We start from the raw sequence: 288,358 nt of genomic DNA on the forward strand, positions 1-288,358 counted from the left end.
CCAGGGCAGTGTAGATGTAGCTGGCACGGGGATGTAGCAGTGCCGAAAGCATAGGGAACAGACAAGACACAGCGGTTGTAGTTTCTGTAACTTTACTGAGTATATGCAGTCCAGAGTCCTGATTACAGATGGTATTGGAGCAGGTTAGGCTGGAAGCAGATCAGAATTCTCTTTCAGCAGAAGAGCTGTGCAGTCTCCTTCCTAGCGCTTGTAGTGTGAAGCACTCCAGTACTTAGTTACCCTGAAATGCCTCTCTTCAGATGTTCCTAGAACTATACTTGTATGACAGACAGCTGTAGCCTCTCTCGGGGACTCCTCTCCTGAGTCCTGGCTCTCTATTCAATTGCTGTTGTGTCCCAAGTCTTTGGTGAGAGCAGAGCATTTACAGCCTCCTACTCCTCTGGTATCTGTGGCAGGACCGTTAGTATCCATACCACCGTGGAGACCAGGCTCCAGTCTTTGCGCTCTAGCGGTGAGGGAGCTCTCCTCCCGGAGCTCAACCTCCACCCCGCTCCACACGTCTGCACACGTGGACCTCCTCACACTATCTGACTACTCCTTCCTCCTGACCCTCAGAGAGCACTCTGCTCCTCAATCTTGGTTCAGAGCTTCCCCTGCTGGCCCGGAGTGGAACTGTGTTGCATGCATTAGGTAAACTGCTGGAGAGACCCATCACTGCTTCCAAGCCTGGCATTACCCTCCCCTGGAGGAAGGCAAAGCCAGTGTGGCGACCATACCCCTGGAGGCGCCACAGAGATTGCCTGTGAGTCACTGTAATGCCAACCAAGAAAAGGTCAGACTGAACACCTCCACTTGGACGCAACCCTCATTTGGATAAATATATAGACTCCTTCAGACATTTGATAAAATCCACCATCATAGACACTAACAGGATACATCCAACACCAGTGCCCAGGAGAGAAGAACCATACAGTCTCTGAAAACCAACAAAGAAATCATCATTAAACCTGCTGACAAGGGAGGTGCACTAGTCATGATGAATATGTCAGACTACATGAAGGAAGCAAACAGACAACTAATGAACACACGCTGCTACTAAAAATTGGAGTCGGACTCTACACAGGACTACTACAAGGAACTAAACAAGTTAGTATCTTGTCTGCCTGACGAATCCATAAGAGCCGATGACCTGATACCAGAGAGTCCAAGAATAGGGACATTTTACATACTTCCCAAAATCCACAAATCTGGAAATCCAGGTAGACTAATTATTTCATGTGTGGGCACCCTTACTGAGCAGGTATCTGGATGGGTAGAGAGGGTTCTTAAACCACTGGTAAATGATACACCCAGCTACATTCAGGACCCAACTGACCTATTGAATAAACTAGCAGCAATAGGTCCTCTACCAGAGGGAACCATCCTGGCCCAATGGATGTGGAATCTTTGTACTCTAATATCCCACACCAGGATGGATTAAATGCCTGGAAAACTCAGGGACTGATGCTGATTCTGTGGTGAAACTTATAAAATTCATCCTCACCCACAATTACTTTGAATTTGACAACAAGATACAGAAGATTGGCACAGCTATGGGAAGTAAAATGGCTCCAAAATATGCAAATCTTTTCATGGCCAAGCATGAAAGCGACTTTTTGTCCTCATGTCCCATCAGACCTCTGGCCTACTACCGCTACATTGATGATATTTTAATCAACTGGACGGAGTCTGAGCCACAGCTAAAGATGTTCCATGAACAGTTTAATCAATTTCATCCCACCATCTACTTAACACTCAACTACTCCAGCACTGAGATGAACGATGAACTTTTTGGACACCATCATTAAGCTAACAAACAATGAAATAGAGACATCCCTGTATCAGAAGCCAATCTACCGTCCAACATACCTTAAATGGGACAGTTTTCATCCAAAACACATAAAGAACTCTATTATTTACAGCCAAGCCATCAGATACAATCGTATATGTTCCAACCCCATGGATAGAGGTGAACACCTTGGTCGCCTCAAAAAGACCTTTTTGAATCAGGGCTACCATCCAAGAACAATTCAAAACCAAATTACAAGAGCCACCAAAATGTCAATGAATCACCTGCTACATTACAAAGCTAAAGAAGAAAATAACCGGGTGCCTCTAGTAATCACCTACATTTTAAATCTGGAAGTGCTGCACGGAAATTACAACCTTTACTACTACAAAAAGAGGCCCAATTACAATCCATTTTTCCAGACCCCCCACTACTGTGTTTTAGGCAGCCCTCAAATCTAAGAAGCATCATTGTCAGACGCTCCTTGTCCTCCCCAACAGCTGCAGGAACCATTCCTTGCAACCAGAAAAAATGTAAAACCTGTCCATTTATAATGACCACGGACAAGATAAAGATTCCCAATTCACATCAGGACTACAAGATCCCAGGTACTTTCAGCTGCATCACATCTAATGTGGTGTACTTAATTATTTGTACTAAATGTCCAAATAGGGGTCTGTATGTGGGGGAGACCGGGCAAAAGCTTAGAACAAGGATGAATTCTCATCGCCACACATTAAAAGAAAAAGAATGGATCTACCTGTGGCAAAACACTTTTTTATGCCTGATCACAGCACCATGGACATTAAATTACTTGTATTGAAAGGTAACTTCAAGTCTCAGAGAGACAGAAAAGTTTGGGAGTACAAGCTCATAGTGACTTTTGACACTTTCAGAGCAGGAATGAATGTGTCGAATGGATTTCTGTCCTTTTACATCAATTAAGGAATTTGCTCCTAACCTTGAAGAGGCATCACAACACAATAGGAGACCCTAATCAGAGGATAATAAAACTTCCACTCCTTATCTATGAACTGGTCCAATATTTATTGCCTAACTGTCTATCACTCCCCTGTAATGATAGTTCTGCTTCACGTCACTTGTCTTATCTATTGCATTTTTTCTGTGCTGTCTTGTGCATAAATATGTGATTCTTCAGATTTTGTATTAAGGCCCTTTTACATTTAGCGATGCACCAGCGATCCGACGAGCGATCCGACCCGGTCAGGATCGCTGGTGCATCGCTAAATGATCGCTAGTGAGCTTTCACACAGAAAGATCTCACAGCGACGCAGTGCACGATACTCACCTTTCACACACAGCGATCCTGGTGTCCTCCCGCCCGCCTCCACACGTCACTCGTCATCACAGCAGGAAGCCCCAGCAGGAAGCTGACGACGAGAAATGGAGCCGGACATTCTCGCGCGATCAGCGATGGACAGCGGGGGAGCCGGTCGTTGGTAAGTATCACACATAGCGATATCGCTAGCAATATCGCTATAACGTCACAAAACCGGTGACGTTTTAGCGATATTGCTAGCGATATCGCTTAGTGTAAAACCCCCTTTAGTCTAGCCTGAAGAAGAGACCCGAGTAGTCTCGAAAGCTTGCAATTTGTTAACATCTTTTCAGTTAGCCATTAAAAGGTATCAACCACTGAGGACTCTCAATTCTGAGTATTTTTCTATCTACTGGCTAACACGGTACAAAGATATACATCTTTCCTATATCAAAAGCTTTTAAAAATTCTGTAGGCATCCATTTCTTAGGCATATAGTGTTATGTGGTCTATAAACATTTCGGTGATCTGTAAAACTGTTAAAAAGTTTTTAAAAATGTTGTAGGTTTCCACTTCTCAGACATACAGTGTTACGAGGTCTGTAAAATTTTTGTTCTCTGTAAAACTGCTGAAATGCTTTTAAAAATTTTGTAGGCCTCCATTTCCCAGACATACAGTATTATGTGGTCTGTGAATAATTCTGTGATCTCGAAAAGTGAACAAAAGCTTTTAAAAAAATTCTAGGCTTCCATTTCTCAGACATACAATGTTACGTGGTATGTAAGTATTTCTGTGATCTGTAAAACTACTAAAAAGCTTTTAAAAAAATTGTAGGCCTCATTTTCTCAGACATACAGTGTTACACGGTCTGTGAGCATTTCTGTGCTTTTAAAAAGTGAACAAAAGCTTTTACAAATTTTGTAGGCCTCCATTTCTAAGGCTAGTTTCAAACTTGCGCCTTTTTGCACAGCGTATCGAGCGCACATGAAACGCATGTCAAAAGCGCATGCAAACGCTTGTAAATGCTGCGTTTTTTTGTAGCGTTTTTGTGCGCATTACGACAAAAAATCGCAGCGTTTTTATGCGTTTAACAGTGTTTTTCATGCGTTTGCATTTTTTATGCGCAATGGTGTCACTTCACAGGAGGAAAAATCCTTGAAAAATTCTTGCAACACACTCCACCAATGGGACAGCAGTGGGCGTGTCTTATGGAAATTCTTTATATAGACCCTGTTTACAGCTGAATTCTTCACATTTGCTTGCATTTGCCTTGATAAACATGGATCTGCGCTGGAAGAGTTTTTACTTTGACTTGGATCTGGACATGAGGATGGCTCAGGCTTATGAAGTTGCTTGCCATGAACAGAGGGAGAGAGAGAGAGGCAGCGAAGACGGCAGCGGCGGCGTTTGTGGATACATCTCATTATTGAACTCCGGGAGAGCCGTGGAGCGTACCACACCCTCTACAGTGAGCTACAGGCAAACCCTGAGAAATTTACGGATTACACCTGGATGTCCCAAGAAACCTTTAACTATTTGCTTGGTCGGGTCCAAGAAGTCATCCGGAGACAGGACACGCAGCTCCGGCGTGCGATTACTCCTGAGGAACGGCTCCTGGTCACATTACAGTATGTAGTTTTGCAAAACCAATGCCTGCCTAATTTTCTTTGTTGTGACATGTACTCTTCCAAATCTTGCAGAATTAGAGTTCTGCCATGTAGTTAACAAAAGGCTGCGGTAATTTTTTTATGGCATGTATTGAACAAAAGGCTGCAGATATTTTTTTTTATTATTGAATTTTAGGTGTGTACAAAAATCCCTATACACAAATATTTTTTTTTTTTTTTCTTTGTGTCACAGATTCATGGCTACAGGAGAGACCCTCTCTTCACTGCACTTCCAGTACCGTATTGGAATCTCCACGTTGTCTGGAATTGTAGCGGACACCTGCTGGGCTTTGTGGAACGTTCTTTGTCCAGAATTCATGCCCCTGCCTACCACAGAAAAGTGGTTGGAAATCGCCGAAAAATTCTGGACTGTCTGCAATTTCCCTAACTGTTTGGGAGCGGTGGATGGGAAACATCCGGATTATCAAGCCGAAAAGAACAGGCTCTGAGTACTACAACTATAAAAAGTACTTTTCTACTGTACTGATGGCCATTGCGGATGCAGACTGTATGTTTATTGCTGTGGACATTGGGGCATTTGGCCGTGGGAATGACTCCCAGGCTTTTAAGAACTCGGACATGGGCAGGAGGTTGTATGGCAACCACTTCAATTTTCCCATGCCACGTCCTCTTCCCATCATCGAAGGTCCGCCACAGCCCTTTGTAATGGTTGGTGATGAAGCATTCCAGATGTGCCAAAACCTGCTCAAGCCCTACTCCAGCCGGGACTTGGACCACAACAAAAGAATTTTTAATTACAGGCTGACCAGGGCCAGAAGAACAGTAGAGTGTGCATTTGGTATACTTGTATCTAGATGGCGCATTCTTGGCACAGCCATTAATCTGAAACTGGAAACAGTGGATGAGGTGGTGAAGGTGTGTGTAGTTCTACATAATTTTGTAATTGCTAGAGAGCACCCGAACTTAGATCTTGATGATGTTGCTCCTAACCCATTTCCTGAATTTACTCAGCACCCTCTGAGGTCATCCGTTGAAGTTGGCCAAATGAGGGACCAATTTGCGGCCTACTTGAACTCAGATGTAGGACGGGTGAAATGCCAAGAGCAAATGGTGTAAAAAAATTGTCTTGTTGGTATGTTAATAAAAAACACTGTTTGATACCTGTACTGAGTGCATTCTGTGTTTTTACACTCCCAATACTATTAGCAAGTAGCCAGGTGTATCAGTGAATTTATGATGCTGTGTTTTGTACATCATGAATTCACTAATACTCCTGAGTAGGTAACTATACATACACACACAAGTTGTATTACCTTTATAATCTCTACAGTGTGTTCAATTAACAGCGACCGTGGAGATAATACAACTAATATTTGTGTCACATGGGGCGATTTTACAAATAGTGATTTTTGGATTCAATAGCATACTTCGAAACATGTAATTATAAATATTATTTGTAGGATCAGCACTGTGCCTTGGATTTTGAAAGCACACTAGTAAAATACCCAGGCCTGGTGTCATGCTGAAGTGACGAATACTTCACAAATTTATCACAAATGGGCAGGAGAATACACATTAAACTGCAGCATCATTACACTGTTCTTCAAATATATGGAGAGTTAAGCAACGCTGCAGGTTCAAGCTCATGTGTATTCACCTGCCCAGGTGTGATAGTGATGATGATACAAGGTCAGGGTATTTGTGAAGTATACATAACATTTATTTTCACCATCATTAATCAGTTTCTTCAACACACACTGAATAGAGTATGTGGTTAATTACAAGGTATATCTACAGCTCCTTGCCTTATCTTTAATAGTTAAATGATGATGGTACAAAATAGGCAAGGTAACAATAGATATGCCTTGCACTCAACACCATCCTCTATGCTAGGGTTTCCAAACTCTAGTCGTAAATGTCCACCAACAGATCATGTTTTAAGGATTTAATTTTTTTTTTCCTCAGGTGATGCAGTTATCACCAGAGTAATGGAATTAGTTAAAACATGATTTGTTTGTTTGCCTTCAACACTGGAGTTGGGGAACCCTGCTCAATTCATGACTTGTCTTTTCCACAGCAGTCTCTACATCCTTGTAATATTGCACAGACTGGATCCAGCAGGGTTCCCCTACTCCAGTCCTCAAGGGCCACCAACAGATCATGTTGTAAGGAAATCCATATCTCCGTTGATAACTGCTTCACAAGAGCAAAAAGAAAAAAGGAATTCCATACAACATGATCAGTTGGTGGCCCTTGAGGACTGGAGTTGGGGAACCCTGCTGGATCCAGTCTGTGCAATACTCCAAGAATGTAGAGACTGCTGTGGAAAAGACAAATCATATAGATTGTTTGTTTTGACAACACATATCTCCAAGACTGACACAAGAATCACCAAGACTGACACAAGAAACATGTCTCAGTAATGGAGATATCTGGTGACAAAAACGCTAAGTGTACGGCGCAGTGTGTGTACGGCGCAGTGTGTGTAGTCGGCGATTGACACAGTAACCAATCCAAATATTTTGAAAGCAGAATTGCACATTTATTTTTACAAAAGAAAAAAAAAAACATTTTATTAGGAATGACATTTGGGGGAAGATTGGGATACTTTGGGGGTGTGGAGAGATGAGGAACGGCTGGAGGTTGAGGAAGGGGTTCTAGGAGAATGGGTGACGAAAGTACTGGGGGAAGGGAGCTCTAGAATGGACATGGAGGAAGGTTGAGACTCATTAGGAGGAGAGGGTGGATGGACGAACAAAGTTTTTTTTTTCTTTTCTTTGGCGCAGGAGTATTCTGCCTGGACCGACTTCCACCGTGTGACCGCCTTACTTTGCTCGACCGCTTGGAGATGGTGGACCGTGGCGCTGACCTGTAAAATATCGAATGCGGGTCACCACTCTGCTGCTCTGTGGTGGTGGTGCTCCTAGAAGTGGCAGTGGTGGTGCTCCTAAAAGGGGACAAAGTTGTGTCAGTGCTCATAGAAGTGGCGGCGGTGGATGCCATACGAGGAGATGAAATCGTGTCGGTGCTCAAAGAAGTGGCGGTGGTGGTGATCCTTGGAGATGTAGTCGTGTCAGTGCTCCTAGAAGGAGGCTGCGTGTCGGTGATCTGAGCAGAAGTTCTGGCGGGACTCCGAGGAGGCGAATTTGTGGTGGTGCTCTTTGGATGAGGAGTGCTGGTGGTGCTCCTTTGATGTGGAGTGCTGGTGGTGCTCCTTTGATGAGGAGTGCTGGCGTTGCTCCTTTGATGAGGAGTGCTGGCGGTGCTCCTTTGATGAGGAGTGCTGGCTGTGCTCTTTTGCTGAGGAGTGCTGGCGGTGCTCCTTTGAGGTTGACTGGTGGTGTCGGTGGCCCAAGCAGGTTCTGTGGTGGTTTTGCTCCAAGCAGGTGGTGCTGTGGCAGTGGTGGTGCTCTTACAGGAGCAGCGCTTGCCATAGTGGTGGTAGCGGAGGAGTGTCCAGCAGCACTCAGACTTGGGGTGGTGTAGTGGTGTCCGGCTTCGCTGGAAATGCAGGTGGCCGTGCAGTGGTATGCAGCAGAAGTCAGTAGGGAGGTGTAGCGAGTCAGCGGTGGCACTGTTGGAAATGACACCACTGACTGCTGCACATACCGATTCTGCTGCATAGCCTGCAAGTAAGCAGTGATGCAGGCCTGTAGCACACTCATCTGTTGCTCAGGACTAAGGTGTTCCGCCATGCCCTGTTCAATTTTACTGAAAAAATGGTGCGCTGGTCTGTTGAGGTCGGCCTCCAGACGGTCAAGGCGTTGGTCGACAGAGTGGAAGCGGTGTTCCATGTGGTTAAAACCATGTTCCATCAGGGAAAAACCGCTTTCCATTCTGGTGGACAGCGCCTTGAGGCTGGCCTGAAAGGCCTCGCTCATGTACATGAACTCGGGCATGACAGGCCTGTCCGAGGCCCTCTGCCACTGGCAGGTAGTGCCCGCATAACCAGTGACAGAGACCTTGGACAGGGGAACACCTGATGGACCAGCTTCCTGGTCACCAGCTGTCTGTGTTGCTGACCTGCAAGATGCTTCCTGGCTGTCGGATGGCTGGGACGGGTCCGAGGTCGATTGATGAAGAACCGCTCCCGGGACAGGTTGCAGGGTGCTGCTCCAAGTGCTGTGGAAAGAAAGGGAAAACATTAGTATCATGCATTAACAAGAAGCATCAGCTGTGGAATAGAAAAGCACATAGTAATTAAAAAAAAATAAATAAATACTTACGCTCTACTGGCAAGGACCGGTCTCAGGAAAGCCAACTCGCAATGATAGCGGTACTTTCTTCTGCGCCTTGTCGCTGAACCACTGCGAACTTGTCCCTCAGCACGAACATCAGTGTTGAAGCGGTCCTTCATCGAGCGCCAACGTGTGCAGATTTTGTTCACTGTTGGGAAAAAAAAAAGAAAAAACGTTAGACAATGCACTGAAGGCAAGATAATTATCAGCACACACACCTGATAAAACTTTGCAAACAGTCAATGCTGCAGCACAAAAAATTCTATACACAATGCAGTCACTGTTGATCCTGAGGACACTGTTATGTTTCCTGCTAGAATATATGCAGCAGCCAAAACAACAGTATCATCAGGAGCAAGAGTGAAAACAGGATCAAGACAGCAGTTGAATACACAAAGCAATCACTGTTTTCCAGAAGGCATTGGTGTGTTTGATGCAAGAATATATCTTGCCACAAACACACCAGCACCATTAGGACCATAAATCAATGCAGCTTCAAGACAGCAGTTCAATACACAAAGCAATCACTGTTTTCCAGAAGGCATTGGTGTGTTTGATGCAAGAATATATCTTGCCACAACACACCAGCACCATCTGGACCAAAAATCATTGCAGCTTCAAGACAGCAGTTCAATACACAAACCAATCACTGTTTTCCAGAAGGCATTGGTGTGTTTGATGCAAGAATATATCTTGCCACAAACACACCAGCACCATCAGGACCATAAATCAATGCAGCTTCAAGACAGCAGTTCAATACACAAAGCAACCACTGTTTTCCAGAAGGCATTGGTGTGTTTGATGCAAGAATATATCTTGCCACAAACACACCAGCACCATCTGGACCAAAAATCAATGCAGCTTCAAGACAGCAGTTCAATACACAAAGCAATCACTGTTTTCCAGAAGGCATTGGTGTGTTTGATGCAAGAATATATCTTGCCACAAACACACCAGCACCATCTGGACCAAAAATCAATGCAGTATCACAGAGTATCTTTATACTTACTGAATGCCCTTTTTGAAGATGGAGAGGCGCTGTCCCAGCCATCCATCATCGCTGCGGCCACCTCATTCCAGAGCTGCCGGGTCACCACTGTGTCTTTGTACTGTTGGTCACGGCTGTCCCACAACGGGATACGCTCCTCAACAAGGCGGATCAGGCGCTCGTTGTCGATGTACACTTCATCGTCATCCCGTTGTGGAACCTAGAAAAAAAAAAAATTTGAATCTTTGTAATTTTGGAGAATGAAAAAGAGATAAATAAACAGAGAAGAAGATGAAAATAAAGACAGAAAAAAAGGAAAGACTATATACTAACATTGCGTCTCCTCGCCACGACTTGGATACGCTGCTCCCGCTCAGACTGCTCCCGCTCAGACTGCTCCCGCACTTCACCTTCACTGGCTGTGTCCGATGTCTGTACAAGAGAAAAAAAAAATAATTCCACATTTCTAGAGGCAGCTAAACTTACCCAAAGGCAACAACATCCTCACCTCGCGATCAGCTTGGGCCAGTTCTTGCCGAGATGGCGAATAGACCGATCCAGAAGAATACATGCTGAAATTTAAACAAAAAATACATTAGTACATTTTAAAATCGTACAGGACACACAGACATTATGTTGTAGAATACTCACATTTTGACTTCTGAAGCTTGAATCCACAGTTGGAAGGCTGTCTTGTCTCTTCAAGGCTGTCTGTAGAGTATTGGTCTGGCCCTGAAGACACCTTTTATCTAGACTCCTCTCAAACAATGTGGCTTGTTTAGGGGGATGTTTAGACAAGTGTCTAGACATTGTTTACTGAAATCGCGTGCGCGCACAAAGCGCTGATGAGCACGTGCAATCGCAAGACCCTGCGACCACCATGTTAAAGATAGGGGAACATTGCGCATGCGCCTGATAGCGCACGATGCGCTGCGCGATAAAACGCTAATGTGAAACCAGCCTTAACTATAAAAAATGCTTTGATTTCTGCAGGTGACCAATTTTTTCTTTCATTTAAAAAAAACTTGGTTTCAAGAGACTTAGCAACTGCAAAATATGTAAGACTTGCATTAAGGGACAGAGAAGTGGAACTGCTGATGATGGTGCATGCAAATGCCGAGGACATTGGGCAGGTGCGACTACGTCTGTTGCTGGAGCACAAGAAACACGCTCATCCATGATACATAGGTTCCTGTCCCACTTTGCAGGGAGGCATAGTACACCACTTCTGAAGCCAGAGCTGTGCAAACACATGGTCGGTTGGATAGTAGATAATGTTTTCAGCAGCCTTGGCAGCACCACCCAGTCTTCCACATTGTCCAGTCTCACCAGTGTAAATTCTGGATCACTTAATCCTCACTCTGATCCTCCTTCCTTCCACCATGTTGAGTCCCAGGAGACAAGTAATCCCACACTAAGACACTCCGAGGAGCTGTTTACAACAAAATTTCTTCTTTGAGGCCTCTCAACCTGCACAATCCAAGAGGACAGAATAACATGCAGTCTAGTGATGCACAAAACTTAGAGCAACCACAGCCACAAGAACATGACAGTGAGGAATGGCAAATTTGAGATAAGGTGAAGGAAGATGACGATGAGACACAGTTGGGACTAAGTCTTGTTGTTAAGACAAGAAGTCAGGAGAACCAGGGTGCAGTGGTGGAAGATGAAATGGTGCAGGACAAAGTCACCAACCCAAACTGGGAAGTTGGCATGCAGAGCAAGACCAGCAGCACTGAGGAGGAGAGATCGGCAGCACTGAAACAAACAGGAATAGGCAGTGGGGTGACCAGATGGAGAAGGCAGGCAACTGTTCTGCAGAGCACCGACAGTCCTGAATTTCTCTGTCAAAGAGTTAGGTGTTCCCCAGTCTTTCTGATACAAACAAATTGGTTATTTGCAACCTGTGCAATGAAAAGATCAGCAGGGGCCTGACCCACTAAGAACCTAACCACCATCAGCATGATCAGGCACCAGTCATCTAAGCACCTGACTTGGTGGGCAAAATGCCTGGGTACACGATTGGTGCCATCGGGTGACACCACTGCCTTTTCCCCTGTGCTAGATGTTTCCCAATCCCCTGTCAAAAATACTTGCGCAGATGCCTCCTGCCCTGCACCTATCCTTGCACATTCTGACTTACCGTATATACTCGAGTATAAGCCGAGATTTTCAGCCCATTTTTTAAGGCTGAATGTGCCCCCCTCTCGGCTTATACTCGAGTCATATACAGGAGTTGGCAGGGGAGGGGGAGCGCGGATGTCAGAGATCATACTCACCCCCTCCTGGAGCGGTCTCTGCAGCCCCCCTGCTTCTTCCATGGTCTCGGCGCACCAGCTATTCCTGTGTTCAGCGGTCATGTGGTACCACTCATTAAAGTCATGAATATGTGCATATTCATGACTTTAATGAGCGGTACCACGTGACCGCTGAAACCTGGAAGCGCTGCAATGCCGAGACCATGGGAGAAGCAGGGGCTGCAGAGACCATGCGTCAGAAGGGGGTGAGTATGATGGGGGAGCCATATTCACCTGTCCCCGTTCCACCACCGTGTGCTGCTCTGTCCTCCGCGTTCTCTGACTATGACGTTCAGGTCAGAGGGAGCAATGACATAGTCAGTGCGCGCCCTCTGCTGAACGTCACTGCAGAGACCCGGGAGACACAGCAGCGCGTGACGATGGAACAGGGACAGGCGAATATCGCCAGTGCCGGGGGCCTGAGTCAGCGGTGACACCGGCACCTGGCCCACATAGTGCGCCGGTGTCCCCGCCTGCTCAGGACACCGGCACCTGAACCCCAGCAACGAGAGGTGAGTATGTCATTTTTTTTAATTGCAGCGGCAGCAGCAATATATGGGCTGTATTTATCTATGGAGCATCTTCTTGGGCCACCATTAACCCTTGTGCAGCATTTTATAGGGGGGTATTTATCTATGGAGCATCTTTTTGGGCCACCATTAACCCTTGTGCAGCACCACCCCAGGCTTATACTCGAGTCAATACGTATTACCAGTATTTTGTGGCAAAAATGGGGGGTCTCAGCTTATACTCGGGTCGGCTTATACTCGAGTATATACGGTACCATCATCAGAGACATCCAAATCCTTGTCCCAACATTCAGCTGTCTCTACCCCAGTCCTTGGAATGAAAAACAAAGTTGCCAGCCTCCCACAGGCCCAAATGCTAAATTGACTCATTTACAGGCTGCTTGCCATGGAAATGTTGATATTTAGACTGGTAGATATGAAGGATTTCTGCGGACTCAGGGCGGCAGCCATGCCTCGGTACTCAGTCCACAGCCGCCCATTTTTATCCCAGTGTTGCATTCCCGCCTTGTACCATCATGTCTCCAGGAGCATCATCTGTACCCTTACCAACGCCCTTGGCATTGTCCACTGAATGACTGACACGTGGACAAGCGCTTGTGGAAAGGGATGTTACATTTCCCTAACAGCACACTGGGTGAACATTCTGGAGGTTGAGGCCGAGTCACACCCTGGCACTGCACATGTCCTCCTGAAGCCAAGGATTGCTGGCCCTACTTCTATCAGAGTTTCTTCCACCACTTACAGCTGCAGCACCCCCTACTGTGCCTCCTCATTCTCCATCACCAATGTTTTATCTCAGAGCACGGAAGCTGGAAGCTCTGCAGCACTGCTTCAGTGAAGCGGCAAAAGGGTCTGCTGAAATTAATTTGTCTAGGAGACAAACCGCACACTGCTGCAGAGTTACTTAAAGGAATAACAGACCAGACAGATCTGTGGTTTTTGCAGCTGACCCTCAAACCAGGCATGGTCTTGTGTAATAATGGCAAGCTTACACACGTACCATGCTTGGCATGTGCTCAACTTGGGAGTTCAGTAGTTTCTGAAAACATACTCAGATTTGCCAGAACTTCTGGTCAAGGTACACTGCTTCTGCGCCCATTTCCGTAAGTTGGCTACAGCTGCCGCCATTCTGGCAATGCTGCAGCAGTGCATGCAAGTACCAGCTCACCGACTAGTGTGCAACGTTTCCATGCACTGGAACTCCACTCTGCAAATGCTGGCAAAGCTTTGTGAGCAGAAAAGCTCAGTGGTTGAGTGCCATCTCCAACACACCCATTGGTATTCTGGTCAGCCTCCGCACACAACAATTGAAGAGTGGGTATGGATGTCTGACATTTGTTTGGTTCTCTAAGGACTACACAAAGATGGAGAGCGGTGATGATGCCATAGTCAGCACAACTATCTGCAACTATCCTCATTTGTGTCTACTTAAACAGCTGCAGCTCACATTTAAACATGAAGCTTTGTATGCGGACTAAGTAGGGATGGAGGAAGACATAACATGGAGGAAGAGATTGTAGCCAGCCCAGCCTCAAAATTTTAGGCTGTGTGCACTTGTTGCAGATTGGGTGTGTTTTTGTCACGTGTTTTTGCCGTGGATTTGTGACAAAACCTAAAGCAAAACTTGATGACAGCAAAGTGAATGAGGAACTTAAAGTGTCATGCAGTATTATGTATTTTTTACTTGCAAATTTAGTGCAGAAAATAATCTGCAGCATGTTAATTCTCTGTGCGTTTTTGCCCTGTATATTTCACCATTCACTTAACGCAAATCAAAACAACACAGGGCAAAAATTCATCAAAATGCGGCAAACATGTACGTTTTGCAGCTGTGTTTTTCCTGCCAAGAGGTGCAGAAATTTTACTTAGTGTGTGTACATTAGACATTAACCTTATCAGTATTATATTGCTCTCCCATAGACTATTCCATGGTCTGAAGTACATGTCCTTGTTATATAACCCTCAAAAGTGCATAGCCTTTATGAGTCTTGTACCAATACATGACAATTTGAACAGAATGTGTATGAGACACTCCTTTGTGTCTAATATAGGGTGTTTCTGATTCCCTAATCAATTTTGGTTTACTTAAATTATAGTTTTTATATCCTTTTTACATTTTGCCTTATATACCAGTCATTATACAAGAAAAAATGTTTGACATTTTTTTTCCTGTAAAATGCAATTTCTCGTCGGTTTGGAATGTTTTATTGTCACTACTTAAAGTTGAGTAAAAGTGTTGCACCACTGTTCTCAGCAGCGATCTGGGAGTCAGAGATGCTCCCAGGGTTCTTCTCCATACTGTTCTTTTTCCATTCAGCACTATTTCCCATCCATTTAAACATTTTCACTGCCCCCCTGATCTCTTTGTAGGGTCTTCCGGAAAAAGCTTGGATTTCCCATTGATTCCCATTATACTTGTTACTGAAAACGAGGGTTTAGGTAGTTCCTAAAAGAATACGGTGGCTTTAAAAAAATGACCACCCTGTAGGGTATGTCGTTTATCTTTCTCACAAAATGTTTTGCGACCCTTCCCACGGCCCCTGTTCTTCCCCATTGATGTTTGAATCTGCTCTATCTGAAATCAGTAGGCTTTACTATCTTTAAAGTCGTGTAAGTCCCAAATGTACTACTTATGCTTTCTTCACCTTTGGATGGAACTGAAAACGTTCTAGTCAACTTTGCAGTTTGGTTTCCCTTGTCCCGAAGTTAGGTTCCAACATAATTTTTTTGTGATCTCAATCTTTTCTTTTAATTTCTCACTCAGGATGGAGAAGGTCTTCTTCTCTTCATCCAAGAGTAGTGACATGAACTTTAAGGAACTATTAGTCGCCTCCTTTCCCAGCAATTGCCAAAACTGGGATTTGTAAATCTACCACCTGGATTAAGATGATTCTCAGGCCTCAGGCCTATAGAAGCCTATAGAAAAAAACACCAAAACCACACAGTACAACAGTGTGTTTAGACGCACCGGGGGGGCAGATGTTTTCATGACTGTATTTATGCAATTGGCATTTTCTGACTGTATTTTACGCAATTGATTAAAATTTACTGTAATAAATTCATTATGTATTAACGTGAGTTATCAGTTTCAATGGTGTTCATTTGTTTTTGAAGATATAGTCTTGATGCTTCAGAAATGGAAAGTGATCTAGAAAGGGATCTGGAAGCAACCACCAATGTCACAACTAAGGAGATTATGCCATTATCTCGATCATGGGCGACAAAAGCTAACCTGCGAATAGAAGCTGACATTGGGAAACTGGATATTACGAGTGGTAATATAGAAAATAAGGTACATATATTATATTTTAAAATCTGATAATTTAAGAAATCATAATGTACTAAAAAAAGTTTAATGAAATGTTTTGTGGTAACTGGAACCTAAAGATAGGTATCGGATTAGTTCTGCACCCCAGTAGATTTTCAAATCTATATAGTGTTTATAAGGGTATTTTCATGTCTTACAATTATGTCATATCCACAATATATGCCGTCAATGTATGATAACTACAGGTCCCACCTAGGGGATGCTCACATATCTCGAGAACTGAGCATCACTGCTGTGAAAGAAGAGCTGGTTGGATCTTCCATTCAAATGAATGGGAGAGTCACCAATGTACAGCCACCTCTCCACTAGCAGTGGAGAACAATAGTGCCCAGTTCTCACAACATATGTGGGTCTCATTGGTGACCCTGCATTTATCATAAATTACATAGTTAAATATCTATAGGATATGCAATTAAAGTAAGTGTTCTGTTCTCTATAAAATAGTGATAGTCTGGGTTTAAAGGGAATCTGTCACTAGATTTTTTTCACCAAGTTTGAGAGCATGACAATCTAGAGATAGAGATCCTGATTCCAGCAATATATCACTTACTGGGCTGCTTGCTATAGTTTTCATAAAATCACAGTTTTATGAGCAGGAGATTATCACTAGAGGACAAGTAAAAACGCTGCTATGTAGTCCTCCATATTCATGAACTCGGTATAACCCAGTCCACACCACCAATGATCGGAAGTCTTCTGCCTGTGCACAGTGTACAGAGAAAGCTGTTCATCAGCGATGTGGGCGAAGTTATACAGAACTCAGCATTCAGAGAACTGATAGATCTGCAGCATACAAAGCAGTGAATTTGTCAAAATTACAGCAAGCAGCCCAGTAAGTGATACATTGTTTGAATCAGGGTCATTTTGCTACTCTCAGATTGTTCAGCAAAAATTCGGTGACACATTCTCTTTAAGGACTTCCCTAATGTGGTCCTCTGACTTGAGATAACCCTGATGAGAGTCTCTACTTTCAGGCTTTGCACTATATATAATAAATAAATTCCTCATCACTTATGTCCAATTTCTAACTTTGGAAGGATGAAGACAGCTCTAGTAAGAGATTGCGTTCAAAATCTATGCCATCCACACTTGACAAGATTTCAACCCCAAGAATCTCACGCAGCCTGGAATCATCATGCCCTGTCATTGAAGGTGAGGGAGGCAGAAGAACTATGGAATCTGCTTGCATTTAGTGAGCTTCGCAGCATAAAATCTCACTATTAACTTAGACTTTCTAAGCCTGCATGCTGTTACTAAAGAGGTATCACTTATTGGTGGAAATGACAGTCACAATATTAACCCCTTAAAGGGAACCTGACGGCCGACATGCAGCAGAAATCAGAGCCTGGCTATACGATTGCAGAAAGGCATATTTTACTCTGAAACACGCTGGCATTTCAGAGAAAATATGGTTAGAAGATCCGGCCAGGGAAGATAGCCGGAGATGAGACTAGTCCTGTGCCGCCCCGCGGCCAGCTTCTCCCGGCGCAGCTCCAGGTGATTGACAGGTCTCTGGATAAGCACAAACATGGGAGAGATCTGTCAAATGCCTGCAGTAGCACTAACAGGCCATCACGTCTCTGGCTATACCTGGCTGCAAATCATGGAGACAATCTCTGTCCATAGTTTGGGCAGCAGAAAGTTCATTTTAACACTGCATGATGTATATAAAAACATCACAGAAAAAAAGCAGCCATATTTACCAAAACACTAATGCACTACAGGATGCAGCAGGCCCATGTAATAAAAGGTGGAGGTAGCACAGGTGCAAAATACTGATAACACAATCGCTCATATACCTACCGATGGGGGGGGGTTGTCTAGTGTTATAAATGCACTTTGATAAGGCAGTCACACATGATGGATATCTCCATTACTAGTGCTTCATGAAGGATATGAATGCTATGCCAAGCAGGCGGTTACTGTCTGTATACCCATAGCTGCAGGACCCCAACATTCACAGCCTTGCTCCTGGTAATCTGGGAGAACATTGATTCCAGAATTTTAGCCACTTACATACCAATTTCACAGCAGTAACAGTGGCATCTATATGGTCAGAGTTGGACTGGTCCACCAGAGAACCGGAGAATCCTCCGGTGGGCCCTGGCTTCTCCTTCAGGAGAGTTCATAGTGCAAACCTTGCAGTTGCTATGGGGCTCATCAGTGTGGGAGGAAGGTGGGCCCCCAGAATCAAATCCTCCGGTGGGCCCAGTGTTCTTAAGTCTGACACTGTATATGTTATACAGAGGGAGGGAGCTACCTTTCTCAGCCTAATGGACCACTCATGACCTGATCGCTGGGAGTGATAATGCATTGTCATGGCAGCATGGGGCTTAACGGTGGCCCTCATCGGGCTGTGGACATCTTACTCAGAAGCTGGGCCTCATAGAGCATTTTTCTGACAGGCCAAAGTAGTACAGTGTATATCAAGCCCATCTACGTTTAAGCCCTTAGCGGGACTGCAATGTCAATAACACTGGTCAACAGCATTTTTGGTGCCAAAGATATTTCATCGAATTTAGGGTATTTTTGGGGTGCTGATTCTGAATATGTCATCAGTTTTGCCAGATTGGCTCAAGTTTTTGAGATTTTTGGTATCTTATTTATAGCACTTGTTGGTAAATGCGACGCATCATCTCATTAATTTCTTTGGATTAGTACTTGAACTGAGCAGTTCTCAATATAGTTTTGTGTTAATTAGTGTTCTAAAAGTTTGTTCATAGCTTGATTTTTGCACTAACTTTATGTTGTTGTCTGTTTTCCAGTGAAAAGCATGAACTCATCAAGAAGAAGTTGTCTTAACGATCCAGACTCATTCTGTTACATTTGTGGTGAATACACACTGCCAAAACATAGAAGAAACATAACAGACTTCGTAAAAAAAGTGTATTTTGCCTATTTTGGGGTTATGCTTGGGGACCAAGACAAGTTTTGGGCACCACACATAGTGTGCAAAGCATGTATCGAATTATTACGAAAATGGAGCAAAGGACAAAGAAAAAGCTTCAAATTTGGTGTTCCAATGGTGTGGAGAGAGCCAAAAAATCATCATGATGACTGTTATTTATGGTAAACACAGGTACAGGCACATCTTCACAATGAGGGACAGGCCTTCTTGCAGATTCCATGTTACTCCCATTTTCGTTTCTTATGCTTATTGAATCCTTGCACTTGCACTGCACAGAAATAACAGTCATCATGATGATTTTTTGGCTCTCTCCACACCATTGGAACACCAAATTTGAAGCTTTTTCTTTGTCCTTTGCTCCATTTTCGTAATAATTCGATACATGCTTTGCACACTATGTGTGGTGCCCAAAACTTGTCTTGGTCCCCAAGCATAACCCCAAAATAGGCAAAATACACTTTTTTTACGAAGTGTGTTATGTTTCTTCTATGTTTTGGCAGTGTATATTCACCACAAATGTAACAGAATGAGTCTGGATCGTTAAGACAACTTCTTCATGATGAGTTCATGCTTTTCACTGGAAAACAGACAACAACATAAAGTTAGTGCAAAAATCAAGCTATGAACAAACTTTTAGAACACTAATTAACACAAAACTATATTGAGAACTGCTCAGTTCAAGTACTAATCCAAAGAAATTAATGAGATGATGCGTCGCATTTACCAACAAGTGCTATAAATAAGATACCAAAAATCTCAAAAACTTGAGCCAATCTGGCAAAACTGATGACATATTCAGAATCAGCACCCCAAAAATACCCCAAATTCATTAAAATATTTTGGACACCAGAAAAAAAATTTTTTTTCGTTGACCTGTGTAATCAGTGAGAAAATATTACAAATATTAAAATAGAAAAGAAAAAATGCTAAACATGTTACAAACTATTATTTTCCTTTCGCCACTTCTTTCTGGCTTTCTATAAAGCAAAATTTTGTAATAAAATGATGGTGCATTTTGAATTCCACTAACACACATGCCATTTCTATTTCTCTTATTTTTCAAAATTCTCTACTGAGGTGCAAGAAGTGTCTAAAACAGTATTTTTTTGGCACAAAGAGGAGGAACTGTTGACATGTTTGAGTTAGTAAAGCCCCCTATATTGTCTGTAGCTTAGGGATTTTCTGCATAATACAGAAATTGATACGATGGACTTTTTTTTTTAATGCCATTTACGTAATGTCTGATTCACCTCCTAAAAATGACCTAGGTCTTGTAAAGATGTCAAATTCTATGCAATGTCAGGTCTTATTTGTTATGAGGGTGATCACCCTCTGACATTTGCTGATACTAAGCAGTGCCATCTGGCTCTTACAAACATGGGTGAAACAAAACTAAATCCAGAGCTCACCAAACTGAGCAATTGTATAATGTACAAGACAGCGGCGATAATAAATCACATGTTCAGTGCCAGCTTTATACATACATGGCATTTCTAATTATCATGCAATGTGAAAATGTAAATTAGGAGACAGATCTACTAGAACACGCTGAATACTAGAACACCCCATCACAAAATGTAAACCCTGGAACTGTATGCAGCCAGTGAAATATCTGGCAGAAAGCTGCCAATTGGTGGTGGCATAGTTAGATTACATGGCAGCAGGTTTACTAGTCCTTTAATGGTAATTTTCTGCCGATAAGACAGTGATTTTATGAAATTTACAGCTAGCAGCCCAGTAAGTGAAACATCACTGTAATCAGGGTCTCTCTCTCACGCTTGTCAGGTGTAAAATGCCTAGTGACCGATTGCCTTTATGTTCAAGTTAAGTTTGGTGTCTCAATAACAATACTGATCTGGATAATCATATTGCCAGATAATTTTTTACATCAGAATGCTGTAAAAAGAAAACCCATAAACAATTGTGGAATTGCATTTTTCACACAATTTCACGGCATTTGGATTTGTTTCCCTGTTTCCAGTACATTATACGGTAAAATGATGGGTGCAATATCCAACTGCAATTCATCCCACAAATAACAAGCCCCCATTTGGCCATGTTGACAGAAAAATATATAAAAAAAGTTATGGTTCTCGGAAGAAGAGGAGGAAAAAAACAAAAGTGCAAAAACTGAAAAGGAAGGGATCAATCAGTTCTATTATAAAAAGTAAATGAAACTAACACTTTTCTCAAATATATGTCGTTAACAAATGAGATGATTTTCTTAAATATACCTACAAGAGTATAACAAAGTACTCTTATCAACTAGAAAAAATCTGTGATTTTTTTTCTGTATTGTCATCCATATTCAGTCCATATGGCATGCGATTTTATACATCAGCAGTATACAGAGTCTTAGGCCGGGGTCACACCTGTGAGTGCAATGCGAGAAACTTGCGCAAGTCTTTCACATCAGGACCTGGCACTGCCACCCGCACTCAGGACCGGAGCATTCAGCTGCATAGAGATACATGCAGCCCCACATTCTGGTCCCGAGTGCCAGCGGCAGTGCCGGGTATTGAGGCGAGAGACTTGTGCGAGTTTCTTGAATTGCACTCGCAAGTCTGACCCCGGCCTTATGCTTAGATCTGGCAGGATGATGACATTTATAAAAATATGCAAATGATTATAGTCATGAATGTGCTGCACATCAAAACCACAAAAGAAATGGACTGTCCTAAACACATTCCACTGTGCTATCATTTCACTGTTCAACATATAAAAATCTAACTGAGTATTTCTTATCTAGTAATCCAGCCACCGCCAATGGAAGTCATTGAGAAGGACCATGTGGAACCAACTCATGTGTATGTGTTAAACTTCCTTTTCTCATTTTGTGTAGTGTCATAGTAATAGAATTTTTAAGGTGAAACATCGGGGAAACTTGGGTTATGTAGCATACCGGGCCAATAACTCTTTCACATTAGTCTCGTCTCTAAAAGACAAGTTTTCAATGATCACACTGTCTACTTTTGAGCCTTGACATCATATGAACTAAGAAACCCCTGGAAGTTGCCAAAATCCTGCTCCTTCTCTGACGTCACTCTGAGCGGTGACGTACAACTTTTGGCCAGAGATGTGAATGATGCCATAACGGGGCTTTGTTTTGGCAACTTCTATAACATAGTCATTTGATTATTTCATGAGGGGTGGAAGGGGTTCTCCACTATTTAGACATCTCCTTTCTTAAGTGCTCTAGTCCCGTGTAGACTAAAAAAAATCTGATACCTCTAGCACCGGTGTCATTTAAGTGATGTGGGCATGGAGTCCGTTACGTTAGCGCTCGTGTGACTTTGCTGTGTCACATGACAGCTGAAGTCCATCAGCAGGTGATGAATGGTTGTAGCATTCATGTGGCATAATAATGTCCTGCAAGTTGTAACAGTACCGAATCCAGTATGGGAAGTGAGTATATATACAGTGTGTGGTGCAGTAACCACTGAGTCCGCTAGGGGGCGCTGTGTGGATGTCCCAGGAGAAAGGATGAATGGCAGAATACGGAATGGCCGTTATGTATCCCAAAGTGGGTGGCTTTGGGATGGAGACTTATGTGTTGTTCAGCAATGATATTGCTGAGGTGTTGCTTCAATGTATAAGGGAGAAGTCTCCAGGTAACTAGAGAGATGGGCAGACCTGGTTACCTACAAACCCACCCAGGGGTGTGTTTAAGAGTGCTATAATAAAGTATATGTGTGGCTGTGTGTAATAGGACCTTTAGTGAGGTCATAGCCATGTGATCACCCGTGGGTGTGGTTATGGACCATATAAGGTACCTGAGGTCCGGTCACATGAGAGAGAGCGCATGGATCTGATTGGGCCATGTGGAAGGTCCCGGCAGGCCTATGTGGAGGAAGGTGTGCTACCTTCCTGAAGACCACGTGCTAAGGCTGCTGACACTGTGAGGCCTGTGGATTTTGGCTGTATGTGAGGACGGATAAGCCTCCTGCGTTTGCTGAGGCTCCAGGACTGAGCCTGAAATCATGAACACTTATACTTTCTTTCGCCTGAGCTAAAGGCTATTCCTTATGTTATGTGCTGGTTTATGGGTTATGGAGCAATAAACCCTATGAACTTTTAAAGGAAAGTGCCTCCTGGTTGTCTCTCGTCGCACCTAAGCGGGTAGAATCCCTACAAGTGGCATGTAAAAGTTGGGGCACCCCTGGTCAAAATTACTGTTATTATGAACAGTTAAGCAAGTTGAAGATGAAATGCTATATATATTAAACAGCATTTAAAGAGATTCTGTTGGAAGACTTTTGTTTTTTTTCAACTTAGAGCAGCATAATGTAGAGCAGTGTTCCCTAACTCCAATCATCAAGAGCCACCAACAGGTCATGTTTTCAGGATTTCCTCAGCATTGCACAGATAATTGCATCACCTACACATGCAAAAATTCCATCTCCTGGGCAATGCTAAGGAAATGTTGAAAACATGATTTGTTGGTGGCTCTGAAGGACTGGAGTTGGGGGAACAATGATGTAGAGGCACAAGAGCCTGATTCTAGGGATGTGTCACTTACTGGGCTGTGTGCTGTAGTTTTCAATACAATTGGTGTTTTATCAGCAGGAGATCATCACTGCCTGACTAGGTTTATGTCATAACCATGAGAATGTGCCACAAATGTATAACAGATATTGGTTCCGTCAATAGGATCTGCATCTACCTCAAGAACCGGTCTCTAACACACGCCACAGTCTACTGAGATAGGGTCAGAATTCCTATTCATTTGTATGGGGGATTCTGACCACCTCTACAGCGACAGCAGCATTCAATGGGGCCCCATTCGCAAAACAGACAATGGTGCCATTAATGGAACTATGCTTTTATAGCATAATCTGTGAATAAGCCATAACTATATGAGATGGGAATACTCCGAGTGGCAACATTTGAGCTTTTTACAAGCAACTTTAATGTGTTTTTAAAGGGAATTTGTCACCAGATTTATAATTTCCAATCTGGTGGAAGCATAAAATAGGAAGGCAGCAGTAAGAGATTCCCTATGTCCAAAATGTAACTTTTATTCAAAGTAAGGCTGGTTTCACACTTGCGTTTTTTTTCGCGGTATTTTAGCGCTAAAAAACGCATGCGATTTTTTTTCCTATACTTTGCATGGGATGCGCTTATGTGCGCATACACACGCGTTTGTATGCGTTTTTGCGCGCATGCGTTTTTTTGCGGTATGCGCTCGGGCGCACAAGATGCATCCTGTTGCATTTTTTGGGCGTCCGACTTGCCTCAAAAAAACGCATGCGCGCGCAATGCGTTTTTTTACAGCAAGACACCCATTATAAGTCTATGGGTGCGCATATGTGCGCATTGGCATGCTTATGTATGCGTTTTTTTGCACATGCGTTTTTTTTGTTAACCATGGAATTTAGGGGTTTGGGTTAGAGTTAGGGTTAGTTAAGGGGGTTTAGGGTTAGGGTTAGGGTTAGGGTCAGGGTTAGGGTTAGGGTTAGGGTCAGGGTTAGGGTTAGTTAGAGTTTAGGGTTTGGGTTAGGGTTAAGTATGGTTTGGTTAAGGGTTAGGGTCAGGGTTAGGGTCAGGGTTAGGGTCAGGGTTAGGGTTAGGGTTAGGGTCAGGGTTAGGGTCAGGGTCAGGGTCAGGGTCAGGGTTAGGGTTAGGGTCAGGGTTAGGGTTAGGGTTAGGGTCAGGGTTAGGGTCAGGGTCAGGGTTAGGGTCAGGGTCAGGGTTAGGGTTAGTTAGAGTTTAGGGTTTGGGTTAGGGTTAAGTATGGTTTGGTTAAGGGTTAGGGTCAGGGTTAGGGTTAGGGTTAGGGTTAGGGTTAGGGTCAGGGTTAGGGTTAGGGTCAGGGTTAGGGTTAGTTAGGGTTTAGGGTTTGGGTTAGGGTTAAGTATGGTTTGGTTAAGGGTTAGGGTCAGGGTTAAGGTTAGGGTCAGGGTCAGGGTTAGAGTTAGGGTTAGGGTCAGGGTTAGGGTTAGGGTTAGTAAAGTCATGGTTTGGGTTAGTGTGAGGGGCCACCTAATGTTTGGAAAAAACGCAAACGCGGTAAAAACGCACTAAAAACGCATACAAACGCATAAAAACGCTGCGTTTTTTTCATGCATGCTCATAAAAATGCTTGAAAAAAACGCAGCAGTTGTATGCTTTTGTATGCGTTTTTTTCAATGCGTTTTTTTGCGGGAAAAACGCGCTGCAAAAAAAAGCAAGTGTGAAATTAGCCTAAGTTAAAAAATTCTGGACATTGAAAATAGCGACCCAAAGTAAATTAAACACAATATTAACGTGCCAGTGCTTAAACCAGTGCTCAATAGTAAATGGTTGGGTCTCACCAATTCCTTCGGTTTTCCTTAGCAGGTTGAAGACACGCAGGAGCAGACAAGATGATTATATATAGGGGCAGGAAGGTTTCCTATAATCCCCATATCGTGCCCCTGTATTGCTCCTTCTGTCACAAGGACAGTCCCCAAGTGTGGGCTGCTAGGAAGTCCCCACCATTGTATAATGTTTTCTTCTAAAGCGTTTCCCCTCCCCCAATATAGTTGTACCGCACATTCTATATATGGGTTGTGACACAACTAGTCAGACCTGAATCTGGGTAACCTTTGACATTTTCCCACATTTTCTTCTAGCTCCCCTGATGAAGCCCCCTGTATTGGGGAGGAAACAATTTGGGAGAAAACATTATACCATGGTGGGTACTTCCTAGCAGCCTACACTTGGGGACTGTCCTTCTGAGGGCAGGAGCAATACAGGGGCACGACAGGTGATTATAGGAAACCCCCCCCATATACCATATAATCATCTCGTCTGCTCCTGCGTGTCTTCATCCTGCTAAGGAAAACCGAATGAATTATGAGATCAAACCATTTAGTACTGAGCACTGGTTTAAGCACTGGCGCTTTATTATTGTGTTTAATTTTCACTGTCACTATTTTCAATGTTCGGAGTTTTTTTTAACTTACTTTGAATAAAAGTTACATTTTAGATATAGGGACTTTCTCACTGCTGCCCTCCTACTATCCCTTGAGAGTATATTCATTAGTGAGTTTTAACATCTACACTATTGCTGATTTATTCAGCATAAAATAGACAATGACAATGACTCCAGCGATGTGTCACTTACTGGCCTGCTAGCTGTAGTTGTATTTAAATTGCCGTTTTATCTGCTTATCTACTGCAGTTCTGCTAGTTCTCTCAATGATGAGCTCTGTCTAATCCCAACCGCAAAAATAAGTGAAGCTGCCAATCAGTGGTGGGGGCAGGCATAGCCGGAGCTCATGAATACTGAGAACTACACTTAAGTTTTTCATTGAGAAGACTAACTGAGCTGCAGGAGATAAAAAAGTGTTTTATCAAATTAGACCAGTAAGTGACCCAGCAGTAGGATTTTCGTTTCTATTATACTGTATTACCGTATACAATTCCCAGATGGGTTCCATATATTATATATATATATATATATATATACACTCACTGGCCACTTTATTAGGTACACCATGCTAGTAAGGGGTTGGACCCCCTTTTGCCTTCAGAACTGCCTCAATTCTTCGTGGCAGAGATTCAACAAGGTGCTGGAAGCATTCCTCAGAGATTTTGGACCATATTGACATGATGGCATCACACAGTTGGCGCAGATTTGTCGGCTGCACATCCCTGATGCGAATCTCCCGTTCCACCACATCCCAAAGATGCTCTATTGGATTGAGATCTGGTGACTGAGGAGGCCATTTGAGTACAGTAAACTCATTGTCATGTTCAAGAAACCAATCTGAGATGATTCGAGCTTTATGACATGGCGCATTATCCTGCTGAAAGTAGCCATCAGATGTTGGGTACATTGTGGTCATAAAGGGATGGACATGGTCAGCAACAATACTCAGGTAGGCTGTGGCGTTGCAACGATGCTCAATTGGTACCAAGGGGCCCAAAGAGTGCCCAGAAAAAATTCCCCACACCATGACACCACCACCACCAGCCTGAACCGTTGATACAAGGCAGGATGGATCCATGCTTTCATGTTGTTTACGCCAAATTCTGACCCTACCATCCGAATGTCGCAGCAGAAATCGAGACTCATCAGACCAGGCAACGTTTTTCCAATCTTCTACTGTCCAATTTCGATGAGCTTGTGCAAATTGTAGCCTCAGTTTCCTGTTCTTAGCTGAGAGGAGTGGTACCCAGTGTGGTCTTCTGCTGCTGTAGCCCATCTGCCTCAAAGTTCGACGCACTGTGCGTTCAGAGATGCTCTTCTGCCTACCTTGGTTGTAACGGGTGGCAATTTGAGTCACTGTTGCCTTTCTATCAGCTCGAACCAGTCTGCCCATTCTCCTCTGACCTCTGGCATCAACATGGCATTTCCGGCCACAGAACTGCCGCTCACTGGATTTTTTTTCTTTTTCGGACCATTCTCTGTAAACCCTAGAGATGGTTGTGCGTGAAAATCCCAGTAGATCAGCAGTTTCTGAAATTCTCAGACCAGCCCTTCTGGCACCAACAATCATGCCACGTTCAAAGGCACTCAAATCACCTTTCTTCCCCATACTGATGCTCGGTTTGAACTGCAGGAGATTGTCTTGACCATGTCTACATGCCTAAATGCACTGAGTTGCCGCCATGTGATTGGCTGATTAGAAATTAAGTCTTAACACACAGTTGGACAGGTGTACCTAATAAAGTGGCCAGTGAGTGTATATATATATAAAATTAACTATTTATACACATATACACTTGTTCTAAGTCTAAGTGTATATATAAAGGCCTAATACAATATTTTCTTCTTTAGATAAAATGTAATGAAAATCTGAATCATTGCATCCATTTAACCATTAACCGCTTCCCGACCGCCAACTGTAGATAAACGTTGGCGCTTGCTGGGCTTTGTGCTGCGCCGACGTTTATCTACTGTCGGCGGTTTTGTGCCCCCCGGGACCCCCACATACCTTATAACGTGGGGATCCCGGTGCACAATGCATGCTGGGACCCCCAACGTCATCGAGACCTGATTGGTTCAGGTCCTGATGACGTCAGCGTCACAGCAGCCAATGAGAGAGCTCGCTGGGAAAGCTGCTTGTATCCCAGCAATCCCACTCATTGTAACGCCACTTCTCCTCTGATCTCACACTGACAGATGATCAGAGGAGAAGCAGCGTTACTGTGTGACAAGATCGCTGCCTGGCACAGCTGATCTTGTCACACAGTAACGCTGCTTCTCCTCTGATCATCTGTAAGTGTGAGATCAGAGGAGAAGTGGCGTTACTATGTGCCAGGCAGCGATCTTGTCACATAGTAACGCTGCTTCTCCTCTGATCATCTGTCAGTGTGAGATCAGAGGAGAAGTGGCGCTACTATGTGCCAGGCAGCGATATTGTCACATAGTAATGCTGCTTCTCCTTTGATGATCTGTCAGTGTGAGATCAAAGGAGAAGTGGCGTTACTATGTGCCAGGCAGCTATCTTGTCACATAGTAAAACTGCTTCTGCTCTGATCTCCTGTCAGTGTGAGATCAGAGGAGAAGTGGCATTACTATGAGTCAGATTACAGGGCAGCGATCTTGTCACAAAAAAAAGTAAAGAAAAAAAAGAAGCAGGTACGCAGGTTAGTGTTAGGGTTAGGGTTAGGGTTAGGGCTAGGGCTAGGGTTAGGGCTCGGGTTAGGGCTAGGGCTGGGATTAGGGTTATGGGTGTGTTGGTGTTAGGTTTGTGGTTAGGGTTATGGTTAGGGTTGGGATTAGGGTTAGGGATGTGTTGGGGCTAGGGTTGGAATTAGAATTGGGGGTTTCCACTGTTTAGGACATCAGGGGCTCTGCAAACGCAACCTTTATGCCCGCAGACCATTCCATCAAAGTCTGCATTCCAGAACGTCACTACTTCCTTTCCGAGCCCCACCGTGTGCCCAAACAATAGTTTTCTCCCACATATGGGGTACCAGCGTACTCAGGACAAATTGGACAACAACTCTTAGGGTCCAATTTCTCCTGATACCCTTGTGAAAATAAAAAATTGGGGGCTAAAAGATCATTTTTGTGGGTAAAAAATGATTTTTTTATTTTCATGGCTCTACATTATAAACTTTAGTGAAACACTTGGGGGTTCAAAGTGCTCATCACACATCTAGATAAGTTCCTTAATGGGTCTAGTTTCCAAAATGGGGTCACTTGTGGGGGGTTTCTACTGTTTAGGAACATCAGGGGCTCTGTAAACGCAACATGACGCTCGCAGACCATTCCATCAAAGTCTGCATTCCAGAACGTCACTACTTCCCTTCCGAGCCCCACCGTGTGCCCAAACAGTAGTTTTCTCCCACATATGGGGTATCAGCGTACTCAGGACAAATTGGACAACAACTTTTGGGGTCCAATTTCTCCTGTTACCCTTGTGAAAATAAAAAATTGGGGGCTAAAATATCATTTTTGTGGAAAAAAAATGATTTTTTATGTTCATGGCTCTACGTTATAAACTTTTGTGAAGCACTTGGGGGTTCAAAGTGCTCACGACACATCTAGATATGTTCCTTAAGGGGTCTAGTTTCCAAAATGGGGTCACTTGTGGGGGGTTTCCACTGTTTAGGTACATCAGGGGCTCTCCAAATGCGACATGACGTCCGATCTCAATTCCAGCCAATTCTGCATTGAAAAAGTCAAACGGCACTCCTTCCTTTCTGAGCTCTGCTGTGCGCCCAAACAGTAGTTTAGCCCCACATTCGGGGTATCGGCGTATTCGGCAGAAATTGCACAAAAAATGTTGTAGTTCATTTTCTCTTTTTACACTTGTGAAAGTAAAAAAAAAATGGTTCTGAAGTAAAATGTTTGTGAAAAAAAAGGCAAATGTTTATTTTTTCCTTCCACATTCAATTCATTCCTGTGAAGCACCTGAAGGGTTAATAAACTTCTTGAATGTGGTTTTGAGTACATTGAGAGGTGAAGTTTTTAGAATGGTGTCACTTTTGGGTATTTTCTGTCATATTAACCCCCCAAACTCACTTCAAATGTGAGGTGGTCCCTAAAAAAATGGTGTTGTAAATTTTGTTGTAAAAATGAGAAATCGCTGGTCAACTTTTAACCCTTATAACTTCCTAACAAAAAAGAATTATGTTTCCAAAATTGTGCAGATGTAAAAGTAGACATGTGGGAAATGTTATTTATTAACTATTTTGTGTGATATGACTCTGATTTAAGGGCATAAAAATTAAAAGTTTGAAAATTGCAAAATTTTCTAAATTTTTGCCAAATTTCGATTTTTTTAACAAATAAGCGCAAGTCATATCTAAGAAATTTTACCACTATCATGAAGTACAATATGTCAAGAGAAAATAATTTCAGAATCAGCAGAGTTCGTTAAAGCGTTCTAGAGTTATGACCTCATAAAGTGACACTGGTCAGAATTGAAAAAATTGGCCCGGTCGCGAAGGCAAAAACAGGCTCTTTTGCGAAGGGGTTAAATAATATCTTCCCCTTAAAGAAGACCTGCATGAGACCAAGTGGGGAATTTTTGTTCTTATTTTATTTCCAGTGTTCCTCTTGAGTATTACATTTTTCTTTAAATCCACCATATGGTTCCAGAGATATAAGTTTTTTAATTGGAGCTAAATGTTATGATCTTACCAGCAGGTCGGTGTTCACAGGGTAGTAATACAGAGCAAGATACAGACATGCCACTACCGGATCCCGTGAGCCTTTCTTCCTAGGGAAAAGCTATAAAATTAGCAGGAAATGAAAGATCCATACCTCTGGAACCGTATGGCACATTGAAAAAAAAAATATTCAATACTCAAAAGAGCCTTGGGAATAAAATAAAAGCAAAAACTTTTGACAGGTCTTCTTTCAAGGAAATCTCTCAGCTCAATCAACCCCTCTGAGAACATGTGTGTACAGGTTGAAAGAACACTAGTACCATAAATCCATTACTTTATTAACTAAAAAAGTTGCTCTGTTGCAGAGAAATTGACTTTAGAAAGGATATGCAAATGAGGCTGGTAGTGCTAGGAACAAGATGGAGCACTTCAGCTGGCTCAGCTCCCATCTCCATTCTCAGCCGAACTCCGCCTTGCATTTTGTGATTGTCATGCTGTCAGCCTCCTAATGGGGGCAGAGTCAGGCTGAGAATGAAGCTGAAGCAGTAGAAGTGCTATGTCGGACTTCCAGCCTCATTGGCATATCAGTTCTAACGTTGATTTATTTGCAAGACAACAGAGATTTTGGTTAAAAAAGGATTTGTGTTTCTATAATCTGTACACACATGTAATCAATTTAGAGGGGTAGTGGTGGAAAGACTGTGCGGCATATTCCCTGCAAAGAGAATGTGTCATCAGAAAGTGACCCTGTTGTGAGTTCATTTTCCCCTTCACCATTGAGGTCTGATGAACTCCCTCTTCTGGTGAAGGAAGGTAGTGAGGCTGATTACAAAGCACCTGAGTAGAATGATGATGACTGGGTGACTGGGATTGCTGACTGGATATAAGGCAGCCCACGCCCTTCTGCCTTGCGGGTGATTACTCTGAGGGATTCTTGGAGACCAGTCTGATTCCTGCTCCTCAAAAGCTAAGTTTTCTGCTCTACTTTTTGCATTTGTGTTTTGGTTTTGTTTTGCCTTGTTTTTCTGGATTTCTGCCTTTCCCTTCTGGGTGAGCTGATTTCCTTTTTGCTCTGTCTTCAGATAATACCTGAGTACTGATATAGTCTTTTTGAAGCCTAGCGTCTTCAGGGCTTTTTTCCCTATCAGTCTGTTGGCTCTTGTTTTTGAGAGGGTTTTGGCGGATTGCAGACAGCAGCTTTTCTATTCTGTCCTATTTAGTTAGCTTGGGCCCCATAATTTGCTCAGCCTATCTTTCTATCTGTGTGAGTGTTTTTTCATCTTGCTTCACCGTCATTATATGTTGGGGGCTGCCTATTGCTTTGGGGCAGTTTAGATTTCCGTTTCTGTCTTTAGGCTATGTAGTTCCGCGGCTGTGATCAAGGGGTCTAGGGCACCGTAGGAACCCCCCACGGCTACTGCTAGTTGTTGTTGTTAGGTTCAGGGGTCTGCAATCCGATAGCTGCCAACTTCTCTGGTTTTCTGGACTTAGCTAGTATTTCTGTTTTTGCCTCCTACGGTGACTCATTCATAACACGACCCATTGTTTAAATTAGGTTTTGTGCTAAATGTATTTTTTAAATTTGGCAATATTTTTTTGTTTCCCATATTACAATCTTTATCAAAAATACAAATTAAAAGTCTTGCAATTTTCACTCTGCTGTTCTTTCAGGAAATGTACATGTACACTAGCAGCCCCGCCTCTGCTCATAATGAGCCTGCTGAACAATCTTCTTGAAAGGATAATAGTTCTTCTAAATCCACTCCAGTGGCCAATGTGAAAATTACACGATTATTATTACTTTTTTTAAAATCTAGATTGTGATTTCAAAACTAAAAAAAATTGCCAACCATGTCGAACTTAGTACATATAAAAAAAACCCAACCTGATTTAAATAAAAGATAATTTTCTTAATAAACATTCCCCGTAAACTAAGGCTTTAGTCGCACTACAATATTGGTCAGTATTTTCTATCAATATTTGTAATGGAAATTCAGGAGTGTCCTACAGACTTATTAACTTACCATCTTGAGAATAACTGTGAAATATATAGATAGAATGATTGAAATTTGTTATGTTGTTTATGCTTTTATATTGATTACGTTTTATCAAAAGATTGCATAAATTGCACAGATTGTAAGTAACTGTAAAGAAGATATGCCAGCTGTTGACTTGTCATAGTTATTAAATACTATAATTTGCCATGACAGTTCTTAATTAGTAACTATACTTTTTTATTTACTTATCCCACAAGCTTTGCAAAGTTATGAATTTTTGTAAAAAGCTTCATAAACTTATTTTGCATCACTCGTTAAACTAATCTGCAGTGCTATTTCAATGTACAGTTCATGCTCCTTTAGAAGCTCCTTTCAACTGCTTCTTTAGCAAAAATCTGTTCAAACTGTGTACAAGGTTTTCCCTGGCTGAGCCTCTCTGCTCCCAACCCCCGTACTCAGACATGCAGGAGAATTGCAATACATTGGCTGGTTGAACAAAGTGTAAGGATGTGTGCTGAGCAGCAGTTGAAAGGAGCTTCTGAAGGAGCAGGAACAAGTCACTGAAACAATATTGCAGAAGACTCTTAGTGAAAGAAGCAAAATAAGGTAATGAAGTATATTACACACATTGATAGCTTTGCAAAACCTGAAAAATAATTTAAAAAAAGTTTAGTTATTCTTCATAGGATATGTACACTTTTGGGGTGTTATTTTATTTACTTAAATGTATGTATATATTTTAAACTCGGATTTAATTAAAATTTTGCACTGTCAGGTTTATCAGGCACAATTTTCCCTTCACCTTACTGAACGAGGCATAAGATTAATGGTCCGTGTTCAACCAATTTTTAAAAGAGTCTTTGTAATATAACTCATTATTGAAAACTGCTTTCTCCACTTATGAACCATGTCTTTCCCATTTTGAACTCACCATTCTGGAAAAACTGCTCAAAGCTGCTTTGGTCAAAGCAAGATGGACAGCCAGTGAGTTGTCAGGATACACATCGGATTATACTGTATGGTGAGGGGAGGAGGATGAGAAGTGACGGGCACTCAGTACAGTGAGAAGTAGGGAGATTGTGTGGCAGCTTCCAGCAACTATTTTACCTTATTAAAATGCTGCACTTTGCAACATGATGCCTTCCATACCTACTGTCTGTGTGTTACACACACAAAAAAAGAGCAAGGATCTCTATGTCTTTGTATAGTTTGAATGGGAGACATCATAGCAGCTAATGTCCACCCACTAGCTCAGAGTCAACTGAAAATTAAAGATAAAGTCTACAAATGGAAAAGTTGGTTAAAAAATGCAGGATACAACTCATATAATGGATAGAAATAGTGTTGTTCCTCATGTACACCTACATAACAGCATATTCTGAAAAGTTAAATGAAATGACAGGTAGACTTTAACAAATAATCCTTCAGTTTGCTGGCTCAGACAAGTGTAACTCCTTTATCTGTCATTTTCTGAACTTTGCTGCGCTATTTACACACTGAAGTTAAGGTAAACTTTGATGTGGTCATAAATCAGTTGATAGAAGCTCATCAAAAGACATATCCCTTATCAAAATTAGATTACTAACTTATTTTTAGTTAACTAAGTTGGCAAGGTGTAGGAAAACAAACAGCCTTAAAAGTCAATTAGTGCTCCATTTTTAACGATGCCAAACTACAAAATTGATTTTTAGCCCAAAATACATGCATTTAAATAAAAAAAATAAAGAAATTGCCACTGAAAGTGTCCATATCATTTAAGCATATTCTTAGAAATGTGTAACTGGATGGAACAATTTCCAATTTCAATTGGGTGTATTCTGACAGCGACACTGTCAGCACTGATTAAACCCCCACCAATCATTAGAAAGCTGGACCCAAGTCCTCTTTCTACCTCACTATGACCTGAGATTGAATGTAGTGGTGCAGTCATGCATATACACTACCACTCTGTTCAACATCTATGGGGTTGACAGAACAAGCCATGGCAGTCTCCCCCAGTTGCGTTTAGATGGAGCCGCAGAGTGCATGCTCATCCATGCAGCTCTAGTTAATCTCCCGCTGCAGTGAGGTGGAAAGGATGCTTGGGATCTGTTTTTCAAGTAAACAGTGGGACCCCCAGCAAGTATAAACTATCCTGTGGATCAGTAATCAAGGAAATTTTGATGTGAACTCCTATTAAGTCAAACTTGTCAGAACTGTCAGATTGCATTCTTCAAGCTATTTTTGAAGTTCTAAAGAGAAAATGCCAGGAAACCTTGCTGCGTTTTAATAAAAACCATCATTGACCTAAAAATACTAGGAAAAAATTGCACTAAATCTAAAGCTCTTTATGTACAGTTTGCAATAATTTACTATAACCTCTAAACTAACATCTGCCTGCAGTGTTTTTAAGACAACAAAAAAACAACCAAAAAAGCAGTTATATGGCATATGTGCACAATAAATTATAGCCATCAAATTAAATTGGTAAATTATAGGAAACATTTTCTTCTTTGCAGACTATTTGTGCAACAAGTACTCCAAGAACTGAAACAGTATCATGGGTATGTGTGCGTAGTTTTAAGTTCTCATATGTTAATTCTCTTCAGCCACTATCCTGATGCTGGCTGCACAATACAGGTGCCTCTTACAGCAGACTGTACTCTGTGAGTGACGACAAGACCTCTTGCATCATGACAAGAATTTCTAGTCCTAGAATATTTCACAAATGTGGATTGTACAAAAAGTTCATATTCTGAACCACTTCTGACTCACATACAGAGACAACCCATGAGACGATGGGGTAGATTTATCAAGCTAAATGTACCAAAAAAACCCGTCTTTCATAACTTGCAGTATAATTATATGTTTTATGAGGCAATTTGAATATTTAATTTCCCAGAGCAGCATACATGGCCTATAAGTCTCCTCACAATGACATGCCAGGCATGGCTTGTCACTCTCCATAAGGAGAAATTTTACCCCTTAGATTCCAGTTTTTTGTGTTTTAGACATGCTCTTTATGGCTAGGGGTGTGATTTTGTTGAAAATGGTGGGTGGATTAGCATTAGCGGGAAAGAGACATGGCCTCATATGAGACATTGTGCACCAAAAATCATGTCAAAATTCTATCTCACATTTCTTGCACACCTAATTGAATACAAACACATGGGCCATGCACGCAGTGAACAAGTCTGTAGTACAGTGTTCACACCACCAGAAGACTGAAACATAGAAAAGCACAGTAAAACAAACGTATAAAAATACTCTGCTGTAAAAAAGTAACAGTAAATTGCAAGTGCTAGTAAAAAGATAAAAAAACAGGGTATTTGATTGATACGGTTTTGGCAAAAAATGTATACTAAGCCGCTCTACTAAACATCAAGGTAACCCCATCAGAGCAGTCCCTAACCAATGTATTTAAAAGCCTGATCATGTGTATAGTACCTATATGAGCAGGATTCAGACAGGTAATGTCCGATGTGTTACTTTTTTTACAGCAGAGTATTTTTATACGTTTCTTGTTTTTACAAGATTAGGGAGGTTTCCACCCCTCCCTTGTGGGCCATGCACATAAAAGTCATCTTCTACAGCGTGTCCACATTGGACATTAGCTGCGTGGATGCTTTGTCCCACAGACTAAGTAAGAATATGGAGTTTTCTTACAATATTCTAAGGTGGGTTGTTGAACAAAACATCTACTCAACTTTAAGAGAATCTGTCAGTAGGATCAACCCTCCTAAGCCATCTATATGGGCATGTAGGTCATAGGAAGCTGAATAAAATGATACCTTGATATCAGCGATCTGATGTCTAATTACAGAGAAATCCGTGTTTTTCTTGTATGTAAATGAACTGTTCTTTGGGCCACAAACTAATCTGCATGAGAATCTGCCTCCAGAGATTATTTTTAAATAATTGGGAAACTACCAATGTGAGACATGTAACTAGAACAGGACAACTAAACTTTGTCTCCTTATGAGCACATTTTTGCAATTCTTGAGCTCTACTGTATTGTAACAATATTGGAGCCCTGTCTGCCTGTGAGATGGAAGCTGAAGCTGAGAGTAACCTGCAGATGTGTCAAGTATAATCACACACGGCTCTGCAGTGAAATCGGGAGAGCAGAGAGTGGCCATCACATATCACACTGGTAATGTCCTCTTTAGTGTAAAATAATCTCTGGAGGCAGATTCTCATGCAGATCCGTGTTCGGCCCATAGATCTTAACAGCTCATTAACATATAAGAAAAATGTGGATTTCTCTGGAATAAGACATTGGATCGCAGATATCAAGGTATCATTTTATTCAGTTTCCTATGGCCTGCATGCCCACGTAGGTGGCCTAGGAGCAGGGGTGAACCTAGCCTATCTGCTGCCTGAGGCGAACAGCAAAATTACGCCCCCCCCCGCACACAAAGTAAATTTTCAAATCTATCCTGTAAAACTGAGTACAATAGTGGACATTTTGATTTAGATAAATAGAAAAAAAAGGTGTCCAAACACAAGGATGTCAGTGCCATCACACGCACATACAAGAACAACACGTAAGTATCCAGAACAAGGGTCAATAATGGCAATGGTAGGCCTGGCACAGGGCCGGACTGGGACAAAAATGCAGCCCTGCCACACAAACCCCACCAGCCCACAAACTATAGCACTCCTCACCCCGATCAGTGAATTTTTCCTATACTTTGTCGTCCCCTCATCACTCTCTTTAAGGAGTTATTTGAAGAGCCACATGTGAATGGCACCACAGAGTGTATGATTGACCACAGCTCCATTTACATGCTGCTCTTCAAAGCTACGTTTCCCAGGATCATGGGGGTCCCAGCGGTCTGATCCACAACAAACAGAAAGTCATCCCCTATCCCCACATAATGCTCCACACAGTATTATGGGCCCCATATATTACTGCATACAGTATATTGGGCCCCAAATATTATTTCATACAGCATAATGGGCCCCATATATTACTTCATACAGTATAATGGGCCCCATATATTACTTCATACAGCATAATGGGCCCCATATATTACTTCATACAGTATAATGGGCCCCATATATTACTTCATACAGTAAAATGGGCACCATATATTACTTCATACAGCATAATGGGCCCCATATATTACTTCATACAGTATAATGGGCCCAATATATTACTTCATACAGTATAATGGGCCCCATATATGACTTCATACAGTATAATGGGCCCCATATATTACTTCATCCAGCATAATGGGCCCCATATATTACTTCATACAGTATAATGGGCCCCATATATTACTTCATACAGCATAATGGGCCCCATATATTACTTCATACAGTATAATGGGCCCAATATATTACTTCATACAGTATAATGGGCCCCATATATGACTTCATACAGTATAATGGGCCCCATATATTACTTCATCCAGCATAATGGTCCCCATATATTCATACAGCATAATAGGCACCATATATTACTTAATACAATATAATGGGCCCCATATATGACATCATACAGTATAATGGGCCCCATATATTACTTCATACAGCACAATAGGCACCATATATTACTTAATACAGTATAATGGGCCCCATATATGACTTCATACAGTATAATGGGCACCATATTTTACTTCATACAGCATAATGGGCCCCATATATTAATACAGTATAATGGGCACCATATATTACTTCATACAGCATAATGGGCACCATATATTACTTCATACAGTGTAATGGGCCCTATATAATTCTTCTACCCAAACCCCGCTGTTCTGGTCTCCTCAGTGCATTCTGATCCTCCGCAGTGCTTGGCACAGGGACATCATTAACTTTACCTATATAATTGTCCTCTTGGACTGATAGTAATAGTGATTTGTACCCTGTTGTCTGGCGCAGGCCCACTTTATGGGGGTGCTCAGGGCATATGATTATACACCAGTAAAAAGTATGAGAGGCTCAATGTGACCAGTGCCACCTAGTTTCCTACCCCTCTTATTCGACTGGTACTGTGGGCACACTGACTGGTACTGAGGAAAAGAAAGAAAGAACAGAGAGAAAAAGAAAACAGAGAGAGAGAGAGAGAGAGAAAGAAAGAACAGAGAGAAAGAAAGAAGAGAGAGAAAGAAAGAGTGGAAAGAAAGAAATAACAGAGAAAGAAAGAAAGAAAGAAAGAAGGAAAGAAACAGAGAGAGAAATAAAGATTCCATAAAGATACTATAGCAGCCTGGCTCCCACCGTAGTGCCCACCTGAGCCTCCCGATGCAGGACATATCATGATCCGCTCACATGGCCGGCATCCTGAGTCCACGGCGATCCCGCTGTCCGCGCTGTTGGGGGAGGATACGGTGATGGATCTGAAGCATTCCCTGAAGTGCCTCCATGGTTCCGTCACAATCTCCTCCCGAAATTACCTCATTTCCAGTCAGCTTTTAGCACGTCACGTGCAAATTTTAAAGTGCTCCTTGGGGCTCCGCCGTGTACTCCTGTATCCGCTGGAAAAGTAAGCTCCCAGCCGGGGCAGTGGGGCAGAATCTCTCTCAAAATTGGGACTGTCTCGCTGGGAGGTATGAATGCTCCCCACCATACACCTTGTACATGTATGGCTCTGCATACATCATACACACACGGCTCCATTCTGTACACCTCGCACACACACGGCTCCACTCAGTACACACATGGCTCCACTCTGTAAACCTCGTACACATGCGGCTCTGCTCCGTACACCTTGTACACACGTGGCCACGCTCTGTAAACCTTGTACACAAATGGCTCCACTCCGTAAACCTTGTACACATGCGTCTTTGCTCCATACACCGCGTACACACGTGGTTCCGCTCCATTCACCTCACACACACGTGACTCTGCTCCATACACCTCTTACACGTGCGGCTCTGTTCCGCACACGTGCGGCTCCGCTCTGTACACCTCGCACATGCGCTGCTCTGTTCTGTACACCTCGCACACACGCTGCTCCACTCTGTACACCTCGCACATGCGCTGCTCCGCTCCGTACACATGGCTCCACTCCTTGTACACACACGGCTCTGCTCCGTACACCTCGTACACATGCGGCTCTGCTCCTTACACCTCGCACACACATGGCTCCACTCCGTACACCTCGCACACACACACACAGCTTTGCACACCCCACACACTCGCGGCTCTGCTCCTTATACCTTGTACACAGACGGCTCCGCTCCATTTACACACACAGCTCCACTCTGTACACATCTCTGCTCCGTACACCTCGTACACACACACAGCTCCACTCCGTACACATCTCTACAATGTACACGTGCAGCTCTGCTCTGTACACCTTGTACACACACGAATCCGCTCCGTACACCTTGTACACACACGGCTCCGCTTCGTACACCTCGCACACACGCAGCTCCACTCCGTACACCTCGTACACACGTGGCTCCGCTCCGTACACCTCACACACTCGCGGCTCCGCTCCGTACACCTTGTACACACACACACGGCTCCACTCCGTGTACACACACAGCTCCACTCCGTACACATCTCTGCTCCGTACACCTCGTACACACACACAGCTCCACTCCGTACACATCTCTGCTCCGTACACCCCATACACTTGCAGCTCTGCTCCGTACACCTCATACACTCGTGGCTCTGCTACATACACCCTGTAAACCACCCTGACCCCATAAATAAACTTCCCTCATCCAGGACAATGACAGCCAGCACAGACAGCAGAGTCCTGAATAAAACAAGGGCTGATGCTCACAGGACCTGTGATGAGGTCATAGGAGGGGAGGAGTCAGGGTCACATGATATCCGGATGGAAGACGCTACAGATGAGGAGAGGAGCGACTACAGGACCTGTGATGAGGTCACAGGAGGGGAGGAGTCAGGGGTCACATGATCGGGGCGCCCTGACTCCTTCCCTCCTGTGATCTCATCATTTACAGCCTCCTGCACAACCGCAGCACCAGCGTGCAGAGGCTAAATTGTAGGTGCTGCGGGTAGAGGAGCGCATAATGCCGCTCCCTGCCGCTTCAGCACCTGGCTCAACTTGCCTCATTATAGCTGCGGCCCTGCCTAGGAGGTTTATCCTACTGACAGATTCCCTTTAAAATTTTAAAAGATGTTAAAGTGAATCAAGTGACTTAAATCTTGAAAATGAAGAAAAGTGAACTGCACTTCTCCACAGGTATGTACGCTTCTCCATGGGTATAAATGCAGACACCTCACATCTGCTTTATATCATCATTTCTTATAGCAACATCCCTTTTGGATAGAGATACTGTATCCTTGCACAGAGTTCACTATTCTCCATGTTTGAAGACTAAAGTCACCTTACCCACTTTAAAGGATATGTTCACCTTTAAAGCAATTTTTCTATATTTAAATATATATTTTTGAAAAATAAAATAGAATTCTGGATTTACTATTTGGCTCATACAGTTGTTTGTTTCCCTACTATTTGCTGGCTGAAGAATTAATAATAATAATAATAATAATAATAATAATAATAATAATAATAATAATAAGTGAGATAGTTCTGATAGAAGTTTGTAACTTTTATCTGCCGTTTATGAGCTCATTAACAGATTCCCAGATGGCTCATTCTTCCATAATGGTCAGTGCAACACAGAAGCTGCATATGGTAAACGGTGCAAGTCTTGTAATGAAACTCAATTGCAATTTTTTTTTTCCTCAAAATCTATGCATTTGCCTGAAATTTAATACACTAATTAAAAAAAAAAATTATATATCACTTTAAAAAAAAAAAGAAATTCAGATCCTTGTTAGCCACAAGTGACTAAATGGATGGACCTTTTGTACAACCCACATATGGATGGTTTTCAAAGAATAAACATTCTGGCAATAGTTTAAGCCACAAAAATTGTGAGGATTATGTTGCACTGGGCATTGAACCCACTGACAGTAATACTGTATGTAAGACGGTCACCAATGCTAGGTAGTGCTTTGCTATGAAGACTGATTGATAAAATGTGACTTTTATACTTCATTTAGAACCAAAAATAAGCAAGAAGGGAGCAGTGAGCCCAAGCAGAATTTGACCTGGTTCGAGTTTCTTTCAAACGAGTGGGTAATTTATTTGGGGTAACCTAATAACTGCATAATAAGCTTTTACTAACCTGTGCTACTAGATGCCGAAATATTGGAGTTACACAGGCTAATATATTAGGGAGTGGTACCAATTACAATTCCCTAATATACTCTCACCAAAAGAATGGCTCCTGCTTCTAGCTATATGATAGAGGAAAGTACAGGTTCGATCATTTAGGGCTTTTTTTTTGTAAAACTGTCTATAGACTGCTGGTGGCCAGCATAGAGATTGCCATACTGATGTTTTGTTCTAGCTTTGCATTGTGCTTGCAGTGAGAGTATATTAGGAAATTGCAAGTAATGCAATGGCCTGATATATTGGCCTGTGTAACCTTAAAGGGGAGTTCCACTCTTCCTTCTCACCCATATGGTTTCTTATGTTCTTTACTACATATCTTTGATTGAGAAAAATGGATGAGACCTGGAAAAGATGGAACATAATACAACTTAACCCATAATAAAAGTTGATGCTTACAACTTATTGATAAGGCACCCTAAATGCACCTCACTTACATATTTCTTGTTTACTTTTCCCCCACATAAAGGACAGAGGATGCAGTAAAACCTGAGAAATTGCAAAGAGGGACTACAGTGAAAAGAAGGCTTAGCTCCCTGAAGAATAGGGTTACTGGATCCTGGCAAAAGGATAAGGTACCAAAGTGTATAGGGTAGGGTGGATAGGGGAATGCAGTATATTGGAATTATTTTATGGACAACACTCGTTACACCATCATTGCCCACAAATAATATGCTGTATTCCATACATCAGTCTATAGACCATAGATGCTCATATAAAAACATAGTAAATGGTTTGTAAGAATTCTCTCAAACCCTATATTCATACCTACTCTACTGCCCTCAATGCATAGGGCAATTATAAGCATATATTTGTCTATATTTTGGATAAGTGGTCAATTTAAAAATCTGTACTGGTCATGTGACAAGACACACATGTGCACAGCTCAGTACATGAAACATCTCTGACAACTGTAGTGTAACAGCCTATGTACCAGTGTGTGTCGCATGACCTGGACAGAATTTCATTCTATGGGACAAATGCTCCTATTAACTAACTGCAAGCAGAGATTGTGACATCTGAAGAATTGATACATGAAGTAAATTGTAAAAGTAAATGATGTAACTATTGAACATACAATAAATAACATTTATAAAATATAATTCCCCTTTAAGGGGGTTCTCCAAAAAAGTAATAAATTGGCCCTCATCATGTAAGTCAAACAGCATCCCGTCCTAGTCATGAGGCGTAATGGGCTGCAGGCTGAAAAAACACTGCTCCCCAGACCTGTGTCTCAACTGACAGAGGTGATGTATCCAGGGCCGGCCCGAGAGATTACGGCACCCTAGGCGAAACTATTTTATTGCGCCCCTACTATTCTTGGCAGTAGATGAAAACTTGGGATATAAATTTAGGAGCAAAATAAACCACAACAACAATGATTAATTAACTCTCTCCTAACTCTTTAATCTTCTGAGAAGTTGTATAGGACAAATATATACAAAGTAATCAATAATACAAAACAAAAATGACAATAGGTAATTAAAATTTTTGTTTCCTTGCCTTTTTTTTTTTTAAAAGGATGACACTAAGTCACCGAGATTAATTTGTTTAGCAACTTCAGATTCTATCGAAATTGTTGCCAACCCAACCTCTCTTGCATCATATTTGCCCTTAAATATGTACACTTTTCTTTCCATCCCTAAAACTTTTTGCCTTTTGAAAAGATTTTTTATAATTTTTTTCTATTTTTTCTCTGGTGCCCCCTTTGGGTCGGCGCCCTAGGCGGCCGTCTAGTTCGCCTATACGTTCGGGCCGGCCCTGGATGTATCGTAAGCGCACATACATCTGCGAGCCAATGGGAAGGGCTGTAACATCAGAAGGAATATATCTTTTCATCGGCAGACTGAGCACAAATGATTTTTTCTCCAGTCTCAAACTTCAGTCCGCTAAGAAAAAGATTTATTTCTTCTGAGCTCTTGGGAGATATTTTTCTTCAGACTACAGTCTGTACTGTCACATGACTGGGATGGGCTTCTGCTTGAAATATGTGATGGAGTCATATAATTACATTCTTGGAGAAAAGCACATGGTTGGTCACATTGACCATTCAAATCAACCACCTTCTTTGATTTTTTTGTGGTGTAGTTGGGATAGGAGTTGAATTGTCGCTATTTTATCAAACTGTTACTGTATGCAAATTACTGTATAAACTGCAGAATATGTCATTTGGCTTCAAAGAAGATCTGTCTGCTACCTTGACTTGTCTGAGTAATAAATAATATAGCAATTCGGGAGCATCTTTTCTGTACCATTCCTACTAAAAAAAAATTTGATAAAGTAAATGGGTTGTCCCCTTTTAACAAACCTTTGCCTGTAGACTGTTCTTTAATTATCCTCCTCAGCAGTGTCGGACTGGCCCACCGGAGAACCGAAGGATTCTCCGGTGGGCCCTGGCACCTGCTGGCATACAGGGCCAGCAGGTGCCTAGGGCCCCCGCTGCTCCAGGGGCCCCCAGCCAGTGGTGTGTCGCTAAAAGCCCCACATGGGCGTGGAAAGCAGTGAATAACATTTCATGGTCTCCACTCCCCCAGGGGCCCCGCCCCCCAGCCTGGGCAGCCGCAATGGGGCAGTGAGGGCCGGCGCAGCCCTCAACTGTAATGGGAGAGAGCGTCAGATGACGCTCTCTCTCCCATCAGTCCCCTCTGCTGACTCACAGCCGGTGTGCGATGACGTCACTACATCTCGCACCCGCTGTGTGTCTGGCAGAGGGGACAGCTCTTGACACTGAAGCCAGCTGCCGGAATCAGCGTGGGAGTGAGGAGGAGAAGTGAGTCCTCAGCTTCAGCATCTCCATCACTTGCCTTGTCTCAGTTGATCAGCTGCAGCGGTGTCTCACATCACTCGTGCTGCAGATAATCTCAGAGCTCAGTGGCTTGTGCTGCTGAGACCGGGATAGCAGCAGAGATAAAGCACTGGACTCATACGACTCTAACATATGGGGACTGAACCAGTTACAAAAGTGTCTACTCTCTTCGACATTGTCCAATTGGTGCCACCAATGATAGACTATACAAGAACACCCCCCTTTGACAAGAGAAATGGTAACATCAAGGTTGAAAAATATTTTCATAAATTTTTATGAGGTGTAACAGAGAAACTACAAAGTACAGTTATGAGAAAAGATGCTCCAGAATGATTATTCTATGGGGAATACAAGTATTTAATGAAAATGATATGTCAGGAGAGAGAGGTGATCTTTAAAAATTAAAAAAAAATCACTTACTAAAATTCTTTTAAACTAAGGTGAAATTAGTATAAGTGTTATCTTTTTACAGATTTATTAAATAGTGCAAAATGAAATGTCTCTGCAAAACCGTCAGTAAAATATAATCATCCTCTTTTCTTCTAGGGTAAGATGAAAGAGCAGCTGAAAGAGAGAGGCAGAGATCCAACGGACAAATGGATAAATACCAATGGGCATGAGCTGGTGCCAGGCTGCTTCTCAAGTCACGCCAAATGCACTTTATGCACCAGGTCACTTGTAAATGGGCGTGGACTGCAGTGCATGCGTGAGTAGGCACTGCTTGTTTGCTAGAAGGGTGGGCACTGCCACATTACTGTCTCCTTTTCTAGAGTAGAGCAAAAAGATTTGCGCTGTCCTGGTCTGGCATTGATTATCCATGGTAGTGGGACCATGACATCCTCACTTCTGCAACCTTGACCTGGCATCCTGGGAGCTTCTGCTATTTACTAGACCATGCAACACCATGACGTCAGGTGAGACTTGGTCACTGGGTTGCACGTCATATCATAACATTGTGGGACCTAGTAAAACATCAAAGCCTTAGTCTGGCTGCCAGACTAAAGCTGAACAAATCTTTTGGCTCAAGTCTAGTTGATGTATTTATAGTGTTGTGTGGATTATATGGTGTTGCATTCTATAATAGTAAAATTTCAAATGTCTGGAGATAGTTTCTTTTAGCCCTTTTGAGATGGACATGTACCCTGACACAAAAATGTTGCCTTTCACCATTTGAGAAACCTTAATGTAAAACATACGTATTTTTCCTACCTGGTTTCTGAATGTTGGATCACTATATATTGAGGTTTATTGTCTTTTTTTGTTATCAGGATACAAATATATACTAATCTCATAAAAGCAGCTGGAAAATATTGATCAAAAAACTGCAATGTCATCATACCCCATTATGACATGGTAAAATCAATTATGACCTTCTCTATTAGTCAGGGCAAAGAATGAAGTAGGGCTAGAAATACCTTGTACAACCACAAAATGCTTAATAAACATTGGCCAGAATAGGCAAAGTGCAATATAACATTTTCTCTGCAGAAATCACCTTCTGAAAGTTTATCACCAAGATTTCACTAGCAAGGCCAAAAGATCACTACTTGATCTGATAGGACAATGCCATATTCATATGTCAACCCACGAGGGGTTAACCCATCATATAATACCTGAGCACTGTGCAGTGGCAAAACTGAGTGTTGTCTTTCAGGTGTGTTAGAGATGAGATAGTCTGCAACACAGTGCGTACTGTTGTGTTTTATGGTAATGTGTCACAGGTGTGTCAGAGGCTGCAGTCGCACATGATCTGGCTGCAGAAGGTCTCTGCGGTTTGCTTTGCAGACGCCTTCCTAGTTCTTCTGACTCTTGGACCCAGTGGCAATCTCACCCCGGCTCTAATTGACATACCAGGGTGTTTATAGACTTCCTGGCTGCTTCTGGGACTCGCCAGTGATATTTCCATTTCCCCTTGTTGAGGCTTGAAGCTATAGCAGTCAGCTATCTTCCTCTTTGGTGCTATTGGAGGACGTCTGTGTTTACTCTCTGAGTCAACTCAAGATAAGTGTTCCCCTTGTTTGTCTATCCCATCTGTCTTTAGTTGTAATGGGGCTTGACTAGTGCTCATCCTGTCCTTCCCTAAGCAGGGCTTATTGCCAGGGTCAGACAGGGATTAGACTCCTGCTCGGTGATAGGTGCAGAACCTATATAGCGACTTTTAAGGCAGACAAGGTGACTTTAGATTTGCTTAGGGGTCTCCACTCCCCTCTTCCCTAGTGTTGGGCTCCTTACCCCTCACCCCTTCGTGTTGCACTTAGTCTTTCCCACACTGTGCGTGACAGAGTGCTATATGCCAGTGCAGTGTGTATTAATGGAGCTGTGCATTGTGTTATGAAAGCAGAGTTCTACCCCCCTTATGTAATCTTTAATAACAGTGCTAATTATTATAATCCTTGTTCTTGGCGTGATTTCTGTTAGTCAACCACTCCTTTCAGAAGGTAATTTTTTGATCGTGAATTTCCTCCATTAGCACATTATCTGTTGGACTGTGGTTTGCTGGAGTCCAAATTCTTTAGAAACAGTTTTGTAACCTTTTCTAACCTGATGAACATCAACAACTCTTTTTGTGAGGTCTTTAGAAATCTCCTTTGTTCATGCCAAGATACACTTCTAAAAGCACGTGTTATGAAGACCAGTCTTTGATAGATCCCAGTTCTTTAAATGAAGCAGGTCTCCAACTCACATCTGATTGATTAAAAACACCTGATTCTAATTTCCTATTGATTGAAAACACCTGACTCTAATTTCATTTTAACAATGTCTTCTAATTCTAAAGGGTTCACAAACAGTGGCCACTCAGATATTGGATCATTGACATAGTCTAATATTTTTGACTCGAGTTCATTTGATTCTTTTTCTGCCTTTAGGACATGTGATGTAGTTTTAGATCAAATTTATGTAACAATCTGAAGAATTTTGATGGGTTCACAAACTTTCAAACTGTTACCACGGCTGGTCAGGAGACAAATCTCCAGGAGTGGACCCTCTGGACCGTGGAACCGAGGGGCCGCGGGCGAGCTGCCAGGTGGAGCCGACCCGTATACAGGGATCGTTAGGAGCAGGCCCAGGGGTTCAGGTACCACGATAGCCGGTACCGAGAGGGGCGGCTCAGGACGGACTGGAGTAGGAGTGTGGGACTGAAGCGTAGACAACAGAGCGGGATCACTGGAGACTAGACCGGAGTAGGACTGCAGGACTGGAGCATAGACAACAGGACGGAGCAGGAACATGGGAGGCAGGACTGGAGTAGGACTGGAGTGTGGATAGCAGGATGCAGCAGGAACACCGGAGGCAGGACTGGAGTAGGACTGAAGGACTGGAGTGAGGATAGCAGGGTGGAGCAGGAACACCGGAGGCAGGACTGGAGTGTAGATAGCTGGACCCACGGAGCACCGGACTGCGGGGCTACTGCAGGAACCACGGAAGGCAGGAGTGTGAGACTGCAGAGAGCACACGAGGAAGCAGGGCCCAGTGTGCTAGCAAACACAATGATCAGGCGCCTCCCTCAGGGGGGGGAGCGGCCTGATATGGCCCTGTCAGGTCTGCCATTGGTCCGTAGGTGCTTCCGGGTCAGAGCATTGCCGGAGCACAAGTAACAGGAGGGAGGCGCGGCCTACGATGCATGCGCATTGCATGCAGAGACCCCGTCGGCCGCGAGCCTGTCAGAAGGGACCGCCGTGACTGTCGGGCGGCCGGGGGCTGCAGCGTGGGAGTGGAGGCCGGGTGAGTATGCAGAGTAAAGCTGTACCTATTAAATTAACAGGGCAGAGCTGTTACCCAGCATCAGCATCTGTTACATACGTTCACGTTAGATACTTTTTGCTATTGAGAACAGCTCCAGACTGATGATTTTTTCTAAACATAAGTTATTGTCAAAAGTGTGTAAAACAATTTCTAATGTTTCCCCCAAATAATCTTACTTTCTAGCAAAAGTCATGCCTAAACTTCAATAACTGATATTTTGAAAAATCATCAGCCGAGGGCTGCCCAATTTTTTTTTTTATTAAAGAGGTTGTCCACTATTTTATCACTGATGACTTAAAGGTCACCAATATCTTATTGGTTAGAGTTAAACACCAACAACCCCGCCGATCAGCTGTACTCCGTGTGGGCGGACGGAAAAGCTCAATTGCGAAGCTGATCCATATTCTGATAGTGGCTCCTATTGATTTGAATTGGAGGCGGATGTGCAGTACCCAGCCGCGGCCATTACCAGTAGACAAATCAGCTTCGCAATTATGCTTTTCCGGCCACCGACAAGAACAGCTGATTGGCTAAGGATAAGTCATCAATGACAAAGTAGTGGACAACCTCTTTATATAATAAAGGAAGCTTACAGACTCGTGAGTGGTACTTTATAATAATAATAATTTTTATTTATATAGCGCCAACATATTCCACAGCACTTTACAATTAAGCGGGGACATATACAGACAATAAATTCAATACAAGTTAAGACAATTTAAACAATGACATTAGGAGTGAGGAGTGTACTTTGCAAAGAGGATTTGTCACCAGCTCAAAAGTGGCCAGTTTTTGCTTTTATTTTATTCCTGCTGCTCCCAAGTAGTATTATTATTATTTATTTATATAGCACCATTGATTCCATGGTGCTGTACATGAGAATTGGTTGCATACAGTACAAATTACAGATATCACTTACAGTAAACAAACTAACAATGACAGACTGATACAGAGGGGAGAGAGGACCCTGCCCTTTCGGGCTTACATGCTACAGGATGGTGGGGAAGGAGACAGTAGGTTGGTGGGTTGCAGTAGTTCCGGTGTTGGTTGAGGTGATATCACCGGTAGTGGTGAGAGAGAAGGAGGTAGCGGGGTCATTGCAGGCTGTAGGCTTTCTTGAAGAGGTGGGTTTTCAGGTTCCATCTGAAGGATCCAAATGTGGTTGATAGTCGGACTTGTTGGGGCAAAGAATTCCAGAGAATAGGGGCTATACGGGAGAAGTCTTGGAGGCGGTTGGGTGAGGAGCAAATAAGTGTGGAGGAGAGAAGGAGGTCTTTGGAGGACCGGAGATTACGTGAGGGAAGGTATCGGGAGATTAGTTCAGAGACATATGGGAGAGACAGGTTATAGATGGCCTTGTAGGTCAGTATTAGTAATTTGAACTGGATACGCTGAGGGAATGGGAGCCAGTGAAGAGATTTGCGGAGGAGTAGCGAGGAGAGAGATGAATTAGCCGGGCGGCAGAGTTAAGGATGGACTGGAGAGGTGCGAGGGTGTTAGCAGGGAGACCACAGAAAAGGATGTTGCAGAAGTCGAGGCGGGAGATGATGAGGGCATGCACAAGCATTTTAGTAGATTGAGGATTGAGGAAAGGACGGATTCTGGAAATATTTTTGAGCTGGAGGCGACAGGAGGTAGAAAGAGCTTGGATGTGCGTTTTGAAGGACAGGGCAGAGTCAAAGGTTACTCCGAGGCAGCGGACTTCTGGTACTGGGGAAAGTGTGATGTCATTAATTGTTATAGCTAGGTCGGGTAAGGAAGATCTGTGAGATGGAGGAAAGATGATGAGTTCAGATTTGTCTACATTGAGTTTGAGGAAGGGAGAGGAGAAGAAGGAGGATATGGCTGATAGACACTCTGGGATTCTGGACAGCAGAGAGGTGATGTCTGGGCCAGAGAGGTAGATCTGAGTGTCATCAGCATAAAGGTGGTAGTGGAATCCGTGGGACTTTATGAGTTGCCCCAGACCAAGTGTATAGATTGAGAAGAGTAGGGGTCCTAAAACAGAGCCTTGGGGGACTCCAACAGAGAGAGGGTGGGAAGAGGAGGTGGTGAATGTGCGGTTGGAAAGGTATGAGGAGATCCAGGATAGGGCAAGTCCTTTGATGCCGAAGGAGGAGAGGATCTGTAGTAGGAGGCAGTGGTCAACTGTGTCAAATGCAGAGGACAGGTCTAGAAGCAGGAGTATAGAGTATTGTCCATTTGATTTGGCTGTAAGTAGGTCGTTAGTAATATTGGTCAGGGCTGTCTCAGTGGAGTGATGGGAGCGGAAACCAGATTGTAGATTGTCAAAGAGCAAGTTAGATGATAAGTGGGAGGAATAATAATAATAATAATAAATTTTATTTCTATAGCGCTGACATATTCCGCAGCACTTTACATTTCAGAAGGGACTTGTACAGACAATATACATTACAGCATAACAATAATCACATAGATCATAACAGATACCAAGAGGAATGAGGGCCCTGCTCGCAAGCTTACAATCTATGAGGACAAAGGGGAGACACGAAAGGTGGGTGGTAACAGTTGCCCTGATTGTATGGACCAGCCACAATGTTAAGTGTGTAACAGTACGGATGCAGAGGGCTAATGGATGCATAAAGCGTGTGGGAACATGATGCGGGGAACCTGATTATGGTAAAAAACTTTTGGCTGTGCCACACAGGGATATATTAGGTTAATATGTTGAGGCAATAGGCCAGTCTGAATAAATGCGTTTTCAGGGCTTAAAATTGTGGGGATTGGGGACTAATCGTATTGACTTGGGAAGTCCATTCCAAAGAATTGGCGCAGCACGTGTATAGTCTTGAAGACGGGAGTGGGAGGTTCTGATTATTGAGGATGCTAACCTCAGGTCATCAGCAGAACGGAGGGCGTGGGTAGGATGGTATACTGAAACAAGGGAGGAGATGTAGGGTGGTGCTGAGCCATGGAGGGCTTTGTGGGTGAGGGTAATAAGTTTGTACTGGATTCTGGAGTGGATGGGTAGACAGTGTAATGACTGGCACAAGGTAGAGGCATCGGTGTAACGATTGGCGAGGAATATGATCCTGGCAGCTGCATTCAAGACAGATTGGAGGGAGGAGAGTTTGGTAAGAGGGAGACCGATTAGAAGGGAGTTACAATAGTCGAGACGAGAATGAATAAGAGAAACAGTAAGAGTTTTTGCAGAGTCAAAAGTAAGAAAAGGTCGAATTCTAGAAATATTTTTGAGGTGCAGATAACAAGAGCGAGCCAGTGATCGGATGTGGGGGACAAAGGAAAGCTCAGAGTCAAGTATGACCCCAAGACAGCGGGCATGTTGCTGGGGAGTAATAGTAGAACCACACACGGAAATGGCAATGTCGGGTATAGGTACATTAGTAGCGGGAGGAAACACAAGTTCAGTCTTTGTCAGGTTCAGTTTCAGATATAGTGAGGACATGATGTTAGACACAGCGTTTAGACAATTGCCGATGTTTTCTAGAAAGGCTGGCGTGATGTCAGGAGAAGAAGCGTATAATTGGATGTCGTCAGCATAGAGATGGTACTGGAAACAAAATCTACTGATTGTTTGACCAATAGGGGCAGTATACAAAGAGAAGAGGAGGGGGCCTAGGACTGATCCTTGAGGAACCCCAACAGTAAGGGGAAGATGAGAGGAGGAGCAAAAGATACAGTAAAGGAGCGGTCAGAGAGATAGGAGGAGAACCAGGAGAGAACGGTGTCCTTGAGGCCAATGGAACGAAGCATAGTGAGGAGGAGTTGATGATCCACAGTGTCGAATGCTGCAGAGAGATCCAAGAGAATTAGCATGGAGTAATGACCATTTCATTTTGCTGTTAGTAGATCATTAGAGACTTTAGTGAGGGCAGTTTCAGTGGAGTGTAAAGAACGGAAACCGGATTGGAGAGGGTCGAGAAGAGAGTTTTCTGAGAGATAGCAGATAAGACGGGAGTGGACCAGGCGTTCCAGGAGTTTAGAGATGAAGGGAAGATTAGAAACAGGTCTATAGTTAGCGGCACAGTTTTGGTTGAGGGATGTTTTTTTAAGTAGTGGATGTATGATGGCATGCTTAAATGAGGAGGGAAAGATACCAGAAGAGAGAGAGAGGTTAAATATTTTAGTTAGGTGAGGGGTGACAGCAGGGGAAAGGGTCTGGTGTAGATGTGACGGAAATGGGTCACTGGTGCAAGTGGTTGGGCGAGAAGATGCAAGGAGCCTGCTTACTTCTTCTTCTGTGACTGGTTCAAAGTCAGAGAGTGAGCTAGATGCAGTGGGGGAGGGAGGACAGTGCATGGTATGAGGTGATTGGGAGATAATTTCCTGTAGAATCTGGTCAATTTTTTCTTTAAAGTAATTGGCCAGATCGTCAGCTCGAAGCTCCGTGGTAGGGGCCTGTACTCTTCGGTTGAGTGGAGAATGAAAAGTGTCAAAGAGACGTTTAGGGTTATTGGACAGTGAGGTGATGAGGGTGTTGAAATAGGTTTGTTTTGAGAGGTGAAGGGCAGTGTTGTATGTTCGAAGCATAAACTTATAATGGATGAAATCTTCGGGTAGGTTGGATTTTCTCCACAGACGAAAGTTCAGCGTGGACGTGCTGTTCCAGGAGTTTGGAAGCGAATGGAAGCAATGATATTGCATTGTAAGTATTCCATTTCTTTTAAATCTGCCATATTTAGTGCTAATTTTTATAGTCCTTACCAGGAGGGTGTGACTAGCGGGATTCTCCAAAGGTGTGTCCTTAACCTGTTCTGCATCATTACAGCAGAACCTGGCCAGTTTTGGCCTGGTGGCAGGTCATCTTTAGGTTTATTGACCACAGAATTCAAAGAGGGTAATGCTTTATAGTTTTTCTTATGACTGTATTTATTGCGCTATATGTGAACCTAGTAGAATAGATAATACATATCATATAATATATTACAACTTGTTTGGCATTATGCTTTCACAGAACTACAGAATTTAAAGACTTTTATGTGGATATTTTGTTCTTTCACCTAGTACATTACTTCCAATTTTAGAGTTCGGTTAAACTTCATTCTATAAATATCACATAATAGAAGATGATAAACAGGAAAAACAATGATCTGTCATTCACTATATGTCCCATATCAATCAGCCATAGTGCCACAGCTCTGCCCGGATCTGCTGCATTTAAGTCTGTTTCTGTCGCCATCGAATTCACTCTGAGGCACTGGTGATAGAAGAGACATTATTAGCAGTATCTCGGGACAGCGCGTATGCTGACTAGCCAGGGGTTAGTCTCGCTGAGACTTGTGGTTCCGCTCAGCTAGGCTAATAGATGTGTGTGCTGTCCAGCAGGTGTAATCATCTTTTTGCAGCGGCCAACAGCGTAGTAAGGCTGGAGACAAACTATCATATCACTTCGGATGCGATATGCTAATGACCCTCAGCTCCAGCTCTGGTGCGAGTGGGAGCCGAGTGTAACACTGCTGTGCGCCGATCCTCTCACATGAGAGAATCGCAACACAGCTGCGGAAGAGACGGAGAAATTAATTTTGTCATCGGTGGGAATCGCACTGCACTTGGGTGATATCTTGAGTCTCCTGGAGACCCCTATGGTTGTCAGTACCGAATTGATATGAGCGCCGCCCAGTGGTTGGCGCTCATAGCAAGTAATTCTGCTAGATAGAGGCGATTTGCTCATCGCCTCTATGTAGCAGAGCCAATCAAGTTGTGCCAACTTCTAGTCTCCTATGGAGGCTATTGAAGCATGCCAAAAGTACGGTAATGTGTTAAAAAATATAAAAAAAATAAAAGTTTAAATCACCCCCCTTTCGACCCATTCAAAATAAAACAATAAAAAAAATCACACACACACATATTAGGTATTGCCGAATTCAGAATCGCTCGATCTATCAATAAAAAAAGGATTAATCTGATCGCTGAACGGCGTAGTGAGAAAAAAGTTCAAAAAGCCAGAATTACGTTTTTTTGGTCGCTGCAACATTGCAATAAAATGCAATGGAATTTTTTTTCACCATTAAGATAAAGGACAACCTAGACATGTTTGGTGTCTATGAACTCATTATGACCTGGAGAATCATATTGGTAGGTCAATTTTAGCATTTAGTGAACCTAGAAAAACAAACAAACAAAAAACAAGTGTGGGGTTGCACTCTCTTTGCAATTTCACCGCACTTGGAATTTTTTTTCCCGTTTTCTTGGACACGACATGGTAAAACCAATGGAGTCATGCAAAACTACAACTCATCCTGCAAAAAACAATCCCTCACATGGCTATATTGACAGTAAAATAAGAAGTTATGGCTTTGGGAAAAAGGGGAGCAAAAAAATGAAAATGCGGTCATGAAGGGGGTTAATATTTTGTTGCACAACCTTTTGAGGCAATCACTGAAATCAAATGATTCCTGTAACTGTAAATGAGACTTCTGCACATCTACACAGATATTTTGGCCCATTCCTCAAGAGCTAACTGCTCCAGTTGTCTCGTGCTTAAAGGTTTCCTTTTCCAGACGTCATGTTTCAGCTCTTGCCAAAGATGCTCAATAGGATTTAGGTCAGGGCTCATAGAAGGCCACTTCAGAATAGCCCAATGTTTTCCTCTTAGCCATTTTGAGTCATTATCCTGTTGCAAGACCCATGACCTGCGACTGAGCCCAAGCTTTCTGACACTAGGCAGCACATTTCTCTCTAGAATCCCTTGATAGTCTTGAGATTTCACTGTACCCTGCACAGATTCTAGACACCCTGTGCCAGATGCAGCAAAGCAGCCCCAGTACATAACAGAGCCTCCTCCATGTTTCACAGTAGGGACAGTGTTCTTTTCTTGATATGCTTCATTTTTCCATCTGTGAACATAGAGCTGATGTGCCTTGCCAAAAAGTTCCATTTTTGTGTCATCTGTCCATAGGACATTCTCCCAGAAGCTTTGTGGCTTGCCAACATGCAGTTTGGCAAATTCCAGTCTGGCATTTTTATGATTTTTTTTCCAACAATGGTATCCTCCTTGGTCGTCTCCCATGAAGTCCGCTTTGGCTCATACAAGGACAGATGGTGCGATCTGACACTGATGTTCCTTGAGCTTGAAGTTCACCTTTAATCTGTTTAGACGTTTTTCTGGGCACTTTTGTTACCATTCGTATTATCGGTCTCTTTGATTTGTCATCAATTTTCCTCCTTCCTGCAGCCACGTCCAGGGAGGTTGGCTACAGTCCCATGGAGCTTAAATTTCTGAATAATATGTGCAACTGTAGTCACAGGAACAACAAGCTGCTTAGCGATTGTCTTATAACTTTTAACTTTAACATGTTTGTCTATAATTTTCTTTCTAATCTCCTGAGACAACTCTTTCCTTCGCTTCCTCTGTTCCATGTTGAGTGTGATACACACCATGTCACCAAACAGCACAGTGAGTATCTGTAGCCCTCTATACAGACCCACTCACTGATTCCAAGATTGTAGATACCTGTGATGTTAATTAGTGGACACACCTTGATTTAACATGACCCTTTTGTCACATTATTTTCAGGGGTACCATCATTTCTGTCCAGGCCTATTTCATGAGTTTTATTTTTCAAACATTCTGTGGAAGCATGGTTGAAAAGCAATGTCTGACTTTCATTTGTTCATTTCCATAGATTTTTTATGTATTATTACTTTTGTCAGATTCAAGTTATTCCTGTCACCATTGTGGGTTTTTCTGTCATTAAATGAGGGGTACCAACAATTTTGACCATGTATGTATTTAGCAGCTCCTCTACCCCATATGTAGTCTATACAGCAGCTCCTCTGCCCCATATGTAGTCTATATAGCAGCTCCCCTGCCCCATATATAGTCTATATAGCAGCTCCTCTGCCTCATATGAAGTCTATTTAGCAGCTCCTTTGCCCCATATGACGTCTATATAGCAGCTCCTCTGCCCCATACGAAGTCTATATAGCAGCTCCTATCCCCATATGAAGCCTACATAGCAGCTCCTCTCCCCCTATGAAGTCTATATAGCAGCTCCTCTGCTTCATATGAAGTCTATTTAGCAGCTCCTCTGCCCCATACAAAGTCTATATAGCAGCTCCTATCCCCCATATGAAGCCTACACAGCAGCTCCTCTCCCCCTATGAAGTCTATATAGCAGCTCCTCTGCCCCATATGAAGTCTATATAGCAGCTCCTCCTCTGCCCCATATGAAGTCTATATAACAGCTCCTTTGCTCCATATGAAGTCTATATAGCAGCTCCTCCTCTGCCCCATATGAAGTCTATATAGCAGCTCCTCTGCCCCATATGAAGTCCTTTTAGCAGATCCTCTGCCCCATATGAAGTCTACATAGCAGCTCCTCTGCCCCATATAAAGTCTATTTAACAGCTCCTCTGCCCCATATAAAGTCTATATAGCAACTCATCTGCCCCATATAGTCTATTTAGCAGCTCCTCTACCCTACATAGTCTATTTAGCAGTTCCTCTGCCCCATTTGAAGCCCATATAGCTGCTCCTCTGCCCCATATGAAGTCTATATAGCAGCTCCTCGGCCCCACATGAAATCTAGATAATAGTTCCTCTGCCCCAAATAAATTCTATTTAGCAGCTCCTCTACCCTGCATGAAGTCTATACAGAAACTTCTCAGGCCCATATGAAGTTAATTTAGCAGCTCCTCTACCCTACATGAAGTCTATATAGCAGCTCCTCTGCCCCATTTGAAGTCCATATATCAGCTCCTCTGCCCCATATGAAGTCTATATAGCAGCTCCTCGGCCCCACATGAAATCTAGATAATAGTTCCTCTTCCCCAAATAAATTCTTTTTAGCAGCTCCTCTACCCTACATGAAGTCTATATAGCAACTTCTCTGCCCCATATGAAGTCTATATATCAGCTCCTCTGCCTCATATGGAGTCTATATAGCAGCTCTTTTCCCACATTGGAAGTCTATATAGCAGCTCCTTTCCCCCATATGAAGTGTATATTGCAGCTCCTCTGCCTCATTTGAAGTGTATATAAGCAGCTCCTCTGCCCCATATGGAGTCTATATAGCAGCTCCTCTGCCCCATATGGAGTCTACATAGCAGCTCCTCTGCCCCATATGGAGTCTATATAGCAGCTCCTCTGCCCCATATGGAGTCTATATAGCAGCTCCTCTGCCCCATATGAAGTCTATATAACAGATCCTTTGCACCATATGAAGTCTATATAGCAGCTCCTCCTCTGCCCCATATGAAGTCTATAGAGCAGCTCCTCTGCCCATATGAAGTCCTTTTAGCAGATCCTCTGCCCCATATGAAGTCTACATAACAGCTCCTCTGCCCCAAAAAGTCTATTTAGCAGCTCCTCTGCCCCATATGAAGTCTATATAGCAACTCCTCTGCCCCATATAGTCTATTTAGCAGCTCCTCTACCCTACATAGTCTATTTAGCAGCTCCTATGCCCCATATGAAGTCTATGAAGCAACTCATCTGCCCCATATAGTCTATTTAGCAGCTCCTCTACCCTACATAGTCTATTTAGCAGCTCCTCTGCCCCATATAGTCTATTTAGCAGCTCCTCTACCCTACATAGTCTATTTAGCAGCTCCTCTGCCCCATATGAAGTCTATGTAGCAACTCATCTGCCCCATATAGTCTATTTAGCAGCTCCTCTACCCTACATAGTCTATTTAGCAGCTCCTCTGCCCCATATGAAGTCTATGTAGCAACTCATCTGCCCCATATGAAGTCTATTTAGCAGCTCCTCGGCCCCACATGAAATCTAGATAATAGTTCCTCTGCCCCAAATAAATTCTATTTAGCAGCTCCTCTACCCTACATGAAGTCTATATAGCAACTTCTCTGCCCCATATGAAGTCTATATAGCAGCTCATCTGCCTCATATGGAGTCTATATAGCAGCTCTTTTCCCACATTGGAAGTCTATATAGCAGCTCCTTTACCCCATATGAAGTGTATATTGCAGCTCCTCTGCCTCATTTGAAGTGTATATAAGCAGCCCTCTGCCCTATATGAAGTCTACATAGCAGCTCCTCTGCCCCATATGGAGTCTATATAGCAGCTCCTCTGCCCCATATGGAGTCTATATAGCAGCTCCTCTGCCCCATATGAAGTCTATATAACAGCTCCTTTGCTCCATATGAAGTCTATATAGCAGCTCCTCCTCTGCCCCATATGAAGTCTATATAGCAGCTCCTCTGCCCCATATGAAGTCCTTTTAGCAGATCCTCTGCCCCATATGAAGTCTACATAGCAGCTCCTCTGCCCCATATAAAGTCTATTTAGCAGCTCCTCTACCCTACATAGTTATTTAGCAGCTCCTCTGCCCCACATGAAATCTATACAGCAACTTCTCAGGCCCATATGAAGTTAATTTAGCAGCTCCTCCACCCTACATGAAGTCTATATAGCAGCTCCTCTGCCCCATTTGAAGTCCATATAGCAGCTCCTCTGCCCCATATGAAGTCTATATAGCAGCTCCTCGGCCCCACATGAAATCTAGATAATAGTTCCTCTGCCCCAAATAAATTCTATTTAGTAGCTCCTCTACCCTACATGAAGTCTATATAGCAACTTCTCTGCCCCATATGAAGTCTGTATAGCAGCTCCTCTGCCTCATATGGAGTCTATATAGCAGCTCTTTTCCCACAATGGCAGTCTATATAGCAGCTCCTTTACCCCATATGAAGTGTATATTGCAGCTCCTCTGCCTCATTTGAAGTGTATATAAGCAGCTCCTCTGCCCCATATGGAGTCTATATAGCAGCTCCTCTGCCCCATATGAAGTCTACATAGCAGCTCCTCTGCCCCATATGAAGTCTATATAGCAGCTCCTCTGCCCCATATGGAGTCTATATAGCAGCTCATCTTCCCCATATGAAGTGTATATTGCAGCTCCTCTGCCCCATATGAAGTCTACAAAGCAGCTCCTTTGCCCCATATGGAGTCTATATAGAAGCTCCTCTGCCTCGTATGAAGTCTATATAGCAGCTCCTCTACCCCATATGAAGTCTATATAGCAGCTCCTCTGCCCCATATGAAGTCTATATAGCAGCTCCTCTGCCCCATATGAAGTCTATATAGCAGCTCCTCTGCCCCATATGAAGTCTATATAGCAGCTCCTCTGCCCCAAATGAAGTGTATATTGCCGCTCCTCTGCCTCGTATGAAGTCTATATAGCAGCTCCTCTGCCCCGTATGAAGTTTATATAGCAGCTCCTCTGCCCCGTATGAAGTCTATATAGCAGCTCCTCTGCCCCATTTGAAGTCCATATAGCAGCTCCTCTGCCCCATATGAAGTCTATATAGCAGCTCCTTGGCCCCACATGAAATCTAGATAATAGTTCCTCTTCCCCAAATAAATTCTTTTTAGCAGCTCCTCTACCCTACATGAAGTCTATATAGCAACTTCTCTGCCTCATATGGAGTCTATATAGCAGCTCTTTTCCCACATTGGAAGTCTATATAGCAGCTCCTTTCCCCCATATGAAGTGTATATTGCAGCTCCTCTGCCTCATTTGAAGTGTATATAAGCAGCTCCTCTGCCCCATATGGAGTCTATATAGCAGCTCCTCCTCTGCCCCATATGAAGTCTATAGAGCAGCTCCTCTGCCCATATGAAGTCCTTTTAGCAGATCCTCTGCCCCATATGAAGTCTACATAACAGCTCCTCTGCCCGAAAAAGTCTATTTAGCAGCTCCTCTGCCCCATATGAAGTCTATATAGCAACTCCTCTGCCCCATATAGTCTATTTAGCAGCTCCTCTACCCTACATAGTCTATTTAGCAGCTCCTCTGCCCCATATGAAGTCTATATAGCAACTCATCTGCCCCATATAGTCTATTTAGCAGCTCCTCTACCCTACATAGTCTATTTAGCAGCTCCTCTACCCTACATAGTCTATTTAGCAGTTCCTCTGCCCCATTTGAAGTCCATATAGCAGCTCCTCTGCCCCATATGAAGTCTATTTAGCAGCTCCTCGGCCACACATGAAATCTAGATAATAGTTCCTCTGCCCCAAATAAATTCTATTTAGCAGCTCCTCTACCCTACATGAAGTCTATATAGCAACTTCTCTGCCCCATATGAAGTCTATATAGCAGCTCCTCTGCCTCATATGGAGTCTATATAGCAGCTCTTTTCCCACATTGGAAGTCTATATAGCAGCTCCTTTCCCCCATATGAAGTGTATATTGCAGCTCCTCTGCCTCATTTGAAGTGTATATAAGCAGCCCTCTGCCCTATATGAAGTCTATATAGCAGCTCCTCTGCCCCATATGGAGTCTATATAGCAGCTCCTCTGCCCCATATGGAGTCTATATAGCAGCTCCCCTGCCCCATATGAAGTCTATATAACAGCTCCTTTGCTCCATATGAAGTCTATATAGCAGCTCCTCCTCTGCCCCATATGAAGTCTATATAGCAGCTCCTCTGCCCCATATGAAGTCCTTTTAGCAGATCCTCTGCCCCATATGAAGTCTACATAGCAGCTCCTCTGCCCCATATAAAGTCTATTTAGCAGCTCCTCTACCCTACATAGTCTATTTAGCAGCTCCTCTGCCCCACATGAAATCTATACAGCAACTTCTCAGGCCCATATGAAGTTAATTTAGCAGCTCCTCCACCCTACATGAAGTCTATATAGCAGCTCCTCTGCCCCATTTGAAGTCCATATAGCAGCTCCTCTGCCCCATATGAAGTCTATATAGCAGCTCCTCGGCCCCACATGAAATCTAGATAATAGTTCCTCTGCCCCAAATAAATTCTATTTAGTAGCTCCTCTACCCTACATGAAGTCTATATAGCAACTTCTCTGCCCCATATGAAGTCTGTATAGCAGCTCTTTTCCCACAATGGCAGTCTATATAGCAGCTCCTTTACCCCATATGAAGTGTATATTGCAGCTCCTCTGCCTCATTTGAAGTGTATATAAGCAGCTCCTCTGCCCCATATGGAGTCTATATAGCAGCTCCTCTGCCCCATATGAAGTCTACATAGCAGCTCCTCTGCCCCATATGAAGTCTATATAGCAGCTCCTCTGCCCCATATGGAGTCTATATAGCAGCTCATCTGCCCCATATTAAGTGTATATTGCAGCTCCTCTGCCCCATATGAAGTCTACAAAGCAGCTCTTTTGCCCCATATGGAGTCTATATAGAAGCTCCTCTGCCTCGTATGAAGTCTATATAGCAGCTCCTCTACCCCATATGAAGTCTATATAGCAGCTCCTCTGCCCCATATGAAGTCTATATAGCAGCTCCTCTGCCCCATATGAAGTCTATATAGCAGCTCCTCTGCCCCATATGAAGTCTATATAGCAGCTCCTCTGCCCCATATGAAGTCTATATAGCAGCTCCTCTGCCCCATATGAAGTCTATATAGCAGCTTTTCTGCCCCATATGAAGTCTATATAGCAGCTCCTCTGCCCCAAATGAAGTGTATATTGCCGCTCCTCTGCCTCGTATGAAGTCTATATAGCAGCTCCTCTGCCCCGTATGAAGTTTATATAGCAGCTCCTCTGCCCCGTATGAAGTCTATATAGCAGCTCCTCTGCCCCGTATGAGTTTATATAGCAGCTCCTCTGCCCCGTATGAAGTCTATATAGCAGCTCCTCTGCCCCGTATGAAGTCTATATAGCAGCTCCTCTGCCCCATATGAAGTCTAAATAGCAGCTCCTCTGCCCCATATGAAGCCTAAATTGCAGCTCCTCTGCCCCATATGAAGTCTATATAGCAGCTCCTCTGCCCCATATGAAGTCTATATAGCAGCTCCTCTGCCCCATATGGAGTCTATATAGAAGCTCCTCTGCCCCATATGGAGTCTATATAGAAGCTCCTCTGCCCCATATGGAGTCTATATAGCAGCTCCTCTGCCCCATATGAAGTGTATATTGCAGCTCCTCTGCCCCATATGGAGTCTAATGGAGTCTATATAGCAGCTCCTTTGCCCCATATGGAGTCTATATAGCAGCTCCTCTGCCTCGTATGAAGTCTATATAGCAGCTCCTCTCCCCATATGAAGTCTATATAGCAGTTCTTCTGCCCCATATGAAATCTATATAGCAGCTCCTCTGCCCCATTTGAAGTCTATATAGAAGCTCCTCGGCCCCATATGAAGTCTATATAGCAGCTCCTCTCCCCATCCCCATATGAAGTCTATATAGCAGCTCCTCTCCCCATATGAAGTCTATATAGCAGCTCCTCTGCCCCATATGAAGTGTATAGAGAAGCTCCTCTGCCCCATATGAAGTCTACATAGTTGCTCCTCTGCCCCATATGAAGTCTATATAGCAGCTCTTCTGCCCCATATGAAGTCTATATAGCAGCTCCTCTGGCCCATATGAAGTGTATATAGCAGCTCCTCTGCCCCATATGAAGTGTATATAGCAGCTCCTCTGCCTCGTATGAAGTCTATATAGCAGCTCCTCTCCCCATATGAAGTCTATATAGCAGTTCTTCTGCCCCATATGAAATCTATATAGCAGCTCCTCTGCCCCATTTGAAGTCTATATAGAAGCTCCTCGGCCCCATATGAAGTCTATATAGCAGCTCCTCTCCCCATCCCCATATGAAGTCTATATAGCAGCTCCTCTCCCCATATGAAGTCTATATAGCAGCTCCTCTGCCCCATATGAAGTGTATAGAGAAGCTCCTCTGCCCCATATGAAGTCTACATAGTTGCTCCTCTGCCCCATATGAAGTCTATATAGCAGCTCTTCTGCCCCATATGAAGTCTATATAGCAGCTCCTCTGGCCCATATGAAGTGTATATAGCAGCTCCTCTGCCCCATATGAAGTGTATATAGCAGCTCCTCTCCCCATCCCCATATGAAGTCTATATAGCAGCTCCTCTCCCCATATTAAGTCTATATAGCAGCTCCTCTCCCCATCCCCATATGAAGTCTATATAGCAGCTCCTCTCCCCATATGAAGTGTATATAGCAGCTCCTCTGCCCCATATGAAGTGCATATAGCAGCTCCTCTGCCCCATATGAAGTGCATATAGCAGCTCCTCTGCCCCATATGAAGTCTATATAGCAGCTCCTCTGGCCCATATGAAGTCTATATAGCAGCTCCTCTGGCCCATATGAAGTGTATATAACAGCTCCTCTGCCCCATATGAAGTCTATATAGCAGCTCCTCTGCCCCATATGGAGTCTATATATAGCAGCTCCTCTCCCCATATGGAGTCTATATAGCAGCTCCTCTGCCCCATATGGAGTCTATATAGCAGTTCTTCTGCTCGGAGTGAATGAAGTCTACAGTTGTGGCTAAAAGCTTTGAGAACTACACACATTTTACTGTTCACTAAGTTATTGCTGCATTGGTGTTTCTAGACCTTTTCGGCAGAAGTCTCTATGGTTACTCAAGTCCAATTACAAGCCTTTTGTACACTTTTATAGACAAATACATCAAGTTTATGTAAAGACTCAGTATTTAGTGCGGACCCTTATTTTTCCGGATTTCTGACCTTCGCCCTGACATGCTGGATGTCATCTTCTGGGCCAGACCCCGACCGATGACCCTTTATTGTCTAATCAGTGTGGAGCTGATCACAGTTTCTGTGCCTCTTTGTCCTATCGCTGCCTGAGGATTGTCCACAGGTTGTCGGTGGGCCTGATGTCTGGGGCGTTTTCTGGCCATGGACTGATAATTTCAATGTCTTGATCACCGAGCCACTCAGTTGCCACTTTTGCCTTGTGACATGACGATCCATCATGCCGGAGAATCCAGTGTTCACCACCATAGTGCTTCTGGATGGCCACCAGCTGGATTTGGCCCAGAATCTGATATCCAGCAGGAGTCCTGAACCGTAAGGGACATCACAGTAGATATTGAGTCTTTCCATAAACTTGATTTATTTGGCAATAAAAGTGTTAGGCTGCGTTCACACGTTCAGGTTTTTTCGCATTTTCGCGGCGGTTTTTACCCAGCGATTTTGTCGCAAAAATGCAAAAAAACAGCATCCCATGCATTCCTATGGGATTCCACAATGCTGTGGTAATGCTGCAGATTTTACTGCGGCGGAATCGCATCCCGGAAAAATCCGCAGCATGCTCATTAATTTGCAAAATTACGGTGATTCCGCCCACATAGGAATGCATTGTTCTGCTTACTTTCCCCATGTGGCTGTGCCTACCATGCAAAAAGTAAGAACATTTGCGGATGGCACTCAAGGTCCGGAGGAGAGGAGACTGTCCCCCGGGCTCTGGGTACCATATCCCTGTAAAAAATAGAATTAAAATAAAAAATTGGGGTATATTCACCTTCCGACGTCCCGCGCGGCGTCCCCAGGCTTCAGCAATACACGCGGCAGGTCCCGTTCCCAGTGATGCATTGCGATGACCTTTGCTGACGTCGCGTCTCGCGATACTGTAGCGGTCTCGCGAAACCGCCACGTCATCGCAATGCATCACTGGGAACGGGACCTGCCTGAGCATCGCAGAGGCCTGGGAACGTTGCACGGGACGTTGGAAGGTGAATATAACCCGATTTTTTAAATTATTTTTTACATTACACTGTTACAAATTATTATGCAAATGATATTTTTCTCTGATTTTCCTAAATAGTCGGTACAAATGACAGTCAGTCTAATAAAAGTCATCACCCGTTAGAGTATACATCGAATTTTATTGAAGAAACCTCCCAATAATAACAGTATAATCTCCAAAATGAATAAAAACTCAGAATGCACTGTTCCAAATTATTAGGCACCATAGAATTTCTAAACACTTGATATGTTTTACAGAACTGAAAATGCTCATTTGTGGAATGTGCAGCATTAGGAGGTCACATTCACTGAACAAAAAAGCTATTTAACTCCAAAACATCCTAACAGGCCAAGTTACATGTTTACATAGGAACCCTTCTTTGATATCACCTTCACAAGTCTTGCATCCATTGAGCTTGTGAGTTTTGGAGAGTTTCTGCTTGTATTTCTTTGCATGAAGTCAGAATAGCCTCCCAGAGCTGCTGTTTTGATGTGAACTGCCTCCCACCCTCATAGATCTTTTGCTTGATGATACTCCAAAGGTTCTCTATAGGGTTGAGGTCAGGGGAAGATGGTGGCCACACCATGAGTTTATCTCCTTTTATGCCCATAGCAGCCAATGACTCAGAGGTATTCTTGCAGCATGAGATGGTGCAGTGTCATGCATGAAGAGGATTTGGCTCCTGAAGGCACATTTCTGCTTTTTATACCATGGAAGACAGCTGTCAGTCAGAAACTCTATATACTTTGCAGAGGTCATTTTCACACCTTCAGGAACCTTTAAGAGCCCTACCAGCTGTTTCCCCATGATTCCGGCCCAAAACATGACTCCTCCTCCTCCTTGCTGACATCGCAGCCTTGTTGGGACATAGTGGCCATCCACCAACCATCCACTATTTCATCCATCTGGACCATCCAGGGTTGCTCCACACTCATCAGTAAACAAGACTGTTTGAAAATTAGTCTTCATGTATGTCTGGGCCCACTGCAACCTTTTCTGCTTGTGAACACTGTTTAGGGGTGGCCGAATAGTAGGTTTATGCACCACAGCATGCCTTTGAAGGATCCTACACCTTGAGGTTCGAGGGACTCCAGAGGCACCAGCAGCTTTAAATATCTGTTTGCTGGTTTGTAATAGCTTTTTAGCAGCTGCTCTCTTAATCCGATGAACTTGCCTGGCAGAAACCTTCCTCATTCTGCCTTTATCAGCACGAACACATCTGTGCTCAGAATCAACCACAAATCGCTTAACAGTACGATGATCACGTTTAAATTTTTGGGAAATATCTAATGTTTTCATCTCATGACCAAGGCATTGCACTATTTGATGCTTTTCAGCAGCAGAGAGATCCTTTTTCTTTCCTAAATTCCTTGAAACCTCTGCCCTGCTTAATAATGTGGAACATCATTCTTAAGTAGTTTTCCTTTAATTGAGCTCATCTTGTAAACTAATTATCACAGGCGTTTGAGATTGATTTCAGTGATCCAAAGAACCCTGATACACAATAACATCTATGAGTTTATTTGAAAAACAAAAAATAACATCTTTATGACACTTAAATCTAATTTGCATAATAATTTGGAACACAGTGTATATCTTTTTACTACTAATACTGCATAGGCAGCCTCAATAGTAAAAAGTTGGTCACACTCGTCAAACACTATGTTTGACGAGTGTGACCAACCTGTCAATCAGTTCTCCAAGCGATGCTACAGATCGCTTGGAAAACGCTAACTTTCTGTAAGCTAATTACGCTTGCAAATCGCTAGTTTTTCAGCGGGAATTTAAAATGTGATTTTCCCACGGAATGGAATTCCAGAATTCTCGCGGTAACTTCCACGGGAATTCCGCTACGTGTGAACTTAGCCCAAAACTTATGAAATGATTATAATTGCACTTCAGTAACCATAGAAACAGCGATTAGATCTAAAACAAACAGTGAAAACCGAAATGTGTGTCATTCTGACAGGTTGTGCAGAGAGCAGCCATTGTCCTGAAGAGTGGTGCTCTGCCGCCATCTAGTGGTGGGAACAATAGGTGACATGTTGGCTCTGCTGTATGTACCGGTCACTCAGGTGGTGGCATTATTTACCGCAGCGCGTATCTCGTCCGCACACAGCACGGAGGCGCCAGCGGACCCATAGCGTCACACGGAGTGGCCTCTGTACCGTGCCACGTCCGTGCCCCGCACCGGTGTGGATACATGTACAATAGAGGCGCAGGTAGCACAGCACTCGCCGTCCGCCTCCCTCTCCAGGACCGGAAATGCCCCTCCTCCATACTTCCGCTTCCCGGTGACCCCGTCAGGTGGAGTCCGGTGTGCTCGGGAGCGCGGAGCAGGTATTGTCCCGGTGTGGCTGATGGGTGCGAGGCTTTGTCTCTGGGGATGAGCCCCTGTGTGCGGCGGGCACCCTGCGGGGTGCTGGAGGGGGATATGATACGGCCTGCGGGTACGGGGTGTACCACCCGTGATGCCAGTGTGTGACCGGCTGTCAGTGACAGGTGCGGTGTTATAACCATGGCAACGGGTGTCAGCAGCTGGCGGGTCAGCCTTATAGGAGGGTGACAGCTCTGCCCGACCTTTGGCTTGGCTACAAGATGCCCGTGTATGAGGCCCCTGCTGAGATCTGGAATTGGGGGCACAGCAGGGGGCTGCCTCATTCATTAGCTGTGCGACGTGTATGGCTATGTGCACACGGTGCGGTTTCTGCTGCGTTTCCGCAGCGGTTTTGCCCCTGCGGAAACGCAGCAGTTCCACTGACCAAGTACAATACAATGTAACCCTATGGGGTTTCAAAAACGCTGTGCTGACGGTGCAGTTTTTTCCGCGCGGTTTTGCTGCGGTTTACAAACCGCAGCATGTCAATTGTTTGTGCAGTTTCCGACCTCTACCATAGTAGAGGTGTGAAACCGCAGCGCAAAACCGCAGGCCAAAACGCAGGAAAACCGCAGGTCACTTTACCTGCGTTTCCGCGCGGGAAAAACCGCAGCGGAATCCGCAACGTGTGCACATAGCCTTAGAGGACCCGTACTGGTTAGATGTGTATTGTCATACCTACACCTGGCCGCCTACGCAGAGCGCTGTGTGTACACCTGGCCGCCTACGCAGAGCGCTGTGTGTACACTTGGCCGCCTACGCAGAGCGCTGTGTGTACACCTGGCCGCCTACGCAGAGCGCTGTGTGTACACCTGGCCGCCTACGCAGAGCGCTGTGTTCTGTCGTTATGATCCACTTAATGTTGGCCCCATAAGAGTTTCCTTTTCCTCTTGTGGTATGCGCTGCCTGTTTTTGCGCTGATATCTGTGAAGTGGTGCACTTGGTTCATGAATTGCATGTTTAGCTCACTATATTGTCTCCCAAATATCTGGCGCTCGTAAATTCACCCCAGTGTGGGCTCAGAGGCGCAAATTAAAAAAATAATGTACAAATAGAAAATAGATTAAAAAAAAAAACCCATAAAATAAACAAAAGGTGCAACTGGAATATGTACCCATTAGTCTTTTACAATAGTGATTTACCTCTGGAAAAGGTAGCGTCATCTTGGCCTCGGGGATTCCCTGTTGACATTGCTCGCTTCATTACCTGGAAGTGGTTGTTATGGGGAATAATGACATGCCTGACATATTTGTGAAGGATTCGCAGTCTGTCATCCCTTATGTAATGATGACACCAGCAGAGCTTAGTCATCACATCACATGTCTTGGTATTTTCCCTGTCAATGTGAAGATCAAAGGCTCCAGATGTAGCCACCTTGCCTAGTTGTTATATTTCTCCAGAGCCTTGTGATTAGAGATGGACAGACGGCTGGATGTTCAGGTCTGGCGGGTTTGGCCAAACATTTACTAAAAGTTCAGGTACCAGAACAATATCCAGACCCCATTCACTTGAATGGGGGGCCCAAACATCCAGCCTTTGCCACGCTGTTATTTGCAAACACAGCTTCTGATCGACGGTAAAATCATCACTGACGGACAGACAGCTGCGGTTCCCATACTGTCAAAAGACAGGGGGTATAAAGCTTACCTCCGGTCACTGGCGTCAGCTGATGGGACTACTGCTCCCATCAGCCGACGCCTGCTGCCACTAATAACGTTGAGAGCAGCAGCTGCTGATGGGAGTATTCCTCAGCTGGCAGTTGCTATGTGAATAATTTTTTAAAAAATGGCGTGGGTTCCTCTGTATTTTTGATAAACAGCCAGGCAACGCTCGCAGCTGGAGCTGCATCCCTCAACTGTCAGCTTCAGCAAGGTTGGTTATCAAGAATAGAGAGGTCCTCAAGCCGTATTTTTTAAAATTATTTAAATAAATAATTTTAAAAAACGACATGGGGTCCCCCCCATTTTTGACAACCAGCTAAGCTAAAGCAGACAGCTGGGGGCTGGTAAGGGGCCATAAATATTGGGGCTCCCCCCAGCCTAAAGATAGCAGCCTGTAGCCACCCAGAAAAGGTGCATCTATTAGATGTGCCAATTTTGTTGCTTTTCCCGGCTCTTCCCACTTGCCCTGTAACACTGGCAAGTGGTGTTCATATTTGTGGGGTTAATGTCACCTTTGTATTTTCCGGTAACATGAAGGCCATGGCTTAGTAATGGAGAGGTGTCTGTAAAATACCTCTCCATTACTAATCCTATATCTGATAAATAACCACACAGCCAGAATAAAGTCTTATATTTGAAATAAAGCAGAACACTTTTACTTTTTTATTTAAAAATAAAAAACAGTTATACTCACCTAACGCCTAATTCCACCGAAGCCCTTGTTGTCCTGTAATAAAACAAAAATAAAAACCGCAATATCCCTCACCTGTCTGTCGTTCTGTCCCCTGCCGTAATCCATGTCTGGGGGATAAACATTTTTTAACCTGGACGATTCCAAGACGAGACCACCCAGGCTGAGAACCACTGGGAAGTGAGCTTCTGTGAGTGCTGCCTCCCTGACTAGCGGTGACATCATCAAGGTTACTGCCGATCACTGAGGCTGCATTCCCAGCTGGGCTGAACTGCGGTGACCTCAGTGAGATTCCCACTAGCACAGGGAGAAAGTCTCATGGTGCAGAGGCGAGTTTACCCCAGTTCAAATTCACTACGGTGAAATTCTCCTGGTGAATTGCTGTGAACTCACCTCTGCACCGTGAAACTCCCTGTGCTAGCGGGAATCTCACTGAGGTCACCGCAGTTCTGGCTGGCTGGGAATGCAGCCTCAGTGATTGGCAGTAGCCTTGATGATTTCACCTCTAGTCATTGAGGCTGTGCTCTCAGCAGCTCATTTCCTAGTGGTTCTCAGCCTGGACAGTCGCAGAAGACAGCGCGACAAACATCTGGTGTTCGGGGCCCTGAACTCAAACAGTAACATGGACTTCCTGCTGAAGTCCATGTTCGGTACGGACACCGAACTTTACTGTTTTGGGTTTGTCCATCTCTACTTGTGATCAATACGTGATCCTCAACCTGTAATGTTGGATTCAATATTTGCAACAGAAGCACGATACAACTGCCACTCTTATCTGTTGATCAACGTTAATTGATGACATGGCTAACGGGTTTCCTGGTTCTTAATGTTTGGGGTCTTTCTACCTGTGTTTATAAAATAAGTAGAAAAAGTCAGAGCAGTGAGATAGATATATATATATATACACACACACACACACACACACACACACACACACACACACACACACACACACGTTCCAAATTATTATGCAAATTGGTTTTAAGTGTTATAGCGGTTTTTTTTTGTTTGTTTTTTAATGAAACCCATTGATGGTATTGTGTCCCAGGGTTCTTTGGATCACTGAAATCAATCTCAGATACCTGTGATAATTAGTTTGCCATGTGAGCCCAATAAAAGGAAAGCTGGATGTTCCACACTATTGAGCAGGCCAGAGTTTTCAAGTAACATGGGAAAGAGAAAAAGGATGTCTCTGCTGCTGAAAAGCATCAAATAGTGCAATGCCTTGATCAAGGGATGAAAACATTAGATATTTCCCGAAAACTTAAGCATGTTCATCGTACTGTTAATGTTAAGAGATTTGTGGCTGATTCTGAGCACAGACGTGTTTGTGCTGATAAAGGCAGAATGAGGAAGGTTTCTGCCAGGCAAGTTCATCGGATTAAGAGAGCAGCTGCAAAAAAGCCATTACAAACCAGCAAACAGATATTTGAAACTGCTGGTGCCTCTGGAGTCCTTCGAACTTCAAGGTGTAGGATCCTTCAAAGGCATGCTGTGGTGCATAAACCCACTATTCAGCCACCCCTAAACAGTGCTCACAAGCAGAAAAGGTTGCAGTGGGCCCAGACATACATGAAGACTAATTTTCAAACAGTCTTGTTTACTGATGAGTGTCGAGCAACCCTGGATGGTTCAGATGGATGGAGTAGTGGATGGTTGGTGGATGGCCACCATATCCCAACAAGGCTGCGACGTCAGCAAGGAGGTGGAGTAGTCGTGTTTTGGGCCGAAATCATGGGGAAACAGCTGGTAGGGCCCTTTAACCCCTTCCCGACCTGTGACACAGCGTATGCGTCATGAAAGTCGGTGCCAATCCTACCTATGACGCATACCCTGTGTCATGAATTCAAAGCCCCCCTGCGGGTCGGGTGACCGGGGTCAATGAAAGGTCACCTGACCCGCAGATACAGGGGGCTTTGTAATTCACCACAGGGGGCGTCGCTTCGCCCCCACGTGGCTACGATCGCTCTGATTGGCTGTTAAAAGTGAAACAGCCAATCAGAGCGATAGTAATATTTCATCAATGAAAATTGATGAAATATTACAATCCAGCCATGGCCGATGCTGCTGTAGCATCGGACATGGCTGGAGACACCGATTCGACCCCCCCCCCATCGGCGATGGCCCCCCCCGCCACTGAATGACAGCGGCGATCTGCCGCCGCTGTCATCATCTGCCCCCCATCCCATTCCCTCCGCTCCCCGCCAGCTTCTGATAACCCCCTCACCCACTCTCACCGCCACCCCGGCACCTTCTAAGTCCCCCTGTCGCTCCCGGTGTCCGGCGGGTTCGGTTCATGGGCACCGCTATCTTGGAAAATGGCTGCAGATTCCATTATTTCATTTTGATCACTCTCACAGTGATCAAAATGAAATAAAAAGTAAATGAACCCCCCAATTATCACCCCCATAGGTAGGCATAACTAATAAAATAAAGAAAATATTTTTATTTTTATTTTTCCATCAGGGTTAGGGTTAGGGTTGGAAAGAGGGTTAGGGTTGAAATTAGGGTTAGGGTTGAAATTAGGGTTAGGGTTGAAATTAGGGTTAGGGTAGGAATTAGGGTTAGGGTAGGAATTAGGGTTAGGGTAGGAATTAGGGTTAGGGTAGGAATTAGGGTTAGGGTAGGAATTAGGGTTAGGGTAGGAATTAGGGTTAGGGTTGGAATTAGGGTTAGGCTTGTGGTTAGTGTTATGGTTAGTGTTGGGGTTAGGGGTGTGTTGGGGTTAGGTTTATGGTTAGGGTTGGGATTAGGGTTAGGGATGTGTTGGGGTTAGGGTTGTGGTTAGGGGTGTGTTGGGGTTAGGGTTGGAGTTAGAATTGAGGGGTTTCCACTGTTTAGGCACATCAGGGGGTTTCCAAACGCGATATGGTGCAACCTTTGATTCCAGCCAATTTTGCGTTAAAAAAGTCAAACGGTGCTCCCCCCCTTCCAAGCCCCGACGTGTGCCCAAACAGTGGTTTACCCCCACATATGGGGTATCAGCGTACTCAGGAAAAATTGCACAACAACTTTTGGGGTCTAATTTCTCCTGTTACCCTTGGGAAAATAAAAAATTGGGGGCTAAAAAATTATTTTTGTGGAAAAAAGTTTTTTTCATTTTCACGTCTCTGCATTATAAACTTCAGTGAAGCACTTGGGGGTTGAAAGTGCTCACCATACATCAGGGGCTCTGCAAACGTAATGACGACCGCAGACTATTCCATCAAAGTCTGCATTTCAAAACGTCACTACTTCCATTCCGAGCCCTGACGTATGCCCAAACAATGGTTCCCCCGCACATATGGGGTATCAGCGTACTCAGGACAAACTGGACAACAACTTTTGGGGTCCAATTTATCCTGTTACCCTTGTGAAAATAAAAAATTGCGGGCTAAAAATCATTTTTTTTGAGGGAAAAAAATGATTTTTTATTTTCACGGCTCCGCGTTATAAACTTCTGTGAAGCACTTGGGGGTTCAAGGTGCTCACCACACATCTAGATAAGTTCCTTGGGGGGTCTAGTTTCCAAAATGGGGTCACTTGTGGGGGGTTTCTACTATTTAGGCAGACGGGGCTCAGCAAATGTAACATGACGCCCGCAGGCCATTCCATCAAAGTCAGCATTTCAAAATGTCACTACTTCCCTGCTGAGACCCTACGTGTGCCCAAACAGTGGTTCCCCCCCACATATGGGGTACCAGCGTACTCAGGACAAACTGGACAACAACTTTTGGGGTCCAATTTCTCCTGTTACCCTTGTGAAAATAAAAAATTGCGAGCTAAAATTCATTTTTTGAGGAAAAAAAAAATTTTTTATTTTCATGGCTCTGCGTTACAATCTTCTGTGAAGCACTTCGGGGTTCAAGGTGCTCACCACACATCTAGGCAAGTTCCTTATGGGGTCTAGTTTCCAAAATGGGGTCACTTGTGGGGGGGGGTTTCCACAGTTTAGGTACATCAAGGGCTCTGCAAATGTAACATGATGCCCGCTGACCATTCCATCAAAGTCTGCATACCAAAACGTCACTACTTCCCTTCCGAGCCCTGACGTGTGCCCATACAGTGGTCATCCCCCACATATGGGGTATCAGCGTACTCAGGGCAAACTGGAAAACAACTTTTGGGGTCCAATTTATCCTGGTACCCTTGTGAAAATAAAAAATTGCCGACTAAAAAATTTTTTTTTAGGAAAAAAAAAAGATTTTTTATTTTCACTGCTCTGCATTATAAACTTCTGTGAATCACCTGGGGGTTCAAAGTGCTCACTATGCATCTACATAAGTTCCTTAGGGGGTCTAGTTTCCAAAATGGGGTCACTTGTGGGGGAGCTCCAAAGTTTAGGCACACAGGGGATCTCCAAACACGACATGGTGTCCGCTAACGATTGGAGCTAATTTTCACTTCAAAAAGTCAAATGGCGCTCATTCCCTTCTGCGCCCTGCCGTGCACCCAAACAGTGGTTCCCCCCACATATGGGGTACCAGCGTACTCAGGACAAACTGGAAAACAACTTTTGGGGTCCAATTTATCCTGGTACCCCTGTGAAAATAAAAAATTGCCGCCTAAAAAATTTTTTTTTTTAGGAAAAAAAAAAGATTTTTTATTTTCACTGCTCTGCATTATAAACTTCTGTGAGGCACTTAGGGGTTCAAAGTGCTCACTACACATCTAGATAAGTTCCTTAAGGGGTCTAGTTTCCAAAATGGTGTCACTTGTGGGGGAGCTCCAATGTTTAGGCATACAGGGGCTCTCCAAACGCGACATGGTGTCCGATAACGATTGGAGCTAATTTTCCATTCAAAAAGTCAAATGGCGCTCCTTCCCTTCCGGGCCCTGCCGTGCACCCATACAGTAGTTTATGACCACATATGAGGTATTGGTGTGCTCAGGAGAAATTGCCCAACAAATTTTAGGATCCATTTTATCCTGTTGCCCATGTGAAAATGAAAAAACTGAGGCTAAAAGATAATTTTTGTGAAAAAAAAGTACTTTTTTTTTTTTTTTTTTTACGAATCAATTTGAGAAGCACTTGGGGGTTCAAAGTGTTCACTATGCATCTAGATAAGTTCCTTGGGGGGGTCTAGTTTCCAAAATGGGGTCACTTGTGGGGGAGCTCCAGTGTTTAGGCACACAGTGACTCTCCAAACGCGACATGGCAAGCGCTAAATATTCCAGCATATTTTCCATTCAAAAAGTCAAATGGCGCTCCTTCCCTTCTGAGCCCTGCTGTGCGCCCAAACAGTGGTTTATGACCACATATGAGGTATCGGTGTACTCAGGGGAAATTGCCCAACAAATTTTAGGATCCATTTTATCCTGTTGCCCATGTGAAAATGAAAAAATTGATGCTGAAAGGAAATTTGTGTTGGAAAAATTAAAATGTCCATTTTTTCCTTCCACATTGCTTTAGCTGCTGTGAAACACCTGAAGGGTTAATAATCTTCTTGAATGCGGTTTTGAGTAGCTTGAGGGGTTCAGTTTTTAGAATGGTGTCACTTTTGGGTATTTTCTGCCATATAGACCCCTCAAAGTGACTTCAAATGTGAGGTGGTCCCTAAAAAAAAATGGTTTTGTAAATTTTGTTGTAAAAATGAGAAATCGCTGGTTAACTTTTAACCCTTATAACGTCCTAACAAAAAAAATTTTGCTTCCAAAATTGTGCTGATGTAAAGTAGACATGTGGGAAATGTTATTTAGTAACTATTTTGTGTCACATAACTCTCTAGTTTAACAGAATAAAAATTTGAAAATTGCGAAATTTTCAAAATTTTCGCCAAATTTCTGATTTTTTCACAAATAAACGCAAAAAGTATCGACCTAAATTTACCACTAACATGAAGCCCAATATGTCACGAAAAAACAATCTCAGAATCGCTAGGATGCGTTGAAGCGTTCCAGAGTTATTACCTCATAAAGGGACACTGGTCAGAATTGCAAAAAATGGCCAGGTCATTAAGGTCAAAATAGGCTGGGTCATGAAGGGGTTAAGGTTCCTGAAGGTGTGAAAATGACCTCTGCAAAGTATATAGAGTTTCTGACTGACAACTTTCTTCCATGGTATAAAAAGCAGAAATGTGCCTTCAGGAGCCAAATCATCTTCATGCAAGACAATGCACCATCTCATGCTGCAAGAAATACCTCTGAGTCATTGGCTGCTATGGGCATAAAAGGAGATAAACTCATGGTGTGGCCACCATCTTCCCCTGACCTCAACCCTGTAGAGAACCTTTGGAGTATCATCAAGCAAAAGATCTATGAGGGTGGGAGGCAGTTCACATCAAAACAGCAGCTCTGGGAGGCTATTCTGACTTCATGCAAAGAAATACAAGCAGAAACTCTCCAAAACTCACAAGCTCAATGGATGCAAGACTTGTGAAGGTGACATCAAAGAAAGGTTCCTATGTTAACATGTAACTTGGCCTGTTAGGATGTTTTGGAGTTAAATAGCTTTTTTGTTCAGTGACTGTGACCTCCTAAAGCTGCAAATTCCACAAATGAGCATTTTCAGTTCTGTAAAACATATCAAATGTTTAGAAATTCTACGGTGCCTAATAATTTGGAACAGTGCATTCTGAGTTTTTATTCATTTTGGAGATTATACTGTTATCATTGGGAGGTTTCTTCAATAAAATTCGATGCATACTCTAACAGGTGAGGACGATTATTAGACTGACTGACATTTGCACCGACCATTTAGGAAAATCAGAGAAAAATATCATTTGCATAATAATTTGAAACATGGTGTATACACTCACTGGCCACTTTATTAGGTACACCATGCTAGTAAGGGGTTGGAGCCCCTTTTGCCTTCAGAACTGCCTCAATTCTTCGTGGCAGAGATTCAACAAGGTGCTGGAAGCATTCCTCAGAGATTTTGGACCATATTGACATGATGGCATCACACAGTTGGCGCAGATTTGTCGGCTGCACATCCCTGATGCGAATCTCCCGTTCCACCACATCCCAAAGATGCTCTATTGGATTGAGATCTGGTGACTGAGGAGGCCATTTGAGTACAGTAAACTCATTGTCATGTTCAAGAAACCAATCTGAGATGATTCGAGCTTTATGACATGGCGCATTATCCTGCTGAAAGTAGCCATCAGATGTTGGGTACATTGTGGTCATAAAGGGATGGACATGGTCAGCAACAATACTCAGGTAGGCTGTGGCGTTGCAACGATGCTCAATTGGTACCAAGGGGCCCAAAGAGTGCCCAGAAAAAATTCCCCACACCATGACACCACCACCACCAGCCTGAACCGTTGATACAAGGCAGGATGGATCCATGCTTTCATGTTGTTTACGCCAAATTCTGACCCTACCATCCGAATGTCGCAGCAGAAATCGAGACTCATCAGACCAGGCAACGTTTTTCCAATCTTCTACTGTCCAATTTCGATGAGCTTGTGCAAATTGTAGCCTCAGTTTCCTGTTCTTAGCTGAGAGGAGTGGTACCCAGTGTGGTCTTCTGCTGCTGTAGCCCATCTGCCTCAAAGTTCAACGCACTGTGCGTTCAGAGATGCTCTTCTGCCTACCTTGGTTGTAACGGGTGGCAATTTGAGTCACTGTTGCCTTTCTATCAGCTCGAACCAGTCTGCCCATTCTCCTCTGACCTCTGGCATCAACATGGCATTTCCGGCCACAGAACTGCCGCTCACTGGATTTTTTTTCTTTTTCGGACCATTCTCTGTAAACCCTAGAGATGGTTGTGCGTGAAAATCCCAGTAGATCAGCAGTTTCTGAAATTCTCAGACCAGCCCTTCTGGCACCAACAATCATGCCACGTTCAAAGGCACTCAAATCACCTTTCTTCCCCATACTGATGCTCGGTTTGAACTGCAGGAGATTGTCTTGACCATGTCTACATGCCTAAATGCACTGAGTTGCCGCCATGTGATTGGCTGATTAGAAATTAAGTCTTAACACACAGTTGGACAGGTGTACCTAATAAAGTGGCCAGTGAGTGTATATGGATATTTGTGTGTGTGTGTGTGATATATATATCAGTTGTGTGATATAGTGTCTGCCCCTTCCTTATTTCCAATTTTTGCATGTTTGTCACACTTAAATGTTTCAGATCACCAGACAGATTTAAACATTAGGCAAAGATAACACAAGTAATCACAAAATGCAATTTTTATGTTCTTATTGCTCAGCAGTCGTTTTCGTCTTGGAACTCTGCCATGCAGGCCATTTTTGTCCAGTCTCTTTCTTATGGTGGAGTCATGAACACTGACCTTAACTGAGGCAAGTAAGAACTGCAGTTCTTTGGATGTTGTTGTGAGGTCTTTCATGAGTCATTGCTGCTCTCTTGGGTATTTTTGGTCGGACGGCCACACCTTGGAAGGTTCACCACTGTTATATGTTTTCGCCATTTGTGGATAGTGACTCACTATGGTTCGCTGGAGTACCAAAGCTTGAGAAATGGCTTTATAACCTTTTCCAGACTCATTTGTTCCAGAATTTCTTTGGATCACATCATGATGTCTAGCTTTTGGGGATCTTTTGGTCTACTTTACTTTGTCAGGCAGGTCCTATTTAAGTGAGATCTTGATTGAGAGCAGGTGTGGCAGTAATCATGCCTGGGTGTGGCTAGAAAAATATATTTAGAATTGAGTCAGTGTTTGATGCCTTTTAATGGCTGATTGAAAAGATGGTAGCAAATTGGAAGATTTCGAGATTTCCAAAGATGTGATAAACCACAGTTAATGTTTTAAAGGGAGGGCAATCACTTTCACACAGGGCCCTGTAGGTTTGGATTTCTTTTTCCCTTAACACAAATGTATTATTATTATCTTTGTCTAATATTTCAATTTGTTTGGTGATCTGAAACATTTAAGGCTGCTTTTACACTTACTGTGTTTTTGCGGGCCGATTTTGCGGCCTCAATAGATTCCTATGGGCCCACAAAATCGGCCCGCAAAAATTCCACAGTGCGCCGTGTACATTACGGCCGTGAGGGCCATATTTGCGGTCGTGATGAAAGATCGAGCTTGCTCGATCTTTTATATGGCGTACGGACACTGCCCCTATTGAAAATCAGTGGGGCCGCAAAAACAAACGGAAGTTTGTTATTGCGGCGCACTGTCACTTCCAGTTTTGCGGAACAACATTTTTTTTTTTCCAATCCTATTTCCATAGGATTGGAAAAATTAAAAAAGGCGATCTGCAAGCTTTTTTGCCGCCTGTAAAAATTGTGGCGATATGGCCCGCAAAAACAGGTTGCAAAAAGCGGCAAGTGTAAAAGTAGCCTACGTGTGACAAACATGCAAAAGAATAGGAAATCGGGAAGGGGGCAAACACTTTTCACACAACTATATGTACAGTGCCTTGCGAAAGTATTTGGCCCCCTGGAACTTTTCAACCTTTTCCCACATATCCTGCTTCAAACATAAAGATACCAAATGTAAATTTTTGGTGAATCCACAAGTGGGACACAATTGTGAAGTTTAATGAAATTTATTGGTTATTTTAAAATTTTGTGGAAATTCAAAAACTGAAAAGTGGGGCATGCAATCTTATTCAACCCCTTTAACTTAATACTTTGTTGCGCCACCTTTTGCTGCGATTACAGCTGCAAGTCACTTGGGGAATGTCTCTATCAGTTTTGTACATTGAGAGACTGAAATTCTTGCCCATTCTTCCTTGGCAAACAGCTCGAGCTCAGTGAGGTTTGATGGAGATCGTTTGTGAACAGCAGTTTTCAGCTCTTTCCAGATTCTTGATTGGATTCAGGTCTGGACTTTGACTTGGCCATTCTAACACCTGGATACGTTTATTTGTGAACCATTCCATTGTAGATTTTGCTTTATGTTTGGGATCATTGTCTTGTTGGAAGACAAATCTCCGTCCCAGTCTCGGGTCTTTTGCAGACTCCAACTGGTTTTCTTCAAGGATGGTCCTGTATTTGGCTCCATCCATCTTTCCATCAATTTTAACCATCTTCCCTGTCCCTGCTGAAGAAAAGCAGGCCCAAACCATGATGCTGCCACCACCATGTGTGACGTGGGGATGGTGTGTTCAGGGTGATGAGCTATGTTGCCTTTACGCCAAACATATCGTTTGGCATTGTTGCCAAAAAGTTTGATTTTGGTTTCATCTGACCAGAGCACCTTCTTCCACATGTTTGGTGTGTCTCCCAGGTGGCTTGTTGCAAACTTTAAACGACACTTTTTATGGATATCTTTGAGAAATGGCTTTCTTCTTGCCACTCATCCATAAAGGCCTGATTTGTGCAGTGTACGACTGATTATTGTCCTATGGACAGACTGTCCCACCTCAGCTATAGATCTCTGCAGTTCATCCAGAGTGATCATGGGCGTCTTGGCTGCATCTCTGATCAGTCTTCTCCTTGTTTGAGATGAAAGTTTAGAGGGACGGCCGGGTCTTGGTAGATTTGCAGTGGTATGATGCTTCTTCCATTTCAATATGATCACTTGCACAGTGCTCCTTGGGATGTTTAAAGTTTTGGAAATCATTTTGTATCCAAATCCGGCTTTAACCCCTTAATGACCGCCAATACGTCTTTTAACTGACGTGAGATATAAGAGAATAGCATCCCCACACAGGTGACAATCCAGTAGCTGTCGGCTGTACACTATAGCTGACAACTTTCTGCATCAGCCACGATCAGTGTTTTTTACCGTCCAAATCTTTTTAACCCCTTAGATGCTGCTGTCAATAGTGACAACATCATATAAATGGTTAACAGTGTGTGGGGGCTTCCTCTTTTTTTTTTTTTTTTTTTTTTAATCAGATACATTTTTATTAAATGATAACAATTATAACATATATGACATCAAGCAGTTGTTCACATATATAATATATCTTTATGAACAAACCCCCACCCCCCCTCCGAGACCCCTTCAGTGTCTTCCTCGTTTCTATTCCGGTACTCTTTCCCACATCCATATATAATTGTTTATTATGAACATCATCTATATCATAATACATCCTCCCCACAAATCTAACTCCATTCTACTCATGGCTTCCATATCTTATGAAATACATCGAGTTTATTTCTCTTAGTATAAATACTTTTTTCCAATGAAATTATATGCTCCACCTGCGTAAGAAAGTCTCGTCAGAAAGTCTCGTCTAGTCGGAGGCTCTTCTCTGATCCAGAACCGAGCGATCAACTTCCTTGCTATGAACAACAGTCTAGCAATCGCCAGTTTGACCATGGATACCGCTACTAATTCTTCCACATAACCTAATATACAGACCAAAGGGTCTCTGGGGATTACACACCTATATATCAATTCAATCCGACTCAATACAACTGTCCAGTACGTAGAAAATCTAGGGCAATGCCACAGCATGTGCAGCATGTCTGCCCGTTCCTGCGAACATCGTGGACACTCGGAATCGGACCTCAAACCCATCTTGAACAGTCTATCGGGAGTTCTGTAAGCTCTATGAATTACGTATAGCTGAGACATCCTCCCAGGTTCGCTCATAGAGATCTTAGGCACATATTCTAAAATAGATTCCCATCTATCGTCATTTATCTCTCCCAATTCAGCTTCCCATTTCACTCTAGACTTGATGGGATGTTTGACTAGAAAAGTGAATAATAAATCTCTATACACTTCTGAGATTGCCCCCTTGTCACGCTGTTCTCCAAAATGGAGGCCAGCGTGATATCAAACTGGATCTCAATAAGTTTTCTCCGACATTGCGACCGATACGCATGCTGAATTCTTTTATAATCAAACAAATTTGAATGCGGTAACTGGAATTCTGTTTGCAGCTCCCCAAATGACTTAAGTCTCCCCTGACCCATTAGCTGTCCCATCCTTCTGATTCCTGCCTCTCTCCAGGGCCCAAATCCTTCCATTTGCTCGAATTCTTGCAAATTTATATTATCCCATACAGGAGAGTATTTGGTAAAGCCCGTGACACCCCTTATCTGTTTAACTTTTTCCCAAACCTTATGAATTAGGAGAACAGTAGGAAACCGAGAGCCTAATTTTAAAAACTGCCCCCCTTCCAAACTCTCTCCCAGAGGCCATTTTCCAAACAAATATCTCAAACTACTAGGCGATTGTCCCTGTCCCGTCTCCACCCCCCATCCTCCAATATGCTGGCATTGTGCTGATAAAAAATAGACCCAGGGGTTGGGAAGCGCCAAACCTCCTTCCTCCTTTGGCCTCTGCAAAGTTTCTTGTTTAAACCGTGGGCTTTTCTCCCCCCATATTAGTTCGCCAAACAGCGATTTAATTTTGTGGAACCTACTCTGCGAGATCCAAATTGGAGAATTATGCAGTACATATAACAGCTGTGGCATCACAATCATTTTTAAAAGGTTCACCCTTCCAATTACCGAAATATGTAATTTATTCCATGCAGATATTTTGGAACGAATTTTTTGTAGCAAAGGGCTTAGATTAAGTTCTTCAAACCTAGTCAACGGAAGGGCGATTTGTATCCCCAAATATTTAAATCCCGAAACCACCTTCAATTTTGCTGACCTTTCCACCTCCCCCATATCCCTATCTACCTCATCAATGGGCATTATACACGATTTGTCCCAATTGATTTTGAGTCCGGAAAATTCCCCGAATTCCTCAATTAATGCCACCGCGTTATCCAAATTCTCCCCTGAGTCCTCCAAAAATTATAAAATATCGTCGGCATACAAAGACACCCTCTCCTCCTTCACTCCATAAACAAATCCTTTTATCTCTTGTGCATCCCATATTTTAGTAGCCAGAGGCTCCATGGTGAGGGCAAACAGCAACGGAGACAACGGGCATCCCTGCCTCGTACCCCTATGTAATGAGAAACTATCAGATAATTCATTATTCACTCTAATTTTTGCCGTTGGAGAGGAGTACAGCAACCCCACCCACGATATAAACTTGGGCCCGAACCCAAGGCCCATCAAAACCGACCACAAGTACTTCCATTCTACACAATCAAATGCCTTATGGGCATCCAAAGACACTACTACTCTCTTTCCAGCATTTTCGGCTGGAATTTGCATATTTAAATATAGCCTCCTTAAACTGATTGCTGTAGATTTATTGGGCATAAATCCCGATTGATCTGGGTGGATTACTTTATCAATCACGTGGGTCAGTCTGTTGGCCAAGGCCTTCGCCAGAATCTTTACATCTGCCGTAAGGAGTGAAATTGGTCTGTAGGACTCCGGATTCAATGGGTCCTTATCAGCTTTAGGATTGACCACCACAATGGCCTCTCTCATAGATGTGGGTAACATTCCCCTCTCCAACGACTCATTAAATACCTTCTCCAATTTAGTTATTACTTCATTAAAAATTTTATACACCTCTGCCGGAATGCCATCCGCCCCCGGGGCCTTATTTCCCGCCATGTCCGCCAGTGCCATCCTCAACTCCTCTGCTGCAAGCGGCCTATCCATCCATTCTCTGTCTTCCTCCCCTAATCTAGGAAGCTTAATCGCCCTCAGATACCTGTCCATCTCCTGTTGACCTTTATGTATCTTTGAGGAGTATAGCTCACTATAAAATTGTTTAAATACATCCAAAATTTGATCCCCCTGTGTAACCACATTACCTTCCTTAGTTTTAATTGCATATACATGTGAGGATTCCCGTTGTGCCGAAGCTATCACTGAGAGCAGGTGCCCCACTTTTTCACCCTCCGCATAGAATGCCTCGTTCTGAAATGCCCGCCGTCTCTCTGCCTTACGGATGTGAAGTTTATTAACTTCCGACTGGGCCACTCTCATGCGGGTCTGCGTAGCTTTAGTACACTGCGCACCCAATGCTTCCTCAGCCGCCCTTAATTCCTCCATCACTGCTTTGTCTAGATTTTGAGACCTAGTCTTATATCGAGACACTTCTCTGAATAAAATCCCTCTCAAAAACGCCTTCATAGTATCTCAGACTACATGACCCTCTGCACTACCTTCGTTTATCCTAAAGAATTCTCCCAGTTCCTCTCCTATCTTTCCCATATCCAGCAACCGTAACCAAAAGGGATGAATTTTCCATCCCATACCTGTCAACCTCCCCCGTTCTCCCAATTGTAGAGATATCACCAGTGGACAATGATCCGATAGGACTCTGGGCAGATATTCCACTTCCTATACCAAGTTATCCATCCCCTCATTTCCCAAAGCCACATCAATGCGAGACAGGGATCCATACGTCGCCGAGTAGCACGAGTAAATGTAGTTCTCCATATTCCGAACTCTCCACAAGTCTATCCAACCAATTTCACTCATGTAGTTTCCAAAAGGTGTCACATTCCCTCCCTCTCTGCTCCCTGCATGTTTACTCTTATCCCAATGATCATTTGCAATATTATTCACATCACCTATTACAAGCAACGGGACCCCAGTCCATTTCCCGGATAAGTCCAGAATTTCCTGTATCTTTTTTCCAGAAAATGGTGGAGGGATATACAAAGACACAATACATAATAATCTATTCAATATCCTACATACAATAAACATAAGTACAACAAAAATTCAAGGCACCTGTGCAATCTCAGTAGAATATATATACAGTAGAATATAATCAATGATTATCAAAATAAGATGCACAATTGGACCAAATAAGAAAAAGGACACATCGGAACAAAGGTCATATAACAGAGCAAAAAATCCGAACAGCAAACGTCCAATATTACAAATAAAATTAATATTTTATTCACAAAATTAACAATATACAAAATGAATGGTGGACAAATACCAAATAAAAGGGCCAAAAAACTAGGAATCCAATAAACACCACAATGAAAAAATGTGTGATAATTCATGAGTGCCAAAATAATGCATAATAAAATTGTACCAGTGTTACAGGATAAATACTACAAAGAAGAAATATATAGTTGAAAATACAATGTAATACATATTAACCAGGTATATAAAATAATACACGGTAATATATTCATAAAGTGCAAAGTGCATAGTCATGTGAAAAAAGAAATTACAAAAATATCTATATATGTGTGCCAGCATGTAGGATAAAGCCACAATAGCTGTTTTAAAGACGCCTAACAAATAAGTATAATACCATAAATTAAACAGATATATAAAATAAAAAATAAAAAAATATATAAAATAAAATAAAATATAAAATATATCTTTTTAATTTATGGTATTATACTTATTTGTTAGGCGCCTTTAAAACGGCTATAGTGGCTTTATCCTACATGCTGGCACACATATATAGATATTTTTGTAATTTCTTTTTTCACATGACTATGCACTTTATGAATACAGTGCCTACAAGTAGTATTCAACCCCCTGCAGATTTAGCAGGTTTACACATTCGGAATTAACTTGGCATTGTGACATTTGGACTGTAGATCAGTCTGGAAGTGTGAAATGCACTGCAGCAAAAAAGAATGTTATTTCTTTGTTTAATTTTTTTTTTAAATTGTGAAAAGTGTATTCAGAGGGTCATTTATTATTCAACCCCTCAAACCACCAGAATTCTGTTTGGTTCCCCTAAAGTATTAAGAAGTATTTCAGGCACAAAGAACAATGAGCTTTACATGTTTGGATTAATTATCTCTTTTTCCAGCCTTTTATGACTATTTAAGACCCTCCCCAAACTTGTGAACAGCACTCATACATGGTCAACATGGGAAAGACAAAGGAGCATTCCAAGGCCATCAGAGACAAGATCGTGTAGGGTCACAAGGCTGGCAAGGGGTACAAAACCCTTTCCAAGGAGTTGGGCCTACCTGTCTCCACTGTTGGGAGCATCATCCGGAAGTGGAAGGCTTATGGAACTACTGTTAGCCTTCCACGGCCTGGACAGCCTTTGAAAGTTTCCTCCCGTGCCGAGGCCAGGCTTGTCCGAAGAGTCAAGGCTAACCCAAGGACAACAAGGAAGGAGCTCAGGGAAGATCTCATGGCAGTGGGGACATTGGTTTCAGTCAATACCATAAGTAACGTACTCCACCGCAATGGTCTCCGTTCCAGACTAGCCCGTAAGGTACCTTTACTTTCAAAGCGTCATGTCAAGGCTCGTCTACAGTTTGCTCATGATCACTTGGAGGACTCTGAGACAGACTGGTTCAAGGTTCTCTGGTCTGATGAGACCAAGATCGAGATCTTTGGTGCAAACCACACACGTGACGTTTGGAGACTGGATGGCACTGCATACGACCCCAAGAATACCATCCCTACAGTCAAGCATGGTGGTGGCAGCATCATGCTGTGGGGCTGTTTCTCAGCCAAGGGGCCTGGCCATCTGGTCCGCATCCATGGGAAGATGGATAGCACGGCCTACCTGGAGATTTTGGCCAAGAACCTCCGCTCCTCCATCAAGGATCTTAAGATGGGTCATCATTTCATCTTCCAACAAGACAACGACCCAAAGCACACAGCCAAGAAAACCAAGGCCTGGTTCAAGAAGCAAAAAATCAAGGTGTTGGAGTGGCCTAGTCAGTCTCCTGACCTTAACCCAATTGAAAACTTGTGGAAGGAGCTCAAGATTAAAGTCCACATGAGACACCCAAAGAACCTAGATAACTTGGAGAAGATCTGCATGGAGGAGTGGGCCAAGATAACTCCAGAGACCTGTGCCGGCCTGATGAGGTCTTATAAAAGACGATTATTAGCTGTAATTGCAAACAAGGGTTATTCCACAAAATATTAAACCTAGGGGTTGAATAATAATTGACCCACACTTGTATGTTTAAAATTTATTAAAATTTAACAGAGCAACATAACTTTTTGGTTTGTAAGATTTATGCATCTGTTAATAAATCCTGCTCTTGTGTGAAGTTTGAAGGCTCTAACTTATTTGCATCTTATCAAACCTGCTAAATCTGCAGGGGGTTGAATACTACTTGTAGGCACTGTATATTACCGTGTATTATTTTATATACCTGGTTAATATGTATTACATTGTATTTTCAACTATATATTTCTTCTTTGTAGTATTTATCCTGTAACACTGGTACAATTTTATTATGCATTATTTTGGCACTCATGAATTATCATACATTTTTTCATTGTGGTGTTTATTGGATTCCTAGTTTTTTGGTCCTTTTATTTGGTATTTGTCCACCATTCATTTTGTATATTGTTAATTTTGTGAATAAAATATTAATTTTATTTGTAATATTGGACGTTTGTTGTTCGGATTTTTTTCTGTTATAATACAATAAACATGTATTGCCCATCCTTGTCTATTATAGCCTCCACTTCTTCATATGGAGTAGAAGTGTGGATCAACACCGACACTCCCCTAGCATAGGCTGAGTACGTTGAGTGATAAGCCTTCCTCACCCACCTTTTTTGTAACATAGCTACTTTGTCTTTTACCAGATGTGTTTCTTGGAGGCAAATCACTGAGGGCCTCAGCTTCAGCAGATATTGTAAAATTGCGGCCCGTTTTGAGACGTTAGCGAGACCCCTAACGTTCCAGCTTAGAATTTTAATTCTACCCCCCATGATATGTTGCAATACCAAACTTTTGACACGTTATACCTGAAATCTCGGCCATCTTGGCCAAGATGACTCTTGGGGCTGATCCTGGGGGCAGGGGTCTAGTGGGCACACGATGTGCTCTTTCGACGGAAAACATTTTAGTGAGACCATCCCCTCCTACAGTATTTTTCAGCCATGATTCAATGTACTCAGTGGGGTTATTTCCTTCCGCTTTTTCTGGTACCCCCACAATCCTCAGGTTGTTCCTACGGGAGCGGTTCTCCAGATCATCGGTTTTAAATTCCAGTTCAGCTATACGCTGCACATACTTTTTTTCCCTTTTCAACAGTTCATTAACCTGGTCTTCAGCGCTTCCCACCCGTTCTTCCACCACCTCCATTCTCTGTTCAACTTTGCGTACTGCAGCATTAATCGCAGCCATCTCTCCCTTTAAATCATCCACACGACTGTTCAAAGCCGCAAGGGCAGACTTGTTGTAAATTAACACGGAAAATATATCTTTGAGCGTCGGCTCTGCTATATCTAATGTGTCCGGCTGTTCAAGCTGGCCAGCGCGTGCAGCCACAACAGGGGATCTCTGTTCCTCCCCACCACTCTGTGGCTGGCCCCCTCCTTCCTGCTGTTTCCCAGGGATCTGCGTTGTCAGGTCTCTCACCTTCAGCCGCTGACCTCTCATTAGCAGCCTCCTCTGACCTCGCAAAGCGTTCCAGCCGAGCGATCACCTCCATCCGTCTTTGATATGCCGCGCTCGCCCTTGCCGCCTCCTCTGCAGCCTCGGCGCCATCTTGGGCCTGAGCGCTTCCCAATGCTGCCAGCTCCTTCTGTCTCCTGCGCGTCATCCTCGTGCAGGACTCCTCTCCACCAGACCGTCCTCCACTCACTGCTACTCCCTGGATCTCTGCACACTCCTTGGAGCGATTTCAGCGTTCGGCGGCGCCTCAGGTATTCTTAGTAAGGGAGATTGTGGCAGGAGAGCTCCACTGCACGTCCTCTCACATCGTGCGCTAGGCCACACCCCAAGGGGGGGCTTCCTCTTTATCCTCATTGGCACCCTGAGATCTTGATTGTGTGGTCCTGATTTTTGCCATGGCAATTCATGCCCAAATAGTGGCCTTAGTCTGACGGCTGTTGTAACCTGTTCAGAAGTTAGTGGCATTTAGGTGGTAAAACACATTTTCATTTCTGTCATGCCACTTTGCATTAATTCCTGAAAATCACCTGAAGGGTTAATAAACTACCTAACTGCAGTTTTCAATATGTCAGGGGGTGCTGTTTTTAAAATGGTGTCACTTTTGGGGGGTTTCCAATATATAGGACTCCCAAAGGCACGTCAAGCCTGGATAGGTCACTAAAAAATAAAATTTTGTAAATTTCCTTGATAAAATGAAAAATTACTGCTCCATTTTTAAACCTCCTAAAATGCTAACAAAAGAACATTTTACAGATGGCTCTGATGTAAAGCAGGCATGTGGGAAATGTTATTTATGAATTTTTTTTGTGTGGTATGACTATCTGCATTAAATGGATAATCTTTCAAAGTTTGAAAATTGCTAATTTTTTAACATTTTTCTCAAATTTCTGATATTTTTTATAAATAAAAGCAAAACATATTGACCTCATTGACTGCTGGTGTTGGCTATTGGTGACTTTGCAATATAGTTTTTTGGTGTAATCCTAGATTCATTCAGAGCATGCAGAGGATTGAATATCCGTTTCTCATTGCTATCTCATCTTATAGTAGATGACTCTCCATCATAAAAACATAAGTAACAGTTACTTGTCATATTCTTTGTTTCCAGTGACACCCGTTGTTATAGATTGTGCTCGCCTACTTTTTATCTCTATATCTTGATGAATTTTTGTAAAAACATTCTTTTAGTTATATTTTCAATTGCGGTAGGTCTTATCTTACCTGGAATGACGAGCAAAAGCATTCTTGCATATCTTACACCAATACATTGCTGATTTCCTAGGGAGAGAATTTCCTTTGATTCATGTTGTACTATGACACTATGCAAATCTTCTGCAATAGCTACAACACATACACATGCAATTTGTGATTTGTTGCAGATTTTTTTCCAATCAGTTTATATCCTGTGTGTACACACCCTTAGGCCGGGGTCACACTTGCGAGTGTGATGCGAGAAACTCGCGCATAAGTACCTGGCGCTGCCACCGACACTCGGACCGGAGTGTGCGGCGGCATGTATTTCTATGCAGCTGAGGATTATCTTCTGTCACATGCATCGGAGTAGCATTTGCAGTCTGGTATCCCTGCTATGTCAGCTGCTGGCAACAAACAGCTCTGCTCTAGCTACTTATTACAAGCTCCAGTGCAGTGAAGTTGGTCTGGAAACAGCTAATTACTATGTAAAACCACACAAGCGGCTATACTAATGTAGATGCTTAGTGATCACTCAAAGGGGTGGGGCTAGTCCGTAGCCTGCAGAAGAGGCAAGTGCTGCTGGGAAATGTAGTTTTAGCAGGGTAAGAATAGACTTTACCATTCAGCTTTGTGAAGCTGGATGTACAGAGGTACAATTACAGGTAGAGAGACACAAAGGATCAAGAAAGATACTGTTAGGCTGGTTTCACATTTGCGGACGGAGGAGCTTCGGAGGGCTGCAGACTTCCTCTGTGAAGCTCCGCCCTCTGCCGCACCTCCTTCGGTCAGCTCCACCTATGACCGCATACTTCTGCATGCGGCCTGCGTACCCTATCTTTAGCATTGGGTACGCAGGCCGGGCCGCTGTATGCAGATTCCTCCGCATGCGCCGTTTTGACGGTGCGGCGACCTGCGCCGAACGCAACATGTTGGAATTTGTTTTGTTTGCTGCATCATCAAAATGACGCATGTGGAGGCATCCGCATACTGCGGCCCGGCCTGCGTACCCAATGCTAAAGATAGGTACATAGGCCGCATGCAGAAGTATGTGGCCATAGGCGGAGCTGACCGGAGGAGGCGCAGCAGGGGGCGGAGCTTCACGGAGGAAGTCCGCAGCTCCTCTGTCCGCAAATGTGAAACTAGCGTTAGTTTGCATATTAACGAAATATGTATTTACTGTGCTTTATGAAAAGTAATGTGATTCTTGGAACTACCCTGCAAGCTAGCTATACGCATAAGTTCCCATTCAAACAGGATTTCCTGACCATTTTATAAACCCATAGAACTTAATGGAAGCAATCACACATCTGTTTAACAGCTCCATGTGTCTGTATTGTTAGGGCGGTTTCACACATGCAGACAATTCTGGTACCGGAAAAACCGGTATCGGACCTATCCGTGACACGTGGTACCTCCATGTGGCAACCGTGTGCCGCATCAGGGCCACACGGATGGCGCCGGGAAGAAGCTCTACAGTAAGCGCTATTCCCGGCGGCTGGTGTTGACCGTGGCTGTAATTCTCCTGCTCTGCCGGCAGGAGAGAAGAATGAATGAAAACCCGACATAACCAACCAGACAAAACTTACAGCTGGGCGTGGAATCCCTCAGCTGTCAGCTTCAGCCAGGTTGGTTGTGAAGAATAAAGGGGTCCCCATGCTGTTGTTTTAATTATTTAAATAATTTAAAAAAACGGCGTGGGGCCCCCCGATTTTTGACAACCAACCTGACTAAAGCGAACAGCTGAGGGCTGATATTCTCAGACTGGAAAGGGGCCATTGATCTTGGCCCCCCCAGCCTAAAAACAGCAGCCCTCAGCTACCCAGGAAAGGCGCATCTATTAGATGCACCTAACCTGGAGCTTTGCCCGATTCTTCCTACTTGCCCTGTAGCAGTGGCAAGTGAGGTAATAAGGGGTTAATGGCACCTTTCGATTATAAGGTGACATTAAGCCCGGATTAGTAATGGAGAGGTGTCAATAAGACCGATCCATTACTAATCCTACAGTAAATAAAGGGTTAAATAAACACAATCACACAATAAGAATAAATTATTTTAATGAAAGAATACAGCGCACACATTTTTATAATCTTCATTACACTGGTAATTCCTTAGCGAAGCCCTTGTTCTTCTGAAAAAAAAGTTGAAAATAATAAAATATACATTACCTGTCCGGCGCTCAGTCACGTCCCATGGAGTAAATCCATCTCTGGGGTTAATATATTTACATTCGGAGCGCTGCTAATACATCCGCTCCCGACTGTAAATGACTGGGGAATGAATGGAGCAGAGCCAGACTCAGTGATGAGTGGTGATGTCACTGCTAGTTACTGAGCATGCGCTGGCTGCTCCCTTCATTCCCCAGTCCGTTACAGTCAGGAGCGGATGTATTAGCAGCGCTCCGGATGTACCGTATTTTTCGGACTATAAGACGCACCCCAGTTTTCAGAAGGAAAATAGGGAAAAAAATAATAATGTGTCAAATGGGGGTACGTCTTACAGTCCGAATTCAGCTTACCTGGGAAGGGATCCGGCACAGGTGGAGGAGTAGTCACAGGGGTCATTCAGTGGTCCAGGCTCGTGCGGTGGCGGCTCTGTGCTGGGGCAGGTTGGTTGTGCTGGGGCAGCTGCGCTGGGGTTGGGGCAGGTGGGCTGTGCTGGGGCAGCTGTGCTGGGGCAGGGGCAGCTGTTCTGGGGCAGGGGCAGCAGTGCAAACCCATGCAATCCTGTGGGATACCGCAATGCTGTGCTAATGCTGCGGATTTTTCCGCTGCGGAATCGCATCGCGGAAAAATACGCAGCATGCTCATTATTTTGCGTAATTGGGCGATCCCGCACACATAGGAATGCATTGTTCTGCTTACTTTCCGCATGTGGCTGTGCCCACCATGCAAAAAGTAAGCAGAACATTTGCGGATGGTACCCACGGTTCGGAGGAGAGGAGACTGTCCTCCGGGCTCTGGGTACCATATCCCTGTAAAAAATAGAATTAAAATAAAAAATGGTGTTATATTCACCTTCCGACATTCCGCGCAGCTTTCCGATGCTCCCGCCAACTCCCGTTCCCAGTAATGCCTTGTGGCAAGGACCTGTGATGACATAGTGGTCTTGCGAGACCGCGACGTTATCAAAGGTCTCGCAAGGCATTACTGTGAACAGGAACATCGCGATGATCGGGGGGGATGCTGCGTGGGACGTCGGGAGGTGAGAATAACACTATGTATGTGTGTGTGTGTGTGTATATATATATATATATATATTATAATATAATTTTTTTTTAAAACTTTTTAACATTAGATCTTTTTACTACTGATGCCGCATAGGCAGCCTCAATAGTAAAAAGTTGGTCACGCTCGTCAAACACTATGTTTGACGAGTGTGACCAACCTGTCAATCATTTTTCCAAGCGATTCTACAGATCGCTTGAAAAACACTAGCATTCTGCAAGCTAATTACGCTTGCAAATCGCTATGGAAAAATCGCGGGAATTTAAAATGCGGTTTTCTCGCGGAATGGAATTCTGGAATTCCCGCGGTAAGGCTGGTTTCAGACTAGCGCATTTCACATGCAGCGCACTGCGCCGTTAAGCCACGCCCCGTCCGGTCATTTCCTTCTACTATCGCACACGGCTGCATGCGATCTGCGCACCCTATCGTTAGCATAGGGTGCGCAGACCGTGCGCTAGTAAGATTTTTGCGTGCGCTGCGCACTTTTGAAGGTGCGCCGAGCGCACCAAAATGCAACATGGTGCGTTCGGCGCACCTTCAAAAGTGTGCAGCGCATGCAAAAATCCTACTAGCGCACGGTCTGCGCACCCTATGCTAAAGATAGGGTGCGCAGATCGCATGCAGCCGTGTGCGATAGTAGGAGGAAATGACCGGACGGGGCGGGGCTTAACGGCACAGTGCGCTGCATGTAAAATGCGCTAGTCTGAAACCAGCCTAACTTCCGCGGGAGTTCCGCAACGTGTGCACGTAGCCTAAGTGATTTTACCAAATCTCACCCACACACTGGGAAAAAAAACTGCAGTGGAAATCGAATGTTTATTTCCAATGAATATAATCTAAAATCCACAGGTAAGAAATGCAGATTTTGATGTGGAATTTGCAGCGGTAAAGTCTGCAGTGGAATATTAGTGTGAACGTGTCCATAAGGTAATTACGGAATGTGCAATGTCATTTCTAACGATCTTAAGACAAGTACACGCCTTAGAGATGATTGAAGGTGCATCAACAAAAACTGATCCTTGTACTGTAAACGGTCAGCGAAGATAATCTGTGACAGTACAACCTTACATTGTGCGTGCGCCCTTAATTGTAGTGATCCTATCTCTCTCAAGTCCCCACCAACGGTCACACTAAGATAAGATTGTTCATTTCACTGGGAGGAAGAGAAACACCTGGCAGCGCCAATCTTTAGAACAAAGAACAGGACCAATAAATACTTGCGAAACACATGCGATGTCCTGTCTTACACTGTGATATATTTTCCCATGGGATAACTTGGTATGAAACTGTATGAATGGAGAGGAAAACCACAATATGGTAGAGCAGCGGTGGGCAGTTTAGTTTTCCCAAGGGGCCACATGAGAGACTTGACAGTTTTGGAGGGCCGAACCGATAGGCTGAAATTAATTCTGCTCAATCTTAATATTAACTTAATTGATACAACTATTACAAAATATAATTTAAGTATGCCGATACCCCACACACATTCCCCTGTATGCAGTCTGAGCCCCCCCACGTAGCCTCCCTGTATGCAGTCTGAGCCCCCCCACGTAGCCTCCCTGTATGCAGTCTGAGCCCCTCCACGTAGCCTCCCTGTAATGCAGTCTGAGCCCCCACGTAGCCTCCCTGTAATACGGTCTGAGCCCCCCCACGTAGCCTCCCTGTAATACGGTCTGAGCCCCCCCACGTAGCCTCCCTGTAATACGGTCTGAGCCCCCCCACGTAGCCTCCCTGTAATACGGTCTGAGCCCCCCCACGTAGCCTCCCTGTAATACGGTCTGAGCCCCCCCATGTAGCCTCCCTGTAATACGGTCTGAGCCCCCCCCACGTAGCCTCCCTGTAATACGGTCTGAGCCCCCCCACGTAGCCTCCCTGTAATACGGTCTGAGCCCCCCCCACGTAGCCTCCCTGTAATACGGTCTGAGCCCCCCCCACGTAGCCTCCCTGTAATACGGTCTGAGCCCCCCCCACGTAGCCTCCCTGTAATACGGTCTGAGCCCCCCCACGTAGCCTCCCTGTAATACGGTCTGAGCCCCCCCACGTAGCCTCCCTGTAATATGGTCTGAGCCCCCCCACGTAGCCTCCCTGTAATACGGTCTGAGCCCCCCCACGTAGCCTCCCTGTAATACGGTCTGAGCCCCCCCACGTAGCCTCCCTGTAATACGGTCTGAGCCCCCCCACGTAGCCTCCCTGTAATACGGTCTGAGCCCCCCCACGTAGCCTCCCTGTAATACGGTCTGAGCCCCCCCACGTAGCCTCCCTGTAATACGGTCTGAGCCCCCCCACGTAGCCTCCCTGTAATACGGTCTGAGCCCCCCCACGTAGCCTCCCTGTAATACGGTATGAGCCCCCTCGTAACCTCCCTGTAATACGGTCTGAGTCCTCACATAGCCTCCATTTATACATACAAATATCCAACACACATGATAAATAAAACAAACACATACTCATCTTGCTCCTGTTCCCCTGGCGCTCTGCTCATGTCTCCTGTGCACTGAATGCTAGCAGCAGCGCGATGAAGTGATGTTAGTGTGTCTGTTGTCTCACAATGATTGGTGGAAGTTGGAGCTTGCGGCCCCTCCACTAATGTATTCACCCCTGTCTGCATCTGCAGGCTGCAGTTTGCCCCATGTCTGTGGTAGAGGAATCAAGTGCTTCAATGGCAGTTCTATTACAGCGCTGTACAAAAGTCTTAGTATGCTTGGGTATTCCCATGTTAAGAGGATCTGCAGGGTCTCCTGAGAATCCTGACATGTCTGTTTTGTTAAATACTTGTATTCTCCATAATAATCCTCAGAAAAGTTGTGATTTTTGCTGATAAAAAAAAAAAGTCCATATTGCCGATAAGTTGTAGTTGTATGTGACTTGCAGTGCAGGTTACAGTGTGACACCGTAGGAAATCATTAGATGCAATGTGACGCTGCAATTTCATGTAGTGCTAGCCTTCAGACGTCATAATAATAATCTTTATTTTTATATAGCGCTAACATATTCTGCAGCGCTTTACAGTTTGCACACATTGTGAGCCCCATCGGGGACAGTGATGATAATCTAAATTCCCCATAAAAATTGGGTATGTCTGTGTGATTTTTTTTTTTTTTTTTTCAGACAAAGGTTAAATTAAAAAAAAATAAACCCTGATGTGAATAGTGCCATTATACTCTAAGGCTATGTGCACATGCTGCGGTTTCGCTGCGGTTTTGGCCCTGCAGAACCGCAGCAGTTCCGCAGACATGGTACTTTACCATGTTAGCCTATGGGTTTTCAAAACCGCAGTGCTCACGCTGCGTTTTTTTCCGCGCGGTTTTGCTACGGTTTTTTTTCCGCAGCATGTCAATTATTTCTGCGGATTCCGCTGCGGTTTCACACCTTTAACATAGTAGAGGTGTGAAACCGCAGGCCAAACCGCAGCAAAACCGCAGGTCACTTTACCTGCGGTTTTACCTGCGGTTCCGTGGGAAAAAACTCGCAGGTGAATCTGCAGCGTGTGCACATAGCCTTAGGCTATGTGCACACGCTGCGGTTTTGACTGCAGCTGTTCTGCAGACAGTGTACAGTAGCATGTTATCCTATGGGATATACAATTTTCTGTGCACATGCTGCGGATTTTTAACTGCGGAAAAGCTGCGGTTTTGAATCCGCAGAAAGAAATGACATGTCACTTTTCTGCGGATTCCGCTGCGGTTTACCATCTCCTCCATTGTAGAGGTGATAAACCGCAGGGAAAACCGCAGCGTGTGCACATAGCCTTATGGGTACATGTACTAGCTGTGAAATTTAGTTGAACGCGTTTAACCCCTTAATGTCCAATGACGGACACAGTCCGTCATCAGACATTTCCCCTGCTTTGATGAGAGCTCCGGCGCTGAGCCCGCATCAAAGCCGGGACATGTCAGCTGTTATGAACAGCTGACATGTGCCCGCAATAGGCGCGAGCGGAATCGCCGTCCGCCCGCGCCTATTAACTAGTTAAATGCCGCTGTCAAAGCTGACAGCGTGCATTTAAATAGCATTTCCGGCCGCCGGAAATGACGTCACCGCCGACCCCCGTCACGTGATCGGGGGTCGGCGTCATGTTGCCTGGACAACCAGAGGTCTCTATGAGACCTCTATGGTTGTTCCATGCATATGGCTTTCAGCGCCACCCGGTGGTCGGCGCTGAAAGCACAGCAGTAAATCTGCCACATATGGGCGATCTGCTCATCGCCCATATGTAGCAGAGCCGATCGGGTTGTGCAGGCTTCTAGCCTCCTATGGAGGCTATTGAAGAATGCCAAAAGTAAAAAAAAAAAAAAAAAAATGTTTAAAAATAAAAAAAAATTAAAAAAAACCTAAAAGTTCAAATCACCCCCCTTTCACCCCAATCAAAATAAAACAGTAAAAAAAAAATCCCACATACACATATTAGGTATCGCCGCGTTCAGAATCGCCCGATCTATCAATAAAAAAAAAGCATTAACCCGATCGCTAAACGGCGTAGCGAGAAAAAAATTAAAAACGCCAGAATTACGTTTTTTTGGTCACCAAGACATTGCATTAAAATGCAATAACGGGCGATCAAAAGAACATATCTGCACAAAAGTGGTATCATTAAAAACGTCAGTCCGGCACGGAAAAAATAAGCCCTCACCCGACCCCAGATCATGAAAAAACGGGTCTCGGAAAATTGCGCAAATTTTTTTTTTTTTTTTTTTTTTTTTTTAGCAAACTTTGGAATTTTTTTTCACCACTTAGATAAAAGAGGACATAGACATGTTTGGTGTCTATGAATTCGTAATGACCTGGAGAATCGTAATGGCAGGTGAGACTTAGCATCTAGTGAACCTAACAAAAAAGCCAAGCAAAAAACAAGTGTGGGATTGCACTTTTTTTTGCAATTTCACCGCACTTGGAATTTTTTTCCCGTTTTCGAGTACACGATATGGTAAAACCAATTATGTCTAGAGTTGAGCGATACCGTCCGATACTTCAAAGTATCGTATCGGATGGTATCGGCCGATCTTTAAAAAAAGTATCGGTATCGCCGATTCCGATACCGGAAGTCCCATTCAAGTCTATGGGACTTCCGGTATCGGAATAAGAAAAACCCTTTCCTGCCCTTGTACAGCCTCTCTGGGGTCTGTACGGGCCTTTCGGGGGGCTGTGCCGGCCTGCCAGGGGGTCTGTGCAGGCTCCGGTGGTCTGTGCCGGCCTGCCGGTGGTCTGTGCCGGCCTGCCGGTGGTCTGTGCCGGCCTGCCGGGGGGCTGTGCAGGCTCCGGGGGGCTGTGCCGGCCTGCCGGGGGGCTGTGCCGGCCTGCCGGTGGTCTGTGCAGGCTCCGGGGGTCTGTGCAGGCATCGTCCGATGGGACTACAAGTCCCATCGGGCGATGCCTGCTACCATGACAGTGATTGACACATTAGCCAATGATGGGACAGTAGTAGTCCCATCATCCGGCTAATGTGTTAAATGTAAAAAAAAAAAAAAAAAAAAAAAAAAAAAATGACATGCTACATACATACAACATGCATACTACATACATGCTACATTCATACTACATACTACATACATGCTACATTCATACTACATAAATACTACATGCAACATACATACTACATATATACTACATGCATGCTACATACATACTGCATGCTACATACATACCACATATATACTACATATATACTACATGCATGCTACATGCATGCTACATGCTACATACATAACACATATATACTACATACATACTACATACATACTACATGCTACATACATACCATATACATACTACATGCATGCTACATACATACTACATGCATGCTACATACATACTACATGCTACATACATACTACATATATGCTACATGCATGCTACATACATACTACATGCTACATACATACCATATACATACTACATGCATGCTACATACATACTACATGCTACATACTACATATATACTACATGCATGCTACATACATACTACATGCTACATACATACTACATATATACTACATGCATGCTACATGCTACATACATACTACATACATACTACATGCTACATACATACCACATATATACTACATACATACAATACATTCATACAATACATACATAGACATACAGTACATATAACATAGAGTAACATACTTACCAATACTTGTCACATTGTTCCCCGAAGCCATTGTCTTTTCCGGGATAAATATTAACATAACAAACCACAAAAATACTCACCCACGATCCGAAGCAGTCCACGAGTGTGTCCCACGACGATCTTGGGTAGAGAACTGCAGCATCAGATGATGCTGCCGTTCTCTACGGGCTGCAGGAATCCAATGACGGAAGGTAGGTATCCTTCCGCACTGTATTCCTCCGCCACTTAAAAAAAAAAAAAAGTCCCTAGTCTCACTTTATGCCATTGCTGCAGCAATGGCATAAAGTGAGACTAGGGACTTTTTTTTTTTTTAAGTGGCGGAGGAATACAGTGCGGAAGGATACCTACCTTCCGTCATTGGATTCCTGCAGCCCGTAGAGAACGGCAGCATCATCTGATGCTGCAGTTCTCTACCCAAGATCGTCGTGGGACACACTCGTGGACTGCTTCGGATCGTGGGTGAGTATTTTTGTGGTTTGTTATGTTAATATTTATCCCGGAAAAGACAATGGCTTCGGGGAACAATGTGACAAGTATTGGTAAGTATGTTACTCTATGTTATATGTACTGTATGTCTATGTATGTATTGTATGAATGTATTGTATGTATGTAGTATATATGTGGTATGTATGTAGCATGTAGTATGTATGTAGTATGTATGTAGCATGCATGTAGCATGTAGTATGTATGTAGCATGCATGTAGTATATATGTAGTATGTATGTAGCATGCATGTAGTATATATGTAGCATGTATGTAGTATGTATGTGGTATGTATGTAGCATGTAGTATGTATGTAGCATGCATGTAGTATATATGTAGTATGTATGTAGCATGTAGTATGTATGTAGTATGTATGTAGTATGTATGTGGTATGTATGTAGCATGTAGTATGTATGTAGCATGCATGTAGTATATATGTAGTATGTATGTGGTATGTATGTAGCATGTAGTATGTATGTAGTATGTATGTAGCATGTAGTATGTATGTAGTATGTATGTGGTATGTATGTAGCATGTATGTATGTAGCATGCATGTAGTATGTATGTAGTATGTATGTGGTATGTATGTAGCATGTAGTATGTATGTAGCATGCATGTAGTATGTATGTAGCATGCAGTATGTATGTAGCATGTATGTAGTATGTATGTAGCATGTAGTATGTATGTAGCATGCATGTAGCATGTATGTAGTATGTATGTAGCATGTAGTATGTATGTAGCATGCATGTAGTATGTATGTAGTATTTTTTTTTTTTTTTTTTTAACATTTAACACATTAGCCGGATGATGGGACTACTACTGTCCCATCATTGGCTAATGTGTCAATCACTGTCATGGTAGCAGGCATCGCCCGATGGGACTTGTAGTCCCATCGGACGATGCTTGCACAGACCCCCGGACATCAGCACAGCCCCCCGGCAGGCCGGTACAGACCCCCACAGGGTGCACAGACCACCGGCAGGCCGGCACAGCCCCCCGGCAGGCCGGTACAGACCCCGGGCAGTCCACACAGCCCCCCGGCAGGCCGGCACAGCCCCCCGGCAGGCCGGCACAGCCCCCCGGCAGGCCGGCACAGCCCCCCGGCAGGCCGGCAGAGACCCCCGGAAGGCCCGAAATGACGGCGCATCATGATGCGCACACACCGCGCATCATGATGACGTCAGGCCGTCAATCAACTGAACTTCCGATTCCGATGCCGAATTCCGATATTGAAAAAATATCGGAAGTCGGTATCGGAATTCCGATACAGCAAGTATCGGCCGATACCCGATACTTGCGGTATCGGAATGCTCAACACTAATTATGTCATTTAAAAGTACAACTCGTCCCGCAAAAAATAAGCCCTCACATGGCCATAAAAACGTTATGGCTCTGGAAAGAAGGGGAGGGAAAAATGAAAATGTAAAACCAAAAATACCCCTGGTCATTAAGGGGTTAATATCGGTAAATCTGAACCCCATTCCTATGTACTGTAGGTTCTTTGTGAACATGGTCCCTATGTGCAGCTCATCCATTGTGGATGAGATCTAAATCTCACTGACACTTTGTGGAGAAAATGTACAGAGAAAATAACCCGTGCTGTGGATTTTAACCCCTTAGTGACCAGGCTGATTTATTTTTTTAAATCTGTCATGTCACTTTATGTAGTAATAACTTTGAAATGCTTTGACATATCCCATTGATTTTGAGATTGTATCACCTGTACAATACAAGGGAAATCCTGAAAACATGACCTGTTGGTGGGCCTTGAGGACTGGAGTTGGGGAACCCTGGTATAGCACACGGACCGATGTTCTTCAATGGGGCAGTGCTGACGACTGTTTTGTTTTTTTTCACTGATAGAATCACAGTGGGTGATAGAAAACATTGGACTGCACTTGGGTGACATTGATCAGAGTCTGATGTGAGCGGCGAAATAGACCTGATTCTCTCATGAGAATTTACGGTCGTGTGACCCTGGTCTATATGTTTCTCCCTGGTCCCTTTAGTACTCTGTGTGATTATGCGGTGTACAATGGAATTAGACATAGGGTGATAATGAGAAGTTCTAAAGTCCAAGAATCAGAAAAGGTGCAAGGACATTTATTATTAACATTAGTCCCCCATATGTGTGTCTGCCTTTTATGTTCTAAGGGCTCATACGCGAAAAACTCGGACGAGTCTCGCACGTCAGTACCCGTCTCTGCCGTCAGCACTCGGATCGGGAGCGTTCAGCTGCGTAGAAATACATGCAAATGAATGCTCCAATCCGAGTGCCTGGTATTGACGTGTGAGACTCGTCCGAGTTTCTCGCATGTGAGTATGAGCCCTAAGAAGGCCTTCAAATTGCAGAAACTACATGATTCCTACCACAAATAACTCATCAGATCTGCTGAGCTACGTACCTGCACACTGTTTCTTATTCTTTGGCATATGTACATCTAAGGCCATGTGCACACGATGCAGATATCCAGCGGATCCGCAGCGGATTTTACTGCGCAGAAACATTGCATATCCGCATTGTGATGTACAGTAGCATGTTAGTCAATAGAAAAAAAAAAACGCTGTGCAGACGCTGCGGATTTTTCCGCGCGGTTTTCTTGTGGTTCAAAATATGCAGCATGTCACTACTTTTGTGCGGTTTTCCACCTGCTCCATTCTCCAAATCCGCAGGGAAAAACTGCACAAAAACCGCAAGAAAAAAGGAAGAAATCCGTGGGAAAAATGCAGGTCATTTGACCTGCGGATTTCTTCAATTCTGCGTGGAAAAATCCGCAGGGCAAAAAGTACGTGTGCACTTAGCCTTACTATTCCCTGGAGGGAGCGGTTGCTTGGTATATTGATGCACAATAAAAACTTGTATGCGGCGCTGTTCACACTATGGCAATGCTCAGCATCCAGGTTAACTAGTAGTGACACCTTTCTATTAGATCAGGCGGGCTGCCCAGTGCTATCAAAATGCATGCCATGTGAACAGACATCTTAATTATATGGGTCCACTGCATCCTGATAGGCCTGGACGGGTAAACCCCTCTGCTTTTTTGCTGTGTTCTTATCGGAGGATTTTTAAGTCCTCTTTTTGTGCTGATTTAGTTTTAGGACCCGTAAACGTGGGGACCTTTGGCGCAGGTTACGGGCTCACGTATTTTGGCCAAAATATCAGCGAATACCTCACGTTTTTTGCATTTTTTTATTCAGGGTGCAGTTGGGCCCATTTGGTCTTGTAAACTGCGGTGTCTGTTCACATGGCATGCATTTTGATAGCGCTGGGCAGCCCGTCTGATCTAATAGGAGGGTGTCACTACTAGGCTGTTAACCTGGATGCTGTGCATGGCCACAGTGTGAACAGCGCCGCATACAAGTTTTTGCATTAATATACCAGGCAACCGCCCCCTCCATGTATTGGTAGGCTGTGAGCGGTTGTTTCATCGGTATTCTTGCACCTGTGTTGCCATCTTAATTATTTGGGTCCACTGCATCCTTCATTTGTCTGGAGGCCTGGACTGGTATACCTCTCTGCTTTTTTGCTGTGTTCTTGCCAAATAATTTCCAAAACTTTAAACATCCCAAGGAGCACTGTGCAAGCGATCATATTGAAATGGAAGGAGTATCATACCACTGCAAATCTACCAAGACCCGGCTGTCCCTCTAATCTTTCATCTCAAACAAGGAGAAGACTGATCAGAGATGTAGCCAAGAGGCCCATGATCACTCTGGATGAACTGCAGAGATCTACAGCTGAGGTGGACAGTCTGTCCATAGGACACCAATCAGTCGTACACTGCACAAATCTTGCCTTTATGGAAGCGTGGCAAGAAGAAAGCCATTTCTAAAAGATATAAAAAAGGGTCATTTAAAGTTTGCAACAAGCCACCTGGGAGACACACCAAATATGTGGAAGAAGGTGCTCTGGTCAGATGAAACCAAAATCAAACTTTTTGGCAACAATGCCAAACCATATGTTTGGCGTAAAGGCAACACAGCTCATCACCCTGAACACACTATCCACGCTGTCAAACATGGTGGGGCTTAGTTAGCCATAGCAACATATCACAACTCGGCCTTCATTTTTCAAAAGTCAAGCGTAAAATGTGCTTATATAGTATGCACCGAAGATGGTGACATCGAAGAAAGTAAAAGCTTCTTGCATGTTGGAATTGTTAAGAACTGGTTCTGTTGTGGCAGTAAAGTAAAAATTTGAAATAAACTTGGTAAATGTGAACCGCTTGAAAAGATTTTTATTTTTTTTTTTTTGTTACAGGGGAAATCTGTAATCAGACGGTTCAAATTAAATCCCACCGCTTCGGAGCCAATCATTTATATACACCTTCCCAGCTGCTTATTTTCCATCTATCCCCGCCACCTCATTATTTGACAGTTCTGGCTTCTTAGGGCCAGAGAAGGGAGAAGATAGATGGTAAACGAGCAGGTGGGAAGGTGTATGTAAATGAATGCCCCTGCCGTGATGCACCGAGCTCCTCTACTTGATTTCAATAGTCTTTCTGTGCCGACAGTCCCTGGCTGTGCTTGGGCTAATAACGCTGCAGCAGCCCCCTACTACCGAAAACCCCGCAATTGTGTGAATAGTCATGTGCTTACCAGGACCTAAAGAAGCAGCTGATCTGCCACAATTTCTATTCCATTCACTGCGCTCACTTTGCTGTATACACTACTGTTCAAAAGTTTGGGCTCACCCACCCAAACTTTTTTGTGTTTTCCATGAAAACTCATACATATATTAATCAAATGAGTTGCCAATTTAATGTAAAATCTAGTCCAGACATTGACAAGGTTCAAAAAAGATTTTTATTTGAAATAATAATTTTCTCCTTCAAACGTTGCTTTCGTCAAAGATTTCTCCCTTTTACCGTGTTCAAATGACCCACTTTACCAGCACCAAAGCAACCCCAGACAATCACATTACCTCCACCATGCTTGATGGATGGCGTCATGCACTCTTCCAGCATCTTTTCAGTTCTGTGTCTCACTAATGTTCTTCTGTGTGATCCAGACACCTCAAACTTGGATTTGTCTGTCCATAACACTTTTTTCCAATCTTCCTCTCTCCAATGTCTGTGTTATTTTGCCCATATTAATCTTTTCCTTTTATTAGCCAGTCTCAGATATGGCTTTTTCTTTGCCACTCTGCCCTGAAGGCCAGCTTCCTGGAGTCGCCTCTTCACTGTAGACATTGACACTGGCTTTTGTGTGTACTATTTAATGAAGCTGCCAGTTGAGGACCTGTGAGGCGTCAATTTCTCAAACTACAGACTCTAATGTACTTGTCTTGATGCTCAGTTGTGCAGCGGGGCCTCCCATTTCTCTTTCTACTCTGGTTAGAGCCTGTTTGTGCTCTCCTCTGAAGGGAGTAGTACACACTGTTCTAGGAAATCTTCAGTTTCCTGGCAATTTCTCGCATGGAATAGCTTTCATTTCAAAGAACAAGAATAGAGTATGGAGTTTCACATGAAAGTTCTTTTTTTCTGTCCATTTTGAGAGTTTAATGGAACCGACAAATGTAATGCTCCAGATTCTCAACTAGCTCAAAGGAAGGTCAGGTTTATAGCTTCTCTAATCAGCCAGTTTTCAGCTGTGTTAACATACTTGCACAAGGGTTTTCAAAGGTATTCTAACCATCCATTAGCCTTATAACACAGTTAGCAAACACAAAGTACCATAAGAACACTGGAGTATGGTTGTTGGAAATGAGCCTCTATACACCTATGAAGATATTACATTACAATCCAGACGTTTGCAGCTAGAATAGTCATTTACCACATTAACAATGTATAGAATGTATTTCTGAATATTTAATGTTGGCTTCATTGGAAAAAAACCTGTGCTTTTCTTTCAAAAATAAGGAAATTTCTAAGTGACCATAAACTTTTGAACGGTAGTGTAATTGTGAGATAAAGAAGCTGTGAAAACTGCTTCCGTTTTCTTCACATGGTCCAAAACCATACTGCTTTCTTTTGGTGTAACTAGGGAAACCTGGCAGCTGACAGATGCCAGGTGACTAGACCAACCAACCGATGCTTGAAGCAGGGCTGTGGAGTCGGTATGCCAAACCTCCGACTCCTCAATTTCCATGACACCGACTCCAACTCCACCAAAATGGGCTCCGACTCCACGACTCCGACTCCACAGCCCTGGCTTGAAGGCTTGTTCTTACACAATTACTCTTGAGTGACTAGTCATTCCCTAAAATGTATAAAGGAGTGACCAGACAAGGGGTGAAGCTGCTGGCCTTTTGGACAAGTCACTTGAGCCACATGGTTTAGTTTTTAAATGTATGTTCACACATTGTTTTTGTATAATTTTCTTTCTGCACCAAAAATCAAACTATGGCAGGAAAAAAAGCTGCTTACAATGCACACATTTTTGTAGTGTTTTAATGTGCGTTTTTACTTGCACTGTTCAGCCATTCTTTTGAATGCAAGAAAAGTATTGCGAGAAAAGCTGAACGAATTGACAAAAATGCAGCAGGGCTCAAAATGAGTCGATTAAAAAAACGTGTCCACACCATTTGAGAAATCTCATTGATGCGAGTACTGTAAAACACTGCATATCTTACGCGCCTAATACCCTCATGCGAATGTAACCTCTCTCTAAAATGCTGTGGCGGTCTCTCCTAATCACATATCTGGCTGAAATGACCGAGCCTGACTGGTATGATCCGTGATTTGGGCAGCATTAGGATCAGCAGGAAACCCCTGTGTTCTTAGGGTTGCCAGAATTTCTACAAGACTGTTTGTTTGTTTTAGGAACATAGAGAAAATCCTGTGTTGACGTTCATATTTTTTGCTTGTAGATTTTTCTTCGTTTGCCCTAAACCATGCAGTAGGATTTAGACTGTAAGATAGTTTAACCAATGGAGATGCAATGAAAATAGCATGAGCATGTAGGCCAAGAGTGATCCATCCTACTGTGTTTATATTTCGGCATATTATCTCTGTGAGGTATTGGTGTGGGATGAGCTCTGTGTTGTTTTGCAGGCCTATGACTTTCCACTGGCTTTGCAGAACAACCTAATTAGTGGATGCTTGGCATTCCTGTGCCCTACCCAGTTTTGGTTTCTGTTTCTTCTTTCCAGAGATTTAAATGTAGTCAAATAAGGTACATTCATATTTGGAAGAGCAGCTGTATTTTGGTTGCGTGTTTCGGATGTCCTGTAATTGTAAGCGTGGCTTTCGCAGGGCGTACTCCATTTTTCTGCTTTTATAAAACAAAGCATGCTGTATTTCTGCAGCCGTTCAGATTTAGGCTAAGTGCACATGTTGCAGAAAATTTCTGCTCAAAAACCTGAATCCCTTCCCAGAAACCGCACCTATTTTTCCGCGGCGGTTTTGATGCGTTTTTTCCACAGCGGTTTCAAACCGCATGGAAGAAGCCAAAACCGCAGAAAAATCCGCAAAATTAATGAGCATGCTGCGGTTTTTACCGCGATGCGGGTTTTTCGCGGTAAAAAACGCATCAATGTGCACAAAAAGTGCAAAATGCATAGAAATGACTGGGAAGCTTATTTTTAGCAGTTTTATAGTGAAAACCGCGGTAAAAACCGCTAAAAAAACGCTGTGTGTGAACACAGCCTTAAACGGAGCCTGTCATATCTAGAAACCCTGTTTACCGGCATACATAGTGGTAACCTGTAGATAAATAGGGTTTGAATCCATAGAAGTTGGCTTACTGGAGCAGTGGCTACAGGGAAAAATTAAGATTTATTCTCCCTGCAGCTGCTTGTTACCAGTCATCAGTGCATCGCAGGAAGCGGCTATAGTCACCCTAGTACACAGTCAGTGCACTATTATCACATCCCAGCATATTGATAGTTAACCTATTCTGGAAACACTCGCTGCAGAATGGGTGGTCAATTATTGTACAGAAGAGTGACTACATTACAATGAGCAGTAACCGTAATTGCTCCCTGCATTGTACCTTTAACTCAAACAAGAGGGAAGGAGAATAAATCTCCAATAAGGCAGCAAAACAGGATTTAAATGCAGATTACCAATAAATCTACATGTAAAAAACATTTCTAGATATAAAAGGTTTCTTTTAAAGAGAATCTGCTACCTCTCATGACATGTCTGTTTTAGTAAATACTTGTAAACCTTAAAGTGCTCTGGAATTGTTGTTTTTTTATCTCATAATTCTGCTTTTTACCATTCCTCTTATTTTTTCTTACAAATGTATGAATTTTTTATTTATTATGCATTGCTAATATAGCGCCATCAAATTCCACAGCGCTTTATAGAAATTATCACTAGCATTCCTCTTGGCAAAGGTAAATGACGTAAGGCAAAGCAAAAAATCAATTTAAAACTCCAGAATTGTCGTTTTTCGGTTGCCGCACCCCTCCAAAAAATGCAACAAAAAATGCAGAACATCATATGTGCCTCAAAATGATACAAAAAATACCAACAACTCACAAGGCAAAGCAAAAGCTCTCACCGCTCTTTCAAAGGATAAAAGGTTAAGAACGTAGATCAAATAAAGTTGTTACATTTTATTGGCAAGTGCAAGGTTCTCTTTAAGAGGGAAGGTATCCTCAGAAAATGGCCTATAGTTAATATCAGGGTTCTTTGTTAAAAGTATTAAGATTTTTTGGCATTTTTTATATATTGTTAAACGCAAAATTTGTAATCTTGCAATTTACTCAGTGGTCACCGGAGCTTTTTTAAGGGCCTGTCACACTAAGCGATATCGCTAGCAATATCGCTGTAATATCACTGGTTTTTGTGACGTTATAGCGATATTGCTAGCGATATCGCTATGTCTGATACTTACCTCCGACCGCTCCCCCGCTGGTTATCGCTGATCGCTCGAAAACGTCCTGGACCGCTTCTCGTCGTCAGCTTCCTGCTGGGGCTTCCTGCTGTGGAGACGAGCGTCACGTGGACGCGGACGGGAAGACGTCAGGATCGCCGCGTCTGACAGGTAAGTAGCGACCCCCGTCCCCAGCGATGTCACTGGTGAGATCTGCCTGTGTGGCAGCTCACTAGCGACCACTTAGCGATGCACCAGCGATCCTGACCGCGTCATATCGCTGGTACATCGCTAAGTGTGACAGTACATTTAGTCTCCTTCATCTTGCACTTTCAAAGAGTTTTCAGCAAGACTCCTTATCAGAAATGGCAGGATTACATGTGACCAGTGACACCACCATACCCAGCAGATAACCCAGGATCAATTGATCTCAATAGGTGATGACACAGCTGACCCTGTGCCTTCACACTGACAGGCTCTTTATGCACTTCAATACAAGAGATGTGGTCTGGATCCAACTTGTGGGTTTGTACATGTGTAATTTCATGACACGCCAGTGCCAGTGTGAAAATTGGAGGACTTTTTTTTTTTTATTATACAGGTTTTGATATGGGAATTAGTGATGAGCGAACATGCTGGATAAGGTGTTATCGAAGTATGCTTGTGTGCCAACAGTGTCTTTGACATGCTCAAATAATATGTTTGAGTCATAAAGACCACATGTCTCGCAGATGTTAGACAGCTGCAACATATGCAGGGATTGCCTGACAAACAGGCAGTCCCTGTATGTGTTGCGGCTACTTGACAGCCGCGAGATATGCAGCCGCAGGGACTCGGACATATTTTTTTCAGCACGCCATAGACGCTGTTGGCACACAAGCATACTCCGATAACACCTTATCGCTCATCAGTTATGGGAATAAATATATTGCATGCAATTTTCAAAAAAATACATGTAACGCATGTTCAACAATAGGTCATAGTCTGATCGCTTCCCTTTAAAGTACAGATTTTGGTATGGAATTCACCAGTGTCAATACAGTGGATGAAATGGGCAACATTGTCACTGTGAATCTTTACCAATATTGAGCTATGAATTTAACCCTTTAACGGCCGCTGATACACCTTTTAACGGCGATCATTAAGGGTACTTAAAAAGCGGTGCTGAGGAATAAGGGAATAGTGCCGTTGAGCCGCGGTGATTTCCGCGGGTGTCAGCTGTTCGTGACCGATTGGGGTCGATTAACTCCTTAAAAACTGCAGTCAATCGCGACAGCTGTATTTGAGTTGTTACAAGGGGGTTACAAGACCCTCTTAGTTACTATCGGAGGGAGAATCGTTGGCCCCGATGGTTACTATGGTACCTGAGGTCATGTGATGACCCCAGGGTGCGGTAGCCTGTGAGAACCAACAATAAACTAGGACTCGGACTGAGGCTGTGTGAACACGTTGCGGATTCTGCTGCGTTTCCGCTGCGGTTTTGGCCCTGCTGAAACGCAGCAGTTCCGCAGATATGGTACAGTACCATGTAACCCTATGGCTTTTCAAACTGCTGTGCTCACGCTGCGTTTTTTTCCGCAGCATGTCAATTGTTTGGGCGGTTTCCGCAGCGGTTTCACACCATTAACATAGTAGAGGTGTGAAACCACAGGGCTAAACCGCAGGTCACTTTACCTGCGGTTTTACCTGCGGATCCGCGCGGAAAAACCCGCAGGTGAATCTGCAACGTTTGCACATAGCCTGAGTCAGTGAGTGTCAGACACTGACTGCTTTCATGCACTGCTGTACATGAGTACAGCAGTGTGTGAGACCATTGATCATATAAAAATTATTCATGTCCCACAGTGAAAAAGTGAAGTAAAATAAAACGTGTAGCTCTCAGAATATAGTGACAAAAAACACTTTTTATAAAAGAGCGCAGGCATGAGGAAGCCTGCAGCTGTGCCTGTGACAGATCACTGATCTGTCACATGACAGTTATGTCCCCCCTGGGACATTGTAATAAAGTTTAAAAAAAAAAAAAAAAAAAAGTGTAAAAATAATTAAAGAGAATCGCTAAATAAAAAAAAAAAAAAAAAAAAAAAAAAAAAAATATTCCCCAATAAATTCATTTTTTGGAAATAAAAAAAACCAAAACAATAAAAGTACACATATTTGGTATCGCTGCGTCCGTAACGACCCGCCCTATAAAACTGTCCCATTAGTTAACCCCTTAAGCGAACCCCTTAAAAAATAAAAAACAAAGCAAAAAATAATGATTTATTATCATACCGCCGAACAAAAAGTGCAATAACGCGCGATCAAAAAGACGCGTATAAATATCCATGGTACCGCTGAAAACATCATCTTGTCCCGCAAAAAACGAGCCACCACACAGCATCATCAGCGAAAAAATAAAAAAGTTATAGCTCGCAGAATAAAGCGATGCAAAAATAATTATTTTTTATATAAAATTGTTCTCATTGCATAAAAGCGCCAAAACATAAAAAAACGACATAAATGAGGTATCGCTGTAACTGTACTGACCCGAAGAAGAAAACCGCTTTATCAATTTTATCGCACGCGGAACGGCGTAAACGCACCACCCAAAAGAAATTCATGAAACGCTGGTTTTTGTAAATTCTGCGTCCCAAAAAACGAAATAAAAAGCTATCAAATAATGTCACATGCCCGAACATGGTACCAATAAAAACGTCAACTCGTCCCGCAAAAAGTAAGACCTCACATGACTCGGTGGGTCAAAATATGGAAAAATTATAGCTCTCAATATGTGGTGATGCAAAAACTATTTTTACAATAAAAAGCGTCTTTTAGCGTGTGACAGCTGCCAAATATAAATACCGCCATAAATACTAAATCAAGACCGCCCGTTATCACCCCCTTAGTTAGGGAAAAATAATAAAATTTAAAAAATGTATTTATTTCCATTTTCCCATTAGGGTTAGGGGTGTGTTGGGGTTAGGGTTGGAGTTAGAATTGGGGGTTTCCACTGTTTGGGCACATCAGGTGCTCTCCAAACGCAACATGGTGTCTGATCTCAATTCCAGCCAATTCTGCGTTGAAAAAGTCAAATGGTGCTCCTTCCCTTCCAAGCTCTGCCATGCACCCAAACAATGTTTTACCCCCTCATATGGGGTATCGGCCTACTCAGGACAATTTGCAAAACAACTTTTGGGGTCCTATTTCTCCTGTTGCCCTTAGGAAAATAAAAAATTGGGGGCAAAAATATCATTTTTGTGGGAAAAAAATATGATTTTTTTTTTTATTTTCACGCCTGGGCGTTATAAACTTCTGTGAAGCACTTGGGGGTTCAAAGTTCTCACCACACATCTTGATAAGTTCCTTGGGGGGGTCTAGTTTCCAAAATGGTGTCATTTGTGGGGGGTTTCCACTGTTTTGGTACATCAGGGGTTTTCCAAACGTGACATGGTGTCCGATCTCAATTCCAGTCAAAAAAGTCAAATGGCGCTGCTTCCCTTCCGAGCTCTGCCATGCACCCAAATAGTCATTTGCATCCACATATGGGGTATCAGCGTACTCAGGACAAATTGCACAATAACTTTTAGGGTCCTGTTACCCTTGGGAAAATAAAAATTGGGGGTGAAAAGATCATTTTGTGGAAAAATTATGATTTTATTAATTGTACCGCTGTATGTTATAAACTTCTGTGAAGCCCTTGTGGGTTCAAAGTTCTCACCACATATCTAGATAAGTTCCTTGGGGGGGGTCTAGTTTCCAAAATGGGGTCACTTGTGGGGGGTTTCCACTGTTTAGGTACATCAGGGACTCTCCAAACGTGACATGGCGTCCGATCTGAATTCCAGCCAATTTTGCATTGTAAAAGTCTAACGGCGCTCCTTCCCTTCTGAGCTCTGCCATGCGCCGAAACAGTGGTTCCCCCCCACATATCAGGTATCAGCGTACTCAGGACAAATTGCACAATAAATTTTGCAGTCCAATTTCTCCTGTTACCCTTGGTAAAATAAAAAAAATTGAACCTGAAGTATTTTTTGGGTGAAAAAAAGTTAAATGTTCATTTTTTTTTTTAAATATTCAAAAAATTCCTGTGAAGCACCTGAAGGGTTAATAAACTTCTTGAATGTGGTTTTGAGCACCTTAAGGGGTGCAGTTTTTAGAATGGTGTCACTTTTGGGTATTTTCTATCATATAGACCCCTCAAAGTGGCTTCAAATGTGATGTGGTCCTAAAAATAAAATGGTGTTGCAAAAATGAGAAATCGCTGGTCAATTTTTAACCATTATAACTTCCTAACAACAAAAAAAATTTGGTTCCAAGATGTAAGTAAACATATGTGAAATGTTACTTATTAAGTTTTTTGTGTGCCATATCCCTGTGATTTAAGGGCATAGAAATTCAAAGTTGGAAAATTGCGAAATTTTCGCCAAATTTCCGTTTTTTTCACAAATAAACGCAAGTTATATGAATGAAATTTTACCACTACCATGAAGTACAATATGTCACGAGAAAACAATGTCAGAATCACCGGGATCCACGTTCCAGAGTTATGGCCTCATAAAAGGACAGTGGTCAGAATTGTAAAAATTGGCCCGGGAGTTAACGTGCAAACCACCCTTGGTAGTGAAGGGGTTAAGGTCAAAGTTGGCTCTGTTACTATGGAGTTAAAAGCCACAACATGCTCTCAAGTTTGCACCACGTGTGACTGGGGTTTGGTAAAACCCCTCTTTCTTTTATTGTAGGGTAATTTGCCAATAGTATCCTCTTATAAACCGTACAGAGTTTTGTTTACTATCATTCTGAACTATAAAGGTGTGTGCACACGTTGCGGATTTGTCTGTGGCGTTTTCTGCAGCGAATCCACATCTCTTGGCAGAAACCGCAGGGTAAAACACATGCATTTTTCCTGCGGATTCCTAGCATTTGTACAGCGGATTTGATGCAGATTCTAGTGCGTTTTGGCAGTGCGGATTGGGGAGGGAAGGAGGGGGAGAGAGAGAGAGATTTGTATGTCCTGGAACATACACTGCAGCTGCGGTTCCGCAAAAAAGTAACATGCTGTGGAAAATAAACCGCAGCAAATCTGCACGGAATTTTCCACAGCATGTGCACGGCGGATTTGGTTTTCCATAGGTTTACATGGTACTGTACACCGCATGGAAACTGCTACGGATCCGCAGGACCAAATCCGCTGCGGATCCGCAGCAAAAACCGCATCGTGTGCGCACACACCCTAAAACTTAGAGCCATAAAGTAAAAGGTGTTTTTTCATGAAAACAACCTCTGTCTATGAGACTGTAGAGCCACAGTGAATGAGAGTCATCCGTGATTTGTCCTTGTGTTACAAGAATGGACATTTATCTATATGGCCATTATAAAATATACCATATTTTTCCCTTCAATGCCTGTCTGGTTGGCCGTGACTTCCAGATATATTCTAGGAGCAGGACCCAGTTATCTAATTGCTCTGTAGGCTGATTTTTAAATGATTTTGCCTTTGATGAGCAAACCCTTTAATGGGGTTAAAATATTTTAGAAAAGTGCAGCACTCACCAAGTCGAAAAATATTCTTAAGTCCTAGATCTTGACAGACAAAGTTCCGCTTGACAGTGGAGGAAGGAGGCTGAATTTGGTCTGACTTGGGCTAATTTGCCAGCTAAGTGGGCAATAAAATGTATTTTTATGTTAAAATGTATGTAGGTATGTGTGTATTGGGCACGCCCACTGCACATAGCCCCACCCAATCACTAAGCAGCTTTCATTTCACCAGAGTTGTTTAAAAGAAGCTGAGTTGTGATTGGTTGCTATGAGCAACAGTTTTCCCACTCCAAAACACCTCAGCAGACACTGACCGGGTGGGAGAAATCTAGCATCCCCGGGAACATAATCTCCCAGCCATTGTCTGCCCCCCCATTAAGGAGCAGAGAGCACAGTACAGAAATAAATCACCCCCTCCCGTGCCCATACACCCATCACACATCCTCCATCCCATAGTCCATTGCCCATATACCCATCACACATCCTCCATCCCATAGTCCAGTGCCCATGTACCCATCACACATCCTCTATCCAGAGTCCCATAGGCATATCTTCCCTCTTAAAGGGATCTCCGGTATGGAAGTTAGGGCAAATCCCTCAGCGTTCTGATTCTGTCCCCAGACTTCTATTAAAGGGATCATTGGTATGGAAGTCAGGGAAAATCCACTCTGCCTTCTGGTTCTGACCCCAAGCCTCTCTAAAAGGGATCCCCGGAATGGAAGATAGGACCGTTCCACTCAGTTTTCTGGTTCTGACCCTAGGCCCCTCTTAAAGGGATACCCGGTATGGAAGTAAGGGCAAATCCCTCAGCGCTCTTGTTCTGACCCCAGGCTTCTATTAAAGGGATCATTGGTATGGAAGTCAGGGCAAATCCATCAGCGCTCTGGTTCTGACCCCAGGCTGACGGGATGATGTGGTATATTAGGGGTAGTAGTCTGGTGGTTATGACTGATGGGATGATGTGAGATATTAGGTGTGTAAGGCCGGCGGCTCTGGCGGATGGGATGATGTGAGATATTAGGTGTGTAAGGCCGGCGGCTCTGGCGGATGGGATGATGTGGGATATATATATATATTTGTTATAACTAACCATATAACTAGTGTCTAAAATAAAAATGAAAGAAAGAAAAACCTAAAAAGGTAAGTGCCAGGCCAAACTTCTTTTTCTACTCCTGCCTGCGATGAAAAACTCTTAAGTCCAATATACAGAAATTTTTCAAAATAATAGTCACAGAAAGGAGAACACAGTTTAAAACATATTTTAGTGGAACTTTACGAATGGTGAACATGTATAAACATAAGTAAAATGTATCACGGATAAGAGGTAAATGATCTGAATACCCCAAGTCAGCTGTTTGTAAGGGCCTTCATTACTTATTAGGGACAGCTGTGTGCTTTAGTAGTAACTGCGCCCAATATCACACTTCAATACAGCTTTCCATAATTCAAGGAAACGGACTGGGAGGTAAAATCAGACAAAGCAGCTATTTTGGAACAGTGTTTGGGAAACAACGAGTGGTGCAAGAGTTTGATGCCAACCGTAAAACCAACAACAGTGTCATTGCTGGCCCTTGTCCTGTTCCATAATTATGGAGAACATGGACATCAGAATTGGATCATAACTAGCCAAAAGAGTGTGAGGTGTTGACTTGACCGATTAAGCATCTGTTGTTGTGTTGGGAAAAACAACTTTTTCAACTTTTACTGTATTGCTTATAAATCCCTCGGTGAAGTATTTTTGTTAATTGACAACATTATTGGCACTTTTTTGTATTTTGTTAATTTTGTACTTTGGAAAAATGCTACAAATCAAAAAAAATCCTTAATTTGTTAGAAATGTCTGTTACTTTGTACATCTGCATTAGAGGGCCATCAAAATATCTGCAAGACAATGGTTTCCAACAAAACACAGGACATCTTGGACATCACCCAATGGACCCCAATATAAGACAATGGACTAAAATTCCCATTCAGAATTCAGATACGCTAATACACCTGGAGAATCCAGATGGAAAATTCCCTCTGCCTACACCTTGTGTTTCAAGGAAACTAGTTGTGTAGTGAGCTAGTTTTCTTTCGTCTGCCTGTCTTGGGAAATCTCTCATGACTAATTATGTGAGCTCTGGAAATGTTCCCAGCTAATTATAAGTCTGTAATATTTAGGCCTTTATAATACTGATCTTTTTTTGTATGTGCACATGGTGTTTCTTTGAGATGGTCGAAAAAACCGAGGTTTCGAGTGGAAACCATCTTACAAACGCTCCTCCTTTGTGGAGTTTTTTTAAATGATTTTCATTTCCTGAAGCAATCGGAAGAGTTTTTGGAGCATTTTTTTTTTTTCTTTTTTGAGCCATTGGATAGTAACTGATTTGCAGCATTTACAATCAGGTGAAAAGTGACATGGACTTTCTTCTATCTCAACAGGTGTTTTCCAAAACCTATAGCAGAAAAATAAAAGACGGAACATATGACTTCAAAGTGGTTTTAGACTAGAAATGGATAGTAAGAGTCTTTCAAGCGTTTTTTTTTTTTAGGTGTTTCTTGAAATGGATCTGCTCACAAATAACCCTCAGAAACTCCTTGTGCACATACTGTACCTTTAGGTTGGGTGTACATGGATCAGATTTGCTATAGAAATGTAGCAGATGCACTAAAAACTACAGCAACGTCACTGTTTTTGCAGCAGTTGGTTAAAGAGTTAATTGACTCAAAACGTAAAGGATCAATCTATTCATCTTTCTTGGTCCCCGCCGATTGCTGCTGATACGTAACTGCTACAGCCGGTGATGTGCTGCAGCAACCATGTGTCAGCACTCTACGTTGTCGCTGCTGGCCAGTAGACTGAGACCGGCTGGGCTGACAAGAGCAGCCACACACGGGAAAGAGGAGGTTGGAAAGATGTTTTTTAATTATACACAAAGTTTAAAGCTTAATTGTTTTCAAGCAAGTCAATCAATGAGACTGATGATCCCAGTGATTGGCTGCATCAGTTGTGTGCGCGCTGCTGTCGTGACGCCACCTCTTCCGCCTGTGAACAAAGGCTTCAGGCAGTGCCGCAGTGTCGGACTTGCAGTATATTGTATATTATTTTTACAATGCGAGAGAAATGAGACAAAAAAGCCCAGCAGCTGAGAGAGCAGAACAGTGAAATGTGCTCTGCGGAGGGGACTATTGTAGGCCGCTGCTGGGCCTGCCCAGTGACATGACTCGCTGCGTTGCATCTGAGCACTTGAATCCTCATGTTTCTCCCCTTCACTAGTCTCGTTAATTTTGTCTTCTGCTCTCGTCCCTCCTCTGTTATGACTGGCAGGCACTAGCACAGGTTGGTCTTGGCTTTATTAGTCAGAAATTTACCAAATTTCCATGGGCACCTCAGTACATCAGTGATTTTATGATGCATTGTATCTTGCTAATTGCGAGTCATTAGGAGAGATTTCATTTAAGTGCTTATTAAAATTGTATCCACCTTTCTTAAAATATTGCTAGCTAATATAGGGAGTGTGTTGGAACCAAATTGCAGCACCTTGTAGGGGACAGCCCCAAATAAAAATCCATTGCTGCATTTACCCAAAATTCATCCTTTTTCAGATATGTTAATGAGGTGTTAGGTGCACCCTGGGTGTGGCCAAGTCGTTCAGTGCACCTTCCCACCTACTTCTTCTCCATGTACGAGGGGCTGCTGATAAGTCTTTCACGTTGTGATCTTTTTTTGTTTCTATGGTAACAAATGTTGCATCACATGAAAGCCTTATGTGTCTAAGTCCTCTTTCACACTTCAGTTTTTTGTTTCAGTTAAAATCCGCCAAAAAGCGGATCTGTTCCTAACTGATGTGAACGGATGCCACAGGATCCGTTTTTTGACGGATCCGCAGAATGAAGAATTTTAAAGGAACCGCTGGCCGAGAGAGAGAGAGAGAATTTTTGCGTCCGCCAGAAAGGATTTCAGGGTTAATTTTCTCCCTGACTTCCTTTCTCCGGGCATGCGCACTGGAAAATGCGGCTCCAACAACAAAAAAAACGTTGCAACATCCGTCCAGGCATGCCGGCGGACGCAAAAAATTTGGTAGATCCGCAAAAAAACAGATCCAACGTATGGCCATCCGTCAAGATCCGCCAGTAATACAGCTCAATGGGGGAAAAAACGGATCCGCCAAAAAAAATGGCGGATCCGGTTTTTAAAAAACCTGGCGGATTTTGAGTGGTGGTCAAAAACGGAAGTGTGAAAGAGGCCTAATATATGTTTTCAAAATTCTGTGGTGTCCGCTTATGGCAACAGTGTTCTACGCACGCGGGAAAGCAAAATGGCGGAGTCTAATGCGATATCCACAGCAAAAGAGAGCAGAGGAGCGATAAAATTCTTGTTTCTGCAAGGAAAGTCCGCAAAGGATATTCATGGTGATACGTTGCAGACATTGGGGGATCAATGCCCTTCATATACTACAGTTAAGACCTGGGTTGCCAAATTTAAAACGGGCCACTTCAGCACCAACGATGAGGAGCGTCCCGGACGACCGAGAGTGGTGGTTGTTCCGGAGATCGTAGATGCTGTGCACAACCTCATACCGGAGAATCGGCGAATTTCAGCTAAAGCAATAGCAGACATCATGGGGATTTCCAGTGAACGTGTTTGTGTAATCATCCATGAACATTTGGACATGAAGAAGCTATCTGCAAAGTGGGTCCCCCAAGAGAAACTGCTGCACTCCAGATGGGAAAAGGCAACCATCAAGTACCCCGCAGGGATTGTGAATACGTGCAGCAGAAAACGCTCAGTGTCCCATGACGCAAGGATGCTAATTATGGAGAGCAGAGAAGCAGGAGTACTACAATTCCCTGCATGTTTTGTGAGTGTGGGTTTGTTCACACCAGTCAGTCAAATTGTTTATTGGAAGTGGTGACTTGAAAGGTAAAATAAAATGGAAATCAGACAGGTAATGCTTTAAAGTGGCTCTGTCACCAGGGTTTTGCTCCCTAATCTTGGAGCGGGGTCCTTGATTCCAGTGATGTATCAATTACTAGGCTCCTTAGTGTAGCTTTTATTAAACCACTTTGATCTGCAGATTATCACTGTAGGACTACTTGGCCTTCTGCCAGGTAGTCAAACCACACTCCCACCATTGATTGACAGCTTTCTGCCTATGCACAGTGTACGTAGAAAGCTGCCAATCAGTGATGTGGGTGGAGAATTGGTAGAACTGCTATATTGAAAAATATAGCAAGCAGTAAAGTGATACATCATTGGAATCAGCTTTTCTGCCCCTACCTCATGCTCCTCCAGGTGGGATAACAAAAACCTAGTGAGATTATTTTTCAAGCAAAAAAAAATTCTTATTTGCTTTCAAAAGCCCCTGTCGCTGGTGCAGCAGCTGCACTTTTACAGGGCTGCAGCATTTATTATCTTCAAAACCGCTGCTGCCGGTCATTGGTCTCAGTGGTGTCATCAAAGTAGAATGTGTATTTTTTTCCCTTTTTGCTTAATGACTTCTTTAACCAAATCTTTTGCTTACTAAAAATAATCGTTGTAGGTTGCTGAGTGCTTTCTACTTGTTCAATTTTTGGGGGGCTTGTTTAACCTATTTTTTCTTTCTACAGGGTTAATCTCTTATTTACTATCTGTGTTTTAAAGGGTTAACTATATTGTATTTAAATCTTGAGGTGTAACTATATTCACAAAGGGTTAATTAAGGGTGGGAGTTCATAATTAAGGGTTTATAAGGGGCAGCTGGTTGGGGCTCAACTTCTTTTGGAAGTGCATTGAGCAGCAGGGTAGTGTGCTGGTAAAAGGGAAAAAAAATTTTTTTTAAATCTGCCTGAGCGAGTGTGAACGAGCTGAGTGTGACCTGAGCGTAAGTGCGAACTGTGGTGTGTGACATGTGATTCAGTGACTTTGGATTCAGGGAGTTTCCAAGGGAGGTATTACTGAATTGCTGTTATATTTTATTAATACTTTTTTATTTATTTTTGCTTATTTTTTTGTCTGGTGCAATCCCCATTAGGATGTGCTCCACTATTGCCAATGCCATCCAGTGCACGTCTTGCCGCATGTATGAAATCCTTGAACAGCCGGTCGAGGGTGCATACTGCTGTGTGAGATGTGAGCACATTGTGCATTTGGAAGCCCAGATACTGGATCTAAATGTGCAGCTGGCAGAACTGAGATCCATAGACAACATGGAAAGAAGTCTTCTGCTCACTGAGCAGACGCTCAATGGGATAGATGAGGGGGGGATGCTAGGTTGGAGCTGCAGGACAATGAAACAGCTAGCTGGGTGACAGTTAAAAGACTGGGTAGAGGGAAGAGTGCCAGGGAGGCTAGTCCTGATATGGCACACCCCAATAAGTTTGCTAAGTTGGCAGATGAGGGGAGTGTCAGCGCAGGGGTAGCACTGATGCAGCAAGGCATGTCCTCTGAAAGCCGGAGGAGTGTCTGCTCCAGTAAGGGGGGAAATAGGAGAGCAGGGCAGGCCAGACAGGTGCTGGTAGTGTAGGACTCAATTATTAGGGGAACAGATAGGGCAATATGTCACAAAGACAGGGATCGTCGAACGGTGTGCTGTCTACCTGGCGCTTGAGTTCGACACATCGCTGATCGGGTTGACAGATTACTGTGAGGGGCTGGTGAGGATTCAGCGGTCATGGTGAACATTGGCACAAATGACAAAGTTAGAGGTAGGTGGAAGGTCCTTAAAGATGATTTCAGGAAATTAGGCTGTAAGCTTAAAGCAAGGACCTCCAAGGTGGTATTTTCGGAAATACTTCCTGTACCACGTGCCATGCCAGAGAGGCAATGGGAGATTAGGGAGGTTAATAAGTGGCTCAGGAATTGGTGTAGGAAGGAGGGGTTTGGGTTCCTGGAGAACTGGGCCTACTTCTCAGTTGGCTACAGGTTCTACGCTAGGGACAGGCTGCACCTCAATGGGGAAGGTGCAGCTGTGCTGGGGGAGAAAATGGCTAGAAGGTTGGAGGAGTGTTTAAACTAGGGACGGGGGGGTATTCCTTTTATAGGAGGGGAAGACAGTGCAGATAGAGACCTGGGCACAAATAATGAAATTGGGGGTGGGGGTGGGGTTAGAACAGTTAATAATTTAAGAAAGAATAGCGGTACAGAGAGATACATAAAGTGCATGTATACTAATGCTAGAAGCCTCGCCAACAAAATGGAGGAATTAGAATTAATTTTGTTGGAACATAATTATGACATGGTGGGGATATCTGAGACATGGCTGGACAAGAGCCATGACTGGGCGGTTAATTTACAGGGCTATAGTCTGTTCAGAAATGACGGAACAAATAAGCGAGGGGGAGGCGTGTGTTTATATGTAAAATCATCCTTAAAACCCATCCTTCGTGATAATATATATGAATCTAATGAAAATGTAGAGTCCCTGTGGGTAGAGATAAGGGGAGGCGGATAATAAATTACTGATAGGGGTTTGTTATAAGTCTCCAAAAATAATGGAAGCAACAGAGAATATCCTCATAAAGCAAATAGATGAAGCTGCGACTCAAGGAGAAGTCATTATTCTTAGGGACTTCAACTACCCTGAAATACATTGGGGAACCGAAACCTGCAGTTCCAGCAAAGGTAATAGGTTTTTGACAACTATGAGACACAATTACCTTTCACAACTGGTTCAGGACCCAACAAGAGGGGGGGGGCACTGCTAGACCTAATATTAACCAACAGGCCAGACCGCATATCAAATGTCAGGGTTGGGGGTCACTTGGGTAATAGTGATCACAAAATAATAAGTTTTCATGTATCCTTTAATAAGATGTGTAGTAGAGGGGTTACAAGGACACTAAACTTCAGGAAGGCAAATTTCCAACGGATGAGATATGATCTTGGTGCAATTAACTGGGACGATATCCTGAGACATAAAAATACACAAAGAAAATGGAAGATGTTTATTAGCATCCTGAATAGGACCTGTGCACAATATATACCATATGGGAATAAACATGCTAGAAATAGGAGGAAACCACTATGGCTAAATAGAGCTGTAAGGGGCGCAATAAGAGATAAAAAAGCATTTAGAGAATTAAAGCAAGTAGGTAGTGATGAGGCATTAACTAAATACAGAAGATTAAATAAATTCTGTAAAAAGCAAATCAAGACAGCAAAGACTGAGACAGAGAGACTCATTGCCAGAGAAAGTAAAAATAATCCCAAAATATTCTTTAACTACATAAATAGTAAGAAACTAAAAAATGATAGTGTTGGCCCCCTTAAAAATCGTCTGGGTGAAATGGTGGATGAGGAAAAAGCCAATATGCTAAATGACTTTTTTCAACAGTATTTACACAAGAAAATCCCATGACGGATAACATGATCAGGGATAAAAATTCTCCATTAAATGTCACCTGCTTAACCCAGCAGGAAGTACGGCGGCGTCTAAAAAATCACTAAAATTGACAAATCCCCGGGCCCGGATGGGATACACCCCCGAGTACTGCAGGAATTAAGCACAGTCATAGATAGACCATTATTTTTTATCTTTAAAGATTCCATAATAACAGGGTCTGTACCACAGGACTGGCGTATAGCAAATGTGGTGCCAATATTCAAAAGGGGGACAAAAACTGAACTTGGAAATTATAGGCCAGTAAGTTTAACCTCAACTGTGGGTAAAATCCTGGAGGGTTTTCTAAGAGATACTATACTGGAGTATCTGGAGAAGAATAACCTTATGACCCAATATCAACATGGGTTTACAAGGGACCGTTCCTGTCAGACTAATCTGATAAGCTTCTATGAAGAGGTAAGTTCCGGACTGGACCCAAGGGAATGCAGTGGACGTGGTGTACATGGACTGTTCAAAAGCTTTTGATACGGTGCCACACAAAAAGTTGATACATAAAATGAGAACAATGGGGATAGGGGAAAATATGTGTAGGTGGGTTAAGAGCTGGCTCAGGGATAGGAAACAAAGGGTGGTTATTAATGGAGCACACTTGGACTCGGTCACGGTTAGCAGTGGGGTACCACGGGTCAGTTTTGGGCCCGCTTCTTTTTAACATATTTATTAATGACCTTGTAGGGGGGCATAGAAAGTAGAATTTCAATATTTGCAGATGATACTAAACTCTGCAGGGTAATCAATACAGAGGAGGACAATTTTATGTTACAGGAGGATTTATGTAAACTAGAAGCTTGGGCTGATAAACGGCAAATGAGCTTTAATGGGGATAAATGTAAGGTCATGCACTTGGGTAGAACGAACAATTATGTGCTTAATTGTAAAACACTGGGCAAAACTGTCACAGAAAAAGACCTGGGTGTATGGGTGGACGACAAACTCACATTTAGTGGCCAGTGTCAAGCAGCTGCTGCAAAGGCAAATAAAATAATGGGATGCATTAAAAGAGGCATAGGTGCTCATGAGGAGAACATAATTTTACCTCTATATAAGTCACTAGTGCGACCGCACTTAGAATACTGTGTACAGTTCTGGTCTCCGGTGTATAAGAAAGACATAGCTGAACCGGAGCGGGTGCAGAGAAGAGCGACCAAGGTTATTAGGGAACTAGGGGGTCTGCAATACCAAGACAGGTTATTACACTTGGGGTTATTTAGTTTGGAGAATCGAAGGCTTAGGGGGTGATCTTATTACAATGTATGAATATATGCAGGGACAGTACAAAGACCTTTCTAATGATCTTTTTACTCTTAGACCTGTGACGGGGACAAGGGGGCATCCTCTACGTCTGGAGGAAAGAAGGTTTAAGCATACTCACAGACGCGGATTCTTTACTGTAAGAGCAGTGAGACTATGGAACTCTCTGCCATATGATGTTGTAATGAGTGATTCCCTAATAAAATTTAAGAAGGGACTGGATGCCTTTCTTGAAAAGTATAATATTACAGGGTATATACACTAGTTTCCTTAATATTGCTTTGATCCAGGGAGCTAGTCTGATTGCCGTATGTGGATTCAGGAAGGAATTTTTTTCCCCAATGTGAAGCTTACTGTTTGCCACATGGGGTTTTTTTTGCCTTCCTCTGGATCAACATGTTAGGGCAAGTTAGGATAGGATATGGGTCAGGGTGGATTTGATTTAAATCTAACTGATTTAAATCACGATTTAAATCACTAGTCAGTAAGGCTTAATTTAAATCAGTGATTTAAATCAAAGTTTCTACCTAAACTAGTTCTTGCTACTTTAACATGCAAGTAGATGAAGATTTTTTGAATCACTTTTTATATTACTTTTTTCTCCCCAGTTTAATGGGTTAATCATTCATATTTGGACACCACTGTTCTGTTTGTACTTAGGAAGGAGAAAAATAATCCTGACCTTAATAACAATTTAAGTAGATTTATTCAACTGAAACAATAACAACATTACAGCATAAGTTATTTGCTTAAACAAACATCCATGTTTGTTAACTAATTTGGCTAAACAAAATATATATATATTTTAAGAAACTTAGACTGTCAGCCCAGCCGACACATGAAAAACTTAAATACTACTGTCCCTGCTGTCCTCTGTAGCTCACTTGTCGTCATCTTCATCATCATCATCTTCCTCTTTGTTCCTATTCATAATCTGGTAAAGAAAAACAAGCTTTCCTGCTTTATTGGGTCCCAACCGATTTCTCAATTTAGAATGAATGAGTCCAAAGGAAGAGAATATTCTTTCAACGCCTGCAGAAGAAGCTACTGCTGTTAAAAGTGAAATCATTACTTGAACAGTCTCTAAATCCAAGCGCTTAAGTGACTTCCACCAGTTTACTGGTGTGACCTTCCTTAAAATATCTTCAGCAAACATATATTTCTTGAATGGTTCCCCCTTAGCTCTGAAGTTTATTATAGTTGGCATTAAAGATGGATGATTGCTGGATACCCATGTCATAGCTAACTCCTCTTCCTCAGCACTTAGGTTTTGCCCCTGATATTGGATATTGACAATATTTGCCAAAAAATGAGCTGGAGTCAGTGATTGTCCCATTCGTTTGCTTACTGCTTGTAATTTAATTCTGTCCATGTGTAGTTCTGTTTTTAAGTGTTCACTCAGTTCCTTCCAAATTTCAACAGCATCCGCAATAAAACAGCTATTTTTCTGTATTTTGTTTAAAGCTTGAGAGATGGGTTTAAGGAAGCTCAGCATATGTTCAACATTTCTCTTAAGCCCAATGTTGAGGATTTTGGCCGTGACAGTGCCATCTATTTTATCTCGATTTTCTTCACAAAGTGTCATCAGAATAGGCCAGTTTTTGATATACTGCTCAAAACAGTCCACCACAGAGTTCCATCTAACATCTTGTGGGAGCGTTAGCTTGGTTTCACCCATCCTTTTCAGAGCTGCTGCAGCAAAATGATTACGGAAGTATTTAGCAATTTCAACAACATTAGCCTTTATTTCTGGAACACTTAAGTTTTTGGCTAAGAGGTGCAGCAAATGAGCACTGCAACCATATGTTATTAGCAGCTTTGTATTCCCTCCCTGCTCTTCTAAATCTCTTCTCATCTTGGATACGTTTGCAGCATTGTCAGTGACCAAACTGCGTACTAGACATTTGAATTTTTGTTCACATGTCGTTATAGCTTTTACTGCCACTTCTTGTAAGTATTCTGCTGTGTGTGCATTTCCTGACGTATCAGTTGTTTGTGCAAGGAAGACTTTACCTTCTTCTGTTGTTATACAAGCACATACAATAGGATCATTGTGGACATTACTCCACCCATCAATACTTAGGTTAACAATTTTACCCTCCAGAGCTGTTGCACATTGCTCCATTTCTCTGTCATACACTTGATCCAGCAGTTTCCCTGCAACATCAGCTCTGCTGGGTGGACTGTATCCTGGTCTCAGTGACTGAACCATATTAATGAAATGTGGGTTCTCAGTCAGAAGGAAAGAAGAGTTCGTTGCATAAATAAACTGGGCAATTTTTTCATCAATCAACTCTTTTTCTAATCTGCTAGTTCTTATCACAAACCTATCTATGGTGGTTCCAGGAGGTAAAGGTTTTTTCTTCCTTTTGGGTGATGGTGACATGTGGCTGTGGGTGTCTGATGATGATGCTGCTGCTGCTGCTAATGAAGCACTATCCTGGATGGATAACTCTGAAACTGTAGAACAGGATGATGGTGATCTTGGAGGTGGATAGTTTCCAGAATCCATGAATTCCCCTAAACAAAAAAAGTCAATGCTGTTATTTTATTGTTTATACAATTTCTGCTTATTGTACACAACACATCACTGCCCCTGCCCCAAAAGGAATATTTGTTTTTCTTCATAACTGTACCAAATGACAGTAACATGCAGTAATAATAAGAAATATAATTTTTCTCACACATGACAGTTCAGTCTTTAGAAATAGGATTCAATAAAAATGTTTACCAACCTGAAGATCCTGCCTGTTCAGAAGTGTTTCTTTGGTCATCTTCATCACCGCACTTCTCATGATGTTGCCTCATTCGCGCCACCAGGCCTTGCATCTCTTTGTTGCATCGTTTGCATTTTGCACGCATGCCTGCCTTACCTATAGGCGAAGGAGCTTCATTAAAATATTCCCAAACTGAGTCTCTTTTACGGCCTGCTGCCATTATAAGGAAAGAATGTAATAAACCTCAGATCGTACACACAAACAGATCCAGACTTGTCTGTCTGTGGCTATGCTGCAGTATTGTGCTCAAAGTTTCACTTTCATTTTCTTGTCTGCTTGCCCTTCCTCCTCCTCAGAATTGGATTCACATTCTTCTTGTGTTGTGCAGATCTATTCCACTCCAAACAATCAGAAACATATTGTCTAACTTCTTGGACTTGGCACTGAAGGGGTTGATTCTGTATTCATAGGTTTGTAGAACAATAGGATTAAGGTCTTTTTCTCAACTCTGTTCATGTTGTAACATTTTTGCCGTGAAGAAGAGGCTGGGACCTCTGCGGAGTCAAATTCAGTTTTGAGAACTGCGTAAGTAAAGCGAGCGTCTGTGATAATATAGGAGAGAAACTGCCCACTAATCCTACAGAAACCTCTGGAAGAGCATGGCATTGTGAATGTTACACATATACAGCCTTTATTCTACTGAGTTAAACAACTCCGCTTTATCTCATGATGGAAGAACCTTTGGATGGTAAAATATTTTCCTCAAAAAGCAGTTTATTGAAAAAAATCCGATTTAAATAAAAAAAATCCGATTTTTTTATTTTTTTTTTTTTATTATTTTTTTTTTTAAAAAAGCATTGATTTTTATCCACCCTGATATGGGTTGAACTAGATGGACTTAAAGTCTTCCTTCAACCTTAATAACTATGTTACTATGTTTTTTTTTTATCCATTAGTTTATTAATCTTTTATATTGTTTTATTTTTGGTAAATGGATGGCACCAAGGGCTTAGGTGTAACATTGGAGCTACATTAGAATTCCCCTGAGGGATGTGGGAATATTCACGGCTGGCCTGCTCTTATGTGCCCCCTTTCTCTGATCTGTGTGCATGTTATAGATCAACATGGTGAGCGCTGTGGCTTACTTTTAGAAATACTTCCCTGACCTCCCAGGACTGGACCCAATCCCTCCCTTGGCTCCACACTACAGCTCCTACAATGAGCCTTAATATGCCTAGGTGCACCACATTTTTAATGTGTTGCCAAGGATTTCCCAGACCTACAAATCCATCACAGCAAATTTGGAGATCCATGTGTGGCAGGCATCTGTCATGCATATTCTTGTCATGAACAGGGGCTTACAGTCATCTAAAACCTTGAGGCCACTTTTATGAGCATTTAAATGGAAGAAAAGCTGACCTTCATTGCAACTGTTCCCTTATCAAGCTTACACAACCCCATTCTGGGTAAGCATACAGTTATATAAGGTGCGGGAAATGCTTAATTTTGTAAACTTTCTTGGATCGGCAGGAGGAAATTGCTGTTTCAAATGTGAACTTTGTTTACCGCTAATTAGGTCTTCTATAAGTGGAGGAGGAAAATGCAGGTCAGCCAGCAGGGTCCCATATTGCTCAGATCAATATGTCTCCACCGTGTGACTTTGTGATCGATGCCTAGAGCAGCAGGGACTTCAGGCAAGCATTAGCAAGCTGCGCCCGGTTAGCGGGCACGGATAGCTGCAGCTTTGTCAGCAACCCTTTCACAACCACAGGGTTTTACCATGAAAGGTCCCTCAGGTAAATCTCATGCCTCTTAAGGCGGAGAACCACCCCAGATATCTGATCCATAAAAAAATGGATTGCGATTAGTGATGAGCGAAAGTGCTCTGATTAGATGTTATCCAAGCACGCGCGTATGCTAACAGTGGGTCTTCGGCGTGCTTGAAAAATATGTTTGAGTCCCTGCGGCTTTTAGACTCCCGCAACACATGCAGGGACTCCCTAACAAACAGGCAATCCCTGCATGTGTTGCACCTGTCGAACAGCCGCGATACATGGAGCTGCAGGGACTCAAACATGCTCAGATAACTTATCCCAACACGTTCACTCATCACTAATCGTGATGGATAATTGGATAAATACCAATGTTATAGCCTATCAAAATATACAAAAGAATGTAAGAAAAAAGAGCGGACGGCACCGCTGTTACCATGATGGGACCAATGGTGTGCGGCAGGCAGAAAACCAAACAGCTTGGACTCCCGGGTGCTTGACCTTGTAGTACTCAAATCTTGGAATCCATGAAGAGAAAGTGGTCGCACTCAACGGAAGGTGAAGAATCTGTTTATTGACATATCTGGTTACACGTCACAGTCGGGGGAGTGGTAGCACGAGTGCATAAAGGCTGACAACGGCCGTTTCGCGCTATTGCAGCGCTTCTACGGGTCCCATAGAAGCGCTGCAATAGCGCGAAACGGCCGTTGTCAGCCTTTATGCACTCGTGCTACCACTCCCCCAACTGTGACATGTAACCAGATATGTCAATAAACAGATTCTTCACCTTCCGTTGAGTGCGACCACTTTCTCTTCATGGAATGCAAAAGAATGTACCCAATTTTTCTACAGTTGGGCAGCCATGCCAGAGAGGACTTGTCAGTATACTTTCAAATAGCATCTGCAGAGCGCCATTGCTTGTAGCACTCCTGTTACTGTTATTACTCCTCCTGACAATATATGAATAAACTGTCCGGTGAGGACTACTATTCCAATGTTAGGAGTTTCTGATATCAGACCGTACAAAAACCATTTAAGGCCATGTGCACATGTGGAGTATTGAGTATTTTACTTCAGTATTTGTAAGCCAAAACCAGGAGAGGAACAGTCAGAGGAAAAGTATAATAGAAACACGTCACCATTTCTGTATTTATCACCCACTCCTGGTCTTGGCCTACACATACTGAGGTAAAATACCGACCAAATACTGAATGTGTGCACATGGTCTAATAGAAACACGTCACCACTTCTGTATTATCACCCAGTCCTGGTCTTGGCTTACAAATACTGAGGTAAAATACTGACTAAATACTGAATGTGTGCACATGGTCTAATAGAAACACGTCACCACTTCTGTATTTATCACCTACTCCTGGTTTTGGCCTACAAATACTGAGGTAAAATACCGACCAAATACTGAATGTGTGCACATGGTCTAATAGAAACACGTCACCACTTCTGTATTATCACCCACTCCTGGTCTTGGCTTACAAATACTGAGGTAAAACTGAGGTAAAAAAAAACTACCAAATACCCCACGTGCGCATGTGGCTTAATGGTGGTAATGGTGACACAACTATTTAGCTAATATATCACGTTTCCTTTTTTTTATCTTGTGGTATTTGTTTCTGTTTTATTTTCTAAAAACGTCTTCTAAATTGCGTACATGATTCATTAATTTTGAGCAAAGTCAAAGATGGTCTTTATTTTTTGTGACTTTGTTGTGTTAAAAGGTCACCCGTTATGCCAAAAATGGCTCAAAAGTTGCACCAATATATCTGATGTACAAAACTATTGGGCTGGAGTATGTTTGCATCAGTTTTAGTGACTTTTTGAAAAGTGGTAAATCAGGTAAAAGCATCTATAGACTTCAAACCCTGCTCACAATGGCAAATATGAAAAAGAAAAAACAGGTGAACACACATAAAATGGGCTTGGACAGGGGGTGGGTCAAATGGAAAGGTGAATATGGCACAAAATGCTAAAAATTAGACACTCAAAAACAGGTAAACGTGGTAATTAATTGGGACGGCAGTGGTTACACACTGTACAATAAGGGAAATCTGTCAGTAGGATGTACCCAGCGAAGCCGTCTATATGGATATGCAGGTCGTAGGACGCTGAATAAAATGATACCTTGATATCTGCAATCTGATGTGTTATTCCAGAGAAATCTTATAGGTAAATGAGCTGTTAATATCTATGGCAGGACACTGATCTACATGAGAATATGTCTTAAGAGGTGTGGATAATGACTGAGCATTAGATATAAAGTCATTCCGAAAGCGTTGGCAGCCTTGAAATTGTTCCAAAAAATGAAGTATTTATTAGTGCAATGACACGTTTTGTTATACACATGTTTATTTTCTTTGTGTGTATTGGAACAACACAAAAAAAAACTTTAAAAAAAATGGGCAAATTGAAGGTCATTTCACACACAACCTCAAAAACAGGCCGGGCAAAATTGTTGGCACACACACCCTTTGGAATAAATAACTACAATCAATGGCTTCCTATAACCATCAACAAGCTTCCACCTTTTAACTGGAATTTTGGACTACTCTTCTTATGCAAACTGCTCCAGGTCTCATATTTGAAGGGTGCCATCGTAGCAATTTTATGATCTCTCCACAGGAGTTCAAAGGGATTTAGATCCAGACTTATTCCTGGTCCCTTCTGAACTCTCCAGCGCTTTGTTTCCATACATTTCTGGATGCTTCTTGAACTATGTTTGGGGTCCTCCTCAGTCTCCTGCCTTAGTGCTTTATTTCATTCAATTGTCAATGGATAGTTTGCACTGACACTGATGCACCTTGAGCCTGCAAGACAGTTTGAATTTCTTTGGAACTGATTCGAGGCTGCTTTGCAACCTTTCATCAGTTTTTTTCTGCCATCAACATCCAGGGAGAATTAGCTACAGTGCCATGGGTTGTAAACTTCTTGGCTATGTTGCGCACCACAGACAAAGGAACATCAAGATCTCTGGAGATGGAATTGTAACCTTAAGATTGTTGATATTGTTCAACAATTTTGAATCTCAAGTCCCCAGACAGTTCTCTTCTCCTCTTTCTGTTCTCCATGCTTAGTGTGGCGCACACACACATACACAATGCAAACATTGGTGTCAACTTCTCCACTTTTATCTGGTTTAGGTGTGATTTTCATATTGCCCACATCTGTTACTTGCCACAGGTGTGTTTGAACAAGCATCACAAGTTGAAGCAAAATGGTTAAACCACATTTTTGGAAAAGTGAACAATTTTGTCCTCCCATTTTTGAAGTTTTGTGTGAAGTTTTGGACAATTTTTTTATTTTTTTTTTTTCAGTTTATTTTTTTGCTCCAATATTGATAAAAGAAATAAATGTGTATAACAAAACATGTATAACTGCAATAATTTTCTGGGAGAAATGCTTCATTTTCTGAATCAATCTCAAAGGTGCCAACACTTTTACCCATGACCTGTATGCTTCTGTGTTTTTCTGACTTGCCTGATGTTGCATCACACAGTGTTTTAAAGTAAACCGACTTCAGATCTGATCTTATCTACATCTTGGCGTCCTTTGCATTGAATTGCCGTTCAATAAAAGCACTGTTTCCATCCATTGCTTGTCATTTCCATGAACAATGACTCATTATATTTTACCCTTCTGAATGCTTGGTGGGCGGTTGTGTACTTTTTATATTCGGATTCCTTTTAATCTTGGACTTTTATCGCTTGTGCAATCCGGAGCATGCTTGTCACATTAGCATCTCGTACACTCGCACGCTCCCACTAACACCCATTCTGACTTTCTCCTATCAGATGCTGATTGGCCACTAACTTCTTTTCTGTTTTATATGTACTTTTTGCCTATCACATTTGCCAAATGTTCAATTTTAATTCCCAGTTTGTGAACTTTTTTTTCACAGATTGCACTGTAAATGTCCATAAAAACTGCAAGACACTACTACCTGAATGCACCAGCAGCAAATCAAAGGTACAGTTTATCTTCAGAGCTGTATCACCGATTCTATGAGCAGCGGCAGAGAGTTACACGGGCAGGATGTTTAGGGCATGTTTGCTGCAGACATCTATTACATGATTCTTCTCCCATGAAATATGATTTTGCCCGAGTCTTGATTGATGGGAATGAACATCAGTGAAAAATTTGTGTTGCATGTAGATTAATACGTCTAGCTTTGACGCTCGCTGAACGGATGTGAGAATATGGGCGACTGCTTTGAGCAGTGTGCCAGGTAATTGCCCCTCTGCTCAGATTTTGCAGGGTACTAGATTGTTACAGGTAAAATTCTGCTTTTGTGCAAGTCCGGATTTTGTTTATGTCCTATCTTAGGCGCTGAAAAACAGAATTCAGGATGTGACCAATGGCGTTCAATAGACCTTATTGACTTCTTATCTGGTCCTTTGCCATCGGGTGCCCTAACAGTGTTTGTAATTTTCCCTGAAAAACAGCGCTACTTGTGTGCTAAGTTCAATTTCTTTATCAAACGTAATTACATCTTCATGGAACCTCCATACAGATGTAAATGGAGCCTTACCTGAAAAATATTGGTGCAGTCTCGTCAAGATCATGAATCCATGTACACTACCTGGACATCACTACTCTGGGTGATATAGTTTAAAGGGAACCTCAACATCTTCTATTAACCTACAGATGTGGGGTTAATCTGCAGGTTAATAGCTTTCCAAAGCAGTGTGAACGCCGCACTCAAAGCTTGGCTATCAGGAGGAAATGAACTTTTTTCCTCCCGGCAGCCTCCAGCTTTAAGCTGTCAGTCAAAGCCCTGGCATTGCATTACTGCTCTAGAAAATAGGAAAAAACGCAGATACTTAGCACATAATTTGACCAATTCATGTGTACTCAGCAGCCAAAGACAAGGTGATCTTCTTTGCTGGGAACCTATCCTGATTTGATTCCTTTCCTGGGCTGGGCCTATATTTATATGGGTAGGTAGGAACCTGCTGTGATTAAAACTGACACGGGTTGATGGGTAGATAGCTATGCTTGACTAATTTTTTGTGCATTTTCTGGACTGGGTTATGTATATTGCCACACAACATCTTATGTAGTATGCAATAAACGTAGTTCCTATACCCCGCTTTCTTTATTGTCATTTGTAATGAATACCATGTTCTTTAAGGAGTTACCTTTAAAGATGACCTGTTCACCAGGTCAATAGTGGCCAATTTCTGCTCTTATTTCATTCCCGCTGCTCCTCAGATTATTTGCTTTGTAAATCTGCCTGGTTCCAGAGAGGTGGGCAGTTTTTATATAGTGCTACTTTTTATGGTCTTTACCAAGGGGGCATGGCTAATAGGATTCTCTGGGGGGCATTTCTTTGAGCTGCTGGGCATTATTACCCTGCGCGCCTAAAAATGATCATTAAAGACCACAACAAATAGCACCAAATGAATAGCAATCCAGTTGTAGAATTTAAACAAAAATAAATTCAGTAGAGGAGCAGGAATAAAAGCGCAAGAACTGTTCACTTTTGACCTGGTGACTGGTCCTCTTTGTCTTCACTGACCTGTAAGTGCATATATCTAATATATACTTACATTGTAATGTCTTCACATCCTGTTCCGTCCAGATGTGTCCGGATCCCAGAATTCCAAGCGGCGGAAGTTCACCGATCGCCATATTGGGACACCCAAGTGATGGATGTCTCAATATGGAAACTGCTGGTGGTACCAGCCTCTTGCGTGGTACCACCAGCAGAACACCGACGCACACACTCTGTATATGACGTACGCAACACACACACACACTGTATACGCTGTATGCAGCCTCTTGCACGGTACAACCAGCGGAACACCGTCGTGAACACGCCGCCGCCAGGATCAACCGAATGATTCACTGACCGCCGCCATCTTAGTACAGGAGGAGCGCATGCACAGTTTAAATGTGACCGCCGCTTTCTGTTTGCACAAAGATGGCGGCGGTCTGATTTACTGCACCTGTGCGAATTTGGCGCAGTGAATCAATCGGCTGATCCCGGCACAGATGCGCGACGTGTGGCACAGGAAGCCAGTCACATTAAAGGGGTTTTCCAGTGAGCGAAAGTTAATTTTAAAAATTGTCTGACTGTATACGGAGCATACCACATCTCCTGGGCAGGGGAGGAAGCAAAAGACAATACTGACATTACAGCAGGGATCACAGAGGATTCATTTTTTGAGGTAAAATATTTCACTGACTGTTTTTAAACAATATTTTACCTCACAAAATGTATCCTCTGCGATCTCCTGCTGTAATGTCAGTATTGTCTTTTGCTTCCTCCCCTGCCCAGGAGCTGTGGGGAGACGGCTCAAGCGAGAGAAAACATGAGGGAAGAAGACAGCACAGTGGCAGAGAGAGGGAGCAGACGGGGGCGAGCACATGAGATACACAGGTCAAAGAAGAGATGACATGAGAGGAGAAGACGCAGAAGGGGGAGATAAAAAGCGCACGGGTGAGAGAGACGGAGGACAGGGGGGAGACGGCTCAAACGGGACAGCACATGAAGGGAGAACACGGCACAGGAAGGAGAGAGCAGACAAGGGGGCTAGCACATGGGGTAGACAGGTCAAAGAAGAAAGCACAGACGGAGAAGTCAGCACATGGGGAAAGAGAGAGTGGATAGGTGGGTGAGCACATGGGGGGAGAGATTCTCAACGCTGCAAAGCCTGCCCCCATCGTGACATTACCGCCCTCCCGATGCAATCGGCCTCCATCTAGTGGTTACCATAAAAATCTTCCCAGGTAATTGGGAGTCCTCATAAAGAGAGGATCTAATGATTTTTAAAAACTTTAACACTTTCTACTGCTGAGAAAACAAAAATAACGTGGTAAAGCCATGTCCAGTATTACAGAAGAAACATTTCTGCGAAAATATTTATAACCTTTTTTGTTTTCTCAATGAATTCTTTTTTAGTCTTAAGTGTGCGTTCTCAGTATTTGTGTGAGTTTTCTCTGGTAGTTCTGTTTTTTCCCACACTTTTAAGACATGCTGATAGAGAATTTAGATTGTGAGCCCCAATGGGGACAGTGCTGTGGAATATCATGACGCTATATAGGTGAGTAAAATAAATAGTCTCAACCTATATAGATAGGTAAGCTAACCGGGAGCCTGCTGGATATTGCTTTCCTACACTGTACAGCATTATGATTACACATTAATCAGTGAACATTGCTAGTGCTATACTTTACCTTTTTTAGAAGTTGTTTTAAGAAAAATCTCCATTACAACTTTTATTTCCTCTGCAGAAGGACAGTTCCCACAAGCCTGTAACATCTACCCAAGTGTCATCTGTGTCATATCAGCAAGGTACCGACATGCTTCTCTTTACTACTTGGGCTTTGTGCACACATTGAGTAAATGGATGCAGAAATTTCTGCAGCATTTCTGCATCTCTTGGCAGAAAAAAACTCAGCTGCAAAAACAGGCGTTTTCCCTGTGTTTTTGACTGATTTGAATGAAGTGAAACTTTGTAATTTATCGTATTAGAGAAATCTGTTTCTATCACATCCTTGATTGATCTCTTCAATTCATGAGTAAAATCTGTATTCAGTGAAGACAGACTTTCTCATTACCAGAATCGGAAATGACAGTTGGTGTTTTTAAAATTCCATGGAGGGGGAGGAGTTAGAAGCAGAGGCACACATTTTGCTGCATGAAAATGGACAGTTACAGTTCTCCATAGAACTTTATAAGCACCAACTGTCATCTCCTATCTTAATAATTGGAAAGTCTGTCTTGACTGAAAGCACCACTCCATAATTTTTTATTTTTTTCAGCTCTGGAGTGTTGCTTTAAATGTTACCCGCCCCCTTTGCTGTTTTTCAGCACTGTTCTGGTCCTGGGGCACCATCTTGTGATAACAGCTTCCGACTGACCAGAAGTCAGACGATGCGTCACAAGCTCTCAATGCAAATCTTACCAGTCTCTGATAGACTTGTTTTGAAAAGTGACCTCCGCACAACTCTATGAAACCCTGGAGCTGCAGACAGGTCACTTTTCGCCTTGAGACCGATGAAGGAGACAGGTGAGTAACAGACAGGGGGCAGGGGACTTACATTTAGGGCTCATACTCACCTGCGAGAGACTCGCACGATTCTCGTGCGAGTCTCTTGCATGAAAACCTGATACTGCCGCCGGCACTGGGACCGGAGCGTACGGTGGCATAGAAATGCACGTAGCCGCACGCTCCTTTCCGAGTGCCGGCGGCAGCGCCAGATTTTCATGCGTGAGACTCAGCAAGTGAGTATGAGCCGTTAAAGCATCACTCTAGTGGTGCAATAAGAAAAAAAAGGGTGGAGTGGTGCATTGATTTTACCTGTGGATTGAGAATGAATGATTAGTCCAGAATGAGAGAGAATTAGATTTTTCTGATAAGATAGTGTTTGCCCCTTCCTGATTGCCTATTCTTTTTACATGTTTGTCACACCTAAATGTTTCAGATCACCAAACAGATTTTGTATTTACTTGTGTTATCTTTGTCTAATATTTAAATCTGGTGATCTGAAACATTTAGGTGTGACACACATGGAAAAGAATAGGAAATCCGGAAGAGGCAAACACTTTTTCACACCACTGTATATTATAAAGTTTCTTATTTTCATATGTACCAGTGATTTATGAAGGAAACGGTTACTCTACCAATATTTAGTAGTTCTAAGCGAAGTTCTGGATGCGTTTTGTATGGATATCAGCATACACTCTGCTTTATTGCTTCCCAGCAGGCTCTCATGTTGGTGGTACATACAGAAGTCTGCTTTACACGTGTGCAGGTTACAAATCAGATTATCGGTTTGTACTTGCCGCAGAGAAGAGCTGAAGTCATTTGTCTCATAGATACAATTGGCTGTTGAACAGTGGGTGAAATTGTCTTTGATTGCCAGCCATGCGAGCTTAGTCAATAACGGTTAGCTAAGCTGCAGGAGGGGTTTCTAGAACCATCGTGAGAACGTTACAAAGCTAGAAAACCTGAGATTCATGGATCATTTAGCGGTGAAGTGCCTGAGAAGCAAAATGGGCAACGCCAGCCTGAAAAGAGACAAGGGACATGGCTGCAAGTCTTTTCCCTCTAGAATTTCACTGTACAGCACATATCCACGGAAATGTTGCAGAAACTTTGTTTTGGAGAATGAGCTTTTGACATTTCGCATTTTCTCTGCCCTGCGCCAAAAGGCAGAGCGTGGCAGGCAGCCCGATGGCAGGTACTCCTATTCCAACTCCGTCTTTGCCTCTGTTGCAGCTTCTTTCAAGGATCACCCTCGCATTGCGATCTTGGGGCTCGATGGGACTCATGCACAGGCTCGTGGGCTCGGAATGACTGTCACTAATAGAGGAAATTCAAGAGTGGAAATACATGCGACATCAGCTAGTCGAACAAGGTAAGATTGGTGTCCATGGCCATTTACAGCAGCCTCTCTTCTGATGAGATGATGGGTTCCTTCATTGTGGCAGAAACCTGGATCAGAGAAGGAAATGTGATGTGGCCCACCTCCATAATAATCTGCTCCCATGATGGACACTCCTGTATGTGGATGATCTGCACTAAACTTACTGTATTTTTTTTTTTTTTCTTGTTTGACAGTTCAGCAGCTGTAGAAATGGATGAACTTGACTCAAATTTTATAAAGTCTAGGATCTTCACAGATGACAATGTTTCACTGGCTCCATCTACCACCGAGCCTGTATTCGTAGAAGGTAAGTGTTGGGGAAAAGTGCTGCACTTATTTTGGATTTTTTAATGGGGGAATATTAAAAGGCCTTTGTTTTCCTTATTCACAAATGTTCCATTTACCCAGCGTCTAAAGGCCCCGTTACACGCATCAATGTCCCAGCGATCCCACCAACGATCCGACGTGGATGGGATCGCTGGGACATAGTTAGCTGATCGCTGGTGAGCTGTCATATAGACAGACCCACCAGCGATCAGGACCAGCGAGCAAGCTGGTATCCAAGGTAAACAGCGGGTATGTAAGAGCCGCGCGGCTCTTAGATACCCTATGTTTACATTGGAAACCAGCTCCCAGCGTCGCTGATCGTTGGTCTCTCGCTGTCATGCGCAGCGATGCGTGCTGGCCAGCGGGAGACCAACAATCACAAAATTGCCCAGGATGTTGAGCGCCACCAGCGATACCCGGCGGGGGGGGGGGGGGGGGTCGCTGATGCATGTCACACAGCGATATCACTGTGGCGTCACAAAATCAACGAGCTTGCGGACTATCTCGCTGTGTGTGACGGGGCCTTAATTCCCGGTAAGTGATAAGCTCTGCTGTCATGGAGCATGCGCAGGATTTGTCCCTGCCCCCCCCCCCCCCCCTCGTCGATCACAATTTGCTATGTCATCTTCAGTAGATGATTACATACTATTCTACACCTAATAAAAAAAAATTGTATTCTGCTCTGTTACTAAAGGTTTTGCAAGTGTCAGATTGTCTCTATCTCTGGATCAGGTTATCCATCTTTTAAACATTGAATTTACAACCTTTTCTTTTTTTCTTTTTAATACAAGTAACTTGACAGGCTGTTATTTACTCCTTGTTGCAGATGCTTTTTATTCTTCCGTGAGAACTGAATTGGAAGGTGATGCTGTTGAATTTGAGTTTGAGTCTTGGAGTAGTGCCGTAGAGCCGCCTTATGCCAAAAAGCAGAAGAAAGAGGTCATCAAGCGACAGGATGTGATATATGGTCAGTAAAAAACTGCTGTTAAGCCCTTAAGAACTACATGTCAATGTTAACCCCTTTCTGACATCGGACGTATAATTACGCCGATGTCGGACTCCCTCCCTTTGATGTGGACTCCAGCAGTGGGCCACATTGCTCCGGGGACATGTCAGCTGTTTTGAACAGCTGACATGTGCCCACAATAGCCGTGGGTGGAATCTCGATCCACCCGCGACTATTAACTAGTTAGATGCCACTGTCAAACGCTGACAACGGCATTTAAGTGGCGCTTCCGGCACGCGCACCGGAAGTACGAACACCGGTGACCCCTGTTATGTGATCGCGGGTCACCGGTGTGTCAGCATGACAATCAGAGGTCTCCTGGAGACCTGTATGGTTGTCAGTGCCGTATTGCTGGGAGCGCCACCCAGTGGTCGGTGCTCATAGCAAGTCAGTAATTCAGCTACATAGTGGTGAACTGCTCATCACCTCTATGTAGCTGAGCCAATCGAGTTGTGGCAGCTTCTAGCCTCCTATGGAGATTATTGAAGCATGGCAAAAGTAAAAAAAAAAAAAAATATATAAAAGTTCAAATCACCCCCCTTACGCCCCATTCAAAATAAAATAATAAAAATAAAATCAAACATACAAACATTTGGTATCTACGAGTTCAGAATCGCCCGATCTATCAATAAAAAAAAAGGATTAACCTGATCGCTAAACGGCGTAGCAAGAAGAAAATTCAAAACGCCAGAATTATGTTTTTTGGTTGCCGCGACAATGCATTAAAATGCAATAACAGGCGATCAAAAGATCGTATCGCACAAAAGTGGTATCATTAAAAACGTCAGCTCGGCGCATAAAAAATAAGCCCACACCCAACCCAAGAACACGAAACATGGAGACATTAAGGGTATCGGAAAATGGCACAATGTTTTTTTTTGTTTTTTTTGTAAAGTTTGGAATTTTTTTTTTCACCACTTAGATAAAAATAAACCAAGTACAAGACATGGTAAAACCAATGGTGTTGTTGAAAAGTACATCTCGGTCCCGCAAAAAATAAGCCCTCACATGGCCATATTGACGGAAAAATAAAAGTTATAGCTCTGGGAAGGAGGGGAGCAAAAAACAAAAATGCAAAACCGAAAAAAGCTCTGGGGGTTAAATGGTTAAATGGAACCTGTCACCAGCAAAAATCTCTATCAACCTGCCAATATGGGGTTAATCTGCAGCTTAATAGCGTTAATAAATTGTCTGGCGAATGCACGTAGCCGAATGCTGTGAGGAGAAAATAAACTTTCTCGTTCGCCTTATTGGGGGACACAGAGACCATGGGTGTATGCTGCTGCCACTAGGAGGCTGACACGATGCACAAAAAAAGGTTAGCTCCTCCTCCGCAGTGTACACCCCACCGACCGGCAGGGAATTCCTCAGTTTAGCTTAGTGTCAGTAGGAGGTGGACATGGGTCTTTAATTAGACCCATATCTACCTCGATGTGTGTCGTTCCTTTTCAGGTTTCCCCGGAGGGATACAGTGTGAACAGTCACATCTGTACTCCCACGAGGAGTCTGTGAGTACGGCGTGTACTGCCACCCCGTATCCTCACAGTTCTCCGTAGCAGGACCAGCAGCCTTCCGGGCGGTCGCCAACATGAAGATGTGTCAGCGATCCAGAGGGTCCTCGTCGCCAGTCTCCCACCCACTCGCCTACCAGAGCCTGTCGGTTGGTTGAGACGCAGACTCCTCATGTACAGGTACTTTCCTTGGGACGGGTAAGTATGGGGACCCTTTGGCCTGCAGCTTTCCTCCCCGAGGGCACTTTTGCAGCGTCTTCCCTGGAGCAGGGATGCGGTGGCACTGCAAACTCCTGTGCCATCCTGCTCCTACAGCGACAATCTCCGCGGTACACCAGCCCCTTCACCGCCCTCTTCTGTCCCGACTCTCCGATCGAGTATTTCAGGGTCCTCGCGCGGCGGCGCTCACTTTGCGGCACCTCCGCGCCGACCCCGGGCTGACAGGCGGCCGCCGTTACTAATTTAGGCCCCGACTTCTGTCGGGCCTACCCTATCGTCGCGGCTACGCCCCCCGCCCCTTTCTTCTAAGCGGGCTTCTCTCTCGCCCGTTCCAGACACTCCCACTGCCCTTATCAGCCTGTTCCTGGCCAGGGGCGGCGCCGGATTCAGCAGGCGCTTAGCTCCGCCCTCCTTCCCCTGGGAGCGTTTTTTTTTTTTTTCCCGGTTTCATCTCAGGCGGTCGCCATCTTTGCAGCTGCACAGCCGGACGCCCGTCAGCCGGATATCGCTCCCTGGGCCTGCCAGCCGGTTATCGCGCTGTCCTGCATCTGCAGAGAGGTGGATACCTTCGTCTCTGGGGTCACCGGACCGTGAGTAGCTCTGCATCTGCAGGCTGACACCCTTCTCTGCACCCTGTCCCCCAACCTTCCGGCACTACCTCAGGTTTCACTATGTCTAACTCCAAATCTGACCGTAACCGCCCTGCGGCTCCCCCCTGCACTCTAGTCACGTTCTTTGCATGCTCTTCTTGCAATCGCAAACTTCCCTCAGGTCAGTCCACTTCCCTCTGCCTGGATTGTAGCAATCCTATTCAACCTGACGCCGCCCAGGAGCCTTCTAGGGCCCCAGGCGAGAGTGAACCCCCCATGCCCGGCTGGGCCTCGTCTCTATCACAGTCAGTGGCAGACCTCACCAGGGTGTCTCAGTCCCTAGTAGCTGCTCTGGATAAGTTGCCCCTGGACACTTCTGCAGGGTCCAGCAGGCCTCAACAGGTTCCATCTGAGTCGGCCAGCGTTAGTCGCAGAAGACCCAGGCAGGATCTCCAGCCAGAATCCTCTCCTCTCCCCATGTCACCACATAGTCCTTCTCGGCAGCCTCCCTCCCGGGCCTCCTCTCCCGAGTCAGGTGAAGCGCTCTCAGACGGATCATCTGAGGGGATCTTAGAGCTGGATTCGGACCAGGATGCGAACATGAGGGTTACTGTACAGAACCTCATTGCAGCAATCCATCAGACCTTCGACATTGCTGACCCCCCTGCGAAATCCTCAGATCAGGAGGTTTCGTTCAGACGGGAGGAAACACCCTCCAGGGTATTCCCTTTACATTCCGAGTTTGGAAAGATTTTTACCAGGGAAAGAGGAGATCCGACCAGACGCTTTCAAAGAGGAAAGCGTCTCGGCGTTCTGTACCCGTTTGCTAAAGAGCTCACGGACAACTGGTCTGCCTCCCCCTTGGTCGAGCCGCCCGTGTCCAGGCTTTCTACTAACACGGTCCTCCCACTTTCAGGCGTGGCGTCTCTAAAGGATTCTAATGATAGGATTATAGAATCCCTAGCGAAGTCTGCCTTTGAAGCGGCTTCAACAGCGGTATGCCCAATTTTTGCTTCATCTTGGGCAGCAAACGCCATAGCTACCTGGGCAGAGGATCTTCGTCAGGGCATCCTAGAGAAAGCACAACCAGATCGATTGGCCGATCTCGCCAATCAGATTTCCCATGCAGGGGATTATCTGCTTTCCGCTTCTTTGGATGCCGCATCCTGCGCAGTCCAGGCGTCAAGTAACGTTGTGGCAATCCGACGTACAATTTGGCTCAAGGCCTGGCAGGCGGACCTGTCTTCTAAAAAGTCTCTTACCAATCTGCCTTTTCAGGGAGGGCGCCTCTTTGGATCCCAACTGGACCAGAGTATTAAGGACGCCACCGGTGGCACGAGTTCTCTCCTGCCTCAGTCCAAGCCTCGCAGACCTCCAATAAGGCGTCAGTTTCGACCCTTTCGGGCTTTCCGCCGTTTCAATACGGCGGAGAACCCATCCAACCAACAGAGACCGCAGGCGCGCCAAGACAGAAAGAAAGTTTCCTTCAGGCCCACTGCTTCCTGGCGATTCCACTCTGCCCAGGGCAGACCATCCAGATCCAGATCTGGACGGTCTACATCGGCCTGACTATCGTCGGACTCCTGAGGGTCCCTTCCATTTGGGAGGTCGACTTCTCTTCTTCAGGGACGTTTGGCTGGCCTCAGTAGAGGACGCTTGGGTCAGGGAGGTTGTATCGTCAGGATACAAGATAGAGTTCGTCTCTCTTCCACGGGATCGTTTCTTCGAATCCCGTCCTCCAAAAGATCCAGCTTTGGTCCCGGGGTTCTTTACGGCCATCGACTCTCTCCTCAGTTCCGGGGTGATTGTGCCCGAATCTGAGCGGTTTACAGGGTTTTATTCAAACCTATTTGTCGTGCCGAAAAAAGACGGGGCGGTCCGACCCATCTTGGATCTCAAGCTGCTCAACAAGAGAGTCCGTCTTCACCACTTCCAGGTGGAGTCGGTTTGTTCGGTAATTGCTTCCATGGAGGAGCAGGAATTCATGTGTTCAATAGACATCCAAGATGCCTATCTACATGTTCCCATATTCTCCGGACATCAGAAGTTCCTGCGCTTTGCGGTTCGCCAGGAACATTACCAGTTCGTCGCGCTGCCCTTCGGTCTCGCCACTGCTCCCAGAGTCTTCACGAAGATCATGGCTGCGTTGATGGCCTTGTTGAGGATCAGAGGTCTCGTTCTTTTTCCGTACCTCGACGATATTCTGATCAAAGCTCCCTCTTTCCAACAGGCACGCCGAAGTTTGACGATCGTCCTAGACACTCTTTCCAATTTCGGGTGGATCGTCAACAGGAAAAAGTCCTGTCTGGTTCCTACTCAACATCTTGTGTTCCTGGGCCTCCTGTTCGACACTCGTCGGTCAAGGGTCTTTCTCCCACAAGAGAAGATTCTCTCCCTGCGGCAGGATGTACAATCGCTGCAGACCACACGATTTCCGTCCCTCCGAACAACCATGAGGGTCCTGGGAAAGATGGTGGCGGCGATAGAGGCAGTTCCCTTTGCCCAATTTCACGCCAGAACTCTCCAACACGCCATTTTGTCGAGGTGGAACAGGTCGACTCTGTCCCTGGATCGCCCTGTTCGTATTTCATGCCGGATCAAGCGGTCACTCAACTGGTGGTTGACGTCACCTCTCATCCTCTTGGGGCGGTCTTTTCTTCCCGTTCACTGGCAGATTGTAACAACGGATGCCAGCCTTCTCGGCTGGGGTGCAGTGTTCCGCCATCACACTGTTCAGGGTCGTTGGTCGACTCAGGAATCTGCTCTGCCGATCAACGTTCTAGAGATACGAGCGATCCATCTGGCTCTCGTCCACTGGGAGAGGCTCCTCAGGGGCCTGCCGGTCCGGATTCAGACAGACAGTGCCACAGCGGTGGCATATGTCAACCGCCAAGGAGGGACACGGAGTGTCTCAGCCCTGGCAGAAGTGTCCAAGATCCTTCAGTGGGCAGAGATTTCGGTACCAACAATCTGCGGTACACATTCCCGGCGTAGACAACTGGGCCGCCGATTTTCTCAGCCGCGAGGGTCTCGCGGCAGGAGAGTGGTCCCTACATCCGGAGGTATTTCTTCAGCTTTGCCGTCGTTGGGGAACCCCGGACGTCGATCTGCTAGCTTCTCGCCTCAACAGGAAAGTCCCACAGTTTGTATCCAGGGCTCGAGATCCTCTCGCAGTGGGCGCCGACGCTCTGGCCATTCCTTGGTCGCAGTTCGAGCTCCCCTACCTGTTTCCTCCCCTGCCTCTTTCCTCCCCTGCCTCTTCTTCCCAAGCTGTTGAAGAAGATCAAAACAGAAGGAATTCCAGTCATTCTCATCGCCCCGAATTGGCCCAGAAGGTCTTGGTTCGCGGACATTGTCACCCTTCTCGCGGACGCCCCCTGGAAGCTTCCAGACAGGGCAGATCTGCTGTCTCAAGGCCCGATTTGCCACCCCAATTCTCGGCCGCTCAATTTGATGGCGTGGCTGTTGAGACCGAGGTTTTGAAACTAGCAGGATTCTCCGGTCGGGTAATTCATACCATGATTCGAGCCAGGAAGCCATCATCTTCCAAAATTTACTACCGTACTTGGAAGGCCTATTTCACTTGGTGTGAGGCCAATCACATCGCGCCCATGTGCTTTTCGCCTCCTTCCGTTCTGGCATTTCTTCAGGCAGGGCTGGATGCGGGGCTTGCTCTCAGTTCCTTGAAGGGTCAAGTTTCGGCGCTGTCCATTTTGTTTCAGAAGACGTTGGCCTCCCGCCCTCAGGTCAAAACCTTTCTTCAGGGCGTGGCTCACACGGCTCCTCCGTATCAAGCGCCCGTGGATCCATGGGATCTTAATCTGGTTCTTGAGGTTCTGCAAGGTTCTCCTTTTGAACCTCTCAGGGATATTTCCCTTTCTCTCCTTTCTTGGAAGGTAGCTTTTCTGGTGGCCATCACTTCCATCCGGGGCGTGTCAGAATTGGCAGCTTTCTTGCCGCTCTCCTTTCTTGGTACTTCACCAGGACAAGGTGGTTTTGCGGCCTCCGCCCTCTTTTCTTCCGAAGGTGGTGTCCTCCTTTCACCTCAATGAGGATATTGTTCTGCCGTCCTTCTGTCCGAGTCCAACTCACCCTCGGGAGCGGTCCCTGAACAAGCTGGATCTGGTCAGGGCGATGAGAGTCTGTCTAGGACGTCTTCCTTGCGAAAGACAGACTCTCTTTTCATCATTCCAGATGGGGTGCGGAAAGGTCACCCGGCTTTCAAAGCTACTATTGCTCGCTGGATCAGATCGGCAATTTTGGAGGCCTACCGGGTTAAGCATCGAGTGGCCCCTCCGGGGATCAGAGCGCACTCTACCCGGGCAGTGGGTGCTTCCTGGGCGGTACGCCACAGAGCTTCCGCGCTGCAGCTTTGCAAGGCTGCAACCTGGTCTTCGGTTCACACGTTTGTGAAATTCTACAAGGTCCACACCTACGCTTCGGCGGACGCCAGCCTAGGTAGAAGGATCCTGCAGGCAGCGGTGGTGAGTCCACTGGCCTGATGGAAGTTTGTTTCCCACCCCAGGGACTGCTTTGGGACGTCCCATGGTCTCTGTGTCCCCCAATAAGGCGAACGAGAAAACAGGATTTTTGGGTTGCTTACCGTGAAATCTGTTTCTCGGAGCCTTCATTGGGGGGACACAGCACCCTCCCATGTTCTACAACTCCTGTACTTACTTTGGTTGATTGGTTACAGTTGAGTTGTTTGTTCTGTTTTCAATCTATTCTGTTACTTCTCCTACTGCTTTCTCACTAACTGAGGAATTCCCTGCCGGTCGGTGGGGTGTACACTGCGGAGGAGGAGCTAACCTTTTTTTGTGCATAGTGTCAGCCTCCTAGTGGCAGCAGCATACACCCATGGTCTCTGTGTCCCCCAATGAAGGCTCCGAGAAACAGATTTTACGGTAAGCAACCCAAAAATCCTGTTTTATTTCCCCCCAGGATCATTCAGTTTCAGACATGAAGCGGTGCCGGCGCAGGTTCAGTCACCGCTCTGAGTATACAGAGCAGCGGCTGTAACCGCACTCACAGCACTGACTGACAGACCGAATGCAGAGCAAGTGTCAGTCAGGGCTGGGGGTGCGCTTATAGGGACCGCTCTGTATATTCGAGCAGTGACTGAAATCGGAACACTACAGAGCAGAATAATGTTCATTCTCTCCCAGCAACATTCGGCTACATGCAGACTGATGGCTTTCTCACTGCCGGCATCTGCACTGATCGGCAGTTTGTGAAATTTTTGTGCCTCAATTGGAAACTTTAATCCCTGTAACGAAATGATGCGGTGAATCAGACACCAACCGCCGGTCTATTCATTCTCTATGGGGCTGCCAGATAACGCAAAGTGCAGCACCACATTTAACGAATGGAGCCGCTGTAGAGCATGTGCGCTGTAGCTCCATTCTAACGGGGATTAAAGTGCATGGTGGTCAGATCTCACCGACTAACCAGTTATTTGGTATCCTGTGAATGGCTAATATCTTGTTTTCATCTGTCAACCCCTTTAAAGGGAATCAGTCATGTTGAAATTGGTATCTGATCTGCTGGCAGGATGTTATAGACACGAGGAGCTGATCAGATTGATGAAACATTTTTGTGATAAAAGTTACATTAAAAATTTTTAATGAAAGGTTTTATTCACTTAAATCCCTGGTATGTGTCCAGTGGGCGGTCCTATATAGTGATTGGCGGTATTCACTCTATGTGCATGCAGAGATATCTGTCAATGACTGTTTAGGACCGCCCACTGGACTCTTGCAGACAATACCAGGTACTTTAGTGGTTAAAATACAAGTTATGCAGGTTGGAAAAGATTCAGTATATCGTTCAGCTCCGCTTCCCCTTCTCTGCTAAGCTGTTTACAGATTGACCTGCATGTACAGTGTGACAGGTTCCCTTTAAGTCTTGCTCAGCTGAATTTGGAACTTCAGTAGCAGTGAATGGAGAGAGCCATGGCCACCTCTCCTGTCACTACGGCCGTGACTCTCTTTTCCTGGAGATAGATGCAGGTCCCAGAGGTGGGCCTCGCACCTATTAGATATTCTGATATGCTATAAACGTGATGAGACAAAATGGTTTCCAGCTCTCCTTTTCTTGTTTTCAGAACTTATGCAGACGGAAATGCACCATGTGCGAACACTGAAAATCATGCTGAAGGTGTACTGTCGAGCGTTGCGAGAAGAACTCCATGGCGGTAAAGAGGTGCACCAGCTCTTCCCGTGCGTTGATGAACTTTTGGAGCTACATTCGCAATTTCTAGCCCGCTTTAAGGAGAGACGTAAGGAGTCTTTAGAAGAAGGCAGTGATCGGAATTACATCATACAGAAGGTTGGGGATATTCTCGTGCACCAGGTGAGGCTGTCTCTTCTTACCTCACTTCTTTCCGAGCTCTGTGGCACACCTCTCAGAGCTCACACTTTCTGCGGTGGTGGTGAAGATGCGCTTTGTGCAGTCCTTGAGAAGTAAATAATTATTTATATGGCACCAACATATACTGCATTTCAATTAAGCGGGGACGTGTACAAACAATAATGACATTAAAAAGTAACACACCATAACATAAATGTGTATTATTTTTTTTTTTATATACATATTCTGTTGTTCACCTGAAAAATTGCCAAATTACGCTCTTATTTTATATTTATTTTTGTTTCTAACAAACACGGTTTTTTTTCCTCCTTCCATTAAAAAATGCCTGTTGTAATACGTCTTATCAGTAAAAAGCAGACCAAGAAGACAAATAATGTAAATGGAAGGTATCTCCAGAAGGTCATTCTTTAGCCCTTTCTCATTTCAGCCTGATCTATTGTGTGCCTACCCGCTGTCTTTCTGTTCCAATTCCCATGTCTCTGGCTTATCTTGGTTATTGATTTACTATGTTGTATATTTTGGAATAATGATATTTTATATGTGCTGATGATAAAAAAGAACTAAAAATCCCGGAAGAACCTGGTTCAGATCAGGCATTGTCTGCTAAATGGACCTGACAGTTTGGCGGCCACACAGGTCACATGGAAAGTCTGCACGGGAGCATGATTTGTATTTGAATGATATGTTTCTCCTAATATTTTGACCCTGTGCTCTCAGTTCTCAGGTGACACTGGTGAGCGGATGAAGGATAAGTATGGCGTCTTCTGCAGTCAACACAACAAAGCAGTCAGTCAGTACAAGTTTCTTATGCGGGAGAATAAGAAATTTCAGAACCTGATGAAAGTAAGTAAAGGGTGCATGAAGCGAGCATTTCATTTTTTATTATAATTATATCATTTTAGGTAACTTTTCCGAATACACACTGCCACAGGAATCACACGATTTCTGGCTATTATATGGCTTGCATATTGCATTTTTCACTAGTCCCCCCCCCCCCTTCCCTGTAAACTCTCTCTAATTTTCAGTTTTCTCTGAGCTAGTGGACAGACACTGGCTGGAAATATGTAACCAATAGAGTTGAGCGACTTTGGTCGGATCGGGTTTCAAGAAACAAAATTTGTTTCAGATGAAACTGGTCCGACTAGGGCAAAAAAAGTAGGAGTTTCGTCCGAAACCCAACCCCAATGCAAATCAATGGGAAATAAAAGTCGGCATTGAGCGGATGACATTCATCCACTCAATGCCGACTTTTAATCCCCATTGACTTGCATTGAGGTCGGGTTTTGGACGAAACTCCGACTTTTTTTTGCCCTAGTCTGACCAGTTTCATCTGAAACAAATTTTGTTTCTTGAAACCCGATCCGACCAAAGTCGCTCAACTCTAGTCTCCAATACACAGTATACAGAGAGATTCCTGCTGTTATTTCCCTATGTAGCCGAAGAAGCCACAGCAGCATGGAATATAGCTGTACTAAGCTGTATAGATGTGAATCCAGCTCTTGGAAAAGTAAAGCATTTGATTGAAAGCTGTGTGCTTTCCTGCTTTTGTAGCATTCTGCTCTTTACCCTCACTATACAGAACAAATAGGAAGTGTAACTTGTCACCTATCTTTGTTGGCAGTCTGGCTTGCTTTGACCAGATGGATATGAGCCGTTTTTCAGAGTGGATGACAAGCTTAGGGGCCAGGGGGAGGGGAAGAAACTACACATAAATGGGGAAGGAATCGGATTTGTCACATATCAGATACTTGTAATACATCATATAATATGCAGAGTTTGGTGAAAGAACAATAACCATTAGGTATTAAAGCTGTTGTTTTTCTCTTAACACGTCTAACATCTAATGCTTGATTGAGCTTGTCAGGTGCACTAACATGACAAAAGCAGAGAAATATACAGCAAGAATTAATATGTCGCTGTGCTCTTAAGTAACTCACAGCAATACACTTGAAGTGCCACCACAGGGAAATGTAGCAGTATACAATTAAAGGGAATGTGTCACCAGGTTTTTGCCACCTAATCTGAGAGCAGCATAATGTATGGACAGAGACCCTGATTCCAGCAATGTGTTAATAAATGTAGTTTTGATAAAATCACTGCTTTATCAGCATGAGATTCACTAGGGTCTAGTAGGGTTTCGAGCATATTCATGAGCTCTGTATAACCCCGCCTCCACCACTGATTGGCAGCTTTCTGTGAGCACTGTGGATAGGCAAAAAGCTGCCAATCAGTGGTGTGGGCGGGTTTATACAGAGCTCAGCAGTCAGAGAACTGCTAGATCTGCAGCAGATAAATCAGTGATTTTATAAAAAAACAAAACAAAAAAAAAACATGGAAACCAATAAGGGATATATATCTCTGGAGTCAGGGTCTCTGTCCCTACATTAGGCTGCTCTTACATTGGGTAGCAAAAATTTGTTGACCAATTCCATAATTTCTGTGTGCAAAGCAAAAAGTGCAGTGACTTACAGATCTGCACATAATTGGGAAACTGTCACTTGATTCATGCTACCCAAACCACGGACACTATGAACCAGAGCCTGGCTATAGGTCTAGCGAGAGAATGGTCAGTCGCCTGAAGCGGCGGTGGGATCTCCTAACTTGCCTATCTGAATCATGATTTAAGTGAAAGGTTTCCTTTACCCTGAAGCGCCCACTTGTGGCGTTATGTTGATATTGCTAAGCTAAAGGCTTTTATTAATTGGTACTGATGCCAGTTGGGACTTATTGGCACAAATGCTGGTATTTAATGTGGTATCCCCACAATATAGTAGACTGATGCATCGATTGTAACAAAATGAAGTTGTTGGTTGTTTATAAATGAAGACAGTTCAGATCCTAAAATTGCCATATTGTTTGTTTATGCCTATTTGCCAAACAGAAAATCGGTAACTCTACTATCGTGAGAAGACTGGGGGTGCTGGAGTGTATCCTGCTGGTCACCCAGAGGATTACCAAGTATCCAGTCCTGGTGGAGAGGATTATCCAGAACACTGAAGGTACGGGCCGCTCTTTATGCTTCGTACTGGCTTGGCCATTAAGGTCTTTTCTTCGCAGTTTCTTACATGAGGATCCTCAGTTTTCTTTTACCACGGAGTCAATAGCAGATTCTAGAAAGTCTTTGATGTGGGCCGCTCTTCGTGGGCTTCATCCACGTAATAATAATGAATCTATGGAGAAAGGGAAAAAAGTCTGCAAATGTGTTATTTTATTTTGCTCACTTACGTAGCTCTTTAGATTCATTCTAATCACTGTCCCCATTAGTCTCATAATCTAGATCATTATTATATAGATTATTCCATGGCGGTTTACACGTGAGAGGGGTATACGTAATAACAAGGACAATAATCTTGAAAATGACGGTAAGTGATTTTAATGGTTATGTTTTGTCTGGCTATAATAAATATTTAATGGGAAGCTCCTTCGGCATACACTTGGTGGGCATGCCCGGTTTCCCCTCATTCCAGTAAATAAGTGGTAGCGTACGCTTACGGGTGTTTGATCTGTACATTTGCTGCATATGGCCGCAGATTTTCCCAGCATATCCACTGTACATAGTGTAGAAACACTCATCTGATCTTTTCTAATGATTTATTATTTTTACGCATCCTTGGTTACAGAAGATTTTATTCCCAGACTCTTGTTTAGTCCGGTGTTTGAAGTGCATTATCTCCTCCATTTTATCATCCTTTTCGGAATTCTAACAAATCTAGAAAATATCTGTTGCTCACTCTATCTATATCTCCATTTTTAAGAGCCTCCAGAAGGTTTTTCATCCATGTGTGATTCTTCTGTAAGGTTGGGTAGTTCTTCATTTGTGCCAACTTTATAAACATCCGCGTGTTATCCACGTGTTGTTTAATCATGTAATTCTTAGGAAAGGACCCCAGATCCATATTGAAACTCTCTTGCTTGCAGTAAATGGGACTTATAATCGGAATCTGTCGCCAGGTTTTTGCATGTAATCTGAGAGCAGCATAATGTACAGACAGAGATCCTGATTCCAGCAATATGTCACTAACTGAGCTGCTTGCTATACTGATTTTTTAAAATCACTGTTTTATCAGCAAGACATTCACTAGTAAACCTGCTGCCATGTAGTCCGACATATTCATGATCTCTATATAACCCCATCCACACCACTGATAGGCAGCATTTGTCTTCTGTGCATTGGCAGAAAGCTGCTAATATGTGTTGGGCGGGTGGGGTTATACAGAGCGCATTAACCCCTTTCTGACATCAGACGTACTATCCCGTCCATGGGACCCGGGCCCCTATGCCCATGGACGGGATAGTACATGTAGCGCGATCAGCGGCACTCACGTGGTGAGCGCCGCTGATCGTGGCCGGGTGTCAGCTGATTATCACAGCTGACACCCGGCACTATGTGTCAGGGGCGGTCACGGACTGCCCCCGACACGTTAACCCCTTGCACGCCGCGATCAAACACGATCGCGGTGTACCGGGGGTTAAAGGGAAGCATTGGCAGGGAAGGGGGCTCCCTCTGTGCTTCCCTGAGCCCCCCACAGCAGTGCAATGTGCAGCACTCCTGCGGGGGGTCCATCCCTGCAGGTCCCCGAATCCAAGATGGCGTCTGGGACCTTCGGGGACCTGCAGGGAGCTTGCCTCCTCATGCCTGCAAAGCGCAGGCAAGGAGGAAGCCTTGTGCAGTGCCTGTGACAGATCGCTGATCTGTCACAGTGATCTGTGATGTGACAGATCAGCGATCTGTCACATGACAGTTATGTCTGCCCTGGGACAATGTAATAAAGTAAAAAAAAAAAAAGAAAAGTGTAAAAATAATTTTAAAAAAATCGCTAAATAAAAAAAAAAAAATTCCCTAATTCATTTTTTGGAAATAAAAAAAACCCCAATAAAAGTACACATATTTGGTATCGCCTCATCCGTAACGACCCGCCCTATAAAACTGTCCCATTAGTTAACCCCTTTAGCGAACCCCTTAAAAAATGAAAATAAAAAACGAAGCAAAAAATGATTTATCATACCGCCGAACAAAAAGTGCAATAGCGCGCAATCAAAAAGACGCATATAAATATCCATGGTACCGCTGAAAACGTCATCTCGTCCCGCAAAAAACGAGCTGCCATACAGCATCATCAGCAAAAAAATAAAAAAGTTATAGCTCGCAGAATAAGGCGATGCAAAAATAATTATTTTTTATATAAAATTGTTTTCATTGCATAAAGCGCCAAGACATAAAAAAAGACCTAAATGAGGTATCGCTGTAACCGTACTGACCCGAAGAATAAAACCGTATTATCAATTTCACCGCATGCGGAACGGTGTAAACGCCCCCCCCAAAAGAAATTCATGAAACGCTGGTTTTTGTTCATTCTGCGTCCCAAAAATCGGAATAAAAAGCGATCAAAAGATGTCACGTGCCCGAACATGATACCAATAAAAGCGTCAACTCGTCCCGCAAAAAATAAGACCTCACATGACTCGGTGGATCGAAATATGGAAAAATTATAGCTCTCAATATGTGGTGATGCAAAAACTATTTTTACAATAAAAAGCGTCTTTTAGCGTGACAGCTGCCAAACATAAAAACCGCCATAAATAGTAAATCAAACCCCCCGTTATCACCCCCTTAGTTAGGGAAAAATAATAAAATTAAAAGAAAATGTATTTACTTCCATTTTCCCGTTAGGGTTAGGGCTAGAGTTAGGGCTGAGATTGGGGTTAGGGTTGGAGTTGGAATTGGGGGGTTTCCACTGTTTGGGCACATCAGGTGCTCTCCAAATGCAACATGGCGTCTGATCTCAATTCCAGCCAATTCTGCGTTGAAAATGTCAAATGATGCTCCTTCCCTTCCAAGCTCTGCCATGCGCCCAAACAGTGTTTTACCCCCACATATAGGGAATCGGTCTACTCAGGACAAATTGCAAAACAACTTTTGGGGTCCAATTTCTCCTGTTACCCTTAGGAAAATAAAAAATTGGGGGCAAAAATATCATTTTTGTGGAAAAAAGATTTTTTTATTTTCACGCCCGGGCGTTATAAACTTCTGTGAAGCACTTGGGGGTTCAAAGTGCTCACCACACATCTAGATAAGTTCCTTTGGGGGTCTAGTTTCCAAAATGGTGTCATTTGTGGGGGGTTTCCTCTGTTTAGGTACATTAGGGGCTCTCCAAAGGCAACATGACACCGGCAGAGCATTCCATCAAAGTCTGCATTCCAAAACGTCACTACTTCCCTTCCGAGCCCTGACGTGTGCCCATACAGTAGTTTTCTCCCACATATGGGGTATCAGCGTACTCACGACAAATTGGACAACAACTTTTGGGGTCCAATTTCACCTTGGGAAAATAAAAAAAAAAATGGGGACTAAAAGATCATGTTTGTTGAAAAAATACGATTTTTTTTATTTTCACGCCTGGGCGTTATAAACTTCTGTGAAGCACTGGGGGGTTCAAAGTGCTCACCACACATCTAGATAAGTTCCTTTGGGGGTCTAGTTTCCAAAATGGTGTCATTTGTGGGGGGTTTCCACTGTTTTGGTACATCAGGGGTTTTCCAATCGCGACATGGTGTCCGATCTCAATTCCAGCCAAAAAAGTCAAATGGCGCTGCTTCCCTTCTGAGCTCTGCCATGCGCCCAAATAGTCGTTTACACCCACATATGGGGTATCAGCGTACTCAGGACAAATTGCACAATAACTTTTAGGGTCCTGTTACCTTTGGGGAAATAGAATTGGGGGGTGAAAAAAACTTTTTTGGGAAAAAATATGATTTTTTAATTGTACCGCTGTACGTTATAAACTTCTGTGAAGCCCTTGTGGGTTCAAAGTTCTCACCACATAACTAGATAAGTTCCTTGTGGGGTCTAGTTTCCAAAATGGGGTCATTTGTGGGGGGTTTCCACTGTTGGGTACATCAGGGGCTCTCCAAACGTGACATGGCGTCCGATCTGAATTCCAGCCAATTTTGCATTGAAAAAGTAAAACGGCGCTCCTTCCCTTCTGAGCTCTGCCATGTGCCGAAACAGTGGTTCCCCCCCACATATCAGGTATCAGCGTACTCAGGACAAATTGCATAATAAATTTTGCTGTCCAATTTCTCCTGTTATCCTTGGTAAAATAAAAAAAAATTGAACCTGAAGTATTTTTTTAGTGAAAAAAAGTTAAATGTTCATTTTTTTTTTAAATATTCAAAAAATTCCTGTGACACACCTGAAGGGTTAATAAACTTCTTGAATGTGGTTTTGAGCACCTTAAGGGGTGCAGTTTTTAGAATGGTGTCACTTTTGGGTATTTTCTATCATATAGACCCCTCAAAGTGACTTCAAATGTGATGTGGTCCGTAAAAATAAAATGGTGTTGTAAAAATGAGAAATTGCTGGTCAACTTTTAACCCTTATAACTTCCTAACAAAAAAAATTTTGGTTCCAAAATTGTGCTGATGTAAAGTAAACATGTGGGAAATGTTACGTATTAAGTTTTTTGTGTGCCGTATCTCGTATGATTTAAGGGCATAAAAATTCAAAGTTGGAAAATTGTGAAATTTTCGCCAAATTTCTGTGTTTTTCACAAATAAACGCAAGTTATTTGAATCAAACGTTTCAGAGTTATTACCTCATAAAGGGACAGTGGTCAGAATTGTAAAAATTGGCCCGGTCATGAACGTGCAAACCACCCTTGGGGGTGAAGGGGTTAATATCTTATTTCTGCGATAACAATGCAATCGGCAGTCTGAAATCAGACATGCATGGCCGGCATCTTCCCCAACCATCAGTTGGCCAGCACCCCAAACACATTAGCCGTTTGGCTGAGCCCATCAATATCGGTGGGTGCTGCTGACATTTGTCTGTGTATGGGGGCCCTAGAATTTGACTCTACCTATTGCCCACCCTAAATATTTGACACCTTCTTATTGTTTTCAGCATATTCTATGCTCATCAAGTTATATATTGGTCAAAGGGAATCTTTCAGCAGGTTTTTCCTCTGTAATCTGAGAGCAGCCTGATGTAGAGGTGGAGAACCTGATTCCAGTGATGTATCACTTATTAGAATGCTTGTTTTTTAGAATAGGCAGCATGATGGTGGTGTTCAGCACTGTTGCTTTGCAGCCCTGGGGTCCTGGGTTCAGCTCCCACCAAAGACAACATCTGCAAGGAGTTTGTATGTTCTCCCTGTGTTTGCGTGGGTTTCCTCTGGGTTCTCCGGTTTCCTCCCACATTCCAAATACATACTGATAAAAGATTTCAATTGTGAGCCTCAATGGGGCCGGCAATGATAATGTGTGTAAAGTGCTGTGGAGTATGATAGCGCTATATAAGCAAAAGCATAGTAAATCATAACACTAAGTAGTAGAATCCCTTTTGTCTCTGCTGTAGATGTAGCAGTGGTCCGAATTCTGAGCTGTGTATAACATCACTGATTGTCAGCTTACTATGTATGTGCACAGTACATTGTCGGCAAGCTGCCAATCCGTTCTGGGGGCAGGGTTACACAGATTAGCCTGACTGGCCTGGCCATGAGACTTGGTTGTCAGGCAGTGATAATGTCCTGCTGATAAAACACTGATTATATTGAAATTACAGCACATAGCCTAATAAGTGACATATTGCTGTAATCAAGGACTTTGTCCCCACAATATGCTGTTTTCAGATTAGGCTAGGTTCACATTTGCATTTGATTCCGCTGCGTATCATCCGTATTGCCAAACGCATGTTTACGCAGCGTTTTTTATCCTCATCATCTTGCGCATGTTGGATAAAAACCGCTGCATGTGCATGGGTTTGTATGCGTTTTTGCATGCCTTTGCGTTGTTTATGCACATGCGTTCGATATCACATCAGACAAAAATGGGCGTGTCTCATGGGATTTCTATTTACATTTTGAAGAACGCATACGTTTCCATAGACACTAATGCGTTTTTTTTACTCATCCGCATAAGCATGCCTGCGCATATTTGACGGATTTTTGCCGCACAACGAAAAACAACACATGTGTACGCTGACTCATGCGAACTGATGCAAACACATGCCATTGCGTACACCATGTTAAAGATAGGGAAACATGACGCATACGGATTGCTGCGGATGAAACGCTGCGCAAACAGATAATAATGTGAAACCAGCCTTACATAGCAAAAATTCCTTTTTGTAAATGCTGTATAAGTACACCATGTTCCAAATTATTAAGCAAATTGGTTTTTAGTGTCATAGCAGTTTTTTTTTTCAATGAAACCCATTGATGGTATTGTGTCCCAGGGTTCTTTGGATCACTGAAATCAATCTCAGATACCTGTGATAATTAGTTTGCCATGTGAGCCCAATAAAAGGATAGCTGGATGTTCCATACTATTGAGCAGGCCAGAGTTTTCAAGTAACATGGGACAGAAAAAGGATCTCTCTGCTGCTGAAAAGCATCAAATAGTGCAATGCCTTGGTGTATTGCCAAGTTTTTAACACAGAGGTTCGGATACGGCTTTAAAGAAGGCTACTGCTTGCGATATAACGCAATTTTATTTCAAGGTACAAAATTAAAGGAATAGTGTGATTGGATAGTATGATTGCGTACACTTTTGTATATTTTAAGATACAAAGGTTAAGTACAGATAAAGATTGAATACATATAATGATTAAGTATATATAAATTAACTATATACAGTATACTCGCATCAATCACCAAGAGGCTTTTAAACATCATCCGTCTGGAATATCAGAGAAGCAACACCAAGACAGAGAACCCCTGGAAGATTCACAACACTGCATGGGCGTCCCCAATTATGCAGGTATCACAACACTATACATGTGTACAGGTATCCAAGTTGTGCTTCTGTCTAAAGGGGCCTTTACACATAGCGATATCGCTAAAGCATCACCGATTTTCTGACGCAGCAGTGATATCGCTAACGATATCGCTATGTGTGATACTTACCTCCGACCGGCTCCCCCGCTGTCTGTCGCTGATCGCGCAGCTCCATTTCTCGTCGGGCGCTTCCTGCCGGGCTTCCTGCTGGCGCCGACGAGCGACGCGTGGACGCGGGCGGGAGGACGTCAGGATCGCTGCGTCTGAAAGGTAAGTAACAACCGCTGCTGCGTCGCTACATCGCTGTGAGATCTGCCTGTGTGGCAGCTCACTAGCGACCATTTAGCGATGCACCAGCGATCCTGACCGGGTCGTATCGTTGTCGGGATCGCTGGTGCATCGCTAAATGTAAAGGGGCATTAAGTCATGTTTCTCTGGCCTTATATACTAAATTACACTTATGTGTAACTAGCTTCACCCAGCCCTTCAAGTGGCCAGCTATCAAGACTGGAATAAACTGAGATATGGCATCATCAGACAATGGGTCGTAAACCCTTACAATATAAAAGCCACATGGATTTAGATAAACCCACCACAGACAGAGGTTACGTAAACCTTAATGTTTTACAATGACAAACATAGATAAACATAGAACTGTTTGTGAAACAACAGTTTTCAAGATTGTCACTGTGGGCAGAAATGCAACTATGTAATATACAGAGTGCATTCTATATATTTCAATATGGACTCAAAATAGCAATTTTTATATTCGCACTACACTTGGTCAAGGAATGAAAACAATAGATATTTCTCGAAATCTTAAGCGTGATCATCGTACTGTTAAGAGATTTGTGGCTGATTCTGAGCACAGATGTGTTCGTGCTGATAAAGGCAGAATAAGGAAGGTTTCTGCCAGGCAGGTTCATCGGATTTAGAGAGCAGCTGCTAAAAAGCCATTACAAACCAGCAAACAGATATTTGAAGCTGCTGGTGCCTCTGGAGTCCCTCGAACCTCAAGGTGTAGGATGCTTCAAAGGCTTGCTGTGATGCATAAACCTACTATTCAACCACCCCTAAACAGTGCTCACAAGCAGAAAAGGTTGCAGTGGGCCCAGACATACATGAATTTTCAAACAGTCTTGTTTACTCATGATTGTCGAGCAAACCTGGATGGTCCAAAATGGATGGAGTAGTGGATGGTTGGTGGATGGCCACCATGTCCCAACAAGGCAGCGACGTCAGCAAGGAGGTGGAAGAGTCACGTTTTGGGCCGGAATCATGGGGAAACAGCTGGTAGGGCCCTTTAAGGTTCCGGAAGGTGTGAAAATGACCTCTGGAAAGTACAGTATATACTCGTGTATAAGCCGACCCCCCTAATTTTGTCACAAAACTGGGAAAACTTATTGACTCGCGTATAAGCCGAGGGTGCACAGTGAGTGGCCCCAGATAATGCTGCACAGTGAGTGGCCCCAGATAATGCTGCACAGTGAGTGGCCCCAGATAATGCTGCACAGTGAGTGGCCCCAGATAATGCTGCACAGTGAGTGGCCCCAGATAATGCTGCACAGTGAGTGGCCCCAGATAATGCTGCACAGTGAGTGGCCCCAGACAATGCTGCACAGTGAGTGGCCCCAGATAATGCTGCACAGTGAGTGGCCCCAGATAATGCTGCACAGTGTGTGGCCCCAGATAATGCTGCACAGTGTGTGGCCCCAAATAATGCTGCACAGTGTGTGGCCCCAGATAATGCTGCACAGTGAGTGGCCCCAGATAATGCTGTACAGTGAGTGGCCCCAGTTATCTGCACAGTGTGTGGCCCCAGTTATGCTGCACAGTGAGTGGCCCCAGTTATGCTGCACAGTGAGTGGCCCCAGCTATGCTGCACAGTGAGTGGCCCCAGCTATGCTGCACAGTGAGTGGCCCCAGCTATGCTGCACAGTGAGTGGCCCCAGCTATGCTGCACAGTGAGTGGCCCCAGCTATGCTGCACAGTGAGTGGCCCCAGCTATGCTGCACAGTGAGTGGCCCCAGCTATGCTGCACAGTGAGTGGCCCCAGCTATGCTGCACAGTGAGTGGCCCCAGCTATGCTGCACAGTGAGTGGCCCCAGCTATGCTGCACAGTGAGTGGCCCCAGCTATGCTGCACAGTGAGTGGCCCCAGCTATGCTGCACAGTGAGTGGCCCCAGCTATGCTGCACAGTGAGTGGCCCCAGTTATGCTGCACAGTGAGTGGCCCCAGTTATGCTGCACAGTGAGTGGCCCCAGTTATGCTGCACAGTGAGTGGCCCCAGTTATGCTGCACAGTGAGTGGCCCCAGTTATGCTGCACAGTGAGTGGCCCCAGTTATGCTGCACAGTGAGTGGCCCCAGTTATGCTGCACAGTGAGTGGCCCCAGTTATGCTGCACAGTGAGTGGCCCCAGTTATGCTGCACAGTGAGTGGCCCCAGTTATGCTGCACAGTGAGTGGCCCCAGTTATGCTGCACAGTGAGTGGCCCCAGTTATGCTGCACAGTGAGTGGCCCCAGTTATGCTGCACAGTGAGTGGCCCCAGTTATGCTGCACAGTGAGTGGCCCCAGTTATGCTGCACAGTGAGTGGCCCCAGTTATGCTGCACAGTGAGTGGCCCCAGTTATGCTGCACAGTGAGTGGCCCCAGTTATGCTGCACAGTGAGTGGCCCCAGTTATGCTGCACAGTGAGTGGCCCCAGTTATGCTGCACAGTGAGTGGCCCCAGTTATGCTGCACAGTGAGTGGCCCCAGTTATGCTGCACAGTGAGTGGCCCCAGTTATGCTGCACAGTGAGTGGCCCCAGTTATGCTGCACAGTGAGTGGCCCCAGTTATGCTGCACAGTGAGTGGCCCCAGTTATGCTGCACAGTGAGTGGCCACAGTTATGCTGCACAGTGTGTGGCCCCAGATAATGCTGCACAGTGAGTGGCCCCAGTTATGCTGCACAGTGAGTGGCCCCAGTTATGCTGCACAGTGAGTGGCCCCAGTTATCTGCACAGTGAGTGGCCCCAGCTTTGCTGCACAGTGAGTGGCCCCAGTTATGCTGCACAGTGTGTGGCCCCAGTTATGCTGCACAGTGTGTGGCCCCAGCTTTGCTGCACAGTGAGTGGCCCCAGCTTTGCTGCACAGTGTGTGGCCCCAGCTTTGCTGCACAGTGTGTGGCCCCAGCTTTCCTGCACAGTGTGTGGCCCCAGTTATGCTGCACAGTGTGTGGCCCCAGTTATGCTGCACAGTGTGTGGCCCCAGTTATGCTGCACAGTGTGTGGCCTCAGCTTTGCTGCACAGTGTGTGGCCTCAGCTTTGCTGCACAGTGTGTGGCCTCAGCTTTGCTGCACAGTGTGTGGCCTCAGCTTTGCTGCACAGTGTGTGGCCTCAGCTTTGCTGCACAGTGTGTGGCCCCAGCTTTGCTGCACAGTGAGTGGCCCCAGTTATGCTGCACAGTGTGTGGCCTCAGCTTTGATGCACAGTGAGTGGCCCCAGCTTTGCTGCACAGTGTGTGGCCCCAGTTATGCTGCACAGTGTGTGGCCCCAGTTATGCTGCACAGTGTGTGGCCCCAGTTATGCTGCACAGTGTGTGGCCCCAGTTATGCTGCACAGTGTGTGGCCCCAGTTATGCTGCACAGTGTGTGGCCCCAGTTATGCTGCACAGTGTGTGGCCTCAGCTTTGATGCACAGTGAGTGGCCCCAGCTTTGCTGCACAGTGTGTGGCCCCATCATATTGCTGCCACCTGCCTCCATTACCAAAAAAAAAAAAACTGTATACTCTCCTCCATCGCTGCCCCCTGCTCATCAGCGTTGCCGGCTCTGCAGTGACTATGCAGGCAGAGGGCGCGATCGCACCCTCTGACCTGAATGTCACTGCAGAGGACGCAAGACAGCAGAGCGCAGGGACAGGTGACTATGCCTCCCCCCTGTTCATACTCACCCGGTCCTGGCGCTCATCTCTGCAGCGCAGCCCCTGCTTGTTCCATGTTGTCGGCGCTGCTCTTCCTTCCTGCTTCAGCGGTCACGTGGTACCGCTAATTAAATATGCTCATATTTAATGAGCGGTTACACTTGAGAGCTGAAGCAGAAAGGAAGAGCAGCACCGACAACATGGAACAAACAGGAGGGCTGCAGAGGGTGAATATGATCTCTGACACCCCCGCTCCCCCCCCGATATATGACTCGTGTATAAGCCGAGAGGAGGACTTTTAGCCCAAAAAAATGGGCTGAAAATCTCGGCTTATACGCGAGTATATAGGGTTTCTGACTGACAACTTTCTTCCATGGTATAAAAAGCAGAAACGTGCTTTCAGGAGCCAAATCCTCTTCATGCATGACACTGCACCATCTCATGCTGCAAGAATACCTCTGAGTCATTGGCTGCTATGGGCATAAAAGGAGATAAACTCATGGTGTGGCCACCATCTTCCCCTGACCTCAACCCTGTAGAGAACCTTTGGAGTATCATCAAGCAAAAGATCTATGAGGGTGGGAGGCAGTTCACATCAAGATAGCAGCTCTGGGAGGCTATTCTGACTTCATGCAAAGAAATACAAGCAGAAACTCTCCAAAACTCACAAGCTCAATGGATGCAAGACTTGTGAAGGTGACATCAAAGAAAGGTTCCTATGTTAACATATAACTTGGCCTGTTAGGATGTTTTGGAGTTAAATAGCTTTTTTGTTCAGTGACTGTGACCTCCTAAAGCTGCAAATTCCACAAATGAGCATTTTCAGTTCTGTAAAACATATCAAATGTTTAGAAATTCTACGGTGCCTAATAATTTAGAACAGTGCATTCTGAGTTTTTATTAATTTTGGAGATTATACTGTTATCATTGGGAGGTTTCTTCAATAAAATTCGATGTATACTCTAACGGGTGATGACTTTTATTAGACCGACTGACATTTGCACCGACCAGTTAGGAAAATCAGAGAAAAATATCAGTTGCATAATAATTTGGAACATGGTCTAATAATATTAGCAAATCTCTCTAATTAGAAATGTAGTCTAGTTCTTCAAATTCACTACGTTGCTTTCCCCATGGAAGACATTGCAGTAGCTTAGGTAGCCATGGTTTTCGACCGCTAATAACTATTAATATGAGTGGTTGTAACCATGGATACATAAGCTACTGCAAAGTCTGCGCAAGGGGAAAGCGAAATAGCTAATCAGAAAGAACTGTACTTCATTTCTAATTGGAGGTATTTGCTAATATGATTATTACACCCACCCAGAAGAACTATTGATCTAGAATAATGACATGGCAGCTTCCCCTTTATCAGAAAATTGAATAACTGTACACGTTTTAATTCTCAGAGGGAACTGAAGATTTTGTGGCTTTATCTCGGGCTCTCACACTAATAAAGGAAGTCATCACAGAAGTAGATTCTCGTGTTCACCAAAGCGAGAAGGGCCAGCGTCTGGACGATATCATTAGCAAAATGGAGCCGAAGTCTAACGGTAAACTAAAGAATGGCCTGACCTTTAGGAAGCGTGACATGGAGCACAGACAGCTTATTCACGATGGCATGCTCTACTGGAAGACTGCCTCCGGACGACTGAAAGGTAATGGACCATTGTCAGGACAGTCCAATGATGGCCTGTTCACACACTTTCACTTTATCAACCCAACTCTTTCTTTATTTGTAGATATCTTGGCAGTTTTATTGACAGATGTTTTACTTTTACTTCAAGAAAAGGATCAAAAATACATATTTTCTTCTGTGGTAAGTATGGCTTAAATATAGAAGGGATACACCGCATTCTCGGCCTGTGAAAAAAAACGACAGCACCAGGACCAACGTTATTCAATGGGGCCCAACAGAAGCCGTTTTTTTTTTTTTTCCCCACTGATCGAATCTGCGTTTGGAAAAGAATGTAGTAGTTTCTTCTGTAAATCGGATGAGACTCGGCCGTTCAAGTCTATGGGTGCGGGGAAAAAAGAATTACATGATAAATGGAACCACCATATAGCATCAGTTTTTGTTTTTTTACTAATTCATTCGGATTCTTTAACATAGGATACTGTAAATGACTAATTGCCGCTACTGTAAAAAAACAAAAACGGATTGTGGCAAAATAGCTAAAAAGCACAATTCCACAATTATAATTCATTTTATTTACAAATTTCACCATAGGGTCAAAATTACCTGGAAACATGGTTCTCCAGGTCAGTATGATTACACAGATACCAATCGTGTATAGGTTTTAGGCTTTTTTTTTTTTTTATTTAACTGGAGAAAAAAAATATTGCTTGTTGCCATTTTCCGAGAGCCATAACATTTTAAAGGTAATCTGTCTCCCCTGGGACGTATATGACCTATTAATATGGACATACAGGTGATAGAAATGTTATACTAGTCCTACCTGTACGTCTCATATTAATGGTCTTGTAGTGGAGAAATCGTATTTTATTTCTTTATGCTAATGATTTCTTCTAGGCTCCGGGGAGTACAGTGCCTGTAAGAAATCCCTGTTTTTCCTCCTCATTGTCATACCACTGCCCTCCTTCATTTTACCCTCATTACACTTTTTACTGATTGGCTTGATTAATTTTATATTTTGATAGGTTGAACTTTTAGGCTGCGTTCACACGTCACGGTTTTTTCGCATTTTTGCGGTGGTTTTTAACACGCGTTTTTGCCGCGAAAACGCAAAAAAACCCAGCATCCCATGCATTCCTATGGGATTCCGCTAATGCTGTGGATTTTCCCGCGGTGGAATCGCATCGCAGAAAAAAACGCAGCATGCTCATTAATTTTGCAGAATTGTGGGCATTCCACCCACATAGGAATGCATTGTTCTGCTTACATTCCGCATGTGGCTGTGCCTACCATGCGAAAAGTAAGCAGAACATTTGCAGATGGTATCCAAGGGGTGGAGGAGAGGAGACTGTCCTCCGGGCTGTAGGTACCATATCCCTGTTAAAAATAGAATTAAAATAAAAAATCGGGTTATATTCACCTTCCAGCATCCCGTGCAGCCTTCCCGGGCCTCAGCGATGCTCCCGTTCCCAGTATTGCCTTGCGAGACCTTTGATGACGTCGCGGTCTCACGATACTGTAGCGGTCCCTATTCCTCACGAGATCGCTACAGTATCTTGAGACTGCGACGTCCTCAAAGGTCTCGCGTGGCATTACTGGGAACGGGAGCATCGCGGAGGCCTGGGGACGCTGCGCGGGACGTCGGAAGGTGAATATAACCTGATTTTTTAAAAATTATTTTTAATATTAGATCTTTATACTACTGATTCCGCATAGGCAGCCTCAATAGTAAAAAGTTGGTCACACTCGTCAAACACTACGTATGTTTGACGAGTGTGACCAACCTGTCAATCCGTTCTCCAAGCGATGCTACAGATCGCTTGGAAAACGCTAGCATTCTGCAAGCTAATTACGCTTGCAAATCGCTAGTTTTTCCGCGGGAAAATCGCGGGAATTTAAAATGCGATTTTCCGGAGGAATGGAATTCCGGAATACCGCGGAAGTTACGGCAGGAATTCCGCAACGTGTACACTTAGCCTTAGGAACGTGGAAATACCCCATGTGTAGTTATTTGTCTTTTCATTAATTTTTAATGGGGGGAGGGTGATTCAAACGTTTATTATAAATTATATGCTTATACTGCTGTATACCATACAAGTAATAAGACAATTGTAGGTTCAGGTCCCTTAAGGGCACCACAAAATACATTAAAAAAGTATATAATTTATATATTTATTACTATATATTTTTTTACCGTATTATTATTGTAATGATTGCTGCATTGAATTGCATTGCTGCTCCTCCTTATTTAATGTAGTGGTCTACAACATGAATGCCTGTCCATGTGCTCTGTTAGCAGACATCCCCTTTAAAATGATTATTCTTGGAAAGAAAATTGACAACCAATTGCCAACACTGAAAATGTGTATTAGGTTTTCAATAGTAAACCTCTAGGCATGTCTTTTTGAACTCATGTTCAGAAGCCTTGTTTTATCTCAATTTGAACATAAGCGGGCTAACTATTATTTGGCCCTTCTCTAAAAACATTTGGGATTACTCATATGTTCCATGAAGAACTTTTACTGACTTATAATTGTTCTAATAATCATTATTCAGACTTGGGATCTGTCTCTTCTCGAAGCCTTCCCATTCTTACAAAGTAATGGATGCTCGTCTTTATTACCGAGTTACGGGAAGACTTCTGAATCTAATGTCTCCAAGGCCTGCTGTACTCAGTAAAACTGTAGGGCTTCTATTTCGCTATCGCTTCATTGGGGGACACAGGAACCATGGGTGTATGCTGCTGCCACTAGGAGACTGACACTATGCAAATAAGAAAGTTAGCTCCTCCTCCGCAGTATACACCCCACCGACTGGCGCTCAGTTACTCAGTTTAGCTTAGTATCAGTAGGAGGTGGAAACGGGTCTTTCATTAGACCCTTATCTACCTCAGTGTGCGTCGCTTCTTTACAGGTTCCGGAGGGATACAGAGTGAATAGTCACATCTTTACTCCCACAAAGAGACGATGAGTACAGCTTGTACTGCCACCCCGTATCCTCATATCTCTACCGGCCAGGAACACGTATGCGTGTTCGCCTTCTGTCTCTCACCCACTCGCCTACCAGTGCCTGTCGGTGGATGGAGACACGGTCTGCAACTGGAAATGGGGTAAATCAGGACTGCAGGAGGGTAAGTATCAGCAGGCTGAACCCCTCTCTCCTTCCCATGATAGTAATCCACCTGGGCGGTGGGGAACGGGCAAGCTTCCTTAAGCGGCATTACCTGTATTTAGCGTTCTCAGCGCCAGCGCCGCAAAACTGCCGTTCTCTTTAGACCTCCGCGCCGCCCCGCGCTCTTCGGCAGCCGCCGTTTCTAATCCAGGCCTCTGCTTCAGTTCGGGCCTAGTTCTGAGGGGATGCCACGCCCCCATTTTCAGGCGGGCTTTTTCTTCTGAGGAACAGTCCCGCCCGTCTGGCGCCGCCCACCGCTTCTCTGAGGGTTAGAGGCGTTGCAGGGGCCCGCCCACTCCTCCCAGTATAGGAGGGAGTGGAGTTTTCTTATGCTCCTAACAGAGCGGTTAGCTCCGCCCTCCTCTCTGGTGAGCTGATTCCGGCCCACAGCATTCAGGAGCGCGTTTTTTACCTCACAGTTTTTCCTCAACCCGTGAGCTGCTCGTCTCCGCTTCAGTGTGCTGTGTTCACAGGTTCCGTGAGTAGCTCTGCGCTGCAGACTGACACCCTCCTCAGCTCTCCGTCCCCTAACCGTCTGGCACTGTTAGTGGGTTAGCTCATAATGTCTAATTCTAAACCAATTCGCTCTGCTTCTTCCTCTGTGATAGTAGGTCATTTTGCATGTTCTTCTTGCAAGCGCAAGTTTCCATCAGGTCAGTCCTCTCCCCTCTGTCAGGACTGCAGCAAGCCCACTGAACCCACCGCCCAGGAGCCCCCGGTTGTCCCGAGTGAAGTTGAGGCCCCTATCCCAGGGTGGGCTTCCTCTCTGTCTCAATCTGTGGCAGATCTCACCAAGGTGTCCCAGACCTTGGTGTCTGTACTGGATAAGTTGCCACTACAGACTTCTGCAGGACCCAGCAGGTCACAGGATGCTCCGGTCGAGCCTGTTAATATTAGCCACAAAAGAGCCAGACTGGAGCACCGGTCGGGTTCCTCTTCCCGTTCCGCATCGCCCCATAGTCCGTCCAAACAGCCTCCCTTATCAAGATCTTCCTCCCCTGAGCCAGGCGAGACTTTCTCGGATGGACCCTCTGAGGATGTTTTGGAGCTGGACTCGGACCAAATCGCTGATATGAGGGATATAGTTCAGAGCCTCATTGCAGCGATTAACCATTCCTTCAATATCAAAGATTCTCCGGCAGAACCTGCGGACCAGTAGGTTTCTTTCAGACGGTCGAAACCACCTTCCAAGGTCTTCGCTCATCATTCGGAGTTCCAGAAAATTCTTTCCAGAGAGAGAGAAAATCTGACCAGGCGTTTTCAAAGAGGAAAACGCCTTGGGGTGTTATATCCTTTCTCGCCGGAACTCATTGCAGGCTGGTCAGCTTCACCGACCGTGGACCCTCCGGTTTCAAGACTATCTAACAGCACGGTCCTTCCGTTTTCTGGGGGAGCATCTTTAGCAGACACTAATGACAGAGTCATAGAATCCTTTGCTAAGTCAGCCTTCGAAGAGGCATCTTCTATTCTAAGCCCGGCCTTCGCTTCTACTTGGGCTTCTAAGGCCATAGCGAAATGGGCTAAGGACCTCCGCCAAGGCATTTTGGTTAGAGACCAGCCAGAGCAGCTGGCGGATTTCGCCGACCAAATTTTGCATGAAGGCGAATATTTCGTCTCGGCCTCCCTGGATGCCGCATCCTGCGCACTTCAGGCATCAAGCAACTTTGTGGCTATTAGGCGCACAGTTTGGCTTAAGGCTTGGCAAGCGGACTTATCATCAAAGTCCCTCACCAGTTTACCGTTTCAAGGATCGCGTCTTTTCGGCGATAGGCTGGACCAGATCATTAAGGATGTCACTGGGGGCACAAGCTCCCTTCTTCCCCAGTCAAAATCTCGTCGACCTCCTCCGAAACGTCAGTTTCGGCCCTTTCGTCGCTTCACGACAGCAGATACGTCTTCCCACCAGCAGAGGCCTCAACCGCGCCAAGATAAGAAAAGAGTCTCCTTTAGGCCCACTCCTTCCTGGCGATCTCATTCTTCCCAGGGTAGATCTACCAGACCTAGACCTGGAAGATCTTCCTCCGCATGACTGGAATCAGAACACCGGAGCATACTCCCAGGTGGGTGACCGTCTTCTTGGCTTCAGGGACGTATGGCTTGCCTCGGTGGAAGACGCTTGGGTCAGGGAAGTTGTATCTTCTGGATACAAAATAGAATTTGTTTCTCGTCCCTGGGATCGATTCTTCGAATCCCGACCCCCGAAAGACACCGCCTTGGTAGCGTTTTTCTTTACAGCCATTGACTCTCTTCTCAAGTCGGGAGTGATTGTTCCAGTACCAGAAAAAGAGCGATTCACGGGTGTCTATTCGAACCTGTTTGTAGTGCCGATAAAAGGAGGCACGGTTTGGCCCATTCTGGACTTAAAACTACTGAACAAAAGGGTCCGTCTGCGACATTTCAGGATGGAGTCCCTTCGTTCAGTAATCGCTTCCATGGAGGCACAAGAATTCCTGTGCTCCATAGACATTCCAGACGCCTAGCTACATGTCCCAATCTTCCGGGGGTCATCAAAAATTCCTGCGTTTCGCGATACATCAGGATCACTTTCAGTTTGTCGCCCTGCCGTTCGGGCTCGCCACCGCCCCCAGGGTTTTTACAAAAATCATGGCAGCGTTGATGGCCATTTTGAGGATCAGAGGTCTCGTGCTCTTCCCGTACTTCGACGACATCCTCATCAAAGCTCCATCCTTGCCCCAGGCTCTCGAAAGTCTGACCATTGTATGCGACACTCTTGCTCGATTCGGACACAGAAAAGTCCTGCCTAGTTCCAACACAGCGCCTTGTGTTTCTAGGCATCCTTTTCGACACTCGTCAGGCAAAGGTCTTCCTTCCCGACAACAAGAGAGTAACTCTTCGGCGGGATGTTCGTTTGCTTCAGGGCCCCCGACTCATTTCCCTCCGATCAGCCATGAGAGTTCTAGGGAGGATGGTTGCAGCGTCGGAGGCGATTCCCTTCGCCCAATTACACTCAAGACCGCTTCACCGGCCATTCTGTCGCAGTGGAACAAGTCTGTCTCCTCACTGGTTCTTCCAATTCGACTCTTATTTCAGGTCAAGCTGTCCCTCAATTGGTGGCTAACATCTCTTATCGCCCAGGGCCGATCGTTCCTTCCGGTAGATTGGCAAGTGGTGACGACAGACGCCAGTCTTCTGGGCTGGGGCGCAGTGTTTCGCCATCTCACAGTACAGGACCGTTGGTCAAGGCAGGAAGCGACTCTTCCGATCAACGTCCTAGAGATACGGGCTATTTTCCTGTCCCTGATTCATTAGGACAAGCTGCTCAAAGGTCTGCCAATCCGGATTCAGACGGACAATGCCACAGCGGTGGCATATATCAATCACCAGGGAGGGACTCGGAGTTTCTCAGCGTTGGCCGAGGTATCCAAGATACTTAATTGGGCAGAAATGTCAGTCCCAGCGATATCCACCGTACACATTCCGGGTGTGGAAAACGAGGCCGCCTATTTTCTCAGCCGCAAAGGCCTCGCGGCAGGGGAATGGTCCCTTCATCAGGAATTCTTCCAACAGATTTGCCTTCGTTGGGGTACTCCGGACGTGGATCTGATGGCGTCCCGTCTGAACAATAAAGTTCCACGGTTCGTATCCAGGGCCCGCGATCCCCTCGCGGTGGGCGCCGATGCTCTGACCATTCCTTGGTCACAGTTCGCGTTCCCCTGTCTGTTCCCTCCTCTTCCTCTTCTTCCCAAGCTGTTGAAGAAGATCAAGGCAGAAGGGGTACCGGTCATCCTCATCGCACCGGGTTGGTCCAGAAGGTCTTGGTTCGCGGACATCGTCAACCTTCTCGCGGACGCTCCTTGGACACTTCCAGACAGACCAGATCTGCTGTCTCAGGGTTCGATTTACCACCCCAATTCTCGGTTGCTCAATTTGACGGCGTGGCCATTGAGACCGCGGTACTGAAAGAGTCAGGGTTTTCAGATCGGGTAATTCTCACAATGATTCGGGCTAGGAAGCCTTCGTCTTAAAAAAAAATACTCTAGAACGTGGAAGGCATATTTTCGTTGGTGTGAGTCCAATCGCGTTCCGCCAATGTCTTTCTCGCTCCCTTCTATTCTAGCATTCCTCCAGGTAGGCCTGGACGGGCGTCTGGCCCTTAGTTCTCTAAAGGGGCAAGTTTTGGCGCTTTTAATTCTTTTCCAGAAGACGCTATCCTCTTGGCCGCAGGTAAAAACCTTTTTACAAGGGGCGGCCCATGCAGTTCATCCGTATCGGGCTCCAGTGGATCCCTGGGATCTCAATTTAGTCCTAGAGGCTCTACAAGGTGTTCCCCCTTTGAGCCTCTCAAGGAGGTTTCTCTATCTCTTCTCTCTTGGAAAGTGGCCTTTCTAGTGGCCATTACTTCCATCCGACATGTCTCGGAGTTGGCAGCTCTTTCTTGTCAACCTCCTTTTTTTAGTGATTCACCAAGATAAAGTTGTTCTACGGCCTCCGCCGTCCTTTCTTCCCAAGGTGGTATCTGCTTTCCACTTGAATGAAGACATCGTTCTACCTTCCTTCTGCCCGGCTCCAGTTCATCCCCGGGAACGCTCCTTGAACAGACTGGACCTGGTCAGGGCGACGAAGGTCTACTTGGCTAGAACCGATGCGTTCAGGAAGACAGATTCTCTTTTCGTCATCCCAGATGGGGCTCGAAAAGGCCTGTCGGCCTCAAAGGCGACTATTGCTCGCTGGATCAGATCGGCTATCTTAGAGGCTTACCGGATAAAGAACAGAGTCCCCCCTTCTGGGATTAAGGCTCACTCCACTCGGACAGTGGGCGCATCCTGGGTGGTGCACCACAGGGCTTCTGTGATGCAGCTTTGTAAAGCTGCAACCTGGTCCTCTGTTCACACCTTTGTAAAATTTTACAAGGTCCACACCTACGCTTCGGCGGATGCCAGCCTAGGAAGAAGGATCTTGCAGGCGGCGGTGGTGAGTCCGCTGACCTGATGGAAGTTTGTTTCCCACCCCAGGGACTGCTTTGTGACGTCCCATGGTTCCTGTGTCCCCCAATGAAGCGATAGAGAAAACAGGATTTTTAGTTGCTTACAGTAAAATCTGTTTCTCTGAGCCTTCATTGGGGGACACAGCACCCTCCCATGCTTTCAACTTCTGTACTTTGTTCTATGTAATATAGTTCTAGTTGAATTGTTGGTTTACTTTATATTCTATTGCTTCTCCTACTGCTTTCTCACTAACTGAGTAATTGAGCGCCAGTCGGGGTGTATACTGCAGAGGAGGAGCTAACTTTCTTATTTGCATAGTGTCAGCCTCCTAGTGGCAGCAGCATACATCCATGGTTCCTGTGTCCCCCAATGAAGGCTCCGAGAAACAGATTTTACGGTAAGCAACTAAAAATCCTGTTTTCTGGTAATCACATTAACATTTCCTTGCAGGATTCTAAACCACCTGTAATTTCTCTGCAAAAGTTGATTGTGCGAGAGGTGGCAAATGAAGAGAAAGCCATGTTCCTCATAAGTGCTTCATTAAATGGGCCTGAGATGTATGAAATTCACACTACCTCCAAAGAAGAGAGAAACTCCTGGATGACGTTAATTCGAGGGGCTGTGGAGAGGTACTGTGTTATAAGAAATGTTTTCTTTTGGGAGTTTGCAAGATGTTGGTCAAATACAATTAGTTAAAAGGGTTGTCCTGGGACCAAAGTACATTTTAATCAATAGATCTTTGAAAAATTAAAGTTCTACTATGGGATGTATTAAAAAATGTTCCTATTAATTTAATTTTTTTTTTTTAAATCAATAGTACATGTAAATAGTAATAATATCATTAGTAAAAATCAAATAAACATGTGACAATAAGAAACTTTATGATATGTCCTTATTAAGGAAATCTGCGACTTTCTCCTGTATTTTTCATTCATTCACAAGATACATCACTGTTAAAATGTGTCTTCAGTGAAAACAGGATTTCCCATTACTGAGCTAGGAAATGGCAGTTGGTGGTTGTAAAGGGAAGTGTCCCAATAAATATATCCCTTCTGTTCCCCCATATTATGTCCTATGTCACATATTCCCCCCGCCAGCACATGTCTCCACATCCCCTGATAAGATATACACAGGACAAGACCTGTCCGTGAATATCAGTTGTCTGTGACTATATGCTGACATGGTTAATTCCCTCCTCTTGCTTTCGTCGTCACATCCACTTCTGTCCCCTTCTTCTCAAGTCCCACGTGTCCTCAGCCTGAAGCCTTTCTGTGTGCAACAGCCGTGGCCCCTCTGTCATCACTGCTCTCTCTCCTGCTCCTCTACTGTTCTGCCTCTGCTCCACACCAGCTCTCCGCGTCCTCAGCTCTGCTTTCGGCTCACTTCTGCTCTACTACGGCACTATACTCCCCCTCTGCTTTCGGCTCGCTTCTGCTCTACTACCGCACTATACTCCCCCTCTGCTTTTGGCTCACTCCTGCTCTACTACCGCACTATACTCCCCCTCTGCTTTCGGCTCGCTTCTGCTCTACTACCGCACTATACTCCCCCTCTGCTTTCGGCTCACTTCTGCTCTGCTACGGCACTATACTCCCCCTCTGCTTTCGGCTCGCTTCTGCCCTACTACCGCACTATACTCCCCCTCTGCTTTCGGCTCGCTTCTGCTCTACTACCGCACTAGACTCCCCATCTGGCTCTCAGCCGCCCTGTCTGCTCTCAGCCCTGTCCCCTCTCCTCCATACCGCAGCCCCTTATCTTGGTGTGCCCTTCAGTAAGCATCCCCATGGCTCCCAAGCAGCACCCCAGCAGCCTCACCATAAGATCCGGGCTAAGTATCACTACAACCCCTTGTACTCTTCATTGTTATTAACTCTTTGCTCTCCGTAGGGATAGCGAGTAATAGGCCAGTGGGCTGTTTTTGTTTGTGTGTGTGGTTTTTCAGATAATGTGGGTGGGAAATATAATTAGGTAATTGTGGGTTTACGTGTCTATTAGTATTGTGTGTTGTTGCTCTTATTGCATAGAATGTTAATGGGTTAATTTGGTATAATAACTATAGACTGGTGTGTAATAAATATCCTTTATTGATACATGACTTAGTTACCCTTCATATAGTACATTGAAAAGGAACCAGAGAAATTGAAGGTGTGAGGTATTAGCCGGATATTGGTTATTGATAGTCATGCCTGACATTAATAATAAATATTGGGAATACCTCCTGTAACAGTGCTTATACACGTGAGCTTGCAGCAGAGGGTCTGTGTCCGCCTCTAGTTCCTCCTTCTCCTCACTCCAAAGAATTTGAAAAGCAACAACTATAATCTCCTATCTCATTAATAGAAAAATCTGTCTTTATTGAATGCAGAATTTGCACATTTAACTCATGATAGTAAAAGATCCATTTATGAGTAGAAAGAAGCAGATTTTTCATAAGATCTTTTACAAAGATGCTTATTTTCAGGTGTACTATTGATTATATTGATTAGTGAAGTAAACAATACGTCAGTTACTTGCTAAAGATTCGTTGCCATAGGGAGAGACGAGATTAATCTGCCACCACCCCCAGCCAGCTCCATCCCGCATAGCTCCAGGTGATTTACAGGTCTTTCCTTCCTAAGTATACACATGGATGAGACCTGTCAGGCAAAGGAGGGATACCAAGGACTTCTCCAAACTAGTCTTTTTTTCTCTATGGTCCCTGGCCAGCGGTGGATCTTCAGTCTGTGTTTTCTCTGCGTTGCACTTGGCTGCAATCATGCAACCAGGATCTGATTCAGGCTGCCCACTGTTAGGGCAGCATGAATTGGGCAACGGGTTGCCTTTAAACAGCATCTGTCAAGAGGATCATCCTTCCTAAGCCATTTTATATGGGCATTCAGGTCACAAGTTACAGGAAGTCAAATAAACGATATCTTAATATCTGTGTTCTGATGTTTTATTCCAGAGATATCTATTTTTTTTTTTTCTTATATTGTAAATGAGATGTTAAGATCTATAGGCCGGGCATAGATCTGCATGAGAATCTGCCTCCAGAGATTATTTTATATGAAAGAGCACGTTATCATTGTGAGACATGTAGATTAGGAGAGTACACTGACAGTCATTACATGTCTCAGATTGGTAATTTTCCATTTCATTTTCGGCTCATATATCTTAACAGCTCATTTACATATAAGTATGTGTATTTCTCTAGAATAAGATATCGGTTCGCTGATGATCAGGTATCATTTTATTCAGCTTCTTGTGACCTGAATTCCCAGGAGGGTTGATCCTACTGTGACCGATTCCTTTTATAACATCAGCCTATCTTCATAGTATCCTACAAAGGTGATACACATAGATGATAGATAATTTCATTTTATGTTAGATAGTCTCACAGAGGTTTGTTTCATACAGTTGTCCAGATGAAGAGACAGAGTTTCTTAATGAAGCCGATGAAGAGCGAAAACAAGTGTCAGAGCGTGCTGCTAGGAGAAAGGATCTTCAAGGTAATATAATTATTAATTGGTTACTAATCATTTGGATTACAAGATTAAAATAATACATATGAAACATTTGTTTGATTTGCTTGCAGATCGCCTATCCTTGAAGGACACACTGATCATACAAACTCTCAGTGAAAAACTGCAGATTTGTATGGAAATGGCCGAGATGTATGGTTTTGACGAATCATCACAAGGGTCCAGGGTTCTCTTTCTTGTTGGATCTGACAACGGAGAGAATTCAAAAGGTGAACAGCTGCTCCTTTCTGCAATAGCTGAAGGTAAGATGGAAAATATTAGACCTATAATCCACCTATATGCAAATTATCCACTGATTTCTTAAAATCAGATCTCAGAATTAAGTTCCATTATGCACATTGGACCAATGTCTGCCGCACCCGCGGATATTGATGCGTTCGGCTGATAGTTTGAGTATAAAAGCCCTGGTCACTTTATTGTTGGGGAGCGGGGGGGTGATCTGGCATTTATACGATTTTGTACTGCCAATCATATTGTCTCCCAGAGATAAGGTGGTCCAAGACATGTCTAGTGATGGCTTACATAAAAAATACATGAGCACTCAGCAAAGTCATCTCTCGTGTGTGGGAGAAATGGCTGACACAGCTGGTGACTGAACGATGAACTGAATTGGAGTTCGTCCTACAGTCCTCTACTGGGTATTGCGGTGTTAGATCTGAGATCTAATTGCTGTGGGCAGTTCTCAGAGTGTCGCAGCAGAAATGTCACAGCGCAATTGCAAGCGTATATGCAGAATGTAGCCATCATGTAGAGCTGCCCAATACATTGTTTTTTCCTTATGGTTATCAATCTACATAAACTCCCTTTTCTCATCATTTTTCTTTAACGACCTGCTTCATACCATGCAGATGATGGCTGTGTTACGGCATCTGCCTGTAGCTGTTTGATCAGAAGCTGACTCCGATCGCTGCTGATTTAATTATTTGAATGATATCAGTCTCTGACAGCAGCGTTTAAATAATGCCAATGCCCCTGCTGAAGGCCACCGTAACCACCATCTCGGCCCTCCTGTGAAGCTCGGCCATGGGTTGCGCTTCATGTGAGAACCACAATTTAACTATATACTGCATTACTGTGGTATTGGAGCATATAAAAAAAAATGTGCACACAGAACTACATTAAAATGCAAATTTTATTTAAATACAGGATAAAGATTAAAAGGATGGGCGGGTGATGATTGGCAAGAAGCCAAAAGATGGCAAGGTGTACAATAAGCAATGTAGCATGGACTAAATACAGCTGGCTTGCATCTCACAATTTGACACTAACATTACATGATAATTATATGCACAATGCATCGTTCCTTCATGAGTAGTAAAGTAAACTGTGCAGAGCATACATAATAGTGAGGATAGAGTATACAGAGTGCAACTAAGCTATGGAGGCGTACTGTACCTAAGCCAAGCGACGGTGCCACTTCCCCTACTTGTGCTTCAGCATGTGGGCCTTCTTCTAGGGGAGTAGAATCTTGGAAAGCTTGAGCCCCTTAAGTATTATTGATAGTCCAATCAAACAGCATATAGCTGTCTGTAAAAAAGATAATGAAAGGCTGCTGTTGCGTGCGAAGTGCTGACATCGGATCACAGTCTTTGTCACCGAGGGCATCGTCATCAGAGGTGGGGGGTTGGCTACAGTGACGTTCGGCAGAGCCACAGTCATGCAACCAACCTGCTTGACTGTAGAGCTGCCGCCAGCGTCGCCAAGCAACTGGACATCATCGCGCATGCGCACCAGCAGGTACTGCAAAGCATAGCCTATGGCGTTCAGAGAACATAGTACAGAGTCAATCAGGGAAAAATCACAGCGTGTCAGATTACAGTATCATCTAAGATTCCTCTGAAGGGGTCAATCTGTTACATACCAAAGGTGCATATGAATAATATAGATTATAAACATCAACAATTATGCACACCGGCCCCATACATAAAAGAGAACATAAAGTGCATCTGAACATGCAGAGATACATATAAATTAAAAACCATTAGCAATCATGCACACCAATGCAAATACAATACAGTGAGCTGCATATGTGCACATCACCAGAGGAGCGGAAAAATTGACAGTATAACTGTATTGTCAAGTGACATGGGAATTAGTGCAAAGACTGGAGGTGCAGTGCGAAACAACAAGGTAGCCAAAGGCTACTACTGTAGTAGGAACTGAAGGCTTTGAAATATTATAGGATGAATACAAGGTGAGGAACAAAAAAAGTGCAAAAACAACACATGCATTGAAGTCATAGGAAAGAATATCCAAGACTAGTGATGAGCGAGTATACTCGTTACTCTGGTTTTTCCGAGCATGCTCGGGTGACCTCCGAGTATTTTAGCGTGCTCAGCGATCTAGTTTCTGTCAACGCAGCTGCATGATTTGCTAGCCAGCCTGAATACATGTGAGGATTGCCTGTTTGTTAGGGAATTCCCACGTGTATTCAGGCTGGCTAGCAGCCGTAAATCATGCAGCTGAGGTGATGAAAACTAAATCTCTGAGCACGCCAAAATACTCGGAAGACGCCCGAGCATTCTCGGGGAAACCCGAGCACCGAGTATACTCGCTCATCACTATCTAAGACCATCCTTCAAGTTAAAGTGTCCCTATTAGTGCAGGAATGTTCCCTGGATATGTACCATAATTGAAAGACCAAATATCTTCCTTAGTAACTTCCTGATCTGGAGCAGCCATAAAGGGAACGCCAATATAGCGGGGATGTGCATGTGTTGCAACCGAGCTGAGAAAAGATAAAAAAAGGGTTAAAATCATACAATAGCAATTAAAAACTGAAATAAAAATATTTTCTAAATTTTATGATGCCAAAATAACAAATCTTAGAAGAAGTGATCAGAGAAACAGAGCAAAACTCAATCTGATTTAAGCCCATGGGGTTGATGGATCTGTAAGGTTCAGATCCATCTGGATTCTTTCTGGGTTAGGAGACAACTCTGGTTTCCACCTTGAAGACCCGATTGTATTTGGTCAATGCTTTTTATCCGGAGGCCTTATGGGATCACAAGAGTGGTACATTTTAAAGTGCTTGGGAATGGTTTTTAAATGGTCAGTGTCATTCTCTGTTGCAGCGGCAATAATATCCCGCATGTGTTCCCATGCCCTAAGGGTATGTGCACACGCTGCGGAATGCTCTGCGAATTTGGCTGCGCGGATTTTGTAAAATCCGCAGGTAAATCTGCAGGTCAAAAGACCTGCGGTTTTACCTGCAGATTAGCCTGCGGTTTTGCCCTGCGGTTTTTCATCTCCACAATGGAGGAGATAGCAAACCGCAGCAGAATCCGCAGAAAGAATTGACATGTCAATTCTTTCTGCGGTTTTGAAACCGCAGCAAATCCGCGCGGAAAACTCCACAGCGTCTGCACAGCGTTTTTTTTTTTTTTTTTTTTCCATAGGATATTATGCCACTGTACACCACAGCAAAAACTGCTGCGGATCCGCAGCGGCCAAATCCGCTGCGGATCTGCAGCGTGTGCACACAGCCTGAGGGCTCGCGTCATAAGGCCTATGTAGATTGTAAAGCATGGGCATGTTGCTTGATATATGACAGCACATGTGGAACCTGGGATTGTGTAATAATATATTTCTTACCATCTGAAGATAATAAAATCCTTGGCCTTCTCCATATTCGGACATGCGATGCATTTGCCACATTGGGCACAACCCCAGCTGTGTAGTCTGTCCATGGTCTTGATGGGAAGGCGCGGTACAAGTTGCGGCATCTTCAAGCTGTAATAGATTGTTTTGACGGTAAATATTGCTTCAAAGTACAATCCGCAAGTAAAATTGACCAATGTTCTTTTATAACATCATGCATCATTTGACACTACGTGTGTTATTGATGGTCTTCAATTTGCAGCTTTTTTTTTTCTTCAAATTTTAATTCTGCTTCATACCATGCAGATGATGGCTGTGTTACATAGAAGGCATATGCCCGTAACTGTAGCATCAGACGCTTACTCCGTTCGCTGCTGATTAATTATTTGAATTTGATCGGTCTCCAATAATGCCATTGCCCTTGTTGAAGGCCCCGTAACCACCATCCTGTCCCTTCTGTTAAGCTCAGCCACGGGTTGCACGTCATGTGAGAACCACAATTTCACTATATATACTTGGAATACTATGGTATTGCAGTACATCAAACAATCACAGGTTCAAGAGTGCTAGAGGGAGTAAAGAATAAAGTAAAAATTGGGAAAAAAAAGTTAAAAAAAAATATCAAAAATGTCTAAAAGATTAAATTCCCCACTTTTTCCCCCTTCAAAAATAAAGAAATGCAAAAATAAATATATTTATCATTGTGTCCAAAAGAATCAGGAAAATCAGAATACCAGAATTACCATTTTCAGAAAAATGCAAGAAAAACTGATCATAGTTAAATAGAAGAATATTCAGAATTGAGAGTCCTCAGTGTTTGATGCCTTTTAATGGCTAACTGAAAAGATGGTAACAAATTGCAAGATTTCAAGACTACTCAGGTCTCTTCATCAGGCTAGACTAATACAACATCTGAAGAATCACATATTTATACACAAGACAACACAGAAATAATGCAATAGATAAGACGAGTGATGTGAAGCAGAACTATCATTATGGGAGAGGGAGAAACAAATATTGGACCAGGTCATAGATAAGAAGTCTGGATGATGTTTTATAGGCCTCTGATTGGGGATGGTTCTGTGTTGTGATGACCCCACAAGGTCTTAGGAGCAAATTCCTTACTTGATGTAAAAAGACATAAATCCATGCGACACATTCATTCCTGCATTGAGAGTGTTAAGGGTCGTCATGAGCTTGTACTCCCAGTCTTTCTGTCTCTCTGAGATGTGAAGTTACCTTTCAGTACCAGTAATTTCATATCTATGGTGCTGTGATCAGGCATACTTGCTCTACCGGGGCTCACGTGAGGTTATGTTACGTGAGCCCTACACCCAATCTGCACTGACGTCACTGTCCCCACTTTCGAACATATAAGTAATCAAGATGAAGTGATTGCTATGGCTGGCCATCCACTCCCCCTTGATTACTTATACATCTGAAGGCGAGAAGAGTAACACATTTTAACAGAGTCAAACATGGGAAATGAGAAGAGGTTGTCCAAGTAGTGGACAACTACCTTAACTGTTCACTTGACAAACCTCATAAGCCTAGAACAAAAAGATAACACGTTTGTTGTATGCTTCTTCACTTTTTATCTATTTTTGTAGCTGAAAAAATTGAAACCATGCTGCTATCCCAGTTCTCCACCCCATGTGACGATCCCAGTTCTGCGGGTCCCACTCTGCCTAGAAGATCTGAGACTTTTGGCGGCTATGACAGTAATTGTGGACATATAAACAAAAGTAAGAATATTTCTTCATTACCAATGAAGATGGAAAATATTTAGCTCGACTTAAAGATTGTTTGGCTCGATTTATCTGTAAAGCAGTGGGTTATTTTTATCACGTCCTGATATGTGACTTAAAGGGAATCTGTCAGCAGGTTTTGTTATTTAATCTGTGAGAAGCATGATGTAGGGGCTGAGACCCTCATTCCAGGAATGCATCACTTACTTGGCTCCTTGTTTATAGTTTCAATACAATCAATAAGGGTTTTATCAGCAGGAGATTATCATTAGAGAACTAGTTGTCTCCTGCCATGTAATCCCCCTGCTCTGAGTAATCCTGCCTCTGCCACTGTTTAGCATCTTTCTGCTAATAGAGTGTACACATAAACCTACCAATTAGTGATGTGGGCGCTGTTACACAGGGCTCAGCATTCAGGAAACTGCTAGATCTGCAGCATCTAAAACAATGATTTTTATCAAAATTGCAACAGGCAGCCCAGTAAGTGACACATCGCTGGAATTAGTGTCTCTACCCCTATACCATGCTGCTCTCCGATTATATAGCAAAAACCTGGTTGTAGATTGTTTATCATGTAAAACAAAGATCCTTCAATCATGGTCCACCACATGGAGTATTCAACCCCTAAATGATCAGACATTTTGTGTTTTAACCCCTTCACGACCAATGGTGCCACATAGGCGTCATGAAAACTGGTGCCAATCTGACCAGTGACGCCTATGTGGCATCATGACTTTAAAGCCCCCCTGCTGGTCGGGTGACCTAGGTCACTGAAAGGTCACCCGACCCGCAGATACAGGGGGCTTTGCTCTTCAGCATAGGGGGCGTGGCTTCGTCACCACGTGACTACGATCGCTCTGATTGGCTGTTAAAAGTGAAACAGCCAATCAGAGCGATAGTAATATTTCATCAATGAAAATTGATGAAATATTACAATCCAGCCATGTCCGACGCTGCTGTAGCATCGGACATGGCTGGTGACAGCGATCCGACCCCCCCCCCACCCGTTAACGGGGGCGATCTGCCCCTCGCCACTGAATGACAGCGGCGATGTGTCGCCACTGTCATCTTCTCCCCCCCGCTTTCCCTCCGCTCCCCCCAGCTTCCAATCGCCCCTCCTCCCACCCCCCGGTACTCACCGAGTGCCGTTATGGCTCCCGGTGTCCCGCGGTCCCGGACCATGGGCGCCGCCATATTGGAAAATGGCGGGGGCATGCGCAGTGCGCACGCCGGCTGCAATTTCCATTCATTCATTTTGATCACTGTGATACACTCTCACAGTGATCAAAATAGAATGAAAAGTAAATAAACTCCCCGTTTATCACCCCCATAGGCAGGATCAACTAATAAAACAAAGAAATTATTTTTATTTTTCCGTTAGGGTTAGGGATGGAAAGAGGGTTAGGGTTGGAAAGAGGGTTAGGTTTAGGGTTGGAAAGAGGGTTAGGGTTGGAATTAGGATTAGGGTTGGGGTTAGGGTTGGAATTAGGGGTAGAATTAGGGTTAGGGTTGGAATTAGGGTTAGAATTAGGGTTGGAATTAGGGTTAGGGTTGGAATTAGGGTTAGGCTTGTGGTTAGAGTTATGGTTAGGGTTGGTATTAGGGTTAGGGGTGTGTTGGGGTTAGGGTTATGGTTAGGGTTGGGGTTAGGGCTGTGGTTATGGCTGTGGTTAGGGTGTGCTGGGGTTAGGGTTGAAGTTAGAATTGTGGGGTTTCCACTGCTTAGGCACATCAGGGGGTCTCCAAACGCGACATGGTGCAACCATTGATTCCAGCCAATTTTGCGTTCAAAAAGTTAAACGGTGCTCCCTCCCTTCCAAGCCCCGACGTGTGCCCAAACAGTGGTTTACCCCAACATATGGGGTATCAGCGTACTCAGGAAAAATTGCACAACTTTGGGGGTCTAATTGCTCCTGGTACCCTTGGGAAAATAAAAAATTGGGGGTTAAAAAAAGATATTTTTGTGGGAAATTTTTTTATTTTTTTTATTTTCATGTCTCTGCGTTATAAACTTCTGTGAAGCACTTGGGGGTTCAAAGTGCTCACCAGGCATCTAGATAAGTTCCTTGGGAGGTCTAGTTTCCAAAATGGGGTCACTTGTGGGGGGTTTCTATTGTTTAGGCACATCAGGGGCTCTGCAAACGTAACGACGACCGCAGACCACTCCATCGAAGTCTGCATTTCAAAACGTCACTACTTCCATTCCGAGCCCTTACTTGTGCGCAAATAATGGTTCCCCCCATATATGGGGCACCAGCGTACTCAGGACAAACTGTACAACAACTTTTGGGGTCCAATTTATCCTGCTACCCTTGTGAAAATAAAAAATTGCTGGCTGAAAATCATTTTTTGAGGGAATTTTTATTTTTTTTATTTTCACTGGTCTGCGTTATAAACTTCTGTGACGCGCTTGGGGGTTCAAGGTGCTCACCACACATTTAGATAAGTTCCTTTGGGGGTCTAGTTTCCAAAATGGGGTCACTTGTGTGGGGGGTTCCACAGTTTAGGTACATCAGGGGCTCTGCAAATGTAACATGATGCCCGCAGACCATTCCATCAAAGTCAGCATTTCATAATGTCACTGCTTCCCTTCCGAGCCCCGACGTGTACCCAAACAGTGGTCCCCACCAACATATGGGGTACCAGCATACTCAGGACAAACTGGACAACAACTTTTGGGGTCCAATTTATCCTGCTACCCTTGTGAAAAAAAAATTGCTGGCTAAAAATCATTTTTTATGAGGAAAAAAAAATATTTTTTATTTTCACGGCTCTGCGTTATAAACTTCTGTGAAGTGCTTGGGGGTTCAAAGTGCTCACCACACATCTAGATAAGTTCCTTGGGGGGTCTAGTCTCCAAAATGGGGTCACTTGTGGGGGGGTTCCACAGTTTAGGTACATCAGGGGCTCTGCAAATGTAACATGATGCCTGTAGACCATTTCATCAAAGTCAGCATCTCAAAATGTCACTACTTCCCTTCCGAGCCCCGACGTGTGCCCAAACAGTGGTTCCCCCCCACATATGGGGTACCAGCGTACTGAGGACAAACTGGACAACAACTATTGGGGTCTAATTTATCCTGGTACCCTTGTGAAAATAAAAAATTGCGCACTAAAAAATAATTTTTTGAGGAAAAAATTTTTTTTTATTTTCACGGCTCTGCGTTATAAACTTTTGTGAAGCACTTGGGGGTTCAAAGTGCTCACTACACATCTAGATAAGTTCCTTAGGGGGTCTAGTTTCCAAAATGGGGTCACTTGTAGGGGAGCTCCAATGTTTAGGTGCACAGGGGCTCTCCAAACGCGACATGGTGTCCGATAACGATTGGAGCTAATTTTCCATTCAAAAAGTCAAATGGTGCTCCTTCCCTTCCAGACCCTGCCGTGCGCTCAAACAGTAGTTTATGACCACATATGAGGTATTGGTGTACTCAGGAGAAATTGTTCAACAAATTTTAGGATCCATTTTATCCTGTTGCCCATGTGAAAATGAAAAAACTGAGGCTAAAAGAAAATTTTTGTGAAAAAAAGTACTTTTTTTTTTTTTTTTTTACAGATCAATTTGTGAAGTACCTGGGGGTTCAAAGTGATCACTATGCATCTAGATAAGTTCCCTGGGGGGTCTAGTTTCCAAAATGGGGTCACTTGTGGGGGAGCTCCAATGTTTAGGCACACAGGGGCTCTCCAGACGTGACATGGCAACCTCTAAATATTCCAGCATATTTTCCATTCAAAAAGTCAAATGGCGCTCCTTCCCTTCTGAGCCCTGCCGTGCCCCCAAACAGTGGTTTATGACCATATATGAGGTATCGTTGTACTCAGGAGAAATTGCCCAACAAATTTAAGGATTCATTTTATCCTGTTGCCCATGTGAAAATGAAAAAATTGATGCTAAAAGAAAATTTTTGTTGGAAAAATTAAAATGTCCATTTTTTCTTTCCACGTTGCTTTAGTTCCTGTGAAACACCTGAAGGGTTGTTAATCTTCTTGAATCTAGTTTTGAGTAGCTTGAGGGGTGCAGTTTTTAGAATGGTGTCACTTTTGGGTATTTTCTGCCATATAGACCCCTCAAAGTGACTTCAAATGTGAGGTGGTCCCTAAAAAAAAAAATGGTTTTGTAAATTTTATTGTAAAAATGAGAAATCGCTGGTCAACTTTTAACCCTTATAACTTCCTAACAAAAAAATATTTTGTTTACAAAATTGTGCTGATGTAAAGTAGACATGTGGGAAATGTTATTTAGTAACTATTTTGTGCCACATAACTCTTTGGTTTAACCCCTTAAGCCCCAAGGGTGGTTTGCACGTTCATGACCGGGCCAATTTTTACAATTCTGACCACTGTCCCTTTATGAGGTTATAACTCTAAAACGCTTCCATGTATCCTGGTGATTCTGACATTGTTTTCTCGTGACATATTGTACTTCACGTTAGTGGTAAAATTTCATTCAAATAACTTGCGTTTATTTGTGAAAAAAATGGAAATTTGGCGAAAATTTTGAAAATTTCACACTTTTCCAAATTTGAATTTTTATGCCCTTAAATCACAGAGATACGGCACACAAAAAACTTAATAAATAACATTTCCCACATGTTTACTTTACATCAGCACAATTTTGGAACCAAAATTTTTTTTTTGTTAGGAAGTTATAAGGGTTAAAAATTCACCAGCAATTTCTCATTTTTGCGACACCATTTTATTTTTACTGACCACATCACATTTGAAGCCACTTTGAGTGGTCTATATGATAGAAAATACCCAAAAGTGACACCATTCTAAAAACTGCACCCCTTAAGGTGCTCAAAACCACATTCAAGAAGTTTATTAACCCTTTAGGTGCGTCACAGGAATTTGAATATTTAAAAAAAATGAACATTTAACTTTTTTTCACAAAAAAAAATACTTCAGGTTCAATTTTTTTTATTTTACCAAGGGTAACAGGAAAAATTGGACAGCAAAAGTTATTGTGCAATTTGTCCTGAGTACGCTGATGCCTGATATGTGGGGGGGAACCACTGTTTCGGCGCATGGCAGACCTCAGAAGGGAAGGAGCGCCTTTTGACTTTTTCAATGCAAAATTGGCTGGAATTCAGATCGGACGCCATGTCGCGTTTGGAGAGCCCTTGATGTACCTAAACAGTGGAAACCCCCCACAAGTGACCCCATTTTGGAAACTAGACCCCCCAAGGAACTTATCTAGATATGTGGTGAGAACTTTGAACCCACAAGGGCTTCACAGAAGTTTATAACATACAGCGGTGCAATTAAAAAATCATATTTTTTCCACAAAAATGATCTTTTCACCCCCAATTTTTATTTTTCCAAGGGTAACTGGACCCTAAAAGTTATTGTGCAATTTGTCCTGAGTACGCTGATACCCCATATGTGGGTGTAAATGACTATTTGGGCGCATGGCAGAGCTTGGAAGGGAAGCAGCGCCATTTGGCGTTTTTGGCTGGAATTGAGATCGGACACCATGTCGCGTTTGGAAAGCCCCTGATGTACCAAAACAGTAGAAACCCCCCACAAATGACACCATTTTGGAAACTAGACCCCCCAAGGAACTTATCTAGATGTGTGGTGAGCACTTTGAACCCCCCAGTGCTTCACAGAAGTTTATAACGCCCGGACGTGAAAATAAAAAAATCGTATTTTTTCAACAAACATCATCTTTTAGTCCCCATTTTTTTTAATTTTCCCAAGGGTAACCAGGAGAAATTGGACCCAAAAGTTGTTGTCCAATTTGTCCTGAGTACCCTGATACCTCATATTTGGGAGAAAACTACTGTATGGGGACACGTCGGGGCTCGGAAGGGAAGTAGTGACGTTTTGGAATGCAGACTTTGATGGATTGGTCTGCAGGTGTCATGTGCGTTTGGAGAGCCCCTGATGTACCTAAACTATTGAAACTCCCCACAAGTGACCCCATTTTGGAAACTAGACCACCCCCCCCCCACGGAACTTATCTAGATGTGTGGAGAGCACTTTGAACCCCCAAGTGCTTAACAGAAGTTTATAACGCCTGGACGTGAAAATAAAAAAAATCATTTTTTTCCACAAAAATGATATTTTTGCCCCCAATTTTTTATTTTCCTATGGGTAACAGGAGAAATTGGACCCCAAAAGTTGTTTTGCAATTTGTCCTGAGTATGCTGATACCTTATATGTGGGGGTAAAACACTGTTTGGGCGCATGGCAGAGCTTGGAAGGGAAGGAGCACCATTTGACTTTTTCAACACAGAATTGGCTGGAATTGAGATCAGACGCCATGTTGCATTTGGAGAGCCCCTGATGTGCCCAAACAGTGGAATCCCCCCCAATTATAACTCCAACCCTAACCCCAACACACCCCTAGCCCTGACTCTAGCCCTGACTCTAGCCCTGACTCTGAAATAAATACATTTTTTTAATTTTATTATTTTTCCCTAACTAAGGGGGTGATAACGGGGGGTTTGATTTACTCTTTATGGCGGTTTTTATGTTTGGCAGCTGTCACACGTTAGAAAACGCTTTTTATTGTAAAAATAGTTTTTGCATCACCACATATTGAGAGCTATAATTTTTCCGTATTTTGACCCACCGAGTCATGTGAGGTCTTATTCTTTGCGGGACGAGTTGACGTTTTTATTGGTACCATTTTTGGGCACGTGACATTTTCTGATCGCTTTTTATTCCGATTTTTGGGACGCAGAATGAACAAAAACCAGCGTTTCATGAATTTCTTTTGGGGGGTGCGTTTACACCGTTCCGCGTGCGATAAAATTGATAAAGCGGTTTTATTCTTTGGGTCAGTACAGTTACAGCGATACCTCATTTAGGTCCTTTTTTTTATGTTTTGGCGGTTTTATGCAATGAAAACTATTTTTTGCAGGACAAGCTGACGTTTTCAGCGGTACCATGGATATTTATATGCGTCTTTTTGATCGCGCGTTATTGCACTTTGTTCGGTGGTATGATAATAAATAATTTTTTGCTTCGTTTTTTATTTTTTTTTTTTAAGGAGTTCGCTAAAGGGGTTAACTAACGGGACAGTTTTATAGGGCGGGTCGTTACGGACGCGGCGATACCAAATATGTGTACTTTTATTGTTTTTGGTTTTTTTTTTTTTTCAAAAAATGAATTTATTGGGGAATATTTTTTTTTTTTTTTTTTTACTAATTTATTTAGCGATTTTTTTTTATTTATTTTTTTTTTTTATTTATTTTTTTTAAATTATTTTTACAATTTTTTTTTTTCTTTTTTAATTTTATTACATTGCCCCAGGTGGGACATCACTGTCCTGTGACAGATCGCTGTCCTGTGATCTGTCACAGGCACTGCTACAGACTTCCTCATGCCTGCGCTTTGCAGGCAGCGAGGAAGCCAGCTCCATCTTGGATCCGGGGGCCTGTAGGGAAAGAGCCCCCCGCAGCAGCGCTGCAGATTGCGCTGCCGTGGGGGGCTCAGGGAAGCACGGAGGGAGCCCCCTCCCTGCCGATGCTTCCCTTTAACCCCCGGTACACCGCGATCGTGTTTGATCGCGGTGTACAAGGGGTTAACGTGTCAGGGGCGGTCCGTGACTGCCCCTGACACATTGTGTTGGGTGTCAGCTGTGATAATCAGCTGACACCCGGCCGTGATCAGCGGCGCTCACCACGTGGGCGCCGCTGATCGCTATGACGTACTATCCTGTCCCTGGGAATTAAGTCCCAGGGCACACGGACGGGATAGTACGTCTCATGGCAGAAAGGGGTTAACAGAATAAAAATTCTAAATTTGAAAATTGCAAAATTTTCTAAATTTTTGCCAAATTTCTGATTTTTTCACAAATAAACGCAAAAATTATCGACCTAAATTTACCACTAACATGAAGCACAATATGTCACAAAAAAACAATCTCAGAATCGCTAGGATCCGTTGAAGCGTTCCTGAGTTATTACCTCATAAAGGGACACTGGTCAGAATTGCAAAAAATGGCCAGGTCATTAAAGTCAAAATAGGCTTGGTCATGAAGGGGTTAATGGAACTAAACTTTTGAAGTCTTTTGGTACTTAAGCACTTTTTGCACTATTTTTTTTCCTAGGGCTGTTTTTTACACCTTTCACATGAAAATGTTTTCTTGTGTGTTTTTTAGTATTTTTGGAAACTTGAGGAAAGAAAAAGTATTCACATTTGCGTAACTTCAAAAACTGTAAGGCTCACATCCATAGTAGTATCAATTATCACAGTATGTGGTATTGAGAACTACACACTGTGATGGAGGTGCCGTTTCTGAGGGACCCTCCCTTTGAACTCGTTACGTCGCAGATCAATTGGGGAAGCTTGATTTTGGCTTTTAATGCAAGCAAGCCACAGGATAACACTCCCTTTCATGCAGTCACAGATCAGAGGAGTGTGCTTTGCTCCTTGTTATGGAGCCAGCCGCCTGATTAATTCCACGGTCATCAGTGCCTTCACCGTCTTTGACTTGTGACGAATAGCTGCAAAGGAAGCCGGAAGCAGGTGGAGGCGCTTTCAGGGAAGTTGGGGCTGTAACATACAAGCTGGGAAGAAGCAGGCATAGATTACTGGAAGGGTAAGAAGGCAGCGCTCAAAGGAAGAAATAACATTACACATCAGGGTTGCATAAAAAGCAGTGGAGCAAGCCATGGAAGGAAGCATTATCAGTGAGCTGGCTAGCAATAGGAGCCATAAGTAGGCCTCACCCCCTGATCCCAGATGAGAAAGTGCGCACTCAGGAGCTGCAATGAGTATAGCATATACGGTGTTGTATGGAAACCCTATTATGCATGTGAGTCTTTATGGTTTTTGAAGTTATGTCTTTGATAACTTTATCTCCCCAAAGTGCCCCTTTTAATATGTGATCTGTACAGCTACTGTACTTCTATCTTAGATTTCAATTAAGCAATGTATAATGTTCTGATGATACATTCTTGTTACTGGAGTAGATGACGCCTGTTTTCCTTAATTTAGGTGTTTGTGTTGCGATATCTAAATTAGAACCTTGCTGTATTTTGGTTTGCAGCGGGCAGTTTTAAGCAGCGAGTCAAGGACCGACGCACCACCTCTACCAGTTCAGAGACTCCAATTCAAGACCTTATGTTCAATGAGGTAAAACTTGTAACCTTTTACATAATGAGGTAAACATATAATCATATGTGTTTTGAATGAAATAGTATATAATTAGTTTGTAATAAGACTCCTAACCAAGTGGTAACTATTTTAAAATGTTATATATTTGATTTCTTTGCTATATTTTGCTATTTGTACACAGTTAATGTATATGCCCAAGGAAGAATAAGCATGTTCAAGGTTTAACATGTTGTATTTTTTCCTTTCGTAGACTGATGCGCCCATTTTTGAAAATGACAATCCTCCAGATTCAGAGGTAACATTTTGTCCTTGACCAGAAATATATGCCACGCTTCTTATCTCATAGTAGCCAGCTAGTTGTTATAACACTGTGAATTGGACATGGAGGAAAAATAAAGGGAATGAAGTGATTATATCTGAGATTGGGTTAGATTTCTATTTGTACAGTATGTCAGCCATTGATGACCAGAGTTATATTCTCACTGATACTAAAAAAAAAACCTAAACTAAAAAGCGCATCAGTTAAAGATGATAAAAAGTGCTATTTAATAGCTGAAAGTGGTGACGTCTCGGCTCGGGGATTTGATCCTTTTTCAAGCCTTGAAAAGTGCTCACATCCCTGAGACAAAGCATCACCGCTCTGGGCTATTAAATAGCACTTTTTTCACCTTTAACTTTGTGTGCTGCCTCCATTTTTTTTATCTTGCTGCTGATACTAGTGATGGAGAATTGCTTTTCTGATTCCACTTGTCTTAATTATATCACGTTGTTTTGTTTTTTTTCCCAATAAATATATGGCTCCCATGTTTAGATGTATGATGGCCATGCATTCTTCGGTACACAGTGTTTTTCCACTGTGCAGTGTAGTATTCTGTTCCTAATTCAGCTTTTTTTTTTGCTGCCATTTGGCATATACTGTTCATCTCAACAAAAAGTTTTAGCAGACTTTAAGGTGCCCACACACCTTTTGAAGTCAGTTGGTGAAGCATTGTGCAGGATTGACTGACTAAAGGGGGCTTCACACATAGCGATATCGCTAGCAATATTGCTAAAGCGTCACCGATTTTGTGACGCAGCAGCGATATTGCTAGTGATATCGCTAAATGTGATACTTACCTCCGACCGGCTCCCCCGCTGGATATCGCTGATCGCGCGAGAACGTCCTGGGCCGTTTCTCGTCGGCCGCTTCCTGCTGGCACCGACAAGCGACGCGTGGACGCGGGTGGGAGGACGTCTTCATCGCCGCGTCTGACAGGTAAATAGCGACCGCTGACCCCTGCTATGTCGCTGGTGAGATCTGCCTGTTTGGCAGCTCACTAGCGACCATTTAGCGATGCACCAGCGATCCTGACAGGGTCGTATCGTGGTTGGGATCGCTGGTGCATCACTAAATGTGACGGAACCCTTAGGCTAAGTGCACACCTACACTATGCACACCTACACTATGTAAATAATTTCAGCTCACCACTGTGACGACCGTTTCAGATGGATCAGCACGGTAGTAGTCCAGCCCAGAATAAGCACAGCTGTATCCAAGCAAAAAAGGAGATATCCAGGGAGCGTAGAAGGAACAATAGTAGACATTTTTGCAAAGAATATTTAATGAATCCAATAATTTTACATATATAGACATAAAATTAACCCCTCACGCTCCCTAAAACTGCGTTTCGGCAGATGCATTTTTCAAGTTGACGTGTGTATTGACATGTGCCGGCAATAGCCGCGGGTGGAATCGTGATCCACTCGCGGCTATTAACTAGTTAAATGCCACTGTAAATGGTGCTTCCAGGAATCGCGCCGGAAATACGCACACCAGTGAACTGCGTCACGTGATGGCGGGTCACCGGTGTGTCGGCATGACAACCCAAGGTCTCCTGGAGACCTCTATGGTTGTCAGTGCCGGATTGTTGTGAGCGCCACCCAGTGGTCAGCGCGCATATCAAGTCCAGCAATTGCCTCTATGTAGCAGAGCCAATCAGGCTATGGCAGCTTCTAGTCTCCTATGCCAAAAGTAAAAAAAAAAAATGTCAAAAAATATATAAAAGTTCAATCATCCCCCTTTCGTCCCATTCAAAATAAAATAAAATCAAACACATATTTGGTATCGCCGCAATCAGAATTACCCAATCTATCAATAAAAAAAAAAGGATTAACCTGATCGCTAAACGGCGTGGAGAGAAAAACAGTCAAAACGCCAGAATTACATTTTTTTGGTCGCTGTGACATTGCATTAAAATGCAATACTGGGCGATCAAGAGATCGTATTTGCACCAAAATGGTATCATTAAAAATGTCAGCTCAGCGCGCAAAAAATAAGCCCTCATCCAACCCGAGATCATGAAAAATAAAGAAGCTACGGTTCACAGAAAATTGCGTTTTGTTTTTTTTTGTTTTTTTTTTTTAGCAAAGTTTGGAATTTTTTTTCACCACTTAGGTAAAAAAGAACCTAGACATGTTTGGTGTCTATGAACTTGTAATGATCTGGAGAATCATAATGGCAGGTCAGTTTTAGTATTTAGTGAACTTAGCAAAAAAGCCAAACAAAAAACAAGTATGGGATTGCACTTTTTTTGCAATTTCACTGGACTTGGATTTTTTTTTCCTGTTTTCTAGTACACGACATGGTAAAACCAATGATATCGTTCAAAAGTACAACTCGTCCCACAAAAAATAAGCCTTCACATGGCCATATTGGCGGAAAAATAAAAAAGTTATGGCTCTGGGAAGGAGGAAAGCGAAAAACGAAAACGCAAAACAGAAAACAGCTCCCAGGGTTAAGGGGTTATAATACTTGAGGTCATGTTGGCTTATGCTGAAGAGGATATACCATTGAAATGGACGTTTCAACAAGACAACCACCCTAAAGACACAAGTAAACTAGCAAAATCTTGGTTCCAGTCCAACAAAATTGAGGTTATGCAGTGGCCAGCCCAATCCCCAGACCTTAATCCGATAGAACACTTGTGGGGTGACATCATAAGTTCCGTTTGTGAGTCTAAGCCTAGAAATGACAAAAAATTGTGGGATTTCATCACAGCAGCCTGGGCTAGAATAACAGGTGAAGCAGTTCTAAAAAACTGTGGGTATACAACTAAGTATTAGGTTAGTGATTCACAGGAATGCTAAATCCACTAAAAAAAAGTACATAATGTGAGTTTATAAACACAAATGCAGACACTGCTATTTTTTAGAACACCCGATGTTCATTTTTTATTATTTTTTGTAAAGTAGTTAAAAATTATATGCATTTCTCTTCATGTTTTTAATTAGAAAACAGTGTGCAATGTTCCTAATGCTGGAAATAAAATCTAGTGTAAAGATTTTGTGACCAACGTTTTGAACACACTGCTGTTATTTTTCCCACTGCTGTAGCTTGTTGTAATTCCACCAAATGTGACTTGGCACATAGCAGTCAATCATATATGGCTGGCAAGCGGTATGACACTCTTCAAAAAGATTGGTGTTTTTATTCTTTATTAGTAATCATTATTATTTTTATTTTTTTTTCCAGATAATTTTGAAGGTGACGACGCTGATACAAATGCTATATGGCCTACAGGTGAGTTACATTAAACAAGAAAAAAAAAGTTCCAATGCGCAACAGTTTTTTTTTTTTTTGTTTGTTTGCATTTTTTGCTTTCGTACTTGGGAGAGACTTTTCAGGAGTTTTCTAATATAATTTCTGTATCGGTCCCCTTACAGGCTGGATCTGTTGAAGGGAAAGCATAGACAAATAATACATTTCTTGGGCAAAATGGCTACATATAGATTCTGGTTGAGATTTAATAATGTGTTTTTAAAGGGAGTCTCTCGCCCTCATTTTAAACTAGCTCTTCTGTGATATTGGGGATTTAGCCTCCATATGTTCATCGCATGTGTTGTGATAAACAAGCCTCCGAGCACATTCATCACAACACCTTTATCTGACCTTGCACATCAACTCTGGTGGTCCATGGGGCCCATAAAATCATACTAGCTTAGTATTATACAGGTACAGTACCTGAGATAACTTTTAATACATATGCAAATGAGGGGCTTTGGTGCACCCTTTGCATGACCAAGAGCTCAGTAGTCCATTACGCCCCCTCATTTTGCATGTTGGTGGCTTTTCCTGCTTCTGCCTGACAGCGCTCGTTTTCCTTAGGAAGTGTTACCTGAAGTCAGAGTTTGCAGTGGCCGGATGCGTTCTCGTCCATGGCGCCTCTCTAACGCCACTACATTTTCTGGTCTATCAGTGTAGCGAGCTTAATCAGCAGAGAGGAGCCAAGGAGGAGAACACACAGACAAGCACAAGTAGTGTCAGTGCACATGTATGCTTGCTGACTTTAGGCAACTTTTACTTTGGGAAGTGAACGCTGTCAATTGTAAACTGGGGAAGCCACCCAAAATGCAAAATGAAGGGGTGTAACAGTGCACCCCTCATTTGGATATCCTTAAAGTTATTCTCAGGCACTGTACCAGTAATGGGCACAGTGCTAGCATGTTTCTCATAGGGTCTAAGTCCTGTATATTACTGTATAGCGAATTTAAAATGCATTTCAAGGATTTATATCTGTTTTTGGGACTGGCTACCATACAGGTAACGTCACTATGGCTTCTGTTTCTTTAATGCCCCCATTGAGTTCTACTAGTGAGTTTCTTCTAGGAAGCCAGACAGACTAGTGACTGCCGCATTTCCATGCGTAAAGCTGCTTTGAGCTAGTCCATTCACTTACATTGGCCCGCGTGCTAGTTCTGTTGTGCACATGGACAGTTCATAAGCTCATCTAAACTGAGCCCAACTTGTAACTGTGCTTTGTTAATTCTTAGGCCTTGATATCACAGCAAGACAGCTACATAGAGGCACAGAGAGAATATGAGAAACAAACACGACAGCAATCATCCAGGGGCAATTGGTTGCTTGAGCAGGAGAAGCAGCGGAACTTTGAAAAACAGAGGGAAGAGTTTGCGAATGTGCAGAAGCTGCAAGACCAGCTTAAACAAGAAAGACAGCGGTGGGAGCGTGAAAAGAATAGGCAACAGAAGGACATGGAAGCTACCGAGATGAAGCTCCGCCAAAGAGAGGACACCTCACGGATCGAAAAGGAGAAGATCAGACAGGAACGGATAGAACTAGAGGCACAGAGAGAAGCCTATCAGCATGACTTGGAAAGGTTGCGCGAGGCTCAAAAGGCAGTGGAGAAGGATCGAGAGCGCCTGGAGCAGCTGAAAAAGATAAAGAAGCCAGTTGGATCATTTACTCCAGAACTGGTGCAGGTCACATTGGTTTGTATAATCTCCATTATGCATCAGTTCCTATTACAGCAATTCCAACAGTCTGCTTTCTGGGTACTTTTTCTGCACCTAGCTGCAGGAAAAACCTCAGAGCTGGTGCCATGGGATCTTTTCTCCAGCCCTATTACTTGTCAGACTACTTCAATACCTGTTTGGTCCTGATGGACATACAGTGCTCATCATAAATGAGTACACCCCACTAGATTTGTCAGAAAACCTTTAGTTTCCTTTCAGTGTCGACATTTTCTATGAGGTACCATGCAACTATGAAACTCAGTCTTGCCAAAATTTTTGAAACTGTTCTTGTGTTCAGTGAGAGATTGAATGCAATCTTACTTTTTAAAGAGTGTGTACTCATTTATGCTGAGCACTGTAAACACATATAATTTGGCACTGTATTTCTGCTTAAGTAGGTAAAATGAGAAAAGGCTGTTTCCTAAGCACGCTCAGTGAATATATGTTAGAAATTTGGGTAATATAGGACATAGAGCATTCAGTGGCTTGACATAGTGCATAGTTATATCAACCGAAAATGTCCAAATTCATGTAGGGCACTTCAATAAGACTACACACAATATTCCCATATATGCCAAAAAATAATTATAATAAATGGGAAAAGAGATGAGATCCTAACATGTAAAAACATAATATTTTATTGGTTAATAATGATAAAATACATAAAACCTAGAAAAGCAAAATTCTGCCCAAGGGACACCGAGCTCAAATAGATATCTACAGGGTAATGGTATCCAATCAAAACAGATATATGAAACATGAGGTCTTGTATAATATATATTCATCAATCTCTATTAAGACATATCATGAGTAGTGTGGGCATAGAGAATCAAATTAATTACTATCCTGTGTGGATGACCCGCAAAGAAAACAATTCCCAAAACATGACCCCTTGTATCATACATAAACGTGATGCCGCAAAGTAGCCTTAATCCTGGGGAACATAGCCGAAGGACCCCACAATACAGGAGTAAACAGTGACAGATCCTTATCAGCAAGCACCCGATTGCAATAGGTGACCACAACACAATTAAAGGTGCCTCATGAAAAAATTGTATATTACCTATTAGGAGAGGTGAGTTCGCTTCTTAGCAGATGGCGAAACGCGCGTCGGGGTGAGGGGACGCTGAGCGAACACACCACCTAATAGGTAAGGCTACTTTCACACTTGCGTTTTTTTGCGCTGTGTGCACAGTGCAAATGGGCATAAAAAAACGCATCATGCGTTTTTAATGCGTTTTCTTGTTTTTTGCACATGGTTTTTGCAAAAAACGCATGCGTTTTAAAACGCTGACTTGCGCGTGACCATGTGCACGTCAGCGTTCCCATAGACTTTAATGTGTTTTTGGGTGAATTTTGTGCGCATTACGTGCGCATGCGTTTTTTTGAGACCGGTCGGACGCACAAAAAATGCAACAGGATGCATTTTGTGTGCCCGGGCTCACACTACAAAAAAACATATGCGCATACAAACGCATGACAATGCGCACCCATGTTAAGTATAGGAAAAAAAAACGCGTGCGCAAGTGTGAAACCAGCCTAATATACAATTTTTTCATGAGGCACCTTTAATTGTGTTGTGGTCACCTATTGCAATCGGGTGCTTGCTGATAAGGATCTGTCACTGTTTACTCCTGTATTGTGGGGTCCTTCGGCTATGTTCCCCAGGATTAAGGCTACTTTGCGGCATCACGTTTATGTATGATACAAGGGGTGATGTTTTGTGAATTGTTTTCTTTGTGGGTCATCCACACAGGATAGTAATTTTGATTCTCTATGCCCACACTACTCATGATATGTCTTAATAGAGATTGATGAATATATATCTATTATATAAGACCTCATGTTGTTTCATATATCTGTTTTGATTGGATACTATTACCCTGTAGATATCTATTTGAGCTCGGTGTCCCTTAGGCAGAATTTTGCTTTTCTAGGTTTTATGTAGTTTATCATTATTTACCAATAAAAGATTATGTTTTTACATGTTAGGATCTCTTTTCTTTTCCCATTTATTATAATTATTTTTTGGCATATATAGGAATATTGTGTATAGTGCATAGTTAGTGTATGCAATCCAAGCGGGAGGCAATATTTTTATGTGACGGCTGTCATGTCACTGTGAAATTGAAGTTGAAGAAAAGACAATATTTAAGATGACATTAACAGTGTTTTATTTTTCAGGGTTTAACACATTCTGCAAGTTTTAATGGAGAAGGAATGCAGAACTTAGAAGGAGCTGGTATGAAACCTACAGCCAAAAACACTGCCTCTGTGTCAGCTGCTGATTACCTGGAGAGGCCTGAAGTCACACGCCGGGACAGTACCTCCATGGAAGCTAGACCAGCATTGAAAAATGATGTGCCTATTCATTTGTTAAGTGCCACTAACCAGATCCAGAAGCCCACGTTACTCACAAAGCAGCAGATACCTACCAAGCTGGCCACATTAACAAAAAGTGGAAGGGACAAGTCCAGTAGAGGAAAAGCTTCTTATCGGACTGACAGTTCAGGTCAGTGGAAAACGTCTGGGTCTTAAAACTAAGTAACTACAACCTCAAGTGAATAATGACACTAGAGAAGTGCGCAGCTCAGCAGACCTGAGCTCACAATGAGTGGGGTATGGCTTCAGCCGAAAGCAAATTTGCAAATTCAAATTTCAAGAGAGCCCATCATTTCTAGGGTGTACTTAGTTTCTTCCCATGGCTGTACACACACACACTATACAAAGATTATGTTATGAGCTTCATCATGACCCTGGCTTCATTTTAAAGCATATTAGATATTCAAAATCAGATTAAAAAAATGAAAAACAGATTGGTCAAAATGCATTGTACTTACTAAATATTTCCCCAAGTACCCCAAATCTGAGCAGTATTTCAATCCAGTTGCCTCCAGCTGCACTCTTGTCTAGTTTTCTTTTTAGCAGAAGCAGCATTTGGTTCGTGGAGGAAACTACCCAGCTTCAGTTTCTCAGTCCTGAAAGAACAGGGTGAAAAGGGGCACAGTGTGGTCCTCGGACTCTCATCATATAGTCTTTATAGAGTCACAGATGTATAGTGGAGTCCAATCAAGGGCGTATGTTGTATTGACATGGTGGTCACATTACACATTGGTGAACCACCTATTGCACTGTTTTTACGGTAAAACAATGGAGATGCAAAGAATAGAACAGCAAAAGGAGCAGGCAAAGGAAAACAGCATAGCGTAAGCATGGTTAGAACACATCATTAGGCTAGTGGTTTGCTTAAACATTTCTTACCTTTCCATCACACACAATTTCATGTAAATGGTATTGTCTGTGCCAGCATCCATAGGTCACAGGCCACTTTTTCCGTCCAAGCTCTCTGAGAAGGATGACAGTACTATGAAGATCAGAAGAGCCGCCAGTCCAGGCCTAGTGAGCAATCAGATAACGTTCTTCCAGCAAGGTGAGCAGATAGGGCTCGAGCTTGTGTCAAATATTTTTAAATGCCGATTTAGTAACCGTGTACAGCATAGTATTACTACATCTAGAGGCAGAAATGGCTCAAGGTCACAGTAGCTTTGTATGAGTCCAATGCATGGACACCTTATACAGTTAGCCTGTAAAGTAGTCTTTAACTCTTTCATCACTCCCCTTCTTTACCAAGCAAGGACTTGGAACTCTAGTCTCCTTACCCTAAATAATGAGCCCTTGCCTGATTCATTTCCTAGCATCCACCTTTCTCGTTCGCCTTATTGGGGGACACAGAGACCATGGGTGTATGCTGCTGCCACTAGGAGGCTGACACTATTCAAAAAAAGGTTAGCTCCTCCTCCGCAGTGTACACCCCACCAACCGGCAGGGATTTCCCCAGTTTAGCTTAGTGTCAGTAGGAGGTGGACATATCTACCTCGTCATTCCTTTACAGGTTCTACGGAGGGATACAGTGTGAACAGTCACATCTGTACTCCCACATGGAGTCTGCGAGTACGGCGTGTATTGCCACCCCGTATCCTTGCAGTTCTCCGCGACAGGACCAGCAGCCCAGACGGACGCCGACACCAAGACGTGCCAGCGACTCCAGGGGTCCTTGTCGCCAGTCTCCCACCCACTCGCCTACCAGAGCCTGTCGGTTGGAGGAGACACAGGAGCTCTTCAATCCAGGTAATGGATCTGGGATGGGTGAGTATGGCCTTTTTTATTTTACCTGGCTGCCCATTCCCGACGGACAGGGGGTCCTCTTCATTGGCACAGGGATGCGGGCGCTGCGGTTCTCCGCAGCCACCCTACGGGCACATCATCCTTATATTGCTGCCCTCCGCTCTTCCCCTTCCCTCCCCCCTTTCTGGGGACAGAGAGCACAGGGCCTCTCCCTCCCCTTCTTCCATGCTGGGAAGCGGCTTCCAGCGGCGGCGTCCTTGTCCCGACCTCCGCGCCGACCCCCTGCTGACAGGCGGCCGCCACAACTAATTTAGGCCCCGGCTTCTGTTCGGGCCTACCGCAGCGTCGCGGCCACGCCCCCCACCCCTTTCTTCTAAGCGGGCTTTTCTCCCGCTCTCCCCAGGCCCTCCCCCCGCCTTTCCTTCTCCTGCTCAGCCTGTTATGACCAGAGGGCAGCGATTGGGTAACCCTGCGGCGAGCTTCGCCCTTCCCCTTCTCCTGGACGCTCGCTTCTCTACAGGCAGGCACCATCTTCACAGCCTGTCAGCCGGACGCACATCTCCGGATATCCAGCAGCCTGTGCTTTGGGGACACCGGTCCGTGAGTAGCTCTGCACTGCAGACTGACCCTTCTCCGCCTTCTGTCCCCCAACCTTCCGGCACTACATCAGGTTTTCATTATGTCTAACTCGAAATCTGATCGTACCCGCTCTATGGCCCTCCCCTGCACCCTAGTCAAGTTCTTTGCATGTTCTTCGTGCAATCGCAAACTTCCCTCAGGTCAGTCCTCTCCCCTCTGTCTGGATTGTAGCAATCCAATTCAGTCGGACGCCGCCCAGGAGCCATCTACGGCCCCAGGTGAGAGTGAACCCCCCATGCCTGGCTGGGCCTCCTCTCTATCTCAATCAGTGGCAGACCTCACCAAGGTGTCTCAATCCCTAGTTGCCGTTCTGGATAAGTTGCCCCTGGACACTTCGGCAGGGCCCAGCAGGTCCCAAGAGATTCCATCTGAGTCAGCCAGCGTTAGTCGCAAACGACCCAGGCGAGATCCCCAGCCGGAATCCTCTCCTAGCCCCATCTCACCGCATAGCCCGTCTCAGCAACCTCCCTCTCGGGCCTCCTCTCCCGAGTCAGGTGAAGCGTTTTCGGACAGGTCATCTGAGGGGATTTTAGAGCTGGATTCAGACCAGGATGTGAACATGAAGGTCACAGTGCAGAACCTCATTGCAGCGATCCATCATACCTTCGATATTGCTGAATCCCCTGTGAAATCCTCAGATCAGGAGGTTTCATTCAGATGGGCAGAAACTCCCTCCAGGGTATTTCCTTTCCATTCCGTGTTTGGAAAGATTTTTACCAGGGAAAGAGAAGATCCGACCAGACGCTTTCAAAGAGGGAAGCGTCTCGGCGTACTCTATCCGTTTGCTAAGGAGCTCACGGACAACTGTTCTGCTTCTCCCTCGGTGGATCCGCCCGTGTCCAGGCTTTCCAATAACACGGTTCTCCCGCTTTCAGGCGTGGCGTCCCTAAAAGATTCTAATGACAGGATTATAGAATCCCTGGCAAAGTCTGCTTTCGAAGCGGCTTCAGCGGCGGTATGTCCAATCTTTGCTTCATCCTGGGCAGCAAAAGCCATAGCAATCTGGGCAGACGACCTCCGTCAGGGCATCCTAGATAAGGCGCAACCGGAGCGTTTGGCCGATCTCGCCAATCAGATCTCCCATGCGGGGGACTATCTTCTTTCCGCTTCCTTGGATGCAGCATCCTGCGCAGTTCAGGCGTCAAGCAACGTAGTTGCAATTCGACGTACTATTTGGCTAAAGGCCTGGCAAGCGGACTTGTCTTCTAAAAAGTCCCTCACTAACCTGCCTTTTCAAGGGGTGCGCCTTTTTGGGTCCCAATTGGACCAGATTATTAAGGACGCCACCGGAGGCACGAGTTCACTCCTCCCTCAGTCCAAGCCTCGCAGACCTCCACTAAGGCGTCAGTTTCGACCCTTTCGGACTTTCCGCCGTTTTCAATACGGCGGACAACTCCTCCAATCAACAGAGACCGCAGGCACGCCAGGATAGGAAGAAAGTTTCTTTCAGACCCACTCCTTCCTGGCGATCCCACTCTTCCCAGGGCAGACCGTCCAGATCTAGATCTGGACGGTCTACATCAGCATGACTATCGTCGGGCACCCGAGGGGCCCTTCCAATTGGGAGGTCGACTTCTTTTCTTCAGAGAAGTTTGGCTGGCCTCCGTAGAGGACACTTGGGTCAGGGAGGTCGTATCCTCAGGATACAAGATAGAGTTTGTCTCTCTTCCACGGGATCGTTTCTTCGAATCCCGGCCTCCAAAAGATCCAGCCTTGATTCCGGGGTTCTCTACAGCTATCGCCTCTCTTCTCAGTTCTGGAGTGATTGTGCCCGTTCCCGAATCGGAGAGCTTCACAGGGTTTTATTCGAACCTGTTTGTAGTGCCGAAAAAAGACGGCGCCGTTCGTCCCATCTTGGATCTCAAGCTGCTCAACAAGAGAGTCCGCCTTCGCCACTTCCGAATGGAGTCGCTTCGCTCGGTCATCGCTTCCATGGAGGAGCAGGAATTCATGTGCTCAATAGACATCCAAGATGCCTATTTACATGTTCCAATCTTCTCCGGACATCAGAAGTTTCTGCGTTTTGCGATTCGGCAGCACCCATTACCAATTCGTCGCACTGCCCTTCGGTCTCGCCACCGCTCCCAGAGTCTTCACGAAGATCATGGCTGCGTTGATGGCTTTGTTGAGAGTCAGAGGTCTCGCTCTTTTTCCGTACCTTGACGATATTCTGATCAAAGCTCCCTCATTTCAACAGGCTCACCAAAGTTTGTTAATCGTCCTGGACACACTTTCCAATTTCGGGTGGATCGTCAACAGGAGAAAGTCCTGTCTGGTTCCTACCCAACGTTTGGTCTTTCTAGGCCTACTGTTCGACACTCGTCGGTCAAGGGTCTTTCTCCCTCAAGAGAAGATCCTTTCCCTGCAGCAGGAGGTACGATCGCTGCAGATCACACGATCCCCGTCCCTCCGTACAGCCATGAGGGTCCTGGGAAAGATGGTGGCGGCGATAGAGGCGGTTCCCTTTGCCCAATTTCACGCCAGACCTCTCCAGCAGGCCATTCTGTCGAGATGGAACAGGTCGCCTCTGTACCTGGATCGCCCTGTCCATCTTTCATGCCGGATCAAGCGGTCTCTCAACTGGTGGTTGACGTCACCTCTCATCCTCTTGGGGCGGTCTTTTCTTCCCGTTCACTGGCAGATTGTAACCACAGATGCCAGTCTCCTCGGCTGGGGTGCAGTGTTCCGCAACCACACTGTTCAGGGTCGATGGTCGGATCGGGAATCAGCACTACCGATCAACGTTCTAGAGATTCGAGCGATCCATCTGGCTCTCGTTCACTGGGAGAGGCTTCTCAAGGGACTGCCTGTTCGGGTTCAGACAGACAATGCCACAGCGGTGGCATATGTCAACCGCCAAGGGGGAACACAGAGTGTCTCAGCCCTGGCGGAGGTGTCCAAAATTCTTCTTTGGGCGGAGATTTCCGTTCCGACAATTTCCGCGGTCCACATCCCCGGCGTAGACAACTGGGCCGCCGATTTTCTCAGCCGCGAGGGTCTCGCGGCGGGAGAGTGGTCCCTACATCCGGAGGTGTTTCATCGGCTCTGCCTTCGGTGGGGAACCCCGGATGTGGATCTCATGGCGTCTCGCCTCAACAGGAAAGTCCCACAATTCGTGTCCAGGTCTCGGGACCCTCTGGCAGTGGGCGCCGACGCCCTGGCCGTTCCTTGGTCCCAGTTCGATCTTCCCTACCTGTTCCCTCCTCTGCCTCTTCTTCCCAAGCTGTTGAGGAAGATCAAGGCAGAAGGAATTCCAGTCATTCTCATCGCCCCGAATTGGCCCAGAAGGTCTTGGTTCGCGGACATTGTCAATCTTCTCGCGGACGCTCCCTGGAAGCTTCCGGACAGAGCAGATCTGCTGTCCCAAGGTCCGATTTGCCACCCCAATTCTCGGCCGCTCAATTTAACGGCGTGGCTGTTGAGACCGAGGTTTTGAAACGAGCTGGATTTTCCGACCAAGTAATTCAGACCATGATCCGAGCCAGAAAGCCATCATCTTCCAAGATCTACTACCGTACTTGGAAGGCCTATTTCACTTGGTGTGAGACCAATGACATCGCGCCCATGTACTTTTCGCTCCCTTCAGTCCTAGCCTTTCTCCAGGCAGGATTGGAAGCGGGGCTTGCCCTCAGTTCCTTGAAGGGGCAAGTTTCGGCGCTGTCCATTTTCTTTCAGAGAACGTTGGCTTCCCGTCCTCAAGTCAAGACCTTTCTTCAGGGCGTGACTCACACGGTTCCGCCGTACAGGGCGCCCGTGGATCCATGGGATCTTAATCTGGTTCTTGAGGTTCTGCAAGGTTCTCCCTTTGAACCTCTCAGGGAAGTTTCCCTTTCTCTTCTTTCTTGGAAGGTGGCCTTTCTGGTGGCCATCACCTCCGTCCGGCGCATGTCGGAATTGACAGCTTTTTCTTGCCGCTCTCCCTTTCTGGTGCTTCACCAGGATAAGGTAGTTCTGCGGCCTCCGCCCTCCTTCCTTCCGAAGGTGGTGTCCTCGTTTCACCTCAATGAGGATATCGTACTACCGTCCTTCTGTCCGAGTCCAACTCATCCCCGAGAGCGGTCTTTGAACAAGCTGGACCTGGTTAGGACAATAAGAGTCTATCTGTCTAGGACGGCTTCCTTGCGAAAGACAAAGTCTCTTTTCATTATTCCAGATGGGGAGCGGAAAGGTCTCCCGGCGTCAAAGGCCACTATTGCTCGCTGGATCAGATCGGCAATTTTGGAAGCCTACCGAGTTAAGCGTCGCGGAGCCCCTCCGGGGATCAGGGTCCACTCTACTCGGGCGGTGGGTGCCTCCTGGGCGGTACGCCACAGAGCTTCCGCGCTGCAGCTTTGCAAAGCTGCAACATGGTCATCGGTTCACACGTTTGTGAAAATCTACAGAGTCCACACCTACGCTTCGGCGGACGCCAGCCTAAGTAGAAGGATTCTGCAGGCCGCGGTGGTGAGTCCGCTGGCCTGATGGAAGTTTGTTTCCCACCCCAGGGACTGCTTTTGGACGTCCCATGGTCTCTGTGTCCCCCAATAAGGCGAACGAGAAAACAGGATTTTTGGGTTGCTTACCGTAAAATCTGTTTCTCGGAGCCTTCATTGGGGGACACAGCACCCTATCATGTTCTACAGCTCCTGTTCTTACTTTGGTTGAATGGTTACAGTTGAGTTGTTTGTTCTGTTTTCAATCTATTCTGTTACTTCTCCTACTGCTTTCTCACTAACTGAGGAAATCCCTGCCGGTCGGTGGGGTGTACACTGCGGAGGAGGAGCTAACCTTTTTTTGCATAGTGTCAGCCTCCTAGTGGCAGCAGCATACACCCATGGTCTCTGTGTCCCCCAATGAAGGCTCCGAGAAACAGATTTTACGGTAAGCAACCCAAAAATCCTGTTTTTCCTTTCAGCTACCTTTTCACCGTTTTAACCCTGAAAATACCACACAACCCAACGCAACTAGAGTGCCATTACGAGTGTCCTGACAAGATATATAGAATATATTGCAAAATACCAATTACTACTTCAGCAGGTTCCAGGCATCCTGAAAAGTAGACCTGCGTTGGAAAAATAAAAGCTGAAATTTGATGCTGTCTTTTGTATGTGTCAGACCCATTGTGTCTATTATATGAATTTATTTATTTTACTCATTTATATAGCGCCATTAATTCCACAGTGCTTTATAGACATTATCAACACTGTCCCCAATGGGGATCACAATCTAATTCCCGATCAGTGTGTCTTTGGAGTGTGGGAGGAAACCGGACACACACAGGGAGAACATACAAGCTCCTTGCAGATGTGGAATTTGAACCCAGGACCCCAGCGCTGCAAGGCTGCAGTGCTAACCACTGAGCCACCGTGCCACCCTAGATGGTATTCTCCAAGACAAGACCTTAATTACAAGGGAAAATGAAGACTTGAGTCATGTAGAGCAGACTGCAAGGTTGTAGCATGTAGGATATTTTATCACTCGTGTAGGGATTTAAATGATTGTAGACATTTTCATGATTGTTCATCATCTGCTCATTCTACTTAGATCTTTCCGGACAAGAGTTCAGCAGTGAAATACAAACCCATCCTTCAAGCCTTTACCGACAAAGCAGTGGGCACCTCGTACCACCCTCCTCCGTGCTTCCCCCAGCACCTCCTGCTGATGAAGACACAAACAAGGAAGATGTTATATTTTTCTAGTCTTCTTATCAAAGCTTTTAAGTCTTACCGCAGTTCCTTTGACGCTGGACTTAATAATGTTTTGGATTTCAGCCTGTACCGCTAAGGCCTTGTAAGGTATATTGACATAGTCTTGAAAACATCAAGCATTTTTACAGTGGTGACGTTTGTGACAGTCCAAAGAGTACCGGAAATGCATTCATCAATTGATATGCAATATTACCTTATTTTAGACTACTGACTAGATGTTACCGAGTCTGAACGGTGGATGTTTTTTGTCAGAGCAATGTCATAGAGTTATGATCTAGTGACCCGTCTGCATCTGTGTCCTACAGAAGCATCGCCTGCTGGACAGGACTGCTGAACAATTAGCTAAGAAACGATTGCCTATTTTTACGTTCACTTTAAACGCTATTTCAGAAGGCCATGATGGGCATCACTGACCACCGTCCACAATGAGGAAAACATGCTTGCACATTAAATGATAACTCATGTTTACCCTTATTTATTGACTGCCTCATGAGATAATTTTCTACAAAGGTTCTTCTGATTCCAGCAACCAGACGTTGTTACTATTTCTAAGAACCTAAAGGATGCGGCACCAATCCAGACCAACGAACAATATTAGAAACATATTTTGCCACTGGGTGAGAGAAAATGTCAGTGATATGTGTGATCCCACATGGAGACCATTGAGCATGTGTGCAAAATTCCCAATTTTTGACCTATTTCTTGCCCCATTCTTCATTTTCTCATGGCAGAGAATAGCATACTTCTGTCAGTTATCGCCTGATTGTTAGTTCAGTACTTTATTCTACATAATCTGCACTCGCTGAAATAAGAATAGTGCCATTATTGTTTATAATCAGTGTTCTTTACATATGTATAGTTTTTACATTACTGGTCTACTAGCACTTTTAAGAATTACATAGCACAGATTGTATTGATGTCAAAATCAGTAGGCCCTTGTATTTTTATACGACAAATGAATCGTGAAGATAAGAAATATGTGACCGTGTATTTAATTTTATTTGATATATTTTTTCATCCTGTTTTATTACACTCTGCATACCAATTCATTTCTTTATTTTAAAGGGAAAATATTCAGAACATTTGACAACATTATTACTCTTCTCAGGAGCATTGTCTCACATTTCTTGTCACCTTGATTTTAATGTACTCTTTTTACCTTTTAGTAACTTTAATTGAAAATGACATTGCATTAATACATGTTATAGAGTGTGTAGTGTTAAGAAAATTGTGTAATGTCACTAAAACATATTGAATGATACCTGTTAAAAAGTAGATATGGGCCCCTCTGTCAGGTCCTATGAGGCCTTCAAAGTCTCTTCTCTTCCTATATGAGAGGCTGGCCCTCCATATTGTACGTATTCCAGTGCCCATAAATGTATGGACTGTAGTGCACTGCGTAGGCTCTTGTTCACATCATGCACTTTTAGCACGTCATGTAGCTTCAAAAATACAGTGCAACTTGTTCCATTGATCGGTCTTCACCAGGTGTCATAAAGACTTGTAAAAAGCATTTGCGCACATTCATGTCCAGAGCCGTTTTTTTCCAATATTCATTTCTATTATTCATTCCTGCCTCTTTATATGTCATCAGTCAGGCGTCCGTTGTTCACTTGCATGTTTTATACTTGTTTTTATCTGATAGAACCTTTTAAGAGACTACAGTCCGAGTTTTTTGCGGACTGAACGTTCCGATAATAATCTCAGAGACACGTCTGATTTTAATCCAATTCATGCATCAAAGTCACCCATTCGAGTCTATGGGACCATGAAAGTCATGGATGGCACAGGGGTGGCATCTGTGTGCTGGCCATGATTAAAAGGAACCTGTAAGGCGATTCATGCAAACCTCGGGCAGCCTGGCTGCACTATTGCTGTTAGGTATATCATGTTTCTGATATACTTTGGCATTTCTGAGAAAATATACCATTGAAGATTTGGCCAAGGATCATAGCCAGAGATGAGACTAGTATGGTTTGGACCTTGCCTGGCTCATCACAGTGCTTCTGCAAGTGATTGACCGGTTACTCACTTGCATGCACATAGAGAGAGACTTGTCAGTCATCAACAGCAATGCTAGGGATGAAGCCGGACATTCTGGTCTCTGGCTATGGTCCCCAGTTGGATTTTTAATTGATATTGTGAAACTTTGGAGTGTTTCAGAGAATATTCTACCTGTCTGCAATCGCACAGCCAGGCCCTGATTCATACTGCCCGAGGTTTGAAACGATGATGATGAAAACTAACACACTGACCAAACAGTGATGAAATAGTCTAAAAAGGAATCCTGCACACTTATTTTGTTGCGATTTATTGGATTAAGCATACAAATTGTGTACAAGCAAGGTTTGAAATTTCAGTCTTGCCCACAGAAAGTCCATCAGCATCTGGACAGTGTGTCCCCTGACTTTGGGTGTGAACGTTGTGAGCAGCCAGGGGCGTGTAATGTCATACAAATCTCACTGTGACTGTGAAATTAATGAAAATGACTCTGCTTTTTGTGTATACCTAAAGGTCGATGAGACCGAAACGACAAACCTTGCTTGTACACAATTTGTTTGTTTAATCCAACAAATTGTGTCAACATTGAGTGCTGGATTCTTTTTTATAATAATGGATTGAGACGCTGTCTGTACACCTAACGATTGATGGCATGCCATTCTTTCTTTTAAAACAATGATTAAACTTGGATTCAACACACGGATGAACGATGGTCTGTATTTTTTACACACCAGAAAAATCATGGACATCTCAATGAGGCCTTATAAAATGTTAGGAAAGGGAGACACATCATTGACAGGCTGGGGTCACATTGGGTTTCAAATACCGTATATGGACCCCAATATCTGGACTGATCTGAGGTCTCCAAACTCTAACTTAAAGCCTCAAAGACAAATATAAGGCTGTTAGTTACTGTCAGGAGACCCACTGCAAGACTGGGCTTTGTAATACAGACCGTGAAAATTACTCGCATGATCCCGGCCTTAGTTGGAGTTTGATCTGCCAGTGTTTAATGTATGTTGCCTTTATGTTTTATTTTTCAAGAAACTGTCCATGGGGGTTGTCTATTGTTGCAGCTTTGCCTGAAGTGATTGTAATAAAAGTTAGTAAATGTAGTATGATCACGTGACTCCACTATGTCCAGTTGGATAATTTTTAAAATGTTCTTGTTATGAAGCTTCTATTTTAGAGATAGGTAAAGATATACACACCCGTTTAGGTAAATGTACATGTATGTATGTGTATATATATATGTGTGTGTGTGTGTATATAATCTCAACACCTGGAAGGAAAAGACTTGGTATTAAGGAAATTACAGGATCTATAGATCTCATCATGAAAAAATGGAGACAACATTTTCAATACATCTCATTATGATAAGTATTGAGTATGAGTACCATGTGCAGAAATGCTGGCACTTACATGTGGTTGTGTGAGTAATGTTCTGGCATGCAAATAATCAAAATCCACTGCTGGCAGCTTTTGTTTGTAATTGCTGACCAATGACGTTCCACATGTTTCCCATGGGAGACAAGTCCGTAGATGCTGCAGGCCATGGTACCATGTTTAAGCTAAGTTCGACTTCTCACAGTAGCATTAGCAACATGTGGTCTGTTATGTTAAAAAAAAATAAAAATAAAATGGCTACTAGGAGTCTATGGAGATATGGCCATATTACTAGTATTCCAACAAATCAATATACTGTATAGCTGCTGGAGTACCTGTAATGAAGACACAGGCACAATGTTAGCTAGAGATTGTTCTGGAGACAATGTGGCCAATGTCATGAAGAGGTCTTTATGCGAGAATGTGAAAGTGTCCCAGGAGCTGTTTTTCTCAACAAAACACCCCTCAGCCCTATGTTGCTCATACTACTGTGAGCAGTTTGTGTGTCCTAAATGCACTACCATTGCCTACCACATCTCAAGACTTGTTTCCCATCAAGCACATCTAGAACTTCTTTGATCACCAATTACAAAGGTAGCTGCCAGCAGAGGATCTTTCTGATTTGTATGCCTAAATGCATTCAGCGTGGCACAACATTTCTCAGACAACTATTAATAATCTCAATGATAACATGCCAAGGCCAGTAAGTGCATACTTCTCTGCACTTAATGCTCATACCAGATACATATGAATAAATATGCTTTGAAAATTTTCCTTCCATTTTTCATCATTTGCATATCCTTAACATTCTATGATTTCACATTGTTTTTTTCTGGTGTTGTAATTTCAGTGTTGAGGAGAGTATACAGTGGGGAAAATATTTGATACACTGCCGATTTTGCAAGTTTTCCCACCTACAAAAAAATAGAGAGGTCTATTAATTTTTATCGTAGGTACACTTCAACTGTGAGAGACATAATCTATGAATAAATAAACAGAAAATCTTATCGTATGATTTTTAAATAACTAAATTGTACGTTATTGCTTGAAATAAGTATTTGATTACCTACCAACCAGTTCTGTCTCTCACAGACCTGTTTTTCTTTAAGAAGCCCTCCTACTTTGCTCTCATTACCTGTATTAATTGCAACTGTTTGAACTTGTTATGTGTATAAAAGTCACCTGTCCACACAATCAATCATACTCCAACCTCTCCACCATGGCCAAGACCAAAGAGCTGTCTAAGGACAGCAGGGACAAAATTGGAGACCTGCACAAGACTAGGGTGGGCTACAGGACAATAGGCAAGCCACTTGGTTAGAAGGCAACAACTGTTTGCACAATTTACTCCATGCAAGTTATCAAGTGGTTGGGTAAGGATGATTCCGATAAAGGTCCAGAATCAACCCAGAACTACACGGGAGGAATTTGTCAATGACCCGAAGAGAGCTGGGACCACAGTCTCCAATATTACCATTAGTAGCACACTACGCCGTCATGGTTTAAAATCCTGCAGAGCACGCAAAGTCCCCCTGCTCACTCTAGTACATGTCCAGGCCCGTCTGAATTTTATCAATGACCAACTGAGTGATCCAGAGGAGGCATGGGAGAACTTTAGATGAGACCAAGATAATACCAAAAAGTTCTAACTCCACTTGCTGTGTTTGGAGGAAGAAGGAGTACAAGCCGCATAATGGGGTAAACATACTTTGGGGGTGACTTTCTGCAAAAGGGACAGGCTGACTCTACTGAATTGAAGGGAGGATGGATGTGGTCATGTATCATGAGATTTTGGCCAACGACCTCCTTCCCTTAGTAAGAGGACTGAAGATTGGTCGTAACTGGATTTTCCAGCATGACAGTGACTCGAAACACACAGCCAGGGCAGCTAAGGAGTGGCTCTATAAGAAACATTTCAAGGTCCTGGAGGGGCCTAGCCAGTCTCCAGATCTGAAAATAGAAAGTCTTTGGATGGAGCTGAAACTCGGTGTTGCCCAGCGAGAGCTCCGAAACCTGAAAGGCCTGGAGAAGATCTGTATGGAGGAGTGGGCCAAAATAACTGCTGCAGTGTGTGCAAACTTGGTCAAGAACTACAAGAAATGTCTGACCTCTGTAATTGCAAACAAAGGTTTCTGTACCAAATATTAAGTCCTGTTTTTCTTTTGTATCAAATACTTATTTCATGCAATAAAATACAAATTACTTATGTAAAAAATCATAATGTGATTTTCTGGATTTTTTTTTTTAGATTCTGTCTGTTGAAGTGTGCCTATGATAGAAATTACAGACCTCTCCATTCTTTTAGGTAGAAATACTTGCATAATCAGCAGTGAATCAAATACTTGTTTTCCCCACTGTATATAATCTCCTTGCATAGTACCCGGACATTGGTCTGTTTGGTCAGCAGTGACTGGTGTACATTAGTGTGATTTGTATTTTTGAATTTGGCTTAGAAAAGCGCATCATGAACACATAATACATTGGAACGTGATCTAGATTAATGGTCATGTTTCTAGGATTAGATGTTGAAGTAGGTTTAGGTTCACTCCAGCTGGGTAACTACGATGTGTACCTGGCGCAAGCTTCACCAGTCAATGGACAAACCAGGCGATTTACCCTTTTTTTTTTAATCTGATTATTTTTGAAAAATGTCTTTAAAGCTGCTACATTATAAAGACCATCTTTAATTGTAAAAAGAACTAATGGAGCAATCATCTGATCCTCAGCTCAATTAATCCAAGAATAACAGGTCATAAAACATTTTTATTTTGTTTTTAGCTCATGTCTTGTTTCTCAGCCCTTATGTATTCTGTGACCTTTACATTCATTTTATGATCACTTGGACCATGATGGAAAAGCAGAGCACTGTAGGTGCTGGAAAATGTATCTTTGATTAAAATGTTTGAAAAATAAAAATCTGGTGTCAGGATGTAAATTATGTGAATATATATATACATATGTGCATTATATATTTTTTATTTTCTGGAAATGCTGATGTAATGTCGCACATGTTTATGTTGTGTGTCTAATGAACAAATAATACCTACAGTATACAGCTAAACTGCTGTGAATGAATTGATGTGTATATGCGAAAGGTGAAAGAGACACACTGCAAGCTATAATAATTTGTAATTGTCGTTTGACAAATAAACTGTTGATTTCCATGGGTTTATAGTTTCAATGCTCTGCTGTTTGCATTACTGGCAATTAACTCCTTTACCCCAAAGCCTGTTTCCATCTTCTTGACCAGGCCAAATTTTACAATTCTGACCAGTGTCACTTTGTGGTAATAACTCTGGAACGCTTCAACAGATCTCACTTGCGTTTATTTATGACAAAATCAGAAATTTGGCAAAAATTTAGCAATTTTCAAGCTTTTAACCCCTTTCAGCCATATGACGTACTATCCCATCCATGTGCCCTGGGACTGAATCCCCAAGGACGGGATAGTACGTCATAGCGATCAGCGGCGCCCCCGGGGAGAGCGCCACTGATCACAGCCGCGTGTGAGCTGATAATCACAGCTGACACCCAGCACTATGTGTCAGGGGTGGTCACGGACCGCCCCGGCACATTAACGCCTGGCACACTGCGATCAAACATGATCGCAGTGTACCAGGGGCATAGGAGAGAAGCGCGCAGGGAGGGGGCTCCCTCCATGCTTCCCTGCGACCCTCGGAGCGACACGATGTGCCGTGTCGCTCCGAGGGTCTCCTCTCTCCAGGCCCCCGGATCCAATATGGCTTCGGGGGCCTGCAGAGAGGCGGCTTCCACAGTGCATGCTGAGAGCAGGCACAAGGAAGCCTGCAGCAGCACCTGTCAGATCGCTGATCTGATAAGAGTGCTGTCTAAACTGTCAGATCAGCGATCTGACACCTTATAGTGATGTCCCCCCCGGGACAATATAATAAAGTAAAAATAATTTATAATCCCCAGATAAAAAATAAAAAAATTCCCTGATTATTTTTTTCGTAAAGAAAAAAAGCGATAATGCACATATTTTTCCATAACAACCCGCCTTATAAAACTGTCCCACTAGTTAGCCCCTTTAGTTAACCCCCTAAAAAAAGAAGCTAAAAACAATGCTTTATCATGCCGCCGAACAAAAAGTGCAATAACGCGCGATCAAAAAGACGGATATAAATAACCATGGTACCGCTGAAAACGTCATCTTGTTCCACAAAAAACGAGTTGCCATACTGTGTCATCAGCGAAAAAATAAAAAAGTTATAGCTTGCAGAATAAAGCGACGCAAAAATAATTATTTTTTTTATATAAAACTAGCTGAAGAGCCCGGCACTGTCCGGGCATAGTAACTAACTACGGTTAGTTATAACAAATTATAATGATTATATATATATATATCTGTGTAGAGCCCCGCCCATTCCTCATAGCCACATTCACTATAAAATCATAAAATCCCACATCATCCCGTCAGCCAGAGCTACCGGACTACTACCCCTAATTTCCCACATCATCCCGTCAGCCAGAGACACCGGACAACTACCACTATTATCCCACATCATCCGTCACAGCCGCCGGGCTACTATCCCTCATCATCCCGTCAGCCAGAGCCACCGGACTACTACTCCTAATATCCCACATCATCCCATCAGCCTGGGGTCAGAACCAGAGCGCTGAGTGGAACGGTCCTAACTTCCATACCGGGAATCCCTTTAAGAGAGACCTGGCATCAGAACCAGAGCGCTGGGTGGATTTGCCCTGACTTCCATACCAATGATCCCTTTAATAGAAGCCTGGGGTGAGAATCAGAGCACTGAGGGATTTACCCTAACTTCCATAATGGAGCTCCCTTTAAGAGAGGCCTGGGGAAAGTACCAAAGCGCAGAGTGGATTTGCCCTCACTTCCATACCAATGATCCCTTTGAGAGGCCTTGGGTCAGAACCAGAGCGCTGAGAGGATTTGCCCTGACTTGCATACCAATGATCCCTTTAATAGAACCCTGGGGTCAGAATCAAAGCGCTGGGGGATTTGCCCTAACTTTCATGCAGGAGATGCTGTTAAGAGAGCCTGGGGTCAGTACGAAAGCGCAGAGAGGATTTGCCCTAACTTCCATACCCATGATCCCTTTAAGAGACCCTGGGGTCAGAACCACAGAGCTGAGTGGAACGGTCCTAACTTCCATACTGGGGATCCCTTTACGAGAGGCCTGGGGTCAAAACCAAAGCGCTGGATAGATTTGCTCTGACTTCCATACCAATGATCCCTATAAGAGGGAAGATGTGCCTACGGGATGGAGGATGTGTGATGTGTTTATGGGCACGGGAGGGGGGATTCATTTCTGTCATGTGCTCTCTGCTCCTTTTTGGGGGAGAGACAATGGCTGGGAGCTCATGTTCCCAGGGATTCTAGATTTCTCCCGCCATGTCAGTGTCTGCTGAGGTGTTGTCAAGTGGGAAAACTTGCTCATAGCAACCAATCACAGCTCACCTTCTTTTAACCAGCTCTGGTGAAATGAGAGATGCTTAGTGATTGGTTGCAAGGAAAACTGTTGCTCATAGTAACCAATCACAGCTCAGCTTCTTTTGAACAGCTCTGGTGAAATGAAAGATGCTTCGTGATTGGTTGGTGATGCACACATGCATACATTCAGTTTTATATATAGATTGTTTTCATTGCATAAAAGCGCCAAAGCATAAAAAATATGAGGTATCGCTGTAATCATACTGACCCGTAGAATATAACCACCATCAATTTTACCACACACGTAACGGTATAAACGCCCCCTCCCCAAAAGAAATTCATGAAATGCTGGTTTTTGTTCATTCTGCATCCCAAAAATTGGAATAAAAAGCAATCAAAAAATGTCACGTGTCTGAAAATGGTACCAATAAAAACGTCAACTCGTCCCGCAAAAAATAAGACCTCACATGACTCTGTGGGTCAAAATACAGAAAAATTATAGCTCTCAAAATGGGGTGATGCAAAAACTATTTTTACAATAAAAGGCGTCTTTTAGCGTATGACAGCTGCCAAAGATAAAAACCCGCTATAAATAGTAAACTAAACCCCCTTTATCACCCCCTTAGTTAGGTAAAAATAAATACATTACTCTGTCGCCTAATTGGGGGACACAGAACCGTGGGTGTTATGCTGCTGTCCACTAGGAGGAGACACTATGCATAATCTGAAAAAGATTAACTTTGGCTCCTCCTCTGCAGTATACACCCCTGGATGGCGTCAGCCTTCTCCAGTTTTTGCTTAGTGTCGCAAGGAGGCACACCTTTTTTCTTCCGTTTTTTTCCTTTTTTCGTCCGGAAATACAGATGAAGAAAAGAGGGTCTCCGGCGAGACTCCCGGCATGGCTCCCTCCTCGGTCCCCTATTAGGGGTACCCGGTTGAGGTCGAGGTGGCTATTCCCCATGTCGCTCCCTCCCCAGTCCCTCGGGTCCTGGTTCGAGGTCGAGACCCCCCTCCTTCCCCAACCCCTTTAAGGGGTCTGGGTTGAGGTTGAGGCGAGGATGAAGACCCCCTGACGGTGACAGACGCACCCTCCCTAATCCCCCGCAGGGGGCATTAGGTTGAGACGCCTCAGGTAGGGTCGGAGATCAGGCAGCATTCCGCAGCTTCCAGGGACCCCAGGCCGGCTGAGGGATCCTGTTGGGGCCGGGGGAGGGTGCGGACTGGATGGCACAGCAGAGACAGGGCTTTTTCTGCGTCCCTGTCTCTGCAGCAGCAGCGGCTCCATAGCGCTTCAGGGGCCCCACATACAGAAACCGCTACCCCTGCTACCCCCACCGCTATCCAGTCGACCATTCTGGGGGGGTCTGGTACAAATCCGCCCCCCCCCGGACTACCGCGCCGCTCTGGAGCCCTCCTGGGCATCAGGCCTCTAATTTAGACCGTGGCTTCGGCCTAGCCGAAGCCGCCGCCTTTTCCCCGGCCCGCCCCCCGGATGACCAAAATGACACACTGGAGTGTCATAGAAGGGGCGGATTGAGGCAGAAGGGCGTTTTTACACAGCCCAGCGCGCCCTTTTCAGCTCTCCGCCCCCTCCTCCCTCTCCTCAGAGTCCCGGTGGCCATTTTTTCTGGATGAGATCCAGGAGAGGAGCATCACAGCGGTCTCCGGGGGGCACAGAACTGGGATCTGTCGGCGCTGGACCTAGGGGCACACCGGTGGGGTAAGCTCACAGCTGGGTTCTCATTACTCAGCTGTGAAGCTATACTTCCTATAAGGCTCTCTGTGGGTTCCCTCTGCGTAGCCACCCCTGTACGATCCCTTATAGCCAGCCTCTGTGCACTATGCCGGGCTCAAGGAAGAGAACCAGGCAGGAATGTTTCTATGCATTCTGCACAGCCTGCAAAGCCACGCTCCCTAGTGGCAGCACGTATCCGCACTGCCGGGACTGCATCCTGAACTCTGGGTCAGAGCCCCAGGGAGTCCCTACTGACGCTTCAGTGTCACAGGCCACGCCGGAATGGGCAACTCAGATGTCTCAGTCCATGACACAGTCCATAGACAACCTAACTGCTACATTGCTGCAAGCTCTGCAGAGTCGGGCCCCGGCTATGGACGGTACAGAGCAAACGGACAGCTTGTCTCAGGAACATGCTGCTTCCGACTCTCACAGACGTAAGCGGACCCACAGGTCTCGATCACCTGAGTCGCACTATAGCACAAGGTCGTCCCCCTCCAGGGAGAGACAGCGTCATTCCAGGTCTCCTGGGCAGTCCCCTGCCACAGACAGACAGTGCAATTTACCACAGGGATCCCCCACCACAGAAGACCCCCGCCCCAGGTCGCCCTCCAGGGATCACCTTAGCGAGGCACAGGATTCGGAGGGCATCTGTGACTCCGACTCAGATAACGAAACGGACAGGTCCGTGGTACCTTCTCCCCCTAGCAATACAGCGCTAGTTGAGGACATAATTTCTGCCATTCATCGGGTGCTAAAAATTCCAGAGTCGGCCCCGGAAGTCCCAGAACATAGGATTTGCTTCAAAAGTGTTCAGAAACCACCTAAGGTCTTCCCTAATCACCATGAGTTTGAGAAAATACTTACCAAACAGTTTGCGCAGCCTGAGAAAAAATTCGCTAATCGCAAATATTTGGAAGCGAAGTACCCCTTCCCACAGAAAGACACCAAACAATGGACAGATCCACCTGAAGTGGACCCTCCGGTTTCTAGGCTAGCAGCGCAGACTTTACTCTCTCTACCGGATAGCTCAACCCTCAGGGACGCAGCAGACCGGCAAGTAGAACGCATGGCTCGTTCTATTTTCGAAGCGGCAGGCGCCTCTCTGGGCCCTGCGTTTGCTTCAGTTTGGGCAGCCAAGGCCATCCTGGCTTGGGCCAAAAAACTACAGGAGGGTCTTCAGGCTTCAAATCCTGAGCTCTCGGACCAAGCGGTCCAGATAGCAGTGGTAGCAGACTACATGATTCATGCAGCCCTGGATTCCGCCAGAGGTGTAGCGGGAATAGCATCAAACGCCATCACGATCCGACGCATCCTCTGGCTGCGAGAATGGAAAGCGGATGCGGCCTCAAAGAAGTCCCTCACGCGACTTCCGTATTTTACTGGAAGACTTTTCGGCAAAAAGTTGGACACCATGATAGCCAATGCCACTGGGGGTAAGAGTACTTCTCTCCCTCAACTAAAGCCGAAACGCACGTTTAAACGAAGAAACCAGACGCGATTCCGATCCTTTCGGAATTTCTCGGGCTGGTCCGTTTCGCGCCCAGTGCAAAACCGTAACCGTTCTCCACGCAGGGACAACCCACGGACGCAGCAGCGACTGGACAGGGCTTGGCAGTCGAAAGCAGGCCAAGCAAAACCCAAGGGAGGAAAACCTCAGAACTTCGCTTCGTCATGACTCGCGACCTCTGGAAGACACCCCACCAGTAGGCGGCCGACTTTTACTCTTTCAGCAAGTCTGGCTGCCTATTACAGAAGACAGGTGGGTCAGGGAAATAGTGTCTTCCGGATACAAGATAGAGTTCACTTCCGTTCCACCGAACCGGTTCTTCCTTTCTATTCCTCCAACACCACCAGAAAAGGCTTGTGCTTTCCACCAAGCGGTTTCCTCTCTCCTTCAATCAGGAGTTGTGGTGCCGGTTCCCGCGAACGAGAGATTCCGAGGATTCTACTCAAATTTGTTCGTAGTCCCCAAGAAAGGAGGCGGCGTCCGACCCATACTGGACCTAAAACAGCTCAACAATTACGTACGGGTCCGTCATTTCCGCATGGAGTCCCTCCGGTCCATCATTGCATCCATGGACCAGGGAGAATACCTCGCCTCCATAGACATACAGGATGCGTATCTCCACATACCAATTGCTCCCGCCCACCAAAGGTTTCTCAGGTTCGCGGTCAACCAAAACCACTACCAGTTTGTCGCCCTTCCGTTCGGACTCGCCACGGCTCCAAGAACGTTCACCAAAGTCATGGCGGCCACCATGGACGTCCTGCACTCAAGAGCCATTCTAGTCGTCCCGTACCTGGATGACCTCCTCATCAAGTCTCCCACTTTCAAAGACTGCGAGGTCAGTGTCTCAATCACACTAGACACTCTGAGTCGCCTGGGATGGCTAGTCAACCTACAGAAATTGTCGACTATCCCAGCTCGGACTCTAACATTCCTGGAAATGGTATTCGACACCGCCAGGGGCCTGGTGCTCCTTCCCAAGGACAAGACACTGGCCATCCGTCTGGGAGTTCGCACACTCCTTCGCAGTCCTCCTCGATCTCTCCGGTTTGCCTTGAGAGTCCTCGGCCGGATGGCAGCAGCAATGGAGGCAGTGCCATTTGCCCAGTTTCACCTCAGGGTCCTTCAACTAGCCATACTCAGATCTTGGGACAGGAACCCCTTCTCCCTCGACAGGGAGTTCAGGTTGACGTCATCAACCAGGAGGTCCCTGCATTGGTGGCTCAAACCAACCTCGCTTAGGCTAGTTTCACACTTGCTTTTTTTTGCAGCGCGTTTTTCCCGCAAAAAAACGCATTGAAAAAACGCATACATAAGCATACAACTGCTGCGTTTTTTTCAAGCATTTTTATGAGCATGCATGAAAAAAACGCAGCGTTTTTATGCGTTTGTATGCGTTTTTAGCGCGTTTTTACCGCGTTTGCGTTTTTTTCCAACATTTTTAGGTGGCCCCTCACACTACCCAAACCATGACTTTACTAACCCTAACCCTGACCCTAACCCTAACCCTGACCCTAACCCTTAACCAAATCATACTTAACCCTAACCCAAACCCTAAACCCTAACTAACCCTAACCCTGACCCTAACCCTGACCCTAACCCTAACCCTGACCCTAACCCTTAACAAAACCATACTTAACCCTAACCCTGACCCTAACCCTGACCCTAACCCTTAACCAAACCATACTTAACCCTAATCCTGACCCTAACCCTGACCCTAACCCTTAACAAAACCATACTTAACCCTAATCCTGACCCTAACCCTGACCCTAACCCTAACCCTGACCCTAACCCTTAACAAAACCATACTTAACCCTAATCCTGACCCTAACCCTGACCCTAATCCTTAACAAAACCATACTTAACCCTAACCCTGACCCTAACCCTGACCCTAACCCTGACCCTAACCCTTAACAAAACCATACTTAACCCTAATCCTGACCCTAACCATGACCCTAATCCTTAACAAAACCATACATAACCCTAACCCTAAACCCCCTTAACTAACCCTAACTCTAACCCAAACCCCTAAATTCCATGGTTTAAAAAAGCAAACGCATATGCAAAAAAACGCATACATGAGCATGCCAGTGCGCACATATGCGCATCCATAGGCTATAATGGCCATTTTTAGCGCAAAACGTGCGCATATGTGCGCATGCGCTTTTTTGCAGGGCCAAAAAATGCAACATGCTGCGTCTGGAAAATCCCAACGCACACCCCAAAAAAACGCAGCGCATGAAAATCGCATACATGCGCTGACCAGTGCGCAGGTATGCGCACCCATGTTAAATATAGGGGAAAAAACGCATACGCAGGTGTGCGTTTTTTTCCAGCGCTAAAAAACGCAAATGTGAAACCAGCCTAACACGAGGGAAGCCATTCCTCTCAGGACAATGGAAGATCCTGACTACCGATGCAAGCCTGACAGGCTGGGGGGCGGTGCACCTACATCACAGGGCACAGGGCAAGTGGTCACCGAGGGAAGTGACATTGCCCATCAATGTTCTGGAAATCAGGGCCATTCTCTTGGCACTGAGAGCCTTTCATCACTTGCTTGCAGCCTCGCACATACGGATACAATCGGACAATGCCACGGCTGTGGCATACGTGAACCACCAAGGCGGGACCCGCAGCGCCCAGGCGATGAGAGAAGTGGCTCATATCCTCCGCTAGGCGGAAGACACGAGGTCGGTACTTTCTGCGGTACACATTCCGGGTGTAGAAAACTGGGAAGCCGACTTCCTCAGCAGGCAAGGAATGGACTCGGGGGAGTGGTCTCTCCATCCCGAGATTTTTTGCCAGATCTGTCAACGCTGGGGAACCCCGGAGGTGGACCTAATGGCATCCCATCTCAATACCAAGGTCCCCAATTTCATGGCCAGGACACACGACCCGCGGTCGCTCGGAGCGGATGCCCTAGTCCAGGACTGGTCCCAGTTCCGACTCCTGTACATTTTTCCACCCCTCCCCCTAATCGCCAGGGTCGTGAGGAAGATCAAGCAAGAGGGAGTTCCGACCATCCTCATCGCGCCAGACTGGCCCAGACGTACATGGTACGCCGACATCGTCCAACTTACAGCAGACGCCCCCTGGCGTCTACCCGACCGTCACGACCTTCTGTCTCAAGGTCCGTTCTTCCACCAGAATTCAGGGGCTCTCAATTTGACGGCATGGCCCTTGAAACCTGGATTCTAACCCAGGCAGGTTTTTCACCGGCAGTCATTGCAACTATGATCAGGGCAAGGAAGCCGGCCTCCGCCAAGCTCTATTATCGTACCTGGAGAGCTTTCTTTTCTTGGTGCGAATCTCATGGACAAGTCCCACTCCCTTATTCCCTCCCGAAGGTACTAGGTTTTCTTCAATCGGGCCTAGATGCCAAGCTATCCCTAAGTTCGCTTAAGAGTCAGGTGTCGGCGCTTTCAGTCCTTTTTCAAAAGCGCATTGCTATTAAACCGCAAGTAAGGTCTTTCATCCAGGGAGTTTCCCGATTGGTTCCTCCCTACAAACGTCCGCTGGATACGTGGGACCTCAATCTGGTCCTGACAGCATTGCAAGCTCCACCCTTCGAACCTCTTAGAGGAGTTCCACTCTCCATTCTGTCTCAGAAAGTGGTTTTTCTAGTGGCGATCACCTCGTTACGCAGAGTGTCAGAATTGTCAGCACTTTCCTGCAGACGGCCTTTCCTAGCCTTTCACCAGGACAAGGTGGTTCCCCGCACGGTACCATCCTTCCTTCCGAAGGTTGTGTTCAACTTTCATCTCAATGAGGAGATTTCACTGCCATCCCTTTGCCCGGTTCCGGTTCATAGAGTGGAGAGGGCTCTGCATACGCTTGACCTCGTCAGAGCATTGCGGATTTACGTGTCCAGGACTGCACCTTTCCGGAAATCTGATTCCCTCTTCATTCTTCCGGAAGGTAGTCGCAAGGGGCTGCCGGCTTCCAAGGCTACCCTTGCCAGGTGGATCAAGTCCACCATACATGAGGCCTACCGACTTAACAGTTCCCCTCTTCCGGCCGGTATCACAGCACACTCTACACGGGCAGTAGGGGCCTCCTGGGCCATTCGGCATCAGGCTTCGGCACAACAAGTGTGTAAGGCGGCCACTTGGACTAGCCTACACACGTTTACGAAACACTACAGTGTTCATACCCAGTCCTCAGTGGATGCGAGCCTGGGTAGACTGGTTCTGCAGGCGGCAGTACCCCAAGTCTAGGGAACTGTCAACACAATATTCGTCCACTGCTTCCCACCCAGGGACTGCTTTGGGACGTCCCACGGTTCTGTGTCCCCCAATTAGGCGACAGAGTAAAGGAGATTTTTGTGTACTCACCGTAAAATCTCTTTCTCTTAGCCTTTAATTGGGGGACACAGCTCCCACCCTGTTGCCCTTATGGGCCGTTGTTTATGGTTGAGTTCTCATATTGTTCTTTGAGCTCGTACATAGTAGCCTTCTTACAGGCATGGTTATGTTATTTGATTACGTTCCTCCTTATGCTTTGGCACAAAACTGGAGAAGGCTGACGCCATCCAGGGGTGTATACTGCAGAGGAGGAGCCAAAGTTAATCTTTTTCAGATTATGCATAGTGTCGCCTCCTAGTGGACAGCAGCATAACACCCACGGTTCTGTGTCCCCCAATTAAAGGCTAAGAGAAAGAGATTTTACGGTGAGTACACCAAAATCTCCTTTTTTCTTTAAATTTTATTTCCATTTTCCCGTTAGGGCTAGGGTAAGGCTGTGTGCACACGATGTGGATTCTGCTGCGGATTTTTCCACGCAGATTTGGCTGCGTTGTACCTGCGGATTTAGTGCGGATTAGCCTGCGGTTTTCCCCTGCATTTTGACACCTGGTAATGGAGCAGGTGTCAAACCGCTGCGGATTCTGCACAAAGAAGTGACATGCTGCGGATTAAAACTGCAGCAAATCCGCAGTGTGTGCACTGCGTTTTTCATTTGCCATTGAATATAAAGATACTGTACAACGCAGCAGAAACTGCAACATGTGCACACACCCTTAGGGTTAGGGGTGTGTTGGGGTTAGGGTTGAAGTTAGAATTGGGTTTCCACTGTTTGGGCTCATCAGGGGCTCTCCAAACGCAATATGGCGTCTGATTTCAATTCCAGCCAATTCTGCATTGAAAAAGTCAAACAGTGCTCCTTCCCTTCCAAGCTCTGCCATGCGCCCAAACAGTGGTTTACCACCACATATGGGGTATCAGTCTACTCAGGACAAATTGCAAAACAACTTTTGGGGTCCAATTTCTCTGTTACCCTAAAAAAAATAAAAAATTGGGGGCAAAAATATCATTTTTGTGGAAAAGTATGATTTTTAATTTTTATGGCTCTACGTTATAATCTTCTGTGAAGCACTTGGGGGTTCAAAGTGCTCAACACACATCTAGATAAGTTCCTTGGGGTGTCTAGTTTCCAAAATGGGGTCACTTGTGGGGGTTTTCCACAGTTTTGGCACTTCAGGGGCTCTCCAAAGGCAACATGACACCCGTAGACCATTCCATCAAAGTCTGCATTCCAAAACGTCAGTACTTCCCTTCCGAGCTCCGGCGTGTGCCCATACAGTAGTTTTCTCCCACATATAGGGTATTAGTATACTCAGGACAAATTGGACAACTTTTGGGGTCCAATTTCTCCAGTTACCCTTGGTAAAATAAAAAAAAATTGGTGACTAAAAGATCATGTTTGTGGAAAAAATATGATTTTTTTATTTTCACGCCCAGGCATTTATAAACTTCTGTGAAGCACTTGGGGGTTCAAAGTGCTCACTACACATCTAGATAAGTTCCTTGAGGTGTCTAGTTTCCAAAATGGGGTCACTTGAGGGGGTTTCCACAGTTTAGGCACATCAGGGGCTCTCCAAAGGCAACATGACACCCGTAGACCATTCCATCAAAGTCTGCATTCCAAAACGTCAGTACTTCCCTTCCGAGCTCCGGCGTGTGCCCACATAGTTGTTTACTCCCTCATATGGAGCATCAACGTACTCAAATTGCACAATAACTTTTGAGGTCCTGTTACCCTTTGGAAAATAAAAATTGGGGGTGAAAAGATCATTTTTTTTTAATAGTACGGCTGTACGTTATAAGCTTCTGTGAAGCCCTTGGGGGTTCAAAGTTCTCACCACACATCTAGATAAGTTCCTTGGGGGGTCTAGTTTCCAAAATGATGTCATTTGTGGGGGGTTTCCACTGTTTTGGCACATAAGGGGCTTTCCAAACGCGGCATAGCGTCCAATCTCAATTCCAGACAAAAAAGTGAAATAGTGCTGCTTCCCTTCTGAGCTCTGCCATGCTCCCCAAATAGTCATTTACCCCCACATATTTGGTATCAGTGTACTCAGGACAAATTGGGGTATCCATGTACTCAGGACAAATTGCACAATAACTTTCGGGGTCCTGTTACCCTTGGGGGAAAAAAAATTGGGAGTGAAAAGATCATTTTTGTGGAAAAAATGATTTTTTTAATTGTATGGCTGTACATTATAAACTTCTGTGAAACCCTTGGGTGTTCAAAGTTCTCACCACATAACTAGATAAGTTCCTTGGGGGGGTCTAGATTCCAAAATGGGGTCACTTGTGGGGTGTTTCCACTGTTTAGGCACATCAGGGGCACTCCAAACGTGACATGGCGTCCGATCTGAATTCCAGCCAATTTTGCGTTGAAAAAGTCAAACTGCGCTCCTTGCCTTCTGAGCTCTGCCATACCCCGAAACAGTGGTTCCCCCCCACATATCAGGTATCAGCGTACTCAGGACAAATTGCACAATAACTTTTGCAGTCCAATTTCTCCTGTTAGGCCTCTTTCACACATCAGGTTTTCGCCGTCGGCGCGATCCGGCACTTTTGACAAAAACCGGATCCGGCGAAATGCATTGCCGGATCCGGTTTCCCCCCAATGACTTGCATTTGCGCCGGATCGGGCCGGATGGCCATGCGTTTCATCCGGTTTTCGCCGGATCCGGCAATGTGTTGCAATCCGGCGTCTGGAAAAAACGGCTACTGTAACGTTTTTTGTCTCCGGCGAAAAAGCCGGATACGCCGGATCCGGCGTGTCCGGCTTTTTCACACAATGAAAGCCTATGAGCGCCGCAATGCGCCGGATCCGGCTTTTTGGGTCTGAGCATGCTCAGTAGCTCTGCCCACAAGACACATATATAAAAGCATGACAGTGGGACACTCAGCCGCACCCAACATGCCACCCAAGACAGCAACCAGGCGCAGGAGACCACTGCAGCACCATCCGCACCACCACCACCCCAAATGGAGCAGCATGCTGAACAACGGGAGGGGAGTCCAGCAGCAGATGAGAGACGGTAATTATCAAATCCCCCATTCCTCAAAACTAGGGCCATGGAATATCAAGATATTCATTGGCCCTTTGTTTCTCTTTATTCAACAGCCGCCCAAGAGATGCAGCAGCAACAGTGGCAGCACTGGCAGCAGCAACAGCACCACCCACAGCCATGGAGTCTGGCCAGCAAGAGGACAGCACATCTTCTGGGAGCCCTCCCTCGCATCGTCAGCGTTTGACGGTAAGTTTTTATTTCCAAAATCCATCATCTCTGTAATATATGTCTATTCATTGCCTTTTATTTCAAAACAGGAATCACAAGCTGAAGAGGAGCTCTCAGAAGAAGAAGGAAGGGGTGGACAGACACCTGGAGTGGGCTCACAATTGGTAAGTTTTTTGCATCAAACGCAGAAACACAACATCACACTACACACAACACATAGAAAACAATGTACCGCAGACCACACACAGCAAACAAATGCCAACATCCAAACACATAAATTTTTTTCTTCTCTAGTCTTCCCAATCTGGTGCTCGGCCAAGAGGTCCTTGCAGTGCCTCCCAGGGTCGTCGTCGGCGACAGCAACGCGGCGGTCACCAGCGTGTAAGTATAATATTTAAGTGAAATTTTGGTACACTTTTTATTTCATGTCTTAAAGTGTGGTGACTAATTTTGCTATTTTTCTATTTTACTTTAACAGCCTTCACAGCGTGCTCCCGACTCAGACGGTGAGGATGGAGGAATTGATGTTGACCACCTCATCGATCTCGTCAGAGAAAGGGAGCCGCTATGGAATATGGCTGACCGCCGCCATGCTGACCTGATCGTTACCCGACGACTCTGGGAGGAAATCTGTTCGCTCCTTGTGGCCCGCTGGGAGGACCTCGATGCTCGGGCCCAGATTAAAGAGCGTAAGTATATACAGTACCGGTTGCTTGATGTAAACCAGTGTTTCCTGAACTCCAGTCGTCGTGGTCCCCACGGATCATGTGTTCAGGATTTCTATTTACTATGGAAATCCTGAAAACATGACCCCTGGGGACCATGAGGACTGGAGTTTGGGAAACACTGATGTTGTATACTAACCAGTTTGTCCTTTCTCGTTTCAGGGGACAGAATTGTGAAGCGGTGGCGGTCTGTGAGGGATCGTTTCAAGAAGGAGTTCAATAAAGAGATGCGGGCCCCGAGTGGATCTGGAGGACGCAGGAGCAAGTACAAGTACGCACGAGCCCTGTCGTTCCTCCGGGATACAATGGTCACCAGAAGGTAAATATTACACACCACATGTGAAAAAAAAATGTTTAGCTGTAACAATTTTTTTTCAGCCAGGGCCATGCCATGTCACTATTTTAATTGTTTTTTTTTTCTCTTTATTCCACAGCACGGTGAGCAGCACTCGGGAGCCTGCACGATTGGACCCTTCTGAGGCGATCCCTGAGAAGACCGGCACCGAGGGACACTTCGACCGCCCCGGTACATCTGCACCTTCCCAGCCTTCCCACACATTCGACCCATCTGTCCCATCCACCAGCACAGGAGCATCGTGGCCGCCTACATTACATGAAGCTGCTGGTGAGGAGATCGCTTTCCCTTTACCCCACCCTTCTGCCCCTGCCACCTCTAGTACACCTGCGGGTACTGGGCGGCAGCGGCAGAGGGGTCAGGAAAAGACTTATGCGCCAGAGTTCTTGCATCTGAATGCATCTTTCCAGAACTGTCTAAAAGTCTTGTCAGAGCAAATCTCCGCAGGCTTTCAGCAGATCAACTCCAGCATTCTGGAGGTGAAGACACTTCTGCAAACCATGCATTCAGAAGCAAGATCTTCGCCAAACCACACCTTTTTCAGGTCTGTTGTGGAGCGCATGGAAACGCTCTCTCCTACCCAGCAGATGCATGTAATGCATTCATGCCACGGTGCTCTCCAGCACGTTACCTCCCAACCTCCTCCTCCCACCCCAGTAGTTCCTCCACCTGCACCCCCTCCAGCCACTTTCCATCCTCCCCCTCCTATTACATACCAGCCACCTCCCCAGTACCAGCAACCTCCCCAGTACCAGCAACCTCCCCAGTACCAGATATCTCCCCACTTCCAGCAACCTGCCCCGTACCAAACTCCTTCCCTGTACCAAACTCCTTCCCCATACAACTTTCCATCAACATCATCTGCTCCTACAGTCCCTGCCCAACCCTCCACTCCACCGCCCACCACCTCTTCTGCCTCCCACATGTCCACCCATTCTGTAGCTTTTTCCACACCTTCACCTCTAACTGTTCCTTCCCCACCACGATCCCAGTCCTCTCTCCACACTCCCAGTGTCGAAGTGTCCCGCAGCCCCTCCAGTAGTATTTCCACCCCACACTACACAGATTTATAATGTGTGTTTTTTAATAAAAATGGTCATTTGGTTTAAAACATTTATTAAAAAAGTTTTTTCACTTTAAAAACATTTTACAAAAAAAAAATATTTTAAATAAAAGTTAAATTATCGTTTTACAATGGTTGTCTGTTATTTCTTTCTGCGGCTAACTATGTTTAAAAAAAAGGTTAAATACAGAGTATTTCAAAGGTAAAAAGGTATTCAAAACCAGGTATATAACTGTGGGTAAATTTTAGCTTTTTGCCACAGTTGTGTTCCTGGTTGTGTTTGAAGCAAAGTATTTCACCTAAAAAGTTGTGTTTATTGTTGGTGATTTCCTAACAATGTACACAACTTTTGTTAAAAGGTGAAATACTTTGCATAAAACACAACCAGGTACACACCTGTGGCCTAAAGGTAAAAATATTAAGACCATGACAAGATAGCCAACTTTGGTTGGCAAAGGTATATACTGTTGGTACAGAAGGTACACAAGTTTGGTTAAGGGCACAAATCTTTCACACTCTGTCATCCTGCCAGTGTACTCTGCCTTGAGGTGACATAAAGTATAGTGCAAAATTGTCCCTCATTACTGAAACCGTCACAGAACTTCTAGTGGTAATGTCATGGTAATCTTGCAAGGTGGTTTCTTCAGAGGTGTCCTCAATGGAAATGGGTTCCTTCCTTGCAGATAACAAAATTGTGGAGTACCACGCAAGCTTTGATCACCTCATCCACAGTTTCTGTCTTGAGGTTGATCGCAGTCAATAGGACCTGCCATTTGGCTGTCAGAATACCAAAGGTACATTCAACCATTCAACCATTCTTCTTGCTCTTGTGAGGCGGTAATTAAAAATGCGTTTTGTTCTTGACAATCCTCTGCTACCGTACGGTTTCAAAAGGTGTTCTGACAGCTGGAAGGCTTCATCCCCTACACAGACAAATGGCATAGGTGGACCAGATGTTTGCGGCAGCGGTCTAGGGGATGGGAACTGGAAGGTGTTTCCATACAGTTTACGCCCCTTGGCAGACAGCTTGAAAACTTGAGAGTCATTGGAGCGGCCATAGGCCCCAATATCAACAGCAATAAATTTGTATTCCGCGTCAGTGATGGCCATGAGGACAATTGAAATATATTTCTTGTAATTGAAATATTCCGATCCCGATCCGGCTGGCTTTACAATGCGGATATGTTTCCCGTCCACAGCGCCCAAGCAGTTCGGAAACTGACATATCTGTTGAAACTTTTCTGAAATTTCAATCAACCTCTCTGTTGTGGGCTCTGGTAAAAACTCTTCAGCTAAGGAGTCCCACAGTGCACGGCATGTGTACTTCACTATTCCAGATATGGTGGAAATCCCGAGTCTGTACTGGAAATGCAGTGACGAAAGGGATTCTCCAGTTGCAAGTAATCTGTGGGGAATTAAAAAACAATCAATTAGTTTAAAATCACAGCATTACATACCAAAAGTCAGCTATAACACTTGGAGATGCAAACTACCACCAACAAGATTGCAGTGAAAGTGTGCTCTGATGCAAGCATATCCAATAAATGTGGCTTACCTTAAAGTCACCATCAGACGCTCTGCGGGTGAAACAGAGAATCGGCAATAGGTGTCCGCTTTTCTTATGAGGTGTGCAATGCGCTCCACCAAGTAATCAAAATTCTCCATTTTCATCCGAACATATCCAAAAAATTTATCCAGGTTTCGTCTAAGGTCCATGCAGAGTGTAGAATAGACCCCACGCGTCATTCTCTTGGCTGTGATGGGGTGGATCCACAAACGTCGTCTACGATGCCTGATGCGCTGCTGCTGTCTCGCTCTCTCCTCCAGAACAATCACCCTCAATCGATTCGCCTCCGCTGTAAAATCCGCCAAATTCTTCAAAATATTTCCAATCACAACATCCATCTTCGCCAGTAACTTGCTCTTCTCTCCAACCTGCACTTTCTCCTCTACAACCTGTCAAAGAAGGGCTGTAGGAACACGCTATATATAGTTTTTCAGTAACCAATCCCTTTTGGAAGGCCACAAGGGGCGATTTTAAAAACCGGATCCGACGTAATCCGTCGAAAAACGGATCGAAAAACGGAGAGACGGATCCGGTTTTGGCTGTCAAGCGCAAGACGGATCCAGCAGAAAACCGGATCCGTCACATCCGGTTTTACTAAACATTTGCCGGATCCGGCACGACGCCGGAACGCGCCTGACGCCGAAAACCTGATGTGTGAAAGTAGCCTTACCCTTGGTAAAATAAAAAAAATTGGACCTGAAGTAATTTTTATGTGAAAAAAAGTTAATTGTTCATTTTTGGGGGGTATTTTCTATCATATAGATCCCTCAAAGTGACTTCAAATGTGATGTGGTCCTTAAAAATAAAATGGTGTAAAAATGAGAAATCGCTGGTCAACTTTTAACTCTTATAACTTCCTAACAAAAAAATTTTTGGCTCCCAAATTGTGCTGATGTAAAGTAAACATGGGGGAAATGCTATTTATTAATTTTTTTGTGTGCTATATCTCTGTGATTTAAGGGCATAAAAATTCAAAGTTGGAAAATTGCAAAATTTTCAAAATTTTCGCCAAATTTCCGTTTTTTTTCACAAATAAACGCAAGTTATATGAATGAAATTTTACCACTAACATGAAGTACAATATGTCACAAGAAAGCAATGTCAGAATCACTGAGATCCATGGAAGCATTCCAGAGTTATTACCTCATAAAGGGACAGTGGTCAGAATTGTAAAATTGGCCTGGTCATTAATGTACAACCCACCTTGGGGGTTAAGGGGTTAATTCTTATTCCCTTAAAGCAGAGAGTTATGGTTATGCTACACAAAATTGTTAATAAGTAACATTCTTCTCGCCATGACAGCACCCACTTGAGAGAGGGGATCTGCCCATAAGAACAGGAAACCTACAGATACAAAAGAGCGGTCCCCCTCGCCTCCTCAGTTGGTTTCCTGTTCTTATGGGAACCTGAAGCTAAAGAGGTACCTGGTCCATATTGCAACCCTCTGTGCGGTCTCGGTGAACGGCATGGTCTGTGGCACCAGAAGTAGCGTCGGGGAGCCCTGCCTGTCAGACTCCCCCTAGTCTGGCGGTGGATAGCACGAGGTCAGGGTCTGGGAGGGGCCACCCTAGCTCACTTGGAACGCGATGGAGCAGGTATCGGCCACCCTGCGCCTCCATCGGACCGTACTTACATCACATTTTAAAAAAAAAATTTTGTCAGGACGTTGAGGGGTTAAAAGTTGATACAGTATTGAACAGCCAATCACAGCGATTGTAGTTGCGGGTGGGGGGAACTTGAAACTCCCGTTGATGAGTGCCCTGCTGTTAGAATCAACAGGCACTTTAATGCAATCACGGCGACTTCGTGACGTACCCCTTACATCCGGGGTCAGGAAGTCATTCCCTTCCATAACATACATGGTATGTCCAAGGTCGGCAAATGGTTAAAAGAAAAAGACTTTTTTTAATTAATGATTTATAATGTGATATTACTTTTCCTCTATAGACTGTGCTTGCAATCATATTAAATATAACACTCGACAAGCATACACACAAGTGTATATGTCAGGAAAATCTGGATAATCCCTAAAATTCTATGTACACTTCCAGTGCTCTTGCAGCTCCACACCCGCCATTAGGTTTGTGCAGTGTATACACGAAGCCCCATGTGCAGGCACAGCTCACAAACATCCACCTCGCAGCTGCACCACCCCCCTCTTTCTGCTGGGGTTTGAGAAAGCCTGCAGACAGTACCAGCTGCCTGAGACTTAATGGGCCCGATATTTAACCTCAGGGCTCAAAGGAAAAGCTCTGGAGGCATTTGCTTCTCTCTTTCAAGACCAAGATGGCAACTATGAGGCCATCAAACAGGCCCTGATAATGAAATACTAACTGACTCCTGAAGTCTACTGTAAAAGTTCCGGAAACTCCAACGTGGCTCACACGACAGTTACAGCAATGTGTATGGACTCGGACGTACTGGTCAAAATGGGTTCTAAGGACTGTCCGCAACCACCTTTGAGCAGCTGCATGACCTGATGATAAAAGACTAGTTCCTACATCTTTGTCCGGCTGAGGTGCGACAGTTCATGATGGACCGGGAGCCAAAAGATACGGACAAAGCAGCGCAGATCACCAACACCTATGAGGCCAACCGTAAACCGGAGGTGCAGAAGCTGGTCACCGCCAGCTGGAAAGGGGGTAAGCCGTCAACCAACCCCAGTACCCCTAGCAGCCGACCCACAGGAGGCCTTGGCCCCTTTGCCAATGCCAGGCCTACATCCAATCCCCGCAAGTGTTATTTCTGCAATCGGACTGGACATCTCAGCGCCACTTGTCTGGGGAAGCAGAAGTCCCCTATCCAAGGCCTCAGGGCCCAATGCAGCAGTTCTTTTTGTGGGTGGGGCGGTTGGGAGGGCCTGTGAAAATTTGCAGAAAGTCACTGAGGCCGAACGATCCCTCATCCGAAGAGTGGCCTCTGAAGAGATTATTCCGGGGAAAACCCTGACTGTCACCGGGAGTGGGGGCGTCCGCTGTCCCTTGCCGATGGCCCTGGTTTTTATAGATTGGGGTGAAGGAAGTGGGGTTGTCTGAAATCTTGCCACCGAGGTTTTGTTGGGGACTGATTTGGGGAGGATGTTTGTGTACTATGTCCCTGAAACCCCTTGCCGATCTGATATTGAGTGTAATGTTGATGCTAATGATGATGCTGATGTAAATGTGCATGCTTTACCTGATGATGATGTGTCTGCAGGAGTACTCCGCCATGTTACGCTGCGGGGTGAGATGGCTGAGTAACCCCTAACAGGAGCAAGCAACAGTGCTAAGGGAAATGGGGAGAGGCACAGGAACCATGAGGAAGGTAATGCCGTGCAACTAACCAGTGCCTCAGAGAAAGGTAACTGCCCCATATAAAGCACTGCTCCTGAGGTATTGGGGTGGATGGGGAGGTAGTGCCAATAGCCAAGCAGGCTGATGGGACTGTGGTAATCCACAGAAAGATAATCTACATAGCCACTGTAACCTGTAGGCAGTGTGTCCAGAATGCAGGTAGCGCCCTGCCTTCTGGACCTTCCTCAGAGGGATGACTGAACCAGACCCAGAACAAATCCCAGAGGGTCCCCGTGAGGAAGGTACCTTAATGTCGCTTCTGGCTGCCTCCAGCCAGGAGTTCCAGGCTGCTCTGCACTCAGGTGAGACTGATAAGGAGAGGGTGTTCTGGGAACGAGGGAGGTTGTACTGGGAGACAGTTCCTGGTAGATCTCGAAGGGAGTGGTTGAAGGAAAGACAGCTGGTTTGCCCTTACCAATTTAGAGGTGAGTTGTTACGGATTGCCCATGAGATTCCACTCGCTGTACACTTGGGGATCAGCAAAACTAAAGCCTGGCTGTCTCATCACTTCTATTGGTCCAAATTGGGGACAGATGTAACGAACTACTGGCGCTCCTGTATCGCCTGTAAGAGTGTGAAAGCCAGGGCTTGCTCCCAAGGCTCCCCTGATCTCTTTGCCAGTGATAGAGGAGTCTTTCCAGAGGATCGCTGTGGACATTGTGGGACCTCTGACCATACCCAGCAGCTCTGGAAAGCAGTACATCCTTACTGTGGTAGACTATGCTACCCAGTACCTGGAGGCAGTGGCTCTGTCCTCAACTAGGGCGGATAAGGTGGCAGATGGCCCTATTGGCTATCTTTTCACGTGTAGGATTTCCCAGGGAGATGCTTACCGACCAGGGGACTCAATTTATGTCTCGCCTAAAGGAGGCTCTCTGTAAGAAAAGGCAGGTGAAGCGTCTGGTATCAAGCACGTATCACCCCCAAACCAATGGTTTGTGTGAGCGCTGCAATGGTACCCTCAAACAAATGTTAAAAATGCTCGTTGAGACCCAAGGACGCGACTGGGAGCGTTACCTCCCACACCTGCTATTCGCTTACTGAGAGGTTCCGCAGGCCTCATCGGGGTTTTCCCCCTTTGAGCTCCTGTATGGCAAGCAAGTCTGAGGACCCCTTGGGTTGGTAAGGGAGTCCTGGGAAGAAGAGCCAAGCTCTTCAGAAGTGTCCATCGTGGAGTATGTCATGCGCTTTCGTGACAAGATGCAGGCCTTGAGGCAGTTGGTACATGACAACATGGCGCAGGCCCAGGTTGACCAGAAGCACGGGTACAAACAGCGCCCGGGAGCAGACCTACCAGGTGGGTCAGAAGGTGTGGGTGCTGGTCCCCGTAAAGGATACGTTTTAGGCAGCTTGGGAAGGCCCATATGTCGTATACCAACAGCTCAACCCAGTCAACTACGTGGTCACCCTTGACCACGCTTGGGGTAGGCGCACGGCCTTCCAGGTTATTATTATTATTATTATTTATTGTTATAGCGCCATTTATTCCATGGCGCTTTACAGGTAAGGAGGGGTATACATAAAAACAAGTACAATAATCTTAAACAATACAAATCATAACTGGTACAGGAGGAGAGAGGACCCTGCCCGCGAGGGCTCACAATCTACAAGGGATGGGTGATAATACAGTAGGCGAGGGTAGAGCTGGTCGTGCAGCGGTTTGGTCAATCGGTGGTTACTGCAGGTTGTAGGCTTGTCGGAAGAGGTGGGTCTTCAGACTCTTTTTGAAGGTTTCGATGGTAGGTGAGAGTCTGATATGTTGTGGTAGAGAGTTCCAGAGTAGGGGTGATGCGCGAGAGAAATCTTGTATGCGATTGTGGGAAGAGGAGATAAGAGGGGAGTAGAGAAGGAGATCTTGTGAGGATCGGAGGTTGCGTGCAGGAAAGTACCGGGAGACGAGGTCACAGATGTATGGAGGAGACAGGTTGTGGATGGCTTTGTATGTCATGGTTAGGGTTTTGTAATGGAGTCTCTGGGCAATTGGGAGCCAGTGAAGGGACTGACAGAGGGGAGATGCTGGGGAATAGCGGGGGGACAGGTGGATTAGTCAGGCAGCAGAGTTTAGAATAGATTGGAGGGGTGCGAGAGTGTTTGAGGGGAGGCCACAGAGCAGGAGGTTGCAGTAGTCAAGGTGAGAGATGATGAGGGCATGGACTGGGGTTTTTGCAGATTCTTGGGTGAGGAATGAACGGATTCGTGAAATATTTTTGAGTTGAAGTCGGCAGGAAGTGGAAAGGGCTTGGATATGTGGTTTGAAGGAGAGATTAGCATCAAGGATTACTCTGAGGCAGCGAGCTTGTGGGACTGGGGAGAGTGGGCAGGTTAACATGATGAAGGCTCACCAAAAACGTGGAGCCTGCATCCTACCGTCTGCAACCTACCCGAGGATGGGGAGGAAGACCCCCTCCTGGACATGTTGGCCCAAGCTAAGGCTGGCAGGTCCATAGAGGACGTGGAGGTAAGCGCTTTGCTATCTGCACACCAGCGGTCGCAGTTGCAAGCCACGCTGGAACATGCCAACATGCACTATGAGATTAAAGCAGTGCTTTGTAGGAAGGAAGCAGGGTAATCTTGGATGAAGAAGGGCCATTTTGCTTCTGTGGATCTCATAGGATGCACATGTTATTTTATCCTCCTGTGTAACCTTTGTTTTTCCTGCAACCTCTCTACTTGAGTCACTACCCGGCTTAAAGCATATCTGTTTTACCGCGCATGTTCTATACTCTTCACAAATAAACAAGTTAGACTACAGAGAACAGTCTGCTTATTTTGGAAGACAGAGCTGTGGTTTATACTGTATGCTGGATTGCACATCGTGTCAGCGTGCCTGAAGGCAGAATACCGGCTTCCATACACTATGCCACCCCACACCATAAGCCTGTCCCGGATGGATTTTTGAGGCTTTTTTTTGCAATTGCGGGGCCACAATGCAACTTTATTAACTTGCATCAATCTGTGATATAGCAGCAGCACATGGAAATCTTTGGTCACGTGACCAGTGTCGTAGCGATAGTTGCATTGGAGCCCCAGCATAATGCTCAACTTATTTGACAAATTATTCTAAGTAATTACTAAATATAACCACCAGATGGATGTCAAGTTCCATGTATTATAAAGCATTTCTTGACTGCAGGTACAAAGGACAGCGAGGGTGATACTTTTCCTATGTGATAACCGCCTGTTACCTGCTACTGAATTATTCTCATGTAAAAGGTCGAGCAGATCTTGAAAATCCTGTTGTTCGTCCTCAGTCAAATTGCGTGCCATATCTGGTCTCCTGTTTATGAGCTTTCTGCAAAATAAATAAAGATCTTTGATGAGGTCAAATTTGTCAAATGTCTGGGTTGGAGAAAAAGTAAGGACCCTTTGTACGACCGAGGTCCCGGCAGCAGATAAATCATAATTAGAGTAAGAATGTGTAGAGGTGACGAAGTCACCTGTACCGGATTGTCTTAAATGGGAGCAGGGATGATGTTTGCTATCAGCGCCTGGTCCTGCGAATGTGGCGAAAGGGGGATGTTTGGCCCCTGTATCTAGTAAAACGCTTTCTGAGATTTCATATGTTTACCGCCCCGTCTGGTCCGGTGTCCAGATCGCTGCCTGCGCTGATCACGTGTCCAGCCTTACCTCGCCATGATATGAGGAGGGACCGCAAGATAACACTGGTAACTAATACCTTCATTATCAACTTAGTACTTATACTTGCACCTTCTGATAGTGAACAAGCTCACTGCCCTGATAAAGCTGTGTGAGGCTTGTTCTCTTACCCCTCATATGGCAGCCATGCACCTGGGCACTTTTTGGGCGATCCTGCACTAGAGCACCTTATATTGCATGGGCTCTTAACTAGGTAGGGATATTACATGTCTCCTCGCACCCAGTTCGGGGGACATTGATCATACTTTGGCACAATTACCATTGATGCTGGGGTCCTCCATTCTTGGCTTGTCTCGTGTGCTTTGCTTTTTCTGCTCTATACCATAGATACACTTTTTTTGTGGGGAAGGGGGGCAGGTTATCATTATATCGCCCCAGCATTATGTGCATGGTATGTCTGGTATATATCTAGTCAGGTTGTTATTATCTTGACCTGCCTCTATGTATGGGGATGCCCATCCCCATATGAACATTCATAATTTTGGCACAATCTGTACCTACTCTTGTATATATTCTCACATGCTGTATTATCATTTCTGATGATCGTTTGCATTACATGACCTGACATGGGTACATGCTGGTAACCGTATTGTGTATCTTGATTGTTATTGTATCGTAGATCCAGTGGTGTTATGTACATCACTTTTTGTGTTTTTATATGTTTTTATTTGTATGTCACTCACTAGGTGTTAATAAAGTTGTTCTTATCACAATGTTTCCCAGGTGTGCGCATCGAATATGCATGTATCTTTTCCTACTTTTCTACATGTATTCATTTCATGCATGACGCAGCACCCTATGTCCGGCCCATTAGTAGTGCACCTCCCTTTTTCTTCATTCCAAGTTCCATATTCTAAACATGTCTATTTACAAAGTATTGGGGATCACTTGCAGTAATATGAATGCTATCATTATGTATCGCATTGCATTTGGTAACTTACATATATTTATATTTAATTATTAACACATATATAATATTTAACAACCTACAAAGGTAACTACAGAGTTTCCACATATAAGCAATTATCCGCCACTGTATGTAGACTTTGTGCTATTTCCCTTTGCTGTTCTACAAGACTTTGTAAAGCAATAAAATAGTAATGTGCTTATTGTGTGCCTGGAAAAAACACAGTTCCAATATAATAATGCACATGCATAACTGAAAATAGTTTTCTATGATCCACACTTGACAGAAGATTGTGGTGAAGCTTCAGTGGAGCTACTGCCTTTTTCAGAACTGCACACTGTTTTAGAAGTTTTTTCCTATCTATACTTTGATGGAGGCAAAGTCATGACAGGGTATGGCCGACTCGGATCAAAACTCATTCCAATTATCCCTTCACTCATCAGTTAACTCCTCCCCCCGCCCTGAATTAACGCACCGAGACTTGATCTTTTGAATAATTTGACCACAGCGGCCATTTATTTACCAATACAACATTAAATTAACAACAATGCCATGAAAGAATAGGAGGGGAGGTTCTTGGAGCTAAGAGAACTGGCACCACATAAATAAATTTACCAACTGACCATTTTACCCTCAGCCGTAAAACCCCAGCTTGAGAGCAGCATACCACAGTATGTGGTAGCCTACCATACCACAAAGCTCCCAGGGTCAATCCCCGTCCAGAGCCCAACCAAATGCCAAATCAATTCCTACTTCATTTAATACTGAAAGGGAGTTATCCATATAATTCCTTCCACTACCAATGATATGCCAACTCCAAGGACCTCTACCCCCCAATACAAACAGCCCTAATGCCTCAGGCTTGTAGGTGCTCTTACACCTGCATAGCGCTTTCAATTCCTTCCTGAAGAGCAGACGCTCTCAAATCAATCCCTTCTTGCCCTGATGGAGCCACATAGAGGTGATACGTGTGAGCTCTTCCCACACCCCTACCCCTTTCTCCTCACCCTTTCCCCATCCTGGCTCTCTCCTTTTTATCAGGCTTACCCTAGCCTAATGTCAGACTCCATTGTGCCTTGTACCTGTCTCTTCCCATGGGTATATTATTAGATCATATCTGTTTGCTGTGTGAAGGGTTTTTCTCTGTGGCCTGCTTGTGACCTGAACATGTCTCATGGGGATTATTCCTCTCCATAGTTTGTGTTTCTTTCTATTGCTCCTCCCTGGGTACGCCTATGGTCGTAGCTTGTTTTTGTTACAACATATACCTGTATTTGTAGCTTGGGTCACTCTCATCTTTAATTATTTAGGTATTTGCCCTATAGGATTTCTTCATACCCTTATTGTCACTGGGCACTGCATTTGTATGACCTCTCCTCCAGTGCATGGTTATTTGAGCTTATCGAGGGTAGACAGAGTCTATTCCCCACTCATTTCCATAGTTACTTTTGATTCCTATATCAATTTGTTGTACTAGCTGGTTATATACTATTTGGGCAGGGTTATGGTTTTGTATTGTTGCATGTTTTTAAGTGATTTTATTACTCTTATGTGTGTCCATTTTGTATCTACAGAACTATATACTTATTCATATATTATGGTGTGCAGTTGTGCACATATAGTAAAAGGTGAGACTGGTGTTCAGATGAGGTCCCTAATAGATGTTCACATAAGTAATTGCTCAGTTGGTTGATATGACAGGTGTCATTCATGAATAATATATGTAAATATGTGTGACATGATAATCTGTAGGAAAGGAAGGTTTTTGTACCTGTTGTTAAGTGACTGCATAGAAGATGTGTGAAGTTTGCTGCTTTTAGTCCTTGGGAGCAATGGGAGAAGGTGCCGTGGTGCAAAGATCCTGTTGTTGAATACTGAGGTATCGAGCTGGTCCAGGAGGTGAGTACTTGCTGACAGGAGTAGGTAAGACGATCAAAGTGCAGCAGCGCTCCTAACCTTTCTAAAACCTCAAAAGATCCTCCACCCCATGACCACTTCTCAAACCTTTTAAAGCCTGTTTAATCAAGAAAAACTTCATTACATTGCTAATTTCCAGATTAACAAATCTTTCCTATGCTCCTTGATCAAGCAAATAAAATGATGTGGAGCATTAACACCTGCCGTCAGCCCTCTGCCAATTTCCAACACAAAATTCTACCCATGGGCATGATCCTACAAGAAAGGTTTAACCTCCTTAACAGGGACTGCAACTCCTTCAACGTCACTTTACGCAATCTGTGCATTCTGTCAACTTCTTGTCTTAACAAGGACAATTTATCCTCATCCAACCAACATTTCATGCAAAATGAATCAATAAAAATACCAAGAAAACTTACTCAGTACAAGGACCCTCAGTTTTTTCTTTCGCTAATGGAACCCCAAAACAATTCGCTACCCATTCCATAATTGCCAACAAATTCTGAAAAACCAACGACTCTGCAGGCCAATGAACAAAAAGTCATCAAGCTAATGAATCACAAACTACTACCATGTAATGCAACCAGAGTATGTAATCATGGCTCTTGGCAGGTGAATTGCATATGCGTTTGCCATAATTTCTGTCTGTACCTCTGCAGAGAACAAAATGGTGGGACCTAATAGGGACAACTGGTACTGGAACTCAAATAGGGAAATTTAAGATACATGCTCTTTATATCACTTGTGGGAGTCAAATAGAGTGTTGAATATAGCCATGTAAATGGTTATGGCAAACTTATAACAAAACGAATATACAAATGTAACGAAGCATAGGTAGAAGTTGATTATAAAAAGAAGCTTTGCCTTTATGATTTCTTACTAAAGCTTGAACTAAAAGCAAAATAATAGTCATCAGTAACAAAAAGTGTTGAGAGGTTCTAGGCACCTTGTCAGTATGTCAATCATGCAGGTCAACGAAGAACACAAACAGTTTACATACAAGGTGTTCCTTGCAGGCATAGCTGCTCCCCTCTCAGGAATGTCTGATGGTAAAATAACCTTTATTGTTTAATCATAATGTCAGATAAAAGCTTGATCTGTGCGTCTTTTAGCTCACATATTAATATAAAAGTATGTGGCCGATCCGCTTCTTTTTTTAGACTCAGAGTTTACAGGTGCACAGTATAAGCCAAAATACAAGTCATGAGTTGATTGTTTTGGAAATTTGCTCACAGCCTACAGATCTACATTAAAACACGTAGCCCGATATTTTACATCTATAAAAATGTCCTGATTTATATATTTCAATTCAAAGGCAGACAACTAGATTATTACAAGGAATGGAAGGTTGACCTTGTTGATGGTGGGACGGCTTTTATGCTATATTTAGTCAAATACAGTATTACTAAGAACTCTGAATTACTTAAATGCACTTTTGGTTTATATTTATTTGATTACAGCAGGGTTTTTCTCACTTTGTCTTTTGTAGGTTTTGTATGCTTTATGGCCAATGTGAACATGCATTTATATGCTGCATGTATACCAACTCAAACCAAGCTCAAATTTTGTGCTTTTTTTTTCTTTGTATTTTTGCATTCTGTGCAAGCTGGGGTGTGGCCTCCCTCTCCTGAGCTGGAAATTGTATTTAAAGGTGTCCCCTGACTGGTGTCCACTGGTTGGGACCCAGTCCTTTTGTCTGCCCTTATTCACACACTGACGTCAACTTTGACACAGGATAGGGTTTTTAATATTAGACAGTGTAGGATCGCCCCGACCACAGAGTCACCTTGTCATTGGTGGGACGGCTTTTATGCTATATTTGATCAAATACAGTATTGCTAAGAACTCTGTATTACTTAAATGCACTTTTGCTTTTTATTTATTTGATTACAGCAGGGTTTTTCTCATTTTGTCTTTTGTAGGTTTTGTATGCTTTATGGCCAATGTGAACATGCGTTTATGTGCTGCATGCATACCAACTCAAACCAAGCTCAATTTTTGTGTTTTGACAGCATGTGACTTAAATATGAGTGTCTGAGCAAAGGGTCTGAATACTTATGACCATGTGATATTCCGTTTTTTCTTTTTTAATAAATGTGCAAAAATTTCTACATTTCTGTTTTTTTTCCATCAAGATGGGGTGCAGAATGTGCATTAATGAGAAGAAAATGAACTTTTTTGAATTTACCAAATGGCTGCAATGAATACTTTTCGTACCCACTGTATAACTACTTTGTAGTGGTTATATATATCCACTACAAAGTATAAGGGCCCTCACAGTCCTTCACGCAATATGAAGGCCCCACAGCATCCTCTCACGCAGAATGAGAGCCATCAAAATCCCCAAATCAATATGGGGGCTCTCATAGTTCCCCACAGCCTCTTACACAGTATTATGGTTCTCACAGCCCCTCACTCAGTATTATGATCTCCACCAGCAAAACTCAGTACTGTGTGACCCACCAGTTCCCCATTCCGTATAATTGCCTCTACCAGTCCCCCATTTAGCATAATTGCCGCACCAGTCCCTCAGTGAGTATGATGGCTCCAATCAGCCCCCATTCAGTAAGATGGCCCCCAAAAGTCCCCACTTCAGTATCAATGGCCCTCACCAGTACCCCATTCAGTATGATTTGGCCCCACAAGCTCACCAATTAGTATGATGGTACCCACAATTACTGACATTAAATACAGCAGAAAAATATACATTTCTCACTAAGTCAGGGAGCCAATGGCATATACAGTTGTGCTCAAAAGTTTACATACCCCGGCAAAATTTTAGCTTTCTTGCCCTTTTTCAGAGAATGAATGAATGATAACACAAAGACTTTTTCTCCACTCATGGTTAGTGGTTAGGTGAAGCCATTTATTGTCAAACTGCTGTGTTTTTTCTTTTTAAACCCTAATGACAACCCAAAACATCCAAATGACCCTGATCAAAAGTTTACATACTCCATTTCTTAATACCGTGTATTGCCCCTCTAACGTCAATGACAGCTTGAAGTCTTTTGTGGTAGTTGTGGATGAGGTTCTTTATTTTCTCAGATGATAAAGCTGCCCACTCTTTGGCAAAAAGCCTCCAGTTCCTGTAAATTCCTGGGCTGTCTAGCGTGAACTGGGGGCTTGAGATCTCCCCTGAGTGGCTCAACGATATTGGTATGTAAACTTTTGGGCACAACTGTATATATATATATAGTGGAGTAGTAACCACTGTGTCCGCTAGGGGGCGCTCTGTAGATGTCCCAGGAGAAAGGATGAATGGCAAAATACTGAATGGCCATTATGTATCTCAAAGTGGGTGGCTTTGAGATGGAGACTTATGTGTTGATCAGCAGTGATACTGCTGAGGTGCTGCTTTAATGTGACAGGGAGAAGTCTCCAGGTAACTAGAGAGATGGGCGGGCCAGTTACCTACAAACCCACCCAGGGGGTGTGTTTAAAGAACACTGTTGTAAAGCGTGTGAGTGCTTGAAGGACCTGTGATGAGGTCATAGTCATGTGACCCGGTGGGCGTGGCTATGGATCATATAATGTGGCCAGGGTAGGTCATATGAGTGAATGCTGGGACCTGGTTGGTCCAGTGTGGAAGGTCCCATCTGAGTGAGATGGGGCTGCCTTCTGACAGCAAGTGAATGCTGTGTTAATGGCTGCACGTGCCTGGGAGTTCCCTGGAGGGAATGGACATTTGCAGTATGCTAAAGGAACCGAGTGACCTTGACGTGGGTGAGATAACTGAGGCTAGAAAGCCTGTGTATGTTTAACCTGTGTGACCACAGGGATTACAGAGCTGAACTCTGTCATGGACGCTATGCAGTTATATGAACTTTATGTTGCTTCTATGGGTTTATGCTGCTGAATAAACCGCATGGACGGTTATGAGTTTATGGAAAATCTGTGCCGGATCTGATTTATTAGCTGCCGAGCGAGTATACCCTACTTGAATGACAGCGCTACCTCACAATTGGTTACGAAGGGGATAAGCGGCTTCCTGTAACTCGGCAGGGTTACGAAGAGGACACCAGCCGCTTTGTGTGAACAGCAGCCGGTGGTGTCGGTGATCAGTGACAGCAGGAGCTGTGGTGGTGCCAACAAAGACTTGTGTGGTATCGTAAAAGAGACAAACTGTGTTGTGTGAACTGTGGTCTGAGAAGACTGGTATAACGGACATGGAGAAATCCCGAAAGGGGGCGGTGGCCCAAATCGGGGTGGTAGCCCAAAAGGGGGTGGAGTCCCATAAGGGGGCGGTGACCCAATTGGGGTGGTAGCCCAAAAAGGGTGGAGTCCCAGAGGGGGGCGGTGACCCAAATCGGGGTGGTAGCCCAAAAGGGGCTGGAGTCCCAGAAGGGGGTGGTGACCCAAATTGGGGTGGCAACCCAAAAAGAAGTGGAGTCCCAGAGGGGGCGGTGGCCCAAATTGGCGTGGTAACCCAAAAAGGGGTGGAGTCCCAGGAGGGGGTGGCGACCCAAATTGGGTTGGTTCAGGAAATGGCAGAACTGGTTGCCTCAGTAAGTATGTGTGGGGAACCGCTGTGTGTCTGTATGAGTTTTGAGGAGTGCGGCATGTATTTTCCGGATAATGACGGGCCACAGGTGTGTATCGTGATGCTGCACCGGGAAGAAGTCTCTGGTAGACTGGACTCAGAGAGTCAGGTGACTCTGACAGGAACTCCTCTCATTTTATCTCTGACCGAGAATAACGCCAGGGTTCGCTGTAAACATGGGGTCACGGTGAACTATGCAGTAGACAGTAATGTTCGAGAGGACCAAAGGTGGTGAGTGCCAAGGGGGCAGGATACCACGGGACTTAGTCTATGCCTTGGAGAGGGGCCGGGACTTTGTGTTGTTTGATGATGTATGGTCAAATGAGGGAGACGTTTCTACTGTTGGATTAACAGATGTTGAGACGGTGACGCCTCTTAAAGTGGACAGGTCTGATGTAGAACTGACCGGAAGAAGAAGTACATCTGCCCAACTGACGTCTCGTGACAAGACAGATGGTGGGCTGGGAGATGAGGTGACTGGAGTGGACACACGGTAAGAGGGTAACTGAAGGGTTGACTCGGATGATCGGCGTGACTCAGACTCTAGGGGTGACTATGGCTCTGAGAGAGAAAGGAAGCACAGACTAGATGACCTAGAGAAAGAAGTCTTCAAGCTCAAAGGTCACCTAGCATCGTGGCAAAGTCTGAATAAGTCCCTCAGAGAAGAGGTAGTAGTACTAACAGAAACTGTAAGAGGTCTTCTGCGGGAGAAGAGGTGGGACGAAGACTTACAGCGGCCAGGCCTGAATGAGGAACAGTGTGAAGACAAAAAGAAACTGAAAAGTATGGAAGCAGAGCTGATTCATTTGCAGACAGAGCTTGCTGCTGCAGAGTGTGCTAAAAGACAAGCACAGCAGGAAAGAGATGAACTGGCTGATGTGATTGCCAACAACAGAGGTGAAGGTAGTCTGGCTTTGGAAGAAAAGAGGCGGTTAGAGTCTCGCATTGTTCAGTCTGAAGAAGAAGTGGAGGAAGAACACGGCAACGTTGAATTAGCCAATGACAAGCTGAGAAAGGCCACACTTCATGTTGACCAGATGGATGCTGATCTGAAGACAGAACGTAGTAATGCTCAGAAGAATGAGAGTGCCCGTCAGCAGTTAGTTCGCCAGAATAAGGACTTAGAAGCAAAGGTTGCACTACTGGAGGAACAGCTTGATGCAGAAATTAAAGTGCGACAATCTGCTAGCAAACAAGTACGTCGTACAGAGAAAAACTGAAGGTTGTACTAAGGCAAATGGATGATAAAAGGCGTAATTCTGAGCAGTACAAAGGCCTGGCAGAGGGAAATTATGTGCGTCTGAAACAGTTGAAACGCCAAGTGAAAGAAGCAGAGAAAGAGGCTCAACGTGCCAATATGTTGCACCGTAGGTTACAGTATGAACTGGAGGTTGCTACGGAGACAGCAGATGCAAAGAAATGTGAGGTTAATGCACTGAAAAGTAAACTTAGATGTGGTGGGGTACTGTGACGACTCCTGGAGTGGACCCTCTGGGTCGTGACACCAACCCTCCCAGGGCGAGCTGACCTAGTGAAGACCACCCCCTATATAGGGAGTGTCAGGGGCAAGCCCCAGGGGGTGAGGCACCACGACTGCTGGCACCAGGCGGCCGGCTCACAGGAGACACGAGTGGGTGAGTGTGTCTGCAGGAACGTGTAAAGCATGGACACGGGAACACGTGGTATACAGAGACTTCGTTCGTCCGGGTGTGAGTGAAGCAGGATGCGTGCAAGGAGCACGTCAGAGCACTGAGTCAGGCAGCAGGTGTGCCAGGAGGTGTAACAGAATACAGGAGCAGGGTGTGTGCCAGAGGGCACAACTGAGAATAAGACAGAGCACAGGATTGGTACGTGTGCCAGGAGGCACAACAGAGTAAGAGACTGAGTACAGGATCAGAGCATGTGCCAGGAGGCACAACTGAGTATAAGACAGAGCACGGAATCAGAGTGTGTGCCAGGCGGCACAACTGAGTATAAGACAGAGCACGGAATCAGAGGGTATGCCAGGAGGCACAACTGAGGATGAGACAGAGTTCAGGGTAAGAGCGTGTGCCAGGAGGCACAACCAAGTGTGAGACAGAGTACAGGGTCAGAGCATGTGCCAGGAGGCACAACCGAGTACGAGACAGAGCACAGGGTCAGAGTGTGTGCCAGGAGGCACAACCAAGTACAAGGCAGAGTGCAGATTCAGAGCGTGTGCCAAGAGGCACAACAGAGTGCAAGGCAGGGGACCTGAGTACAGCGCACAGCCAGGCAGGGACACGGCAGACCAAGCCAGGAAGCACAACAATAATCAGGCACCTCCCCTAGGGGGAGGTCGTCTGATATAGCACATGACTACTACTGGTTCCGGGTCAGGACCTAGCCAGAAAGCACATGACCACTACAGGTTCCGGGTCAGGTCCTCCATTACCATAGAGAGGCTGAGCCCTATACAGCACTGACAGGAGCGCGCAAGCGCAGACGTGACATGGAGGAGGAGACCCGGGGACGAGAGCTGCACGTGCGCACCCGACGGGACCCCCGGAGTGACCGCGGCTCCGGAAGAGATGACGTCGGGACTGAGGTCCCGCCCCCAGGTGAGCGTGGCGTGACAGGTACCATTTCTTACTAGACGTTTAGATAGAGAAAGGATGGTGACTAACCAGTGTCTGATGACGCAGACAGACCGTGACTGGAGGGTCAAAGCCAATGACCGATATTCTGACCGCTGGAGGCGGGGGAGGTCTAATGTAGGAACGAGGCCGTATGACAGATGGAGACGTTCTCTCGCCCTGTGGGGCAAGGTGTAGTGAGTGCCCAGTCGCGAGACCCTGGTGTAATGTTGTGTGTTCAACCCCACAAGTTTGAACAGAGGGGGGAGGTATGTGGTGTAGTAACCACTGTGTCCGCTAGTGAATGCTGGGACCTGGTTGGTCCAGTGTGGAAGGTCCCATCTGAGTGAGATGGGGCTGCCTTCTGACAGCAAGTGAATGCTGTGTTAATGGTTGCACATGCCTGGGAGTTCCCTGGAGGGAATGGACGTCTGCAGTATGCTAAAGGAACCGAGTGGCCCTGACGTGGGTGAGATAACTGAGGCTAGAAAGCCTGTGTATGTTTAACCTGTGTGACCACAGGGATTACAGAGCTGAACTCTGTCAAGGACGCTATGGTGTTATATGAACTTTCTGTTGCTTCTATGGGTTTATGCTGCTGAATAAACCGCATGGACTGTTGTGAGTTTATGGAAAATCTGTGCCGGATCTGATTTATTAGCTGCCGAGCGATTATCCCCTACTTGAATGACAGCACTATATGTCATAGTTAAAGCGAACCTGTCAGCAGGATTATGCTCAGTAAACTACAGACATTGTCAGGTCGGCCCTGTTATACTGACTAAAATGATACCTGGGTTGATGAAATCCATCTTGTAGTTGTTTAATTTGTATTTCTAGTTTTCAGTTTATGTGGTGCTCTGATTAGATGTTCATTTGTATGGGCTTATGACAGGTCACTGATCCTTCAGTGACCTGCCTTCTATTTTACACAATGCATGTACTCTTCTTTTTTGGGGGGCAATTAGAACATTTGCTATGAAACCCTTTGATTTCTATGTATGCCACTGCCTGTACTGTGTAGGCATAGGTTCTCTCAGAGCACACAGGATAGGGATAGATTAAGACCTAATGTGATTTGTGATGAGCTGCTTCAGTGCTGATGTGCTAGATTGACAATGGGAGAGATATTCTAAGTCTGTGATTAGAAATTCAAGATTCAAATGATATACAGTGATTTATTGTAGCACCACTCAGTGTGTGACTGTGAATGAACACATCAGTGATTTAAAGCAGCAACAGCACCTTATGGGTATGTGCACACGATAAGAAATGGCTCAGTATTTGCATATTTGCATAGGATTTGACGCAGGTGAAAACTGTACCAAATCTGCATCTGAGGTCACTGGCAGGTCACCTGCGTTTTTGAAGTGTTTTTGCATGCGTTTTTCCGCATGCATTATGCCACCACTCAGCCTGACATCCAGACACAGCAGAGCTTGAAGATGATGACCGCTAATGACCGGAGATGTCCCTGGCAGTCACGTGCACTGCAGTTCTCCTGATCAGCTGATCGTGAGAACTTGGCTAGTAACCAGAGATAACCCCGTCCCTGTCGGTTACATGTACAGCAGGTCTCACGATCAGCTCAGCTCATCGCGAGAACTGCAGTGTACATGAACCTCTGGCTGAAACAAGGTACAACATTATTTAAATTAGTACACATGCGTAGTAAGCTGCGTTCCCACACTTAATACGCATGTGACTAAGAAGATAATGTAGTTTTACAGTATCTAATGATAGTGAATGGGTATTTTTCGCAGCGGAGACGGAACATCTCTGCTACATAAAATTACATACTGCAGTCTGGAAAGATGCGCCGCATGTGCATCTCCACAGGGAAGCCGGAGGCGTCTCAGGATGCATAGTGGAGATAGGAGTTCATGAAATCCCATCCACTATGCTGTAACATCTGGACGCTGCAGGTTTGATGCTGCGGAGGTACGGAGCGTCCAACCTGCAGCGTTTACCGACTGTGGGAACATACTCTAACAGCTTTTTTTTTCTTTTTGTTTTCACACAGTGCCAGCCAGCAAGGGGATTGTTAAACAACTTACCTCTGACAACTCCTACTGCCTGGTGCTACTAATTTAAGTTCCCTGTGTGGCGACCCTGAGGGGTCAGTCACCACAGAGGTACTGCACCTCACCCAGAGGTGTGGTACCCCAGTCTTGGGTAAGGAGTTAGCAACACCCTGGACTCAAACACCTGCACCCAACACACACTATAGCAGCAGGGCACCCTGGACGTACCCTAAGGGAGGATGGTCTCATCCCTGGCTGGGTAGTAAAGGGTGTTGGGAGGTGGGTGGAGTTGGTAGGAAGAGAGCGGGAGAGAACAGTTCAGTTCTGTCAGAAGGAAGGAAAGTGAGCAGATGTGTGGTGAAGCAGCTCCCTGCCTGGAGGAGCTGCATAAGGAGGGAAAGAGACAGAAGGAAGCTTGTTGTGAGCTCATTTTCTCGTTCACCTTTGATGTCCGATGAACTCCCTCTGCTGGTGAAGGGAGGTGGTGAAACTGATTTGGATGGGAGAAACCTGTCACCTGAACAGATGGATTGCGATTGGACATCCGGAATCTCTGAGTGGATATAAGGCAGCCGACGCCCTGTAGGGTTGCTGGTGTTTTTTCTGCTCTGAGCTCTGGCCTCCAGTTCAGTTCCTGTCTTCTAAAGCTAAGTTTGCTCTGTTATTTTTCCATGAGATTTTGTCTGATTTGCTTAGTTTTGTGTTCTGCCAGCCCTGGCTGGGGCTCTGCTGACTTTCCATTTTTGTCCCTGATCGGTTAAATCTCTTTTGCTCTGTCTTCAGAATATATCGGAGTGCTGATATAGGGATTTTGAAGTCTAGTGACTTCAGGGCCGTTTTTCCTATCAGACGTGTTGGGACATTTTTGGTAGGGTTTTTGCGGATTGCAGCCAGCATCTTTTCTGTCCTTTCCTATCTAGTTAGTTGGGCCCCATCGTTTTCTCTGCCTGTCTTTCTGTCTGTGTTTGTGTTTTCATCTGTTTTCACCGACAATACATGTTGGGGGCTGTCTATTGCTTTGGGGTCTGCTCTGGGGCAGTTTAGATTTCCCCTTTCTTTCTTTAGGCTTATTTAGTTCTCCGGCTGTGAAGAGGCATCTAGGACCACCGTAGGAACACTCCATGGCTACTGTTAGTTGTTGTGAATAGGATCAGGGGTCTGCAATCCGCTAGCTACCAACCTCTCCGGTTTTCTGGACTTAGCTTGCATTTTTGTTTTTTCCTCCTCCTGTGACTCATTCATAACAGAAGCTCCTGGAGAGGAGAAGGGGTCTTAGGGGCATGGGAAATGTGGATGCTACCCGTGGGGCCCGATCCAGTATTGGAGAGACCAAGTTGCATGGGGGTACCGGCCCCTGAGCCTAGAGGAGAAATCACCAGACTCAACTAGTAAGCCAGAGGCAGAGGGCAGAGGCACCTGTAGGTGCTTCAGCAACAAGCCACAGTTATCTTCACCTGAAAGGCAGCCAAAAGTGAGCAAGGAGATGCAGAGAGGATGTCACCCGACAAGGTCCGTGGCTGCTGACCTGGGACACTGACTGTGAGGTGTTGGGCAGGAGAGGTGGAATGCCAACACAATGAGATGGCCAGGATAAGCATATACTGAGAGGATTCCTGGAAAGGTGTATCCTGACTTTCCAGGGAATTTGCTGGATCCCTCACCTGAAGGACTCCGCGCCATGGAGGCATCTGTGCATGCCAGAACAGTGAGTAAACTTTGGAACTGTAGCCAGCCGTGTCCTTTAATTATTCCTGCGTCACCTGCCCTGCATCACATCCAACAACATCACTTTTAATGTCTACACTCAAACTGGCCTGGGATACAGCGCTACCTGTGGAGAGCTATACCATCTCTGCTGCCCCATCACCATTTCAGAGGATCTGCATAGCAGCCTCGGTCCCAAGACCGAATACCACAGGTGGCATCACGAACACTTTCTTATAAACTTTATCTCCTTGTAAATATCCCTTTAATTGGATGCCCAGGGCCACGGACGGGGTCAACTGCTGCTGTGACACTACCCTGTTATGAATGGGTCACCGAATAGGAAAACAAGACCAAGCCAAGTCACAGAAAACCAGAGAGATTGGTAACTACCTGGATTGCAGACCCCTGATCCTAACCACACAACTAACAGCAGCCGTGGAGCGTACCTACGACGATTCTAGACGCCTCATCACAGCCGTAGGACTAAATAAGCCTAAAGCAAGAAAAGTGTAAATCTAAAACTGCCCCAGAGCAGACCCCAAAGGAATTGACAGCCCCCACACATGTATTGATGGTGAGACAAGATGAAAACAGAAACACAGGTAGGAAAATAGGCTGAGCAAACAATTGGGCCCACACTAGCTAGAAAGGACAGGAAAGGAAAGATACTGTCTGCAATCACGTCAAAAAACCCTGCAAAAATGTCCAACACTTCTGAGAAAAAAATACCCTGAAGTCACTAGACTTCTCCCACTATATCAGCACTCTGGCATATTCTGAGAACAGAGCAAAGAGGCCAATCTAATAAGTGACAAAAAGCAAATTGGCACATACAGTGACATAAGAGTGGAAATTCAGCACAGCCCCAGCCGGGGCTGGCTGACCACACAAAAAACTGAATAGACCAAACCAAATCAAATGTGAACATTAGCAAAGACAACTTAGCTCGAGAAGGCAGGAACTGAGCTGGAAACTAAGACCTCAGGAGGCAGAAAAAAATCACCAGCATGGGAATAGGCGCCTGCAGAGGTATCATAGGAAAACCACAGCGTTTAGCAAAGTCCAAATCCATCAGATTCAAAGCTGCTCCTGAATCTACAAAAGCCTTAGTGGAAAATGTGGATAAGGAGCAGAACAGAGTAATTACCAAAAGAAACTTAGGTTGTACACTGCTCACAGCAAATGTGTGTGCAAATCGTTTCTCTCATTTTGGGCAGACAGAAATAGTATGAGAGGCGTCTCCACAGAAAAAACACAGCTTATTACGCCTTCTAAACTCCTGACGTTGCGCCCTAGACAAAACCCTATCACATTGCATAGGTTCACACGTTTGTTCAGAAGGTGGCAACGCCTCTCGTGTAGTTTTGCGTTCACATAAACGCCGATCAACTTGAATGGCTAATGACATAGAATCATCAAGACCAGAGGGAACAGGAAATCCCACCATCATATCTTTTATGGTCTCTGATAAACCCTTCCGAAAGAGAGCTGCCAATGCACCATCATTCCATGTAGTAATGACCGCCCACTTTGGAATTTTTGACAGTATAACTCTGCAGAATCCTGACCCTGGTTCAATGCCAATAGGGTTTTCTCAGCTTGATCAACAACCCACTAGAACGAGAACAGGGTTTAGACCGAGAACAAGTCCCATAGGAATGCACAAAATTCCTGACATCACGAGATAAGGCAGGCCACCAAAAAGACTGACTCACCAAATCTCTGGTACCAAAAATACCAAAATAACTGGATGACCAGCCAATGTGGAGCAATGAACTTCAGACATCACTCTCTTCCTCCATTGGTCAGGAACATACAATTTTCCCATAGGACAACGCTTAGGTTTATCCTCCTGAAATTCCTCCAGGGCGCGTCTCAAATCGAGCGAAATGGCAGCAACAGTGGCATACTGTCATTAATAGCAGACCACGCAGCTGCTATGGGGCCCGGACAGGTGAGGGGGCCCGGATGGGTGAGGGGGCCTGCGACGGCCGCTGCTGACACAGTACTATCTCCTTTAACTAAATGTAAGTGCCGGCCGCTGTATACCCCCTTGAAGCTCCCCTTTCCTTTTTCCTGGTCAGCAGTTGGCTGAAGTCTCTGGCTGGATTTGCATAAGAACGTCACACCTCCTGGCAGCCAGAGAGCAGCACACGTGCATTGCAGGAAGTAGGAAGCAGAAAGCAGAAAACATTCATGAGCCTCTCTCACTCAGGGAGAGGGTGGACACACACACAAGACTGTGAGCCTGGCTGGGGGTGGATATTTTTTGTTAAATGTGTCCCCTTACTGTGCTGGCAGCCTTGCACTTTGCACCTTAGGGAGGGGGGCCTGGCTGCACTGCAGGTGTGTGTGTGTGGATTCCTCTGTGCTTCTGTGGCTGGGCCTCTCCTGACGTCATCTGTGCTGCTGTGGCTGCCTCTCCTGACATACTCTGTGCTGCAGTGGCTTCCTCTACTGGCATCCCTTGTGCTGCTGTGGCTGGCTCTCCTGACATCCTCTGTGCTTTTGTGTCCGGCTCTCCTAATATCCTTTGTTTTGCTGTGGCTAGCTCTCCTGACATTCTCTGTGCTTTTGTGGCTGGCTTTCCTGACATCCTCTGTTCTGCTGTGGCAGGCTCTCAAGACATCCTCTGTGCTTCTGTGGCCGGGCCTCTCCTGAAATCCTTTGTGCTGCTGTGGCAGGCTTTCCTGACATCCTCTGTAATGCTTTGGTAGGCTCTCCTGACATCCTCTGTGCTGCTGTGGATGGCTCTCCTGAGATCCTCTGTGCTGCTGTGGCTGGTTCTCCTGACATCCTTTGTGCTTCTGTGGCTGGCTCTTCTGACATCCGCTGTGCTGCTGTGGTTGTCTCTCCTGAGATCCTCTGTGCTGCTGTGGCTGTCTCTCCTGATATCCTCTATGCTTTTAACTCTGGCTTTCCTGACAGCCTCTGTTCTGCTGTGGCTGGCTCTCCTGACATTCTTTGTTCTGCTGTGGCCAGCTCTCCTGACATCCTCTGTGCTGCTGCGGCTGGCTCTCCTGACATCCTCTGTGCTGCTGTGGATAGCTCTCCTGATATCCTGTATGCTGCTGTGGCTGGCTCTCTTGACATCCTCTGTGCCTTTGTAGCTGACTTTCCTGACATCCTCCATTCTGCTGTGGCAGGTTCTCAAGACATCCTCTGTGCTTCTGTGGCTGGCTCTCCTGACACCCTTTGTTCTGCTGTGGCTAGCTCTCCTGATATCCTCTGTGCTTCTGTGGCCGGCTGTCCTGACATCCTCTGTGCTGCTGTGGATGGCTCTCCTGACATCCTCTGTGCTGCTGTGGATAGCTCTCCTGATATCCTGTATGCTGCTGTGGCTGGCTCTCCTGACATCCTCTGTGCTGCTGTGGTTGTCTCTCCTGAGATCCTCTGTGCTTTTGTGGCTGACTCTCCTGACATCTTTTGTTCTGCAGTAGCTAGCTCTCCTGACATCCTCTGTGATGCTGTGGCTGGCTCTCCTGACATCCTCTGTGCTCCTGTGGATAGCTCTCCTGATATCCTGTGTGCTCCTGTGGCTGACTCTCCTGACATCCTCTGTGCTGCTGTGGCTGGATGTTTGACCTATAACATGCATGCCTGGAGTTAAGAGCACCTGTTGATTTTTTTTTTCTTTTTTTTGGGGAGGGAGGCCCATTCAGACTTTTGCTATGGGGCCCCATGATTTCTATGTACGCCCCTGGGCAGAAAGAACTACCCCCTCACCTAGGATGGTAGTAGGCTCAGTTACAATAAGAGAATTAGCAAAGAATCTCCTAGAAAGGGCATCTGCCTTAACATTCTTAGTGCCAGGAAGAAAAGAGACCACAAAATTAAAACGCGTGAAAAACAAGGCCCATCTAGCCTGCCTAGGATTCAAGCGTTTGTCCGACTCCAGATAAATCAAATTCTTGTGGTCGGTGAGGACCACAACTTGATGTCTAGCTCCCTCCAACCAATGTCTCCACTCCTCAAATGCCCATTTCATGGCCAACAATTCCCGATTCCCCACGTCATAGTTGTGTTCAGATGGGGAGAACTTCCAAGAAAAGAAGGCACAGGGATTCATTTTAGAAGTAACAGGATCTTTTTGGGACAAAACAGCTACCGCACCGATCTCAGAAGCATCTATCTCTACCTGAAATGGAAGTGAGATATCCGGTTGCCATAAAACCGGAGCAGAAGGGAATCTCCGCTTAAGCTCCTGAAATGCCGACACAGCCTCTGGAGACCAATTCACCACATCAGCGACCTTCTTGGTCAGATCAGTCAGTGGTTTGACAATACCAGAAAAATTACCTATAAATTTACGATAGAAATTAGCAAAACCCAAAAACTTCTGGAGAGCCTTCAAAGAAGTGGGCTGAACCCAATCATTAATGGCCTGTACCTTAGCCGGGTCCATTTCAATAGTCGACGGAGACAAAATAAATCCCAAAAATAACATCCTCTGTCAGCACAACCAGCTCCCTCACCAGAAACCAGAGGCAGACCAAAAAATGAGTTCACAACACTACCCCTTTAAATACCAGCCTGGTGCCAAGTACCCCACGGCCCTAGGAGGCGATCCAACTGCCCTTAGCCTTATACACACCAATTGCATCTTCATCTGTTATTGGCGAAGCTCCTGTTGGTATCAGGAAGTTTATGATCTGCCAGATTGTTCCAGTTTTGCTGGAATTACCCAAAAGTCATAACTAAATGTAAGTCTATGAGAGCCAGAACAAGGCCAGAATGAGGTTCTCTAAGGCCTCTTTCACACTTCAGTTTTTTGCATCAGTCAAAATCCGCCAAAAGGACGGATGGCGGATCCGTTTTAGTACTGATGACAACGGATGCCACCTGTCCGTTTTTTTGACGGATCCGACAAATGAAGAATTTTAAAGGAATAGCAGCCTGGAAAAGGAGAGAGAGAGAGAGAGAGAGAGAGTTTTGACGGATCGACAAATGAAGAATTTTAAAGGAATAGCAGCCTGGAAAAGGAGAGAGAGAGAGGGAGAGAGAGAGAGAGAGAGGGAGAGAGAGAGAGAGAATTTTTTTTTGTCCGGCACCCAGAAAGAATTTCGGGTGAAATGAGTGTCTGGAGGATCCGCCAGAGAAAAAAACGTTGCAAACTCCGTTTTGAAATCTTTGAGGATGGTGGCGGATCCTCAAAAAAATGGATGCAACGGACGGCAATCCGTCACAATCCGCCATTAATGGAAGTCAATGGGGAAAAAAAACGGATCCTCAAAAGAAAATTGAGGATCCGTTTTTTTCAAAACCTGGCGGATTGTGACTGATTGTAAAAAACTGAAGTGTGAAAGAGGCCTTAGACTCACATTAGGAGCTTGTGACCGTTACCTCTGACTTCTGGTCAATCGGGAGGAGCTGAAGACAGCGGCTGGTAAGTAGAGGGTCTAATCAGAGGTGACAGTAAAAAAAAATGATAGAGTAATGCTTTAAGTCTGCTTATTCAATTATTATAAAAAATTAGTAATGTGCTAACCTTTTCAGTCACAAGTTGCTTTTTTATGGACTTTGGACTTGTTTATTTTCCAGGTCTATTTTTGTAGTCCCATGCAATGCAATTATGAAACATTCTGATTTATTAGTTTCTGACATTATGGATCACTTGTTTTGATAATAGGATTTGATATTTTTGGCACATAGTCAAGGAAGACTGGACAATGCCAAAGGAGTGGTACCTAAATGTCTGTTGGGTGAGAGAAAACACTCACACATCAATACTTGTCTTTTTAGATTAAGGGGTGACTGCAATTATTTATTAGTATTTCATTCAGCAGTCATAATGGACAAGTATTTACTGTTACAGAGCTATTTGCAGGTATATTAAAACAATATACAGTTTATGAAAATTAACCAAGGAACAGGAGAGAATCTGGATTAAAAAGGGTTGTGCATTACTACAATATTGATGATCTAAACTTAAGTTAGCTGTTAGGTCCGGAAAGTGGCGGATATCAACAGTATGTGAAGCCAGAACAGCAAGACTTTGCATTCTGTGTAGTATCCTTTTCTGAGTGCTGAAGCTCAGCTCCAATTGACTTCAGTAGGCACTGAGTCTCAATGCTTGATTGATAAACTATGTCATAGTAGTGGACAACCCTTTAACCTCTTTAGGACAAAGCCACTTTGTATGTTAATGATTAGAGTTGAGCGATACCATCCGATACTTCAAAATATCGGATCGGAATGGATCGGCCGATCTTTAAAAAAAGTATCGGTATCGCCGATGCCGATACCGGAAGTCCCATTCAAGTCTATGAGACTTCCGATATCGGAATTGGAAAAACCCTTTCCTGCCCTTGTACAGCCTCTCGGGGGTCTGTACGGGCTTTCCGGGGGTCTCTGCCGGCCTGCCGGGGGGCTGTGCCGGCCTGCCGGTGGGCTGTGTGGACTGCCCGGGGTCTGTACCGGCCTGCCGGGGGGCTGTGCCGGCCTGCCTGGGGGCTGTGTACCCTGTGGGGGTCTGTACCGGCCTGCCGGGGGGCTGTGCCGGCCTGCCGGGGGGCTGCGCTGATGTCCGGGGGTCCGTGCAGGCATCGTCCGATGGGACTACAAGTCCCATCGGGCAATGCCTGCTACCATGACAGTGATTGACACATTAGCCAATGATGGGACAGTAGTAGTCCCATCATCCGGCTAATGTGTTAAATGTAAAAAAAAAAAAAAAATACTACATACATACTACATACATACTACATGCATGCTACATACATACTGCATGCTACATACATAGTACATATATACTACATGCATGCTACATACATACTACATACTACATATATACTACATGCATGCTACATACATACTACATGCTACATATATACTACATGCATGCTACATACATACTACATGCTACATATATACTACATGCATGCTACATACATGCTACATACTACATATATACTACATGCATACTACATACATGCTACATACATACTACATGCATGCTACATACATACTACATGCTACATATATACTACATACATACTACATACATACTTCATGCTACATACATACCACATATATACTACATACATACTACACATATACTACATGCATGCTACATACTACATACATACTACATGCTACATACATACTACATATATACTACATGCATGCTACATACATACTACATGCTACATACATACTACATATATACTACATGCATGCTACATGCTACATACATACTACATGCATGCTACATACATACTACATGCTACATATATACTACATACATACTACATATATACTACATGCATGCTACATACATACTACATGCTACATACATACTACATACATGCTACATACATACTACATGCTACATACATACTACATACATACTACATGCATGCTACATACATACTACATGCTACATACATGCTACATGCATGCTACATACAATACATTCATACAATACATACATAGACATACAGTACATATAACATAGAGTAACATACTTACCAATACTTGTCACATTGTTCCCCGAAGCCATTGTCTTTTACGGAATAAATATTAACATAACAAACCACAAAAATACTCACCCATGATCCGAAGCAGTCCACGAGTGTGTCCCACGACGATCTTGGGTAGAGAACTGCAGCATCAGCTGATGCTGCCGCTCTCTACGGGCTGCAGGAATCCAATGACGGAAGGTAGGTATCCTTCCGCACTGTATTCCTCCGCCACTTAAAAAAAAAAAGTCCCTAGTCTCACTTTATGGTAAAAGCTGTGTGGGAAATTCCCACACAGCTGGAACGCTGGAACGCTTCCATGGATCCCGGTGATTCTGACATTGTTTTCTCATGACATACTGCACTTCATGATAGTGGTAAAATTTCATTCAAATAACTTGCGTTTATTTGTGAAAAAAACGGAAATTTGGCGAAAATTTTAAAAATTTCGCAATTTTCCAACTTTGAATTTTTATGCCCTTAAATCACAGAGATACAGCACACAAAAAACTTGATAACTAACATTTCCCACATGTTTACTTTACATCAGCACAATTTTGGAACCAACATTTTTTTTTGTTAGGAAGTTATAAGGGTTTAAAACTGACCAGCGATTTCTCATTTTTGCAACACCATTTAATTTTTACAGACCACATCACATTTGAAGCCACTTTGAGGGGTCTATATGATAGAAAATACCCAAAAGTGACACCATTCTAAAAACTGCACCACTTAAGGTGCTCAAAACCACATTCAAGAAGTTTATTAACCCTTTAGGTGCGTCACAGGAATTTTTTGAATATTTAAAAAAAAATGAACATCTAACTTTTTTTCACAAAAAAAATACTTCAGGTTCAATTTTTTTTATTTTACCAAGGGTAACAGGAGAAATTGGACTGCAAAAGTTATTGTGCAATTTGTCCTGAGTACGCTGATACCTGATATGTGGGGGGGAACCACTGTTTCGGCGCATGGCAGAGCTCAGAAGGGAAGGAGCGCCGTTTGACTTTTTCAATGCAAAATTGGCTAGAATTCAGATCGGACGCCATGTCGCATTTGGAGAGCCCCTGATGTACATAAACAGTGGAAACCCCCCACAAGTGACCCCATTTTGGAAACTAGACCCCCCAAGGAACTTATCTAGATATGTGGTGAGAACTTTGAACCCACAAGGGCTTCACAGAAGTTTATAACGTACAGTGGTACAATTAATAAATCATATTTTTTCCACAAAAATGATCTTTTCACCCCCAATTTTTATTTTCCCAAGGGTAAAAGGACCCTAAAAGTTATTGTGCAATTTCTCCTGAGTACGCTGATATACCACATGTGGGGGTAAACCACTATTTGGGTGCATGGCAGAGCTCAGAAGGGAAACAGCGCCATTTGACGTTTTTGGCTGGAATTGAGATCGGACACCATGTCACGATTGGAAAACCCCTGATGTACCAAAACAGTGGAAACCCCCCACAAATGACACTATTTTGGAAACTAGACCCCCCAAGGAACTTATCTAGATGTCTGGTGAGAACTTTGAATCCCCAAGGGCTTCATAGAAGTTTATAACATACAGTCGCACAATTAAAAAATCATATTTTTTCCACAAAAGTGATCTTTCCACCCTCAATTCTTATTTTCCCAAGGGTAAAAGGACCCTAAAAGTTATTGTGCAATTTCTCCTGAGTACGCTGATATCCCACATGTGGGGGTAAACCACTATTTGGGTGCATGGCAGAGCTCAGAAGGGAAACAGCGCCATTTGACGTTTTTGGCTGGAATTGAGATCGGACACCATGTCGCGATTGGAAAACCCCTGATGTACCAAAACAGTGGAAACCCCCCACAAATGACACCATTTTGGAAACTAGACCCCCCAAGGAACTTATCTAGGTGTGTGGTGAGCACTTTGAACCCCCCAGTGCTTCACAGAAGTTTATAACGCCCGGGCGTGAAAATAAATAATTCGTATTTTTTCCACAAACATGATCTTTTAGTCACCAATTTTTTTTATTTTCCCAAGGGTACCAGGAGAAATTGGACCCCAAAAGTTGTTGTCCAATTTGTCCTGAGTACGCTGATACCCCATATGTGGGAGAAAACTACTGTATGGGCACATGTCGGGGCTCGGAAGGGAAGTAGTGACATTTTGGAATGCAGACTTTGATGGAATGGTCTGCGGGTGTCATGTTGCCTTTGGAGAGCCCCTAATGTACCTAAACAGTGGAAACCCCCACAAATGACCCCATTTTGGAAACTAGACCCCCTAAGGAACTTATCTAGATGTGTGGTGAGCACTTTGAACCCCCAAAGGCTTCACAGAAGTTTATAATGCCCGGGCATGAAAATAAAAAAATCTTATTTTTTCCACAAGCATGATCAATTAGTCCCCAATTTTTTTATTTTGCCAAGGGTAACAGGAGAAATTGAACCCCAAAAGTTGTTGTCCAATTTATCCTGAGTACGCTGACACCCCATATGTGGGAGAAAACTACTGTATGGGCACACGTCGGGGCTCGGAAGGCAAATAGTGACGTTTTGGAATGCAGACTTTGATGGAATGGTCTGCAGGTGTCATGTTGCCTTCGGAGAGCCCCTGATGTACCTAAATTATTGAAACTCCCCACAAATGACCCCATTTTGGATGCTAGACCCCCCACGGAACTTATCTAGATGTGTGGTGAGCACTTTGAACCCCCAAGGGCTTCACAGAAGTTTATAATGCCCGGGCATGAAAATAAAAAAAATTGTATTTTTTCCACAAACATGATCAATTAGTCCCCAATTTTTTTTATTTTGCCAAGGGTAACAGGAGAAATTGAACACCAAAAGTTGTTGTCCAATTTGTCCTGAGTATGCTGACACCCCATATATGTGAGAAAACTACTGTATGGACACACGTCGGGGCTCGGAAGGGAAGTAGTGATGTTTTGGAATGCAGACTTTAATGGAATGGTCTGCGGGTGTCATGTGCGTTTGGAGAGCCCCTGATGTACCTAAACTATTGAAACTCCCCACCAGTGACCCCATTTTGGACACTAGACCCCCGACAGAACTTATCTAGATGTGTGGTGAGCACTTTGAACCCCCAAGTGCTTCACAGAAGTTTATAACGCTTAGGTGTGAAAATAAAAAAATCATTTTTTTTTCCACAAAAATGATATTTTTGCCCCTAATTTTTTGTTTTCATAAGGGTAACAGGAGAAATTGGACCCCAAAAGTTGTTTTGCAATTTATCCTGAGTAGGCTGATACCCTACACATGGGGGTAAAACACTGTTTGGGCGCATGGCAGAGCTTGGAAGGGAAGGAGCACCATTTGACTTTTTCAACTCAGAATTGGCTGGAATTGAGATCAGACGCCATGTTGCATTTGGAGAGCACCTGATGTGCCCAAACAGTGGAAACCCCCAATTCTAACTCCAATCCCGAACCCCAACACACCCCTAACCCTAATCTCAGCCCTAACCCTAGCCCTAACCCTAACCCTAATGGGAAAATGGAAATAAATACATATTCTTTTTATTTTATTATTTTTCCCTAACTAAAGGGGTGATAACGGGGGGTTTGATTTACTATTTATGGCGGTTTTTATTTTTGGCAGCTGTCACACGCTAAAAGACGCTTTTTATTGTAAAAATAGTTTTTGCATCACCACATATTGAGAGCAATAATTTTTCCATATTTTGACCCACCGAGTCATGTGAGGTCTTATTTTTTGCGCGACGAGTTGATGTTTTTATTGGTACCATTTTCGGGCACGTGACATTTTTTGATCGCTTTTTATTCTGATTTTTGGGACGCAGAATGAACAAAAACCAGCGTTTCATGAATTTCTTTTGGGGGGGTGCGTTTGCACCATTCCGCGTGCGGTAAAATTGATAAAGTGGTTTTATTCTTCGGGTCAGTACGGTTACAGCGATACCTCATTTAGGTTTTTTTATGTTTTGGCGGTTTTATGCAATGAAAACTATTTTATATAAAAAATAATTATTTTTGCATCACTTTATTCTGCGAGCTATAACTTTTTTATTTTTTCGCTGATGATGCTGTATGGCAGCTCGTTTTTTGCGGGACAAGATGACGTATTCAGCGGTACCATGGATATTTATATGCGTCTTTTTGATTGCACATTATTGCACTTTTTGTTTGGCGGTATGAAAATAAATCATTATTTTTTGGCTCGTTTTTTATTTTTTAGTGGTTAGCTAAAGGGGTTAACTAATGGGACAGTTTTATAGGGCGGGTCATTACGGACGTGGCGATACCTAATATGTGTACTTTTATTTTAAAAAAATGGATTTATTGGGGGAATATATATATTTTTTTCTAATTTATTTGGCGATTTTTTAAAAATTATTTTAACACTTTTTTTTTTTTTTAACTTTATTACATAGTCCCAGGTTGGGCATCACTGTCCTGTGACAGATCGCTGATCTGTCACATCACAGATCACTGTGACAGATCAGCGATTTGTCACAGGCACTGCTGCAGACTTCCTCATTCCTGCGCTTTGCAGGCACTGAGGAAGTCAGCTCCCTGCAGGCCTCCGAAGGCCCCCGTCGCCATCTTGGATTCGGGGGCCTGTAGGGAAAGAGACCCCTGCAGCAGCGCTGCACATTGCGCTGCTGTGGGGGGCTCAGGGAAGCACGGAGGGAGCCCCCCACAGCAGCGGATGGGATACACCCCTGAGTACTGCAGGAATTAAGCACAGTCATAGATAGACCATTATTTTTAATCTTTAACCCCTTCCTGACATCAGACGTACTATCCTGTCCATGGGCATAGGGGCCCGGGTCCAATGGACGGGATAGTACGTCTGATGTCAGGAAGGGGTTAAAGATTAAAAATAATGGTCTATCTATGACTGTGCTTAATTCCTGCAGTACTCGGGGGTGTATCCCATCCGGGCCCGGGGATTTGTCAATTTTAGTGATTTTTAGACGCCGCCGTACTTCCTGCTGGGTTAAGCAGGTGACATTTAACGGAGAATTTTTATCCCTGATCATGTTATTCATCATGGGATTTTCTTGGGTAAATACCGGGTCCCATGGATGGGATAGTACGTCTGATGTCAGAAAGGGGTTAAAGTGCTAAAAACCACATTCAAGAAGTTTATTAACCCGTAAGGTGCTTCACAGGAACTAAAAATAATGTGAATGCAAAAAATGAACATTTTATTTTTTTCCACAAAAATCTTACTTTAGCCCCAAATTTTGCATTTTGGCAAGGGTAACAGGAGAAAATGATCCATACAATTTGTTGTGCAATTTCCGCTGAGTGCGCCAATACCTGTTGTTTGGTGGAAAACTATTGTTTGTGTGCAAGGCAGGGCTCGGAAGGGAAGGAGCATTCAACTTATGGAACACAAAATTGGCATTTGGAAAGCCCCTAATGTGCCTAAACAGTGGAAACCCACCACAAGAGACCCCATTTTGGAAACTAGACCCCTCAAGGAATTTATCTAGAGGTGTGGTGAACATCTTGAACTCACAGGTGCTTTAAAGAATTTTAAAACATTGGACTGTGAAAATTAAAAATGATGAGTTTTATCTCAGAAATGTTGTTTTTGTTCCACATTTCTCTTTTTCACAAGGGTAACAGGAAAAAATGGACCATAAAATTTGTGCGATTTGGGTGCATGGCAGGGCTCAGAAGGGAAGGAGCACCAATCAACTTTTGGCTGGAATAGATAGCGGACGTCATGTCGTGTTTGCAGAGCCACTGATGTGCCTAAACAGTGGAAATTTCCCACAAGTGACCCCATTTCGGAAACTACATCCTTCAAGGAATTTACCAAGACTTGTGGTGAGCACTTTTAACCATTAGGTGCTTCACAGAATTTTATAACGTTGAACTGTGAAAATAAAAAGTCACATTTTTCCCACAAAAATTTAGTTTTAGCCTCAAATTTTTTATTTTCACAAGGGAGAAAATGGACCCCAAAATTTGTTGTGAACATTTCCTGAATACACTGATGAAAAACTACTGTTTGGGTGCATGACAGGGATCAGAAGGAAAAGGGAACCATTTTAGGTTTGGTGTGCAAAACTGTCTGGAATAGATAGCAAACGCTATGTCGCGTTTGCAGAACCCCTGAAGTGTGTAAACAGTTGAAACTCCCTACAAGTGACCCCATTTAGCAAACTAAATCCCTTAAAGCATTTATGTAGAGTGGATGTGGTGAGAATCTTGAATTCACAGGTGCTTTGCAAAATTTTAAAACATTGGATTGTGAAAAGTAAAAATAATGTTTTTCCCCAGAAATGTTGTTTAACCCCTTCATGACCTTTGACGCCACGTAGGCGTCATGAAAAGTCGTGCCAGAACGACCCATGACGCCTATGTGGCGTCATGACTTTAAAGCCCCCCTGCAGGTCGGGTGACCTAGGGTTGGAGTTAGAATTGAGGGGTTTCCACTGTTTAGGCACATCAGGGGGTCTCCAAATGCGACATGGTGCAACCATTGATTCCAGCCAATTTTGCGTTCAAAAAGTCAAACGGTGCACCCTCCCTTCCAAGCCCTGACATGTGCACAAACAGTGGTTTACCCCAACATATGGGGTATCAGCGTACTCAGGAAAAATTGCACAACAACTTTTGGGGACTAATTTCCCGTGTTACCCTTGGGAAAATAAAAAATTGGGGGCTAAAAAATGATTTTTGTGGAAAAAAATGATTTTTTCATTTTCACGTCTCTGCATTATAAACTTCTGTGAAGCACTTGGGGGTTCAAAGTGCTCACAACACATCTTACATACGTTCCTTGGAAGGTCTAGTTTCCAAAATGGGGTCACTTGTGAGGGGTTTCCACTGTTTAGGCACATCAGGGGCTCTGCAAACGTAATTACGACCGCAGACTATTCCATCAAAGTCTGCATTTCAAAACGTCACTACTTCCATTCCGAGCCCTGACGTGTGCCCAAACAATGGTTCCCCCCCACATATGGGGTACCAGCGTACTCAGGACAAACTGGACAACAACTTTTGGGGTCCAATTTCTCCTGTTACCCTTGTGAAAATAAAAAATTGAGAGCTAAAAAATCATTTTTTGAGGAAAAAAAAATTATTTTTTATTTTCATGGCTCTGCGTTATAATCTTCTGTGAAGCACTTGGGGGTTCGGTGTGCTCACTACACATCTAGGGCAACTTCCTTATGGGGTATAGTTTCCAAAATGGGGTCACTTGTGGGGGTTTCAACAGTTTAGGTACATCAAGGGCTCTGCAAATGTAACATGACGCCCGCAGACCATGCCATCAAAGTCAGCATTTCAAAATGTCACTACTTCCCTTCCGAGCCCTGACGTGTACCCATACAGTGGTTTTCCCCTCACATATGGAGTATCAGCATACTCAGGACAAACTGTACAACAACTTTCGGGGTCCAATTTCTCCTGTTACCCTTGTGAAAATAAAAAATTGAGAGCTAAAAAATCATTTTTTGAGGAAAAAAAAATTATTTTTTATTTTCATGGCTCTGCGTTATAATCTTCTGTGAAGCACTTGGGGGTTCAGTGTGCTCACCACACATTTAGGCAACTTCCTTATGTGGTCTAGTTTCCAAAATGGGGTCACTTGTGGGGGGTTTCCACAGTTTAGGTACATCAAGGGCTCTGCAAATGTAACATGATGCCCGCAGACCATGCCATCAAAGTCAGCATTTCAAAATGTCACTACTTCCCTTCTGAGCCCTGGCGTGTGCCCAAACAGTGGTTCCCCCCCACATATGGGGTACCAGCGTACTCAGGACAAACTGTACAACAACTTTTGGGGTCCAATTCATCCTGTTACTGTTGTGAAAAAAAATTGCGGGCTAAAAATCTTTTTTTTTTTGAGGAAAAAAATGATTTTTTATTTTCACGGCTCTGCGTTATAAACTTCTGTGAAGCACTTGGGGGTTCAAGGTGCTCACCACACATCTAGATAAGTTCCTTGGGGGGTCTAGTTTCCAAAATGAGGTCACATGCTGGGGGTTTCTACTGTTTAGGCACACAGGGGCTCTGCAAATGTAACATGACACCCTCAGACCATGCCATCAAAGTCAGCATTTCAAAATGTCACTACCTCCCTGCTGAGCCCCGACGTGTGCCCAAACAGTTGTCCCCCCCACATATGGGGTACCAGTGTACTCAGGACTAACTGTACAACAACTTTTGGGGTCCAATTTATCCTGGTACCCCTGTGAAAATAAAAAATTGCGGACTAAAAATATTTTTTTTAAGAAAAAAAATATATTTTTTATTTTCACGGCTCTACGTTATAAACTTCTGTGAAGCACCTGGGGGTTCAAAGTGCTCACTATGCATCTAGATAAGTTCCTTAGGGGGTCTAGTTTCCATACTGGGGTCATTTGTGGGGGAGCTCCAAAGTTTAGGCACACAGGGGCTCTCCAAACACGACATGGTGTCCGCTAACGATTGGAGCTAATTTTCATTTCAAAAAGTCAAATGGCACTCCTTCCCTTCTGAGCCCTGCCGTGCGCCCAAACAGTGGTTCCCCCCCACATATGGGGTACCAGCGTACTCAGGACAAACTGGACAACAACTTTTGTGGTCCAATTTCTCCTGTTACCCTTGTGAAAATAAAAAATAGCGTGCTAAAAAATCTTTTTTGAGGAAAAAAAATGATTTTTTATTTTCACTGCTCTACGTTATAAACTTTTGTGAAGCACTTGGGGGTTCAAAGTGCTCACCACACATCTAGATAAGTTCCTTAGGGGGTCTAGTTTCCAAAATGATGTCACTTGTGGGGGAGCTCCAATGTTTAGGTACACAGGGGCTCTCCAAACGCGACATGGTGTCCGATAACGATTGGAGCGAATTTTCCATTCAAAAAGTCAAATAGCGCTCCTTCACTTACGGACCCTGCCGTGCGCCCAAAGAGTGGTTTATGACCACATATAAGGTATCTGTGCACTCAGGAGAAATTGCCCAACACATTTTAGGATCCATTTTATCCTGTTGCCCATGTGAAAATGAAAAAACTGAGACCAAAAGAAAATTTTTGTGAAAAAAAAGTACTTTTTTTTTTTACCGATCAATTTGTGAAGCACCTGGGGGGTTCAAAGTGATCACTATGCATGTAGATAAGTTCCTTGGGGGGTCTAGTTTCCAAAATTGGGTCACTTGTGGGGAAGCTCCAGTGCTTAGGCGCACAGCGACTCTCCAAACGCGACATGGCAAGCGCTAAATATTCCAGCATATTTTCCATTCAAAAAGTCAAATGTGCTCCTTCCCTTCCGAGCCCTGCCGTGCGCCCAAACAGTGGTTTATGACCACATATGAGGTATCAGTGTACTCAGGAGAAATTGCCCAACAAATTTTAGGATCCATTTTATCCTGTAGCCCATGTGAAAATGAAAAAAATTAATGATAAAAGAAAATTTGTGGTGCAAAAAATAAAATGTCCATTTTTTCCTTCCACGTTGCTTTAGTTCCTGTGAAGCACCTGAAGGGTTAATAATCTCCTAGAATGTAGTTTTGAGTAGCTTGAGGGGTGCAGTTTTTAGAATGGTGTCACTTTTGGGTATTTTCTGCCATATAGACCCCTCAAAGTGACTTCAAATGTGAGGTGGTCCCTAAAAAAAATGGTTTTGTAAATATTGTTGTAAAAATGAGAAATCGCTGGTCAACTTTTAACCCTTATAACTTCCTAACAAAAAAAAAAATTGTTTCCAAAATTGTGCTGATGTAAAGTAGACATGTGGGAAATGTTATTTAGTAACTATTTTGTGTCACATCACTCTCTGGTTTAACAGAATAAAAATTCAAAATTTGAAAATTGCGAAATTTTCAAAATTTTCGCCAAATTTCTGTTTTTTTCACAAATAAACGCAAAAATTATCGACCTAAGTTTACCACTAACATGAAGCCCAATATGTCATGAAAAAACATTCTCAGAATCGCTAAGATGCGTTGAAGTGTTCCAGAGTTATTACCTCATAAAGGGACACTGGTCAGAATTGCAAAAAATGGCCAGGTCATTAAGGTCAAAATAGGCTGGGTCATGAAGGTGTTAAGCCACAAATTTTTCATTTTCATAAGAGTAATAGGAGAAATTGAACCATAAAATATGTTGTGCAATTTCTCCTGAGTATGTCAATACCATATATGTACCGGAAAACTACTGTTGGGAGCATGGCAGGGCTTGGAAGGGAAGGAGAAACATTTGACTTTTTGAACGCAAAATTATCTGGAATCAATAGTAGACGCAATGTCTCGTTTGCAGAGCCCCTGATGTTCCTAAACAGAGGAAACCACCCATAAGTGACACCATTTTGGAAACTACATCCCTCAAGAGATTTATCTAGATATGTGCTGAGCACCTTTAACTCACAGGTAGAGTTGAGCGATACCATCCGATACTTCAAAGTATCGTATCGGATGGTATCGGCCGATCTTTAAAAAAAGTATCGGTATCGCCGATTCCGATACCGGAAGTCCCATTCAAGTCTATGGGACTTCCGGTATCGGAATAAGAAAAACCCTTTCCTGCCCTTGTACAGCCTCTCTGGGGTCTGTACGGGCCTTTCGGGGGGCTGTGCCGGCCTGCCAGGGGGTCTGTGCAGGCTCCGGTGGTCTGTGCCGGCCTGCCGGTGGTCTGTGCAGGCTCCGGGGGGCTGTGCCGGCCTGCCGGGGGGCTGTGCCGGCCTGCCAGGGGGTCTGTGCAGGCTCCGGTGGTCTGTGCCGGCCTGCCGGTGGTCTGTGCAGGCTCCGGGGGGCTGTGCCGGCCTGCCGGGGGGCTGTGCCGGCCTGCCGGTGGTCTGTGCAGGCTCCGGGGGTCTGTGCAGGCATCGTCCGATGGGACTACAAGTCCCATCTGGCGATGCCTGCTACCATGACAGTGATTGACACATTAGCCAATGATGGGACAGTAGTAGTCCCATCATCCGGCTAATGTGTTAAATGTAAAAAAAAAAAAAAAAAAAAATTACATGCTACATTCATACTACATACTACATACATGCTACATTCATACTACATACTACATACATGCTACATTCATACTACATGCAACATACATACTACATATATACTACATGCATGCTACATATATACTACATGCATGCTACATACATACTACATGATACATACTACATATATACTACATGCATGCTACATACATACTACATATATACTACATGCATGCTACATACATACTACATGCTACATGCATGCTACATACATACTACATGCTACATGCATGCTACATACATACTACATACATGCTACATATATACTACATACATACTACATATATACTACATGCATGCTACATATATACTACATGCATGCTACATATATACTACATGCATGCTACATACATACTACATGATACATACTACATATATACTACATGCATGCTACATACATACTACATATATACTACATGCATGCTACATACATACTACATGCTACATGCATGCTACATACATACTACATGCTACATGCATGCTACATACATACTACATACATGCTACATATATACTACATACATACTACATATATACTACATGCATGCTACATATATACTACATGCATGCTACATACATACTACATATATACTACATGCATGCTACATACATACTACATGCTACATGCATGCTACATATATACTACATACATGCTACATATATACTACATACATACTACATATATACTACATGCATGCTACATACATACTACATATATACTACATGCATGCTACATACATACTACATGCTACATGCATGCTACATACATACTACATACATGCTACATATATACTACATACATACTACATATATACTACATACATACCACATACATACTACATGCATGCTACATATATACTACATGCATGCTACATACATACTACATATATACTACATGCATGCTACATACATACTACATGCTACATGCATGCTACATACATACTACATGCTACATACATACCACATATATACTACATACATACAATACATTCATACAATACATACATAGACATACAGTACATATAACATAGAGTAACATACTTACCAATACTTGTCACATTGTTCCCCGAAGCCATTGTCGTCTACGGAATAAATATTAACATAACAAACCACAAAAATACTCACCCACGATCCGAAGCAGTCCACGAGTGTGTCCCACGACGATCTTGGGTAGAGAACTGCAGCATCAGCTGATGCTGCCGTTCTCTACGGGCTGCAGGAATCCAATGACGGAAGGTAGGTATCCTTCCGCACTGTATTCCTCCGCCACTTAAAAAAAAAAAAAAGTCCCTAGTCTCACTTTATGCCATTGCTGTGTGGGAATTTCCCACACAGCAATGGCATAAAGTGAGACTAGGGACTTTTTTTTTTTTAAGTGGCGGAGGAATACAGTGCGGAAGGATACCTACCTTCCGTCATTGGATTCCTGCAGCCCGTAGAGAACGGCAGCATCATCTGATGCTGCAGTTCTCTACCCAAGATCGTCGTGGGACACACTCGTGGACTGCTTCGGATCGTGGGTGAGTATTTTTGTGGTTTGTTATGTTAATATTTATTCCGGAAAGACAATGGCTTCGGGGAACAATGTGACAAGTATTGGTAAGTATGTTACTCTATGTTATATGTACTGTATGTCTATGTATGTATTGTATGAATGTATTGTATGTATGTAGTATATATGTGGTATGTATGTAGCATGTAGTATGTATGTAGTATGTATGTAGCATGCATGTAGCATGTAGTATGTATGTAGCATGCATGTAGTATATATGTAGTATGTATGTAGCATGCATGTAGTATATATGTAGCATGTATGTAGTATGTATGTGGTATGTATGTAGCATGTAGTATATATGTAGCATGCATGTAGTATATATGTAGTATGTATGTAGTATGTATGTAGCATGTATGTAGTATATATGTAGTATGTATGTAGTATATATGTAGCATGTATGTAGTATATATGTAGTATGTATGTAGTATATATGTAGCATGCATGTAGTATATATGTAGTATGTATGTAGTATATATGTAGCATGCATGTAGTATATATGTAGTATGTATGTAGTATATATGTAGCATGTATGTAGTATGTATGTAGCATGCATGTAGCATGTAGTATGTATGTAGCATGCATGTAGTATATATGTAGTATGTATGTAGCATGCATGTAGTATATATGTAGCATGCATGTAGTATGTATGTGGTATGTATGTAGCATGTAGTATATATGTAGCATGCATGTAGTATGTATGTAGTATGTATGTAGTATGTATGTAGCATGCAGTATGTATGTAGTATGTATGTAGTATATATGTAGTATGTATGTAGCATGCATGTAGTATGTATGTAGTATGTATGTAGTATGTATGTAGTATATATGTAGTATGTATGTAGCATGTAGTATGTATGTAGTATTTTTTTTTTTTTTTTTAACATTTAACACATTAGCCGGATGATGGGACTACTACTGTCCCATCATTGGCTAATGTGTCAATCACTGTCATGGTAGCAGGCATCGCCCGATGGGACTTGTAGTCCCATCGGACGATGCTTGCACAGACCCCCGGACATCAGCACAGCCCCCCGGCAGGCCGGCACAGCCCCCCGGCAGGCCGGTACAGACCCCCACAGGGTGCACAGCCCCCCGGCAGGCCGGCACAGCCCCCCGGCAGGCCGGCAGAGACCCCGGGCAGTCCACACAGCCCCCCGGCAGGCCGGCACAGCCCCCCGGCAGGCCGGCAGAGACCCCCGGAAGGCCCGAAATGACGGCGCATCATGATGCGCACACACCGCGCATCATGATGACGTCAGGCCGTCAATCAACTGAACTTCCGATTCCGATGCCGAATTCCGATATTGAAAAAATATCGGAAGTCGGTATCGGAATTCCGATACAGCAAGTATCGGCCGATACCCGATACTTGCGGTATCGGAATGCTCAACACTACTCACAGGTGCTTAACAGAATTTTACAACGTTGAACCATTTCCCATAAAAATGTTGCTTTATACCCATAGACCCACATTTTTTGATTTTTACAAAAGTAATAAGAGAAAATGGACCCCAAAATTTGTTGTGTAATTTCTCCTGAGTGCGCTGATACCCCATATGTGGAGAAAAACTACTGTTTGGACACACTGTTGAGCGCCAAAAGAAAGGAGTTAAGTTTTGGAGATCAGACTTTGATGGAATGATCTGCGGGCACCATGTCACATATGGAGAGCTTCTGAAGTGCCTAAAAAGTGGAAAGCCCCACATATAACCCCATCTTTGGAAACTACACCCCTAAGGGAATTATCTAGAGGCATAGTTATAGTAATGATTATAATGATTTTTGTTTTATTGATGCACAAAGTAATAATGTAGTGGTATTTGTAAGTTGTGAGGAGTACATCAGACTATAAAAGAGTGTGTCAACAGGGTAAAACTAAATTTTATCAATTCAGAGACGTGTGGTATGCTTTCCAACAATACTTAATGCAAAGGTCAGGATTCTCAAGACAGGTTTCACAATGGTAACTTGTGTCCTTTCGTATTCTCCTCTTGGAGCATATTGTGCACCTTTATTGTATTTTTCCCTTCCTCACAGTATGAGGAACCTAACTGGGAAAATGTTGATCTGGTACTATACTGGCACCATCAATTTCAGAAATACTTGGACCCTCACCTTGCTTACTGCCAAACATTAGGGTCTTGATGACTATCTCCTGAAAGTGATGGAAGCTCCCCATATTGCCTGCACATCAAAACTAGAGATGAACAACCCTTTAGAGGTTCAGTTCGGTTCAATTCAGCAAATGTTTAGATGTTCGCCGAACATGTTCACTTAATGGTTATATGAACGTACCCGAACCCCATTAGATTCAATGGAAGGCCAAACCAAACGTATACACAACACCTAAAGGGGTGACAAAAAACATCCTAAACAGCTAAAGTTAAAGATAGACACCATGAAAAGTGGCGTTAATTGACACACAGTAGAAATTGCAAATGGCACAGCAGCAGTCAGTCATGGGCCATGCATGAAGTATCAGGGTCTAGAAAAAGCAAAAAACCTGAGGGTACTACCAATAACTAAGGGGGACTGCTGACCACACACATAATTAGATATACAACCAACCAGAGAAAGAAGTATGTATAATGGACGCGATCAACTCCATGGTCATAATAACAATATAACACAAAAATATATAAACAAATGAATGAATTTTATTAACACAAAAAAATTCCACACAAAGAGTGACATTGATAAGAATAAAAGCAATTAAAAAAGTCCGGAACAAATTGGCCTTGTGTAATACTCCAAAAAAGGTTCTAAAATAAGAACCTAATGCTCCACTCCTCCACGATGCTAAGGCAAAGGGTTTGTATAGGAATAAATATACAGTACTCTATACAGCAAAGATACAAAAATAATACACAAGACAATAATTCGATAAAGATGTCAAATATAATAATGATGTGTATCATGACAAGGCATTATGACAAGTATAAAATGTCAAATATAATAATATTATGCATCATGACATGGCATTATGTGCAAAATCAACAAATAAAGTGCAGGTCACTAAAAGTGAAAAAATAATTGCTGCAAGTTGAAAGAGATCTGAGAAATGTCAATACCCTATATGACCCATTGGTCAAGATTTAAAGGGATGAAGGCAGAATGTAAATCCATATATATGGAAGGCAGACCAATAAAGGAACATTGAATAATGCTGGTGAATATCCAAATAGAGGCAAATAACACAATAGATGCCTATCTGCCACAAACCCATAGATAAGGAGAGTCCTCAAAAAATCATGGACAAAGACCCAGTGCCCGCATGATGTAATAGGAGGAGGAGGGGGAAACCCCACGCGTATCGCCAACCCAAGCATGGCTTCCTCAGGGGAAATGGACCTCCGTCAAGGGGCGGGAAGGGGTTACATACTGAGGTAAAAAACTCAGTAAATACACAACGTGTGCACGAGGCCTCACAAATACTGAGCAAAAACTCACCAAATACTCAGCGTGTGCATGAGGCCTTATAAATACTGAGGTAAAAACTCACCAAATACTCAGCGTGTGCACGAGGCCTTACAAATACTGGAAAGCTTCCACCCAACATGTAGTCCCGACTCACCTGTACCTAACATCGAAACCAGCTAAGGCTATGTGCGGATTCTGCTGTGAATCCGCACCGTTTCAGGCTTTGCAGGTCTGCAGCAGATTTAGGTGCGTTGTACAGTACCATTGTTTTCAATGGTAAACTGAAAAACGCAATGCACATGCTGCGGATTTTTCCGCGTGGATTTGCTGCGGGTTCAGATCCCCAGCATGTCAATTCTTTGTGCAGATTCCGCGTGGTTTCACACCTTCTCCATTGTAGAGGTGTGAAACCGCAGGGCTAAACTGCAGGTCTTTTGACCTGCGAATTTACCTGCGGATTTTTCCGCTGACCTGGACCCATGAGTCGACCTGTCAGACAAGTTACTTCACATGAGTCACACAGAGGCTTCTGCTTCATGAACTTCCCCAGATAGAAGAAGCAGCCTCCAATGTGCAGCCTGTGGCCAGATACACAGGAAGAGACGCTCCTCGTCACAGGCTGTGCCCAACATGGCAGCAGATGGGTTAATGCCACAGACAAGTCGCCGTCTCTTCACACACTGGACACGATGCTGCATCTGGCCTCGAACAAGCGCACATTGTGCAATGTTAGTCATGTTCCAGATGTTCAGCATGTGGAGGACCAAGGGGGGACAAAAAAGAGCCCAGGATTGGACCAGGAGCATGAGAAAGTGGATGGCGGTCGGAGGGGCAGGGTTTATATAGGGGTCGGAGTAAGTACTGGTCAAAACATTTCTCTCAGTAGGCCAAGAAAGAAATGTGGCAGGATTAAAGTACACCTCATAGTAACTTATGTGTGAGGCAGAGGTGACAAGATCCACCATCTCGTGCCCACCTTACTAGAGGTGCCCACTGCCCACATATAACAAAGTTGATGGAAACAGACGACTTCCACTATGATGATTGGTTACCGGCCACCCGACCACACCCATTTCACAACTAGTCACACCCATGTCCACGCCCCAACCGTAGGTCCTGTGACTGCAAGGGGGCGGGGCATAGCATCCTGCTTTCAGAGATAGCAGGACGCTATACAAAAACTCAGAGTCAGGCAAAACGGAGGTCATACACAGTACGGGCAAGCGAGGTACAGGAGCAGGAGGGATATACAGATGGGAGGTCAGACAAAGCCAAAGGTCATACACAGTACAGGCAAGCGCGGTACAGGAGGGATATTCAGGAGGGAGGTCAGACAAAGCCAAGGGTCATACACAGCACAGGCAAAGCAGGTACAGAGTCAGCAAACCAGAGACGTCAACCGTAACAGAGCAGGGTCAGAATACCATGCAGACGGACAATGATTGGCATGACGCACGGACAGAGCAGGGTCTGGCACACTTAGATAGGAGTATAAGCGACAGTGGACGGCTCTCCCCTGAAGCTATAAAAACCCTCCCCAAATCCACAGAGAGGCTCTCAGAGTTAACTCCTTCACCACCTACCCAAAACCCAAAACACACCATGACAGTACCCCTCCTTCAACGGGGGGCCTCCGGACCCCCAGGTCTCTCAGGATACCGAGCATGGTAAGCTCTAACCAGGCGATCAGCGTGCACTAACCTGGCTGGTACCCACGATCGGTCCTCCGGACCGTACCCCTTTCCAGTGTACAAGATATTGCAAGGAACCGCGTACCCACCGAGACTGTACAATGTTTTGCACTTCAAACTCCATATGACCGTCTACCAACACTGGAGTTGGTATGGAACCAGGTTCCTCTACCACCGAGCCTACTGGTTTGAGTAGAGACCTATGGAACACATTATGAAGTTTCAAGGATGCAGGGAGAAGTAAACGATATGCCACTGGGTTGATTACCTCGGTTATTACATAAGGGCCAATGAATTTAGGTCCCAGCTTGGCGGAAGGTAATTTTAAGGTTATGTTTCACGTAGAAAGCCGTACCTTATCCCCACACTGTAGTGTCAGACCCGGATCCCTTTTATTGTCAGCAAAACGTTTATATTTCTCTTGTGCTCTGGAAATGTTCATCCGAACCTTAGCCCATAAATCACTTATCCTGCTGACGGAGTCTTCTGCCCCAGGACAGCTTGAATCCAGCCACGAGAACTCACCAAAGTGAGGATTCAATCCATAATTAATAAAAAATGGTGACCTACCCGTGGATTGGTTTATTCGACTGTTAAAGGCAAACTCTGCCAATGGTAAGGCCTCGTACCAGTCGTCCTGTAACGTGGAAGTTAAACACCGGAGGATCTGTTCCAATGACTGATTGGTGCGTTCCGTCTGTCCATTGCTCTCTGGATGATAAGCTGAGGAGAAAGACAGAGATATCCCCAACTTCCTACAGAAAGCCTGCCAAAAATTAGCCACAAATTGTGTTCCCCTGTCCGAGACAATGTTAGTAGGTACCCCATGGAGGTGAACAATTTGAGAAAGGAAGTGTCGAGATAGAACTTCTGCAGACGGTAATTTAGTCATGGGTACAAAATGTGCCTTCTTAGAGAATCTATCCACAATTACCCAAATTACCGTATTACCCCGAGAAGGAGGGAGGTTAGTGATGAAGTCCATGGACAAATGAGTCCAAGGCCTTCTTGGAATTGGTAAAGGCACCAATTCCCCGGCCGGCCGGCAATGAGGGCTCTTTGAACGTGCGCAAACCCTGCATGCAGCGACATGCTTCTTACTCTCCCCTGACATACATGGCCACCAGAAGACTCTTTTAATTGCCTCACCTATGGCAGCAATACCTGGATGAGCGCCCAGTTTAGAGTCATGAAACTCTCGCTGGAGATCAGAACGCAAGTGTTGCGGGACAAACAATTTTTTAGCGGGTTTGGACATTGGAGCTAAAGATTGAGCCTCCATAATCCCCCGCTCCAGTTCCGATGACAGTGCAGCTAAAACTACCCCAGGTTGAAGAATGGATGATGGAGGATCAGGGGCAGACAATGGTTCAAAACTGTGTGATAATCGTCTGCTTTCACATTTTTAGATCCTGGACGGAACGTAATTGAGAATTGAAATCGGGAAAAAAAAGTGACCAACGGGCCTGTCTGGGGCTCAATCTTTTAGCAGTTTTGATATATTCCAGATTTTTGTGAACAGTGATGACCGTAATCGGATGTTTTGCCCCTTCCAAAAAATGTCTTCATTCTTCAAATGCCAGATTAATTGCCAGAAGCTCTCTATTCCCAACATCGTAGTTTCTCTCTGCCGGAGAAAACTTTTTGGAAAAATAAGCATAAGGTCTAAGGTAAGTCAGGGTAGCTGGCCCTTGAGACAACACAGCCCCTACCCCTACCTCAGAGGCATCAACCTCCACAACAAATGGCAAGGACGGATCTGGTTGCACAAGTATTGGAGCAGACATAAAACAATTTTTTAAAACCAGAAAGGACTGTTTCGCCGAAGGGGACCAATTTTTGATATCAGCCCCTTTGCATGTGAGATCAGTTAGAGGTTTCACAATCTGTGAGAAGCCCTTGATAAAACTACGGTAATAGTTTGCGAATCCCAAGAAGCGCTGGAGTCCTTTCAGGACCTGAGGTTGGACCCACTCCACAATGGCTTGCACTTTCTTGGGATCCATCCGAAACCCCTGTGGCGAGATTATGAGTCCCAAGAACGTTAGCTCCTGGGCGAAAAAAGTAAATTTTTCAGGTTTAACAAATAATTGGTTTTCCCTGAGTCTTTGAAGTACCGTTTTGACATGGAACAAATGAGACTCTTTGTCAGTCGAGTAAATCAGAATATCATACAAGTAAATGACAACGAAGCAGCCGATGAGGTCCACAAACTCCACATTAATGAAATTTTGAAAGACCGCTGGTGCATTAGTGAGGCCAAACGGCATCACTAAATTTTCAAACAATCCCTCTGACTTGAGAAAGGCAGTTTTCCATTCGTCCCCTTCTTTAATTCTTATCAAATTATAGGCCCCTCTGAGATCCAATTTGGAGAACCATTTTGCCCCCGAAAGTTGGTTACACAAATCTGCAATCAGGGGTAAGGGGTACGTATTCCTGACAGTAATCTTGTTGAGTTCTCTGAAGTCGAGGCAGGGGCGCAGGCCACCATCTTTCTTTTTAACAAAGAAAAACCCTGCTGCTACCGGAGAAACTGAGGGTCTTATATGCCCTTTTCGGAGACTTTCCGTTATGTATTCATCATTGCCAGACGCTCAGGTCCTGACAAATTAAATAAACGGGCTTTGGGCAATATGGCCCCAGGGATTAGGTCTATAGTGCAGTCAAATGACCTATGTGGGGGTAATTCCTCGGCCTCACTTTCGGAGAACACGTCCTCAAAGTCCTTGAGGTACTCCGGAATACCCTCCAGACATACAGAAGACTCACAGGTAGGTTTTGCAGGTGTAGCACAGAACACAGGTTTATAGGCACAGTCAATACATTTAGGACCCCACTTAGCAATTTCTCTTTTCTCCCAATCAATAACTGGGTTGTGCCGTTGAAGCCACGGCATGCCCAATACCAGCCCTTCGGGCAGGTTGTCCATGACAAAACATTTCATCTCCTCAACATGGGAGGAACCAACATGCAAAACAAAACTGTTAGTAACATAATGATTCCCCGAATGGGTGAGAGGGGAAGAGTCAATGGCCATGATTTTTAGAGGGGTCTCCAACCTGACTGCCCCTATCTTGACCCTGGAGACAGTACTGGAACTGACCAGGTTAAGTGATGAACCGCAGTCCACCAAGGCTGTAGAAATAAAATGACAGTTGTCTACTACTAGTTCGACATTAAGCAGAAATTTAGGGCATGATGAAAAAAGTACCTGGGGGTCTGGGCAGCCTCCTCGATCACTACCCAGACCTAGTAGTTTCCCGCCAGCTTGGAGGACGTTGGACACACTGGACAATCTCTCCTCCAATGTCCTGGTTCCCCACAGTAGAAGCAAACTTGTTTTTCACGGCGGCGCTTCCTCTCTTTCTCTCTGACTGTGGTGGCACCAATTTCCATAGGCACAGGACTGGCCTCCACCTCTTTACTGCTGGAAAACAAGGACGACTCGGAGTGCATAATCCCTCTGGCTCTGAGCCGGCGATCCATCTGCACGGCTTGGGTCATGGCATCCTCCAGACTGTCAGGATGTGGATGCAGAGCCAGGGCGTCCTGAAGGCGTTCCGACAGGCCCCTACGGAATAGTCCACGGAGAGCGGCATCATCCCAGGAGACTTCTGCTGACCATCATCGGAACTCAGAGTAGAACCACTCTGCTGAGTGCCGACCCTAACGTGTGCTCATCACCATGTCCTCTGCCAAGCGAACCCTGTCTGGTTCGTAATAAATGCGGCCCAAGGCCTCAAAAAATGCATACACAGTCATACGCTCTGGGGCTGTGGGGGCTAGAGAGAACGCCCAGGCTTGGGGGGCACCCCAAAGTAGGGAAATAATCACCCCCACCCTCTGAAATTCTCCCCAAGACGAATGGGGTCTTAGGGAAAAGAACAATTTGCATCCCTCTCTGAAAGCCCTGTACTCCCTTTTGTCCCCAGAAAAAGAGTCCGGCAGTTTAACCGGAGACTCTGGGGAAGTGAGTGACACGTCCCTGATCTCAGGACCGAGAGCTCCTTGTACAGTATTAACCAGCTGCTGCTGGGTTTGAGCCATAGAGCACTGCTCCACATTAAGTTTCTGAAACATCTGTGATAGTCCTGGTCAGATAATGTTTGCATGGGGTCCATGATGCAAGCTGTAATTCCCACACTCACACACCTTACTCTCAGGGGCAGGGGGAATGAACTGCCAGAAAGTATAGATGCACAGGACCTGTGGACACTGAAGTTAGCAAGCAGTCACAGGACCTACGGTCATATGACTGCAAGGGGCGGCGCTTAGCATCCTGCTTTCAGAGATGGCAGGACACTATACAAAAACTCAGAGTCAGGCAAAATGGAGGTCATACACAGTACGGGCAAGCGAGGTACAGGAGCAGGAGGGATATACAGATGGGAGGTCAGACAAAGCCAAAGGTCATACACAGTACAGGCAAGCGCGGTACAGGGGGGATATTCAGGAGGGAGGTCAGACAAAGCCATGGGTCAAACACAGCACAGGCAAAGCAGGTACAGAGTCAGCAAACCAGAGACGTAAACTGTAACAGAGCAGGGTCAGAATACCAGGCAGACGGACAATGATTGGCATGACTCACAGACAGAGCAGGGTCGGGCACACTCAGATAGGAGTATAAGCGACAGGGGACGGCTCTCCCCTGAAGCTATAAAAACCCTCCCCAGATCCCCAGAGAGGCTCTCAGAGTTAACTCCTTCACCACCTACCCAAAACCCAAAACACACCATGACAATAACAGAGAGGGGATAATTATCCTCTTCATCTCCTGACTGTGGTGGGTCCATCACCTTGTCCTCTTCCATTTGTTCCTCAGCTCTTGCACCTTCACTAACACATCGTCTGGTACCATGAGCCCCCTTTGATCACTGTAACCCACCCTCACATGACATCCACCTGTGCGACAACAGTCTAGACATTTGAGATATTGTTATCCCTTCCGCATCCTCCTCTGCTTCCAACTCTTCCTCTGGGACCACTACCTCCTCACACAGACTATTCAAAATGTGCTCAAGCATGTAGATGACTGGAATAGTGATGCTGATGATGGCATCATCAGAGCTAACCATCTTAGTAGACATTTTGGAACTGTGCAGAAGGGTGCAGAGGTCCTTCATCTGTGCCTTTTCCGAAAGAGTGTGTTTTGCACCACGTCCATACTGCGTTGGCCCAGGCTATGAAAAGGACATACTGCACCAGGGTTCATCTCTGCTGAAAGTCTCCACATGTGCAGAGCAGAATCCCAACATGTCGGAACATCGCATATCAAACGGTTGACCGGTAGGCCAAAAGACCTCTGCAGAAAAACATGTCGATGACCTAAGGGTTGCAATCGTAGGAGGAGAGCACACAGCAACCATGCTTTCTGTAGCAGCTCATCCAGGCCATGATAGTGGCAGAGCAGCTTCTCTACAACAAGGTTGAGGACATGAACCATGCAAGGCACGTGTGTAAGGTTGCCCCGTTGTAGGTTCGCCACCAGGTTTGCAACATTATCATACACGGCCTTCCTCGGCTCCAGGTTCAGTGGAGACAGCCATTGCTCTAGCTCGGCCTGGATACCTGTCCACAATTCTTGAGCTGTGTAACTGTGAACTCCAATGAGTATTAATTTAAACAGTGCCTGATTGCAGTGAACCATGGCTGCACAGTATGGAGGTGGGAGTGATTCAGTTTGCACTGTTGTAACCCGTGTCAGAATAAGGGAGAGGTTGAGGACACAGGTGGAGGCCCAAGAGGAGGTGGAGGAGCCAGAAGCAGAGGAGGAACTGTTAGATACTGAGGTTTGTCCCACAAGCCTTGGGGATTCAAAGACTTGTGGAGAAGCCCCTTCCCTGCCTGCCCCCACAACCACCAGAGTCACCCAGTGCACAGTCAGTGAGATGTAATGCCCCTGCCCATGTTTGCTCGTCCAGGTGTCAGTGGCAAAATGCACCCTGGTAGACATATATTTTTTTTAGGAAATGGGTGATCTTGTCTGTGACATGCTGGTGTAGCATTGGCACAGCTTTCTTAGAGAAGTAATGGCAACTGGGCAACTGGTAATGGGGGACTGCGACAGCCATCAGGCAGAAAGGTAGCATTTCTGAGGCCAGCAGATTGGAGATGGTGGAGTTCAAGCTCTCAGCTTTGGCATGTGTAGGAAGAAACATTCTTTTATGTGACCACAACTACTGGACCAAGGGCTGGCTGCTGTGCTGAGAGAGGGAGGAGTATGGAGAACAGAATAAACTGCTGGACTGTGAGAGAGGTGCAGGCAAATATGTTATGGTGGATAGAGAAAGATGTGTTGTGCTTGGTGACACAAAAGCAGCAGTCATGTCCAATTCCATAACAGCTGATGGGCTCTCACACTCCTCCTGACTGTAAGGGGTAAACAAGTGGAGATTCTAGCCAGTGACCAGTGTCAGAAGATGTGGCATGGTGACTGAGGAGTAAGAAGCAGCAGATGAGATTGATGGAACGGCCGGTGGTTGGAGAGGCCTGCTAGTCTGCATTTTAGCACAGAGAGGTTCCCACATTAAGGCATGTTGATTGCGCGTGTGCCAGTTCATAACCTCCTCATCTTCCTCCTCCTCCACCTCATTGGCTGTGCAACTCAGCTGCATACCTCTGGATTCACACCAAGTAGGATCTACAACCACACCATCATCCTCTCTGTCCTCACACTCCTCAACCAGAGAATCACCATCCTCCATTTCCTGCCCTGACACCACAGGAAGTCCACGTGAGCCTCTGGTATTGGAGTCTCAGGATCACCTCCACCCTTGGTTAGGTTTGGTGAGGAGGGTCTGGATTCTGCTCCAAATCCAACATTAACAAATTTTTTGCATTGGTGCAGATACTTTCCTCCTCTGGATTCTGTGATTCTTTTGAGTAGACCTCTGATGCCCATGGAATAGAATGTTAAAATGTGTGTAGAACTCTGCAGAATGGCCCATCTGTGGTTCCCCACAGTTAGATGGGCATTTGGAAATTTTTTGTTGTGGGGGGAAACAAAGGTGATTGGGGTGCCACCTCTGAGGATTGTACTGTGTGTGAGGTTAACGTGGAGGAAGAGGAGGAGAGGCTTTGCTATCCACTGAAGCAAATGCTCTTTCTGAGCCTCATCTGCAAGGCGTACCGTTGTATGGCTGCCAAAGAAGCGGTAGCCTGTTCAGTAACAGAAGTTATGGTCTTTGGATAGGATGAGAAGGTAATTGTTTAGTTGAGCTTTCATTAACATTAACACCTAACCACGTACACATCGCCAAGCCTATTTCCCCTTCCAGCATGACTTCGCTTTTTCTCACTAATGTTGTAAGTAGCCTTCCCGTCTTGTAACCTGCTGTTTCACAACCTTAAGCCCACAGCTATCAGTCACCCATCACTAAATGAACAATCACTATTTATTTTATTAGATAGTCTGCCTGAACAACACTGTTATACCTAACAATTTTTAAGTGACAAAACATTTTAGATTAGCTCATTGGGCCTTGTGGCTGTACTCCAATATTAGGCCTAACGATTTTTAAGTGGAAATCCAGTCTTCTGATATGATTTGTCTCTGAAACACAGTTTTATCACAAACGATTTGGATTAGCTAATTGGACCTCATATCTGCACACCAATATTAAACCTAGTTTTAAAGAGGAAATCTGGCCTTCTGATTTGTCACTGAAACACAGTTTTATCACAAATAATTTGGAGTAGCAAAATGGTGCCTCTGGAGACTGACACACAGTTTTTGTACAATCTAATTAGATGCTGGAAGATGGATTTCTCACAGGACAGGATCCTTTCTAGCAATTTGACAAGTTCAATTGCAGCACTATCATGAGTGGCTTCTCTTCACTGTGACACTGAGCAAATAGCGCCAGCAAAACAAGATTCCTGCTTTTTTGTATGGCCAGGGACATGTGACTTCAGCAGCCAATGACAGAAGACCTTGTGTCATGACGTTATTATTATTATTCATTTTTATAGCGCCATTTATTCCTTGGCGCTTTACATGTGAAAAAGGAATATACAAAAACAAGCACAATAAACATGAGCAATACAAGGCACACAGAAGTTCAAAAGGATAGAGGACCGTTATTAAATTAAGGGAATAAAATAAATAAAATTAAGGGAAACAAAAGAGTGCGCCGCTCCTCTAACCTCTCTTCACTCTGTCCCCTCATCAAGCACTTCACCCCATTATCCCCGCACATCGTATAGCACCACTCTACTAGCCAAAGTAATAAAAAAAGCATTAATGGAAACACGATAACTGAATGTTGCCAACTTTGAGCTAAAATGCTTGTGAAACTGAACATGAATCCGAATGTGCTACGTTCGTGCCAAATTTGAAATTGGCAAACGTTTTCCGAACAAATTTGCTCATCTCTAATCAAATCAGCACAAACGTATTGCTTTTCACATGGCACTGTATGGTTTGAGGACCTGATCTGAGATATCTACATCCCTCATAAATTTATTATAATCCAGGATACAATTTGGCTTTGGGACTTTTGTTGTGGTACCTTGGCCAGGGACAAGGGAGCTGTTGTCACTGTGTATGGTGGTCAAGATAAGGACATCCCTCTTGGCCACTAGCATTTACTGGTGCTCTGCTGTCACCCTTTCTCAAGATTTTCCCATTTAGCGGATTAGAGGAGCCTGTCTGATTTTTTTGTGCGGTGCTTGAAAAGCGTGATGCTGGTGTAAAAGGTATCTTCAAAGAGGTGATAACCCTTATCCAGCAGTGGGTGCACCAATTCCCACACAATTTTCCCACACAAAGAAAAAAAGAGGAATTTGGAATCTCCCACACTGCCTGAATCTGTGTAACAGGCAAGGAAAGCGCATGCCTCTTCTGCCGATTAATGTCTTCTTGACGAAAGAGCAAGTTATTTTTTATTCTTCTAACCAGTGGTAAGTTTGCTAATTTTCGCGTGTCTTGTGTGGGGCGTGTGTAAAAGATACTATTTATTATTAAATTTAGTATAAAAATTATAGAAAAGAGTATAGAAAAAAAGGAAAAAGGTAGAGAGAAAAAAAAGAAAAATGGACATCACTAACACTGAGATGTCTGCTCCCCACATGCTCTAGATATAAAGTTGCTCGACACTAACTATTCTCTTTTCTGTGCAAAAGAAAAACGGATGTCGCTATCACAGCGACATCCGCTTCCATATGCATTAGAAAAGAAGTTATGCCGCGCTAAGTATTATTTTTTTGTGCACAAGAAAAAGGATGTCACTAACACTGCAACATCTGGTCCCCTAATGCACTAAAAAGTTACCAGGCGCTAACTATTATTTTTTTGTGCAAAAGAAAAACAGACATCACAAACACTGTAACATTTGCTCCCCTAATGCGCTAGCTAAGAAAAGAGAAATGGCGCTCCAAGTGTTTTACACTCAGTATAAGAAACAGCAAGCAAAGGATTGTATATGCTCACCAGCCTGGGTTGTGAACTGGCACAACTTCAGTACTTGTAAGAATGAAGGGGTGCTGATCCAACCACTGTCCCTCACACCAGTGGAGAGAAACATATTCAAAAGAAACAGGAAAAAGGGCGGTAATTCCCGGGTGTTGCCACAGAGTGAAGACAAAGGTGTACAGTGGGGGAAATAAGTATATGATCCCTTGCTGATTTTGTAAGTTTGCCCACTGACAAAGACATGAACAGTCTATAATTTGAAGGGTATGTTAATTTTAACATTGAGAGATAGAATATCAAAAATAAAATCCAGAAAATCACATTGTATAAATTATATAAATGTATTTGCATTTTGCAGTGAGAAATAAGTATTTGATCCCTCTGGAAAACAAGACTTAATACTTGGTGGAAAAACTTTTGTTGGCAAGCACAGCAGCATGTTTTTTGTAGTTGATGATGAGGTTTGCACACATGTCAGGATGGAATTTTGGTCCACTCCTCTTTGTAAATCATATCTAAATCATTAAGATTTTGAGGATGTCACTTTCCAACTCGGAGTTTCAACTCCCTCCATAAGTTTTCTATTGGATTAAGGTCTGGAGACTGGCTAGGCCACTCAATGACCTTAATGCACTTCTTTTTGAGCCACTCCTTTGTTGCCTTGGCTGTATATTTTGGGTCATTGTCTTGCTGGAAGACCAAGCCACGACCCATTTTTAATGTCCTGGCAGAGGGAAGGAGGTTGTCACTCAGGATTTTATGGCACATGGCTCCATCCATTCTCCAATTGATGCGGTGAAGAAGTCCTCTGTGTCCTTAGCAGAGAAACACCCCCAAAACATAATGTTTCCACCTCCATGCTTGACAGTGGGGACGGTGTTCTTTGGGTCATAGGCAGCATTTCTCTTCCTCCAAACATGGCGAGTTGAGTTAATGCCAAAGAGCTCAATTTTTGTCTCATCTGACCACAGAACCTTCTTGGGCCAGCACGTGTGCTATCTTGAGCAGGGGGACCTTGCGGGCACTGCAGAATTTTAAACCTTTACGGTGTTATGTGTTACCAATGGTTTTCTTGGTCCCAGCTGCCTTGAGATCATTAACAAGTTCCCCCATGTAGTTTTACGCTGATCTCTTTTCTCACCTTCCTCATAATCAAGGATACCCCAAGAGGTGAGATTTTGCAAGGTGCCTCAGATCGATGTTGATTGACAGTTGTTTTGTATTTCTTCCATTTTCTTACTATTGCACCAACTGTTGTCTACTTCTCACCCAGCGTCTAACTTATGGTTTTGTAGCCCATTCCAGCTTTTTGCAGGTCTATGATCTTGTCCCTGGCATCTTTAGAAATCTCTTTGGTCTTGCCCATGTTGTAAATGTTAGAGTTTGACTGATTGAGTTTGTGGACAAGAGTCTTTTATAAAGGCCGGGTCAGACTTGTGAACTCGCACGAGTCTCGCACCTCAATACCAGGCACTGCCTCCGGCACTCCGACCGGAGCTCTCAGCTGTATAGAAATACATGCAGCCGTACACACTGGTCCCGAGTGCCGGCGGCAGTGCCGGGTATTGAGGTGTGAGACTCGTGCGAGCTTCTCGCAAGTCTGACCCCGGCCAAAGTGTGAGAACAGCGGCTGTCTGATCGGCTGTAATGATTTTACCCCCGATCAGAAGCAGTGTTTGCTGTGCTATCATGCACATGACGGTGTGGCAAACACTGGATGTTTGGGCACCCATTCAAGTGAATGGGATCCAGCTTCGGTCCGGGTACTGTTCTGGTAATTAAACCCAAACTTTTTTTTAACTGTTCAGCCGAACCTGCTGACCCAAACATCCAGGAGTCAGCTCATCTCTAGTCCTAATTAAACAGACAGTGGGTTGGGAGCACCAAAGGGTAAATTTGCACTCGGCAACACTTAGCCTGAAGCTGGCCTTGGGCCAATATATTTAAATATTTATTATTTTACAACTTATCTCTAATAGAAAATATACCTTAAAAGAGAATAAAAATCAGCTCAAGATATCAATTAAAATATTTTGGACATAAAAAACGACAAGCAACAAAATTGTTAAACAGCCTGGTTGTTTAGAGTCAAAATACTCTGGCAGTAAAAGGGTTAGACTGCACACATAAAGAGCAATATTTGAGCTGCCAAAAACAATTGAAATCACATACCTCCCATGTACAAGCTGCCCTGTGTGAATTTTAAAAGGTGTGAACTTTGTAAGAAGCAAGATGCCATGTATAAGAATGTCTGAGTTGGAATCTATCTTAGAGCCATGACAGACGGGCTGAGGCTTGTGAATTGCGATGTCATGAACTGTCTTATTTGTATTTCCTCAGTTGCTAAACTATAGCTGGCAAGAGAGGAAGAACATTGTTATATTTAGAGGAGTGGTTAGGATTTCACATAATACATTGATAATCCTCCATTATATTATATATGTTTGGCAGATAACGTTATGTTGTCCTAGGATATACTGGTCTGAATACACATCTATAATAATAAATGCGCTAAGCAGCTTCCGTCCGGTTGTAATGCAGCTTCTGTCCGGTTGTAACTTGGTGACGTCACATCCAGACAGAAACTGCCTTTGGCGGTAGCACTGTGCCTCTTCTGCCCCCTGCACACTCCCCGACACCATATACCTTCCTAACACACACCTTCCTCACCATGCCAGCCGTCACCACACACCTCTTGCCATGTTAACCCTCAACACACACTCCTCCTCAACACACACACCTCCTCAACACACACTCCTCTCACCTTTCACCATCTCCACTCACGTCCCCCCTCTTTCACTCCACATATGACCCTTTCTCTCACTCCGTCTCTCATACTCACGCCGTCATCGCTGCAGCTCCACGATCGCCGTCGGCATCGGCACGATCCCCGACATCTTCTTCAGCCAGCGCCATCCTGGATCCAGACGTTGTCTTCGCCGGCGACATGTTCTTGTGGCGACGCCATCTTGGATCGGCGAAATCCCGCGATACTCAAGATGGCGTCGGCGAAATCTCGCGAGATTTCGCCTACGCCATTTTGAGGATCGCGGGATTTCGCCGATCCAAGATGGCATCGCCGCAAGAACATGTCGCCGGCGTCGACGACGTCGGGATTCAAGATGGCGTCGGCGAAATCTCACGAGATTTTGCCGACGCCATCTTGGATCCCGCAGAATTTCTTCATTTACCTCACGCCGACTTGCTATGCAGACGTGTTGCATTGCTCCTCTGCCTGTTCACTGCCGGTGTCTAATTACAGGGCCAATTTGCCTCTACCACTTCATAACTACTGCTGGGCAATTACAGGGCCAATTTTGCCTTGACTAGGAGGACACCAGTTTCTTCAAAACTAAGCATAAGCATAACTTAAGCATAACTACAGGAGGACCCCAGTTTAAGTCTTCTGCATAATTACATCAGTTAATAAGTCATTTATCTCACGCCGTTTATATGCCCTGTTGTTGTGAGTTCATTTTCCCCTTCATTACTGAGGCCCGAGGAACTCCCTCTTCTGGTAAAGAAAGGTAGTGAGCCTGATTATCAAACACCTGAGGCTGATGATGATGACTGGCTGAGTGGAGTTACGGACTGGATATAAGGCTGCCGACGCCCTTCTGCCCTGCGGGTGATTTCTCTGTGGGATCCTTGGAGACCAGTCTGAATTCCTGCTCCTCTAAAGCTAAGTTTGCTGCTCTGCCTTTTGCTTTTGTGCTTTGACTTTGTTTTGCTTTGTTTTTCTGGATTTCTGCCATTCCCTGCTGGGGTGTGCTGAATTCATTTATCTCTGTCTTCTGAAAATACCTGAGTGCTGATTTAGTTTTTGAAGCCTAGCTGCTTCAGGGCCTTTTTCATATCAGCTTGTTGGCTTATGTCTTTGATAGGGTTTTGGCAGATTGCAGACAGCAGCCTTCCTGTCCTTTCCTATCTAGATAGTTGCGGGCCCCGTCTTTGCTCAGTCTATCTTTCTGTCTGTGTTAGTATTTTCATCTTGCTTCACCGTCATTATATGTTGGGGGCTGCCTATTGCTTTGGGGTCTGCTCTGGGGCAGTTTAGTTTTCCCCTTTCTTTCTTTAGGCCTATGTAATTCTCCGGCTGTGATCGAGGGGTCTAGGGCTTCGTAGGAACCCCCCACGGCTACTGCTAGTTGTGTTGATAGGTTCAGGGGTCTGCAATCTGATAGTTGCCAACTTCTCTGGTTTTCTGGACTTAGCTTGTATTTCTGCTTTTGCCTCCTACGGTGACTCATTCATAACAGAATCACCCGCCATACCGCAGATTCTAGGGTACTCAATAGCAGGAAAGAATTGTAAAAAAAAAAAAAAAAAAAGTGTATATTTTTTCCTCTATATCTCTGAGGCCGTAGGGGGAATTTTTTTTTCTCTCAATGGAGATAAAGCAATTGTCTGATCGTGTGGAGCAGCTCGCTGCGGAAGTGCGGGGAATTTCCGCCTACCTTGCTCATTCACATGCTGCTGAACCAAAGATTCCTACACCTGATGTATTTTTTGGGGATTGGTCTGAATTTTTGAATTTCAAAAATAATTGTAAATTATTTTTTGCCTTGAAGCCTAACTCGTCAGGGAGCTCCGCGCAGCAGGTTAAAATTGTCATCTCTTTGCTGCGTGGCGATCCCCAGGATTGGGCGTTTTCTTTGAAACCAGATGATCCTATTCTGACTAATGTGAACGCATTCTTTCAAGCTTTGGGGTTGTTGTATGACGAACCTAATGCCATTGATCAGGCTGAAAAGACCCTGCTGGCATTGAGCCAGGGTCGTGATTCTGCTGAATTGTACTGTCAAAAATTCCAAAAGTGGGCAGTACTTACTACCTGGAATGATAATGCCTTGGCTGCTCTCTTTCGGAAGGGGTTGTCAGAAGCCGTAAAAGATACTATGGTGGGATTTCCTGTTCCCTCTGGTCTTGACGATTCTATGTCACTAGCCATTCAGGTTGATCGGCGTTTGCGCGAACGCAAAGCTGCACGAAAGGTGTTGCCACCTGTTGAACAAATGTCTGAACCTATGCAATGTGATAGAGTTTTTTCCAGAGAGCAGCGTCAGGAGTTCAGAAGACGTAATAAGTTGTGTTTTTTCTGTGGAGATGCCTCGCATATTATTTCTGTCTGTCCTAAACGAGAGAAACGCTTTGCACACACGTTTTCTGTTGGGGGTGTTCAACCTAAGTTTCTTCTGGCTATTACTCTGATCTGCTCCCTGTCCACATTTTCCACCAAGGCTTTTGTGGATTCGGGAGCAGCCCTAAACCTAATGGACTTGGATTTTGCTAAACGTTGTGGATTTCCGATGACACCTCTGCAGACGCCTATCCCTTTGAGGGGGATTGATGCTACTCCTTTGGCTAAAAATAAACCCCAGTTTTGGACCCAGGTGGTAATGCGGGTCGCCCCAGACCATCAAGAAAATTGCAGATTTTTGGTGTTGCATAATCTGCATGATACTATTGTTCTGGGGTTTCCCTGGTTACAGATTCATAATCTAGTTTTGGATTGGAAATCTGTGTCTGTGGTGAGTTGGGGTTGTCGGTGTGCCTTTAGTGAGGCTCCGGTGTTTTCCACCTCTCCTCAGTCGCATGATGTTCCTGATTATTTGGCGGACTTTTATGATGTATTTAGTGAGAATGAGTCTGCGTCTCTGCCTCCTCATAGGAGTTATGACTGTGCAATTGAACTGAGCCCGGGGTGTAAATTTCCCAAGGGTCGGCTCTTCAATTTATCTGTACCCGAGCATGAGGCTATGCGATCCTATATTAAGGAGGCGTTGGAGAAGGGTCATATTAGACCATCCTCGTCACCCTTAGGTGCCGTTTTTTTTTTTGTAGCCAAAAAGGATGGATCATTAAGACCTTGTATTGATTATCGTGCCCATGTCATGGTCACGTGTCTCAGGACGCAGATGATGCCGCAAGGCGAACCCATAACACACGTGACCCTGGATACACCGCCTCCAGTGGGGCGCATTTAAATAATAAAAACGTGCAGGTGGATACGCCGCCTCCACCTGGCGAATTTAGGTATTACACGTTATACATACAATATCTGGAAACACCGCCTCCAGTAAGGCGCATTTAAATAATAAAGGGGGGAACCTGGGTAACTTTAACAATGGTGGGCCCTGCAATAGGGAAAAGGGAATTGGAGACCTCCTGAGCTCCCCTGAGCCAGTGTCCCTGCACTCCTAACGTTCCCTATGCCGGTTTCGCACCGGGCACCGCACGCGTACCTCAACGCCCTAGCTCGCCTTGACCCTAAACCCTCACTAGGGAACAGGTCGGTGCGGAAACTAATCCCACCACTGCACTAATAACACACATGAGGAAAGAGACAATACAGGGGAAACACCACTTAGCTTTGCTCTGTTGCGTGCGCTCCTAGCAACAGAGCCCTCCACCTGAGTGCATCTTCTCCTCCACCCGGATCCATCACCATAACAGGATCCTTCACCTTAGTGCATCCTTG

General features: G+C 44.4%; 1 protein-coding gene across 3 annotated transcripts; it reads left to right on the forward strand.

The window, feature by feature from the left end:
- The first annotated feature begins 15,869 nt into the window (after positions 1-15,869).
- Positions 15,870-209,946, forward strand: ARHGEF18 (Rho/Rac guanine nucleotide exchange factor 18). 3 transcript variants are annotated; one of them, XM_073544082.1, is made up of 28 exons: positions 15,870-16,041; positions 17,115-17,229; positions 21,735-21,792; positions 35,013-35,057; positions 41,491-41,562; positions 42,132-42,237; positions 45,015-45,174; positions 130,782-130,849; positions 134,120-134,180; positions 136,111-136,249; positions 136,453-136,565; positions 137,412-137,552; positions 146,015-146,262; positions 146,998-147,123; positions 149,162-149,279; positions 161,367-161,615; positions 161,700-161,776; positions 170,161-170,339; positions 173,107-173,198; positions 173,285-173,473; positions 178,442-178,576; positions 187,584-187,669; positions 187,902-187,946; positions 191,163-191,210; positions 192,461-192,916; positions 195,125-195,452; positions 196,248-196,370; positions 203,228-209,946. In XM_073544082.1, exons 1-28 carry the CDS (start codon positions 15,886-15,888, stop codon positions 203,380-203,382), a joined length of 3,888 nt encoding a protein of 1,295 aa, XP_073400183.1. In that variant the 5' UTR covers positions 15,870-15,885; the 3' UTR covers positions 203,383-209,946. The 3 variants fall into 3 exon arrangements, with proteins under 3 accessions (XP_073400183.1, XP_073400165.1, XP_073400174.1); XM_073544064.1 differs by lacking the exons at positions 15,870-16,041; positions 17,115-17,229; positions 21,735-21,792; ... (2 more) ...; positions 42,132-42,237; positions 45,015-45,174 and adding an exon at positions 67,001-67,151; XM_073544073.1 differs by lacking the exons at positions 15,870-16,041; positions 17,115-17,229; positions 21,735-21,792; ... (2 more) ...; positions 42,132-42,237; positions 45,015-45,174 and adding an exon at positions 67,001-67,151 and having other exon boundaries at positions 192,461-192,907.
- The last annotated feature ends 78,412 nt before the right edge of the window (positions 209,947-288,358 follow it).

Source organism: Dendrobates tinctorius, unplaced genomic scaffold (assembly GCF_039654945.1).
Source record: "Dendrobates tinctorius isolate UK_male_01 unplaced genomic scaffold, ASM3965494v1 ptg000011l, whole genome shotgun sequence".
Classification (NCBI taxonomy): Eukaryota; Metazoa; Chordata; class Amphibia; order Anura; family Dendrobatidae; genus Dendrobates; species Dendrobates tinctorius.

Bases quoted from the DNA above. Each gene is read 5' to 3' on its own strand.
- ARHGEF18 (XM_073544082.1), top strand. From the start codon at position 15,886: ATGGAAAGTGATCTAGAAAGGGATCTGGAAGCAACCACCAATGTCACA. The intron at 45,175-130,781 runs GTGAGTAGGCAC...TTTTTTTCACAG, and splicing joins GCGTGGACTGCAGTGCATGC to ATTGCACTGTAAATGTCCAT. The intron at 178,577-187,583 runs GTAAGAATATTT...TTTGGTTTGCAG, and splicing joins TTGTGGACATATAAACAAAA to CGGGCAGTTTTAAGCAGCGA.